We start from the raw sequence: 288,358 nt of genomic DNA on the forward strand, positions 1-288,358 counted from the left end.
GTGCAGTTATGCAAAACACTTCCAGAGTAGACATGCTGTGAAAAACTAACTTTATTTCCCTTAATCCTATCCTGCCCTCCCATTTATTCTATTCTTTCTTTTGACCCTGTCCCTCCTCAGAAGTATTTACTTCTGATTACCCCTTTCCCAATCTGCCCTCCTCTCTATCATCCCCCTGCTCTCTTGTCCCCTTCTCCCCCTATTTTCCTATAGGGCAAGAGAGATTTCCATACCCAATTGAATGTGTATGTTATTCCCTCCTTAAGCCAAATCCTATGAGAATAAGATTCACTCATTCCCTCTCACCTTCCCCTGTTTCCCCTCCACTGTAAGAGACTTTTCTTTTCTGTTTTTTTTGTGAGATAATTTACCCCATTCTACCTCTCCCTTTCTTCTTCTCCGAGTATAATCCTCTCTCATCCCTTAATTTTATTTTCCAGATATGACCCTTAATCTTCAACTTACCCTGTGCCCTCTATCTATCTATCTACATATACATACATATAATTTTTTTCCTCCAACTACCCTAATACTGACAAAGGTCTCACAGGTTATAAATATCATCTTTCCATGCAGGAATGTAAACAGTTCAATCTTAATAAGTGTCTTATGATTTCTCTTTCCTGTTTACCTCTTCATGTGCCACTTGAGTCCTGTATTTGAAAGTCAAATTTTCTATTCAGCTCTGGTCTTTTCATCAGGAATGTTTGAAAATCCTCTATTTCACTGAATGACCATTTTTTTCCCCAAAGGATTATACTCAGTTTTGCTGGGTAGGTGATTCTTGGTTGTAATCCTATCTCCTTTGCCCTCCGGAATATTATATTCCATGCCCTCCGGTCCCTTAATCTTTGCCCTTAGAAGCTGCTAAATCTTGTGTTATTCTGATTGTGTCTCCACAGTACTTGAATTGTTTCCTTCTGGCAGCTTGTGATATTTTCTCCTTGACCTGGGAACTCTAGAATTTGGCTACAATGTTCCTAGGAGTTTTCCTTTGGGATTTCTTTCAGGAGGAGATCTGTGGATTCTTTCAATTTCTATTTTGCCATGGTTCTAATATATCAGGGCAGTTTTTCTTGATAATTTCTTGAAAGATAATGTCTAGGCTTTTTTTTTATCATGGCTTTCAGATAGTCCAATAATTTTTAAATTCTCTCTCCTGGATCTATTTTCCAGGTCAGTTGTTTTTCCAATGAGATATTTCACATTGTTTTCTAATTTTTCATTCTTTTGGATTTGTTTTACAGTGTCTTGATTTCTCATAAAGTCACTAGCTTCCAATTGCTCTATTCTAATTTTTAAGGAAGTATTTTCTTCAGTAATCTTTTGGACTTCCTTTTCCATTTGGCCAATTTTTCTTTTTAGGGCATTTTTTTCCTCATTGGCTTTTTGAACCTCTTTTGCCATTTGGGTTAGGCTATTTTTTAAGGTGTTATTTTCTTCAGTATGTTTTTGCGTCTCCTTTAGCAAGCTGTTGACTTGTTTTTCATGATTTTCTTGCATCACTCTCATTTCTCTTCCCAGTTTTTCCTCTACTTCCTTTACTTGCTTCTCAAAATCCCTTTTGAGCTCTTCCAAGGCCTGGGACTGATTCATATTTTTCTTGGAGGCTTTGGATGTAGGAGCTTTGACTTTGTTGTCTTCTTCTGGTTGTATATTTTCCATCTTCTTTGTCACCAAAGTACGATAATATAGTCTGACTCTTTTCGCGCTGCTTGCTCATGATCCTGGCCAATTACTTGAGTTTTAAACCCTTTGTTAAGGTAAGAGTCTGCTTCCAATGTGGAGAATGTACTGTCCCAAGCTTCAGGGGTTTGTACAGCTGTTTTCAGAGATACTTGTAGGGACCTGTAAATTTTCAGTTCTTCCAAGGTGGTATGATAAGGGGCGAGGTATTTACTCCTTTCCTGGCCTGTGACCACAAGTATTCCTTTCTGTTCTGTAACTGTGAGGAGGGATTCCTCTGCACAGCCACTACAAGCACCCCCACCTGCGTTCCTCCTCACCTCAGCACCGCAGCTCACAACTGTGACCCAGATCCAAACACAGGCAAAGCAAGAGATTCCTGCCTCAGCACTGGCAAAGAGATCCCTGCAATCCCTCTCTGATCAGCCACTGGATTCCCCCTCAGTCTGTGGGCTGGAAGCTCAGGAAGCAGATGCCTCCCCCCAAGGGCCACACTCTTGGGGAATGGAGCTGAGACCCTGCCTTCCTCTCTCAGCACCGACAGAAACAGACTTTTCCCACTGACCTTCTAAATTGTCTTTGGCATTCATGGATTAAGGAGTATGGAAACCTCCACAGCTGCCTGTGATTCAGTCCTCTGAGGCCTGCTCCAGGTTTGCTGCGGCCTGCATGCCCACACCACGCTGTGCTCCACTCCCAGTCCTGAGAGATACACCTTTCTGATCGATCATCCAGGTTCTCTTGGGCTGGAAATTTGTTTCACTCTGTCTTTTTGTGGGTTCTGCTGCTTCAGAATTTGTTTAGAACCATTTATTATGAGTATTTGGAGGGGTTTCAGGGAGATCTCACTCAAGTCACTGCTTTCACTACATCTTGGCTCTACCCCCTATTTCCCACTATTCTAAGCAGGTTCAGATAACACCTCAACCTTTTGTTAAGCAGCAACTGGGGAGCCAGTTATCAAGGAACTGTTGAAATCGCTCTTGTCAGTGCTGTCTCAGAGAAATTAAGGGCTGCTGCTCACCCATTGTTGCTGGCAGCCATCCAGGGTGAAACCATTCTTGATGGCATTGTGCTTTTGGGCAAATTGCCCTCTTTCCCAACCATATCTGAAGTCTAATCATGTGTTACTGAAACTACCAAGGTGAAATATGAATTACAGTCTGTACAATCCTCAGATTGCTAAGAATTATTGGTACCTGGTTAAATTATTAAAAACAAGATTGTGGTTGAAATAAGAAAGGGAGCTGAGGAAATTGAGGGGATTAGAGCAGCAAGTGATAGTGGTAATTGAGGTAACCACACTGACTCCATCTTGTGAGACTCAATTCTGGAACTAGCTTAGTTCCCTTTCTATTCAATTATGGGTCTAGTACAATTTCTGTCCTGTGAGAAAACTTTATTCAATTGTGGGAACTGTGAGAAGACATTGTTGTATTGTTTGAGCTTCGCCCTGCATGGCTGGGAAGTTGGACCACCTCTACCTGTTGCTTAGAGACCCTTAACTAAAGACCTAGGTTGTGCTAACCAGAAACCCAGTCAAATCTGAAGATTAATGCAAGGAGTTTTCTCAGAATTATGCATGTCAAACATCCCATATATCTTATCTGAAAATTGGCCCCATATTACTCCATCAGTTATTGTTTCTAGTGGCCAAGTCACATAACCTCTCAGTCTGCATTATTTGTAAAATGAAGATAATGAAGTTCGTTCTTCAAATTGTTATTGGGATTAAAGTGCTATATAAATTCAAATCACTGTCCCATAGGAACACCTCATTGGAAATCAACTATATCCACCTACTAACCCCATAAAATTATATCTTCAAAGTGGGTGAGCATGGCTGTGGAATCCTGAACATATTATCAAACAGTATTGCTATGTTGATCAGTTTTGCTGGACTATTTTATTTTGTCTCTTTTCTTGGTTAATCATTGTTACAAAGGATAGAGGCAGACATGGAGTAGAGAGATTAGCTTTGAAGTCAGGAAAACATAGTTTCAAGGGTTACCTCCATACATACTGGTTGGATGATTCCAGTCAAGACACAATTTCTTTCTTGGCATCTTAGGCAAATCTCCAACACTATAAATTGAAAAATAGGTGCTGACCTGTGATTATAGAAAGAGTTTCCTCCTTGAGTGTTATCTATGCCAGTGAAATCACAGGGCCAGTTTAAAATTACAAGAGAGATCATTTGGGAAGGCTAAGGTTAGGAATGTATTAAGAAATTAATAAGCAATATGATAGTAAAACAAAAGATAAGATAAAATATTTTAAAATAAAAATAAAATTAGGCCTACAAATGTTACTAGTACCTGTCTCCATCATAAAGTCAAAAAGTTATAGCATCTTAGAATGAGAAAAGACTTTAGACATTCTCTGAGCCAACCTCTTCATCTGACAGAGAATAGTGCATTGGTTTAAAAAGCACTCTCACATCCACTATCTCATTTCAACAAGTCTTTATCAAGTATCTACTATATGTTAAGCACCATACTGTGCTCTGAAGATACAAAAGCAAAAAATGAAAGTCTCTGTCCTCAACAAGCTGTCTGTCGATGGCCAACAATACGCTCACAGATAAATAAATATGAGATATATGTAAAGTAAATACAAGGCAATTGGAGGAAGCAGGAAAGGCATCACATAGAAGGTGAGAGTTGAGTTGAGTTGTAAAGGCAGCTAAGAATTCTAAGATGCTGACTTAATCCTTTCAACAGCCCTACAGGTTAGTGGGAGGTATTATTATTTCTGTTTACAGATGAGGCTTAAAGAATTAAAGTCACTGACCCACACACAGCTTGTAAGGACAGGTTTTATATGGCCTACAGAAATTGTTATGTATCTTGAAAAATCTTCAAAAGTTGAAAATGCTACAGGGAAATGATTGGAAATCTCTTTGTCTGAGACCATCCCTTAAAAGTTGACCAAGCAAAGTGCTCTCTTGGGGAGGAATGAGCCAAATGTCCTCATCAGCCTTTTTCCCTCTCTAACACTCCATAAGGAGATGACCTCTTGCTTTCAGAGACAGTGCCACAGAACTCAGTTGATTGCTAAATAATGGAAGGGTGAGCTGGGGACAGACACTAATTTCTGAATTCCTTTCCTTTTGTGGTCTCAACCGGCATCATTTCTTTTTTGGCCTACAGTTCTGAGTCTGGCAACAATTTCAAAAGTAACTCACATTTCTCTTCCATTTGTGACATTTGATATGTCATCTGAAATATTCCCAGACACTCATACAGAACCTGAAAGCAGTTATCAGGCACAATCTAACAGCCTCTGTGCATAATTCTTCCCGCAGAAAGGTCATAAGATCTCCTTCCAGTGTTACTCGGAGAACTACACATCTGCTCTTGAAAGGTTCATGGCCAAAAGTGGTTGAATTGTCCAGGGTTAAGGACCCCACCTAGAATCAGAGACTGTTGGAAACAGAATGATCTTAGACACTAGCTAGTTCAAATTCATTTTATAAATGAGGAAACAGAGAGACATTGAGTCACCCCTCAGACACACACCCACTAGCGGCAGTATTGAGATTTGAATTTATATTGTCAAGTAGAGATCTGGGTTCAGATCAGCCAAGGGATGTTGGGTAAGATTGGAGACTCTGTTCCCTAATTGGCAAAACGGTGGTAAAGATGCTTGCTCCTACCTACCTCATGAAGTCATTGTGAGCAAAGTATTTGGTAAAACATATATAAAAGTAAATATAAATATAAATAGCTAGACTCAGCACCAGGAAGACCTGAGTTCAAATTCTGCCTCTGACACATATTGGCTTTGTAACTCTGGGAAGGTCACTGTTGTTGCTCTGGGCAGCTTCCCAATAAATTGCAGTGAAGGTTCATAAACTACATGAGCAGAAGATGTTTTCTCATCTGGAAGTTCCTCATACCAGTGAAATCAGAGGTCTGGGCCTATTCCTGTATAAATATAAATTATGAACGTATTTTAAAAAATAAAAAAGTAGAAATGTTAAAATATTTTTTAAAAACTGTAATGCTATCCTGTCTTCTTTCCCCATCCTTTTGCCTATAGATACTAAGAACCACCCAGCACTGACAATACTATTCAAAAAAAGTCCTGGATTAACAATTACCATACCAAATTTAGCTGGTGTCATTGTAGAGACTTTACAACCCATCCTCAACCCAACCAGTGGCCAAGAGAATCTCATTTCAAGACCTTTGCCTTATGTTAAACAACTGTGGAATTGAATGGTCACCTTCATCAAGGTTATCTGTTTCTTCCTCCTACCAGATCTCTGCCTCAGTAGTTTATTTCTTTCACTTCTCTGTTGCTAGATTTTCTAGCTTTAAAAAACAGATAATATTCTAGTCTCTGACTTTACAAACCACAGTTATTTAGGGGTTAGCTTGGGTCTTCTCTCAAAAGGGTCATTCCCTTACTGCCCCCCCCAACCCATCCCACTCATATATTTTTTGGAATAAGCATTTTTTTTCATAGTGAGGTATTAACAGATGTCAGTAATTTAGCAAAATCCCAGGGATAGAGTTCTTGAACTCTCTTATTCTAGTTGCCATGCTACTGTTATTATCATTTAGGCAAGTCATTTAACTTGAATGGGTTTTACTAAGTCAGAAATGAAAAAGCCTTGGTTTAGAGGTTGGGGAGACCAAAAAGCTTTATTAAAACCTATATAGAGTCTATTCTATTGACTCCGTTCTTAACTAAGATGCTTCAATTTTCTTTGTGCAGAAGCTTTTCAATTTCATGCAATCCAAATGATCTATTTTATCTTTTGCATTTGCCTCTATCTCTTATTTGGTTAAGACTATATCTACCCATAACTGTGATGATTTGTTTCTCCTCTGTGTTATAATCTTTAATATTCAGGTTATGTAGCCATTTTTAATTTATCATGGGATATTTTGCAAGGTGCTCATCTAAGCCTAATTTATACCAGATTACTTGCAGTTTCTTTAAGAATTTTCCTTTTTTATCAAATACAGTTCTTTCCGAAGTTATTTTTTGTTTTCAGGTTTATCAGATACTGGGTTATTGAGCTCCCTTATTTCTGAGTCTGCCTTGTCTAGACTGTTCCATGGATTGGCCTCTCTCTCTCTCTCTTTTCTTAACCAAAATGAAATGGTTTTGATTGCCTGTGTATTACAACATAATTTGAGGTATGGAAATGCTACCTCACCCATCTTCCTAGCTTTTTTTTTCCCCTTACTTCCTTTGATAGTCTAGGTACTTTGTTTCCCCAAATGAGTTCTGTTATTATTTTGTCAAGTTCTATAAGGTATCTGTTTGGTTGGTACAGCATTAAAACTGTAAATTTACCTTGGTAGTGTTGTCATTTTTATTACCTTGGCAAGGCATGGCTACTTAAATTGTTCTTTATTTCTTTGAGAGGCACTTTGTAATTCAATCTATACAAATGTACTTTGACAGATTGATTCTCAAATATTTTATGATCTTATAGTTATTTTGAGTTAATTTCTCTATCTATTTTTACCTGTCAAAGTCTGTTATTATTATACAGAAATGTTATTAATTTAAAGGGTTAATTTAATGTAGCCTATAACTTTGCTGAAGCTATTTTTGTTTTTTTGTTTTTTGTTGTTGGGTTTTTGGGTTTGTTTGGTTTTTTTGGTGAGGCAATTAAGATTGTGACTTGCCCAAAGTCACACAGCTAGTGAGTGTTATGTGTCTGAGGTTGGATTTGAACTCAGGTCCGCCTAACTCCAGGGCCAGTGCTCTAATGCTGAAGCTATTAATTGTCTCAATTAGTTTTTTCACTTATTCTTTCAGATTTTCTAAGTAAACCACCATGTCATCAGCAAGTAGGGACAGTTGTATTTCTTCTTTGCCTGTCTTTACACCTTTAATTTCTTTCTCTTGTCTTACTGCTATGGCTATTATGTTTAGAACTACATCAAATAATAGCAGAACAGGCATTTATCCTTTGCTTCTATATTTATTGGGAAAGCTTCTAGCATATCCTCATTGCAAATAATGTCTGCTTTTGGTTTTAAATAGATACTTCTCACTATATTTTAAAAGATCCCTCTATGCCTATCCTTTGTCGGTTTTCTAACACAAATAGATATTGTATTTTGTCAAAGGCTTTTTATACATCTATTATTGATGCATGATGTGATTTATTATGTTTTTGGTTTTAATATTACTGATTACAATCTCCTAAAACTGATCCGTCCTTGCATTCCTAATAAAAATTCAGCTTGGCCATGATGGAATGATTTCTTGGATAAATCCCTGTAGTCTGTTTGGCAGGATTTTATTTAACATTTTTGAATTGTGATTCATGAAATCCCCAGCAACTGAGTGATTTGGCTTAAAATCCTTCATGATAGGTACTATACAAATATAAAATACAGCAGTAACATTATATGTGCCTTTTAAATAGCAAATTGTGACTCTGAGAACTGGAAATATAAAGGAAAAATACAAATAATCTTAAATTATCTTCTTTGATTTTAATTTTTAAGTTCAGAAAATAAATCCTTCTTTGGGAGCCTTCTTGACTAACCATATCTGGTAGATAATTCCATCACTCTTCTTTTTTCACTATTTAGGCTTATAGGACCATAGATTTATAGCGGGAAAGAAATGTTGAGATCCTCTCACTTTACAGATAATGACCTGAAGTCCAAAGAGGTTGTGATCTGCCCAATGCAAGTTAGATTGGACAGTTAGGGGGTAGCTCTGTGCATAGAACTGCTGCACCTGGAGTCAGGAAGACTTGAGTTCAAATTCTGCCTCAGACATGTACCAGCTGTGACCCTGGGCAAGTTACTTAACTACTGCCCCAGTTTCCTCAACTGTAAAATAGGGATAATAATAGCACCTACCTTCCAGGGTTGTTATGAGGATTAAATGATGTAATATTTATAAAGCACTTAGCATAGTACCTGGGGCATAGTAAACTCTTAATAAATCCTTGTTTCCTTCCCCCTTCCCAAGATCACACAGGTGGTAAGTAGCTGAATCAAAATTCAAACCTGATCCTCTGACTCCAAATTGAGTCTTCTTTCCACTGTACCACAACACTCACTATAGAGTAAGTGACCTAATGTGAATTGTCCATTTGCATTCATTTACATGGAGTTTCTCAAATTGTTACAATGTGGGGGGGGGGGTGTGCGGGGTATGTACAAGTGAATGGAGGGCGGATTCATATGTTCCTTTTGTATTCTTTATACAGCCTTAGGTACTATGCATAAAATGTGTAGTTAGTGATGGTCTGGATTGAATTCCAGAATATGCTTTTGCTTTCCTAATCACTTTCTCTAGAAACCCAAGCCACACTTTCTTCCCAAATCTGTCCATTCCCTAACTTTGATGATCCAAGTTGCAAACCACCTAAGACTCCTAAAGATGAGTATTAAATCCAGTCTTTACATGCTTTCATTTAAGAAAAAGTTACTTGATCATAACTAAGGCACTAAGAGGGAGGGAAGAGATACCCTATGTTGAAGGTTATATTATTAATGAGTAACTTCATAAGATATTTTTCTTAATTTTATCATTTATTACTGTTTATTCACACTACTTCATCCATTCAATGAAAGTGATAAGCCAAAGTAGTATGACCGAGAATATTAGAAATCTTCTCAAAGTGTGGTCCATGGGTGGGAGTCCCTGAGATACTTTCAGGGATCCTGCTAGGCCAAAACTATTTTTATAATAAAACTGAGATGTGATTTGCCTATTAAAATACTCCTCCCTTTTCTAACTATATTGTGATGTTTAAAAACTTTGAAAGACATAGTTTCTGAGTAATCACTGTATTAATAATGCTACCATTTTATTAATAAAAGGGTCGGTGACACTCCCAAATGCCAAAGACTAATCATAGTGGTAGGGTCACAGTTTATATGCCCTTAGAAGAATGGGTATTCCTCAGGGTGGCAATCAGCTCTGATTGCTTAACAATTAATGAGAGAGAATGAATATTACAATGAGAGGTAGACCCATTTCAGTAATGTGCTGGGGAATGTAACTATGTCATTTACTTCTAAATTGCCCAGCTTTGGGCAATCTATTCAAAAAAATGTACATTCCCTATCCAAGTCTGAGCAGAACACAATGGGTCAGGAGGTTCACTTTGGATGAAATTGCTTGTAAGATTGGGTGGAGTAACAATGCCTAGATTGAAGAGAGAGTTAATTCAATCCCATTATTAGTAATGTCCTTCTGAGACTAAACTTTGAAATAAGGAGTTTAGAAAAGGAGGAACTCTGGATCTCCCCAAACCATTGGTTATTAATAATCATTTTTCTCGATATATCTTTGTGAGGCTAGACAATCCTAAATTTAACCAAAATAACATGAAAACAAATTGAATATGAAAGTAGAAATGAACATGCAACTGCCTTGTATTAAGTCAGATATTAAAAAGCTTTGCAAAAATATGTAAAATAATATCATTTCTCACTATTTTTTGTTTTGGGAAAAATATTTTCCATAAAAATATGTCCTTTTTGTTAGTGTCAATAGGTTATTTTTTTTTAATTAGCAAATGTTTCAAAATGTTATCAGTTTTAATTTTTATTATGGTAAACATTGATAGATATAACTCCAATAAACAAAAGATCTTTAGGGCCCTCAATAATTTTTAAGAGTTTAAAGGAGTCTGGAGTCCAAAAAAGACTGCAATAGTCCAGCTCCTCTTTTACTAATGAAAAAAGTGAGGCTCAGTGAACATGACAGACCTTTAGGCTATCTGCTAGCATCAACGTGGACATCCCAATGTACGGAGTAATCTTTCTGCTATGGCCTGTCAAGAGGGAGCTTGAATACTGTAAATTATAAAACGTCCTTTTAAACTACTGAATCTATCAATAAGCATGTTTTTTAAGGCACCAAACATGGACTCAAGAAGACCTGAGTTCATTTCATATCCTGCTTCAGACACTTACTAACTATGTGATTCTGGACAAGTCACTTAATCTCTGTTTGGTTCAGCTTCCTCAACCATAAAATGGGGGTCAAAATAGCATCTACCTCACAAGGTTGTTGTGAGGATCAAATGAAATAATATGTGTAAAGTGCTTAGCACTGTGCCTGGAACTGAGCAGGTACTTAACGAACGCTTATTCCTCCCCACCCCACCCCCATCACTATCACATCATATCACTTGTAGTCACTATGCTAGGCATTAGACAGGTACGATCTTATTTTTGTCTTTGTACTTTCAGTGTCAGTCACATGGTAGGTATTTAATAAATACTTGTCTGATTGCATTAAATAAGATAATAGATGTGAAAATAATTTTGAAACCAGTAAGCTTATCCATATCCAGCCAAAGATAAAGCTAATCAAAGTCAGGGTAGAGTTTTTCAGGAAACAAATAAGGACCAGAGAGAAAGGCAGATAGGGAAATAGAAAGATATCAGTAGATTATTTGAAAGTACTCAAAGATAAGCCTAATAATAGGTCCGAGGCAATTAATTCTTGAAATCAGGGAGGGGGGATAGAGGCCATAGGAGCTGCCTTAGAGAAGTGGATTCAGTCAACACCTTCTACTGGTCCAAAAGTGAATCCTAGATTTGTTTGTTTCTTGATAAACCCAAGAGACTGTGCAGAGCTTAAGAAACAAATGCCAAAATTGTCCCTCCCTTTTTTAGACAGTGATAGACATCCTCTTTCACTGAGTGAGAGATGCCATTTATATCACTTATGTCCTCCATTCAGAAAGGCAATCAAGGCAAAATTCTCCTCAGCTCCAAGGAAACAAATGGTTTCCCCCAAAATTTCATATTTCAGAAACCTAGTCTATAATCTATATAGCATATATAACTTATAGTCTATACAGCAAGTTGAAATCAATAACTTATTTATATGATTGCACATGTATATCCTATACCTGATTGCTTATGGTCTCAAGGAGGGGGAGGAAAGAGAGGGAGAGAGAGGATTTGGAACTCAAAACTTTAAAAACAAACACAAATGTTAAAAAAAAATCATTTTAACATATAGTTGAGGGGGAATAAAATATATAATAAAAAGAAATCAATAACTTAGCTAGCCTAATTCTGGCCTATTAACATCTATATTATTATAAAAGCCTTATAAATAGACACTGCCTGCACATTGTCTCCTAAATGATTCTTCCCACCCCAGACGACTCTTCTTAAAGCCATATTTTGAGCATTACATACCCTATATTTTCCCACCATTTTGTCTTTTTAAAAGTTTTTTATTCATTTCATTTTTAATTTATGGAATAAAACAAGTATAACACAGTATGATAAAAAAAGACGATTGCACATGAAACTGCAAATCTATTATGTACAACTTACTATTCCTTTTAAATATGTAATAAAGTCATGTAAATGTCTTTTTTCCCCTCCCCCCCCAGCCCTAGAGATGGCCACTGTTAAAAATACACACACACACACACACACACACACACACACACACACACGCAGTCATACACATTCATTCTATATATACTTCTATTTATCGGTTCTTTCTCTGGATACAGATAGTGTCTTCCTTCATATGTTCTTTGTAGTTAGAGAAACAAATTAAAACTACCACTTTGTCTTTGCTTTCCATTTGTTCTCTACCTGGTATGTACCCCCTTACCCCCACCCCCTTCACCTAAGGAAATCCTATCCATCCTTCAAGAACTAGCTTAAATACTACCTACCACCTCCCTGGAGCTTTCTCTTATCACTTCCTTCAGAAATCTTCCTTCTGTCCTCAGGCCCTTCTATAACTCTTAGTTTTTACCACTATTGTGGCAGTGGACACAAATTGTCTTGTGCTGTAAATATTTGTATCGATGCAGGGGAGGGGAGGGGAGGGGAGGGAAAGAGATGGTCCCTGCTTTCAAGAAGCTCACAGTCTAACGAGGAAGACATATGAAAATAATTATGTACAAATGAAATACAGACAGGATAAACTGGAGATAATCAAAAGAGGGAAAGGACTAGCATTAATGGGAATTTTAACTGTGACTTGAAGGAAGCCAGAGAAGTCAGGAGATAAAGAGGAAGAAAATTTCAGGTATGAGGTAAAGCCAGTAAAAATTCATAGAGTTAGGAGATGGAGTGTCTCATGTGAGGAACAGCAAGGAGTCCAGTGTCACCAGATCATAGTGTGAGGATGAGTAAGGTGAAAGAAAACTGGAAAGGTGGGGAACGGGGGGCAGACCAGATTATGAAGGGCTTTGAACAACAAAAAGATTTCCTATTTGATCCTGGAGGTTACAGGGAGCCACGGGAGTTTGTTGAACTTTAGGAAGATTAGACCTGCACTTTAGGAAGATCAATTTGACAGCTGAGTTGGGACAGGAGGACTAACCGGGAAGCTATTGGAATAATCCAAGCATAAAATGATGAGACCATTCTCCAGGGTAGTGGCAATATAAGAGTAGATAACAGGGAATAAAGGAGAGATGCAATGAAGGTAAAAACCAACAAGCCTTGGTAATAAATTACGTATGAGGGAGGGGAGGTTAGACAGAAACTAGGAGTCAAGAATGACTTCTAGGTTGCAAGCCTTTTTGACTGGAAGGATGGTGATAACCTTGACAGTAATAGGAAGTAAGGAAGAGAGAAGGGTTTGGGAGGGAAAGATAATGAGTTCCATTTTGGATACACCGAGTTTAAGAGGTCTATGGGACATTCAGTTTAAGATAGACAGTTGGAGGTAAGAATCTATCATTAGGAAACAGGGCTTTAGGACATTGTAAGCACTGATATAAACTAACTCTGTGAGCTACTTACTATAGAAATTATTATCCCTGTTTTACAGATGAGGAAACTGAGGCTGAGAGGTTAAGTGACTTGTTCAGGTTCACATAACTACTCAATGTCTGAGGCAGTATTTAAATCCAGGTCTTCCTCACCCCAGGTCTAGTGCTCATTCTACCACACCATGCTGCTGAATGTACTGCAGTCAAATGTTCAGGTATTCCAAGAGTAGCTACTTGCCGTGGAAAGTTTCCATATTAATTCCAACTGTTAGTCATGGACAGAAAGACATACATACCAACCTTTGTATTTCATAAGCTTTCATACCACCAAAATCCAGGATAAGAACAGACCCTGTCAGTACCTGAGCACTGATTGGATGAGATTATGACCAATAGGCTGGATCCTACTAAAATTAGACTATTAATTTTAGCAATATCTAAAGTCTAGCTTATCCTCCGGCACTTTGGGATGAGACTGGAACTGGCACCAGGGCTGAGCTTAGTCGAGGCCCTAACAACCCAAATACCAGAAATGTTATCTGCCACCTCTGTGGAATCAGACTTATGAACAGTCCTAAGGCAATCTATAAAAGGTATAGAGTCTCAGGATACCAAAAGCATAAGCAGGCTTGTGGAGCTAGGGACTCAGAGACTAGGAGGCAAATGATTATTTCATATCAGAATTACAGAATCTCAAAATAATCATTATACATCTTCCAGTCCTAGTCATATTTGATCAAAGATCCTTTTTACAACTTACTATTTTGTTGAAGATCTCCATGAGGTGGAATACACTACCTCTTGTCTTCTGGATGTAGGCAGCTAGACAACATAGTGGATAGAGGTTTGACTTAAATTTTAAAAAGGAAAATAAATAAATAAATAAATATATATATATATATATATATATATTCATTTGTGTCTGACTCTTCATGATCCCATTTGGGGTTTTCTTGGCAAAGATACTGGAGTGGTTTGCTATTTTCTTCTCCAGCTCATTTTACAGATGAGGAACTGAGGCAAACAGGGTTAAGTGACTTGCTCAAGGTCAAACGTCTAGCGTCTGAGCTTATATTTGAACTCAGGTTGTCCTGACTCCAGGGCCAGCAGCACTGCACCACCTACATCTCCTATTCATCCTTTTTTCTTTTGTTTCATTCTCTAAGGAAGAGCCAGCCTTGTTTCCTCATTCTATTTCTGCCCTCAAAAATCTTTCATTCTACTAGAGGTAGGCAGGAATGGGAAGAATACATACTTGTATACAGACAAGTATAATCTGGGGTAAATTGAGAATGACTGAACAGCACTAATAACCTGAGGGAATCAGAGCAGGCTTCACAGAGTAGGTAGTATCTGAGCTGATACTTGAAGCCCACTAAGGATTTTGAAAAGCAGAGGTGAGAAGGAATGGCATTCCTCAGATTGTTGTTGATTGATACAAATGTACAAAGTGGGAAGATGGAATGTCCAATCTGGGGAATAGCTAGTAGTCCTGTGTGGCTAAAATATAGAGCAGAAATTCCTGTTTAGGTTTAAACTAATATTGAAATTAAAAAACAGCTCCTTAAAGATCTAGGGATTCATGATATTATAATTCAATTTAATTCATCTTATTTATTAAGCACTGTGCTAGGCAACAGAGTACAAAGACACAAAAGGTAGCTCCTGTCTTCAAGGCACTAACCTTTTAAATTTCTTTTTATTTCTGAATTTAACAAACATTCAAAACAAATGTAACATTTCCGTATACATAGGAGAACAGAGAAAAGATTATACATGATAGCACAAATTTCTTATATACTTTATGTAATTTTTAATATTTAATCATTTGGTTTTAATTTAAAATGTAATATTTAATTAAATTAATTAAATGTAATATTTATTTTATGTAATTTCTTATGCATTTATGAAATATATTTTTGAAATATTTATAATTTTAAAAATATATATAATAAATTTAATCTGTAACTTTCAAAGCTGTCCTGTTTGTCTGTGTTTCCCTCTGAACTTCCTTTTTCTCTTTTCTCAAGGTACTAACACACTCCTGTAAGCAGTCTGTAATAGACTAGAGATCTCTAGAAAAATCTATTTTACATGTTTCATGATTGCACATGTATAACCTATACCAAATTGCTTGCCTTCTCAAGTGAGGGGGGATGGAAGGGAGGGAATTTGGAACTGAAAAACATTTTTTTAAAAATCGATGTTAAAAATTGCTTTGACATGTAATTGGGGGGAAATAAAATATTAAATATATATTTTTTAAAAGAAAGAAAATTTTATTTTAAAAAGACATATTTAAAAGGAGGGAGTGTAATGGGAGGGTAGTGAGAACTGTTAACTTGAGTCAAGTCTTCTGAACATTAAACGCAGAGTTTTAAATGGTCAGAGGTCATAAAGCTTGTCCCTTTAAAGTATTTGAAAAACAATACCATCGGAATCTTTCCTCTGCTGATTTGGCCCTGCAACTTGCTCTTTGGAATCAGATAACCATATCCCAGATCAATTTTTCACATGACCATGTTGTTGGAGGAGAGGTATCTGGCTCTTCCTTCCTAGCAATTGTGTTTCTATATTAGTCTAACCTATGTTAAGCAATTACGATGTGTGTTCTGCCCAGAATAGTGTCCTGTACACGGTGCTAAATTTGGCACAGATCATATAGATTCATAGAATCTTACAGCTAGTCCAGCCTTTCACCCAAAACAGAAATTCATTCTACACCTGATAGCTGTATCTCTTATTGAACATGTCCAATGGCAAGAACCTCACTATTCTACCAAGAAAGCCATTCTATTTATAGATAATTCAAATTTCTTAGAAGTTCTCTCATACTGAGCTAACATGAATCTCCCAATAACTTCCCCACTACCACCACTATCACCATTCGACTTGATTTCAGAGCCTGCTTCATGGATTTACTAGCTGTATGATATTGGTCAACTCACTCAACCTCCCTCAGGTTCAGTTCCTTCATCTATAAGATACAAGAGTCAAACTTAATGCCTTCAAACTCTATGATTCTATTATTTTCCCTCTATCCTCTAAGGCCATGTAGAATAGGTCTTATTCCTGTGCCCTTTGAATATATAAGGGCAGCTCTCACTCCTCACCTCCACCTGACCCCATCCCAACCCCAGAATGCTTCTTGGCTCTAATAAGAACAGAACTGCCATTTATATCAGGTTTTATAGTTTACAAAGAATTTTCTTTAAGTACTTCATCTGATCCACATGGCAGCCCTATGAGATAGGTCCTATTATCTCCATTTTTATACATGAGAAAACTAAAACTCAGGGAGGTTATGACTTGCCTTTAATTACACAGCCAAAATTCAAACCCAGGTCTCTGTTGACTATTTCTACTCAACCACACTGGCTCAAGAACTCAAACTACCCATGTACTTGGTTAGTAAACCAAAGTCAAATTTGCATTTCTTTCTAATGAAAGCCCATGCATGCCTTGTGCAGTCCATTTGGGAGTGAATAGCCTTCTCCTCAGCTGTGTCGACCCATATAATATTTCAAATATTATTTCATGACTAATTGATAGAAAAATGAGTGTGAGACAATTCCACGTAGGTGCTTGATAAGACATCTTCTTTATCTTCCACATCGGGGCAATAACATTCCAAGTTATAAAACAACCACTGTGGGGCAGGTCATTCCTTTTCTCAATGGATGCCACCACTGCTGAGATGCTGGAATGGTACTAGTGGTCTGCCATTTTTTCAGATCTCCATTTCTGAACTCAAATTTCCATGCATTATATTCCAGGTTCTAGATTTCTTCCTGAATACATCATTTCATTGATCATTGAGTGTTTCTAGTTTCTATTGATCTCATCACTCATCTAATCTTTGCTTACATTTTCTATTCTATAGTGATTCAAGGCCATACCTAGATTGAAAGGTTGGCCAGAGGTAAAATGTTGATTCAAATTAATCAGGGGGAGTTTTTTCTCTCTTTGATCTTTGATTTTCCCTCTTGATTTACTGTTCACTTCATCATAATCAAAACCATCAACAGATGTTGTTGAGTGTCTATTGTCAGCAGAGGACAGGACGCTAAGGATAAATAAAAGTATGAAACAAAGTTTCTGCCCTCAGAGGGATTAAAATCTAGTTGTAAAAAATGAGACCTGTTTAGATAGGTAGGAGGCATGGTTTTAGAGTGCTGAGCCTGGCGTCAGGAAGACCTAAGTTCAAATCCAGCTTCAGGCACTTATTAGCTGTGTGCCCCTGGGAAAGTCATTTAACCCTGTTTGTCTCAGTTTCCTCACCTGTGAAATGGTCTGGAGAAGGAAATGGCAAACCACTATGGTATGTTTGCCAAGAAAACCCTACATGAGGTCACAAGGAGTCAGACGTGAAAAATAAAAAAACAAAATAAATTCTTAAAATTTTTAAAGGAGTCAGACATAACTGAAACAACTGAACGACAAATTAGATAAAGAATAAATAACCGCAAGGGGAAGCTCATACTACTAGTAGAATGTAATCTCCTAGAGGTCAGGGACTATTTCCATTTGTTTAGGTGCCTTTAAATTCCAGCCTAACATACTAGTAGGTGTTTAGTAAATGCTAATTAAATTAAATCTTAAGTTCCAAAGGAATAGTGAGGAAGATAAGCACTAATGGAAGTCAAAAGAGAAATTGATTACTGAGTAGTGGAATGGGGATGAAAAATATGTAACCCTTAACAAAAAACTAGTAGTGACATAGAAAAGGGCATACAGGCAACAGTAACTACTAAATGCTCTCCATCCATGTACATATACTAATAATGCTTTCCCAATGGCAGTAAAAAATAATAATTATTATAGAATCCAGCATTTATATAGTACTTCAAAGTTTGCAAAGCTCCTGATTGATATTGTCTCCATTGATTTATGTGACACTATATGTTTACGAAACTTGGCAACCCTTATTTCATCCGGTCCTCACAACAATCCATGAGATAGAAAGTGCAAATATGATTATCCCCACGTTACACTCAATTTGGAGTTAAAAGACATGGGTGTGAAATCCAGCTCTGTTATTTACTACTAGGGTGACTTTGGACAAGTCACTCAACTTCTCTAGACTCAGTTTCCTCATTTGTAAAATGAAGCAGTTCTATTAGATGGCTTCTAAGGAACCCTTCTTGTGTGAGCCTAAGCTCCAAAACATTGAATGACCTGCCTGAGTTCATAAGGCCAGCAAACTGCAGTGCTTGGACTTGAAATCAGGTCTTTTTGTGCCAGATTCATTGTGTTTTCTTCTACCCCACAATGCCTCCCTTGATTTTGATGCTGGTACTCACGCACACACAGCCTGAACTTTAACAGTTCATTCATAAATGGGAAAACATTCTTACAGCAGAGTATTATGGACAAAAAAAGTCATACCAGCTACCAGCTCTGATATTCTTAGTGCTTGCTTACCAGCCCAGGATATCATGGTAACACGTTTTAGCACTTTTTTTTCCCAACGGTTAATCTCAATCCAGTACTGATTACCATCATGCACTCATTGTAATTCAATTCAATTCTACTCAACTCAACCCAGCTAGCATTTATTAAGTGCCTATTATGTGCCAGTCAGAAGGCCTCAAAGTGGCTCAGTGGATATAGTGATGGGCCTAGAGTCAGGAAGACCTGAGTTCAAATCCAACCTCAGACACTTACTAGCTGTGTGACCCTGAGCAAGTCACTTAATTTCTGTTTGCCTTAATCCACTGCAGAAGGAAACAACAAACCACTCTGGTATCTTTGTCAAGAAAACCCCATGGACAGAATTGGTGTGCTATGGTCCATGGGGTCACAAAGAGTTGGACATCAGTGAACTAAACAACAATGTGGTAGTCACTAGGGCTACAGAGACCAAAAAGAAAACAAACCCTACAAGTTTAGGCATGTTACACGTGAGAAACAGCAAGAACAGTTTGGCCAGATTTTAGAGTGCATAAAGAAGAACACCATATCAAATGCTTACAAAGGTTTATTGGAGCTAAGCTGTAAAGGGCTTCTGCCAAACAGAAGAGTTTGTGAATTCTAGAGATAATAGAAAGCCAGTGGAATTTATTGAGGGTGGAGATTGATACGGTCTTACCTTTTTTTTTTTCTAGCTCATCCTTCACTCAGCTGCCAGCCCAGTGTTGGATACCTACATATCTGCTCAAGTCACTCCCCTGCTTAAAATCATTCAGTGGTTCTTTATTATCTCTTGCTTAAAGTTCAGATTTCTTATCCTGGTACTCAAAGCACTATGCTTCTTTCTTTTTTGCTTTATTTTTAACTTTTTTTTTAACTGTGAACCTAGCCATCATCAACAAACATAATCATTTCAGTATCCAAAAAATAAGCATTCTATATGAAGCTATATATTTCTACTTTGAACTCATTTTACTGGGAAATGATAGGAAATGTCATTTGCTACATAGAGTTGGGGTGACTTTCTTTAATGGATATTAAATTTAGCATAACAAGAACAAAATTGTCCTGCTTCCTCATGTCCCCTTCTGAACTTTTTTTCTTCTATTTTTAGATGTTTTATTGATTCTCTTTGTTGTAGTTGTTGTCGTACGTCTGGCATTACTCACTAACTCAATGCTCTACCCTTAATGAAGCCCTTCCTCTTAACAAATAAGTAGAACAAATCAACACATTGGTGGAGAGTCTGAAAATGTATCTCATTATGCACTTCTAGTCCACTGCCCTATCTTTCCAACTTGTTTTGTGTTATTCCCTTTCAGGTCCTCTGTGATTTAGCCAAACTGTATTACTTTCCACAATCAATACACACTCTGTACTTTGCTGCCTTAGTCTTTTCTCAATACTCCCTATTCCCAAATTATACATTACCCCTGCCCCCAACTTTTCAAATTCCTGATCAAATATTAAAACACAGGCAAAAGTCACCTCCTTCAAGAGTTCTTCCTGGATTCTTTTAATTGGTAATAATATTCCCTCCCCCAAATCTCACATCATCATCATTCACCATATTTATTGAACACTTTAAAATTGGTAAAAGGTTTTATGTATTATTTCATTTAAGGTACTATTATTAGTTCCATTTCACAAATGAGGAAACTGAACCTGACAGAAGTTAAATGACTTGCCCAGAATCACACAGCTAATAAATATCAGAGGAAGGATTTGAACCCAGATCTTCTCAACTCCAATTCTATGTGACAGGCCATCTAATTGCTTAGCATTTTCCATCTCTTTTACTCACTTATGTATTTTTTTGCATTATGGTTACTTGTGTTTATGTTATATACCTGTACCAAGCAATAGACTGCAAACTTCATTAAGGCAGAAGCCAAGTATTAGATACATACATACATATATATACAAACACACTTACATATACAAACACCACATCTCCAAGCAGTGGTCATTGTTGTTGTTGTTATTATTGAATGGAATTATTGATTCAAATGTTAAATATGCTTGAGAAGAAATTTTCTATGACTTTGGTAAAAATTATTATATTTTTTTTTTGCTGTCATCTCATTTTTCTCTAGAATTTTCTTACTAGCCTAGCTTCCAGAGAGAAGATAGAAGATGCATGTAGGGTGGGGCATCTTCCATATTCTTTCTTGAAAATGGAAGCTGGAAGTCAGAAGGGCTTCAACTGACTGAATAGACTGGAAGAAATTTTGGAGACTGAAGAGACCTGATTCCTGTTCTTGGAACTCTATTCCACCCTTTATGTAGGCATGAAGTATTAACCTCCATCAATGAGAAAACCGTCCTATATCAATGAGTTTGGGGACTAGGGTTATATAGCAAAAAAAAAATTATGTGGGGAGAGGGAACTCTGGATTTGGTGCCAGGGACAAGTGGCCTTGACCTCCAGCTCTGTCATTTACTATATGTATCTACTTCAGCAAATCTCTTCTCTGGACCTTAGTTTCCTCTTCTATAAAAAGAAATGTTCAAAAACAATTAGCTTTAAGGCCCCTTCCTTTCATTTCTAAATCTTATGATCCATGAAGCAGAGATTTCAAACCTTATTTGTAATGACTTTGAAATACAGCCAAGAAATATTTGCAGCCCATGGTGCAGTGGAACATGTGGTATGTTTGGAGTGAAGAAGACCTGAGCTGGCCTCAGATACTAACTACCTCTTGGGCATTGGGCAAGTTATTTAATTCTCTAAGTCTCATTTTCTTTATGTGTAAGATAAGGGTAGTAGACTAGATGAGCTCTAAGGACTTTTCCAAAGTACTCAGCCTATGATCCTATGATCCTGTATTCGAGAGTAGATTGACATGGGGCTGGGGTAGCGAAGTGAACAAGCACTTTTTAAGTACCTACTCAGTTCTAGGCACTGTGCTAAGCACTTTACAAATATTACCCCATTTGATCCTCACAACAACCCTGGAAGGCAGATGTTATTACGATCCACCTTTTACAGTTGAGAGAACTGAGGCAGACATAGGTTCCTTACTTGTCAAGTGCCACATAGTTAATAAATGTCTGAAATTGGATTTGAACTCATGTCTTCCTGCCTGGAGGCCCAGTACTCTAGTCACCTAGCTGCCAATAGATAAATTATAGATTGACTGAGCAAACACTCATTAAGTTATAACATGTGCCAGATGCTGTGCAAAATACTGGGAATCCAAATACAAGCAAAAAAGAAAGTCCTTACCCTCAAATAGCTTACACTTAGGTAGGGAAAGATAACAGATAAAAGGAAGCTGAAAAGCAGGGGGGAAGGAGGCTATACATTTAAGCATAGTTTAATTGCCTCAACTCCCTACTTTGTTCTCCTCTCAAGACCTGGAATCTGGATAGGTGGGAATGGAAAAGAGGCCCCAGCTCCTATAATTAATCAGAAAAAATGTATTGCCCATGGACTGATAACTAAGAGTAGAGTGTAATACATTTAATCTTTAAACTGAGATTTTTTTTGGCATTTTCCTAAAGATGAAAAGGGCAGTATCATCATTAAAATTTGGATTGGACTTTATATTTCAATACTTTCTTTAAGGTTTGTGTAGACATAGCAGTAGGAAATTATATAAGTAAAGGCAGGGATTACATTCCCATTTTTTGTTCTTTAAAGGCCTGCTCCTTTAAAGTACCAGTCTCCTAAAGCCCCCACTGCAAACTCAATATCATCTAATCAACCTAGTCAACCTACTCCCATTAGAAAAGTGTTTATAAACTAGAAGAATAGGTTGTCTCAAGAGTATTTTTATCCTAAAAAATGAAAACTTCACAAATATGATGAATTTCACAAAATCTAGGCCACTGGGACCTTTGTGACCTTGGGTAAGTAGCTTACTCATCCTTCGATGAAATGTCCCTTCTTGGCAAAGTGAAGATAATAAATACGTCCATAGGCACTCAGCAAAAGCTTATGTGAAAATGAGCAATTCCATGATTTTCCAGTTTCAGGTGACTAGAAAATATTCCTAAGTTTCTAAGCTAGCCAAGGTTTTATGTGAATGAAAAGTGCTGTCCCATCTATTTCTCAAATGCCAGGTTTCATGAGAATTTAAAAGTCTGGTTTATGAGAGCAATGGAAAACAAGGTGCTTATTGGACATGGTGATAAGTGGCCCACTAACACAGTCACCATCAGTATAATTATATCCTAACTGTGTCCAGAAGTCTTGGAAAGGTTACATTACTTAGACAGATGAAGTCTTCATGAGATTACAGGCAAAAAAAAAGTATGAGATCGTCTGTGGGCAGTATATTTGACAGTCTTTCACACACTGTAGGCCTTGTTCCTGGGGCCTTACAAAGCACCTCTTTAGGGGGAAAACAAGATGTTCTTTGTAAATAAAGTTCATGCATTTGAGTAATGAAGTCATTTTCCAAAGTTGCAGGGAATGAATGATATTCTTCTTACATTTGTGCTGGGTGAAGAGAGAAGGAGCTGTCAGGATCAAGAGGGGTGGGCCTGGGAGTTTGAGATGAAGATATTACTCCCTGTTGTAAAAAAGCAAACAAACAAACAAACCAAAAAACCCACAACTCTGCCCTGTGGAAAATAAGAAAACTTGGTCAAGAGAGTGGGCATCCTGCCCTTATGTTATTTGGGATAGTCTAAATCTGGCCCTTTTCCCTGCAATCTTTTTCCGCTCCTCTCTGTGGCTCTTGGAAGAAAAAAAAATTGGCACCTTGACTAAATAAATGGTAGTTTGGGTTTTTTATTTTTTTAAAGCAAATCTGTATTTTTTAAAAGCAAAGCTGACTATTCATCCAGAGCCATTGGACTATCTCCAAATGAGGAAAGGTGACGGCGAGGGTCAAGGGGAATAACCAGAGGACAGTGTCTGACTGGCGAACTGAGAGTGGGAGGGTCCCATAGCTAAAGGTAAAAGGGAGTGATGTGACTGCCTGAAGGAAGCCAGGGGCAGAATAAAGAATCAGTCTGCATCCTGACTGAGGGGAGATAAGGTGGCTGGGGAGAGAGTGGGGCTTTCCTGGAATACAATCTGCATTTTGACACCCTCCACTTAAGCACTGCCCATCTGTATATTATTCAAGCAGACTAAGGGGAAAAGAAGAGCTACTGGCACACAAAAGGTGCGGAGGAGAGGGGGAGAGAGGGAGAGAGAGAAAGAAAGAAAGAGAGAGAGAGAGAGAGAGAGAGAGAGAGAGAGAGAGAGAGAGAGAGAGAGAGAGAAACTTACATAGGAGAGGAAGCAAAAGACTCTCCCTCTTCCCCCTCCCTTTTTTTTTTTTTAAATGAGGAGCTGGTTAGGCTGTCTTAAAGTGCCACATCTGGAAACTACAAACCGAAAGAAAGTTAAAATAACTGAGGCACCACTGAACTGAGGGGGGCTGATTGAAGACAGGGGTAAACAATTACTAAGCTTTTAAAAGACCACACTCCTGGATGTAAAAGAAGGAAATGGCTTTGATCTCTGCCTGGTCTTATGCTTTTCCTATACTGCTCTTCTTGGGATGCTTCTCCTCCAGCACTGCAGCGGTGGAGGGCAGCGCTTTTCCGTTTGACATTGAAGGTAGTTCTGCAATCAGCAAACAAGAGGCGGCTGATAACAGAGAGCCATCACTAGCTGCTGGAAGTCCGGTGCCTTTTGCTGAGGTATAGTAACTGTTTTATCTCTCAAGTGAAAACTTTTTCCTTGCATGTTGTGCGCGTTTCTTTTCTTTCATCCATACCCTTCTTCACTCCTATTCTCCTCATGATGTTCTTACCTACATAAAAGTCAGCTTTGAAAAGTTTTATGAAATGATCAAGAAAATTTCTGTGGGGAAGGCGTTCACAGTCGACAGATTATTTTTTTCCAAATTACAAACAGCATGTACCTTCAGCCTTCGCCCCACAGTACAGTAGAGTGGTGTGGGTCACTGGCCAGGAACACCCCCGAGTTTCTTGCTAGCACTTAGAACAAACTCCTGCCCAACAGAATTATTCTGTCCCAGTAAAACCTATGTCCCTTAGCCCTCCTAGGTAGTCACTGACTTCTCCATGACTCGGACTTTCAGTAAAGTTTTTGATGTGAAAGGAAACCCACTATTGTAATATTGGTAATATCGACTCTTTTCTATCTTAAATGATGGGTAAGTTCCCTTCTAAGAGAAATCAGGCAGGGAGAGGGTCAACTGTGAGTGGATACTTTTGATGCTTACTGCCTGTGTGGGTGACCTTGAACAAACCAGCTAACTTTCCCAGGTCTCAGTTTCCCCCATTTTAAAATAGAGATTGGACTAAATGGCTTCTTAGGTGTTTTCCAGTTCAAGATTTATAATCCTATTACCTCTAACGAAGACACTGTGAGTCCATAACATGATGCAAAAAGTTAAGATTATCCCCAGGCTTTGTTTTAAATTCAAAGGAAGCCTTAAACTGTTGTCAGCGTCATATTCATGAAAGTCTGTTACTTGAATGTCAAACACATTTTACTAGAATGTCAAACACATTTTACTAGAATGTCAAACACATTTTATTTAGGTGGAAATAAATAACAACAACAAAGTATAAAAATTTCCTGAGGGAGAAGGGTCAAGATCTAAGAGTAAAGGGCTAAGGGTCCCTATAGGTCAGACAATCCAGTGTGTGGGAGACTCTGAGAAGGAGGCAAATAAAAGTCACTGAAGTTTATGGAACGGAAGAGGGAGAGAGGGAGAGAGGGAGAGAGGGAGGGAGAGAGAGAGAGAGAGGGAGGAGAGAGAGAGAGAGAGAGAGAGAGAGAAGAGAGAGAGAGAGAGAGAGAGAGAGAGCGCAGAGAGAGAGAGAGAAGAGAGAGAGAGAGAGAGAGAGAGAGAGAGAGAGAGAGAGAGAGAGAGAGAGAGCGCGAGCTCACACTACTGGCACAGAAATCTGTGTCATAGAATCATAGCTGTAAAGCTAGAAAGGACCTCAGAGCCATCTAGTCTAACCATCTAGTTAAGGAAACTGAGGCAGAGGGAATTTAAGTGGCTTGCCCAAGATTACACAGATAGTAAACCTCAAGAGCATAAAAGAAAGATCCACAAATCCCCATATTTTGTCTTCCAAGGGAGTAGGACCCCTCCAGTTAAAAAATTCTGGGCGGGAATTGACCACATCATCAGCACTATAGGGTGGGAAATGAGACTTAACATGAGGAAGTAATGAGTGTGAACTATTGTCAATTTAATATCTCAACACTGGGGAGCATGTTGGGGCTTGGATACACTCCACAATGTGGGGAGTGAACCTCCTCTTCACAGGCTTGAAATTAACCACTGGGAAACATTATCTCCACCTGTTGCTTACCAAACGGAAAGTCCCTGAATGAAATGCCTGCTCATGGGAGACAAGGTCGAATATACTAAATACATTCCAGCATGAGTTTCCCAGGATGGGGTGGGGTAGGGGGAGAACCGCTGCCAGCAATGTATATATTTAGAGAACATGAAATTAAATAATGAAACTAGAAGCAAACTTCATACATCATCTAATGCACAACTGATTGGACCAATGTTAAATTTATTATCTGTGTGACTTTAGGCAAGTCATAACCTCTCTCAGCCTCAGTTTCCTCATCTGTAAAACAGAGATAATAATAGCACCTACTTCATAGCATTGAGGATCATTTGACAACACATTTGTAAAGTGCTTTGCAAACTTTAAAGTCCTATATTAATGCTCTAAGATCCTTGCTAAGTCTACATCTATAATCCTATGGAAAATAATAAAAATAATAATTTTAAGCTCTTTCTTTCATCTGTTTTTCAAGCTTTGTTTCTACTGGGTGCTTTTGACTTAATAGTTAATTCAGTCTTCTTGCTAAGGTTTTTTTACCTGCCAACCAGAAAGTATGTCCCATAGGAAGTTAACTTCATAACACTGTTTGATTCTAATAGTCTCTTAATTTCCCTAAAGAAATGGTTCCAAATGCTAGAAAAGGCCAGTCATTTTCTGTAACTGACAGAGGCCCTTAGTCATTCCAAACAGAGTCAAATTACATGCTACAGAAAGGGGGGCAGAGGGAGTAGACTGTGGTAGTTATGTTTCCACTACATATTTTCACATAATGCCTCGTGTTATACTGATCCCACAAAGAAGGCTGATCCCTGGCCACAACGTTTACTATTCCCTTCATAGACAAAATACAAACAGACCTCAAGCCACATACCTTCAATAATAGAGCAGCTACATGGAAACTCATCATGAAGATTGCATCTATGCCTACATATATACACTAAATACAGCTATGAATGTGTATTTATGGACATATTTTGTGTGTGTGTATATATATATATGTATATATATACACATTTTATGTGTATATATTTATAATATATTCAATTTATAATTATATCTTTTAATATATTGCATATATGCATGTACATGTATTTACATACATGTATTATATGTAATGTGTATATATTATATATGGATTATGTATATGCATATACACACTTTTTTTTCCATGAGGGAAGATTTGAAACATGAATAATGAAACATTCTGAAAATACACCCCCCACTTTATTTGGTTGAGTTTTATATGAATGATTTATTCTCAAATTCTCCTGGGACTCTAGTACCACAAGCATTTCACAGGCAAGAAAGATTATGACTAACAAAGCAGAGAAGAAGACATCCACAATTGAATGAATGCCTTCTCTCTGCCTTTCTCTTTTCACTCTTCAGGTGTTTATGAACTTGACATGATGGATGGCATTGACTGGGTCAGAATGTTGGCTCCTTTTCTCCTGGAATCAACCTCTATTCTAGGACACTGACAGTTTGAAAGGAAAGCAGAGGTTCAATAGTGTTTTACTTGTCTAAAGTGTAGGGGGAAGGAAGGTTGTTTTCCGTAGCCTTGTAGTTGAAACATTTGACAGAATCACTGTTTCCACGTGGGTATAAAAAAATTGGGTTTGGGCGAATGGAGGGGAGAAATAAAAGAGGCATAGAGAGAGGATGTGGTGGAAGAATGAACAGTGTACCCAGCAGAGAAACCTGGGACACTGTAACGTCACCCTTTCCAATGCTTACTCCTCAGCATCAACTCGCCACACGTTGGTCAACAATTAGCCACATGTATTCCACAAATGGCACACACACAGAGTCAGCTTGGTATAATGGAAAGGTCACTGAGGACTGAGTTCTAAGCTCAGTTTCTACATTTGCTAAGTTTGTGGTCATGGAAAGTCAGTCACAACTTCTCTGGGCCTCTCCAACTGTGAAATGGGGGAAATAACACTTTCACTACTTCACTAGAAGGAACAGATGGATCAGTTGACAGAAGAAATTTAAAATATTTTTAATAATTTTACTAGAATTTTTGTATCTGTGCAAATGGATTTTAAAGACAAACGACTACAATCAGATATTATCATTGTGCTCTGAAATAAAAATTACTATTCTACTATCTTTAGTATGTGCAAAGGCACTGTGTCAAATGATGGCCCTTCATCTTTGATCTTTGAGGTTTTTAAATTCTGGTCCTTCTAGTTAACTCACTGAGTTATTATGAAATCATAAAACACGGCATAAATGTGAAGTTTAGGAGTCCTGCCTCCACTGCTTAATAGCTTTACCGTACCTGAAGTACTTAACCTCTCTGAATCTGTTTCACCTACAAAGCAAGGATCATATTTATGAGAGGTTGGAGTAATAGAGAGTGGCCTTTGAATTAGGAGGGCCTGGCTTTTAAGTCCCTTCTTGCCACATATTGATTGTGTGACCCCACTAGTCATTTAATCTGTTAGTGCCCCCAAGCAATGTTTTAGGGCTATGGATTACAGAACAATAATCTATCTACATTGAAATAAGGAGTTTCCTTCCAGAAGAACTCTAAGCCAATAAAAATATATATTTGTTGTTGTTCAGTCATTTCAGTTCTGTCTGATTCTTTGTGACCCCATTTGGCATTTTTTTGGCAAAGATACTGGAACTGTTTTCCATTTCCTTCTCTAGCTCATTTTACAGATGGGGAAAACTAAGGGAAAGGGGTTAAATGACTTGCCCAGGATCACATAGCTAGTAAGTGTCTGAGGCCAGATTTGAACTCAGGAAAATGAGACTTCCTGAATTCAGGCCCAGAGTTCTATTCACTACACCACATAGGTCCAGACAATCATCATCAATACCACCAGCTACATACCTATTTTCCAGAGATGTTGTGAAGATAGCAGTTTGTAAATTACTGTGTAGATATTGTTATATTGTACAACCAAACCTAGTTGTCCAAAATGCCCTAAAAATTAGGCAAAATCTGAGGGACTTTTTTCCAACCCTACCTTAACCCTCACTATTCTTGAACTCACCGAAAATAAGTTACTTCTCATCGTCTACCAAATAAAGTTATTTCAGTTATCTGGGCTTGAAAGGGAATCCTTTCTGCCTCTTCTTTCCACTCATCCCACACATCCAATCTGTTGCTAAAATCTGTTGTTTGCATCCCTACAATATGACTGGAATCCACCTCCTTTCCAATGGGGGGGGGGCAGTCACCCTAGATATGGTCCTCATTGCTCTTTGCCTAGACTATTGTAAGAGCTTCCTAATTGGTCTTCCTCCCTCAGAGCTATCATCAATTCTATCTACTTCACAGAGCTGGCAAGAAGGAAGACTTCCTAATGGACTGCTCAAATCATGACACTTTTGTCCTCAAAAATTTTCAGTAGTTCCCCATTGCTGACTGAATAACATAAGCACAATCTGGGTCCAGCCTTACTTTCCAGCCTTATCTCATATATTCTGCATTCTGGCCAAACTGGATTATTCTTGATTAGCCCTTCTTACCCCATATTGTTTCTCTCATTTCCATAGATTTGCTCATATTTTCCCCTGTCCCTAGAATGGGTGCCTCCCTCCTCTCTTTCTATAGAAATAACTTCCTTCAAGGCCACACTCACCAATCAAGCCGTAAGCCTTTACAAAGTGCCTATTATGTGCCAGGTCTGTACTAGGGTGCTAACAAGACAAAGACAAAAATAAAAGTCCATGTCTTCAAGGAACTTACATTCTAATCTAGGTGCCCTCTCAAAGTTTTCCCTGTCCTCTGCAGCTGAAAAATTCTCTCATCTTAAAATTTCTCAGGATTAAGAAATATCAGTTCCTGTTTGCACTTCAATTCAACACTTACTAAGGCCTGCTGTGTACAGTGTATTGTACTATGTGGCCAGGATACAATAACAGATCATATTATGACCCTCAGGAATTCCTAATTTATAGCAGTAAGGTTGGTGATTTTTAGAAGGGCAAGTTTTAAAGATCTTACTTCCAAAGCAGAAGCAGTCTCTAGGAAAGGACGGATGGAAAATAAGAGATTGTTAGGGCTTGAAGGGAGCTAAAAGCCTATGCAGTCCAAACTCCTCGTGTTACCACTGAGCAAGCTAAAGCCTAACCAAAATGAAAGGGCCTTAGCCAGAGTTATATATTATGCATCTAGTAGTGGCAGGGTTGACCTGGAATCCAGGTCTACTGATTCTCAACCCTTTATTCTTCTGAAATAAAAGAAATATTAACCAGGATACTGTTTTTCAAAGATTTGGAAAATATATAAACCGTAACATTCAGTTTAAGTGGTATGTATTGAGCATAGACTGTGTGATTGGCAAAAGTTATGTTAAAGTTGCCAAAGAATTGAAACAATGCTTTCCTTTAATCCTTGTGTATCCAATGTACCTTTATCTTTTAAGTTCATAAATAATTTTCTCTTTATGTATCTTTTCTCTGAACCATAATATATCTTTACTTTGTTAAGCATGGCACAACTGTTTTCTTACCTATAAATATTGATGATTATAATATCCATCCTGAATGAGACAAAGAGTAGTAACTATTGAAGTTATTCTAGATAGTATTTGGCACGGCATCATATATAAGGACAGATGTAATATATGCTGCCTTTCAACAGTGAGTTCCTTTGCTCAAGGTGTTTCTAGAAAATAAAAATCCATTTCCTTATAGGATCTATATTTCTCCACATCTACCAAGACATGGCTTTAATACAGAGACGCAAACACTTCATTTTGCTTTGCTCTTCTCTCTCTCTCTCTCTCTCTCTCTCTCTCTCTCTCTCTCTCTCTCTCTCTCTCTCTCTCTCTCTCTCTCCCTCCCTCCCTCCCTCCCTCCCCATGGTCTATCCCTCTTTAAGCTGTCATTTAAGTTATCAGCAAGACCCTTTCAGAGCTCTTTCTCAAAAATGTGTTATTCTCTGGCAAATGTGGTTTCCTTCAACATTTAGTTATTAATTCAAGCTATGTTTTCCCCAAATGCACCAACTCCTCAGGATAGAATTAAATTAAATTCAACAAGTACTTATGAAGTATATGCTATGTATAAGGCACTTTGGGGGATATGCAGACAAAACACACATACACACATACCCAAAAAACCCCTACCCTCAAGAAATTTACATTTTACTGAAATGAAGAATATATCTGTATTCCAATTATCATGGTGAATACCTGTAATCTCTGCTATTGGCAAGGCTGAAACTGGTAGATCACTTGAGTTCAGGAGTTTTGAGCTGTAGTAAGAAGGACCAAAATTTATTTGATGTCTGCACTAAGTTTGCATCAATCTGGTAAGCTGTCAGAAGGGAAGGGAAGACCAAGTTGGAAACCAAGTAGGTCAAAGTTTGTTTGCTGATCTGCAGTGGGGTTGATACATATGTTAAACCAGGGAAAGGGCAAGAGAACATAGCTTGGGATTTGCCATCTTTCCCTGCTAAATAGTTCACTTAGTGTCTAGTTGAACTTCTATCTTTTCCCTTGTAATAGGATACTTTGATCAGCACAAGGCAAAAAAGAAAAGGAGAGAGAAGGAAGCTGTTTGGGATACATGGACATCCCCAAAATATTAAGGGAAAAGTCCTCTATTTTCTTTAACAGTGAGTAAATTCATTTTTTCCCAAATCTAGCTCATTACACATAGTGCCCTTTAAGCAGATAGTCAAATCCTCTTTCTTCCTCAGCTCAAAGGAAACACATGAATAATGGTAAAGTCATAAATGATTTTGAATCATTGATTGGTTAGTATCATCTGGAAAGAGACAGATACTGAGAATAAGAGATTTGGTTATAAGCACATTCTTTTGAATGCCCAAACTTTGTGCATTTCTCAGCAATTTCATATTATTTGTATTTTATCAAAAATAGTTCAATTCCATTCCATTCACCAAACATTGATTGAATGCCTTGGTAACATATGGACAAAAATGAAATACTTCTCATTGAAATAAATTGAATATATGTTGGGAGAGTCCATCAGAATGTCTATATTTGTACATGTGCACTGGTGAAGAATTATGACTAGAATGGAGCAATTGGGTCTTTGTACCAGGGCAATGAAATATTGACAGGAATGATAGCATTAGTACTGCTTCAACAGGTAGAATCAACTGAGTTCATAAGATTATAGACAGAGCTAACAATTATCATCAAGCCCAATCTCTTCATTTTACAGAACAAGAAACTGAGTTTTGAATAACTAGCCAGGCCCACTTCATTAGTGTCTGAGGCAAGATTCAACTCTGGGTCTTTCTGATGCATAGTATGGCATACAGGCTACTGGACTTGAAGTCAGGAAGATATAGTCTCATATTCCATTTCAGACTCTTCACTAGCTATGTGACAACTTGAACTCTTCTGTGCCTCTGTGTCCTTATCTAGAATGAAGGGCTTTGATGGCCTCTATAGTTACTTCCACCTCTTAACCTATGATCCTATGCTTCTGTTGGACTCCAAGTCCAGTGCTCCATCCGTAACACTGTGCTGTCTATTTTAGCAACAAGTTAGTAAGAACTTTTTTTGTGGTAAGGGTTGGTTTCATAGGTATAGAGAGCTCCAGAAGAAGAAAATCTGTGCATCAATGCAAATGACAATTGTTCTACAATTTTCTTCATTTCCTCTCCCAACTCTGCTTCTGACCTTCCTGACTTTGTTAACATATGTCACTTGTCTTCTCACCATGGAATTTCCTTCACATCCTTCTGCTTATTCCAGTATTGGTGAGTTTTTACCAGATTCTCCATTTTGTTGAAAGGTCCAGGCTAGTCATCCTTCCTCTCCTTTACCAGCTTTGCTTCTGACACTCCCAGTTTTCCAGCTACGCCTCAATAGCCTTCTCACCTGGAAAGTTACCTCAACATCTGTGTTTTTCTCACTCTCTTTGCTTCTGTGGCACTCTGCTCCCAATAGTGAGTTCCTTCCAGGACTTCCATTTTGTGGAAGGTCCCAAGCCAGTCATGTTCATTCCATTCTTCTTTGGGCTCTTCTTCTAACTCTCCAGACTTCTTTCTCCACCATACCAACAGGGACTATCTTTCTTTTTACTTATATTTTTATCCGCAGCACTTAGCATAGTTCCTGGCACAAAGTAGGTACATAATAAATGCTTCTTGACTTGATATGCCTTGCGATTTCTAGTTTTAAAGAATTGCTCAAAGAACTGAGTAGTTACCTAATTTGCCCAGGGTCACATAGTCAGTATTTCTAAAAGGTGAGATTTGAACCTAGGTTGGCCTGACTCCAAGGCCTTCTATCCACTATGCTATAGTGAAAGAATAATTAGTTTCACTACCAGATGGTATGTTCTTACCCTCTCCCCCGACACACAATACTGTGTGAAATCCTCCTGGGCCTGCTTCCTTTTGCTGGTGACAGCCTTTTCAGTGGTGACCTAAAAGTGTCTTGAGGTCTCTGCTCTCAGACTCTGCTAACCCTCCTGGAATTCCCATCCCTATCCTACCAAACGTATCTCTCACTCCCCATCCACACCAGGGCCTTGGTACCAACTTCCAATATTTAACTGCAGGACCTCTTCCATGACGCTCTCCTCCCCCCTTGAACCCAGTTAACTGCTTACCCCAGGAACATTTTTTGGTGTTTGCCACAGATAACAGAATTGCTAGTTAGGTCTCTTGGCAGTATCCTCTTCTTGGCTGCCTCTTTCCCTCCTGGTGTGGTAGAGAGTTAAGTTCTGGGAAATAGTTCACTGAAGGGAAGTGTAACCACAGATGTTTGTAATTCCAACTTAAGTTTCTCATCAAAGTTCTAATGAAAATCAGCTGCCAGCAGTTCAGCCATGAATCCCACAGTCTTTTTATCATGAGAATCTGGGAGCAACAGCATTCCTGGGCTGAATGGGAGTGGGAATTTTTACATGTGTAAGACTATGTCTTCAGAGTGAGGGAAAACACTGAGTAAGGCAAGTTTTAGTAAAAAAATAATAATAGTAAATAGTGCTTCACCAGAGAAAGACACTAAATCTCATATGTATTCCAAGGAATTCACTGGTCTATGTTTAAGATTTTCATGAAGTTGGACCATCTAGTGTTTACCTAAATGGAAAAAAAATGCTTATATTTATTACTCCATGAGAACCAGCAGGAAAGATGACTTCCATAACAATAGCAGCTGTCTCTGGGGAACCCCTTCAAACCTTACCAATAATGTGGAATGGAAAGGGCCTTCAAGGTCTGCTCAGGCTCCAATTTTTGGGACTTTTGTTTTTCAATTGTGCTTTCAGTTAACTTAGTGAAATGTTTCCCTTAAGGAAAACAATGTTCCCAAGGGGTGAAATAATCTCCTTAATTAAGTCCTATTCTCCAAACTGACTGATATTTAATATTGTTTATCTCCATACCAAATAACATAGGAACAAGGAGATTCTGGAATGAGCCTCAGTGAAAGGAGACAGCCTAAACAATGGCTCAAAAGATATTTTAGGTGAAGAATCAAGCACTATTTAAATGAACTGTCTATTCAAACATCTTTGCAATATGAGGGCTGGGGATGTGGAGGGGTAGCTGTCTTGCTTCAAAACTCAAAAGTATATTGTGAAGTCAAGGCTCCAAGTGCTTAAACATAGCTTTAGGTTTTCCAAGCTCCCTTGCCTCCAATGCAAAGAAAGTGCCTTCATAAGAATTGTGTGTATTTAAGTGTGTGTGTGTGTGTATGTGTGTGTGTGTGTGTGTGTGTGTGTGTGTGTCTGTGTCTGTGTGTCTGTGTGTGTGTGTGTGTGTATCTGGGGAAAGGAAAAGAAAAGTGGGTGGGTGATTAGTGTGATTAAGTACAATATAGTTCAACAATCAGGATGTATTGATTATACCACCTTGATTACTGGTTTCATTACTTCCTTACCCGTAATCTAACTTAAATATTGGGAATAAATATTCATTGCAATGGTAAAAACCAGCCACTAAATGCGTAGAGTCAGAATCCTCTGTGAAAAATAACTTAAAAATAAAATGAATTTAATATTTTTTTTAAAAAAGTAACTGTAGCATGTTCTAGGGGTAGCCTTCAGATTTTAAGGAGTTTCTGTCTAACACCAAAGCTCGTGAGCCACCAGTGGTATGTATGCTTCCCCCATTGATTATCAGTTACCAATCAGAAATAATTGGGTTTTAGAAAAGAGCATTTACTAAGGTGGTATAGTAAAAAGAGTTGGTATAAAACATCTCCCCAAAAGTGAGTTTGTTAACAAACTTCCCTACAAGTTAACAGAAAGTCCAGAAACAAGTGTGCTCAAGCTTTCAGAGCATGTGTAGCAGGGTGGTAATACACAGTTAATTGGTTGCTATAATTCCTTTCCTCTCTTTCATGGAGTGAGTACTCAGGAAGTTCCCTTTAGATATGGTAGTAGCTTTCTGTTGGATTGCTGGTAGAGTCTTAAAGCTGCCTTTCTTGAGTCTTTCTAGTTTGTCCTTTGTTTACAGTACAAAAGTGCTTCAACTATTCTGAGGACACCTCAAGGATTAAGACTACGATGATAAAAACAAAAGATTTTTTTTAAAGACTAGAACATCTTCTCTTTCAAAGTTCATTAGGACCTTCTCTAGCCAAGATGGGAATGGACTGAGATCCAGAATTAAGCTCTCCTCCTCCCCCTCTCCCCCAATTGATTTTTTTCTCAAGAGCAGTACACCCTCCTCTCCATTGCAGGGCTTGAATCTCTAGGTTCCAAGCTATTTTCCTATTTAAATGGCACTTTTCCTCAACAAATCTGAGCACATCTCCTGTTCTACATCACACTAGTTCATCCAGCGACTTCAAAGAATATCTCAACTGATACCTTAATCTAAAGCCTATGTTTGATTCAATAGGGATGTCTCCTTAGCTGAGGTATCAAGGTATAGCATCTTGTCTGTTAGTTTAAGTGGGGTAGGGGGGTGATTTCATTGATTGACCCAATCAAACCCTCACCTTTATATTAGGTTCTTCTGATAGCTATATTGCTAGGCAAATCAGTTTTAACTATTTAGACTTATTTTCCCTTTCCACAAAATAAGGGGACTAGACTAGATGGCCCCTAAGATCCCATCCAGCACCAACCTATTTATGATTCTAAGATAAGTAAGTTCAAAGAATATATTCTTTTTGGCTTTTTTTTTTTTGGTAAGGCAGTCGGGGTTAAGTGACTTACCCAGGGTCACACAGATAGTAAGTGTCAAGTGTCTGAGACCACATTTCAACTCAGGTCCTCCTGACTCCAAGGCCAGAATTTTATCCACTGTGCTGCCTAGCTGCCCACTTTTTTTGGTTTGGGTTTGTTTTTTTGTTTTTGTTTTTGTTTTTTGTTTTGTTTTTTTGCAAAGAATATATTCTTAAAGGAGAAATCATTGGGGCAGGTAGATGGCACAGGGGATAGAGTTCTGGGTGTGGAATCAGGAAGACATGAATTCAAATATGACTTCAGAAACTTATTAGCAGCATGACCCTGGTCAAGTTACTTAATCTCTGTTTGCCTCAGTTTCCTCATCTGTAAAATGGGGATGATAATAGCACCTACCTCCAAGGGTGGTTGTGAAGATCAAATGAGATCACTGTAAAGCACTTACAGTGCCCTGGCACATGGTAAGGGCTACAGAAATGGACTAGATTAATAACAGAAACATGGACTAGATTAATAACAGAAACATGTGTACTGTCCAAGCTATTTATTTAACATTTGAGAACACAGAAACCAGAGAGCTCCTCAGACACTAATCTGAGGAAAATTCTTTGACTAGGGCTCTCTTGCTATTCACAGAGATAGAATGTTGGCAATACGTGTAGATGCATGATCTAAATCCCTTGGAACCCTAAGATCCTATACATGTATGTTTGTGCAATTTTAGGGCTGAAGAGAGCTTAGGGAATACCTAGACTAATCCCCTTCTTTTACAAATAATGTCTTAAACAGGCCTGTGGTTTCTTCAGTTTAGGGAACTCTCAGTGAGGAACTCCCTCTATCAATGCAAATCAGCACCTGCTGCAATTTATACTTTTTGAGAATCGCCTAAAACATTGAAAAATTAAATTACATCATTAATTATTAAATAATTAATACATTGCCAATCACCAATGGTTAAATGCTTACTACATTATTAATAATTAAATGATTAATACTTTGTTATTAAATTGTTAATTATTAAATTATTAATAAATTATTAATTATTAAGATTGAATTATTTGAGCAGGGCCATACAGGTAGAATATATTAAAGAACATCTGAATCCAGGCCTTCTTGACTCCAAAGTCTGCCCTCTGTCCACTTTGTCATGCTGCCTCTCACTAGCAGATAATACTTTGTGGTTTACAGTGGGCTTTCCTCAAAGCAAGGCAGAATAATGATATTTTATACAACTGAGACAACTGAAGCCCAAACAGGGAAAACCATTTGCCCAAGGTCATATAGTGTCTTCGCAGCAGAACTAGGATTAGAATGTAGATGCCAGGCATAGTCATCATGACCTGACCAATTCACAGGATTTGTAGCCCCAGAAGCTAAGGATGTAGACATGAACACATACATGCTATCTCTATCCCTGCCCCACCCCTCCCCAAGTTTCCTGGCTCTTCGCCAATTAGTTGATCAACACCTGTTCCTTATCTTGTGTGGGGGGGGGGGGTGGCAAAGACAGAACTACTGAGTAACAGGAAGGAAATGAAAAGAGAATAGGTTGGAAGAGTTTAGTATGATGGCATAGGAAAAAATTAGAATAGAAAGGTAAATGCCAAATGACAACAGAGTATACAGATGAGAATTTGTCTGCTTTTATTGTAAAATAAGCAGGGAACCCATGAAAGATTTAATTGAATGTGAGATGAGAATTAGTCCAAATGACTTTCCATGCCTACATTTTGAACATATAAAACACACAATGAGTTATTAATAATAATGAGTGGTGGGAATCTAACCTAGTATACCCACTGATTTTCAAACACAATAATTTCCTCTCTGAACACTTCTTTCAGTGTTGCAGAGCACAACAATTGACCGATGCACTTTATAGAGAGAATCTGGAAAGCAAAAGTTGTTAGAAGCCAGTATTTATGTCTATAATGCAGTGGTTTATGACTTCCCATGGTGTTGATTCTAAGGTAGATTCAGTCTGATAAAAAGTGGCATTCTGATTCTAAATGGACTCAAGGAGAGATGTGTCCTATTCCCAACATTATATTTCTCTTTGTGTCTAAAATTAAACTCTTTGTTATTTTCCTAAAATTTGTCTCCCTTAATCTCCCTGTTTCTATTGGCACTACCATCATCCCAGGAACCCAGGCTTAAAGACCCTAGTCACCTTTTAATTTTCCCTCTCCCTAACCTCCCTCATCTAAACAGTGAGTAAGTCTTATCATTGCTTCAGCTATGATGATGTTCAAATCCATTCCTACTTTTCAAATTGGCTGCCCTAATTCTAGTTTAGACCCTTTTTGCTTCACTGTATTATCAGATTTTAGAATCATAAGGTCATTTTGACTATTATAAATACCCAAAGTAACTACAAAGAATCTATGAAGGAAGATGCCATCTGCATCCCAAGAAACAACTGATAAATAAAAGTACGTATAGAATGACTTTAAATTAATATTAATTAATATTTACACATACCTACATACACATATGCATGCCTAATAGTAGCCACCTCTGGGGAAGAGGGAAGAAAAAAAGGGAAAAAAAAGAAAGTGACATGATAACTTTATTATATATTTTAAAAGAATAGCAAGTTATATATAATAAATTTGCAGTTTCATGTGCAATTATCTCTTTTTCCTGTTTTATTATGTTATGGAAATGTTTGTTTTATTCCTAACATTCAGAATAAAATAAATTTTAATAAATAAAGTTACAGCTGGAAGGGAAATTAGACACTATATAGTCTGATCCCCTCATTTTGAAGATGAAGAAATTGAAACCTAGATAGGTTAAGTCCAAGATCCTATAAGTAGTAAGTGATAAAGGAGATATAGAAAAAAGGAATTGGAGTCAGGAAGACCAGGGTTCAAATCCTTCCTGAAATACAATAACAAGTCACTTAGCATTTCTGTCCCTCTGTTTCTTCATCTGTAAAATAAGAGAGTTGGACTTGATGGCCTCTAAGTTTCCTTCTAGTTCTAAATCTAAAATCCTATAGTCTTATGAATACCTGCCCTCTGACTCCACTTTCAGAGCCCCATTCCCCTATACCAAACCCCTCAAACCTTGAACTATTCAATTCATTTTAATTTAAAAAAAAACACACATTGAAGAAGTGTCTTGCTTGTGCCAAGTGCTATACTATGCCCTGGGATAAGACATGAAGTTCAGGTTAAAAAAAAAATGATTTCCACCCTTGTGGAGTTTCCAGTAGAGTATTGAAATAACATCCTGATAGGTCATCCAGTCTCCAATTTTTCCCAACTCCAATCTCTCCTTTATATTGCTGCCTATATTCTATTCCTAATGTACTACTTTTATCTTGCGTTCCTTCACTCCAAAGCTTTTCAGCCTACTCTCACACTATTTACATTTACATGCTTTATGTTCTAGCTAAACTGGACAGTTCTCCATCTCCATGTTCTCATTCCTCTCACTCCTATCTCTGTGCCTTTGTCCACTGCCATCTTCCATGCCTGAAATGGATTATCCCCTTCCACTTCCCCTCCTACCTCCATCTCCCTCTGTAGAAATCCAGTTTTTTTCTTTCAAGGATCAACCCAGATCTCACTTCTTTGGTCCATGCTCTGCCCACCTAAAAGTTACTAGGCTCAGAATGTAAAGTACTGCCCCTTTATAATGTGGTTATTGTAGATGCTGAAAAAGGTAGAGAAAGAACTTTTGTGCGTAGAGCACTGACAAAATCAACTTGAGAAGAAAAACATCCCCTCCAGATCAAAATCTTTCCAAAGAAACACAGACTGATCTGAGAGAAAAGTGTCCATCAGATAAATGTACTGAGAGGACCTGTTTGAAAGCAAAGCCATGACTGAGGGGAAGAAAACTGCAATGCATAGTAGTCCATCAGCTGATTTACATATTATTTTCAGAGTTTTGAAGGATATAGCTGATATCTACAGATCAAATAACTTTGGGGAATATGAGGCAAATACATACAGATTATCAGGACTTCACCTGGCAGAAAGGTGATTTTTTTTTTGAGCATCTCATCATTAGGTAGAAATGAGTCACTGAACAACAGAAGGCTCTGGTTTGAGGCATTAGAAGCCAGGGGGAGATAACCAGGTGAAGACAGAAAATAGGAGAAGAAGAAGCTGAGCACAAGAGAAAGTCAAAATAAGCCCAGGGAAGAAGACACATAAGATAATCAAAGAAGCCAGTTGGATAGTTCTTAATCAACTGTGTTGATTAAAAGAGAGGTTTTGTTCTTCTGAGAGCTGATTGGCTAAAGAAAAGCTGAGTCAATTGAGAAATCTGACTCCATCCAGATAGGTTCTCCAACTACTGGAAGCTCATTGATGGTAAGATGAATCCTGGTCCTGTGTTAAGAGCTGTTTAGAGTGTTGCCCTATAGTGTCATTTACAGCCTGAAAGAGTACACATGCACACACATATATACACATATTTATATACATATATATATATATATATATATTTAAATTCAGCCCTATAATTTCTTCAGTGTACAGAACTCCTAGTATGAAAGCTCCTATTTATGCAGATTGGTTACTCCTCTGTAACTTAATAGTCTTAGAGAATTACCTAGAGCACTGAGTAGCTAAGTGTCTTGCCAATAGTCACATAGCCAGCATTTACTAGAGATAGGATTTAAACACAGTTCTTTGTGACTCCAAGACCCAGCATCTGCCTATTTGGCTTGTCATGTAACAGAGAATTAATAAATTCTTTTTAAATTGCATTTTAATTGTGTTGAATTGAATTGAATATAATTTTAAATAGGCTTTAAAGCTTACAGTTGCCAAGTCACTACAAGGGTCCCTGTTTGGTATTGGTAGCTTGTCTCAAGTTTCCCAGTTATCAGACCCCAACCCCGAGGTTGTGCCCTCATGCATACAATGAGCATCAAACCAAGTTACTGCTTTCAGAAATCTTACAGTTTTGAAAGAGTGACATACAGCTTGCTGAAATAGTCCTTCCATGTAGTAGACAGTTAATAGAGATTTGTTCACGGAATGAATGAATGGGTGAATAAAATGAAAGACCAAAGACAATAATACAGTTATTCAGGATTTCTTTGCCATTTTCAACCCTGTTCTTCACACTGTAGTTATAACAGTAGAAGCTCTGTCTTTGGACGGGGGTAGTTTTGGGTGGACACTTGTAAGTAGAATATCCCCCCCCAAAAAAAAAAGAGCTAGATACGTTTGGACATTGGCCTGAATCTAATCAGGAAATTTCATCCAGATTTTGCTGGATTTTAAATGCCACAGAGAGGATTTTGTAATTTACCTTAGAGGCAAGAGCAAGTCACTGAAACTTCTTACTTTAGGAATACGAATATGGCAACTGTGTGGAAAGTATATAGGAGAAAGAAGCTAAATGCAAGGAGATAGGTCAATTAACCATAGCTGCCGAAGTTATGGAAAAGAAAGTTCTTGCCAAAATCCATGGCACCATCAAATGGCTCAATATCAGGAAGAAAGGATATGATATTATCAACAAAAAAGGATATTAAAGAAAATGCATTATCCAGCTTGCTTTGCCACTGTACTCTAAGGACCATGGGATCTTTCAACTAGTCAGTCAATAAACATACATAGCATTTACTATGTGTCAGGCACTGTGCTAATCCCTGGAGATACAAAGAAAGGGGAAAAAAGCAGTCCCTGCTCTCAAGGAGCTTACAGTCTAATGGAGGAAACAACAAGCAAACAACTATGCACAAACAAGGTGTACATACAGGGAAAACAAGATAATCAACAAAGGGAAGGCACTAGAATTCAAAGAGATTGGGTAAGGCTTCCTGTAGAAGGTGAAATTTTAGCTGGAATTTGAAGAAAGTCAGAGAAACCAAGAGGCAGAGATGAGGAGGGAATAAATTTCAAGCATCATGGAAAGTCAGTGAAAATAATTATAGTCCAGAAATGGAGTGTCTTACTGAGGAACAAGCAAGGAGGCCAGAGTGAGTGGACTGTAGGGCACGTGGTGGAGTATAAGGTATAAGAAGACTGGAAAGGAGGAAGGGAGGGGCAGATTTTGAAGAGCTTTGAATGCCCTGAAAATCCATAGAGGATTTTAAATTTATATATGTGTATATGCATGCATGCATGTGTATACATATATGTATGTGTGTATATATGTGTATATGAGTATTGTGTGTGTAGACATAGATATAGATCTATATTTCTATCTAACTTGCTATTGAATTCACTATCTGTATTGATTAGACTATGAACTCCTTGAGAGCAGAAGTCATCTTTCTTTTCTTTTTTATATCCCCAAAGCTTAGCACAATAATTTTTGTACATAGCAAGCACTTTATAAATTAGGAGTTTATTACATTAGTCCATACAAGATGAGGGCCCCTAGGCTATGATAGCTGCTAGATCTTTGAGGATTTCTGCCCTCAGTCAATACAAATAATGGAAAATTTCCCCAGACAGTCCTCTAACCAAGTAGTATAGATAACATGAAATCTTCTACAAATAGTCCTAGCTTAACACCCAGTCTGTAAGATTGGCTCAGGAGTTTTAACAGCTTGACCACATCTCTGAAGTTGCTCCAAACTTACCGTATCTAGAAACAATGGGCTAGAAATCTCACAACAATTGGATTTCTACTGAGAGATATTTGTAATGCCTCCTGTTTCCTGTCTGATGATATTTTTGGCCCCTTCCTAGGAATTTAGGAACTTCCACTTCCTGTCACAAGCATCACCTGGAAACACACAACAAAAGAATTTTAGAAGGGGGTGGAATGAGGATTCAGATAACTAAATGTTTTTAAATCTCATAAAAGATATGGCCAATTCTGAATCAGTTATCCCAGACTCTGAGTGTGTGTACATATATGCACACACATATATGTGTGTATGTATATGTACATATATTTTTTTTCACTATACATCAGATGGTCATAATCTCTTCCTTATTCAACATGTTGACAAATCCCTGCCTACCAATTTTAAGTTTTTAAAGGGACACCTCTCTGTTCTGCTCAAGAGAAATATTGAACATTACAACTTACTGGTTCCGCCCAATCTAAAATGTTCCAAAAACAGGACCTCTGAAATATACAAAGGCTTTGTTGTTGTTGTTCAGTCATGTCTGACTCTTCATGACCCCATTTTGGGGTTTTCTTGGCAAAGATACTAGAATGGTTTGCAGTTTCCTTCTCCAGTCATTTTACAGATGAGAAAACAGAGACAAACAGGGTTAAGTGACTTGCCCAGGGTCACACAGCTAGTAAATGTCTGAGGCCAGATTCAAACTCTGGAAGATGAGGCTGCCTGACTCCAGGCCCAGCACTGCAGCCACTGTGCCACCTAGGGTAGCAAATAAGATTATCTGCCATTTGAAAGGGGATGGGGTGGGGCAGTACAAAAGCAAAAGATAGAATACTCAAGAACTGTATTTTTGACCTTAGATTTTCATTCTACTAAGGTCTAAGGTCTAAGCAACTCTTCAAAATCTCTTGAAAGCTAGAAGTAGATTGGCTTGCTGCCTACTTTGTTACACTGAATTAGAGGAGAACCTAAGGAGTCCTGGGCTGCAAATATATTGGTAAAATTCCCCACCGTCTTCTCACTGGGAGTCTGAAAAGCTCACTTTCCAAAAACTGATTAAATTACTCACCAAGTATATGTGGATTGGCATCTACTTTCTTTTGATCATACTTCCACTAACTCAACAAATTACAGAATCTTGTAGCTGGAAGGGATGTAAGTGGTCATCTCATCCAATACACCCCCCCCAAAAAAAAAAAAAAGAATTCCTAGAAGAATGTAACAGACAAATAATGAGCTAGACTAAAGGTGTCCAACACAGCCCAAACCTGATTGAAATGTAATTGGAAAATATTTAGCAAAATAAAAAAATGCAATAAAACACTGATAATATTACATTTTAAAACTAAGTCACTAGGTGACCATTTAGGCATTGATTAGTGGTCTCCATTTCTATTTGAGTTTGGTACCACTGATCTAGACCTTTGAGGAAGGAGAAACTCATTACCTCTTGAAGCCTCCCATTCCACATTTGGATAGCTCTAATTACCAGGAATTTTTTTAATCAATTGATAACCACCATGTGATGAAACAGATTCAACAATTCAGCAGCTTGGATAAGAAATCTAGTCCCACACTCATCTAAGGAGCTTGCACGTGTCCTACAGGGCAAAAGCGTTAAACCCTGTGCTCTCTATGGTTTTCAGAAAGTCAGCTACCTCAAGCCAACAGTCAAGTCCACAAGCATTTATTAAGCACCTACTATGTGCCAGGCACTGTGCTAAGCACTGGGCCTACAAAGTAGGGGGTGGGACTCTCTTCTCTTAAGGAGCTCACAATCTAATGGGGGAGACAATACATAAATAATTATGTACAAACAAGGTATATATAATTGTATATAAAGGTATATATGGTGTATATATAAAGTATATGCTATATATGGTATTATATATAAGATACATATATAATTATATACAAAGGTATACAAGTTGTATATAAGGTATATATATATATATATATAATTATATATGTGTGTATATATTTTGTACATATATATACATATATATGTATGTTTGTATATAATTATATACAAACAGATGGATTGGGAAAAAAAATCTGAAAAGGAAGGCACTAGTTTTAAAGAGTACCAAGAAAGACTTCTTTTAGAAGGTGAGACTTTGTTGTTGTTTGTCTTTCATTCTCAAAAAGGACCAGGACATCAGGAAGATGCAATTAGATTAATTATTTAATTATTAATTACTTAATTACTTCTTAGACCCTGTGATATTGAATATTAGTCCTATATATGCTATTGTGGAAAGAACATTGAATTTGGGAATCAGGAAACATGGGTTCAAATCCAAACTCTAACACCTACTAGCAATGTGAACTTTGGGAAGTTTTTCACATCTCTGAGCCTCAGTTTCCTTGACTTTAAAATGAGTACAGTAATCCCTACCCTGCCCACCCTATAGAATCATGAAGAAAGCATATTTAGCTTGGGACCAGACCACCACACCACTTCCTGCAATCTCCTAGCCTTGGCCTCATTCTTCAACCATTTCCACTCCACCAAAAATTTGGACTCCACTCCTGAGTGCTCACAATATTGGTGCTACACTGAGCTAGGACACCTGATTTCCTTTAGCTCTACTATGGGTCAAAACTCCCAAATTCAATGCATCTATCAGCCTCAGTCTTCCCATCAGCAGGGATTACAAGCTAGGGGTGAGGGACCTGCAGCCTCAAGGCCACATATGGCCTTCTAGGTCCTTGGGTGCTGCCTTTTGACTGAGTCAAGTCTTACCGAACAAATCCTTTTATTAAGGGGATTTGTTCTGTGATGTTTGGATTCAGTCAAAGTGCCTCACTTGGGGACCTAGAAGGCCATATGTGGCCTTGAGGCTGCAGGTTCCCCACCCTGAATTTAGGGCTCCCATGTCCAGAACAAACGATATTCTAAAGAACACCAATAACCAGACCAAAGGTCTCCAATCTGAGACTTGTACTGTACTGTGATATTTCGGCCTGAGGCTTTATGACAAAAGTATCTTCTGTCCTTACTTCCATTTACTGTGTTCTTATACTCACTCACCAGTGGGTGCCATACCTTGGGGCCTCATGTGACCCACAGATAGAACCAAGAAGGAAGGAATACTTGGTTCTGAAAAAGAACTTGACCCTTACTGGAATCTTCAAAATGCTTTGACTGCCTCTTTTTCTTTCTCATGAAAACAAAAGCATCTAGTTGTGTCTTTGATTTTCTTCCTGGTTTTTTCAAAGAACTATCCCCCTCTCACTCTCACCCTCCCCTCCCTCTCCCCTAAACAGTATCTACTTAAAAAACATCCTGGGAAGAGCAAGAGCAGACATCAGGGAGGATGGTGGAGACTTTTAGGTAACACAAATGTTGTCTCTAAAACAGGAAGGGCACTGAATGACCTCATATGAAACCAGCACAGAGTCTAGTTTTTAGAAAAAGTCTAATGTATATTGTTCTCTTCCCTTCTCCTCACAGAAAGTAATATTTTTCATAAGATAGTTGACTCACCTGAGTTTAGATTAAGAGGCCAGAGTTTACTTTCTAGCCTAAAACTATGACTACAGTGACTTTAGCAGATGAAACAAGAAAACTCTTTTTTTCCACTTATTCCTGTTTTTTGAACTTAACGACACATCAAAGTAAGCTGTGACAAAACATAGTCCATTATCACCATTATTCTGGAAAACATCACGTTATCTGTATTTTCCTTCAATTGTTTTGAAAGACATTTCGTATGTTATAAGGTGAGAGCATTGTTGAAGTGTAAAATGGATAATTTTGATTATTTTAAATTAAAATTTTCTCATATAAATAAAACCTATGCAGCCAAGAGTAGAAGGGCAGAAAATTGGAGGAAAAAAGCTTTCATAGACAGTCTCTTAGATAGGATGTGAAAGGGTTGGAATATGGCTGTGGCGTAGGAAATGATGAACTGGTTGATTAGAAAAACATGGAATGATAAGGACTTATGAAAGGAGATGCTATCCAACTTCAGAGAAACAGATGATGAGTAGAAATAAGCATAGTACACTCTTACATATGTATATGAGTGTATATACGTATATATGCTTACAGATATCTACGTATGTATATATACATGTGTGTATACGTTATATGCCTCCATGTGCATACAGACACACGTGTGTATATGCATGCACACACAAATACAAAGAGAAATACAATAATGCCTTCCTGCAAGGAGCTTACATTCTAATAAGGAAGACAAAATGTACATTTTAAGTGTATGCAAAACAAATACGTGGTATTTTTTTAGTTGAAGTATGGAAGGAACATAGGAGGCTATTGAGGAGGGGAAAATAAAGCAAAAAGTTCACAGTAGAGAATAAAAGAAAACCTAGAAGGAAGTAAAGAAAAGCTGGGCAGCTTTGAAAACAATGTGTAGTATTTATTATATAGGTTTTCTTGAAATGAAAATTTATTGTTTTATATGAACCCTCTCTTATGTTCTGCTGTGTACATGGCAATTTTTTTTCTTTTCTCATTTTGTATTTAAGTTTCCCAAAAAAAGACAAACAATTCATGCTGGACACTTTAGAAATGAAGATGTATTAGCCCTGCAATTTATTTTTAATTAATATTTTTTTCCTTTGGCTCAGAAATTTAAAATAGCTCCCCCTTCTTTTTTTTTTTGAGAGGTTAAGGTTAGGTATGTTTTCGAGAAATGTACCTTCTTTGGAAAGACATAAAGGAGTATAGATATTCTACGAGTTTAGTTTGAGTCTTCCAAAGAGATTCAGCAGAAGAAATTGAGACAGTCTAAATTTTTTATTAGAAAGATTTCCTGATCCATTTCAATTATTTCTTATTATTTCCTGTGACTGTAATATTAACAGTAGGGTATTCAAAAACAGATAGCAGACATAGCTTTGCACTGGCTTTAAGCTATCTTTAGTCAAAGAAGGAACTAAAGAGTTATGGAAAGAATTTTCCCAGGTTAACATTTTATTATTAATAATAATATAGTAATGTAAATCAATAATAACTATTAATAATAGTAGCTAGCATTTATATAGTGCTTTTTAAGGTTGTAAAGCATTTTACAAATATTACTCATGTTATACTCATAACAACCCTGGGAGGTAAATGCCATTATTATCTCCATTTTACAGATAAGGAAACAGGTAGATGATGATTACATAACTAGATCAAGGTCACATAGCTAATAAGTGCTGAGGTGCGATTTGAATTCAGCTTTTCCTGATTCCAAGAACAATTCTCTATCTACTGCATTCACCTGGTTGCCTTTGTATATATTTTTCATTTAATAACTTTTAGCTCATCAGTGCCTCCTTCTATATTAAGCTTTCCATGAGCCTCCTATGTTCCTCCCCTACCTCAACAAAAAAAGTGCCATGTGTTTATTTTGTATATACTTAAATATGCACAATGTCTTCCTTATTAGAATGTAAGCTCCTTGAAGGGAGGTACTATTACATTTCTGTCTTTGTATTTCTAGTGCCTGACACAATGTCTACAAGGCACATAGAAGGTGCTTAATAGATGCTCGTTAAATAGAAGTTAATTGAATTATCTTTACAATATAGATAAAACTTCTTTACAATATAGGTATTTTTATTTAAATGTGGATGAACACTATAGATATCTCAAGATGGATAACTATTTTTACAACATAGATAAAAATGTAATTGTTCCTTTCATTTCACTCTGCACCAGTTCATAGACATCTTCCCAGATTTTTCTGAAATTGTCCCTTTAATCATTTCTTGCAGTACAGTAATAGACTATTATATTCACAGGCCTTAATTTGCTTAGTCATTCAACAATTGATTAGCTAGTCATTCATTCATTCAATAATCATTTATTAGGTTTCTCCTTTGTGCCACACACTATTACAGACTCTAAGGAAATACAGACCAAACCAAAATGAAACACTCTTTGCCCCTCAGGGAGCTCATCCTCTATAAAGGAAAATATCATCTACACATATAAATCCATACAAAACATGATAATAATAGCTAGGATTTATTTAGAACCTACTATGTCCTAAATACTTTACAGGTGCCTCATTAGCTTCTCACAACAACCCTGTGAGGTTGGCATTATGATTCCCATTTTACAATTGAGAAAACTGAGGCAGAAAACTCATGCAGGTTCACTGATTAGTGTCTTGAGCCCACATCTATCCACGTCCTCACCTTGCTGCCTGGGTACAAAGTCTTTTACATGTAATATTGTACTTACATTACAGATGAGTACATTGAGGCTCAGAAAGATTGAATGACTTGCCCATGGTTACATAGCTAGTAAGTCTTAGAGATGAAATTTGAATGTAGCTCTTCCTGATTTCAGTCTAACTCAGAATTCTTGTTGTTTTTTTTTAATGTTTTATCGATAACTTTTTTTCCTTTTTACATGTATCACTTTCACTTCCCAATGACACCCTTCCTTATGGCAAGTACAGCAAACCCACCTCCTATCACAAGTACAAACAAACCAAATCAACACATTTTCCAAGTCAGTATATAACTTATTTTGTACCTTTAGTCCACTACTCTCTTCCAAGGAATAGAAGACATGTTTTGCCATGTCTTCTGAAGTCACAATCAGTCTCTTCATTCCTATGTCATACCATGTTACCGTAATGATAAGAACTTTAGAACAACAAAATGCCTGTAATTTTATGGTTGATCCAGATTCTCGTAATGTATTAGCATTCTGTTTGTTTTTTGTTTTTTTTTTAAGGCAATTGGGGTTAAGTGACTTGCCCGGGGTCACAGAGCTAGTAAGTGTCAAATGTTTGGTCCAAGGCCAGATTTAAACTCAGGTCCTCCTGACTTCAGGGCCTGTGCTCTATCCTATATATTAGCATTCTGAAAGTAGGTTAAGACATTTTCCAAAAGTGTCTTATTCTCTCAGGCCACTAGGCTATTCTATAAGCAAAGAAACTATAATCTTTCTAATGGAACCACGATGTCCTAAAATATTAATCATCTTCTTGAGTTCAAATCTGGCCTCAGATACTAGCTGTCTGTCCCTGGGCAAGTCACTTAATCCTGTTTGCCTCAGTTTTGTCACCTGTCAAATGAGCTGGAGAAGGAAATAGCAAATCACTCCAGTATCTTTGCCAAGAAAACCCCAAATAATATCACATAGAGTCAGAAAAAACTGAAAATGACTGAACAACAACAATAGCAAGGAGGAATAAATTGTGTTTAATCCCTTCCACTAAAGTCATGCTTTGATGCCCAGTCAGGACACAGAGGTGACCCTGGGTGCTTAAGGACCTCAGAAAGAATTGCAGGTATGTTACCCAAGGAACAGCAACAAACATCTATTTATTTTGTACCTACTGTGTGCAGAGAGCTAAGAGGAGATGCAAAATGTGGATAAGACACAGTTTGCTATCAAAGAGCTAAATTTGAAAAAGCTCATCTACAAAGGACTGGCTACAGGTGTGGAATGATTTGAGCTGCACCAATTCTTTAAATCTTTTCCTAAGACATGGAAGGATTGTAATCTTCAGGGGTAGAGGAATTACCCACACAAATGAAATCTCTGATCCATAAAGGATTAAAACTTTTTGAAAACATCTTGTAATCCAGAGATCCGAAGTTATCTCCTCTGGATAACAATTGTTGCTATTAAATTCATCCTTCCCAGCTTAAGAAAGGCAGAAAGAGGGTAGCGTAGGAATAGCTAGTTCCTTATAAAAGCAAGTTTTCAAAAATAGATAAAGCAGCTTATTTGTAATTGTCAAGCATTAAAAACAACCAAAATGTCCAACAGCTGGAGAATGACTAAGAAATTATGATTTACCAGTGTAATGGAATACCAACAGCAAATTGATAAGGATGAAGACTATGAAGAATATGGAAAAACTAATGCAAGGTGAAAGAAGAACTAGAAACCAATGTTTACAGAACAACTGTTAGGACAGAAAGGGGAAGAAGAAATGTCTGTACAACTACGGAAATGAATAAACAAACAGAGAGCCAAAGGAAAATAATGACAGTAGAAATAATTCATGAACTATTTTGTACATTGTATACGTTTGGTTCTTTGTTTTTCAAAACCATAGCATTTAATGAATAGTGTAGTGAGAAGATTTGCATTAGACCCTTCTCCCCATAGACCCAGCACACAAGTTCCCACAAATCACAGGGATCATGCAGAAGAGGCTTACTCATAGCAAATTCATGTGGAAAGGTAACTCACACCTGTCATGCTCAAGTGCCTTGATGTCATATTCTTCATAAATTTTCTTCTTTTTGTGAACTTCCCTATCATCAACAAACACAAACATTTCAGCATACAAAGAACAAAAAAGAGGCTTATAATGAAACCATGAACTTTTAACTGTTTGGTTTTTTAAGTGTATATTCAAATATAATAGTAACAAATTTGCCTAGTATGAGTCCACTCTTGCTTCTTTTTTTAGTGCTTTATTATTGCTTTTCTTTCTTTCTTTTTATTTGCATCTTTAGCCCTACCTGCTAATTTCCTTGTTGCACCCCCCAACTAGATACTCTTCTGTCTTATAATAAATGAATCTAGACAAGTTCATGTCAACACATTGGCTGTGTGTGAAAATGAATGTTCTGTTCTTCATGTTATATGGTAAAATTAATTTTCAAATTTATACTAATTATATTATTTCTGTTATTTAAAGTTAAGTGTAAACTGATTTTAAAAAAATAACAACAAACCTGTTGAAGATTCTGTAACAAGGAAGCAAATTGCCAGTGGATGAAAGGATATCACCCTTGCTTTGAGCCATAGAAACATGACAAATAATCCAAGTTTAATTTTATCAGTACTTCCTATAAAGGAAGAAGCACAAAAAAAAAATCCTCAAACCCTGGAAGACACAGGATGTGTTTCTAAGTAACCAATATGCCTAACTTTCTAGCTGTGGCCATGGACACACTCCAATGTCTTTGTCACGTCTGGGAAATAAATGAACACAATAACCTGTCATAAACAATACACAGATGCCAGGGAGTATTTCTCCACGGGAGAAAGAGAGAGTGCCTTTTAAGCTAAAGGCTTTGTCTTTCCCACTGTATATGGAAAAACTGAATGTGCACTTTTATGGTGAATGCCTAGCTAAGAAATGTTTATATTGGAACTAAACCCATCTCTAAATCTGGGCTTGTTGCTGAATGGTATTCTGTTTTCTTGGCTCTGGAAAGGGGTCTGGAAACATCTGCAACTGAAGATTTTTATTAACTGTATTTTAAATCAGTACCCTTTTTTCTTCAAGTGATAAATAACAGAATTGCTCTAAATCAAACATTGTCAGCTGTCACTATCTATTTGTTTTCAAATCCATGCATTATTTTGTTACTGTTAGGGTGACAAAGTACATTTTGCAGATTTACACGCAAATCTTATAGTGACCAAGATTTGCTGTGTAAATCAGAGGCTCCCAGATCTAGGGCCAAAGGCACCTCGGAAGTTCTTTTATTCAGCCCTCCATTTACAGAAACTTTTCAAGTAAACCCAAGCAATGTTGGAGTAGAGGAGAGGGGACATAGGGAATGCTACAATAGGATGACTACCTGGAGACCAGCAAATATTTCTCAGTAAAATTTAAATGTTGCAAGCAGATGATACTAGCAGGCAAATGTGGTCAGAAGACCTACCCCAGAATTCTGGGTGAGGAAAAGTGCTGTTGCTTTTGCATAGTTGATCAATTTGAAATCACACAAAGATGAGGATTTAAATTGGACAGGATTATGTAGTGCTTCTGACTAAATACTTTATTAATATGATGACTGGAAAGAGAAATGTCTAGGAAATATGCACACAGCTATAAGCCTTTTGTGGAATATAACCTGATACAGTACTGAAGAAAGGGGAAGAGGGAAGGGAGGGTTGGATGGGAGCAGATGGGAAAGATTTTATTTTGTCTTTCAATCAAAACTGTCTTAGAGGAAGGAAATGTTATACTCATTTCCCCTCTGCTTTTCATAGTCTGTCTCTATACTTACTTAATTAGCACTATTGGATTGTGAACTCCTCAAGGGCAGAAACTATGTCTTCAATCTTTGAATCTAGCCATATTTCAAGCATGGTACTCTATATATGATAGGTAGAAAATGAAACTATGATTTCATTAATATAAGGAGTTTACTCTACCAATGCAGGGTGGTGCTTTCTCCATAATTTGGAGAATTGTTGCACTCAGGTATTAAGTGACATGCCTAGAGCAACAGAGCCTATATATGTCAGAGGTAGGACCTGAACCCAGATCTTCCTGGCTTCAAGACCAGCTCTCTATTGACTACATTGTGCTGCCTTTTACATAGGGTTGTTTATCTATAATACATATGTACCCTAGATTTTGAGAGACCAGAGTCCAAAGGGTTCAGAAAAAGGATCTATATCCCATGGACTAAAATTCTACAAGGAAGGTCAACCCCAGGAGGATGGGAAAATTTCAAGAATGCAATCCTGAAGATTCAAGAGAAACAATTTTTTTTCAAGAGGAAAAAGAGGAATTGTCTAAAGAGACTATATATATATATATATATGAAAAAATCATTGATCAACTTAGATTTTTTTTTAAAAAGGTATCGAAGATTGGGCAGCTAGGTAGTACAATGGATAGAGTGCAGGGACTGAAGTCAGGCAGACACCCTTTTCTGATTTCAAGTCTAACCTTAGACACTTACTAGCTATGTGACCCTGGGAAGTCACTTAACCCTGTTTGCTTCAGTTCCTCATCTTTAAAATGAGCTGGAGAAGGAAATGGCAAATCATTCCAATATCTTTGCCAAGAAAACCCCAAATGGCGTCACAAAGAGTTGAGCACAACTGAAAATAACTGAACAACAAATAGAAGATGTATGTAGGGGCAGGTAATGGCAGATGATTATAAAAACATGGTATGTTTTCTTTTTTAAAGGGTATCAAGAGGGCAGCTAGGTGGTGCAGTGGATAGAGCACCAGCCCTGAAGTCAGGAGTACCTGAGTTCAAATCTGGGCTCAGACCAAAACACTTGACACTTACTAGCTGTGTGACCCTGGGCAAGTCACTTAACCCCAATTGCCTTAAAAAAAAAAGAGTATGAAGAGCACTGAAGGTCAGAATGAGCTGATGCTTATGAGAAATACCAAAGACAACAAAAAAGCATGGAGGCTTTTGAGTAAAATTAGGAAAAAGAGGAGGATCAAAGATAGAATAGGGCCATTACTAAGGCTGGATGAGGCAATAATAAAGGCTGACCCAGAGAGAAGAAGCTGTTTAACTTTAAATGTGCTTCTCTTTTCTCCGTCAAGAATGGTAATCTTTGGTCTGGAAAGGATGGAACGAAAATTGGTTAATAAGAACGTGTAACCCACCTTTGCCTTTCTTCATATTGCTGGTGCTTAGCATAATGCCTGGCAAATTGTAATCACTAATAAACACTTGTTGTCTGACAAAAAAAAAAAGGATAAATAGAGACATAGTAAGAAATCGCCTAGTTGTCCTTGATGGGTTCAAGCCACCAGATATAGTACATTCAAAATTACTGAAAAAGTTTGTGGATATGATTTCAGTTATCTTTGAAAGATCATGGAGAACAGAAGTGCCATAGGGCTTAAGAAGGCTAAATACTATCCTGATCTTCAAAAAAAAATGGGGGGGGGGAAGAAAATGGAATCTTCAAAGTATAGGCCAGTGAGTTGGATTTTTATTACAACTGTGTGACCAGTTATTACAGGGATAGTTAGCAAACATCTAGAAAGAAAAGTGATCAATCAATTAATCAACAAGCATCTATTAAATTCCTATTACATGCCAGGTACTGGGGAACAAGTTTAAAGAATAAAATAGTTCCTTTTTGAAAGGATCTAAAGTACTAACCACCAAAAACAAGTCATACCAGAGTGACTGCATTACCTTTTGGAATGGGATTTCAAGATTCGGCTTAGAGGTCAGGGAGAAATGTCTTTTTATATCTCTTCTTTGGGGCCAAGCTTGTTCTTTATAATCTTGTAGTATCCATTTTCAACTATTTCTGAGTATGCTCCCCAAGTTTGCAAATGGCATAAAGCTAAAAGGAGTAGTTAGCATCCTGAATGATGAAGTAAGGATGCAGAAAGATACTGACAAGTTAGAACACTGGTCAAATAAAATTTAGTAGCATTAAATGTAAAGTTTTACACTTGGATTCAAAAAATCAATTCCACAAACACAAGACAGGTGAGATATTGCTATATAGCAGTTTATCTGAAAAAGATTATGGCATTCCAGTATACAATAAATTTAGTATGAGTCAACTCTACTATATGACAGCTAAACAAGCTAATGTAATCTTAGATTGCACTAAGAAAACTGCTTGCAGGACTAGGGGCAGCTAGGTGGCTCAGTGGATAGAGTGCCAGGTCTGGAGTCAGGAAGATCTGAGTTCAAATCCTACCTCAGATACTTACTAGCTGTGTGACCCTAAGCAAATCAGTTAACCCTGTTTGCCTCAGTTTCCTCATCTGTAAAATGTGCTAGAGAAGGAAATGACAAACCATTCCAGTATCTTTGCCAAAAAAATCTCAGGTGGAGTCTCAAAGAGTTAGAAATGACTGAGCAACAAAAATATGCAGAACTAGAGAGATGATGGTACTCTGACCTAGCAGGGCTATGCCTAGACTACTATGCTTAATTCTGGATACCATAGTAATAATCGAGAAAGCATTCAGGGGAGACAGGTGGCCTAAATAGCATGCAGATATGATCTAGGTCCAAAATAAGCCATTTAAGGATTGGTTGAAGGACCTGGTTATGCCCATTTTGAAGAAAAGACTTACATGGAGGGCAGGGCAGGACATGATAATTGTTTCCAATATTCAAAGGACTTTAATGTGGAAGAGTTATAAGACTTTTAATCACGTTCCCCGGAGAGCAGAATTAGGAACAATGGGTAGAAGGTTCAGAGGCGGAATTTGCTTGTGAGGTATGTTGCAGAGTCGATTCTTGTGCAGGTAAGCATGGACTAGATGGACTTCAGTGTTGGACTTCATGTTGACACATGACCAGTAGTTTTAGCCCTACTGCAGCTCAGCATGCCCTAGGATCCTTAAATGCTTACTGTTTGGTTGGTTGCTTGGTTGTTGTCCTTCCTTCTTGAAGAGGACCAACATGACATCACTATGTTGGGGGTCAAGGTACAGTGTGTCCGACCATGGCTGATCAGACCAATACAAGCTTCAGAAGGCTTTACTTCAGGTTGAACACAAATAGTCCATGTGAACATTTGAAGTGGAAGTGTCTCTAAGTTTGTGCATCTCACAATGCTTAACAAATGGCTATTGAATGAATGAGACATTGAAGAAACAGATAAACAAAAAAGAACTGTGTCCATGAACAATTCTTAGAAATATAATCAAACAATTAAGAAATTATCTGAAAAATCTAATCAGAAGCAATCATATTATAAGAAAGTGTTATTGGTTCAAAATATTTTCAAAATTCAAAGCAATAAATGATCGTGTGAGTATTTCAAACCATCATTTCACTCTTTACAGGTTTATTTATGAAATGTTTGAAAATGACACCATCACTGGAGTCACTCAGTACATAAATAGATTTGTATTTTTAGAGTGCTTACTATGCAACATCTGGCTCCTTGAAATGGACTGCCATTCCATGACCTACATTTTAAAGAAGGAAATCTGAGGCAAAGTCAGGTTAAGTGACTTATCCAAGGTGTTTCACATCAAGCTGGAATTAGATTCAAAAATTTAGCCTAAGGATTATGGTCACTGAGATATCAGTCCTCCACGGTTTGTTTGTTTGTTTTAACCTATCATCACAGTAAAGAAGGAAGGTATAGGAATAGAATTGTCAAGAAGGGAATAGTTATATTTTCTTTTATTTTCCAAACAAATCTAGAATCCTATTAGCAATGGTTTTACCTCTCTATAGAATTGCCATTCTATTGCTGTAATTTATGAATTACGATTTTTCCTGTCAGTTTGAGCTGGACAGATGTCTGAAAAATGTTCATTGTTCAAGTTGTCATAAACTATACCTAACAAAACATCTGTTTTCAAACAACAGGAGGAAACACCTGCAAGCCATTAGTGTATCCCTCCAAGGGGGCATCCTTTTTCAGACCCTGTTATCAAATCCCTCCAACTGGGAGAGAAAAAAGCACCATGGATGCAGATGTTCTCTTCCAGATGGTTTCAGGCTAACTCCTAATAAGGGGGCTTTCTGAGGAAGTATCATCTATTATTTGTTTTGTGGTATATTTCAGCTCAAAACTGCTAGAATTTTGAGAATATGAGTTATAAATTATTTTACTTAATATTAATAATCATTATTATAACCACCATTTATATAGTACTTACTATGTTCTGGTACTGTGCTGAACACTTTATAACTTTTATCTCATTTGATCTTTACAACAACCTGGGAGGTAGGTACTATTATTATCCTCATTTTACCAGGGAGGAAACTGAGGCTAACAGATGTTAAGTGACTTGCCCAGAGTTGCATAGCTAGTAAGTGTCTGAGGCTGGATTTGAACTTATGTCTGTTCTCATTCCAGGCCAGGCTCTTTATCCACTGTACCACCTAGCTTCCCCCAGCTGCTATACAGCAAAGTAACTAATGGCAATGGCCTCTTGAGCAGTTTTCTGTTCCAAGGCAGTAAGATGGAATAATGGATCAAGCACTGGACATGGTATCAATGAGACTTGAATTCAGATCCTACCTCAGTTATGTAGTAGTTCTGTAACCCTGGGCAAATCTCAGCCTCTCTCAGCCTCATTTTCTTTATCTATAAAAGGAGATGCTATAATAATAGCACCTACCTCACAGGGTTGTTATGAGGATTAAATGAGATAATGTGTGTAATTGCTTGGCAAATTTAAAGTGCTATGTAAATGCTAGATATTATGATTATCATTATCACACCAAGTCAGCTACTGATTTTCTAAACAAACTTGAGCAGAGTGACATGGCAGCCAAAAAAAAAAAAGCATCCTTAACCTTAGCTTGTAGTAAGAGGTAAACAGTGTATAAAATGAGAGCAGTGAAATTCCAGATGGCCAGAACCCATCTGGAGTATTGTGTTCATGTTTGAGCCCTATATTATAGCAAGACATTGACAAATTAGAATGCATGCAGAGAAGGGTGACCTGTATTGTGAAGCAACTCAAGACTATGTCATTTGAGAATTGATGAAAGAAGGGACAAGAGATGTTTATCCTAGAGAAAAGAAGGCTTGGGGTGGGGGAAGGGGAATATGACAGTTTCATCTTGGTATTTGAAGGGCTGTCATACAGAAGAGGGCTGGGATTTGTTCTCTTTGGCTCCAGTGGGCAGAATTAGGAATAAGGGATGGAAGTTATAGAGAGCAGAATTAGATTTGACATAAGGAAAAACTTCCTAACAAGAAGACCTGCTCTGCAAATTTGTAGTTTTAGAGAGTTGCCTGAAGTGCTGGGAGGTTAAGTGGTTTGCTTCTCATCACACAGTTATGCGTCCAAAGCAGGTTGTTGTTGTTCAGTTGTTTCGGTCATGTCTGACTCTTTGGGACCTCATTTGGAATTTTCTTAGCAAAGATGCTGGAGTGGTTTGCCATTTCATTCTCCAGCTCATTCAACAGATGAGGAAACTGAGGCAAATGGAGTTAAGTGACTTGCCTAGGGTCACACAGCTAGTAAGTGTCTGAGTTCAGATCTGAACTCAGGTCTTTGTGACTCTAGGCCCAGCACCCTATGCACTGTGGTGCCTAGTTTAAGCCCAATTTTTCCTCCCTCCAAAGTCAGTCTTCTATCTACTACACAACATTACTTTATTGGAAACATACCTTGTACAAAAGATGACACTGACATCAATAATGCATTCATACTGTGTATATGTGCTACATACAGATCAGAGAACAACATATTCAACCATTACACCTAAAGAACAGATGGTAGGTAGATAGATAGATAGATAGATAGATAGATAGATAGATAGATAGATAGATAGATAGGTAGGTAGATAGATGTATATATGTATGTTTGTATGTATGTGTGTGTATGCATGTGCATCTCCATCAAATACAAGACCAGGGCAAGTAAGTTTAGAGTCTGTGGGTGACTGCAAGTATACAGATTTCTATGAAGGAGATCGGTAAGTGTGATATAACATATGAGGATTGGCTGAAAGAACTGGGAATACATAGCATACCCCATGTTCAAACTCATTTTGAATCTGTAAACTGATTAATTCTCTGTAAGTTTGCCCACGTAGCAACTAGTACAAAGGGAAATGGGAAAGGAGGGATGAAGAAAACAAGAATTTCTTATACATCTATTAGATTATATCGAGGCACTATGGTAAGCACTTTACAAATATTATTTCATTTGAGCCTGACAACAACTCTTCAAGGTAGGGTTCTATAATTATTCCCATTTTACAGTTAAGGAAACTGAGGCAGATAGAGGTTAAAGTGAATTGCCCAGGGTCACACAGCTCAGCAATATCTGAAGCTTGATTTGGACTCTGGTTTTCAGGACTCTAGACCCAGCACTCTCTATTCACTTCACTTAGTGCCTCTCTCCCATAATTGTAAATTCATCAACAAAAGCTTAAGTGTCTACTAACCACCAACTACTGTGCTAAAGACTTAGACTACAAAGACAAATCTGAACCAGTCTCTGTCTTCCCAGAACTTTCTTCTAACAGGGGAGACAGTATGTGCATATACAGATATATACAAAATGAATTTAAGATAGTTTGGGGAGAAAGGCTGGAGTCAATAGGAAAGGCAGGATGCAGAAGACAATGCTTGAATTGAGTGTTGAAGAAAACCAGGGATTCCAAAAAGTGAAAGTGTGTAGGGAAAGCTAGCTATTTAAATGGGCATATAATTTAAAAAATATATTTTAGGCTTGTGGAAGGGCAAGAAAAGTGGAAAATATTTGAAAGAAAACTTTCTACCAGCAGAATTCCCATAATTGGGCTGTTTTGAAACGTTTGTGTTTATGAGGAGACATCTGTCAAAATAATCGGGTAGGAGACTCATAGACCTTGAATGCAAATCCATCTCTATTTGCATATCATATCATATCATATCATTTTATATTGTATTGTATATCATATTATATTATGCTATATTATACTATATTATATCATATTACATTACTTTCAAAATTACTCCATCAATTGAAGAAGGAAAATGATGCCATTTCTCTCAGAATATCACAAATCACAGTAAAATTGTCCCTAAAATATAAAGTCTGATACATGTCAATATGCACATTATATAATGCACAATATAAAAGTGTAACAGCTTATTTATAGGTTCAAAGTATCTTGGGCACTACAAGTTTCAGTAACAAGTCCACTCACTCAGTATGTGGCAGAAGCAAGAAAGAAAGTAGGAGAAGGGAATGAAACAAGAATTTATTAATCACCTACTATGTTTCAGGCATTGTACTAAGCACTTCATAAATATTATTTCATTTGATCTTCACAGAAATCCTGGGAAGTAGATTCTACTGATAGATCTCCTTTGACATTTGAGGAAACTGAGACCGAGTTTAAGTGACTTGCACAGATTCATATATTTAGTGTCTGAGGTCACACTTGAGGTCTTCCTGACTCTATGTCTAATCTATCTATCTAATCTATCAAATGTGTCACAAACAAATAAATAAAAAAAAGTTTATTAAGTGCATGTTATCTGCAAAGCAAGATGTTCCATGTTGGGGATAGAAATAGAAAAGTATATCACTCCCTGCCTTCAAAGAGCTCACACTCTAATGAACGAGATAACACATATAGCTGCTGGTTCAGATGGAAAGGCCCAGAGATCTTTAGTGTACAGCAGCAAAGCCAATAGTAATGCATCATCTTTAATGTTTTTTACACTAATAAAACAAAATTCATTTCTGATGATGAATCATTTGAAAGGGCCAAGGATTTTGATGGTGAGAAACCTTGATTTCCAAGTAGCCATTGTTATTAAGATGTGTGCTGCAGCAGTTAAAGAAGCATTTGCCAGGTTTCCACAAAAATTGATTCCCTGTATTTTGGCTATAGGAGAAAGTGTTCCTTTCTTCCCATAGCCCTTCCCACACTGATTACTTACATGTCTTATAATTTTTTCCAATTTGATGAACATGAGGTAAAATTTCAGTTATTTGAATTTGCATAGCTATAATTACTAGTGACAGAGAATTGTTTTCCATGTAGTTGTGATAGTTTGCATTTCTTCCTTTGAAATTTATTTATTCTTATCTTCTGTTCCCTTATCTATTAGAGATTAGCTTTTGGCCTTACACATTTATATTAATTCTATATAGTTCTTGGATATCCAACTTTTATGAGATATTACATACATTTTTCCCACTCAACAGTTTAATCTTCTTATTTTAGATACATTAATTTTGTTCATGCAAATTTTTTTTGTTTTAAGCAGTTGAAATTTTCTATTTTATATTTTATGATAGCTTCTATACCTTTTTGTTTTGAAATTCTCCCCCAATCATAGATATGAAAGTTATCTGCTTTTTTATGTAAACATGTATTTAAATTAAGTATACATTTCAAACTTATTATGGTATGTGGAACAGGTTGTTGATCTAAATTTACTTCCTGCCAAACTGCAAACTGCTTTCTTATCCAATAGAATCCTATTCCCAAAGAATTGGCTTTATCAAATATTGGGCTTTTGTGTCCAATTGCTTCTCTGTCTTGATTATCTAATCTGTTCTGTTCCCTGTGTTTTTTCTCAGTTTTCAGAAACATTCTAAAATAAATCTAAAACTAGTTCTACTGCCAGATGGATTATTTCAAATGTTCTATCTTTCATATCAACGAACAAAAATTTCTTTGTAAGCCATAAAATGACAACTAGAAGGTCAGTTATCATTTTCACCCAAAATATAGGTCTTATAAAAGACATTTTCTTTTAGGCTACTTTCTAATTACTAAATGTCCCCTAATGAGACTACTTAAATATCTGTCTGGTCACTGAAGAATTAATTTTAAAGTAATTACTGCTACAATGTGACCTTTTTTACTTCAAAAGAACTAGAAAGATCACTAGAGATAATGAAAAATTGCATAAAATGTGAGTAAAGTTTGGTAAGATTAAAAAAGGGGAGGAGACACATAGAGTTATATGTCTGTTTATCAAGTTTGTGAGGCATTACAACTGAGAAAGATAAGGAAATTCAGGATTTTGGAAAGAACCAAGGACAGAAAAAGTTAAGGAGATGCTCATCACCTGAGCCTAGACTTAGAGCTGTAAAGAAGGACTATGCACTGGAAAATGCAGTGGAAAATGGAAGTGGAAAATGCACTGAACTTGGAAGGCTACACTTAGAATTATGGGACTTGAGACCAGATTTTGACTGTACCAATTATTACCTATTTCAATTTAATTTCTTTGGGTAATTTAATTCCTCATGGGTAAAATGAGGGTGTTAGGCCAGATGACCTCTAAGGTCCATTCCATCTCTAGGTCTGTGATCCTAGGATGGAAGTCTGACTACAAGTAAATTTGAAGATCCAACCTTGTTTCAGGCTCTCTTATTCAGTAACAAGGCAGCTAGTTGACTCAGTGGACAGTGTACAGGGACTAGAGCAAGGAAAATTTATCTGGCTCAGACACTTACTACCTATGTGACCCTGGGCAAGTCTCTTAACCCTGTTTGCCTCAGTTTCCTCATGTGTAAAATGAGCTGGAGAAGGAAATGGCAAACCACTCCAGTGTTTTTGCCAAGAAAACCCCAAATGGAGTCATGAACAGTTGAATCAGAACTGGTTCAGATCTCCTAGATCTAGGTCAATTGGCCTCAATCTATGATGAAATAATACCAAGCAGATCCTAACATAAAAGTCTCCCTCAATAGTTTATGATCGTTGTCTGTGTAACTTTCGGTTATGATCATACCCAAAGGAAGAAAGAATTTCCCTAACAAAGACAGCATCTCTAATGTTCTTAGCCTTTAATTTAGCGTGTGTGATGTGGTAGGAAGAGCATTTGGAGTCAAAGGATTTTTGTTTCCAATCCCAGCTCTGATACTTGATAACAATGTAAATAAACATGTCACCATCACTGCAGGTCTTAATATCCTTTATAAAATGAGAGATTTGGACTGCAAGGTCGATTCTAGCTCTATAGCCTATTATCCAACAGTGTCCTTCTCCACCCACCCACCCCACCCCCCATTTTCACAGCAATCTGCTACTTAAAGTATACAAATTATTTTTCTACAATGTGAGAGAATTTTCAGGGAATGAGCTACATTCAAATTTATTCAAATTTTAAAATTTTTATTGATAAATTTATTAATGTCCTTCTTTTTCCATCCCCAACATTCCCCAATATATCCCTGCACACTTCCACTTCCAGAGATCTTTCTCTTACAACCAAGACTAAAAAAAGAGGAGAAATAAACAATTCAACAAAGCAAATCAACACATTAACCAAATCCAACATGATAAGCAGTGTTTGAGTGTTTAATGCCTATAATTCCCCACCTCTATAAAAAGGAGGGGGCGCTACAGTTTTATATCTCTTCTCTGGGACTAAACTTTGTCATCATAATTTTATAGCATTCAGTTTTTATTGCTTTGTTGCTATTACTCTTCCATTCACATTTTTGTAGGACATATACAGTATATATTATTTCCCTGGCTCTGTTTATTTCACTTTCTATCAGTTCCATGTGTTACATTGCTGCTCTATACTCATCACATAAATTGTTTCTTTCAGTGCAATATTCTGTTACATTACTAGACAAGTTCCTTAACCTCTCACTGCTCTAGGCAACTAAGATTGTAAATTGAAGAGAAGATTCTGACCTGTATTGGTATACAGAGATCCTATAGCAATGAAATCATTATCCCTAATATTGACCTAATCCTACATTTACATGCCCTAATGCTGTTCAGCCATTCCTCAATCACTGGCCATCAACTTACATTCTAGTCCTTTCATTCTACATAAAATTCTGTATCTTTTTTTTTTATCACTGACTTCTTTAAGCTGTATGCCATGGAATAGGTTTTCTGAATTGAAGCGTACGGACATTTTAGTTGCTTGGTTAGCATAATTCAAAATTGCTTTCCAGAATGGTTGAAACAACTCATAGCTCTACCAACACTGCATCAGTGTGCGTATCTTTCCACAGCCCCTCCAACATTAACCGTCTTTGGTAGTTTTTGCCAATTTGGTAGTTGAAAGGTGAAACCTCAGAGTTGTTCTGATATGTGTTTCTCTTGTTATTATTAGTGATTTTGAGCAATCTTTCATATGATTGTTAACATTTTGTAATTGTTCTTTCTAGAATTATTTATTCATATTTTCCGTAGGGGAACAGATTCATTAAGTTAAAGAATTCTAAATTTAGCTTGTCTTCTTTCCAATCCTTTTTTACCTCCAAGTCAGCTAACTCACTTTGGAGTTAGGTTTTTACCTTCAAGTCAGCCAATTCCTCTTTCCTTTGTTAGTTTATCCTTACATGTACCTTCTGATCTAATACCAGAGTTTTCTCTTAGCTTCCCTGGTTCCTGAGGAATTGGAAATAACTTTCTGTATAGGTTTCAGGTACCCTACCACCCTTCTCCCCCTCCTTAAGAACACTTAAAAAGGAATACTTTTCATGGTTACTATAACCCTAATGAAGTAAGCACCCTGAACTCTGCACAGAAAATTTCCTAAAATTCACTCCTGCTATGTTTGAGCAAACACCACCCTCTATAGTTACCCAGAGATTTCTAAGACTTTTCTTTGCTATCCCTACAGACCTGAAAATATCCTTTACATCTCGCAACTAATTGTATATTACCTTATTACATATCTGCTATTGTTGAGTTTATTGCCATTTACATTTTCATGTATTTATGTTTTGTTTCCAAAAATCATTTGTGAGGTGCTTGAAGTCAGGGTCTGTTTTAAACTTTTTGTATATCTTCTTTGAGCCTACCCAGTGCACTAGGGGTAGCTAGGTGACACAGAGAATAGAACACCAGGCCTGAAGTCAGGAAGACCTTTGTACAAATCTAGCCTCAGATTCATACTAGCTATGTGACCCTGGGCAAGTCATTTAACCTCAGTTTCCTCATCTGTAAAATGGGGATAATAGTACCTACTTCCCAGGGTTATTATGAGGATGAAATGTGAGAATAAATGTAAAGCACTTAGCACAATACCTGGCAAGCAGTAAGTGCTATAAAAATGCTTAAATACCTTTATTCCTTTTACTCTTACAACTTAATCCCCACCCCACTCCCACACAAACCTCATCCCATTTAATTTATTTTGACCTTTGACAGAATGAGATTATTCCTTATTCCTAAATTCATCTGTGATTTAGAATTAGGAGTAGGTTGACATAGGATGTATGCCATTTTGGACTTGCTTACAGAGTGGAAGGCTAAACCTACAGGGTTCAGGACCAGGGAAGGTTCTATATTAATCATTCCATTAATGCTACTGCTACCTACATTGGAAAATGCCATAGACTAATAGAAAACTAAAGTGAGAAAACTGTACTATTTTGATCTTGAATTTTTTTTCTCCACAACTAACAGAAAAAAAATGTTTTGAGCACAATTTGAACTATTTTAATCTCCTGCCTTATTTCCAAATAGACCCAATTTCATGTGCCTAGTAAGGTCCAGGAAGTAAATACAAGCTTTTCATAAAAGTTTCCCAGCTTGTAAAATGAAGTAGAATAAAATTATAATCAGTGTGGTACATGGACAGGGAAAGACGAATTTGAATTCTGTCTGTACCACTAACTCAATGTATGACTTTAGGCATGTTACTCAACATCTCCGAGCATCAGTTCTTATTACTTTAAAGGAAGATGTTGTGTTAAATAATTTTTGAAATCTCTTCCAAAGACTTGGTGCTAAGCATATAGAAGGTATTCAACCAATACTCACTGAGTTGAATAAAATAACTAATATTTATATGGTATCTTAATTTGTAAAAAGCTTTTATATAAAATATTATAAGATTGTAGATTTAGAACTGGAAGGGATCTCTTATTGTTTAGTCATTTCAGTCATGACTGACTTTTTGTGGCCCCATTTGGGATTTTCTTGGCAAAGACACTGAAGTGGTTTACCATCTCCTTCTCCAGCTCATTTTACAGATGAAGAAACTGAGACAAACAGAGTTAAGAAACTTGCCCAGGGTCACCCAGCTAGTAAGTATCTGAGGCCAGATTTGAACTCACAACAATGAGTCTTCCTGAATCTAGGCCCAGTGCTCTACCTACTACACTATCTAGCTGCCCCAGAAAAGGACCTCAGAGGTCATCCATTCCACTCCTTTCATCTTATAGATAAGGAAACTGAGGCCCAGAGAGATGATATAATACGCCCAACATCACACAGATATACAAAAGAGTCAGAATTTGAACTCAAGTCTTCTGACTCCAAAGTTAGTGTTCTTTCCACTGTACCTCGCTTCTTCTCCTGTAATATGCCCATAAGACAAATTCATGACAGACTTTATTGATGGAAACATTTAGCTGCTAACTTCTGTACCAACTGTGATGTGCCAAAAGAAAAAAAAAATGACTAAGTGTTGGGAAAATCTATTTTGTTAATTTGTATTATGACTAATCCTGTATTAGTTGAATAACAAGGAAGTTGGGGAAATAATGAGCAAGAGTTTAATCCATTGTCAAGATCAAGGTCATATTAGTCACTTCCCAAGATCTTGCTTTTTTAGACAAGGCAGATCTTGGGAACCCAGTGTTCAACTTCCAAAGGTAGGTCCATGTACTGATTCAAAGGCAAATGATCCTCTTCCTGTTAATCGCAGAGCCTGTTCTAAACCAATGCACGAATACATACGATAAAGAAAAAAGAAGAAAAACCCCACTATCAGAGCTGCCCCTCAATCCTACCTTTACTTTTCCACTCAAGACCAGCATCTCTGGATATCTTCAGAGCAATGTCTAGTCCCATCATCACCTCAAACTTAGGGTAAGAATAAGAACTTGATTTGCAATTTCCTTGTTATAGTGAACTCCTACCAACACAGGCTTGCACATTCTCTACAACTTATAGTCTTATAGAATTTCCTAGAGCACTCAGAGACTCCATGAGGGTCACACAGCCAATATATTTCAGAGGTAGGACATGAACTCAGAGTCTTAAGGCTAGCTCTCTATCCACTAGGCAACACTGCAACCTCAAATTTAATAGGCCCAAGGTCAAGCTTATAATCTCCCCTGCTAAATTTGCTTCTTATTCTGATTCCACTATTTTCTGTCTGTGGAAACTACTCCCTCATGTCCAAAGCCTTGAGCTTATCTCTGAATCATCCCTTCTTCTGTCTTCCTAGAGGTAATCATCTGGTTAGTTAATCGCTAATTCCATCTGGTCCCATCTCAGCAATAGTTGAGATAGTCTTCTTACAAGTCTTCCTGTATTCTCATTCCAATCATCTCATTGCCAATATAGTCTACCTTATCAAACTTCTGGTCATATTACTCTTCTGCAATTAATCAGTTCACCATTAATAAATAAGTAATAAACAAGTAAATAAATGGATGAATGGATGAATAAATAAGTAAATACATAGATAAATAGAAAATGAATGAATAATTAAATTAATAAATAAACAAGTGGGTGGATAAGTAAACAAATAAATAAGTGATAGATGAATGGATAAGTAGATAAATAAATATATGAATAGATAATATAAATAAATAGATATATCTTCCACGGTTCCTTGGCATACAAGGACCTCCTACATAACCTGTCAGCACTCTCCCATACCAATCTTATTTCATATTATTTCTGCAGTCTTCTATTACTGAGACAATGTAGATCACTTTTTATTTCCTGAACATTCTTTGAAATTGTCCATTTATGTTTCTTTGCTCATACTATTCCCTTTGCCTGAAATGTCCTCTTCACTTGTTGAATTCCTACCAATTAAATGCTTCTTCCTCCATGAAGCTCTTACTGATCCTCCTTTTAAAAAAAATATTTATTTTATTCTAAACTTAAGAAATAAAATAAGCATTTCCATTAACATAGTAGAATAGAAAAAAGGTGATTACACATAAAACTGAAAATCTATTATGTATTACTTGCTATTCCTTTTAAATGTCATGAAGTTATTCTCCTTAATCTACCCACCTCTCTGAAAGTTGCTCCCTTATCCTCTCCTCCTATTCTCCTAAATCTTAATCTACACAACCTTCTAAAAGTACTTCCCTTATCTTGTCTCTTAATCTTCTTATTTCTTTAAAAGTTTAGAAGATTTTGATACCCTTTTAGATATGTATGTTGTTCTCTCTTTAACCAAAATCTGACTAGAGTAAGGTTCCAACACTACAGCCCTCCACCCCCAACTGCTCCTTCTATATCAGTTCTTCCTTTCACACCCCACTTTTTTGAGATACACACTGTGAAAATGGAGGATTAGAGAAGAATTTATTATGCTTCATCTGATGTAAAAAAAAAGGCAAGGGAACCATTATGATCTCAAAGTTAAGACTAAAATAGATTTAAATAAAAGAGATAAACAGAGTAACTACATTTTGATAAAAAGTATCACTGATCCTTCTTAAAGGCTACCCCCTCACACCTCTCACAACTCTTTGTTTGCAACTTCAATGCTTTTATCTTGTAATGTTACTTAATATCTTTGTTTGTCCTATGCCTCCACCCCACAGACTTGTCTTAGAGAAACTTTACATACTCAGTGGTTTGATTGTAAAATATTTAACAATTGGCTCTCTGGAGAACATATACAAGTGACACGCTTTTAAATTTAATCTGCATTATTGACATTTTCTCCATCACTTTCTTAAGTCTAGACAACCAACAAAACAATCAATCATGTTCTGATTTGTAGCATTTGCTGATTTCCAAGGTATAAATGCCCACCCAGAAAATTTAAGAATTGGTTTGAGATTGCACATCACACCCTTGATAGTACACACACACACACACACACACACACACACACACACACACACACACACACACCCCACCACCACCACCACCACCACCATCTAGTACAAAGTATGTAACCAACAAGTGATTGTTGAATGAATGAGAGAAATCTGAGACATTCCCAGAATAGAAATACATGGGGAGTTTCAAGATAGAAGCAGCTCCCTCTGCAAGCAGAGAAGTCAGGGAAACATGTCCAACAAAAGATTAGTAGTGGTTTGGTTTATTGGAATAAGCACCCTACTTACTCTTTAAAAATTTTCTGATACAACCTTTTCTTTTCCCAGAAAATTGCTTGTGGCTTTTTCTCTAATAAACTTAATTTGATCATAACTGAGTTTTCAGATTAACAATATCTTGGTGAATGATACATTGTGTTATCATGATTTAGAGAACAAAAAGTGAGAAAAATTAGTAAGTTAAAACAGCTGGCAGTATAATGATGTGATGGAAAGGGGCAGTAACTACTCAGACTTACAACCCTAGGTGTCATCCTTGACTCCTCTTTCCCTCATCCTCCATATCCAATCTTTTGCCAAATCCTGTCCATTTTACCCTTGTAGCACCTCGTAAATGCTCTCTTCTGTGTTCTGTCACTGCCACCACCCTGATACAGGTCCTAAGGTATCACCTCACACCTGGATTATTGTGATAGCTGGCTGGTTGGTGTCTCTGTCTCAAGCCACTCTCTACTGTAGTCTATCTTTCACTCAGCTATCAAATTTGTCTTCCTAAAGAACAAGTCTGATGTTGTCACACATACCTCCCCCTACTCTGATTAAAAAACTTCAGTGGTGCCCTGTCACAGGATTAAATATATAATTGTCTGGTTAGCATTCAAAGTCTTGTATAACCTGGTTCCCTTCTACATCTTTTTACATCTTACTCCCCATTCCTTCCCACCCACAAAGTACTCTGTAGTCCAATGACACGGGCCTCCTCAAATAAGACACCACATCTCCCAAGTCAAGCCATTTTCACTGGCTATTCCCCATTCCTGGAATCTTCTCCCTCCCCAATTCCATCTCTTGGTTTCCCTAGCTCCCTCTAAGTCCCAGCTAAAATCTCACCTTCTACAGGAAGCGTTTTCCAACCTCCTTTAATACGAGCGTCCGTACTCTGTTGATTATCTTCAGTTTAACCCGTGTATAAGTTGTTAGTACATTGTCCTTTTCATGTTGTCTTCTACCATTAGATTGTGAGCTGTTAACAAAACTGTGTTATAAAGCATGCATGTTATATATGCAACATATGTGTAATGTATAAATGAACAAAAACATAAACACAGAAATAATCACTGTAATAATTGTTATCCCTCACTTTGCCATTGAGTCAGATCCTCTTTAATTAGCAAAGGACTACAAACTCAACAAGAACTGATGGTGTCTGAATGCAGATTGAAGCATATTTTTTAATTTTATTTTTCTTGGAGTTTCTTTCTTTGCTTTCTTTCACAACATGACTATTATGAAAGTGCTGTGCATGACTACACATAAGTAACATATGTCGAATTGCTTGCCTTCTCAATGGAGGGGAGAGGAGGAGGGAGAGAGAATTTACAACTCAAAGTTTTAAAAATGAATGCTAAAAATTGTTTTTACATGTAAATGAGGAAAAATAAAATAATAAATAAATAGAAATTAACAAAAGGACTACAAATTCATCAGAATTGTGCATGGGATGGTAAAAATAATTTGGATTTCAAGTCAGAAGTCCCAGACTTGGACCTTCCATTTTTGCTAATAACATCAACCTAACTGACCCTGGGCAAGACATTTCACTTTTCCAGGCCTCAGTTTATTTATCAATAGATGAAGAAAATATAAGTGGGTTGAACCAGCTGGCTTCTAACTCCTTTCTAGCTCTAAAATTATGATTTCAGTTTCATCAGTTCCTTTCAGATCCAGGGAGATTAGCAAACAAGTAAAGACATCACCCCCAATAGCAGAGGAGAAAACAGCTGCAATCTGAACACAAACTGTTCAAAGCACAGAGATCTATCTCCCCTTACTGTAGGGGAGGTTTGTGTCCAACCCTGAAGAGTCTAAAGAGAGGGTCTAAAGAGAGCTTTTGTAATTTTTCTAATGAACGTTCTCCCATCAATCTTGAAAAGAAATAAATCTGTGTGTGTGTGTGTGTGTGTGTGTATGTGTGTGTCTGTGTCTGTGTGTGTGTGACCTGAGAGAGGAGAAAGCCTTTGAACTGGATAAACTGTTGAAGAATTTGAAACAGCTCTCCTAGCTGCAGGAAGAAAAATCAGTCAAGCAATGGTGAAATTTCTTTTGGCCTCTAAAGCCTCACCCTTTGAAAACCGGGGAATTTGTAATTATGCAAGCAAGAACTAGAGTGGAGGGAGGATATACATGGATAATTCTCTCCAGATTCCAAATAAATCAGCCAAGAGAACCCAACATCTAGCCAACTGAAACTGCAGTATGCAGGGACTCACTTCATTACTGATTTTTTTTTTACTGAATTCATATGCAAGAATTGGTGGCTCATTACCTCGAATAAGACAAAGCAGAATCGTTTTTTATCCAAGGATTTTCTTTGATCTCTAGTTTAGTCTTTTTTAATTCTAGATGGACAAGGAGAGAATGGTTTATAAAACTTGGTTTGGATCACTGTTTCAAGCTCTTCCTACCAATAACTAAATCTGTTTACTGAGAGGCAGCATGACATTGTGGATAAAGAGCTGACCCCAGAGGTAAAATAGCTTTGTCTCGTGACGGCTATGTGATCCTAAACAAGTTAATTCTTCTGTGTCCCAAGCATCTGTCTAAGATTATAAAAAGCTGCAGAGTACAGGCTAATCTTCACTGGAAGAGCAAGGTCCTCTTGCCAATGAACTCTCACATCTGGAATAAGAATAAAAAAGTGCAAAGGAGAGAGTGCTATACCTGAGAGACCTGCATTTGAAGCCCCACCTCAGATGCTAATTACGCAGAAGCACTTAACCCTCAGAGCCTCAGCTTTTTCGTTTGTAAAGGGCTGTAAGAATCTTTTCCACTTCCTCCTTCACAGAGTAATGCTGAAGACAGTGTAGTTTCTTATATGTACATATATATGTATGTGTGTATGTATATGTATACATATACATATATATTTCATCAAATAGTTCCCAATTATATTTATAAAAAATCTTAAAATTCTTTTTTTATTTTGAATTCCATATTCTCTTCCTCCCTCCAGCCCTTCTCCCATCCCTTGAGAAGGCAAGCAGTATATCAATTATATATATGAAGTCATGCAAAACATATTCCATATTAGTCATGTTGCAAAAGAAAACACACACAAAAAAAACAAGAAAAATAAAGTGAAAAAAGGTATGCTTCAACCTGCACTCAGAGTTCATCATCAGATTGATCTCTCTTTCTCTTTCTCTCTCTCTCTCTCTCTCTCTCTCTCTCTCTCTCTCTCTCTCTCTCTCTCTCTCTCTCTGTGTGTGTGTGTGTGTGTGTGTGTGTGGCCCCATATGTGTGTCTCTGGAGGTGGAAAGTATTTTTCATCATGGGTCCTTTGGAATTGTCTTACATCATTGTCTTGATCAGAATAGCTAAGTCTTTCACAATCAATCATGTTACAATATTTCTGCGACTGTGTAAATGAATTTCTTTAAAGCGTTTTCTTCCCAGCAGTGTGGCACTGTAGAAAGATACTCTGAAATCAGAGGATCTGGATTCAAATCTCCTCTCTGACATTTACTCCCTGGGTAAAATTGGACAAGTCACTTAATCTCTCAAGGCCTCAGTTTATTCATCTGTAAAATCAGGGCGTTGGATAAGATGACCTGTAGGTGATCCCTAGAGGCCCTTTTAGCCTTTAATCTATGATTCTATGAGTCCCAGGCCTCTGACATACACACAACTAAGTACATTATAATGTTGCCTCCCATAGACTGCTGGATGAAGAGTCAGTCAGAGGGTGTAGGTTCAAATTCTAATGCTAACATTTACTACCTGTTTGACCTTGACTAAGTACCTTTACCTAACTGGATTTCAGTTTCCTCTTCTGTAAAATGAAAACATTGGACAAAATGACTTCCAAAGATAGTTCCCATTCAAAATCTGTGATACTATCACCCAAAAGTATAAATGTGTGTGTGTGTGTGTGTGTGTGTGTGTATATATATATATGTGCATATGTATGTTGTATATTTATTATGCATTTCTATATACATATACACAGTAAACATATGTGCATATAAGCACATATATATACATATGTGTATATATGCATTATATATAACACAAATATACATACAAATAACACATATATGTTACCTATATATGCTAAACAATTATTGTCATTTCAAGATTTTGGGATGGCATCAGTGTGGTTACTACCTCTATAAAAATAGATTACAACCTTTCCATGCTTTTTATAGAAAGTTGAATGAGTTGTTGTGGCCTGGTTGTCAATCCCAATCTCCCAGTTACCAGGCTTTTTTGATAGACTAGAGTGAGTTGTACTTTTCTTAAAAGGTGAGGTTCTTGGGAGCTCTCTTTTAATCTTAAATTAGCAAAGATTTTTTGTTTTGTTTTGTTTTGTTTTCAGTAAGCCTAGAGTCAACATGGCCAAGTTGAACACACTCAGAGCAAGGAGTAATTGCTTTGGATTCTAGTCTCAGCATAATATCTAACTATGAGTGTTACTTTCACAATTAACTCTAAAAGTTAAATAGTTGTGGCTATGATTATTGTTGCCTGAAGACATTTTTTTAATGGAAGAATCACTGACACTGCCAGGTCTTGGACAGGAAAAGTCTTTCAGGTAGGGTGACATTATCTCAGCTAATACACAATGTTCAAATGGAGGTGCCAAAACAAATTTTAGGAGAAGAAAACATTAATTTCTGGGTCATCAGTGTCACACAGACAGGTTGAAAATTTGTATGGTTTGTTGTCATTTACAAATTAATTTAGGAAGTTAAAAGTATTTCCATAGCCAAGACAAAGATGTGAAATGGCCTCAACACCCCAGAAAAGTAAAGTAAGAAATACTAAGCAAAAGCCAAATTCCACAAACCCTATGTCCTAACCTGGTAATAAATTAAGATGGTTGAGTCAGTGGTCCAACCATTTTAGAAAGCAATTTGTAGTTATACTAACAAAGCGATTAAAATGTCTACATCTTTTGACCTAGAGATTCCACTACTAACCATATGCTCCAGGGAGATCAAAGATGAAAAGAAAGGTCCCATATGCACCAAAATATTTATAGCAGCACTTTTGAAATAGCAAAGAATTGAGGGGGAAAAGTAAATGTCCATTAATTAGGAAATAACTAAACAAAATCTGTTATAAGGGATGATAGATTTAGTGAGGGAAGGGACTTCAGAAGACATCCAACCTAACTCCCTCATTTGAGTAGATGAAGGAAAAAAGCATGTATTAAGCATTCACTATGTGACAGAGATTGTACCAAGAGCTGGGAATTAAAAACAAGCAAGACAGTGCTTGCCCTCAAGGAGCTTGCACTCTAATATAGGAAAACAACACATAGAGGGAAGTTGTTAGAGTTGTAGAAGCGTAAGGGGTAAGGGCAGGGGCACAAGGTAGAGATGGTAGGCAAGTGGCATGGTAGGCCTGGGAATGATTGGGAGTCCTAGTCCCAGTGGGAGAAGGAGGAGGGCTGTAATAAAGACAATATGGCCTGCACTCATCTTTTAAGAAATGAGTAAATTCAGGACATGAATACATGTCCTCATGGACATGTGGAATTGTAGTATCATAGGAAATAATGGCTATAAGGAAGACAATTAAGCTTGAGGAGATTCATATGAACTGATAAAAATAAGTAAATCAAGGGAAAATACATGCAATAACTATAACAATGTAAAGGAAAGAGCAATAGTAACAAACAAACAAACAAAACCTTAATACTAGGTAATTGTAACGATAAAGCTTGAACTCAAAGAAAGTGGGAAAAAGAATCTTCTTTCTTTGAAAAGGTGGGGAACCATCCAATATGGTGGATGTGTGGCTTAATTTTACTGAGCTGCTTTTTCCTCCTCATTCTTTTATTATTCTTTGTTAAAGAAGACATTCTCTGGGGAGGGATGAAAGTAGAATATATCTGAAAATGAAGGCAATGCAAAAACAAAAGATAGTAATATATATTTTTTAAACAAAATAAAAGAAAGTCAATACTCCAGAACTATTTTAAAGTCCTTGGCTGAGGATAAGAAGCAAATGGTTAGCATAGGTCAAATCAAATTATATCAAATTATAACAAATCAAAATATAACAATCTGTAAGACATAACACACAGATTGGTTTTCCTGAATTGCATTTTCTTATAGTGAAAATGCTGCTAAATTCCCAATTCTGATCTGTAGGAACTAGAGGGGAAGCTCTTTTTTTTTCCCAGTAGTGCATTAACAACCAACCAATCCCCTTCCTCTTACCTGCTCCCCCAAAAAGTGCTCTTGGAATATAATAACAGAATGAAAGAGGAATCCTGCACATTCCACACCCAATCTTGATTTCCTCCAGAGTCTTTCTGTGTATGTTGTGCTGATTTAGTGGGTGTTGGATTTGATGGGGTTGTCTAGAGGAAGTGATTGGAATATTTGAAGGGGAACAGATGTGAGGAGTTAAACTACTTGACATCTTACTCTTTATATAGCATTTGGATCCAAAATGGTCATAGAGTAGTGATCTATAAATATCCAATCACACACAAGTCAAGACATCACCCTATGATGTCATTGGTTCTTTTCCAAAATGAAGGACAAACAAGTGTCCCATAAATACTCATTAGCAGGTTGATTAAATAATTGATTGATGTTCAACTGTAATTAAACTGTCCTCTTTCATATCCCTAAACCATAAGTAGTAGAATTATAAATATGTTCCTATTTCTACCTAATAACAAATCAAGGGCCATCCATATATATGCAGAAGATGGGCTCCACAAGTAACTCAGGAAAATTCCAAAGGCACCAAGCTCATTGATAGGGTTTTAGCCTCTGCTCCTCCTTCATCACAACTAATTTCTCTACAACTAGATGCCCATGCAATGGTCTTCCTTGCTGAAAGGCGTTCAGTGTAGTTGATCTTGAGTTTCATCAGTTGCACACATATGTGCGCCATTCATTGAATGCAATCAGGAGAGTATCCTGGAATTAAGTGGACCAACACTAATTTATTCTTCAGAGGAACATATATCTTTCGCAGATCTGTAAGGAAAATTAGATCTTAGATCTTAAAAAAGAGGAAGTTATTTTTAAAAGTTGAGAGATTAATTTTTATCTGCCTTTTAGGTGGTCAGTGAATCTAGTTCTGAAATTCTATGTAGAATTTTAAGAATGATGATGAAACACAGACATTTCTAGAGTCAAAGTGAAAAAGTTCATTCTTAATGGTAATAATGAGCTTTAATAACTCTTCTTTAGTAATTAGAGTCTCCTTAGGCTCTTTAATGAAGGCACTACAGTCAAGATGCTTTAAGGGTGGCAATAGGCTTTCATACTCCTTCCCTCTCCCTGTGTACCATAGTGGAAATGATTGGTTGAAGGTGTTACCTTTCAGTCAGCAACAGAATGGCTGTGCCATCTCATCAACAACTTCTTCCTAAAACATAGTTTTGGCCCATGCCAAATACTCTACAGGAAAAATAAGAGAATAAAAACAGATGTTTTAGCCTAGCCTCCTTCTGCCACTAGGTGGCACAGTGGATAGAGCACTAAAGCCTGGAGTCAGGAAGACTCATCTTTCTGAGTTCAAATTTGATCTCAGACACTTCCTAGCTGTATGACCTTGGACAAGTCACTTAACCCTCTCTGCCTCAGTTTCTTCATCTGCAATATGAGAAGGAAATGGCAAACCACTCTAGTGTCTTTGCTAAGAAAACCCCAAATGGGGTCGCAAAGAATTGATTGAACAACAACAAAGCCACTAAACTCTTCTGTGGACCTTTCATCATCATAGAACCATAGGAATAGAGAGATCATCTAGCCCAGAGGTTCTTAACCTTTTTTGTGTCGTGGACCCCTTTGGAAGTCTGGTGAATCTTTTTTAGCATAATCTTTTTAAATGCACTAAATAAGGATTATTTTATTATTATTTTCTTGGGTGAGGGATTACAAAGGAGACATATTATATTGAACTATAATTATCAAAATATCTTAAAAAAAATAAAACTCATGGACCTCAGGTTAAGAATTCTTAGTCTAGTTCATCTTCTTGACACTTCCAATTGCACGCTTAAGTCAACCCAAGGCTGTAACTACCTATATTCATAAAACTGCCATAAAAGGAAACTCTACAAGTTACAGCCATAATACATAACAATGGATCTGTCATTCAGGTTTTGCTCTTGTCTAACCTATATGCCTCCTGCTGCCGTTTAAGATGCTTTCCTGTCAGTTACTCCTCACTAGAAATGGAGGTGGGCTCCCCAGTACAAATTATAAACTGTCTCCTTATAGACTGAAAATAAGTGCAATGTTTGTCTTCCTTTATATTATTATGAAAGCCAGTTCCTTTGTCCTTTCTTCATGGAGGCTAGTTCCAGTGTTTTAATCTTGTGAATAGAAAGAGCCCTAGATTTCTGGGTTTGAATCTCAACTCTAATCCTTACTAGTTATGACCTTAGGAAGATTGATTAACCTTTCAAGGAGTCATTTTTCTCATCTGTGAAATAAAGAGGCTGGCCTGAATGATGTCTGAGGTTTCTTTCATCTTTTACATTCTATGAGTGTGCATCGCTGTTGATTAGATTTCCTCTGGATTGTTCATGTCCAGCTTCAGTGGTGGGCCCCCAAACTTGTCATCACCCTAGGCGTGGTAACCAGTTGTTTTTCATTTTACAGAGGAAAATGCAAGAGGAAATAGGTTTACATCATAGTCACTAGATGGGAAAGAGAGGAGTGGGATATATGCCAAATATAATTCCTGAGGGATACTGTATAATCTCCCTCTTCCTCAGTAAACCTTTGGAAATAAAATGGAACATTATCTCTCTGGGATGGTTTAGGGGCAGACCTAGCCAAAAGAGCAGTGAGTAGATATCTATGTCTTTGGTAACATGACAGCCTACATTAATAAAAATATCTTTGCTCTCCAAGAAGTAAAAGGTAATAAAATACAATGACTTATACCCCTAACACTCTTCCATGGAGCCTATTGCCTGTTCTAAATTTTCCCATATATATGTTCTAAACATATTCCATTTTTTTTTCAAATGCCAAGAAAATAGCTGGAGAAACTAAAGAATCCCAGATATACAAAGTCCACTAAATATCTCTCTCTCTCTCTCTCTCTCTCTCTCTCTCTCTCTCTCTCTCTCTCTCTCTCTCTCTCTCTCTCTCCCCCCATATATATGTATGTATGTATGTATATGTATACATGTGTATAAATATATATATCTTCTGAGATTTAATAGACATACATACATTTAATATATACATACATGTATGTATGTATATATGTACTTAGAATCAAGAAGATCTAGGTTCAAACTCACCTCATACATATAGTAGCTGTGTAAACATGGGTAAGTAACTTAACACCTCTCAACCTTAATTTTCTCATCTTTAAAATGGAAAGATTGGACTCAGTGGCCTCCATGTTCCCTTCTAGCTCTAAATCTACAATCCTGTGACTTTAATAAAAAAAAAAAAGAAATCAAGCTCAGATTTATAAGAGAGAATGAGCCATCCCATGTTGCCAGTGAAAAGAATGGAGTAAAACAAATTATGAATGAAAACTTTGGCAAAAGGTCACAAGAACAGGGTCTACTGGGTCCCTATTAGAGTTCGTATTTTATAGAAAACGTAAAGGTAGTTTGAAGGTTTCTCTTACTTCTCTTACACAATATGGGCCAAAGTTGACCTTTTAACCAGCTAAAAAAAATTTTTTGTCTGTATATGTGTGTTTCAGATCTGTGGAGCAGGATTTTTTCACTCTGTGTCTGGAGAATGTTTGCCCTGTGACTGTAACGGGAATTCAAATGAGTGTCTGGATGGCTCTGGCTTCTGCGTGGTAAGTGGCAGCTCCCTTAATCCTGTGTCTAGTTCATCCAACCTCTTTATTTTGAAAGTAGAAAATAGGACCCTATTAGTGAATAATCAATGCACTTGGAACAGGGATAATCAGAGGAAACCAAATCTTCTGAACTGTGATCCCTCCCAATGAGCTGGCCATGCATACTTTTAGTTCTATGAGGAGGAACACACATACTGGTCCCTTGCTAGAGGAAGGCACATGAACCTCTATGAGCCTCAGCCCCAGAAATCCTACACATGAGTACTGTATTCTCTACAATGGAGTTCAATTACAACCAGTATTTTGGTGACTCCAAAGTAAGCCCAGTTGACCCTGGGAAGAGGTAATAGTGAAAAAGATTCAGGCAACTTTTCTTATTCATTCCGCATAAAGGAAACCTCTTTGTTCATCCTTTCAGACTGGAGCCCTCCCTTTTTTGTGGAGAGTGACAAATAATAAAGTCTCTTAAAGTGGCTCTATCTTTGCATTGTTTAGTCAGGATCAGCTGAGTCTCTCTTCTCCCCCTTCCTTCTTAACTAACCCTTACATTCAGGATGTCCTCTGCTGGGGTGTAGGCATCAGCAGCTGACAAAACCTACTCCCCTTTCTAATGTTCCCATCTCCGGTTTCCTGTTATTTTAATACCAGAGACTTTTTTTTTCTAAAATGATCCCCATGGAAATGCTTGAGTGAATGTACAACTTTGATAATTTGTACTTCATTCACTCAGCCACCAGGACAGCAGGACTTAACATCCCAGTCTCTTTTCTTGGCAAACAAGGAAGGTGAAAAGCTGGGGAGGTAGGGAGAGGTACATTCTCCCACAGGAAAAAATAGCAAATGAGCTCACAGAAAAACGATTCCTCCTTCCAGGTGCCTAATGGTAGCAATGAGGAACGCATCTGCCTTTCTGATAAAGGTATTAGTATAAATGTGGGGATGGGGCCTTAATGGTATAGGGAGCATCAGGGTGAGAAAACTCCCTCTACTAATACAAGCCAGCACCTGCTTTGAATTATAGCTTTAAAGCAGGGGTTCTTAACCTTTCTTGTGTTACAGACTCCTTGATACATAAAAAAAAAATTTACACAGGATTATAAAGGAAACTAGATATGTTGAAATAAAAAATTTTATTTTTTTTTCCCATCCAAGTTCAAAGATCTGTGGACCCCAGGTGTCAGGTCTTGACTTAAAGAATTGCCTAGAGTACCGAGAATTTAAGTGATTTACCCAGGGTCACACAACCAGAAGGTATCAGAAGATTTGAACTCAAATCTTCCTGGCACCAGATGACTCTCCATTCACTGCACCACAGCTGACTTTCTTTAGCCTAAGTGATGAGGTCTTTTTATCACTATTAAAGTGCTGAACTTTCTGTATAGAGTTTCAAAAGGCAAGTGGGAGCCTCCTAGGTACCATGCCTTCATTTCTGGTAGCTAACATTTGGATCATCATCACTAGCCGGAGAAACAGAGGTAAAGCAGTAAAGTCACACCTAGAAACATTTCATCTTGGACAAAGGTAAGGCTCTAGGGACTGGGTGGAGGGGGTGAAGTGGAGAGGAGATTTGGGCTATAGCAATAGTGTCCCCATTACGGAAGACCATGGGATGGAGGTGAGAGGAAGTCATACCAACAAAGAGAACTGCCCACATCTGCCCATATCACAGAAAGCCCCATTTGAATGAGGGCAAGTGTTTAGTTGATAGAAAGAAAAGGAAGATCCCTGGGAGAGTTACACCATAGCAGTGGGACAATGGGACCAGGTAAGGGAACCAGGCAACATTGTGCAAGGGCCAGGGTATTGCACTGAACAGTTTCCAGGCATTGGGAATAGGGCCAAGTGAGGGAGCCAGGTCCCTCACTCTACCACTCAGTAAGCCAGAAGACACCCAAGAAATAGCACACACCATCCCACTCCTCCAGAGGTTTTGCACAACCCTAGATGTCAATACCCAAGAGACAAGGCCCCATCGTCCCACCTACGTTACTACCTATGTAGCGTTATGAATGGAAAAACAAAGTACATCAGAGCATGCTATCACCAGTTTGTCTAATAAAGAAATAAAATGATTTGTGGGAACAACAAAACTGTTTCTAAGTCACATGTATTTATTTGAAGCAAATGAACAAATTGTGAAGGTAGTATATGCACTGTGTTGTATCACTTAATTTAGATAAAGCCAAGTTTCTAACCATTTGGTTTATTTGTCTTACTTGTCTCCACAGTCTGTAGCAGGCCAACTCACAGATTTGGTCTTCTTTGCTCCAAATTATTCTCACCTGTCAAGAAGCTAGAAAACAAGAATAGAGTTTTACATTTTCAATTAGCACCCTTACTTTTTCATAGCTAGAAGCTACCTAAGACATAATTTAATCCCACCCTGTTTTACATATGAGGAAACAGGGGCTCACAGAAATTCAATTCATTTCAATTCATTTTACAGTCATTAATTACTAGCTGTGTGTGATCCTGGACAAGTCACTTAACCCTATTGCCTCACCCAAAAAAATGATAGTCATTAAGTGACTACTATGTACAAAATAATTAGGCCAGGTGCTAGGGATGCAAAGATCAAAACCAAAGAGTCCTTGCCCTCAGTGAGCTTGCATTCTACCTTGGGGAGGTGGGGAAGGAAGTACCACAAGTACTCAAGAAAATAAATAAAAAGAACGTGGAAATATGGAAAGGGAGAGAGTGCTAATAACTCTGGACATCAAGAAGAGCCTCATGTAACAGACATATTTTGGAGTTACATTTTGGAAGAAACTAAGGATTATATGGGGCTGAGGTGAGGAATAAGGTCACCACAGAGGCAGGAGATAGAATGACATATTTAGGGAATAGCTAATAAGCCAGTTTAAATGGAATAGAGAGTGTGGGAAGAGGATTAACACAAAATAAGATTGGAAAGGTAGGTGGGAGACAGATTTAGAATGACTTTAAATGACAGACATATTTTTAGGGCTAAAGGAGACCTGGAGAAAATATGTTTTAGGTGGGTTCTAATAACCTTCTTCAAGTATTTGAAAAGCTGTCACATGGAAGAGGATTTAAATTGGCCAAAGAGCTAAAAAAAAATGTGGAATGGGTAAAAGCAGCAGAAAATTTGCAAATTTAGGTTTCATGTAAGGAAAACTTCCTAAAATGAGAGTTTTCAAAGTAAAATTGGCTACCTAGACAATTGGATAGTACAGTGAATACAGCCCTGAATCTAGAGCCAGGAAGAGCAAAATTTTAGATACCTACTGCATTACCCTAGGCAAATCACTTAACTTGTCTGCCTCAGTTTCTTCATCTGTAAAATGGGGTTAATAATAGAACCTAACTCCCAGGGTTGTTGTGAGAATCAAATGAGATAATATTTGCAAAGCATTTTACAAACCTTTAGGTACTATATAAATGTTAGCTATTCTTATTTTTATTATATTACCTCAGGAGACAGGGGGTGGTAGGATACTTCCAGCTATGTTCAGCTATGTTGCAAAGGGAATTCTGGACTACAGAGCCTTCCAACCCTTGGACCCTGTGATTTGTTCAGTCAGTATTTTTTTCAGAGGCAATAATATGTCTTTGAAATATTTTGTGTAGAGATCCTGCTCTGCTTAAGTGTGTTTTAGGAATATCAATATGGAAAGTAGGTAGAGATCAGAGAGGCAGGAAGAATGGACAGAGACTAATTAAGAGATTATTGCAAGATACAGGTGACTTTCCCAAGGTTATGTAGCCAGGTAGCCCCATAGATAGAGTGCTAGACCTGAAGTCAGGAAGACACCTCTTCCTGAGTTTAAATCTAACCTCAGATATTTACTGGCGCTGTGACCTGGATAAGTCACTTACCCTGTTTGCCTCAGTTCCTCTTCTGTAAAATGAGCTGGAGAAGGAAATGGCAAACCACTCCAAGTGGTTTCTTTGCCGAGAAAATCCCAAATGGGGTCACAAAGAGTTGGACATGGATCAACAACAACAAAATGCAGCTAGTTAAGGGTAGACCTAAGATTAGAACCCAGGTCTCCAGACTTAGCATCCCCAGCACCATGCTGCCTCTTTTTTACTGTTGTTATTTAGTTGTGTCCAACTCTTCATGACCCCATTTGGGGTTTTCTTGGCAAAGATACTGGAGTAGTTTGCCATTTCCTTCTCCAACTCATTTTACAGATGAGGAAATTGAGGCAAACAGCTAAGTGACTTACCAAGGATCTCACACAGCTATTAAGTGTCTGAGACCAGATTTGAACTCAGGAAGATGAATCTTACTGACTCCAGGTCCAGCACTCCATCCACTGTTCCACCTAGCTGCCTCTTGCAACTTAATAAAAACATAAAGGTTTCCAATGACTATCTTAAATTCAGCGGAACCAATTTTTGACTTTTGCATTCCAAAGCAACTGCCTTTTCCACAGCTTCCATCCTAGTCTTTCATTTCCCACTCCCCTTCCCCCTTTAAAAAATCATTTTGACTCCTTTTCATACTGAAACAAACAAAAAAAAGTCATTGTGCGCATCTATCCCCAACTGCTCCTAATTTTCTCTCAAGCTTGCTCTTTCCAAGTGAAACAATTCAATATGACTAAATATTTTTGCACATTGAGTTTCAAAAGGAACAAGAGCATTTTGTAATTGATCCAACAAAAGGAAACCATCCTATAATGTGGATATACTTTAGACAAACAAGAATGATATTTCTTCTAAGTGAAATTTTAGTCAGTAATTTAGGAGAAGGTCAAAGAGTATTTGATGGGTCTCCCATGAGTTAAAGTCACCAGGCACAGAAGAGGAATTACATTTCAGGATGCTACAAAAATTTGGAGTTGTAATTACTGATGAATTATCAGCAATGTCTGGGGGGAGTGAGGGAAAGATATTTGAAAAATCATAGAAAATAAGAGAGGAGTTACAAGAAAAGAGATGGTTTGATGCCTCAATTTTTACAAAAGGGAAGAAATCAGTTCTTCAAACTATAATTTGACAAAATTCTTAAACATATCAAAGAGTTCATTTGTGAGTACTTAGTAAGGGAAGCAATGATTGCCAAGAGCCAACTTGGAGCCATCAAAAACAAGTCATGGCAATGCCAACATTATTATTCTCTCTCTCTCTGTCTCTCTCTGTCTCTCTCTCTCTCTGTCTCTCTCTGTCTCTCTGTCTGTCTGTCTGTCTGTATCTCTCTGTCTCTCTCTCTCTCTGTCTCTGTCTCTCTGTCTCTCTGTCTCTCTGTCTCTCTCTCTCTCTCTCTCTCTCTCTCTCTCTCTCTCTCTCTCTCTCTCTCTCTCTCTCTTTCTCTCAACCACCCTCTCCTTCCCTCCCTCTCTCCATCTCTCTTTCTGACAAGATGGATGACTACAGGAATGTTAAAGACATAGGATCTACACCTGTGAATAAATGAAATAATGAGCTTCTGGTAAAAAAAAAAAACAACTTTTTCTATTTTTCCAAGAAGGATTAGATTTACTTTGATTGATACACAAGACAAACTTAGGAGTAATGGATGAAAGCACGAGAGAAGTCCAATTTAGTTTCATATGAAGAAAAACTATCTAACAATTTGGGCTATACAAAAGTTAGAATGAGTTGGTTGAAGAAGCCATATCACAGGAGGGCTTCAAGTCATGACTGGATTACCTCTAGGGAATATTATAAAATAGATTTCTGCTTCAGATATGAGTTGCATTGGATGGCCTTTCAATTAGAAGATTCTATATAAATTGAGAAATTTAAAATCGGTCTAAAAGCAATTTTTTGTTAAATGGGACTGCTTTCAAAAGGCAACTTTACAAATGTGATTTTATGTGTGATAATAAGGAGGGAACACTTCCTTGAATTTCCGCATACATCTCTGTATCCGTTCTAAGTCCCTTTGGCTGCAAATGTGTTAGAGAAACATAAATCTCTGCCTCTCAAAGTGGATGCTATATGAAAAGTAAACATAAAGCTCCAGAAACCAGAGCATCAGCATCAGCTTCTCAGAAAGACTTTCAGAATGACTCAAAATATTCAAGTGAGTCTCAAAAGTATTTCCCACCCAACCCCCAGTATGTTTCTTTCACTTTGGGGAAGGTAAGTCTTCTGTTACATTAAATTCTAATGAATTTTTTATTAGTCTCAAAGTCTAATTAAAACACTCTTCACTAAAACCAAAGCTGCTCTGTCTCTAATTTCTTCAGACACTAGCATTTAGATTATGATTTCCCAACTCTTCAACATTATTTGTGCGGCAGAAATCGACCCACATGAAATCTCTGCCAGACTAAGCATACACAATCAATAAATCAGCACATTCACTTGGGATCCAAGAACAAGAAGAAATTGCTTCTCTTCCTATTTTATGTGAAATTGTAAAATTGGTAGATAGATCAGCTTGCATAATCCTTTCATTAAAATTGAACAGTTGTTCAATCTACAGCAAATGAGAGGAAAGAGGCTTAATTCAACTAGAGCTAAAGTAATAAAACAGTATTTACATCAGCATTTCATGATAAAGGGGTTTTAAGGACATATGAAACAGTGGGGTTCCCTGTTACCCTCCTATAATGCCAACCAAATAAACTGGTACAGAATGTGGATAATCAGTTCATTGCACAATAAAACATAGAGCACTTCCTGGCAATAAGCTTGGGTCACTTTTCCACTACAATGTGACAAAACCAACTGTGATGTAAAACTACAAATCCAGTGCATTTTGGTGACCTGGTGCTGCGGACAGTAAAGGACTGATATAATTACACTGGTTTTTGCTTTCTTAAATATAGTCATAGTAGTTTTCCAACAAACGAAAGCTTAGCTATTGAATCAAGAATGGATGTAAATTGGTACTTATTGCTGAATCAATGATTTACATCAGATGAATGGGTCCACTCATTTCCCATATAAAGATGATTTATGTTTAAATGCTTCCATGGGTCAAGACCTCTGCCCCACCCTTTTCTCTATCTCTATACACATGTGTAAAAGGAAATTCCTTCTATCAATGCAGATCAGCAATTGTTCTGAAACTTATGGTCTCAGAGTCAAATCAATAAGCATTTACTAAGCCCTTACTATGTGGTCAAGCACTCTGCTAAGTCTTGGGTTTACAAGACACAGTCCTTGCCTTTAAGGAACTTATATTTTAATAGGGGAGATATATAAATGACTATGTACAGGGCAGGTAGGTGGCACATTGGATAAAGTGCCTAGCCTGAAGTCAGGAAGACTCATCTTCCTGAGTTTAAATGTGGCCTCAGACACTTCCTAGCTCTGTGACTCTGGGCAAGTCACTTAACCCTGTTTGCCTCAGTTTCTTCATCTGTAAAATGAGCTGGAGAAGGAAATGGCAAACCACTCTAGGATCTCGCCAAGAAAACCTCAAATGGGGTCATGAAGAGTTGGACATGACTGAAAAATGACTAAACAATTCTCTCTCTCTCTCTTAATATATATATATATATATATATATGTATATATACACATATACACACACACATACATATATATACATATATACACATATATACATGTGTGTATATGTGGGTGTGTGTGCAGGGTGAACTTTAGGCAATCTCAAAGGAAGGCATTAGCCTTTGAGGAGAACCAGGAAAGGCCTCTTGCAGAAGATAGATTTCAAGCTAAGATTTGAAGGAAGGCAGAAGGCAAAGACAAGGAGGGAAAACATTCCAGCTATGAGAACTACATGGTTAAGTGATTTGTCCAGAGTCTATCAACCAGTATTTAAAACCTGAACCTAGGTCTTCCTTACTCTGAAGACAGCTCTCTATCCACAATGCAATACTACCTCTCCCTATGTATTTCCTTCAATCACCTTCCAAAGACTCGCATTTAAGTGAAACTAATGTTTACTTAATGTTGTTCCTATGTGTTACAGCTTTTTTCATATATAAGCAGCAAGATAGTTGAGTACCTAGGCTGGAAAAACTCATTACATAGCAAATGCCTACCATCTCCTAAAAGGTATAGATGCCTCTCAGGAAATTTTATAATGGGCATGTTAAAGAAATGCAACAGATGAGAGAAGTGTTTGTACTTTGTGAAAATTAGAAGGGTTGGAAGAGATTTGGTTATTCTCTCCTTGAGGATAACTGTTCCACATGACAGCCAGGGCAGCCAAGGAATCCACAACCATCCATCAATCAATAAGGGGCCATAATAGGGTATTGGCTCAGTTTTGCAACTTTCTAGGTACTTCAAGCATGAGGAATGACCTTACAGCTTACAATTGGTCCATTTTCTCCTACACAGATGGGTTTCATCTGTCCAACAACAATGGAGACAAATTCAGGACACTTTTACGAATAGCCTTGAAAGTCTTGCCTGTAGCTCAGCTTCACGGAGGCAAAATAATTCAGGCAACATTCAACAATACAGTAATATCAAAAAAAAAATTTTTTTCAGCATCAACCACATACAAGATAATGGGCTAGGCACCCAGAGTAAACAAAATAGTCCCCACCCTCAAGGAGTTTGAATTCCACTAGGGAGACATCAAATGTCCAAGAATAAATAAGTATAAATTGGTATCATGAGGGACAGAGTATTGTTAATCAAGAAAGCATGAGGTGGTGTCAGTCAACAGTCTCAAAAGCTACAGAGAGGTCAAGGAAGATAAGGTCCAAGAAAAAAAGTCACTGAATTTAGCATTTAAGATACATTTCAATTGAGTGGTAGTATTGAAAGCTAGATTGTAAGAGGTTGAGAGATTATTGGGTGGTAAGAAAGTCAAGTCTGGAATAAAAGATAGTCACCAATTTTGACCTTTGGGTACATCTCTATTTCTTATTTACTCTGGAGATTGAAGGATTTGTTTTTATTTCATTAAAGGAAAAGGGGGGTAGCAACATAGGATTTCATTCTTTTCCAACTTTCTTTTCTTTTTTTCTTTTTAATTTTTTTTATTCCAAACTTAAGCACCAAAATAGAGCATTTCCATATATACAGCAGGACCTAAAGAAAGGCATTTGATATGAAACTTCAGTTCTTGCTTTAAAAAAAGTCTATAAATGAATTCTATAAATTACTTTTAAAACTGACCTGTTTATCTATACTTCCTTACAAAATTCCTTCTGTCCTCTTTTACACATTTAAAAAAATGCATTGATGGTAATTGATAGTAATGCAAACCTTTACAATAGTCATCTTTTTTTTTTGCATTACTAGTGCAAATCCACACAATAGCTATGTTGAAATATATATATACACATACATATATATGTATATATATACATACATACATACATACATACATACACACACGTATATATATGTATATATGTATGCATGTCTCTGCATCTTGTGACCTTGTGTCTATCACTACTCTGTCAAGTCTTCAGTAACATGCTTCATCACAGGTCCTCTGAGACATCCTTGGTCATCTTATTAATCAGAGTTTTCAAGTTTTTCAAAATTGTTTTTCTTTGCATTCTTGTCATCCTTTTATAAATTCTTCTGGTTCTTCCCCTCTAGTTTAAAAAAAATGATTAAGTTCCTTGAAACATATCTAACTGATAGGGACTCAGGTTCATTCTTGAGCCCTGCTCTACTAACATAACCCTCACCAAGGGCTGGTTATAAGCTGTCCTTATGTAAAACACTCATGAAATAATTAAATATCTGCTGTGTACCCTATAGTAATGACTAACCTCTTTCCAGAGGTGTATTTTCCTTATTTGATTGGTGCATCAATCTTTATTTTAAACCCAGATCTATTAGAGAAAAAAGCAAATTAACACAGCCTGGGACATCTCTTACGCTTAGACGTTACTGAGAGAAATGGAAGTCTACCTTTCTGATTGAATATTAGTCCTGACAGCTGGATTCCTCATTGTACAAGCCTTCACTCACAGTCAGTTCAAACCCAGCCTTTACACCGCCTTTGTAATAAATGAAGATTAGGTGCAGCTAGGTGGCACAGTGAGAGCACCAGCCCTGAAGTCAGGAGGACCTGAGTTCAAATCCAGCCTCAGACCAAAACCTTGACACTTACTAGCTGTGTGACCCTGGATGAGTCACTTAACCCCAGTTGCCTAAAGATTAAAAATAATAATAATAATAATAATAATAATAATAATAATAATAATAAATGAAGATTAAAATGTTCCCCTACAAATACTGGCCTGTCAATTTCATTGTCATGTAATACAGAGGATCCTTCCAAACAGCTAGAATCATTTCTGTTTGTAGCATTTCATAAATAGCTAATATGCAAATATACCTCTTTTCTCTTCTTTTTAAAATTTTATTTATTTATTTTTGGAAGCAATTGGGGTTAAGCAACCAGGGTCATGCAGCTAGGGAATGTCTGAAGCCAAATTTGAACTCAGATCCTCCTGACTCCAAGGCCAGTTCTCTGTCCATTGTGCTATCTGGCTGCCTTTCTACTCTTCTCCTCACCCTGGACTTAAATCAATTCATACTTTTCCTATACATTTATCATGTTCTCATTTATAGCATATCTATCTGTGCACATTATAATATTCCAGCTAGATTGACAGCTATTCAAGGATGAGCTCTATTTATTCATTACCCTTATACCTCTCCCAATACCTAATACAGTGCATGACATGTAAAAGGTACTTAATACCGACTGCCCAACATACTCACAATCCACATGGGCAAGGGAAGCCATGTTTAGCTATTTCCCTGTTTTAAAAAGCTTTTTTTTTTGCATTCAGAAAGAAGAAACAATGTAACAAACTAGTAATGTGCCTCTTTTCCTACCTTCCCTATTCTTTCATTTCTAATTCCTTCTTTTGGAGAATTTGTTGATCTTCTGATCTATCCATGTTTATAGAATCATAGGATTAGGTCATAAATCATAGAGAAAATTAACATTCATCTACTGCAGGGGTGGGGAACCAGGGGCCTCAAGGCCACATGTGGCCCTCTAGGTCCTCAAGTGCAGCCCTTTGACTGAATCCAAACTTCACAGAATGAATTCCCTTAATAAAAGGATATTCTGTAAAACATGGACTCAGTCAAAAGGCCATACCCAAGGACCTAGAAGGCCACATGTGGCCTCAAGACCCCAAATTCCCCACCCCTGAACTCCAATATGTTGGCTTTGGGCCAGCAAAATTGAATAGCTTGCCCAAGGTCATGTAACAGGTATTTAGTGGCTGGAGCTAGAATTTGAACCAAGGTTTTCTAACTCCTAATCCAGATTTTTTTTTCTATTTTACCACACATTCCATTATGATATGGGCAGTTTTCTTTTGATGCCATTTTTATGTCAGGCAAATAGGCTGATCATTTGGAAAAAGCAGAGCTAGAATTCAATCTTGTCACCATTCTGAATTTTAAGTAACGATCTCTTGGTAATGCCTTCCTGCGTCCAAATCATACTTGTATTGGAGCAAGCAGAACATCTTTGAAAGTAACATGTTGAACTTAATATACCTAACATTTATAAGGTGTTACTATGTGTCAGGCACCATGCTAAGCACTTTACAATTATGATCTCATTTGATCCTCACAACACTGGGAGGTAGGTGCTATTATTATCCCCATTTTACAATTAAGGAAACTGAAGCAAACAGAGGTTAAATGACTTGCCTAGCTAGCGTCTGAGGCCAGATTTGAGCTCAGGTCTTCCTGACTCCAGCCTAGAGCCCAATTTACTGCACCATTTTCATCCATCTATCTATCTATCTATCTATCTATCTATCTATCTATCTATCTATCTATCTATCTATCTGTCTGTCTGTCTGTCTGTCTGTCTGTCTGTCTATCTATCTATCTATCTATCTATCTGACAATCAAGACTAAAGCTGGAAGAACAGTACCTGCTTACAGCCCCAATCCCACTGTTGATCAGCACGGGAGCTTAGGACTGCTTCATTTCTTTCCTGGACCAGCTCATTCCTCCTTAGGCAACCTGGTTCCTCCCTCCCACCTCCAATTCCTATGGGCCCACCTTGATGGCACAGCCTTCTGCAATTCAGAATTCCTAAGCTCCAATGATCCACCAGCCTCAGCCTCCCCAGTATCAGGAATTATAAGCATGCACCACCACCAGGCTTTATTATATACTTAAACATAAAAAAATCCAGCAAACTGTATTTAACAGACACTTGAAGTTTCATTTTTAAAATTGTATTAGAGACTCTCAAGTCTCAAGTGCCCAGTCTCTGTAGCATTGCCTTAGTCTCATATATCATACTATTAACATGCCCTTGCTCCGAACTTTAATTGTCCAAAATGATTTCCTTTCTTCTTACTGTATTGCCCATAATAACACTCGCTATCTAATCTAGCAACATCTTGGCAGATCCAGGTCTGGCAACCATTCTGCTAGGCACTATTTTTTGGTTTCTTGATATAGGCCAGTAAGACTTTTCTTTTATGCTGATCTCTTTTTTTTTTCCTTTTTCTTTTTTAAATAGAATTGTCAACGGAACACCACCGGAGAGCACTGTGAAAAGTGTCCAGATGGCTACATTGAGGATGTCAGCAGAGGAGCTCCTAGATCCTGCCAGCCATGCCCTTGCCCCTTGCCCCATATGGCCAAGTAAGTTTAATACAAATATTGTCCCCTTAAATGTTTGTGTTTCTCTTCCCATTCATTCCCTCCATTCCTTTGATGTGTTGTTATGGAGAGGTGATTTTTCTTTCCCACAGCTAAAAAATGGCTTGTTCCCATATCCAAAGGAAGAAAATCAGAATGTTTTCCCCTTCTATTCTTTTTCTCTTGATTAAAAACCAGAATTTCATTTAGCCTGACTGCTTCTGATCGTTCCATCATTTTCACTGATGCTTCCAATATTCTCCAAAAGAAGATATTTGAACAGCTCCTATCCGTCTTTCAGAAAGCACCAGTTCCTTAAAGTCAACATTGTATTTGTCACATCTAGTGATATTAATATGTGGGGAAATAGATGGTGACAAGAGTGAAAGTTCCCATTCTCACCATTTCTTTATTTTCAGGCAAACTATGCCTCCTCACTTTTGAGTCTCTTGTTGCTTTACCTGTTTTCTCACTGACTGATTGTCTAGGTTGTATACTTTGAGTATCGCCCTCAGTAATGTCAGATGGATCACTTGTCTACTTTCTGGAGAGGGAGCATGGCATGGAGATTAGAGCACTGGGCTTGCAATCAGGAAAACTCAGGTTCAAATCCCACCTCAGGCACTTAATAGCTCTGTGAGCAGAAATAACAATAGCATTGATTTCACACAGTTGTTGTGAATGTTAAATGAGATAATGTATGTAAATTGCCTTGCAAAACTTAAATAGCTATTTAAATGCAAGATAGTATTTTTATTATTACCTGAGTATAGCTTTCCTGCCATATTACAGTTGTTGGGGTTAAATGTGTTCTATCCAACATTCTAATGATTCCAGGTTTCACTTACTATTTCATTATATAAGGGCTCTTATCGCAACATCTACATTTTTAAAAATGATTTTTCAGACCTTGAGCTGTTAAGCAAATTCTCTAGGTGGGAGGGGGGGAGGAAGATGAATTAAAATGATAGCCTTTGGGGGTACCTTCTAATTATATTATTCTGTGATTGCATTTTCCCTTATGTGAATGACAAAAATTTCCTGTCTGAATTATCCAACACTAATTTGTTGGGAGATGAGGTGCGCACAATCTCATTCCCCATGCATCAATACTCTTCTCCTACATCATTATTTTTAAATTGCTATAGCAAAAGTTATTCTCAATTTCAAGACAGGATTCCCAGTGCCTTAGGCTCAGAGTAAGCTAAGGCTCCTTTGAAAGCTATGTTAACACTTTCAAGCCACTAAAGCAGTGAGTGTCTAGAAATAGTCACATACTAATTATTCCACAAATTCCACTGGTGCCAAACATCTATTTTTTTTTCTTTATGTGTGTGGATTGTGACCACAAAATAGCCAAGACACCAGGAGAATTTGCCTAGGTAGATATAAATTCACAGATGTAAGTAATTGTATAGGTCCATGATAGATTGGATTGTGTGAGTCAAAAGAAGGCAGCAGATGTAAGAGGTGCTGTGGAGGTAGGATCCCCAACACTTGGCAAGTGATTGGATTGATAAGGGGAGGGAGAAAGGGGAGCTGACGGTAATGCAGAGCTTGCAAACCTGAGTGAATGTAAGAATAGTGGTAATCTAAACAAAGACCAGACAGTTTAGAAGAAGACTGTGTTTGGAGGAAAGAATGACTTATTGGAGGAGGAAAGAGAATGATCAGAGAAAAGATAGATCATTCATGTAGCAAGAGGAAGGGATAACAGCTGATCATGGGAGTAAAGCTGAAAGAGACCTTAAAAGTCATCAAGTTCATTTTATAGACAAAGCTGGAGGAAAAAAAAATGGCAAACCATTCCCATATCTTTGTCAAAAAAAAAATACTCCAAATGGAGTCATGAAGAGTCAGACATGATTGAAACAATTCAACAACAAAATGGAGACAGCACCCATTTGGATGAGATCACAGATATTCTGAAGTACTGAAGGTTATTATTTGCACAGATCTATCCACATTCTTCCATCTGGTCCCACTGTCAATAATACATAAATTCATATTAGGATCTAACCCGTGACCTTTTGACTTTATTAGCACTGCATACTGGGCTATTTAGAGAACTAACTTCAGATACTGATTAAATCAGGAGCCTCTTTTTTTCTACTTCTTTCATTTTCCTTCTATATTCACAGCCCAGGAGACTCAGAAGCTACAGTTTCCTCAGAAAATTGTGGCATGCTGAAAAGAAGCCTAAACTGAGAGTTCAGGGACCCAGGTTTTGAGGGTTTTGACTGCTTTTTTTAAAAGTTGGTTTCACCAATAGTGGTGTAGTGGAAAGTTGACCTCAGAGCCATTGAAGACCTGAGTTCAATTCTCACCTACAACATATATTGACTGTGTGACCTTTGGCATGTTACTTAATGCCTCAGTGTTTTAAGCAACTATTTGAGGCTCTACGTTGAAGAGAAGGTACCAACCTGCAGTTGTAGGAGGTAGTGTTCTGATCTGGGAGTTCTCTATACCAATGAAGTCACAAATCCAGTCCAGTTCCTATCCATTACAAATTCACTATATGAGCTTGAATAAATCATTAAATCTCCTTGTGCCCCCATTTCTGGATCTGTAAAATTTGGGGGAGTAGATGAGTGGGAGAGAGAAGAAGGGCAGATTAGACTCCAGTCCACTAGTCACTAGAGCATGCCTATTGTCCTTCCAACTCTTAAGTCTGTGATTTTATTATACTGTGACCCTATTCAAACATCAAGGTATCAAGAACTTGAGCACATATATTCAGAATTTGGGTTCCCAGCACAAATGACCATTCTGAAAGCAAAGAATATAATAGTTGAAAGATTTTTTAAAACAAGAATGAAAAAAAAAGTCTGTTTCTCTTGTAAAGTCCCCAAGGAGCTTCCAAGAGCATGAAGCTCCAATTGACTTTAAAGCAGCATGAGACTAAGAGTAGGCTGAGAAATGATCCTAGGGTGTTTATTCCCTCAGCCAACAAAAAACAACTTACCCTAAAATTTAATATGAAGTTAGTGCTGACACTACAATATGAAGTGAGCAGTGCTGTATCAGTGCCTTCAAGTGACTGCACCTATTGGCTACATAGCTATTCCTGATGATTGTCTGCAAAGATTTTATGTGTTTACTTGGGCACTGGCCAGACATTCCACCCTTCCTTCCCAGTCACTGGGATCTGTGGCAATATTTCCAATGAAGGGAAACATCATCTGTCAGGAACATTGAATTTCAGGGGCAGGAGGAGGAGAAAGGGTCCTCTACACACTAGCAAATGTTTCAGTGCTCTGAACCTAAGGAGTGAGCAGCTTTATCATCTTCCAAGAGAAATTATTCCAGAGGCTTTTGATTGTTCTGTACTCTAAAATAACAGTGCTTCTTTTAGGGGGCTCAATAATCCAAACCAACAAAATAAAAGTTTTTTTAAAAAAGGCCAAAGAAGGGTAATTGGTTGGAATGTTTTTAGCAAACTGTTACAGAAGATAAATTATCTGCATTGCCTTTCCCAGAGAATTACATATTGTTTTCTGAGTGAATTTATAAACATCTCCAAAACAAGGCAAACTAGGCCATTTGCTTTCTTCCAAATAACATTAGCTGAGAGGTGCTGGTAAGTGCAGAAACATGAGAGCACTATGGCCGATTTCATTGCTTGTACAGTATCAGAGCCAAAACTAATTTAAAAGTCCTTAAAACATTCACCTTTGCTCTTTTTGTGTAGACGGAATCATGCGTAGAGGCCAAATCTTACAGATGTAGAAATGTAACACTCAATTTTCCCTGCCTTAATAATCAGAAGACAGTTATGTGTTCTCTTCTTACCCAAACATTTCTAATACTTTCCATCTCACCTTTAAATGATTTTTGCCTGATGGGAATTAGGAATTAATAATACTAAAGATACAAGGTATAAAGACTGGAATCTCATGGCCTGGGAATTCTATCGTTCTAGTACTTGGTCATATAGGACTGAGCAACTCAACCATGCCCTGCCTTTTCACCCTTAACTATAAAATAGAGTAATGATGAGACTTGATATCTAGGAAACACTGATTTTCATAATCAACAGTTAATATTTAATGTGCCCACAGAGTACATGGTGGTATACTAGATACTATATAGAATCCATAAGACTTAAGCTGTATATGTTCACTTATCTAGAGAAATTTAATATCTAGAACACCCTCAATTATCTACCCTAGTGGAAGGTAGCTAATAACACAGACAATCCAGAACAGTAAACAATGGGAAAAATTACATTTGGGTTTAGAATGCATTTTTGTGCTTAGATTTGAATACACCTATATAACATCATCTGTAAAATGAGAGGATTAGATGTGATGAGCTCTGCGGTCTCTTCCATCTCTAAATTTATAATACTAATGTAACACCAGTGGTTGTGAGTAGTCGTAGATGATTGTGGGTGTCACTTAAGGAAGGTACAGTGAGCCAGATGACCACTCTTTCTCTCCTACCCTCTTTTTCTCTAGAGATTTAATCAGTAACCCTATGAATAACAATTAGCTCATTTTTAACCTAGGGACAATATGATGGCCCTTCTAGTCCACAGTCTCCTCCTCTGCTTCTTAATGGAGCTTATATTAAGCAAAAAGTTAGTAGTATAATCATAATAGCTCTAAGCCCCCGGTTACAAAATTCATTATATTTAGACAGAGGTTTGGCTTTCAGCCCTAATTAAAAGTTTTGTCTATCCCTGGCCACTTTATGATCTAGACAACCGGAAATATTTGGGTAAAGAATCAAGCAGAATATGTTACAATATTTGTTAATGGACAGATGTCAGAAGGAGAAGTTAGGGAAAGAAAAGACCTTTTCTTAGAACTTCTCTCTGTCCTTGCAAAACAGATACAACCATGCTTCAGCCAACGATACCTGAAGGGACCAATAGCCCTCCATGATCTCCAAGATCTGTCTCTTTCAAAGCTCAGTTGTACTTTTTCTTTCTCATTTCTCTTGCTGCTCTTGTCTCATCAATTTGTTCTGGCAATCAACTCAGTATATTCTAGGAAGGGACTGGGGATGTTGTTGTTAAATTATTGTTACCACCTTACCTACCCCCACCTCGATCTGTCTCTCATAGAATGTGTGTATCTCTTTAAGAACTCCTGGGTATGACTCAATTTTAACTTCAACTTCAGGCTCAAAGGTTTCAATAGTGCCAAATCACTGTCAAGACTGAGAATGAAGTGCTTGTCCCTCTGCATTACACATCCCATGATGCCAAGTCAATTCTCAAAGTTAGTGGAGTATTATTGCACTAACATCTTATGATGATCTGACAATTCACAATTCTTCAAGCAAAGTAATGAAGAGCTATAAAGAACTAAGAAATTTTCCATATTAATCTTCTGTGGTTAAATTACTCCCCTAATCTCTACTGAAGGCTAGAAATGATGAGTACCATTTCTTTTTTAAAATGTACTTTTTATCCATTTTTTTTTGCATTGCTGTCATGTCCAAGTAACTATTCCCAACCCCTGTGCAGAGCCCAATTCCATGATAAAGAAGAAGAGTTAAACAAAATGAACACATTGGCCATGATTTATAATGTGTTTATCATTTGGCATGGATAATCGACCATCTGTAATCTACCACCTCCACAAAGAGCTCTGAATTTAAGGTTCTAAATTAATCAGAATTCTTTCAACATTGTTTTCTTTTACATTATTGAAGTCACTTTTACTTTGTTTTAAAAAGTTTGCAGGGCAGCTAGGTGGCACAGTGGATAGAGCACCGCCCTGAAGTCAGGAGGATCTGAGTTCAAATCCAGCCTCAGACCAAACACTTGACATTAATAGCTGTGTGACCCTGGGCAAGTCAGTTTGTCCCAATTGCCTTAAAAAAAAAAAGTTTGCTTACTTCACTCTGAATCATGTCATACAAATCTTTTCAAGTTTATCTGAATCATCCTACATATCTTTTCATATTACATAAGAATATTCCATTATATTCACAGTATATTAGGCCATTCCCTAAATTATGGTCACCCATTTGGCTTTACTACCACAAAAAAATAATAATAATAGAATCACAGCTGAGACTGATTCAAACTACCTATCCAAGAAAAAGCTACTTTTTCTCTGTTTGCAAAATTCACAGCGAAGATGAGATGGTTGTGGGACAGGTTGATATTGAATTTAACACAAAAAAAGAGAACACTTCCATAGAGGGATTGTATATGAAACCATGAATCTATGCAACATACAGATTACTTTTTTTAAAAAATGTGTAAATTCAACATGTTACTTTCAAAGCTGTCCTGCTTATCTGTGTTTCCCTCCTAACTTCCATCTGTTGCCTTCTGTGCATTTTTTAAATGTTTTAAAGAACCTTCTTCATTTCTTTTATTTTTTCATAATGCTATCACTAACCCTCTTTTCCTTCAAAACCTCCCTCAAATAATTATTATATATGTATCTGTGTGTGTACATACATATACATACATATATAGATATATGTGTGTATTTGTGTGTGTATAAACACAACCCTTGGAACAAATAAGCATAGTTGAACAAAACAAATCCATAAATTTGCTAGATCCAAATGTATATTTATGTGCATATCTATATTATTGGTCATCAAATTGATTTTGTCTTTCTAAGTTGTTTTCCTTTGCACTATTGTTGTTACTGTAGAAATTATTCTCCTGGTTCAGTTCACATCTCTCTCCATCAATTCAGGCAAGACTTTCTAGGTTTCTGTGAAACTATTCTTTTCATGCTTTCCTATAATACAATAATATTGCATTATATTCATATATTATAATTTATTCAGTCACTCCCCAATTGATATATACCCTCTATTTCTAATGCTCTACTACAACAAAAATAGCTGCTATTTTTGTACAAAATGGTCTTTAAAACTTTCTTTGTACAAAATATATTTGCATATGGATTTTTTTCTTCCCTTCTTTGTTCCATTTGAGATTTAGGAACTTAGAGTGGTACGGCTGGGTCAAAGGGTTGTCACAGTTTACTGACTTTTGGGGTTTAGTCCCAAACTACTTTCTAGAATGGCTGGACCAATTCACAGCTCCACCAAGAGGGTACCAGAGAGCCTTTCTTCCCACTGCCTCTACAACAGTTGTCATTTTCCTCTTTTATCATCTGTCGGATCAATATGATAGATGTGAGATAGAACCTCAGAGTTGTCTAAATTCGTATTTCTCTAATAACTAATGATTTTGAACATTTGTATATGGATGCTGATATTTTAGATTTCTTATATTCGGAACTGTCTGTTCATATTCTTTAACCACTTATCTATTGGGGAATAACTACCATTCTTAAATATCTGAATCAATGCTTTATATATCTTAATCAGAGAAAGCATTATCAGAGATATTTATCAGAGAAAATTGCTGCCAATTAAAGTCCTTTTCTTGAGGACAAGGACTATTTCATTTTGTCTTTGTATTGCCAGTGTCTGCATGGGGCATGACACATCAGTGGTTGATTCAAGCTCCTGATGAATCAGGACATAATATAGGTAGAGGGTTTTGCTCCTAATAGGTTAAGGCATACTATATGTAAAGGATTGTACAATTCTTAAAGCTCCCTTAAGAGTTGATTATAATTAATAATACAAGAATAAACTAATTTTTTTGGTCAAAAAAGGACATGATCAAGTATAGTCAGTGATTAAAAAATAAGTGAAAATTTGATAGCAAGATTTTCTGGCAGTAATTTGCAATGGGGACAACCAAAAATTAAAGATGTCTTTCCGTTTATAATTTTTTTCTGATTCTGTCTTCTCAAATTCTAGTTTTGCAGTGTCCTGCTATAGGAAAAGTGGGGTGGTACGGTGCATTTGTAAAGAAAAATATGCTGGACCCAACTGTGAAAGGTAAGTTAACAATTTTTGCAGTTGTTTTTTTGCTCAACATTATACACTTCGCCTTTCTTAAACTGTACTAATAATGTTTGGGTTTTTTTTTTTTGCATACAATACTAAGCTTTCCTCTGAGAAGCATTGTGGCCTAGTGGATGAAGAGCTACCATTGCAGCCAGGGTTCAAGTTCTACCTTGGATACATAGGCTGTGTGACCCTTCCTGGCCATTATTCAATGGCTCAGCAATCTTAGCAACTCCAAGACATACCTTGCAGTGAAGGTGCCAACCTGCATTGGTAGAGGGACTTTCCTTACCCAGGAATACTCTACATTGATAAAAATCAAAGGCCCAGACACTATGCTTATCCCAGAGAATCTGTGCATCTTATATCAGGCAACAGACTGATGGGAAAAAAAAATGAGTTGACTCTCCCTTCTTTTCTGAAAAGTAACTAAATTTTCATGAAAGTTTTAATGATCCTATACCATTCATCAGCATCCTGCTTCCCTCTTTGGAGCTTTCTATGTATATTTACAGGCAGTAAAGTAATACAGTGGATGGAGTGATGGGCCTGGAGTCAGGAAGACCTGGGTTCAAATCCAGCCTCAGACACTACTAGCCATGTGATCATAAGCAAATCACTTAACCCTGTCTGCCTCAGTTTCCTTATCTGTAAAATGAGCTGGAGAAGGAAATAGGAAACCACTCCAATAACTTTGCCAAGATAATCTTACAAAGAGTTGGACATGACAACTGAACAACAAGGGTATATTTATATATGTACTCATCTCTGCAGTTAGAATGTCAGCTTCTTAAGAGTAGAGATTGTTATATTCTTTGTATTTGTATCCCTATAGCTTAGCACAGTGCCTGGCACATAGTGCTAAATCAATGCTTGATGACTGATTAATTGATTAATTAGATAACCAAAATTCCTTCCTTTTTAAATCAAATTTTATCCTTTTTCAAATAACAAATATTTATTTTCTCTCCTTCATACATCCAGAAAAAAAACCTTTGCAACCAATATACTGAGTCAAACAAAACAAATTCCCACATTAGTCATGCCCAAAACTATATTCCATATTCTGTATGTTAGTCCTTCCCCTCTTCATCAGGAAGTGAGTAACATTCCACATCATCAGTTCTCTGAAATCATAGTCTGTCATTGTGTTAGTCAGAGTTCTCAAGTCTTTTAATGTTATTTGTTTTTTCCGTGTTGTTCTTATAGTATAAGTTATTGTCCTGGTTCTGCTTACTTCACTCTACATCAGTTTATACAAGTTTTCCCAGGTTTCTCTGAACCATTCCTTTTGTCATTTCTTATGGTAAAAGTGTTTCATTATATTCACATACCATAATTTGTTTGGCCATTCCTTAATCAATGGACACTCCCTTAGTTTACAATTCTTTGTAATTAAAATAGGTACAGTATTTTGTACAGATGGATCTTTTTCTTCTTTCTTTGATCTCTTTGGGGTATGGACCCAGCACCAACTTGTAGAGTGTTGTAGATCTACTCAAAAAGAGGTCCCAGCTACTGAGGATATAAGACTTTCCACCAAATGGCTTTCTGAAGTTTCTACCCCCTAACAAAAGGATGTTTTCTAAGACAAAAGGACTTTAGCTAAGTGAGACTTACATAGAGTCATTTCATTTTCCTCAAAAAGACTTGGCCTGAGGTCTCCACTCAAGCCTTGAAGGGTTCAGCAGGGAGTGCCATAGAAGCATGATCTGCCTTTCATAGACATCATGGGCAGAGCAGGAGCTCAGCCTTGGTGAAGAAACTGTGTTCCATCTGAGGAAGGCCATCAACACACTGAGGCCAGGAATCAAACCAAACACTATCTGTGGAAAAGACTGCCCAAATCTTAACAGGCTAGTCTGGGGCTCCAGAAATGGGCCGTGTGTCCAGGAACCAAATACAACCTTTGCACAAGAGGAGCATAAAAGAAGAAAAACATTTCCCGTCAGGACTTATCCCATAGTCATTTTGAAACGTCAAATATGTAAAGAAAGGGAGAAGAGCATCTGATGAATCCAAAGGTTCCTGGGGCTTTGGGCTGGGTAGGAAGACTTTTACCAAGACAAATAGACAACAGGGAGCTTAAAACATGATTGTATTTCCCAGCAGGAAGGCCTAATGGTGAATATCAGATCCCCTGTTTGACTCAGCCTTCACTATCTAAGGAGCAAATGAGCAGAGAGTGTCCAGCCCCCTGATTGGCCCATTTTCTGGTCACTGGGTAGTGGAGAGGATTCTTATTAAGCCTTGGAGCTTCTCTCCTCCATATCTATGATTTAAAGGCAGTATAGCTTGATAAGGATTAATCAAAGTTACTACCTGGAGAGTGTTTGCTGATCCCTGTGAAAAGAGCTAATGGCTTTGATCTAGTCCCTGCTGATTAAATGCAGGACTTTCAGCGAGTAAATAGGGTTATCATCTAGTGGCCCAGTGCTGAAAAAAGTCTAGATTCCAGATAACTTGCACCCACAGGAATCAATCAATAATCAGTCAATCAATAAGCATTTATTGAGCATTTGCTATGTGCTAAGCTCTATTGCTGTTGTTCGGTGGCATCAAACTCTTCATGATCCCATATGGGGTTTTCTTAAAGATATTGGATTTTCCTTCTCCAGCTAATTTTTCAGATAAGGAAATTGAGGCAAATAGGGTTAAGTGACTTGCCCAGGGTCAAACAGCTAGTAAGTGTCTATGGCTGATTTGAACTAACTCCAGGCCAAGGGCTGTATACACTGCATCACCTAGCTGCCCTATGCTAAACTCTGCAGATAAGATAAGGATGACAAAAAACACATTGCCTCCTCTGAAGATCACATTTTAAAAGGATAAATAACATGCAATTCTATACATTCTAAGCAATTCTGTACATACAAGATATATACTGTAAATGTTTAACTAGCTCATTAGCTCATCACCAGTTTGAATTCAGGGTGATAGGTTTTTTTTTTTTACTCCCATTAGTAAATGGGAAAACAACAGTAAAACTCAGAGGGAAGACACTGTAGGTATGAAGGGAAAGGACCCAGCAGGAAAGGCCTCTCGTAGAAAGTAGGATTTAGGGGGCAGCTAGGTGGTGCCATGCATAGAGCACCGGCCTTGGATGCAGGAGGACCTGAGTTCAAATCCGGCCTCAGACACATAACCCTTACTAGCTGTGTGACCCTGGGCAAGTCACTTAACCCCATTGCCTGAAACAACAAAAACCAAAAAAAAGAAAGAAAGAAAGAAAAGAAAGTAGGATTTTTAAGTTGCCCTGACCAAATGTTGGTGTATGGGTATAGAATGAAGGTCCTCCAATTCATACTTGGGGCTCATCTGGACCTTCCTGCTCTCCGTTTAGTCCAAATTCAGACATGTCCTGAGATTAGATCCATTTTCTATTTTTGGTGTTGTTTAGTCCTTTTCAGTTGTGTCTGACTCTTTGTGACCTCATTTGGGGTTTTCTTGGCAAAGATACTGAAATTGTTTGTCATTTCCTTCTCTTGCTCATTTTATAGATAAGAAAACTAAGGCAAACAGGGTTAAGTGACTTGCCCAGAGTCACACAGCTAGTGTCTGAGGCTGGATTTGAAATCAAGTCTTCCTGACTCCAGGCCCAGTGCTCTATCCACTGTGGCAAATGATTGTCACATCACTCCTAAGCTATGGGTATCATCTTGGCTGAGACTATAACTACAGATAAGAGCAGGGACTAAGATTCATAATATCTGTTCTTTCTTCTAAAGCCCTTTACTGATTAATGGAGCACACTCCGAGTATTTTCCACCCTTCCTCCTCCACTTCCACCAAAGCAAAACTATTTCAAGAACTTATCTTAGAAATAAGAATTACCTCATCATAAAGGAAGTAATCAATTCAGCTCACTAACAGAGGTAGCTAGGTGGCTAGAGCCTAACCCTAACCCTAAACCTAACCCTAGAACCTCAGCTCAAATGTGACCTCAGATGTTTACTAGCTTTGTGACTAGCTTTTTCAGCTGTAAAAAGTGGATAATAATAGTACCTACCTCTCAGGGTTGTTTGTGAGGATCAGAGGAGACATTTGTAAAGAACTTTGCACAATGTCTGGCACACAACAGGTCCTTATAAATGCTTGTTTCCTTCCTATGTTACTTTTAAGTCCACTGCTTTTAGTTTACTATTGACCCCTGGAATAGTACAAGAGTTTCTGTTTTTAATTTAACTGCCTAATAGGCTTAAGTTCATATGGTCCTAGATTTAGAACTGAAAAAGACTGGAGTGATCATCTCATTTTTTCATTTTTTTCAAGATCAAGAATCCATGATTTCTTGTTTGTGGGTATTCTTTTCACTAAGGCAGATCACAAACTCTCCACCTTGCTAGATGGTCTTCAGGAATTTTTGTAAGGTGATCACCTAAATCCAAACAGGTGATAAATTTGGCAGGTCCATGGATGAGAGATATATAATCAGTCACCAGGCTATTTACTCAAAACCTTTCCAATTTGGCAGGACCTCAGGTGGCACCATGGATAGAGTGCCAGACCTGGAGTCAGGAGGATCTGAGTCCAAATCTGGCCTCAGACCAAACACTTAACATTCACTAGCTGTGTGACCCTGCAAGTCACTTAACCCTAATTGCCTAAAAAATTAAAAAAAACTGAACAAAATTTAAGCTTTGCCTTCTCCTCACAATCTTCCAGAACCCAAGATCACCTCCAAACTATAAATGTAACTAAGGTCAAGAGGCAGCATAGAGGGGTAGATAGGTGGCGCAGTGGATAGAGCACTGGCCCTGGAGTCAGGAGGACCTGAGTTCAAATCCGGCCTCAGACACATAATACTCCCTAGCTGTGTGACTCTGGGCAAGTCACTTAACCCCAATTGCCTCCCTTAAAAAAAAAAAAGAGGCAGCATAGAGTAACAGAGCATGTAACTTAGAATGGGAAGATCTGGGTTTAAATCCGGTCTCTAATCCTTATTACCTCTGTGACCATAGGCACCTACTTCATCTCTGTGGTCTATCACTTTTCTTCCTCTATAAAATGAGGGAGTACATTTAGACGATGTCAGATCCTTTCCAACTCTAATATACGGTCTAGTCTATGTACATGAGGTTTCAAATGAAGTAAAAAAGAATAGAACAACAAAAACAAAATTTAGTCTTGCCCATGTAGAATTTCAGAGCTGGACAGAGTCCTAAAAGATCACCTAGACCAATCTTCTCATTTCCCAGGAAACTGGCAAGTCCTATTCAGACTATGTATGTACTTTGCAAAGGTGACCCCCTTTCAGAGAGGAATGGATTAATTTGAACCTCGTAATGGATGCAAAACTTTGAGTTGACTCATCAGTACCTAGTAAAAGATTTGGAGTATTCACTTGCATATGAAAAAGCCAGAAAAGCAATTAAGTAGCCAGCAGAAATAATGACTATTTATGAACATAGATTGCCTGGCTATCTCTTTTCCTACCTACTCATTTGCATAGACCTACAGAAGAGACTTACAGTTTAACAAATAGGAAATCTTAGTTCCACTTTGGAGTCCTTTGGTGATCATTGGGCAAATAGCCATTGTCTGGTTATGACCTAGTTCACAGAGAGGAAGACTTAGGATATTTGCTGGATGGTCACCATATGTTAGAGTTAGATCTCTCACACTTGAAACTTAGCCCAAAACCAGGAAGAATTGCTAAATGGAAAAGCTAAGTGCAAAGGGCACACACTTTCTGGTATTAATAATAATAATGATAGCTAACATTTATATAACACTTAATGTATGCCAGACACTGTGCTAAGCAATTTATAATTTTTTTTCACATTTGATCTTCGCAACAACCCTGGGAGGTATCCTATTATTATCTCTATTTTATCGATGAGAAAACGGAGGCAAATAGAGATTAAGTGACTTGCCCAGGGTCACATATCTAAGGCCAGATTTGAACTCAGGTCTTCCTGACTCCAGGCCTTGCCTAAAGCAGAATGATCTTAGGGTAAGCAAAACTATTTTCTGAAAGAACAAAGCAATAACCCAGCCAAGGACTAAAAGTGAGCATAAAATTAGAGAAGGAGAGGCCGTAAAAAGCTGGGGTGGCCACTTAAGCTCATGGGAGCCTCAAAAATTTTCCCCCAGCAGAGGGAAAGTATTTCCCTTTGTTTATTTTAAACGTTTACTTTTTCTTCATAAACAGTATCTATTTTGGTGGTCTGGGTACACTTATCAGGAATATAATTGAGAGAAGGAAGTGGAAGGGTGGAGGAGAAAAAGAGACTGAGAGTCAGAGAGAGGGAGGCAAAGAAGGAGAGAAAGAGAGAGAGCGAGAGTGAGAGCGAGAGCGAGAGAGAGAGAGAGAGAGAGAGAGAGAGAGAGAGAGAGAGGGAGAGAGAGACAGAGACAGAGAGAGAGAGAGAGAGAGAGAGAGAGAGAGAGAGAGAGAGAGAGAGAAGAGAGGTTTTGTAACAGCTTCCCAGAACAGAGAGAAAAATTTATCCCAGGAAAGCAATCTAAGCAATGATTTAGTAATAAAATATGGGTAAATAGTCAGTTAGTCAACTGGTATTTATGAAGCTTCCAGGCACCATGCTAAGCACTGATGATATAAAGAAAAATAAAGACAGGTCCTATTCTTGAAAAGTTTGCCATATATAATGGAGGAGACAACATGCAAACAACAGTGTATGAACAAGTTGTATATAGGATCATTTGGAGATAATCAACAGAGGGAAGAGACTAGAATTAAGAGAGATCAGGAAAGCCTTTCTATAGAAGGTGGGATTTTAGCTGGGACTTCAAGGAAGTCAGGAGGCAGAGAAGAGGAGAGAAGGGATTCTAGGCATAGGACACAGCCAGCGAAAATGCCCAGTCAGGAGACAGTGTCTCGTGTGAGGTACAACAAGGAGGGTTTTTAGTCAGTCAATAAACATTTATTAAGTGCCTACTGTGTTCCAGGCACTATACTAAACACTGGGGATACAAAAAGAGGCAAAAGACAGTTGGTACCCTCAAGGAGACTGTGTCACTAGATTGAAAAGAGTATATGGTAGAATATAAGGGGTAAGAAGACTGGAAAAGTGTGTTAGGAAATGTGGGTATAGAGAGATCATGAAGGGCTATGATCACCAAACAGAGGGCTTTATACTTGTTCTTGAATGAACCACATTGTTCCCCACCTTGCCCTACCCTACCACTGCTACATACAAGTGAGAAAATTGAGGCTAAAGGAGTAGACGTCCTCAGCCTAGCTCACAAAGCTAGTTAGTGAGCCAGGTCTAGAACCAAGTCCGTCTGACTCTCAGTCCAAAGCTTTTCTAAGCGTATTTCAATGAGTCTATCTTTTTAGGTCTGTTGTAGATTGCTATTTAAACAGTGCTTCCTATAAAACCTTGATTACATCTTCTTCTCAGCTCAACTGGAAGGGTAATTAATTGGTATCTATTTTTTATGCTTTTTATGATTGTTATGCCTGTTTTCTTGGCATCTAAGAATATAAGAGAAAAAAAACAAGGCAGTAAGTACATATTGATCTGAAAGTGTTTATTAAATGAAATTCACAAAATCGTATATTTGGAGCTGAAATAAATCTTAGCGAGCATTGGATACAAACCTCTCATTTTACAGTTAAGAAAACTGAGAACCAGAGAAGTTAAGTGATTTTTCCAAGGTCACCCAGCTTGTATCTAAGACAGGTCTTTCTGATGCAAGTTCAGCATCTTACTCACTACCCCACAAACTGAATTGAATCAAATTGAATTGAACTTAATTAAAGATGACCTCTAGAGCTCTCAGGTTATATACTATTATAACACTACATAGGGGATCAGGAATTCAGTTTGATCTCCATCTTCAATATAGCAACAGAATTCCTCTGGAAAGTAGTCTTCTTATCCAGAGAATCCTCCTAGACTAAATATTTTTCCCTGTAAAGACTGGGATTTTCTAGCTGGAAGATGACAAGCCTATGTTTTTGAGTGAAAGGAAATAGCCCTGGGCCAGTCTCAGAGGGTTTGGGGAGTCTAATCAAAATCATGTCATTCATTAGCTGTGTGATGTTGGGAAAGTAATCTCCCCTCTTCCCAATCCTCCCTTCTATAACCGATACATTTTCTACCTCACAGGGTTCTTGTGAGTGTCAAATAATACATATGGAGAGGCTTTGAAAAGCCCTGAAGCACATAGAAACAAAGTAACATTATTCCTGTTTTCTCTCTCCACCACTAACATGGTAGAGATTGTGGAAACAGTCCTTGCATCCCTCCCCTACCTTTACGAACCAAGGCAACTGTGCCACTAGTCACAGAAACTCTCAGTGATTGATGATGGATGGATATGATAGCTAAATATCGAGGGAAATCAAAGAAAGGAGAGGAGGAGGAGGAGGAAAGAGCAGGCACCCAGAAGTAGGTTTGTGCTTTATTCATACAACCACCTTCAGAAAGGTGGTTGTGGATGCTGAAAACAATGATATTTGGTCCAAATCTGTTTTCCGTGAAATAACTTCTTTCTAGTTGGTATTCAATCTTGAAAACCTGAGCAATGACTAAAACTATGAAATTCAAATCTCACACTCATTACATTGGCTTCAGAACTTTATTACCTTCACTCATTTCTCTGAATTCATTGAGTCATTTGGCAAAGCCAGAAATAGAAACTAGACTTCCTCTACCCAGCTCAATGCTCAATTAACTGCGAAGTTTCGTGTTCTCCAGGGAAGGAAACACTCAGCACCAGAGGCAGGGCTATTAATATGCCAACATCTGTATTTTAACTCAAGAAAATCTGCAATGTTTATTATAAGTATGGATAGGGAATTGGGAGTAGGCCCTAGGCCAAAGATAAGGTCCAGGGATATTCCTGGTGAGCTTTCATTGAATTATGGTTTTGATAGTATATCTAAAAAGGCTTCTTAGGTGAACAGGATTAGCCTAGGAAAAGACAAGGTGAATTTACCCACATGGAAGAATGGATATCAACAGGATTATAACTCTTCTGAGACCATATGAAGAAAAATAAAATGGAGAGGAAAGGATAAATTAAGTCTCACGGTTGGTGGACCATAGCCAAGGAAAGTGAGTAGAAAGCCTTTGACCATATGGCCTAGGAACTAAGGGAGTAGACTGGGAGGTCAGCCCTGTTGTTCATAGAGGAGTAACTTAGGGCTGGTTTGGGTTTCAAATTTCTTTTAAATCTCATGGTTCAGCAGCATGAGAAAGTGTCAGTGCAGGAACTAATTTTAACAGTTTCTTGGGTTTTGCCTTTTTTGCATGTAGTATTTATTCTTCTATTGAAGTCCTGTCCTTGTTCAAGATATCCAAGTGCCCTAGTTTCTGTTTTACATTTTTCAATTATCGTACATATTTTGCTATAAATTCCTTCAGGACAGAGATTATGTCTCCTTCATCTTTGTCTCTCCCATAGGCCTTTGGAATAATACATTTGAGTTAGGTGCCCAATAAATATTTTTGAAATCATAAACTATAAACATATTGTTGACTTTTTTCTCTTCAAAAATGTCTTGCCCCTGCTTCCTATTCCTACTACCTTAGTCCAGGACCTCATCACATCAATATTGTTTCATTTTTTATATTTTGAAATTAGCAAATACCAAATAAAATTAAAAAATGAGGATTGTACATGAAACTATGAATCTCTTTTACATACATCTTGCTTCTCCTTTAAACATAATATGTATCTACAATCTATACACATATACATATATCAGATATGTAAATCTACATAGATTATGTGTACATATTCGACATGTATATCTATATAGGTTAAATGTAGATATACATGTCTAATATACATGTAATAAATTTAACATGTAATATCAAAGCTGTTCTACTTATTTATTTCCTTATGCTCTCATCTGTGCTCCCTATATCCTGCACCTATTACCAAAAAAAGGAAAAAAGAAGGAAGAAGAAAGAAAGAAAGAAAGAAAGAAAGAAAGAAAGAAAGAAAGAAAGAAAGAAAGAAAGAAAGAAAGAAAGAAAGAAAGAAAGAAGGAAGGAAGGAAGGAAGGAAGGAAGGAAGGAAGGAAGGAAGGAAGGAAGGAAAAGAAGGAAGGAAGAAAGCAAGGAAGGAAGGAAGATAACCTTTGTAACAACATGGATTGATATTAGGCTAATTATTATATACTACTTTAATTTTGCCAATCCTGCTCAAAGAATTTATCATCTATTAAGAGCTGTAAGGGACATCAGAAGCCATCTAGTATGACTCTCTAGTGGCCAGTCTAAGGTCACACTGGAAGTGAAAGGTGGTATTTGAACCCAGGTGCTCTGACTCTTAAGTCAAAACTCTATACAATCTTTTTTTTTAAGGCAGTTGGGGTTAAGTGACTTGCCCAGGGTCACACAGCTAGTAAGTGTCAAATGTTTGGTCTGAGGCCGGATTTGAATTCAGGTACTCCTGACTTTGGGGCCAGAGCTCTATCCACTGTGCCACCTACCTGCCCCCTCTATACAACCTTTAGTGATTCTGAATTTCCTACCATATAAAATCTAAACATTTTTGCCTGGTTTTCAGGACCTTCTATTATATGGCCTCATTTTGTTTCCCACTGTTTTTCAATATATCTTCTATCTTATTCAGGCTTATCTATGCACTTGACCTGAAAATACAAGATGTCCCAAAAGTCTTAGCACAGTACTGTTTCATGCTTTGATAGCACTAAGACTTGTGCAACACACTTTTAGTCATACCCATTTCACCTCCCTGACTTTCCTCCTATTGTTCTCCTTGCCTAGAATGTTCCTTTCTCTCTCCTTCTCTTACGTTAATACCATCCATCATCTTAAAACCCAAGTTCCATTTCTTCCATGAAAACTAAATATTCCAATCCCCACTGAACTCCCTCATCTCTATACTTCCATAGCACTTTCATAAAGTGTGTCTATAAAATAATATTACTCATTTTTTAACAAACACAGAGAACTTTTAGTTGCAATGAACATCATACCCTTCAAAGTAGCCAACTGTATACTTATTCTATCCATCCCGGTATTGCTCAGAAGGATTTCAGAATTCCTCTCTTCAAAATTGCCTCCAGAATCTCTGGCTTCCTATGCTGAATGTCATAAGTGGTGGTAAGTATTTGTCCTTTGAGGCTATACTGGACAAATACCTATTAGAAGTCAGGCAGGCAATAAACATTTATTAAGCACCTGCTATGTACCAGCTAACAAATAATGTGCTTAATAACACTACTGCAATTTTGAATCCAAAATTTTGTGTGATTTAAGTAATGAGATGTTTTCTCATTTATGGTTGACTCTGAAGGCAATTACAAAAGAATACACTTTGAATGAAAGCAGAATATATACTAGAATAAGTTTCCTACCTGTAAAGTAACAACTTTGAAGGACCTCACTAATTTAGTTAAATTCTACTATGTTTATTTTTTTAAAGCTACCAATACTGTATAGTTCTGCACCATACTCAAACTGTAGGATCATCATAGGATTATAGATATAAAATTGGAATGGAACTTAAGTGCCACCTCTTTCAACCTTTACATTTTACAGATCAGGAAATTGAGGTTCAAATAAATTAAATTACTTTCCTAATATCACACAGACACTAAGTGGCAGAGCTGTAATTTACCCCATCTTCTGATATACACAGAGATGGACATAGCTTTGATCTTACCATCACCTATAAGTGTTCCATTTCTATATTCATGAACTCTGAAATTCCTTTATCTGATTATAATCTGTTGCCATGCTAACTCTCCTTCTGCCGTGCAAATTTTAACCTTGTTCTTCATTCTCACTAAGACATTGAGTTCACTCCCATACCCCTCAATTCTTTCAAGACCATCATGCCTACACTGGCTACACTCACCTCCCTTCTGCATCTTGACCCCTTGGTGAACCAGTTCAACTCTATGAGATCCTCTTCTCTCTAGTCCCTTCCTCCCAATCTATCCTGGGAAAGATGTTGCCCTGCCAACCCTCAGCCTTGGATTAATCCCACTGTCTGCTTCCTTTGTTCCTACTCACATTCTACTGAATGAAGCTGAAGAAAATAGTGAAATTGTGCTGACTTCATCCACTACAAATCTGTGTTACATAATTTCAACTGGGCCTTCAATGTGACAAAGCAATTTTTTATGACTCCCTAATCAATTCAGTATCCCACTCAGCACAATGACTTTTCCAAACCTTTTCATTCTTCCTCAAACATCTCATAGACCTCTCTTCAACTTCCTACATTGTTCATCACCCACTTCTTGAGACACTCTTTTCTCTCGGTTTTATAACTCTTCATTCTCCTGGTTCTCCTTCTACCTATCAGATTGCTTTTTCTGAGCCTCCACTTTGAGATCTTTATCTAGCTCATGTCCACCAGCCATGGATATCCATTAAGGCTCTGTCCTGGGCTCTCTTCTCTTCTACCTGTATATGATTCCACTTGGTAATCTCATCAGCTCCCATGAATTCAAATATCATCTCTCTGCAAGGAATCCTAGGTCTATCTGTACAGCACTAACCTGTCCCCTGCTTTCCATTCTTACATTGCCAGCTGCCTATTAGACATCTAGAAACGGATGTCCCATAGACTTCTTAAACTCAATATTTCTAAAAGTGAACTCATTGTCTTTCCCCACAAGCCTTCTTCTCTTCCTAGCTTTCTTTCCTATAACTGTTGAGAGTACCACCATCTTCCTAATCAACAAGCTCACAACGTAAGTGTTGGCCTTGGCTCTTCATTCCCAGACTTCCTATCTAGTCTGTTGCCAAAGCCTCTTAGAGATGGTGGCTCCTGTACTAAGCCTTCAATAACTCTAAGGAGTCTTAGAGCTAAAGATAAGGAGGTAGAACATTCCAGGCATTGGAGACGATCTTACAAAGGCACCCCCAGAGGGACTGGAAATTCCATATGTGGGGAACAGCAAGGCCAGTTAGGCTGGAATCTAGAGTGCATGAGGGGGAGCAAAGTGAAATCAATCGAATACGTTCAAAATGTAAAGAGAGCAAGATTGAGGTCATCAATGTGTCGGGTAGCTCTTTTTGGAGGAGCTATAGTAGAAGATGAAGAAACATTTCACAGGAAAGATGTGGATGGGTTGCAATTGGCACAGATAAAGGAGAATATACACATAGATGAGAGATTGGATCCGTTTAAATATTGAATTATAGGCTTTCTTTTGATCCCCCCACACAGACAGAATCCAGAGGATTCATGGGTTGTACAGGAGTAGCAGAAGGAACTTGTAAAAAGGAGGACAGAGACTTGATTAGAACTTCAGGACTTCAAAAATAATGGAGTTTGTTTACAAACATACTTACGGACTTCAAAAATAACCCAATGTCTCCTCTTTGATGAAAAATTTTTTAATTAATTTTCTTAATTAAGAAACATTTTTAGATAAAAGACTACTTAAAGTGGGTTTAAAGTTAACTTATTTTCCAAGCCAGAAGGGTTTTTTTTAATTCATAAAAGTATTAAGTATTTTGAAATCATTGATTTAAGTCCTTGACAAGGTTTCTCCCTGATTGAGAGAAATGCCTTCTGCCTCTATGGACGTGAGTCAACCTGAATATTAATAAGCCAACTTTTGGAATGTATAAAAGGAGTCAGAAGACCTGAGCTCTAGTCCTGAGCTTTTCATTAGCAGGCTATGTAACCTATTTGGCAAGTAACAGTTTCTGTGTGTATCATTTTTCTCACCTGTAAAATGGGAATAATGATGCCTGCCTAGTCACTATGCTCACAAAGCTGTGGTGAGGATAAAAAGGGATCTGTTAAGTGCAAGTTCTATGGAAAGCATCAAGCTCCATACAAATGAAAGGGAATTAGCATCAGCAGCAATAACAGTAGAGATGTAACAGTAACAACCAATGCTTTAGCCAAAGGAGAAAAACATCCCCCCTCCCCCCACAAAAAAGGTGGAAGTCCTTTAAGTTTTTCCCAGTAGAATACAAGATCCTTTAGAGTAGGGATTGTTTCATTTTTTTATATTTATATTCCCTAGCTCCTAACACAGTACATGGGATGTAATGGGCATTTAATAAATGCTTTTAAGTTGGCTGATTAATTAATTGATGCCAGGGTGGTAAGTAAGTCCAATATCATCACAGCTTTGGCTTGTGGTCAGTTCCAAAGAAATCATAAACATGTCAGAAGAAGTGGGATGCAGAGGGACCTGACACTGAAAACACAGAGAGATAATATTTCCCAGAGTCATAACTAGAATTGGGATAGTACAAACTGTACTCGAGAGCAGCAAAGAAAATAGTGCCCTTGGATAAATGTTTAAAGTCGATGGGGTGCAGGATAGTGTGTACAGCCAGATGAGTGGATGCCTTCTGCTTCTGCTATTTATTCTCCCTGACATATAGTGGGAGTGACACTAGAAGGGTAAATTGTGGTAAAAGGGGACAGGAATATGTGTGGACCCTTGATGTCAGCAGGGGAGGGCATCTACCCAACCTGATTCACAGGCCAACCATAATCTTCCATTAATATCACCTTTGTGTTATGGTAGGAAATCCTAGATTTACCACTCCCTGCCTGGAACTGGACTTCATCTATCATTAACTTAAAGAGGGGAAGCTGGATAATGACATACATGCGCAGAAGAGAATAGATGATAGAGTAGATGGAAGGATGGATGGGTGGATGGATAGATGGGGAAGGATGTGAGAAAGCACCCCCATTCACACACACACACAAACACCCCACCACTACTACCTCCACTACCACCATCCAGCCTTCTGGGAGCAGCAACATATGACCTGACAATGTTACCATGCTCCAAGACCCAGTGACCTCATCAATCCCTGCAAAGTGTGAGGCAACACCATGTAGGCCTGTAACCTTTATTTCTCCATTGGAGTCCTGGGACAGTTGCCAGAGCAAATGCTTTCATCTCCCTCAAAATTTGCTGCAATAGGAAAAAACCCCCTTCCCTCTACCCTAGTTAAGGCTTTTCGTTGTTTCATAATAAAATTTTACTTTTGTAACCCTTAAGCTCGTTGCTAGATACTAGAGTTCTGGGTCCTAAAAAAATTAAAGGCCTGTTTAATGAAGTGCAACTGTGCCATATACACATCATTTCTCCCATAAGTCAGGAGAAATACTGTTCCACTCCTAATAAAAATTGGAACAATTCCCAGAGAAAGTAAAATTTAGCATAATTTGTGCAGTTAGGACATATAAGGCTGCAATTAGGGCCAAAGTTTTTCTTTTTTTTTAATAAGTAAAATTTTATTGATGTGTTTCATTTTAAGGTTGATTAAATTTCCCCCTGTATCTCCCTCAGAGAGTCATACCATATAATTGTTTATAAAAGAAAAAAGGGGGGTGGAAATCAGCAAAACTAATTAATACATCAAAGAAATCTGACAATGTATGCAATGTTCCACATCCATGGGACCCCATTCCCACCTCTGCAAATCCTCTTAGGCCAAAACAGTTCAGAACTGCTGTGATCAAGGAATCCACCAGCCTCTGCCTTCCCAGCAGCAGGAATTACCACCAAGCTTGACCACTTTGTAACCCTTATAGGAATGAGAATTAGTATTGTGACTCTAATTATCATTAGGCTATTCATAGCCAGACAAGAAGATTCTTAGGGATTATTTGTTTTTCTTTTTTCAAAGTATTATTCCACAGTACTAGGGGAATTAACCTGCTCGGTGAAAAGAAATGGGTGCATGGAAAGTCAGGAAATTGTTGATGTTAATTATTCATGCTTTATGATCCATCATCAGGTGTGCCCCTGGTTACTATGGAAACCCTTTACTGATCGGGAGCACCTGCAAGAAATGTGACTGCAGTGGAAATTCGGATCCCAACCTGATATTTGAGGATTGTGATGAAGTTACTGGCCAATGTCGCAACTGCTTACGGAATACCACCGGATTCAAATGTGAACGGTGTGCCCCTGGATATTATGGGGATGCCAGGATAGCCAAGAACTGTGCAGGTACTTTATTCCAAATTTCCATATGATTGCATGGCTTTCATATACACATCCAGTTGAAAAACACTGATTTCCCCATTTAAATGGTAGATTTCCCTCACTAAAACCCTGCAGCTGCTACCTGCCTTTCCCTACATAACATTACCTTCTGTGTAAAGTGCTTCACAATTTCATCAATGATAAATATTTTTGCCAAGATGACTTGAGTAATGTAAAAGAGTAAGTAAGTATCATGAGTTAGGAAGCTGATACAAATATACCTGGGCAGAATATATTTTTTCTTATATGTTCATTGTTCAGGCATTTCAGACTCTTCTTGACCCCATTTGGGGTTTTCTTGGCAAAGATACTGGAGTGGTTTGCCATTTCCTTCTCCAGATGAGGCAACTGAGGCAAATAGGATTAAGTAACTTGCCCAGGGTCACACAACTAGTGAGTGTCTGAGGTCAGATTTAAACTCAGGTCTTCCTGACTCCAGATCAGGAACTCTATCCACTACACCATCTAGCTGCCTTATTCTCATATGTCTATATCCTTCTAGATCTGATCAAAGGTACTAAGAAGCTGGAAAATGGTTTTGTGGGGTTTTTTGTGGGTTTTAATCAAATGGAAAAATTGGATGAGTTTTTTAATTGACATGTGTCAGTTCTTCCAAGACACTAAATTCTTCCTCTAATTGTTTTCTAAAACTTGACATTTCAGTGACACAAGTCAAAAAAGAGAGAGAGGGTAGGGAGTTGAATAGTAGACATTCTTCCTTATCCATCTTTCCAGAATTATAATTATTTCAGAAATACTAAAAGAAATATTCCTAATTTGAATTTAACTAGAACCCAGTAGATAAGCTAAGCTTTCCATGATTTTTCTATGTCTTGCATTAGATGAGGTATTTCAGATGATTTCCTTTAAGAATAAAAAATAATATGGTTACATATTTCTTGTTTTGTTTTGTGGAGCAGATAAAGGAAGAGAAGAAGCAAGGAATGAAAATAACATTTTATTAGTGTTAGCACCTAGATGTAGACTTCGAAGATAGCTCAGAGGCCATCTGGGCCCACTCTCTCTTTTGTTTTGTTGTTGTTGTTTTTAGGCAACTGGGGTTAGTGACTTGCCCAAAGTCACACAGCTAGTATAGTAAGTGTCAAGTGTTTGGTCTGAGGCCGGATTTGAACTCAGGTCCTTCTGACTTCAGGGCTGGCGCTCTATCCACTGCGCCACCTAGTTGCCACCAACTCTCTGTTTTTACAAATAAGAAACTATGGCTTAGTGAAACCAAGTGATTCATCCCAGGTCCTACAGGTAATAAATGTTAGAGATAGGATTTGAACTGAGGTTTTTCTGATTTTGGAGATAGTGTGAATTCAACTTACCACCACACTATCTAATATTACTATGAAAAATTCTTACCTGAACAACAGAAGTGGCCAAAAAAGAAAAGAAAAAGCAAGAAGGAAAACAAATAAACATGTATGACCTACAAAAAAGACAGTAAAGATAAAAGGCTAAAAAGCCTAAAGTTAATGGCAGGTACAGAAGCATAAACTTGGAAATGAGAGAGGCCAGATGATAGCATTGTGTCAGGCCACACTAGAGAGGAAGAGAAAAGTGGGACAAAGCCTGGTGATAGCCAAACTGAAGTTATAAATAATAATAATGGTTTGCCTTTATACAGCATTTAAGAATTTGCAAAATGATATTATATTATTCAATGAAGAGCTGTGAATGACTTAGCTATTCTCAGCAATACAATGATCCAAGACAATCCCAAAGGACTGTTGATGAAATATGCTATTCGCTTCTGGAGAAAGAACTGATATTGATTGAATACAGATTAAGGCATACTATTTTTTATTTTTTTTCTTTCATTTTTTCTTAGTCAAGTCTTCTTATACAAAATGACTAATGGAAGAAATGTTTCATATGATTACACATGTATAACCTATATCTGATTGTTTACCATCTCAGGGAGGAGGAAAGGGAAAGATAGAATTTGAAACTCAAAACTTAAATAAAAATGTTTAAAAATTAGGGGAAAATAATTTGTAAAATGCTTTTATAAACATTACCATATTTTATGCTCACAATAACTCTGGGAACTAGATGCTATTATTATTCCCATTCCACAGAAGAGGAAACTAAGACAGCCAGAGATTAGTTTTCTTGCCCAGGGTCATATTCATATCTGAGGCTGGATTTGAACTCAGGTCTTTCTTGCTCCAAGTGTAGGGCTTTATCCACTGTACCACTGCACCACCTAGCTGCCTGTGATCTTACTGTCTCTTTTAAGATTTTCATTAAGCTCACTTTAACCTACAAGAGAGCAAATTGTTCTTAGAAGATCAGCTAATTTTAAAAATATTCTGCAGTAAGCCATGATATGCTTGAACTGATTAATAAATATGCACAGCTAAAACAGCATAAATCCATTATCTCTTTGAAGCTGATTTTCTAGAGCCACCAAGCTGTCACAAATCTTAAGATAGTTGAGTTGGGAAAAGTTACAGTTTTATTCAAGTATAGAAAGGTCACCACACATTTTAACATTTTTTGCAAATGAAAGCCTACTTTGATACCTGGTGAAGAAGGATAGCCTAGTGGCTTTCTGGGATTTTGTTTTTTGTTGTTGTTGCTGTTCATTTGTTTTATTGATTTTAAATTTCAGTAACTAAGCTACAGTGAAATCAAGGAAGTAAAATGACAGATAAGCAATGAGAATCTTATCATTTCCAAGCAATCCAAAAATATCAATTATGCTTGTCACGGGTCTTAGTGGTCTCTTCAATGTTCATAAGATTTGGAGGTTAAGTATCTGGTTTGCCCAGGTTCACATACCAAAAGAACTTAGCTTTATTCCCTTGAGTCCCTCTCTGTATCACTGAGCTGCCCAGCAATGCTCTTGTCTGTCAGCTACCACATAGATAATCCATGCTGGAGTCTGGAGTAAACTGAAAAGAAATTTTCACTGAGGAAACATGGCCTAATTTTGCCCAGTAACATATTCCTACAGTAGGATGCAAGGAGCACAGAACATTTTAGGATTTTTTTGGATCCAAGCATTTGCGCAGTCTAGTCCAGGGATTCTTAACCTGGGATCCATGGAGTCCCATGCTTAGAATAGATTTCAGGGATCTGTGAACTTTCATGGGTTTAAAAAAAAGTTTATTTCAGTATAATTGGCTTCTTCTTATTTTATATGTTTAAAAAACACTCTGAGAAGGGGTCCATAGGCTTTACCAGTCCATCAAAGAGGTCCATAACACACACAAAAAGTTAAGAACTCTTGGTCTAGTTGAATTCATGAAGGACTAGGGGAAGAATCCTTGATAGTTTTGCTAACATTTTCCCTCAATAAAAAATTCTCCTGAAGATAGCTACATTTCTTTTTTAAATCCACTCCTCTCTCTGTGTCATGGTTAAGGTGGACCCCATGGTAAGATATCATAAAGTTTTGCTGTGAGCCTCATCAAAGAGCACACATGTACACAGATGCAGAATGAGGATGGCAAACATAAAAGCACCAGTTATTTTTCCCATTGAGTAATAAATCCAAAATTCTTGTTTCCACAGTATGCAATTGTGGGGGAGGACCATGTGACAGTGAAACTGGAGAATGCCTTGAAGAAAGTTTTGAACCTCCTACAGGCACGGACTGCCCAACTATAAGTAAAAGTAACAATACCTGATTGACTAACCCGCATGATCTCTAATATCCTGCAGTTGTGGGCTTTTAAAAAGTGTGTCAGTATTAGTCTCTCTCAGGAACGCTTGAGTCTGTGGTGTTAACCCTGGCTGTATACCCTTTGGCAGAACAGACCACAAACAGAAACACATAACTAGGCATATCCAGGACTGATGTAGTACCAATCTACCAATAAGTGCTCTAAAATTAAGTAACTCTTGAAAAAAAAACAGATTTTATTAAGGCTCTTTTAGGTCCTGCATTTCAATGGAGGTGGCCATTTGATAATAGTAATGACAAATCAATGATCAAACACTTTATAACTCATGGAGTTGTTAAAGCAAATGCTAAGTTTAATTTTATTTTAAATTTCATTATCCATCCATATTCCAGTATGTCCTAGGTTCCCAAAGGCTACATTAGTGTGGCTCAGAAACTCTGGTAGATCCTACCAAGCAAGAAAGTTTCTGAGTATGAGTTGGTAACAGACAGACTATCATACAATCCAGCTCAGTTTGGAAAAGCTCATTGATAATCTTAGCCAGGTGATCAATTATGTCAGCCACAGCAATACAAGCAGGTCTTCTTCTAATGAGTAGAAGATCCATGATATGCCCCAGTGGAGCAGTCCCCATATGGGTGAATTTGTGGATCTTTGGAGTATTTCTTCAAAATTCTTTGAAGATCTCAGTAGATACGGTCTTACAATACTCCTTTCTGAGGAGTCATGGGACAGCTATTAATAATAACATTTTGCACTTGTGCAAGAATTCAGTTTCCAAAATGCTTTGGGCTGTTTTCTCACTTAATCGTCACAGTGATCCTGAGAGGTAGGCTGAGCAAATATAATCTTTCCCATGTTACAGATGAGGAAACTGAGGAATGAAATGACTTGCCCCAGGTTACACAAATGGAGAAACTGAAATAACAGATTATGTGACCTGTCTAAAATCAGATCGGATTTTTTTAGTGGAACCAGGAACAAAATTCAGAATTTTGAATCTCTGATGATTTCATTCTTTACCAACTCATTCCTCTTTCCCTAGAGATTTAAAAACCAGTAAGCACGCCCCGCTCCCATCCCCGTCCCTGCTCGCTCCCTCCCTCTCCTCCTCCTCCCCCGGCCAGATACAAAGGTTTCCATTTAGAAGTTTTGAGGGGGTTTTTTATGATTAAAATAAAAATCCGCCAGGAATAAAAGATTGAGATAAACAGTGACATGAAAGATAGCCTTAATTTTGAAAGGCATTGCATTGGTAGAACAGCTAACAAGTTAGGGTTTCGGCTTAGCTGGAGGACGGGTTATTTGTGAAATGTATTGAGACTAGCATGGAAAGCCCTCCCCCATCCCCCACCTCAAATTACCTCCCTTATTAGTTAGCCTTGGTGCCAGAAATTTTCAGGAAGAGACTCCCTTTTCATCACCTCATCCAAAAAGAAGGCTTTGGTTAAAATGCAAATATCTTACCTAAGAGACTTAACATATTAACAACCGTTAACATATTAACATGGACTAATCCATGCCCTCAAAGGTAAGGGAGATTTGGTGTGTGTGACACATGGGAAAAATGAATTATTGATTTCTAGAAAAAGCAGATTCCATCAGGAAAAGTGGAAATTATGGCATATTTTCTGAGGACATCAGGTGGATACCTGGAAATATTTTGAAAGCAGAGAAGAGGGCACCAAATTAGACGCAAACTAGGAAAATGATGTGAGGAGCGATTCTGTGAAAGAAGAACTTCACCTATTACACAATTTTTCCTGGGTCCAACCCTAAGTAAAAATTTCCTCTTTGTCAGGAAAAGGGAGTGAGTTACTTACTTGAAACCCCAGTGGATCTTTTCTGCAAATAAGATGGTTACTGATACGAAGAATTTTCAAAAAAGTGTGGAGAATAAATGGAGTTAACCCGAGGGTATAAAGAATCACTTTAGCCTCCCACCATTGGGTAGCCCATACTCCTACTGCTGAACAGAGAGGCTCTATGGGGGGTGGGGGGAGAATGGTTCTACCAGCCAATGATTTTTTTTAAAAAAAAAGGTCTGAGGGGATCATACACGTGTTTAATCCACAAAACTACCTACTTATTGCCAAGAGAAATTGGATGAAATGGTTCCCTGTTCTCTTCCACACACTCCCTCAAACTTCGTGTTGCCTTTTTATGATTCCATTTTGCCACCAAAGTTCATTTTAATCTTATTGCATTTATCTAAAAATATTTGCCAAGAGGAGCTGCCTAAAATGAGCTGATTTTCTTCATTTTTATGTGGACCCTGAATCCTTCTCCTCCTCCTGCTCTTCCTCCTCATCTACCTCTTCCTCATTATAAACAAGCATTTATTATGCTCCTACTATGTACCAGTCACTATACTAAATGTGGGGGGAGGGTAAAGGCAGGAGAAGACAACATGCAAACAACTATGTGCATGGAAGTTATGTACCATGTAAATGGGTTGGCCATGGAGATGATGACCAATTTCCATGAGACAGACAGAAAACACTACTCTGGATTTTTTAAAATGAAAGCAATAACAGTCAAGAAAATACAGATGCATGATGCATGACCTAGCAAAGTCAGAATGCTTTCAGTTTTAAATTGCATAGTGAGAGAAAATGGCATTTTCCCATTTTATCACCAGGCTGCGACAAATGCATCTGGGATTTGACTGATGACCTACGATTAGCAGCTCTTGCTATTGATGAAAGCAAATCAAATTTGTTGAGTGTGTCATCTGGAGTAGCTGCTCACCGGCATGTAAATGAAATCAATTCCACTGTTTACCTCCTCAAGGTGTGTTGTGATTATGGATCTTTGGCTATATTTCCATTTTCACCTTGCAAGAGAAATCCTATCAATATCATCTAGTCCCATTCTGATTTTCTCAGAGCTTAGCTGGCCTAGGAAAGTCATGCAAAACAGATTGTACACATGAGTATGCACTGAGTCTCCTAGGTCTATGGGATTTAGAGTGAGAACAAACTTCAGAGATCATCTAATATAACCCTTATTTGCTAAAGAAGGAAATTGGTTCCCAGAGAGGGAAGTGACTTGGCCAAGCTCAACTAGAGAGTGTCAGAGCTAAGCAGGGGAGTTGCTGAAGGTAGCTTATAGAGCTAATTGTTAAATTTCCAATGTGAACATTTGTACCTCAGAAATCAGCATATGCTACAAATCAGAACTTAATGTATTGTTTTGTTGATTATCTAAATATAAGAAAGAAATGGAGAAAAAGTTAATAATGCAAATTAAACTTAAAAGTGTATTAGGTACTTTTTTGGGTGGAGGGGGGAGAGCTGGTTGTTAAACATTTACCAGCTTACCCCTGAAGCTGAGGATTGAAAACAGATCCTTGGACACAGCCTTTGCACTTCACCTGCTTTATATACCTTGGGTGTCTCACAGTGACAAAAAATAATAAGGAAAGTGGTTAGGAGAGACAAACATGATTAGTCAAGACAAGAGAAAATGTGCCTCTGAATTCTTTCTCATTAAGGAGTTCCAATTAAGCAACTTCAATAAAGGAATCATCTTAGTAGGATCTAAGTTTGCCTCAGCTTCCATGGTCATCTATTAAGATGAGAAGCTTCCCCCCCCACCTCATTTTACAGGTGGGCTAACTAGGGCTCATAGAGTTAAAGTGATTTACCCTCTTAGAGGTAGCACTCATGCCCTTTAATTTCTCCTTTGATTATACCACAATTTCAATAGGGTCATAATGTCCTATTTTGTTAATTAGCAACAACCTTGATGTTGCCTGGGCCTCAACCTGAACTCTGAGTCCAATGCAGCAATTCCTAGATGATGCTATATAGTTATCCCTTCCACATCATGACTTTCTCCAACATGGTTTCGATATGTTGCGGGTCAACATCAGAAATTACTGTAAATGGGAATTTGTGGGGACTTTTGCAGGAACTGCAGACAACATGTGAAGGCTACCATAAGATACAGAAAAAACTGAGAAACTCAGAGATGCATAAAATGTTTATGACTAAATACTTAACGCAAATTTTACAATAAGGTACTATAAATACTCCATAAAGGAAAAAGAAAAAAAATCAGACTTCTTCTCTGGTACAAAAGGAGGGCCAAAAAATTTTATGTGAATTTTCCAGATCATGGGGGCATGGCTCCCCTAAACCCCACAATGTGGAATAGATAACAGTATTATGAGCTAAGACCCTGTAAGACAGAAGACACAAGGATCAAATCATAATAGCATTAGATCTGAATCTGTCTTAGAGAACTATCTCCTTTATGACAAACGAGGGAGAGATGAATTTATAAACTCCATTTTCCATCGATCCTGGAGGCAAGTTCCCAGGACGGCCTCCTACCCTGCAATTCTCCAGCTTCTACACTAACAGGAGTGAATTTAGTACCTCCATTTACTCTAAGCCGTCTTATAAGAACATTTTTTATGAATATTTCAGAAAAACTGGTGCATAAATTGAATCAAATCTTTCTAAACACATTTTTCCCCCACAGGCAAAGTTTTCAGAAAGAGAAAACCAATACCTCCTAAGAAAAATACAGATCAGTGATGTTGAGAATACAATGAAGGGTCTTCTATCTGATTTGGAGGAACTAGCTGAAAAGGTATGTGTTCATCTCTTTGAATCACTTTCAGAGATAGACCAAAACCTGGGTAAATGCAACAGTTTATGTTATTATTCTTTAAATGGACTCACAGGTCCAAACCAAAAGAAAAGTAATCTTTAACTCAGGTTTGAAAATAAGCAGTAGCCCAAATATTTTAAAATAAATCAGGGCCAGCCTAAAAAAAGTCTCTCGTTTATATTCTCTTGCTGCTTGGTATTACAGAAGCTTGATTGTGGAGAAATGAGGAGTATTTTTGTTGCATACACTCCTGTTCTCTTATTCCAGTGATCAGTAGGGAGGGCTAAGTGAGGTTATTAAGAAGAGATGTTATCAATAAAAATGGTTGAGTCCAATGCAGATTTTGCTGAGATAGAATTGCTGCTGACCAGTTTAACATTTCGCTGTTATGAGTGTGCTATAGGGAAGATAAAAATATGAGATGAAGATCAATGTTCCAAAAAAACTCATAATTTTGAATTTGTATTTTAAATGCAATTTTGTTTTACCTTAAGTAAATGACAATGAAACAAGTCACATTGGATAGACTATAAGGTTTGTTTGTTTGCCTGTTTTAAATTTCCATGGGGGGTGGTATTGGTGAACCAGGTTTGTTTTTATACTTTGCAAGGTTTTAAGCTAAAATTAAAAGGACCACCTTATTATTTTTCTATAAATCAAGATTTTAAAAATTATAACCTTTTTTTAATATTTGAAATGCTGATCTCATAAGGGGCATGCCTCCCCAAAAATGTAAATTGCACTCACTGCTCCCTTCAAGAACTTGCTGCTTTCAGATGCAACAGTTCCGAATTAAAGGTTTTAAATGATTCCTTGGAAATTGGTTGGGATTTTCTGTGGGTGTTTGCATTATAAGGAAGGAGATCCTGATTTAGGATTTGCAAACCAAATATCTCTTCCACCACTTGGGAAAGTAAGCCCAAACAAATAATTTAGAATGATGGCTCCCAGACAGCTTGCACAAGCAAAAACATTGCTCTCTCTAGTGGTATTTCAAGGGCTGTGAAATTAATGGAGTGGAAGACCAAAACAGGGATCCAGTCACTTCTTCACAGAATACAGCACTCATTATTATTCTTTTTATTCATGTCATAGCTAGGATCTTCCCAAATGAGTCTGAGTGCCTATGAAGGATGAAATTTTCCCAAGAATAGAACATCCAGCCGCTCAGATTCTGATCTGCAATTGCTACATTTTCTTTTTTTCTTTTAAAGTTCTGTGATTCCACCAGTTCAAGAACTCCTTCTACCAGCACAGACCCAACCCCTACATGCCCTAGTAAATGGTTTTCATGAGTTTCTGTGCTCAAAATCTTTTATCATGTGGTAGCCAACCTCGACTAGAGGAACCTGAAGATTTAGTGTTGGAAGGCATTTTAGAAATCATCTTGTCCGACCCCTTATTTTCCAGATGAGGAAGCTAAGATCTTGCCCACATGTGGAGAATAAGGTCCTAACTTAAATTCATCATTTATTGAGCCCCTTTTACATTCAAAGCACTGTGTTAGGGGTTGGGAATATAAAAATAACAAAGTCCTTAATCTCAAAGAATTTACTGTCAGGCAAGGGGATGAAACAGATAACTACAGTCTTGTTACCTTAGGGTTGCTACCATAGGTCATGATGGATGTAGACAAAGTGCTTGAGGAAAATATGACGAGAGAGAAAACACTTTTGCCTGGGGAATGTCAGTCAGTCAGTAAGTCAGTCAACAAACATTTATTAAGCACTTACTATATGCTAGGCCTTGTGCTGAGCGCTGTGGATACAAAGGCAAGAATAGTTTCTCCCTTCAAGGAACTTTCATTCTAATGAGAAGATACCATTTAAATCACTACATAAGAGATATCAAGAAGGAGGGAGAGAGAGAGAAAGAGAGAGAGTGAGAAAGAAAGAAGGAATGTGGGCAGGAAGAAAGGAAAGAACAGAGATAGAAAGATATTCCAAAGTTTAATCATTTGAGAGGCGTTGATTCATAATGAAAAGTCAACTGGTATCAAAAGAAAATTTAAAGGTACGTGTTTCAGACAAAAGATCAGGAGCTAAAAGAGAGCATAGATTTAGAGCCAGCAGGGACCTTCAGAGTCCAAGTAGTCCAATCTACTCATTTTACAGATGAGGAAACTGAGGTACTAAGGTTAAAGTAACTTGTGCAACATCACCTAAGTAGTAAACATCAAAAGCAGGACTTAAACCTAGATCCTCTCTCTTTAGGAGCAATGCTCTTCACCAAAAAATCTTTTAAATCCCTAGGAGTCTGTTTACCATTTAAAGAAAGTTTCACTGCAGAGGATTCTCCTAGGAATATAACTGATGTTTGAGTTTAAGTAAAGACAGAGCATCCCTTTGACATAGGCATCCACTTTTTTTTGTTAAGAACTATCTTAACTTGTTCACCCCAGCTGTACATCAATGAGAATTTGGCAAAGGATATCAGCATATGACAAGTACCTCATTTGTCTATCAAAAATGCTCCTGGCATATGGCAGAGAGAGAAGAGAGAGGAGAGAGAGAGACAGAGACAGAGAGAGAGAGACAGAGAGAGAGAGAGAGAGAGATGTCCACAGAGTGATTGCCAAAAAGTACACTGGATTTTGAATCATATCCTTGCTGTTAACTTTCTTATTCCTTTGAAATACTATATTTTTAAACATTTTCATTACAGGCACATTTTGTATAATGTATCTTTCAGGCCCACTTCCCCTACTCACTTTTGCACTGGCGGGTTGTTCCTCCAAAGAGGTTGCTACTACCACACTGAAGGTTCTGGGAGTAACCCTGCGTGTGGATAGCTAGCCTGTCACTGCAGCATGCCAGACCTTACCAGTGTGTTCACCAGTCAACCAGTAGACCCAGTTAGGCAGTAAAAAAAGGGACGCCATAATAACAGCACTTAAAAAGCATTTCCTGCAAAGGCTGGAGTGCACTCTCCTGCAAATACACAAAGGATCCTGGGTGAAAGAGTGAACATACATTTTTGTTGTTGTTGTTGTTGTTTGGGTTTTGGGTTTGGTTTTGGTTTGGTTTTGGGGGGTTTTGGGGGGGTTGTCTAGGCAATGGAGTTAAGTGACTTGTCCAGGGTCACACAGCTAGTAAGTGTTATGTGTCTGAGGCCCGATTTGAACTCAGGTCCTCCTGAATGCCAGTGCTCTGTCCACTGCACCACCTAGCTGCCCCCAAACATAGGTTTATGGTTCAAGGATAATGAGGCACACAGGTAGCCAAGGCAGCTCACAGCTCCAGAACTACAGGGTCTTATTGTCTTTTCTTTCTCCAGAGGGTCCTTACAAAGTTTGCCATGAGATTCATTCTGTTGCCTGGATAAACCTGGCTTGGATAAATGAGTAGATCTACTGCTTTTATTGTTGCTCAGTCATTCAGTCATGTCCAACTCTTCGTGACCCCATGGACCACAGCATGCCAGGCTCTTCTATCCATCGCTATCCCTCAAAGTCTGTCCAAGCTCATATTTGTGACTTCCATGCACCATTTGTCCATCTCCTTCTCTGCTATCCCCTTCTCCTTTTGCCTTCAATCTTTCCCAACATCAAGGTCTTTTCCAATGAAATCTGTCTTCTTATTGTGTGGCCAAAGTATTTAAGCTTTGGCTTCAGTATTTGTCTTTCCAAAGAATAGTCTGAATTAATTTCTTTAAGTATTGACTGATTTGATCTTCTTGCTGTCTGTCAAAAGGCTACTGCTTGGCTAGATCAAGCAAGGTTGCAGGGGGTTGAACTTACCCACAGTGTTACAGTATTATTTCAGCAAAAGAAATAACCCTTAGGCTAGAATGTGCAGACACCTCTTCCCTTTGAATCCCTCAGAACCATAACTCCAAGGTTTGTCACCTTCGGGTAGGAGATATAACCTCTCCTGTTCAACAATTCTTCCTGGCTCAGTGGTAGATTGCCTTAGATACCATACCTTTACTTATGGTTATTATATTACCCAGACTTCTTCTGGGTCTTAGGCAGATGAGTGGCTTAGTACAAACGTGGGCAAGCAGTTGTTCCCTTGGGGTCATTCACTATCTTGTTGACCTCTTCATATGCAATTGGGCTATTCCAGCCAAAGGCCCTTTCTAAAGTGTGGAGTGCTTCCTTTGAATCTGATAGTCCTTCCCCTTAAATTCATTAACCTTCTTGAATAATAAATGGGGCAGAGCCATATGCTTGCTTTATGTAATTTTACTAAAAATGTCAGCAATTTAATGTTTGAATTATTATACTTCATAAGCATTAGAGGAATTGGCATTTTAGTATATTTCTTCTTTTATAAAATAAGATTCTTTTTTTGTAATGTAAATAATCACATCTGCATTTGTAGTTGAAATTCTGGATTTTTTAACATCAAGCTTTCATAAAGCAAAACACTTGTACGTTACAGCATCACAGATTCTCAGTTAGATGTGCTCTCAGAGACCAACCCATACCTGAACAAGAATTCCCTCTACAACATACCTGAGGAGTGGTTGTCTCAAACTTTGCTTAAAGGTCTGCAGGAAATGAAAAACAATTACCTTCCAGGGCAGCTTATTACATATATAAATAGCTGTCATTGTTAGGATTTTTTTTTCTTTGTATGAAACCAGCCTTTTTTTTCTCTCTCTCTCTCCATTTCTGGTCATTACTACTGAATTTGCCTCTTTGCAATTGCTTCTTGGCCTTTGGGAACAAGATCAGGTCAATAAGATGCATTTAAAAGAATTCCAGATTTGGAGTAAGGACATGGGTTCAGATCCTTAATCTACTACTTACTGTGTTGAGTTTAACTTTTTTGGGCCTCAATTTCCTCATCTGTAAAATAAGAATAGTTTGGACCAGATGACTTCTAAGAGCCCTCTGAGCTGTAAATATATGATCCTATGATCTTGTCACTCTAATCCCTTTTCCAGATAAATCCTTTTTTTCCCCCCAGATACTTAAAGAAAATTCTCATGTCCATCCCAAGTCCTTTCTTCTCCAGGCTAAATATTCCCAAGTCCTTCAACCTTCAGTAGCACAATCCTGAAATTCTTCATTACTCTAATTGACTTCATCTGGATTTTGTTTTCCCATTAATGCCCTTCCTTAAATGTGGTAACCAGAACTGAATCTAGTATTCCATATGTAGAATGACCAGGGCAGACTACAACTTATCCACCATTCCTCTAGTCCTGAACACCTTAATGAAGCCTAAGATTATATTAGCTTTTTGAGCTTCCATGTTACATGTCAAGCAGACCTCTTAAGACTTATAGATCTTGGAGCAGCTAGGTGGTGCAGTGGATAGAGCACTGGCCCTGGAGTCAGGAGGATCTGAGTTCATGTCTGGCCTCAGACACATAATACTTACTAGCTATGTTACCCTGGGCAAGTCACTTAACCCCAACTGCCTTGCAAAAAAAAAAAAAGACCCATAGATCATTTTAGACAAACTGCTGCATAGCTATGTCTTCCTAACCTTGTACTTGTGTTATTGTTCAGTTATTTCAGTTGCATCCAACTCTTCGTGACCCCATTTGGGGTTTTCTTGGCAGATATTGGAGTGGTTTGACATTTCCTTCTCCAGCTCATTTTATAGATGAGGAAACAGGGTTAGGTGACTTGCCTACATACAGCTAGCACGTATCTGAGGCCATATTTGAATCTAGGTCTTCCTGACTCCAGCCTTGGTGCTCTATTCACTTCATCACCTAGCTGCTATGGGTAGAAAAAGCACTAGCTAAGAAGTCATAGTACCTAGGTTCAAATCCTACCTCTGACAAAACTACCAGTGTGACTTTAGGCAAATCATTTAACCTCTCAAGACTGTGGTTTTCTGATGCACAGGATGGAGCCAAGATGGCAGAGTAAAAGCAGTGACTTGCTTGAGCTCTCCCTCAAACCCTTCCAAATACTTGTGAAAAATGGCTCTAAACAAATTCTAAAGCAACAGAACCCACAGCAGAACAAATTTCCAGTCCAAGACAACCTGGATGGTTAATTGGAAAGATCTGCGTGCTGGGCTGGAAGAGGAGCACAGTCAACATGGGCCACACAGGCAAGGACCAGGCCTCAGTGAACCTGGAGCAGGCCTCAGAGGACTGAATCAAGGGAAGCTGTGATGGTTTCCAGACTTCTCAACCCACAAACACCAAAGACAACTTAGAAGGTCAGTAGGAAAGGTCTGTCAGACCTCCATGAAAGAGGAGAATGGTCTAGCCCCAGTTCTGGCATAAGCCCAGGATGGTGGCTGCTTCTAGAGCTCTTTGCCCACAAACAGTGGGGGAAATGAGTGGCTGATCAGAAGGGGCTTGCAGGGATCTCTTTGCTGGTGCTGAGGCAGGATTCTCCTGCTTTGCCTGTGCTTGGATCTGAGTTGCAGTCCTGAGTGGCAGTGCTGGGTGGCAGTCCCTGGGCAAGGAGGAGCACTGGTATGTGGAGCTTGTGGTACAGAGCGAATCCTCCTCACAGTTCCAAGGCAGAAAAGAGTGCTTGTGGTCACTCACGACCAGAGCACAGGCCAGGAAAGAAGTAGACACCTCGCTTTTGATCATACCACCTTGGAAGAACTGAAAATTTATAAGTCCCTAGAAGTATCTCTTAAAACAGCTGCATAAAACTCCTGGAGCTTGGGACAGTACACTCTCCACACTGGAAACAGACCCCTACCTTAACAAAGAGTTTAATAGTCAAGTAATTGGCTGGGAACATTAGCAAACAGTGAAAAAAAAAAGTCAGACCATAGAATCTTAAGTTGGTGACAAAGAAGATCAAAACATACAACCAGAAGAAGACAACAAAGTCAAAGCTCCTACATCTCAAGCCTCCAAGAAAAATATGAACCAGTCCCAGGGCATGAAAGAGCTCAAAAAGGATTTTTAGAAGCAAGTAAGAAAAGTAGAGGAAAAACTGGGAAGAGAAATGAGAGTGATGTAAGAAAATCATGAAAAACAAGTCAACAGTTTGCTAAAGGAAACCCAAAAAATGCTGAAGAAAATAAATTACACCTTAAAAAATAGTCTAACCCAAATGGCAAAAGAGGTCCAAAAAGCCAATGAGGAAAAAAATACTGCAAAAAGCAGAATTGGCCAAATGGAAAAAGTAAGTCCAAAAGCTTCCTGAAGAAAATCCTTCCTTAAAAATTAAAACAGAGCAATTGGAAGCTAATGACTTTATGAGAAATCAAGAAACTTTGAACCAAAACCAAAAGAATGAAAAAATAGAAGACAATGGGAAATATCTCATTGGAAAAACAACTGACCTGGAAAATAGATTCAGGAGAGATAATTTAAAAATTATTGGACTACCTGAAAGCCATGATCAAAAAAAAAAGCCTAGACATTATCTTTCAAGAAATTATCAAGGGAAACTGCCCTGATATTTTAGAACCAGAGGGCAAAATAGAAATTGAAAGAATCCACCTATCTCCTCCTGGAGGAGATCCCCAAAGGAAAACTCCTAGAAATATTGTAGCCAAATTCCAGAGATCCCAGAAATACTGCAAGAAGCCAGAAAGAAACAATTCAAGTATTGTAGAAACATAATCAGGATAACACAAATTTAGCAGCTTCCACATTAAGGGATCACAGGGCTTGGAATATGATATTCTGGAGGACAAAGGAGCTAGGATTATAGCCAAGAATCACCTACCCAGAAAAACTGAGAATAAAGAAAAAATGAAAATTTAGTGAAATAGAGAACTTTCAAGCATTCTTGATGAAAAGACCAGAGCTGAACAGAAAATCTGACTTTCAAATACAAGACTCAAGTGAAATATGAAAAGGTAAACAGGAAAGAGAAATCATGAGGGACTTATTAAAGTTCAACTATTTACATTCCTACATGGAAAGATGATATTTGTAACTCATGAGACCTTTCTCAGTATTAGGGTAATTGGAGGGAATATATACACAGACAGAGGGCATAGGGTGAGTTGAATATGAAGGGATGATATCTAAAAAATAAAATAAAAGGGTGAGAGAGGATTGTTCTGGGAGAAAGAGAAAGGGAGAGGTAGAATGGGGTAAATTATCTCACATAAAAGAGGAAAGAAAAAGCTTTTGCCATGGAGGGGAAGAGGGGGAAAGGTAAGAGGGAATGAACGAATCTTACTTTTATTGGATTTGGCTTAAGGAGGGAATAACATACACACTCAACAGGATATGGAAATCTATCTTACCCTACAGGAAAATGGGGGGAGGGATAAGAGAGGGGAGATGATAGAAGGGAGGGCAGATTGGAGGAGGAGGTAATCAGAAGCAAATAATTCTAAGGAGAGACAGGGTCAAAAGAGAGAATAGAATAAATAGGAGAATGGGATAGGATGAAGGGAAATATGTTTAGTTTTTCTCAACATGGCTATTAATGGAAGTGTTTTGCATGACTACACATGTATAACCTATATAGAGTTGCTTGCCTTCTCAATGAGAGTGGATGGACAGGGAGGAAGGGAGAGAATTTGGAATCCAAAGTTTTAAAAACAAATGTTAAAGATTGTTTTTACATGCAACTGGGAAATAAGATATGCAGGCAATGGGATATAGAAATCTATCCTGCCCTACAGGAAAATAGAAGGGTAAGGGGATAAGAGAGGGGGGGGGATGATGAAGGGAGGGCAGATTAGGGGAACGGGTATTCAGAATGCACACCATCTTGGAATGGGGGGAGGGAAGAGATGGGGAGAAAATTTGGAACACAAAATCTTGTGGAAGTGAATGTTGAAAACTGAAAATAAATTAATTTTTTAAAAGAAGACTATGGTTTTCTCATCTATAAAATGAGGAAATTGAACTAGGTAGTCACTGTGGCCTAGATCTATTATTCTATAATCCCATGAAATTATATTTGTTACTATTAAATTTCATCTTATTCAATTAGCCATGGCCATCTCCAATTGTCTGGTCTTTTTTTGTCTTGCCACTAAACTTTGATGACTCTGGAGGAGAGAATGAGGCTTACAACTTTGCACAGTTCTGTCTCACTTAAATCCAATTCACTAGCAAGTCAAAATATCACTCTAGTGATGTCATTGATCCTCTTCAAGAACAAACAATAAGCCAATTCAATTAGCCAGGTGTTCCAGCCCATCCAGATCTTTTTGAATTTTGACTCTCACTCAGTATATCAGTTATCTCTACCATCTTTTCATCACCTGAAAACTTGATAAACATGTCATCTGTGCCTTGAGGCAAATCATTGATAGAATATGTTAAATTTCACAGCACCAAGCATATAGCTCTCAGTGACACTACACTCTAGTGCTTCCAACCTCTATCCAAGTTGACACCAAAGTATTAATGACTTCTCTTTGAGTCCAACCATTCAACTAGTGCTGAATCTATATATCTAATATCTCATCCATATCTCTCCATCTTTCTCATAAAATAGCATGAAACACCAAATGCTTTGCTAAAAATCTAAGTAAACTATACCAACAATATTCAACTCACCTACTAGTCTAATAACTATGTCCCAAAAAAAGCCAATGAAGTTAATCTGGCATGGCCTATTTTTGATGAAGTCATGGTAGATCTTTGGGATGACCACTCACTTTCAAGGTGTTTGCTAACTATCCCTTTAATAACAAGCCTAGAATGTTGCCAGGTATTGATCTATATAGTTAGCACTCTATTCTCTTCCCTTTAAAAAAAAACTGAGCATTTGCTGTTCTTCAATCTTGCATCATTTCTCCCATTCTCTACAGTCTTTTAAAGCTTATTGACAATAGCTCAGCAATCACATCTACCACTTCTTTCAGAATTGTAGAATACTAGTTTATCTGGGCCTGGTGATGTGAACTCATTAAGGGCAGCTAAGTGCTCTACTATAATCTTCTTCCTTACCTTGGGTATTACAATATGATCATCAAGAAATGACTGAAAAACCAAAGGCAACTCAACTAAACCATCACTACATATTGTATCCAATAATTATACCTTTTAGGTGAATTCAAATCTGTTATATTCAGATGCAATATCAAAGTGATAAATATATTTTTTTCTCTTTTACTGATGCTTAACTAATGAAAAAAGAGGTTGTAGTGCCCTCTTGTGCTTTTCTAAGTGAAAGTGTTTACTTATATGAGACACTAAACAGTGTATTGCTGCAGTCATTTTTCACCATTTCAGTTTGAATCAAATGACAAAATTAAAGATGCATAATTCAGTAATGATAGGGATGGAGACTTCTCCACAAGAGGATGTCATAAAACCAAGAAAGTAGACATCGTACCTTCCAAACTGAGGCAAATTCAAATTGTGAACAAAAATTTCTGTAATTTAGATTAATATTTAAAATTTAACTGGTTAAAAGTCAATCTTAAGGTAAAATTTAGCACTTTTACTTGTGTTGGGGAGAAAGCCCTTCAATAGGAACTATGATAAGCATCCACAAGAAAATAAAGACAAAAAGAATTATTTCATCAGATTTTAAAAAGCAGCTGATTTATAGGAGGAGAAAAACAAAATACTCCAGAACATGGTACCCTCTGTATGGACAAGATACATTTTCATGAAATCTATACCATAGGACCTCTTACCAGGTCCACAAAGCACTGGTATATTTAGAGAGTGGCAAAATTCAAGTATATGTGCATTTATTAAGTGCCTACTATGTCCCAGGCACTGTGCTAGGTACAAGAAAGAAAGAAAGAAAGAAAGAAAGAAAGAAAGAAAGAAAGAAAGAAAGAAAGAAAGAAAGGAAGGAAGGAAGGAAGGAAGGAAGGAAGGAAGGAAGGAAGGAAGGAAGGAAGGAAGGAAGGAAGGAAATGAAACATTTCATTGGGAAAGTATTTCACATAATGCTCTGATACTTGACTACCAGTGTAACCTTGTACACATCACTTAACTTCTCTGTACTCTAAGCAACACATGTAATCTCATGGAAAAAGCCCTGGATTTAGAAGCAAAAGCCTTGGGTTCAAATCCTGGCTCTAGGACTTGCTATCCACAAGACCTTAGGCAAGTCATTGAAAGTTTCCCGGGGGCAGCTAGATGGTACAGTGGATAGAGCAGCAGCCCTGAAATCAGGAGCACCTGAGTTCAAATCTGACCTCAGACCAAACACTTGACACTTACCAGCTGAGTGACCCTAGGCAAGTCACTTAACCCCAATTGCCTAAAAAAAAAAAAGTTTCCTGGCATTTAAAATTATGGTAATCATTTTTCATCACTACCTAACCTCATAGGGTGGTTGAGGGAAAGCATTTCATAAAGTATAAAGCCCTGTACAATGTGAGCCATTATTCTAAATTAACACTGAATGACCTAACTAATTGAGTCTACATGGAGTTCAGTACTTCAATTCCAGCTTTCTTCTCAATGAAAGACAACATGGTATAGTGGAAAGAGGGATGGAAATAGAGAAAGCTGAGAAACACCCGGATTCAAATGCCCTCTTTTGTTACTTAGTAGCTATGTAACTATAAGCAAGTCTTTTCATGGCTCTGACCCTCAGATTCCCTACCTGTAAAATGAGGATAACAATAGCATCTGCTTCCAAAGGTTGTTGTGAGGCTCAGATGACATACCATAAATATAAGCCCTTTGCAAAACTTAAAGCACTTTATAAACAGTAGGAGATAAGATAGGGATTGGACTTGTGATATCACTGGTATAAGGCAGGGGTCTTTGTATTTTAAAATGTAAAAACCATTCTTAGCTGTCAAAAACTGATGGTGGTGTTGAGGACTAGAGGTTTAGGGGTGCTGGGACCCCAAAATCACAATATGCAGGTCTTGCCCAAAAGAATTCAACCCAAGCCTTTTTTCAGCCAAAGACAAAGTTTATTAAAGCCTGACTCTTAAGGAATCTAAACATTTGTGATGCCCATAAGGATGAGCAGGCATGAGGAAGTCTCAGCCCCTAAATGGTGGCCAGGATGGATCTTATATACAGCCAAGTGGTTTGGGGTGACTACAGGAGGGGCTGGGAGGAAGATCTTGAAGCTGGGGTGAGTGGGAAAAGGGTCCTGGGAGAATCCTGATGAGAGTGTCTGGGAGGTTGAATGGGGTCTGGATAAGGTCAAGGAAGGGAAATATAACCCAGGGACATTCAGCCAGTAAATTCAATGGAGATCTAGGCTTAATTAGGGTAACAAAGAACTGGGAGACAGGGCCTAGAGATAAGGGACAGCCAGTTGATAGGAATAATAACAACCTCTGGAGACTGCTAGACTTCCTTGACCAGGTAAAAGTTTAGGTAAGGTTCAGTGGTTTTCTGGGGCCCACAGACAAATGAGACCCAAATTCTTTTTGGAGTGAGGGGCAAAGGTCTTGGCTTGGGCCCATACGCCATCATTGGGTTGATTTGGCCCTCAGGCTATAGTTTGCCAATCTTTGTTATAGGTATTTCCCAGGCAAGAAAACTCCTACCAATGCTGATCAGCAATTTGTAGTCTTAGGAATTTGGCTAGAGAAGTTAAGTGATTCACCCACCCAGTGTCATACAGCCAAGCATGCGTCAGAATCAGTATTTGAACCCAGGTCTCTCTGACTTCAAAGCCACCTGTTTATTTACTATAGCGCACTGTCTCCCATATAAACATCAGTTTTTATAATACCAGGGCAATAGTTTCATCTTACGCCTCGTTCAGGTTCTACAACACGTTCAGTATTAGGAAGTAGAACTGTGTTTCACAGAAAGTCAAGAAAACAAAGTAAATGGTAAGCCAGGCTGAAGTCTTCCTTCTCTTTTGTAAATACATTCAAGGACTCGGTGTTTTCAATAGGAACAGAAATAAATGCCTTCTACACACATGGTGCACAAAACACAAAGTAATATTCAGGCCTTGAATGATTTCCATTTCCTGAGCTCGGCTTCTTAATTCTCCCCCTCCACTACTACCACACGCATACACACACATTGGATTTTGACGAATAACATTTTGAAGCTCTTGAACATAAGATCCCAAGTGTAGGGAATGGAATTGACTGTTCAGAAGAGAACTCTATTCACCGGGAGCCAAATCTGCTTGAGTAGTTATTTGTACACAAGTACCATCAATGTTGATAGAAATTTGGAATGAAGCACTGAAAGCAGTATTTAGCCCAATGAGCATAATCCTTGAAATCTCTGCTGTAATTCAGTCGCAATGGTGATTGGGCTACCCAGGAACAACAGGCCACATCACTGTTAGTTGACCTCACCTCATCACAGTCTTCTCTTTGGAACTTTGAACTTTTTATTCAATATATTGATTGATAAATCTGTCTGATTGCAAGTCAGACAACCAGGAGGAGATGTGACATAAATTCAAGTGTGAAATGACATCAATCAATTAACCAAAAAACATTTATTAAGAACCTACTATGTGCCAGGCATCTGCTAAGCCCTAGGGATACAAAAAGTGGCAAAAGATAGTCTCTGCCTTTAAGGAGCTCATAATCTAAAGAGGGGGACAACATGCAAACAAATATATACAAATAAGGTACATACAGGGCTGCTATGTGGCACAATAGGTAGAGTGATAAGTCAGAAAGATTCATTTTGATGAGTTCAAATCTGGCCTCAGACACTTACTAGCTGTGTTACCCTGGGCAAGTCATTTAACCCTGATTGCCTTAGTTCCTCACCTATAAAATGAGCTGGAAAAGGAAATGGGAAAAGGGAAATTTTAAAATACAAAGACCCCTGCCTTATACCAGTGACATCACAGGTCTAGTCCCTATCTTATCTCCTAATGTTTATAAAGTACTTTAAGTTTTGCAAAGGGCTTATATTTATGGTATGTCATCTGAGCCTCACAACAACCTTTGGAAGTAGATGCTATTATTATCCTCATTTTACAGGTGGGGAAACTGAGGGTCAAAGCCATGAAATGACTTGCTTATAGTTACATAGCTACTAAGTAACAAAGGAGGGAATTTTAATCCAGGTGTTTCTCAACTTTCTCCAGCTCCATCCATCTTTCCACCATATCATGTTGTCTTTCATTGAGAAGAAAGCTGGAATCAACTGGTGTCAAGTGAAATGGTGGGCACATAACAACCCCCATGGTTTGTTGTGGAACCGGAAGAATATTTTTCTATCATGTCTTTTTATCCCTCTCAAATCTTTGCCTCATTACAATTACAATTTCCTTACAAAGGAAAAGGAAAATGGAAATGGAAAAGGAAATACCACTCCAGAATCTTTGCCAAGAAAACCCTAAAGGGGGTCACAAAGAGTCCGACACAACTAAAAAAGGACTGAACAACAATGCGATATAGAGATTAATTAATATAGAGATTGGGAAAGGTTTCAGTTTATGTTATTGAAGCCATAGAGATATGATCTCATTTTAAGTCATTTCCTGATTCTAGAATTGGTAATCACATCAGTCTTCAAGTATGTCTTCTCTGATCATTTTGTATGCTAATTGGACTTCTGTTTTCCAGGAAAGTGAATATTTATCTCACACACACACACACACACACACACACACACACACACACGAGGTGCATGCTTACAAATTTAATCTTGTGTTTATATGGATTATTCATAGGAAAATCAAGCCTCAAAAAAAAGCCAGCTGGTTCAGAAGGAAACCATGGATACCATTAACTACGCAACCCAGCTTGTAGAAGAAGCCCACAATATGAGGGATAAGATCCAAGGTAAATACATTCTCCTTTGGTTCAACTTAGTAATACTTGCTTCAGTGGAATATTATTACTGTATCAGTAGCACAGTTCTGAACTTACCTAACAAAAAATAATTCAGTACTTTGATGAAAAATTTCTTTCTTTAAAAAAGAACATAATGGGACCAGGGCAGGAGTTTGCTGATAAATATTTAACAATCAACCCTCTGGAAAAGAAAATGTACCACTGATGCACATTTAAATTTAATCTACATTATTAACATTTTCTCTATCACTTTCTTAAGTCTAGACAATCAAGAAAACAATGAATTAAACCTTGATTTGTATTGTTTGCTGATTTGTGAGGTTCAAATGCTTACTCCAAAAATTCACCAGTTCTAGTGGGTTCCAGTACATCGCCGGGTCAGAATGTCAGCCTCCCTTCCAATCCAAGGCTTTTTCCTTAATAATCTTCTCTCTTAAAGTTAAATATAAAATTTCTCTTCACAGAAGCAGAAATCAGTTACACAAGTCTGCAATCTTGAGACTTAATGCTGACAGTCAGATAGGAAGTACCTTCCCTTGGACCCCTTAGCCTATGCCCAATACAAATGATTCCTACTGAGCTTATTGAAGAATGTAACACATGTGCATCTTGCAATTATACTAAATTCCTACTTTTCCACTGGAAAACCCCATGTGGGGTTTTCTTGGCAAAGATATTGGAATGGTTTGCTATATCCTGCTCCAGCCCATTTTACAGATGAGGAAACTGAGGCAAACAGGGTAAGTGACTTGCCCAGGGTCACACAGCTAGTAAATGTCTGAGGCTGGAATTGAACTCATGAAGATGATTCTTCCCGATTCCAAGCCCAGAGCTCTATCTCCTGTGTCACCTGCCGCCATAACTGGCACACCATAAGTATTATATAAATGGTAGCCACTGCTGTTGTTGTTATTATTATTATTACCTTGCAATTCCAAAATTCAATTAATCTCTGAAAGCATTCTTTTATGTCCAAAACATACCCATGTTAGTGCCAGCAAGCATGGTTTTATAAGTTCTCAGATGAAGAATAAAGGTATGGGCTAGGGATAAAAAAGGTAGTTTTCTGGTTGGTTTTTTTTTTCATATTCTCCAGGATTATTATTTTTTCCTGTACATAGAGATAGGTGGGGAAAAAAAGGAAGTGCATCTCAAAGCAAATTAAAGTAAAGAAAATAACAATAGCAGATTATTGTCTTTATTCTAAGATAACAGGGACTCAATCCAATGGATATATCAAGCTATAATTAATACATTTCCTGCATTTCCTTTGATGCCTATTACACTAAAAAAAAAAAAACCAAATGAAAATTATTTGCAGTCTCTCCTACCTGACTCTCTAAGGCTTTTACATTCATATAGAAAACTTGTGGATTTTATTCCTTGCAGTGTTTTAAAGTAATTAATAATCTATTTTAAAATGCAGAGAAAAGGAGGATGTTTTGGTGTTAGCTCATAGTTTGGTTCAAATGTAGACTAAATGAAAGCCCTCATCACTTGGACTATTGCAATAGCCTCCCAACTGATCTGCCTGTCTTAAATCTCTCCTCTCTCTACTCTGTCCTCCACCCCATAGCCAAAGTGATTCACTTACCTAAAGCAAAGGTCTGATTATGTTACTCCACTGCTTTATGAATTCCATTGGCTCCCTATTGCCTCGAGTTTTAAATATAAACTCATCTATTTGGACTCATAAAACTTATAGCAGCCTGACCCCAACCTACCTTTCTAGGGTACTAATATATTACTCCTTCTTAGAGTCCAGGCAAATAAGCCTTCATGTTATTCCTCACACATAAGACTCTTATCTCCTGTCTCTGGGCTTTCAAACTGACTCTCCCCCATTTCTTCAGCCCCGTTTCCTAGAATTCCCTTACAGAATTCACACCTCAGCTCAAACTCCACCTTCCATATGAAGCCTTTCTCAAGCCTTCCAGATTTGTATTTATTCTGCATAGACTTATTTGCATGTATGGTGTCTCTTTCATTAGACTATATAGATATGTGTGTGTGCATAATGTGCATATGTTTCTCAAAAACAGCTGTTGTTCAATTTTTGTCTTTACATACCCAATGCCAAGCACAGTGCCTGGCCCACAGTAAGCACTAAAAAATACTTCTTAACTATTGGATTGAAGGAGAGTAATGTAAGATACACGGAGGCAAATGGGCATAGTTACGTGGCTCAATGGATAGAGCTCTAGGCCTGGAGACAGAAAGACCTGAGTTCAAATCCAGCCTCAGACACTTACCAGCTATATGATCCTAGGCAAGTCATTTCACCCTGTTTGCCTCAATTTCCTCATCTGTAAAATGAGCTGCTGAAGGAAATTGCAAACCACTCCAGTATCTTTGCCAAGAAAACCTCAAATGAGGTTATGAAGAGGCAGGCACGACTGTGCCTGAACAACACCAGCTTTCGCTCCCAACTGTAGGTGTTTTGAATTTTAGTTTCAGAGATGGCATAAGCTTTATCTAGTCCCACATTTCCTTACATTCTCATAGCTTTCTCAGTAACTTTCTTGCCGTAAAAGCCTCTTCATCTATTTTTCTTTCCCTCCTCCAGTATATATGAATGCTTTATGGCATCCTTGGCGACATTCCTTGTGACTAACAGTCTATAAAAAAACTGATGGGGACATGTGAACTATTATTCACATCCAGCCCAGTTCCCTGATCTAAGTCTGATTTATGGGACTTCAATGTTTGTTTACCCATCACCCCTCGCCAACCACATCAATCATAATAAAGCCCAGAGGCTTTTTTATTTATGCTTTGAAGGTAAAATAACTTTCCCTGGTAGCTATCCTAGAAAGAAGTGGTGATCACAGAGAGGGGCTGGCTTGGGAGTCAAGAGGCCTGAGTGTGACATTAACTATCTATGTGACCCTGATAAAGTTGTTTAATCTTTGTAAGGCTTTGGTTTTCTCATCTGTAAAACACGGGAGTTGGATTAGATGACTTTTAAGGCCCTTTTTAGCTCAAGCTTTCTAGGGTTCTGAAACATTCTACCAAGACTCCTGATCTCTAGAAGGCAATTCAAATCGCTCAAAATGTCAGAACTGGAAGGATCATAAATTTAAAACTGGAAAGAATCTTCAAGGCTAATCTTCTCATTTTACACATGAGGAAACTTAAATTGAGAGAAATTTAGTGACTTTCCCAGAGTCAGTATTTGTCTGAGGCAAGATTTGAACTCAGGTCTTCCTAAGCACTTAAAACAGTTACCTGGCACACAGTAGGTGCTTGATGAGTAGTTGTTGACTACTGACTGACTCTGAGCTCACCTAGTGTACTATCTAGCTGCCTCAAGGTACCTTAGAAACATTCTAACCCAACCCCATGGTTGAAAGAGATTTTTCTCTATAATCTTCTAGGAAGAAATAAAATATTTACACGTAAGTATAAAGTATATACACAATGATTTTGAAGGGTAGCACTGGCAAGTAGGGTAATCAGGGAAAGTCTCTTAATGGAAATGACACTAGAAGAGCTGAGTGTAGAAGGGAGGTAGGGGTTCCAAGAAGCAGAGGTGAGGAGGGAAGGCATTTAGGCATGGGGGACAACCTATGCAAAGGCCCAAAGGTGGGAAATGAAATATCATGTATAGAGAAGAGCAAGTAGGCCAGTGTGATGACAGCTTTGAGAACATTAGGAGAATAGTATATAATTGACCTGAAAAGGTAGTAATAATAATAACAGCTAACATTTCTACGTGCCAGGCATTGTACCAAACACATTACAAATATTATCTCATTTGACCCCCAAAACAACCCTGGGAGGTAGATGCTATTATTATCCCCATTTTATAGATGAATAAACAGGCAAATCAAGGCTAAGTGACTGGCCTAGGGTCACACACATAGTAAGTATCTGAGGCCATATTTGAATTCAGGGTTTCCTGACTGCAGGCCCAGAACTCTATCCACTCTGCCACCAGTCAGATTGTGAAGTTTATATAAATAGATACGTTTAAATTTTATCCTAAAGGCAAAGGGAAACCCCGAAAGCTTCTTGAGCAGAGGAGAAATAAAGGGAGATCAGAGCTATACTTTAGGAATATCAATTTGGCAGCTCAATAGATAAATTGGAGTGTGGAGAGACACCACATAAATTACACACACACACACACACACACACACAGCCCATGAGAATATTTTTCCATATATTTGTATTTCACAGAAAGTACTGATTAGCACTGCCTGATTAGTGTATCTGAAATATTGGCACTCTTGGCCCACTGCAGAAAAACAGTAGATAAACACCATGCAAATTTGTCATTCCTTCAATTCCAACCTAGAAATACCACGATTGAATCTGGAAAGAATAGTTTAACTCTGTTTTGATTCTCTCTATCCTTGAGCCATACAGGGTCCATTTTTATTCCATTAGTTTGATAAATAAACAGACTATGTCCTGTTTAATACTCACATGGGCAATGCTGATACTAGAATAGACTACCCAAAGAGATGACTTATTTCTCACTATTGGAGGTCTTGTGCTTAGCCTGAGCGATTCCTTGTCAGGGAATGTTATAAAGGGGATTCTTAGTCATATATGAGTTGCACTCACTGGGGTCCTTTCAGAATTGTGTGATTTGCTATATGGATGCCCCTGACAAAGGCACTGGAACAGGATTGAACTCTTATTGCACTGCCATCCGCGGGTTCTGGCCATCACTTAGAATCCCAGATGTCTTTTGGCACTCTTACAGCACAATTTAAAAATAGCTAGTCAGGCTTTCCCTGCTGCTTTTCTCTATGCTTAAAAAGGAACATCTGTTCTTTTTTTCAGAGATCAGCAATAAGATGCTATATTATGGAGTTGAGCAGAACCTTAGCCCAGAAGAAATCTCTGAAAAGCTTGCATTAGCAGAGGACATGCTGGAGGAAATCAGGCGCCGAAAGCCATTCCTCCTTCAAAGGGAAACTGCGGATGAAGAGGCTGATGAAGCGCAAGAATGTAGGTTTTGATATCTCTGACTGCTCTTTTTTGAGCCTGACTGTTGGTCTGTCCTAAAGAGGAGGTAGTTTCCCTTGCAAAAGTACTCAAACCCTGGCATTCCAAGGCAGAATGATGGGTGCTGCTTCTGCTACCACCTGTGATGGCCACTTGTCACGGATGCACTGGAACTAGAAGTAGCTTTGCCTACCTGCTATTTGATCAACTCATTTCAATCCAACTCAAACAATTAGGAAGTATTTACATAGGACATGCAAAGCATCATGGGAGGCACTGTGGGAGGTAGGTCCAAAGTTTACTTAAGACAAGTTCCCAGGAGTTGACAATCCTATAGAGAGGGGGATTAGAGATACCCGCAGATAACTGTAGCACGATCTCTCTCTCTCTCAAAACTAAAACAGGATGATACAGTAATAAGGGCACTGGCTCTACCATCAGAGAATCTGGATTCAAATGCCTCTGTCACTTACCGCCCTTGTGATTTTAGACAAGTCATTTAACATGTCCGTCCTGTTCTAACTCCCCTCTCCCAGCCTCGGTTCTCTCATTTGTAAAATAAGAAAATTAAGCTAGATAGCTTCTGAGGTCCCTTCCAGATCTAGGTCTATGGTCCAATGATTTGAGGTGTGAAGGGGGAAGAGGAGAAGAGAAGTATCTATTAAGCACTTACTATGTGCCAGTCACTTGCTAAGCACTTTACAAACACCATCTCATTTAAACCTGACAACAACAGGTGCCATTTTACAGATGAGGGAACCGAGGCAGGCAAAGGTTAAGTGACTTGCCTAGGGTCGCACAACTAGTAACTGTCCAAGGCAGAATTTGAACCTAGGTTTTTCCGACACCCAAGCCCAGCTTTCTATCCTCCACACCACTTAGCTACCTTTGTGAGAACAGACACCCCATTGCTACTCAGATGATCAGCAAAAGTTTCACAGGGAAGAAGACCTCTGAAGTGGACTTTAAAGGATAGGAGACAGTAGGACACTTCAGGCATTAGAAATAATTCAGAGTATGTATGGCCCATGGAAAATAGAACATGTCTCTGATTCAAACAAATCAAAGCATGTAGTGGTTTCAATTCACCATGTCTCATGAAGAAATTTTCACCAGCAATGGGTTCTAGAGCTTCCACTGAGAATGAGCTCTCCTTGCTTTTTTCGGAACCCTGTAGATTGGCCAGTGAATGTATCTATCAAATTTCATAAGTGCATAGAGAATACCTTCTTTGATTTAGCAATGCAAATGCATCTGTTGTACACATTTTAAGTGGTAAGACAAAATGTAACACATGAGTGGGACAGCACAGTTCACTTAAAAAAATGCTGGAACAGGAAGATATGTAGACAATTTATACTTTTTTTCTTGAAGAGAAGCAATAATAATAAGCAATCTATATTTATATATAGTGTTTAAAGTTTACAAGCAATAGCTCATATTTATACTGTACTTAAGGTTGGCAGATCCATTACAACATTCCTTTAAAGTAAATAGTATAAGAATTATTATTCCTACTGCATAGAGAATGAAATTGAGGTTCAAGAGTTTAGTGACTGGACCAATGAAACATAACTATGGTCCAAAAAGCCGAGATTTGAACCCAGGTCATCTGACCCCAAATCTGTGTCCCTTCTACTTCACCAAACTGTCCATCTAAGCATTTTGCCAATCTTATTTTATATAAAGTATAAAAATGTACTATAAGTCTCTTCAAAGATTCTTTCTCTCTATTACATAACAAAATCTTGATGGTTAGGATCTGACATAGAGAGTAAGTTTTTGCTGCTAAATCAGAAGGAAAAAAAGCTAAATGAATAATTCAACTGAATAAAGAACAGAAAACAGATGGCTAACAACATTGTTTTACCTCTTCTTTGCTGTATGTTGCCAACCAACTAGCTCTCTTTAATTCCACCCAAAAAAATCATAATAATTCTTATTCTTCCATATAATTAAATATGATAAATTGTTTACATAGAATAAGTAATTAGCATATTTTAAAAGGGGATTACTTCCACGTAAAAGTAATTACCAAGATAGAAGAAATATTCAAATCCTCAACTTGTTAGCTTATTTCTAGATCAAAGTATACGTGTTTAGGAACAATTATTTTCTTCCTAACTCTTTGCTATATAAATTCCCAAACCTTTCCAAATACCATTATTATCTTAACCCGCAACAAAAATAACTAATGTTTAAATAACGTTTAAAGTTTACAAACTACTTTATGAACATACATATCTCATTTGTTCCACGCAAGCCTATAAAATTTCCAGGACAGATATTATCCCTACTAATGAGCAAACTGAGACTCAGACAGATTAAGTGACTTACCCATGGTCCCAAAGTTTAGTAAAGTAATAGATCCAGGACACAAACCCAGGACAAAATGCTAGTCTTGGAAGGCAAGAGGGAACCATACAAGAGTATTGAGTAGAGGCATGGCACAACCAGATCCAAGCATGAATTAGAAAAATTTGGGAGTGGTATGAAGGATGGGTTGGATCAAGCATATGAATCTTGAAATTGAGGCAGAAAAGGATATGAGACTGATCTCTATAATTATGGCAGAATTAGACTGACCAATAATACCCAATGGATCTGAATGACAATGGTTTATCATGACTTTTGCATAAGCAGAAGGACCTGAATTCAATCCTCTAATACACCCCACTTCAAGGAACCATTAATCATCAAGAGATTGCTGAAGTCTTTGCTTTTTAGAGGATCCTTGATTAAATATGCTTGCAAGTTGAATTTTTTTTTTCTAAACACTAGATAGAACAGAAGGAACAAACTTAGTTTCTTCTTGTAATTTTTCTCAGTGTTGTCCCTCGCCGAAAACTGGCAACGGCTTCACAATGATACAAGGTCGCTGTTTCCTGTTGTATTAGAGCAGCTTGATGACTATGATGCCAAGTTGTCAGAACTTCAGGAGTCACTGGATGAGTCTCTTGACCGTGTCCGAGACGCTGAGGATACGAACAGAGCCAATGCTGCCAGACAACGGGACAATGAGGTACAATAGAACCCTGACAACTGTTTGAACCCATGAATGCCCTGATATTCCATTGGGAATAAATAAATAGAACTAAAAGCAGACAACATTACAGAGAAGTGTGGATAATAATGTTACTAATGTCATGTTTTTCTTTTCCTTTCTAAGTAAATATGTATGTATGTATGTATGTAAATAGATATAGATATATAGCTGTGTGTGTATGTATGTAGGTGGAAAGACAGCTAGGTGGTGCAGTGGATAAAGTGCCAGACCTTGGAATCAGGAAGACCTGAGTTCAAATGTGACCTCAGATGCTTACTAACTGTGTGACCCTGGGCGAGTCACTTAACCCTGTTTGCTTATTTCCTCAAATGTAAAATGAGCCGGAGAAGAAAATGGTAAACCTCTCCAGTATCTCTGCCAAGAATACCCCAAATAGGGTCATGAAGAGTCAAACACGACTGAAACTACTGAACAAGTATATATGTATGTGTGTATGCATATATGCATATACATGTAAGTACATGTATGCATAATTTTTGTCCAAATTAGCATTCTCTAATAAATGCATAAGATGAGGTATTTTTTAAATGCTTTGAACACCTTAAAGCATTATATAAATGCTTACTAAGTCTCAGCTAAAATCCTGAATTCTATAGGAAGCCTCTTCCAGTCCTTAATCTTAGGGCCTTCCCTCTGAGATCACCCCTACTTTATCTTGTACACAACTTGTTTGTACATCGTTATTTGCGCAGCTTGTTTGTACATGGTTATTTGCGTAGTGTTTCCCCGTTAGCATACAAGCTCCTAGAGAGTGAAGGAAAGGGTTTTTGTTGTTGTTGTTGTTGTTGTTGTTTTTGCTTTTGTATCCCCAGTGGTTAGCACAGTGCCTGGCACAGGGCAGACATTAAAAATGCCAGTCAGCTAGTCATGTGAGTTAAACACTATCACTACCAGCATCTTTTTTTGTGTAAGAAGAGCCAGGAATAAACCCACTGATATAATTCAGATAACCAGGGTGCTAGCCTGGATCTGCTGTCACAGCTTTATTACTCTGTCTTGCTACCTCTTTTGAGATATGCTGTTTGTATGACATAGCAGCAGCAAGATCAGCCCAATACCCATTTATTCATTTCCTGTGTTCTTCATTGACAAGAAAAGAGAGAGTCATGAAGACCAGTTCTATGAGGCCAACAGCCAACAAACCATGCTCACTCCTTACTCTTCTAATTTTACTCTGGCCAAATACCTCTTCCAAACCTTGAAAGCACACTCTGTTTTCAATTTTGTCAATGCATCCCCAGAACCTGCTATAAGAAATGACATACAGTAGACACTTAATAAATGTTTATTGAGTTAAAACTGGAATACTGGCCATTCCAGAAATATACATTATACTTCTTTACCTGTGAATCATGGTTCATATTATTTCTTCTTGAAACGTCTCCCTGCTCCATCGCTGCCTATGTGTGTTGTACCTATCCTTCTTCTACATCCAGTTGAAGTGTTTCCTTCTCTACTAATGATTATTCTCAATTATTCCACTAAAAGTGATCTCTTATCACTTACTCACTCCTATAACCTTTGGTTGGTACTGTTTACCTGCTGCTCACCATATGCTATCTCCACATCATAGTAATTTGTGTTCATAACTTCTCTGTTAGATTGTGAGGTCCTCTATGGCAGCGACCTTATATCTTGTGCATCTTTCAAGTAGATGTTCAATAACTATTTCCTGAAGGACAAAAGCATCCTTGAACACTGTGGAACACTTATTCACATGCAGTTGCTATACTAATTGCATAGAATGTCAGGAAAAGCTTTTATGTAAACTAAAATAGGGGTTTCTTGAGGGCAGGAACTATTTTTAGTTTTTATTTTGCTTTTTGTATACCCAGTGCCCTTTCACAATGTCTGATATCTAGTAGGCACTTAATAAATGTTTACTGAATGAATGAGTGAATGAATGAATGAACGAAAGCATTAGTAACTATCAAGCAGGTTTATATAATACTTTGTTAGCCTCTTTTGAGGCATTTTAGATACTTAAATCAGAAAAATTCTATTTCTTAGAAAAACTAACACAGTTAAGACTCTTCACTAAAATAGACCAGCTTTTTTCTAATCAACTAATTCAAATTAGTTTGCTTTGGCTGTAGTGAAATTTCACTTCACAATGTTTACAAAGCAGACCTGAATGCCTTACATTCCTTTATTTTACTTGCGCCTGTCCTATAGGACAGCACGCTTCATGTGTTCTCAAAGAATGACGCTAATGAATGACAAAGTAACAGAGACAAGAATGACAAGATTTCTGCTTGTATGCCTCTTCAACAACGTTGCTTCAATATGCACCAAGAATAATTTTGTACTGTACTTGGCTTGATGTATATAAATAGTATCAGCACAATAGAAAGTCTCAATATAGTTTTCATCTCTCCTGGTCATTGCCCTCAAGGGTAAATGGCCAGTGATGGGTTTTATCAGCTGAATAATACTTTAGCATTAAAATTTAGAAACTGGTCTTTGGAAAGTGTAAGAATTCTCATAAATAGAATTTGCCTTTGTGCTGTCTTCCCATCATCCTTACAGTTTCTTAGCAAGATCAGCAAACCACTTCTGCCATGTGTGGAATAAAGCCTGAAGCATGCTTAACGTGAGAGTAATTGTGCTGTAATATGCAAATATTAACTTAATTTTTTTCTTCATTGCTTTCTACTTCTTTAAGGAGGATACAAATTTCTTCATGAGGACCTTGTCATTTCAGTGCTCTTTGTTTAATAATGAAGAGAGGTACAAGTGGTATAATGATTAGCAAGCCAGCCTTGAAGCCAGGAAGTTCTGGCATCAAGTCCTGATTTTGATATATTTTGGCTGGGTGACTTCGAGCAACTGTAAGAGTTGCAAATAACTTGCAAAGGTACCAGTTAACACTGGTAGAAAGAGTTTCCTCACCCAGAAGTTCCCTGTGAGTCTTATCTATTTGTTTAATGCTATATGAAAAACTGAAAAAAAAATTATTTACCAACTTGAAAAATTGATCAATCCTCCCATAGGATTACTTATTCAGGACTGCTAGTATTATGCTATAATCTGCAGTTGGAATTGATAGATCAACTATCTACTTCAGAAAATTAACCACAAATACTTCTTCAAAGTCCCATTTCAGGCTATCATCCAAGGGAAATTACCCTAAAAGAACCAAGTCATGCAAATAGCCCAGACAGCAGCAAACTGTGCTTTCAATTGCTTGTTTCTACTCTCTTCCTTGTCAATCAATGAGTTAGTCAATAAGCATGTATTAAGTGAGTAATTCATGCAGTAGTAAGAACAGTAATCATGCACTGGAGTTATGAATGAAGGAAGAGAGGGAAGGGAAGGAAAGGGAAGGGAAGGGAAAGGGAAAGGGAAAGGGAAAGGGAAAGGGAAAGGGAAAGGGAAAGGGAAAGGGAAAGGGAAGGAAAGGGAAGGAAAGGGAAAGGGAAAGGAAGGGAAAGGAAAGGGAAAGGGAAAGGGAAAGGGAAAGGGAAAGGGAAGGGAAAGGGAAAGGGAAAGGGAAGAGAAAGGGAAAGGGAAAGGGAAGGGAAAGGAAAGGGAAAGGGAAAGGGAAAGGAAAGGGAAAGGGAAAGGGAAAGAAAGAAGGAAAGAAAGGAGAAATGAAGGAAGGAAGAAGGAAGGAAGGAAGGAAGGAAGGAAGGAAGGAAGGAAGGAAGGAAGGAAGGAAGGAAGGAAGGAAGGAAGGAAGGAAAGAAGTGCTTAGTATATGTCAGATACTGTGCTAAACTCTAGGATTACAAATATAAAGGACAGTCCCTGTGGGCTAAAAGTGAAATGGATTATCTTTCTGTCATCATAGGTATTGATTGAGCTCCTACAATGAAAAACCTGTATAGGTCTGATGTAAATGTGCAGCAATGCAGCACCTCTCCTATGGGAAGGGAAGTGGATAAACAAAAGAATGCCCTCTATTTATGGTGGTGGTAGTGGAATTGGGATGAGGGGTGGGGGGGAAGGGAGACATTTTGTTTTGTTGGCCAACGATGTGCTTAAAGTAAGTGGGGACCCACATTACATTTCCATTTAATCAGAGATGGCTCTATAGAGAAAAATGGAAGTGAAGACAGCTTGGAAGACATCAAATGGCTAATTATCCTGCAGAGGTGCTAATGTTCTCTGGTCTGGAATGGTGCCTTTGTGAATAAGTTTTAACTTAAGGGCTTCCTATTCCAATTAAAATTGTCATTTCCGAAATAACTTCTTATTCTTCACTGTGACCAAATGTAAAATAAATATTTGACTTTTCACTTTTAAAGTTCAATCCAGTTCAACTCAATGAATATTAAGTCTTAACCCTTTCAGCACTAGATCTCAAGAGACCATGCCTGAGGGGAGCTAAGTAACTCAGCTCTGCCTTCCCTATTATCATGGAGTTTCTTCACCAGGCCATTTTTGACCCTGCTACCTACACCTTCCCTTCTCCTCCAAATCATCCCTCTGCTTTCCATCTTTGCTCTGAAAACTCTAATTGAATCAATACTACCAAGCCTTCTGGAAAGTCCATGTGCTTTGGCTGTTTTACTGTTCTATTTACCATCTTTGTGACTTCCTTTTCCATATGCTTATTGAGCATCCCAAAAGTGCTTGTTGTTGTTTGTCCTTCATTCTCGAAGAGGACCATGACATCAGGGAGGTGATGCCATGACACGCAACTGAATTGGATTTAAGTGAGGGAGGACTGTGCAAAGTCACCAGCCTCACTTTCTCCTCTGGAGCCATCTGGGTCCAGTGACAAGAAACAGATCAGGATGACTGGAGATGGCCCTGAACGTAGTGAGAGACCTTGGCCTTCTTAAGCTGTCTTTAACAGATCTTAGTTTGACTGAGGCAACACCCAATCAGTGATTAAGGCTAGGTAAAAAATGAGCTATTAAGCATTCATTGACATTAGAAAGAACTCACAGGGAACTTGGAGCAAGAATAGAATTTGACAAACCAGCTTTTAAATAATAGAAGCATTTGTAGTTTTCAATTAAGACAGTATTTTACTTGAAGCTAGTACTTTATATATGCTCTATTTAAAATTAGCATTTCGTACTAACCATACACATGTGCATATACTTATATACAAAGTATATATATTTTAGATATACTTTAATTAAGGTTAGTATTTGATATATGCATTGAAGAATGGAAGCATTTAGGATTTAACATTTATATTTTCTATATATTTAGTATCCTCAATCCATTGTACTATGTAATATTGCTTAATAAATCAAATCTATATTTGTATTCTTGTGCTTCCTTTGCATTGCTTGATATCACAAGAATACAAATTCCTATCAAAAGCTATAACTCCTACTCTTAGGTGTCCTTAATTAAAAAAAAAACACACATTTTTTTCTCTTCCTCTTTCCCATATTCTCTCTGTCCAGAAACAACATGAAAGAGTCAAAGAACAGGTAGAGGTGGTGAACACTTCTTTGAGTGAATCTGCAGAATCTCTGGAAATCCCTCGTCTGACCATTTCTGAGCTAAGTGATGTCATTAAGGTAACTAACTACCTGGGTCAACTCAATATGTGATTACATACTTGGAAAACTGGGAAACTCAGATCGGGGAAGACAAATTAAAACCTAATTAGTTAATATTCTGATATGAAACAAGCTAATTAATTACTGGTCAGATTGCACCTCAAATATCGTGTACAATTCTGGGTGCCACATTTTTAAAGGGACACTGATTAATCATCTGGAAAGCAACCAGCATGATGAAGTGCCAAGTGAGAATCACTTGAAAGAATTGGTTGTTTTAACCTGATAAAGAGCAGGCTTAGAAGGAACATAATAGCCTTCTCCCAAGTTTGAAGGACTATCAGCTGGAAAAGAGATTAAACTTGTTCTGTTTGTCCCCAAAGGGCAAAACCAGAATTAATTCCTAGAAACTGCAGTCTGTGCCATAGAGAGAACACTGGAATTGGAGTCTGGGAGACTTGGGTTTGATTCCTACCTCAGATGCTTACTGGCTTTGTTTGTGACTTTTGGCAAATCCCTTAACCTCTCTCATAATCAGTTTCTTCATCTGTAAAATGAAGGTGATGGCTTACATGACCTCTAAAGTCCCTTCCAGCTCTAAATCTATGGTCCTATGATTTGTAAAATGAGAATAATAATAACCTCTGCTTCACAGGGTTGTGAATTTCCAATGAGATAATGTTTTTAAAATGCTTTGAAAACCTTAAAGAACCATATAAATATTGGTTATTGTTATTGTTAATGGCAATAACAATAAGGTAAGAAAGTTGGTCTTTCACAGAGCTTATCACAGGAAAGGAGATAGAAAATGAGATGGTTAACTATATAAAAGCAACCTTGCCAAGACTATCTAAAGGTCCTGGTAGATACAAATTAGTCCTTTGAGTTAATTTCCAGATGAGGAAGAATAATTGGCTATACTAGATGGCATAGCCACCTATGGCTTTTACAAGCCAATTCATTGAGTCCAGGAAAGAGACTCAAAGAGAAATTTAACTTCTGACTTTACAAGAAGACATATGCAGCTGAAGAAAGGCACCTGGAGCTGGGACAGCAGAAAGAAGAAAGAAAGGGGTCAGCCATCTAGGAGTCATGCAGTTTGAATAAATTAGGCATGAGGTATTTGAAGTAGAAGTTATATGGCTGAAATCACCTCTCAGACTACAAACCACCCAAGATGGTAATCCTGTATTTGCTTTCTCCCTTTGAACTTCTTCATGGGAATCTGAAGCTTTTTTTCTCTGGTCTTGGGAAAGTATGTCTACCTTATATGTTTTAAATACTTACGTCTTTATAAATAGTGTTGACCATTGGTATTTCATGGTAGGGTATGTTTTTGGAAATATAGTTGAGAAGAGCAAGCTGTAGAGAAAATATACCCACAGAATGGATAGAGATAGCTCTAACACAGCCGTTTTGCCAGAAGTTCTGTCCCTGTGAGGGCTTAGAGCTAACAATAAAGAGAATTACAGATTCTTTGATACTACTTTTCCCCCCAAGAAGCAATAAAGTGTGTGGGCAAGAAGACAGTAGCTTAAAAGAGCACATAAGAGTGGTTGAACAATCTTGATCACTGTTCCCTTAACTTAGGTAACTACAATAATATTAGTATGTAGATCTATCCAAATTTAGGATGGGCTACCTCAGAAACTAAAAGGGGTCCCCTCCTGAGGGTCTTTAATAAAAGGCTGCATTAAAAAAAATTTGAGGTATGCTGTGGAGAGAATTCTTTTCCAGATATATGTTGAACTAGATGGGCACTGAAGTGCTTTTCAACTCTGAAATTTGTGATTGAAGTTTTCACTTTTTAAATCATTTTATTGTCTACCTTATGGATCATCTTTAATCAAGGTGGATTTTTAGTTTTGATAAGTCTCACATTATTAAAAAATTATTAAATATTAAAACAATGTTGTCAATTATGCCACCATGAAATTTATTTTAAGCAGCTTTCAACTGTTTCTGACATGGAACATTATCTTAAGTGTAACTAATCAGTAACGGGGAAACATGCGAGCTACTTTTTATACTTATAAAATTTAGATCAAACCTTTCTGAGTTGGATAACTTTTTCATAAGTGATACCTAATCATAAGAAAAAAAATACCCTTACTAAATGTCTAATGAGAGTCAATGAAAAGAAAAGATGAAAGGTAAGATAATTTTCAAGAAATGATCCAATTTCAGGTTTTCAGAACTTATATTTAATGGTCAATTTCATTTTCATCAAGCTTTTGTTAAACATTATAGCGCCCTTTTTGCATCATTCAAAGGTAGAGAATGCACACTGTGGTATAGAAGAACTAAAATATAACAGAGAACAGTGTTATTGCTCTTTATTTTTTTAGAATACCTTGGTCCCACATATATTCTCAGAGATAAACTTAATTGCTCTTCAAATTTGAGAAGATGATGCTTGGTTGTTATTTTTTTAAGGGGGGGTGTTTCCTAGGAGTAACAATTTTGCAGTTCTATTAAATTTATCTTCTTATTAATGTTCATCTTGATATTTTTTTAGAATGCTTCAGGAATTTATGCAGAAATAGATGGAGCCAAAAAAGAGCTACAAGACAAACTCTCTAATTTGACTACCCTCGATCATAACTTGGTCCAGCGGGCTGTAGAGCATGCACAGGACCTTCAGCAACAGGCTGATGAGCTAAATAGGTAATTTCTTACTCTCACCAATGTGAAACCAGGATATGCTATGTAAAATATTTTCTCTTAAGACATCAAGTACTTTCATATGTTCTTATCCTCTTATCAGCCATACCTTTTATGCAAAGAGGTTAACTTTCCATACCTAAGATGTTAAGTGAAGCTAATTGGAAATTAGGAATGAAACTGACTTCTAGTGAGTACTAGAACCATTCAACTATGCCTAGCAGGAACTATTTGATTTCAACACCTATTAAGAGAAAATCAATTGACAATTTTCCTCATAGCACCTCATAGAGTGCCTTGTACCCTTTGGGCAATCAATAAATGTTAACTAAATTGTAAGAATGGAATTGGAATTGACTTAACGAACCCAAAGTAACAGAAAAACATTGAGAACATTACAGAGAGAACTTGAAAACTAGAAATTATAAATAAGAAAAGGGAAAACTGATGGATAAAACAAGAAACAATGTTGGTTTTCACATTTTCACCAACTCTTAAACCAACTATTATCAAGAATTTTAAGTGTTTTCAGGTTTATTTTCTTTTCACTTTTAACCCTTTGGACTTTCAGATCACTCCAGGGTAGGGTACACAAATCTTTTTAAGTGATATCTTGGTTTTTAGAAATATTGCATTTAGCTTATATACACAGAGAACATTTATTAAGGGATTTTTGATAGTGTTGTTGCTACTATATTGGAAGATTTTTAAGTAAATTCAATGAATAGTTATCATAGACTTACAATGTGTAAGGCACTATGATAGGAACTGTTGTTCAGTCATTTCAGTCATGTCCAACTCTTTGTGACCCCCATTTGGGTTTTTTTTGGCAAGGATACTGAGGTGATTTATCATTTCCTTCTCCAGTTCATTTTACAGATGAGGAAACTGAGGTGAACAGGGTTAAAAGACTTGCCCAGGATCACACAGCTAGTAAGCATTTGAGGCCAGATTTGAACTCAGGAAGATGAGTCTTCCTGACTCTAGTCCCAGCTCTCTATCCACTGTGCCACCTAGCTGCCCCAAGCACTGAGGATACAAAGATGGAAATGAAATTAAATAGTTCCTAATCTTGAGGAGCTTAAAATTGGGAGGAAAAAACATTATTATGCTGTTTCTGAGGTCTGTCCTCTGGGATTCTTTTGTTATTTTAGTGACTAGCTTCTCACATAGAGAATATAAGAGACCAACTTTAAAAAAAAAACAAAAACAAAAAACCTAATTTGTAGTGAGCATGTCAGAGGTGTCCTAGCCCTGACATTATGGCCATGTGATCCTTAGCAAGTCACATAACCTCTCTGGGCTGCTCTAGGCAGCTCTCTATAATTATACGTTACAGAGAAGATGGTTACATAAATTGTTTGGGAGGTTTCTTCACTGGAAGTTCCGTGTAGTGATGAAATCATAGGTCCAATCTCTATCTCTTTGCCTTTTAGTAAATAGTAAGATTCCAGGGAAGTTATTTAAAAAGTTCCATAAAAGCATATCATTTCTAATGTGATCCACAACATAATAATCTAATAATCATAGCAAAATATATGATATTTGTGACTCTAAGAAGAGGCAGTAAGATGTGATGGATAGAGCATGTGACTGGGTATCAGAAAAACATAGGTTCAAAACTCTAACTCTAATACTGGCTGGGTCGTTTCACCTGTATGGGCCTCAGAAAACTCCTGAGGAATTATATACTAATTCATAGGTGGGTTTAACTCTGTGTTAATTCTGTTAGTAGAGAAGCTTTCTCTGCTAAAGAAACCACAGAGCATTTGTGTATTGTATAAGAGATACATCTGCATTTATAGTTATGAATATGATTCAACATTTATCAAATGAGCACAGTACGGGATTTTGTGCAGCAGAGACAGAAACCAATACATTGAGAAATGTCCACTTTCAAGAAAACAAAACTATCACTATCATTGTCTATTATTAATGTATATTTGGTGTCTGTCTCTGAAATTAAATCAAGCATCCCAATGATATCCAACAATCATTTATGAAGCTATAATGTTTAAGGGGACAGCTAAATGGCACAATAGATAAAATGCTGAGCCTGGAATCAGAAAGACTCATCTTCCTGAGCCCAAATTTGGCCTTGGACTTCTCCAGCTGTGTGACCCTGGGCAAGTCACTTAACCTGATTTGCCTTAGTATCCTCATCTGCAAAATGAGCTGAAGAAGAAAATGGCAAGCCACTCCAATATCTTTGCCAAGAAAACCCATCCCAAATGAGTTCACAAAGAGTCAGACACAACAACTGAACAACAACAACAAATTATATTCAAGGTACTCTGCTAGGTTCTCTTGCTATAAAGACAAAACAATACAAAAGAATCGAGCATAGAGATAAACAGCATATAAACAGAGAAGAGTAGACATGACAATTTGAAAAGGGAGAGATGAAAAATTACACGGGCTTAGAACGTTATAAACATTGACACACATACACACACACACACAACCAGAACAGACAACTGTGGTGTAGTGGGAAAAACCAATAGTTATGATCCGGAGAACTAAGTTCAAGTCACATTTGATACTTATTGTGACTATAGGCAAGTCTCTTTATCTCTCTGAGACTCTGTTCCCTTATCTGTAAACTTAAAATAATTATATATGTATTACATCCCTCACAGGAGTTGCTGGGAGAAAAATGCTTTGTAAACTGTAAAGTTTTTTTAATATAAAAATGTAAACAAGTTTTAAAATTATTCATAGTTATAATCATAATCAAACAGGGTCATTCTACTACACATGTGCAACATATTTTTGCCCATTTTATTGGTCTTTTATAAGAGTCATGTGATGTATTGTTAGTATGAGTGAGGTCCAGTTAAATAGTTCATCCCAAGGACATTTCTAGATGAAATTGAAAAAAGAACAAAATGGCAAAAATGGAACAGACTTCCCAGCGTTTCTATAACAATCTATTCGCATCATCAGTGATTCAAGTGTGCATTATAAGGAAATAGAAATGGCATGTAAGAAGATGAAGTTGGGAAGATCATTTGTTTCTGATCAAATATATACTCAAGAAGCCAATGTTGAAGGCATCACAGATAAAAAGTGCACTCCAAGATCCATTTTCAAGATCATTCAAAGAAGAGAAGAATATAAATGAATGGGAAACTATCACAAATTATTTTATTACCTCAAAAAAAAAGGCAATCTGATGACATCAGCAGCTACTGACCCATACATTTAGTTCCTGATTTCCATAAAAGAGTATGCATGTGTGGAAGTATCCTTAATGAAAATATGAGATGAGAAGAGAAGGCATTTTACAGATAATTTTCAATAATAGATCACTTTTCCATAGTTACATAATTGACTTGGAGATATAACGACTCTAAGATCCCACTATGTTTATTGTTTATTCGGATTTTTTTTAAAAAAATCTGACCACATTAGAGAAAGACACTACTTGAGAGACTCTACTTCAACAAGGCAACCCTCAGTACACATTAAAATCATGCAAGATTCCTTAATCACCACAATCACAGTTATTATTTTGTTCAATAATACTTGATCAATATTAAAAAGGCCAAAAACAGAGCAAATAAATATTAAAGTATAAAAAGAGAGAAATATGCTTGCAAATGACATTAATGAGTGGTCATAGATGACGTTCTTCTTACCCAATGCCACCACCAGGCAGGCAAACCAAGAGTCCCAGGAATAGCACTCCTTCCCACCCCCAAGCCTGTGCTTGCTTCCAGCCCTGTGCCTGAAGCCATTATCCAGAGGAGCAATCCTTCTGGAGATAGGGCCCGGTAACTGCCTCTATGGATGCCATAACCCCCATATCTTGAGCATCTAGAGCTGCTGAAGACTCTGTCTTGCTGAACCATTTGGTTCGACAAACAGATATGATTTTTTCAAGGGAAATAGCATTAAAGAAGATGCATTTCCACCTGTTTTGCTGCTGTACTCTAATGACCCCTGGGACTTTTCATCTGACTTACAGCTATAACCTCCTGTCTGTGTGACCTCCCTCTATTAGAAAGTCAGCTCCACAAAGGCAGAGATTGCTTTTGACACATAGTAGCAGCCTCAACTGAATAGTGATAGCGGCAGAAAAAGGCTACAGATATATCATTGCACCTAAAGAAAAGAAATGGCTCAAGAAATCACTGCTAGGAAACATGCATTCAAAAATAAAAATAAGGAAGCAAATCTGCTACCTTTAAGAAAGAAAAAATTGAAACATCCCTATTTCATAAGGAGTCCTTTTTCAGTCACAACCCTTCCCATCCCCAAGCTGATAGAGCCTTCCTTTTTAAGATTACCTTCCAGTTACTCTACATATCTTGTAGGTACCTTTTACATATTGCCTCCCTGATCAGAACATAAGCTCCTTGAGGGCAGGAACTGGTTTTGCCTTTCAATATATCCCCAGGACTTAGCACAGTGCCTGGCACTTTGTAAGCAGTTAATAAATGCTTTTCTGATTGATTGAATGATTGATTGATGTATGGAGTAGGAAGGAGAAATGATAAAAATGAAAAACATGTTTTTTCCTCCATCTTTTTCACAGAAGTCTGCACAGATTGGATACTAATGGATTAGTACAGAAGGCACTAGATGCATCAAATGTCTATGAAAACATCATCAACTATGTCCATGAGGCCAATGAATCAGCAGTACTAGCCTTGAGCATTACAGACAGAGTCAATGATGTAAGTCTTTAGGCTCTGCTTCAGATTGTCTGCTTTCTTAGATGCGTGTGTCAAAAGGGTAGGGAGGTGAAGAAGAGGAAGAGAGAGGAAGAGGAAGGCAGAAACTGGGGCAGGTCGGGGAAGGTCAAGGGGAAAATGAAAGAGCAAAGATCGGTTTTATTTATGATATTTAGGTTTGAAATGTATGGTTTTTGAAACTGTGTTATTCAAGTGATGGTAGATCAAAGGCATCAAATACCATATTCCCTCCCCAAAATGGTTTGATCTAAGTCCATGGAGAAAACAGTACAAAGAACAGGTCAGTCTTGTAGATCAGATGTCTACTCCATACTGAGCTATCCTTGAAAAGTACTTAAGTGGGGGGAGGGAGCATTTGGGGAGAGGGAAATTTAGAAACACCAGGGAGCTTATTTTCTCATAGTCACATCTGACCTTAGTCTGAGCTGTGAAAACAGAGTTGGAGGAATTTGGTGGAGGATGTCTAGGCAAATTAGCCCCCAAAGCTATGAAAAGCTAAATTTCTGCTGTGATTCTCACTCTCTTTTTCCCATTAATTTGTAGGCTGTAGGTGGGATTGACACTCAGATCACTTACCATAAAGATGAAAGCGAAAATCTTCTCAGTCAAGCCAAGACATTGCAAGCAACAGCAGATTCTAGTAAATATATCCTCTTCCTCCTGGTTTTTCCTATAATACCATTGCTGAATTTGGAAAGGCATTTCAGAATCCTAACATTAAAGAGTAAATAATACTAAAACAGAATAATACATCAGTATTTCCTGATAAGATTTAATGAATGAAAAAGAAAATAATTTAATTTTAATAAAATGCAGCACTTTGTATTATCTGGAATTATAAGTGAATGGGGTGTTCTGGATAATAAAATATTTTGTTATTAAAATTATTACTAATTTTCAAAGAATGCAATATTTAACCTTAAAACTATTTATATGAATATTCCAATCTATTATAAATTGATGATATCTGGCCTTTTATTTCCATCCTTGCCCACAAATCATTAGCTCATCCTACACGGACCAGCAATTCATGGGAGTAACTGAGTCAGGAGAAAGTACAGCCACACTTTCCCCCAGCATCAATGAGGATGTGAGCCCAGCCAGGAAAATGACATAAAAAGCTCTATCCCTCCACTTTTAAGAGAAGCAGCTTAAGCTAGACAAAGTATCAATTCCTTCATATTCCCTAAATTTTGTGTTACTAATTTCAGTCATATTCCTTGGACCTTGAACTTTCTCTTTGCCTGGCAACCTGTACATGAAATCATCTCACCCCCTTGTATCTGTGTGCCCCACAGTTACCAAGTTAACTTGTGTAACCCAGCTTTTTGATGTAAGCCAAATCTGATACATCCCATCTAGTTTTTGGACTCTGAAATAAAATTGCATTGAATGATTCAATCTATCTTGGATGATTCATTAGATGCTTCAGGATCTCACCTGATGGCCATTGTTATGAACACTAATTGTGATTGATCCAAGACATTACATGATCATAATTTATGTTCATGATCAAATGTATCACTCTGAAGTACTACAAGATTCTAAAAGGTCTTTTGAATTATCATGCAAAGATCCAATTATTTTTATGTAGTTTTATTCAAGAGGTCAAAAACTTGATAGGATGGAGCTATTTGGTCAAAATTGGAAATATCAATTCTTAATTCTGATATTAAGTTCATTTGTATTTATATCATCACTCAGTAATATATCACATTTATACCTCAAAGATCTGTGATTCCATCAGTGAAATGCTCATTCAAATCTACCTACTGAGGGCATTTTCACTCCATGACCAGTAAAGTTCCTTCCATCTCTGAAATTATAATAAGATAACTTAATAGAGAAATCTTAGAAGTTCAGAGATGGTAAGTGATTAGGTCTTGGTCACACAGCTAGTATCAGAGACAGAATTTGTACGTAGGTCTACCTGTCTCCAAGTCAAGCTATCTATCCATTATGACACATTACTATGAAACAAATACTACTATGAAAATATTACTGTGAAAAACTATAATCTAGAAGTTTTGATTGTTTGGATGCTTGATTTTTGTATTTTTATCCACAATTACTAACATAGTGCTTGGTATATAGTTAGCACTTAATAAATGCTTGCTGGTTGATTTCAACTCTAATAGTTTATGACTATGTCATCAATTAATCGAAGGTTAACTATTCAGCAGGTCCCTTTTGAGCGTGTCAAAATTACAAATAGAGTTTCAGTTCTACAAACTGTAAAATATAGGCTAGGATTTGAAACTTTCATATAATCACATTTTGAAAGCTTATTTTTCAAGCCTATAACAATTTTTTGTATTTTTTTGCAGTTTAAGAGAATAGCAAATGTATTTAATAAGTTTTTTAAATAGTCTATTTATTTGATCTTTCTAAAGCAACTGTTCTTTTACTGAATCAAAATTGAAAGGCCAATGTTTTTGAACCTCATCATTAATTCTGATTTCTTTCATGTGTATGCTGCACATCTATCAGGCTCATCCTTCGATAAAGGAATAGATTTTTCTAGCTAAAGATTTTGAAGTCAAATGCTTCTTTATCACTACATTGCTTTTCTCTCCCAAGGTTTGAAGACCATAATCAATTGAAATTAACTGGGGCACATGAGACTTTCTGCCACAGTTTCCTAAATGTTTTCATTCCCCTTTGATAATATGGAAGATGGACTTTCCCAAAGTAATTCTTCTCTTTTCAACAATGTGTCATTGAAGTTCGTGGGAATAACCTCTTATAGACTAACTGAAGATAAGATATTTCTTCAGGATTCCATGTTGTATGTCCAGAGAAATCTCTCTGTAACAATGATATATGCCTTTTTATACAATTAATAGGGCTTATAACCTTATTCCATGGACTTGCCTCTTCAGATCTCTCCTCATTTTGGTAGTAGGCATTTCAGGATGGCAGATGGGAGGAGGAAATGTACAGGTATACCTCACTTTATGCAATAGGTCTGTTCCTGAAAAGTTGTGCCTAAAGTAAATATTGGGAAATCCAATGCTATTTTTCCTATCACATTATAATTAATGGTGTGTTTAACATTTGTTCATTTCTTATCTATCTTCAATTGGCTGTAAAAACTAACATGACAATATCATATTCCTCTGTGTCCTACCAACTATATATTTCCCCAATTTCTATCAAGTAGTTAATAGTCCATAATTTTTTTTTAATTCACTATGGTACATACTGTTTAAAAGAATTCTTTCATAAGGCCTATTTTCTTCAGAATCATTTTCTGCCTCAAGTGTCCAAATGTGAATAACCCTCTCCATCATCTGTCAAAGTGTCCAAATACTTTATTGATCCAATTCTTCTCTAGCTCTGTACCTCAGCAGATCCCTTTTGACATTAGAAATAGGTAAAAGAATTGAAAATTTATTTGAAAAAAAATTGTACATTTGGACCATACTATGCCCAGCATTCAGCATAGTGTGCTGTGTATAAGTATTTAATTAATGCTTGCTGAAATTAGTTGACAATGAGATTAAATAACATTTCTGAATAGTATTTATTAAGAAACTCCTCACAATCTATGAAATACCCAGCAACACCTAGAGTGGCAAAAACAGATATAGACTATGACTTCTACTAGATGACATGGCTAGGTAGTAATTCATTCATTCATTCATTCATTCATTCATTCAAGAAGCATTATTAAATGTTTTCCATGTACCAGGCACTGAGCTACATTCTGGGGAAACAAAAAAATAAAATAAAAGTCCATATTCTTAACGAGCTTAAATTCTGTTAGAAGCATGCATAGCACATAAGGACAATTGACTACTCTAATAAACATTAAAATTCACTGCTTACATCATTTAATAGCAAAAGGAAGTTGCAAGGGTCATTCAGGAGGAGAAAGGAAGCATAGTGAGGTATAAAGAAGCTATATTTTGTTGAATGTTAATAGCCACATCTTTGCCTGGGACTTTAAACTAGAGAGATGACATGGTGGTTCAAGAGATAAAAAATAGACTTCAAAGTTAGGAAGAACTGGATTCAAGTCTTGCCTTAAGACAAACTAGACTCCATAACTGGGCAAATCACTTAAGCCTCAGTGCTATAAATTACAGAGAAGGTGCTAGCCTAAATTGACAAAAGGAGTTTTCTCCTCCCCTCCATTCAAATGAAATCACAAGTTCAGTCCTTATCCCTATCCCTGGTGATAAAGTGGAGTACCCAGAGCAGGGAAAACAGGGCAGTGAATGGCCTTAAGTACATGATAGGTAAAGGTGAACTGGGCACATTTAGATTGAAGGAAAGAGGACTCAGCAGGAAACATGGTAGTTGTCTACAAATATTTGTATGAAAAGTACAAATAAAATATTACCACCTTCTTGATTTGCTCAGGACAGTCCTAACTTACAACCAAAAGTCTATACTGATATGCCGAAGTACAAAACTATTCTTTATCCAACTCATCAACACTGCCTGGCTACATCACATTGATATCTGATTCATCCAAGTCTTCTCCAATTGTATCATAGTCTAGACTGGCCATTCTGATCAGCTGATCAAAAGTTGTGGTTGAGACCTTCTTAGAACTAATGTTTGGTTTTGTACATGCAACCAAAGTCCTTTTCATCCTAAGTAGTCAACTCCTTCAGAATAATTTTTATCACAATGAATTGGTGTGTTCTCAATTTTTTACATATTTTCTGCCTTCAAAAAAGAGATGGTCTAAATGAAAAATATGCTATCACAGATGACACAGCAGGAGAAGAGCAAGGTTTAGAAATGATGGTTGGCATTGCTTTCAATTAAATTAAGATTTCTGAGCTCCATCAGACTTCTTTCTCCTTTTTATCCAAAGGTGATGAGCAGGCTGTGGCCGACACCAGCCAGCGTGTGGATGGAGCCCAGGCTCGAAAGAGTATTCTGAAAAACAGGCTAAATGAAGCTATTAAGAAACTTCAAGCAGCAGAGAGAGGTAAGAGACTATCGATAAAAGCAAGACTTATCTTTTTGTTTATCATATTAACCACTGAACCCACATGAAAGATAATATTCTAATGAGGACCTACAGCACTTCAGGAAGTAGCAGCCTCTTTAGAGCTCATGCTGAATGCCCAAACTTGGCCATCATTTCTTTGACCTTAACTGTTCGTGGAAGTCTCTTCAACACTCCACACTCAAATTCTTATCATGTTAACGTTGTGTGGGTGAAGTCACAGAGCCATACTAAAAAACCTGGCATTTGTCTTGCCTGATCTGAGACTATAGTGTTATCTTAGGGAAATAAGTGATAGAGAGCAGGAGTGCATTCCCAAGCACTGGAAGGGTTACAACTCTGTTTCCAACTTCACATGTTACAAGACAGGGAAGATTTGCCCAGCTGAATCAAATACATGGATTGTGATTTACAATAACCCACTGGAGTTCCACATACTGAGAATGGGGCATGGAATGGAGGTGGGGAGAAGAAGGAAGGGCTAAATGGATTCCCATTTTTTAGAAAGCTTCATTACAAAAGAAAGAAAAAATAAAACTCACCTAAGAACAATCTAAGAAAGAGAAATTTGGGTTTCCTGTGATCTTCAAACTATTTTTCAAATACTCATGCTATTAAGACCTCAGGAGCATATTGCCCCTGGCCTTTCCGTTATGATTTCTAACCTAGAGAAATTTGTGAATTCTTTGTAAACGTATTTCTAGATATAATAAAGGGGCAGTGTGATGTTCAATTTTAGATTTAAAAAAAAACCCTCCTGTGTAATAATAATGCTTGTGAAACCCAGGATTCACAAAAAGAGTTCTGAGTTTATAGCACTCAGGTTCAGTCTTGGGGGTCTTCACATTAATCCCATTCTTTCTGGCTTATGCACCCACACAAGGTCTCCCCTAGGAGCAGCAGTATTGAATTCATGTCCAGCTATATACAGCAAAAAAGAAGGGCCCTCTACTCCCTTGTAAGCACTCAGGAAAACAACACTTTAAATATAGGACAGGCTTTATTTAACCTTACAAAAACACAAAAGACTTGTACTTGGGTCCATAAACAGTCAAAATATTTTTCCCTCTTACTCCATTAATTCTCATCTTCCCCAGAAACATATGCAGTCCCACTGACTTACAGTATTACCTTGGTGTCAACCATTTACCACCCAACAGGGGAAAACGCTTAGGATGCCTTAATATGTCTCATAACTCATAATCTCAGTGCAAAGTAAAAGTCTAGGTTCATTTCTTCACATTGATGCCACGCAGGTCCAACTGGCTCTATCCTGGGACTTGGCATTTTCCAGGAATGGACTTTCAGTCTAGACACAAAAGGCTGGGTCCAAAAATGTCAACATTGGCCATTCTACCACTGCTGGCTTACATTCCTATTGCTCCCAGTTTGAACCAAGTACCTTTTGCCACTCTAAAGCTGCCTCTGTATACTACCATCCCAGTGGCCACTTCCTTCCCTGGAGAGGTCTCATAGATGCACAAGCTTCTTCTCCAGGGAACTGAGTCTGATTCTCCATTTGTAGCCTTTGTCCTTAGCCCACTGGCAGGTCCAGTTCTATCTAGTCTGTTTCTGCTCTCCCTGTTAAAGGCCAAGTTCAAGGACATGGTGTCAAAAGGTCAGTGGGAATACTCCTTATCCAGCAGTACCAGAACAAAGACTTTCATCAATGTTAACCTTGATGACAAGGAATCAGCCTTGACAAAGCAGTTAACCTTGTCAAGAGAACATCATACCTCACTAAGAGTTTCAGGGCCATAATCTACATTTTGTCTCTGAAGGATTAGTAGCCCTTCATAGACGCACATATCTGTCTTAAATGATAACATTAAAAATTTAATTTAAGTAATATTTATTATATTTAATTGATATTTAATATTTAAACATTGAGATTTAATTCAATGGTCCAAACCTTTCCGAACTAAATTATTCTCCCTTCAGTAAATGAATTTGCACATTCTACAAATAAATGTCCAGTTTCTCTAAAAGGTAAATCACTATTTATGGTCTGCATAATCAGGGGATGCAGAGCAACGTCTGGATCACTCAAAGCGAATCATTGCAGAAGCTGAGAAGACAACCATGGTGGTAGGCCAAGCCACCACCCCAATGGTGAACAATCTAAGCAACTGGTCACAGAGCTTTCACCATTTTGATTCCTCGGCCTACAACACTGCAGTGGACTCTGCTAGAGATGCAGGTACTATACAGAACGTTCTGATATCTGGTTAGGTATTGGAATTAGCCATTAGAGTTATGAATTTGGCAATGTGATACAGTGAAGAGAGGAGTGGAGGATTTGAAGTCTGAAGAATTAGGTTCAGATCCCTGCTCTGCCACTTACAAACAAGGTGACCTTGGGAAAATTACTTCCCTTCTCTAGACCTCATCTTAGAGGCCAGTGGCCTCTATAGTCCCAAACCAAAGTACCTAAATATAGATTTATATTTATTATTTATATTATATTTTATATACCATATGTAATATTTATTATTATTATTAAGATTTTAATTAATGTACTATATTATATTTATATAAAAATAAATAACTATAGGGACCTATAGTCCCTAAATCTATGATGATAGGATCTTCCTCTATTAAAGAATACCCTTTTATTGAAAAAGTTCTAAATGTACAAACCCAAAGTTCCATGACAGTCATTTTAAAAAACAGATTATCATGCTATTGTATCTCTTTATGGAAGATGAGTTTTATGTGTCTGGACTATAAAATCCAAAAGTTTTGAAAATTTCAATTTCATTTGGTCTAGCAGAATGTACCAAACAGGCATCGAGCCAAACTTGGATTTTTTTTTTTGTTTTGGTGGGGGTGTGGGGGAGAGGAGGGAGGCAATCAGGGTTAAATAACTTGCTAAGGGTCACGTAGCTAGGAAGTGTCTGAGGCCAGATTTGAACTCTGGTTCTCCTGACTTCAGGGCCTGTACTCTAGCCACTGAAAACTTGGATTTTTAAAATACATCTTTTTATATCTATCAGATATAGAACCAAATATAGATTTTTGAAACTATTTTTCCCATGGAAGTGTATTGTTTTAATTATTTTATCAACTAATTCAACAAATCAAAGGCAGAACATAACAGATAAAGAGCTAGCCTCAGAGTAAAAAAGTCCTGGGTTCAAGTTCTGTCTTTGATACAGACTAGTTGTGACTCAGTGCAAGACATTTAACTTCAGAGTGCCTCAGGCTAAGCTATAAGACTTCAATTGCAAAGCACTACTGACTTGCATTGGTGAAGGGAATTTCCTTATTGGGAATTCCCTATAATAATGAAATCACATGGTTAGTTAAAAAAAAATGAATACCATTAGACTAACCTTATAATGAGTAAGATTTTAGAAAGTGATTTATTTTTTCATTTATTTTCATTTTGTATTTAGTTTAATTAAATGTTATTTAGTTTACTGGATAAGGTGACTTGCTAAATGGAACCAGCATTGCCTCCCTAGAAAGAAATTATCCTTCCCTAGATAAGCAGACTATTACAATGGAGTAATTTGCTCAATAGAGAATCATTTATTATCATTAATCTAGTTCCATCATTATACATAACATTGGTTTGGAAAATTCAAAGATGTGCTTGGGTACAGTGATTGATTATACATACTACATCTATTTTTTAGCCCTGGACTATTTGATATTATAAAGATACTACTTGATATTACTAGACTTAATTTCTTTTAATTAAGGAAAGTATTTCCCAAAAATAGAGAACAGAGGAATCTTCTCTGGCCCCCATCCATGTTCTCTGCCAGAGAGTTTATGATTCGTTCCAGAGAGATTATTTCTCTCCCTGAGCCAGCTAATATTTAGGGGCCCAAGTCCAATAGGACATCCAGATGAACAGATGGTCCCTGTGCAAACCATAGAACAGCTACTCTTGCTGCTTTTGATCTGATTCCCCTTCATCTTCTCCTCTTACCTCCAGCCCTCCAAGACACTTTTGGAAGACTCTGGAGGGTTTCCCCCAGATTTCATGTGGTCCTATAGCCTAGCCAGTACATAGGCTCTGGTTGCCTCCTAACCATTGCTATTTGTGCCACCATCTTGGTACTATGCTGGGCCCTGCACCATTTTCCTCCTGGATAAGAATATGTCTGCCTTGTCACCAGTGGCAGCAATGCAAGGCACGGCAATCTGAGCACTTAGTACGGATCCTCACTCCCCTTGTCCCAGGCTCTTCTTTTGTCTGACATGCAAATGCCTAGACTGCACAGTACATAGAGGTGTTGGAAACTGCCCTTAGCTTTATGCTCTCATTGATCCCCTCCAACCTTGCAAATCATAGCCCATCCATGCCTTCTCACCTTCTGCAACTTTTTTCATGTCATCCAGTAAATTCTCTAGTGAGAGTCCACCCAGTGCATTTGGGACCTTCCTCTAAATCTCATGGTTTTACATTTATACTAATGGACCACACAGGTGATCCAAGTTAACTCTCTTAATACATGTCAATTTCTCTGATGATATCCTTTACACCATTACTTCTATCTAATTCTTCATTGGTAAATACATGCATTTATAGTATATATACATAGCGTAGTACCTGCCCTCCGAGAGTCGAGTCAAGAAGCATTTAAGCATCCACTACGCACCAGGACAGCTAGATGGATCGATGAATGGAGCATTGGGCTTCAAGTCAGGAAGAACTGAGTTAAAATCTGATCTCAGGCACTTACTAGCTATGTGACCCTGAACAAGTCACTTAATGTCTGTTTGTCTTAATCTACTGGAGAAAGAAATGGCAAACTACTTCGGTATCTTTGCCAAGAAAATCCCAGGGACAATTTGGTCCACGGGGTCATGAAGAGTTGAGCATGACTGAATGACTCAACAGCAATGACAACAACAGCAATATGTACCAAGACTGTGCTAAATGCTAAGGATAAAAAGAAAGGTAAAATGAGTTCCTGACCTCCAAGAACTCACTATCTAATGGGGTAGACAGCACGCAAGCAACTATGTACAGACAAGACATACAGGGTGTTGTGAAAGTCTTAGTGTGGTTTTAAGCTTAAAACCGCACTAAGACTTTTGCAACATCCTGTATAGAGAATTAATTGCAGGTAATCACAGACAGAAGGAGGACTAGGAAAGGTTTCTTGCAGAAGATTGGATTTTATATTCTAGGAGTTTCTATCCTAAGAAAATTTGCCTCAAACCTTGTAATACAGACACCAGAATACTTACTAATAACACCCTTGGACAGATATTGATCATAAGCTTAGCTTCCCAGTTTATTTTCTCTTCTGATGAAAAGCATTTTTAAATTTTTTACTCTTCCTGATATTACACTAAAACTGATGGTTTGAGTATCCTCATTTGGTTGTAGTACAATGCCTGGTACGAAGTAATTGCTTAATTAATGTTCTACCTATCTATCTATCTATCTATCCACCTATCCATCCATCCATCCATCCATCTATCTATCTATTTATCTACCTATCTATCTAAATATCTATTTAGTTACCTATCTATCTAGCTATCCATCCATCTATCATCTGTCTATCCATCTATCCATCCATCTATCTCTCTACCTATCATCTATCTATCCATGTATCCATCCATCCAGCTATCTATCTATCTATCTACCTATCTATCTAAATATCTATTTAGTTACCTATCTATCTAGCTATCCATCCATCTATCATCTGTCTATCCATCTATCCATCCATCTATCTCTCTACCTATCATCTATCTATCCATCCACCCAGCTATCTATCTATCTATCTATCTATCTATCTATCTATCTATCTATCTATCTATTTATCTATCCATCTACCTATCCTCCTAGAAATTTAGGTGATATCAAGACATTTATAGCTAGTCTGTGTTTTTTCCTTGACTTTAGTAAGAAATTTGACAGAAGTCGTCCCTCAGCTCCTGGATCAGCTGCGCACAGTAGAGCAGAAGAGGCCTGCGAGCAACGTTTCAGACAGCATTCGGAGGATCAGAGAGCTCATTGCACAGACCAGGAGTGTAGCCAGCAAGGTAAAGCATTAGAAGGGAGCAATCAATCCTTTGAGATATTGAGAGCAAAGAGTTTAATTTCATGTCCTTGTACCACTTTCTAGCCTCAGGGTTTAGGGCTGCATGATCTCATATGGACCACAAGGCAAGGGCAGCCTCAGAATCGTTTGAAGAGAAAACTCCTTGCAATTCACTAATTCAGTTGCACTTTTATTTTTAACATTCTTTTTTAATTTTTTTAACTTTAAGTTCCAAATTCTTTCCTTCCCTCCCAATTCCTCCCCACCCACTAAGAAGGTAAGCAATATGATAGCAATTATGCACGTGAAATCATGCAAAACATTTCCATACTAACCATATAAAAAAAAAGCTAGAAAAATAAAGTGAGAAATATACTTTAATTTGCACTCAGAGTTCATCAGTTCTCTCTCTGTGGATGGATAACATTTTTCATCATGAGGCCTTTGGAATGGCTTGGATTATTGTATTGATCAAAGTAGTTAAGTCTTTCACAGTTGATTATTGTTACAATATTGCCATTACTATATACAGTGCTTTCCTGGTTCTGCTCGCTTTGCTTTTCATCAGTTTATATATTTCTTCCCATGTTTTTCTGAAACCATCCCCCTAAACATTTTTATAGCAAGCACAATTGCATGGTGGATAGCTTTTACATCAGGAAAAATATGCCCCTAATATACAGGAACTCTAGAAAAGTCACTTAACCTCTAAGTACTCCAGGAAACTCTATAACATAGTAAATTATATATAAGTTTCTGATCTGCATTAGCAGAGGGGGGTTTCTGCACTGGAAGTTCCCCACACCAATTAAATTACAGTTCTAGACCCCCCCAAAAAAAGTGTGTGTGTGTGTGTGTGTGTGTGTGTGTGTACATATATAGATATATATAAAATAAATATATGATATATTTATGTGATATATAAATATATGATACTTATAAATGTATAATATATAAATATACATGCATATATTATATTTGTATTTATTCCACCAATAATTTGGCTGGATTCAGGTTTCTAAAAATGTCTAAAATTGAAGAAATATGCATATATTAAATATATACTCATATGAATACATTTAATTATATATTATATTTATAAATATCACATATTTTATATGTGTTATATAGAAATATGTGGTATTTATAAGTTATAAATGTATAAACATGTATTTATATGTGCATATATAATATACATTGCTGTATACATATTTATAGTGTAGCAAAGTATTTTTTCAGTTTTAATCTTTCATAGCTTAAAACTACCCTAAGACTTTTGGGATACCCTGTATACCTGAAACATATAGGCTATGTAATGAATCACAACCTCTCAGTGACCTAGTCAACTCTCTAAGACTATAAGTTACAGAGAAGATAATGAGCTGCACTGGTAGACGAGTTTCTTCTTCTAGCAGTTCCCTAAACAAATGAAATCATAAGTCTAGTACCTATTGCTGTCCCTATACCACATTATAGTTATCCTAATTTCTCTGTAGGTTGCAAACCCCATGAGGATGTGGACCTTATCTTATTCATTTTTGCATCATCCTCAGCACCTTTCATTTCGCAAATATTAGACATTCAATAAATGTTTACTGAATTGGTTTGACCTGAATCCAGTGACTTAAGATAGAGGCAAGGAGGAGGAGATGAGAAAAGAAACAATAATTAATATGCAAATTTCCCCAGAGCATTGACTCCTAACATTCACTCAATATCTAACATGAAACAACATTTTAACATATTTTGTGTCTCTAGATTCAAGTCTCCATGATGTTTGATGGTCAGTCAGCAGTTGAAGTCAACACAAAAACTAGCGTGGATGACTTAAAAGCTTTTACTTCCATGAGCTTATACATGAAGCCTCCAGCAAAGGAAGCAATGAAGAATGAGAATGCAGATAGATTCATCTTATATCTTGGAAGCAAAAATGTAAGCATAATCAAGTTTGGTTAATGGGTTTAAGTGACTTGCCCAGGGTCACACAGCTAGTAAGTGGCAAGTATCTGAGGCCGGATTCGAAATCAGGTCCTCCTGATGCCAGGGCCAGTGCTCTGCCCACTGTATCACCTAGCTGCCCCTCAAGTTTTCTTTTAACTAAAGATAAAACATATAAAAGAAAGGTTAAAAAATTTTAATCTTTTTCTGGAACATTATAACGTGCCCTCGATTTAGAGTCAGTAGTCTGGGATCATATCCCAGCTCTGTCTCCTACCTTAGGAAAGTATGACCTTGTATGACCTTGGGAAAGTCACCTGACTTCCCTAGACTTCCATTTTCTTTGCTATAGAATACAGAAGTTTGGACGTATCCTCTATGATAGCGTCTATTGTGATCATTCTAAATCTGTTATCTCTGATCCTATGATTAGATAACCTCCAAGTCCACTTCCAGTTCTTATTCTATGATTCTAAGGCAATGTCTCCAAACATACAAAATTTCTCACCTGGAATGGATTCACCTAAAATGACTGTGAGCTTAGTGACAAAGACCCAATTTGAGACTCAAGAACAAGTAATTGCTTTTCTATGTGTGGTTTTCTGGGGTCACTTTATATGAACTTTTCACTGCTAGCTCTGCGGAGTTCAAATAAATCCTTCAGGGACACAGATCTTCAAGACAACCTCTGTTTGCTCATATTGTATTACCATGAAATATTATATGAAAATGTCTTGAGTTATGCTATCAATCAGCACTAGCTCCTTTGATCAAGCAAACAAAAGCCAGCAGACTTCTGTTCAGCAACTTTATTGAAACACATCTGCAGTTACTCAGCTCTGTTCCCAGGATGTTATCGGAAGGCTGGAGCCAGTTCTAATATAGTCCAAACAAACCTACACGAACAGGGTAGGCTGATCACAACAAATCAGAACTTGGTGCCCCTTCTGAACACTGCCTCTGTATTGGCGACCATGTATTGGAAAAAGAACAGAAAAGGCAGAAGACATGATTTGTTAATATTCCATAACAGCCTCGTTCTTGTTTCAGGGAAAAAGTGATTATATGGGTCTTGCAATCAAGAATGATAACCTGGTATACATTTATAATCTGGGAAACAAAGATGTGGAGATTCCTCTGGACTCTAAACCAGTCAGCACTTGGCCTGCCCACTTCAGTATTGTCAAAATTGAAAGGTAAAGTCAATGTCTGATATAGGTTGTTTTGCCAATGTCATAAAAACCCAGTTTTTTCTTCTTTTTTTAATTTAATTTTTCTGTTACATTTTAAGTTCTGAACTGTCTCCCTCCCTCCCCACCCCACAGTAGAGAAGGCTACCATTTGACACAGATATATGGATGTAGATATATGTGTACATGTATATATGGGTATAGATACATATGTAATTTACATAGATATATATAGATAAAGATAGATATAGTAAAAACCATCATGCATACTTTGATTTATCAGTTCTTTCTTTGGAAGCAGATAGCATCTTCCTTCATAGGTCCTTTGTAGTTGATTTGAGTATTAGAATAGTTCACAGTTATTCTTTGAACAGTATTGTTGTTACTATATACAACATTCTCTTGGTTCTGTTCATTTCACTCTTCATTATTTCATGCAAATTTTTCCATGTTTTTCTAAAATCAGCTTGCTCATCATTTTTTTTTAGTTAGGCTGCCACCTGCTCATCATTTCTTAAAGCAAAGTAGTATTCCAGAGAACCTAGTTTTGTTATATTCTTCTGATTGTAGTAGAACACATAAGTATACTAGTACACACATATACATCCTTCCCTATAAGACCTTCTGTCTAATGACATATAAAGATAGGTGAGAGACATGAGAGAGTTAGGTATGTAAACAGCTAGGTCTCAACTGACAGCTTGGTGATGCAGTAGATAGAGCACCAAGTCTGAAGTTAGGAAGACCTGAGTTCAAATACAGCCTCAGACACTTACTAGCTGTGTGACCCTAGGCAAGTCACTTAACCCTGATCCTGTTTGCCTCAGTTTCCTTATATGTAAAATGAGCTGAAGAAGGAAATGACCAACTACTTCAGTATCTTAGCCAAGAAAGCCCCAAATGGGATCAGGAAGAATCGGACAAGACTGAAATGACTAAACAAGAAGTCCTAACTAGTGCAAATGATGAATCCCATGAAGTAGCCACATGTATTTGAATTTACACTATCTGAAGTTATAATGATATAAAATACAGTCATTGACTATAGCCCAATAGAAATATGCCATGAAAATTTAATTAATGTGTCCACTTCACAGGATTCATTATTTGTACAAATGGGGCTCTAGCTGGTTAGATAGAGAGATAGATAAATAGAACATAGTACATACACACACACACACACACACACACACACACACATACACACACACACACATTTACAAGAAGACAAAGAAAATTCTCAGGAACTTTTTTTTTCTATTTGTATCCTTTACATTTTCTTTCTCTTCCAGTATAAGTATTCTCTTGTGTTCTTATGTCTTTCTCTATTACCTCTTTTATCTTCTTTTTCCTTCCAGAAAAAAAAAAAGCTGAAAGTCACCTACAAATGGGAAACTTCCTATTTATTTAGATTTTAGCTAACAAAACCAATGAATTTATTCCCAAGATATGATGTCTTTTCTTCCCTTCCATTGATTTCTGCAGCTTATGGATATTTATTATTGCTATGCAATTTAATCATTGCCTTTTAACAATGAGGAAAATATCTGCTAAGAATATTTTTACATAAAGAAAGAGACAGACTTTTCTGGTCTTGTTTGGCCAATAAAAGTTGTAAATCATTCCTTGAGGGCGTGAGCAGTTTGTTTTTTTAATCTTTCTATCCTGGGCCTAGTGCAATAGATGACACACAGTATGTGCCTGGTAAATATTTGTTAAATCAAACTCAATTTATTTCAACAGGGTAGGGAAACATGGGAAGGTATTCCTAACAGTCCCAAGCCTGACCAGCACAGCTGAAGAAAAGTTTATCAAGAAAGGAGAAGTCTCTGGTGATGATTCCCTGCTTGATTTGCAGCCAGAAGACACTGTCTTTTACGTTGGTGGAGTGCCACCAAATTTTAAGGTAAGACAAATTGTAACTACTGTATATTTGTCTGAAGGTGATAATGTTTCTTACAAACCTCTTAGCTTTAGAATGATTCTGTTACGAGGTGACTGTAATTTTCATTATAAGCAGCAGCTTGAGAGGCAGCGTCCAGTAAGCTGGCCTCAAGAACAAGATGACAAGTGTCCGTGTCTGACACATAATGAGCAAGACATTCAAGCTCTTATTGTCCCCAGGCTACTCTCTAAGACCACAAGGTGGAAAAGAATTACCAGTCTACATTTAGTTCCTCATTGGGAAGCTCACTATACCAATGGCATCACATGTCTGATGCCCCCAAAAAGAGGCACATTAGTTTGGTGAATAGGACATTGAATCTGACACCTAAAAAACCTTTTTTTTGTTTCATTTTTACTCACTTTATCAGTTGAAGTGCTGTACTTTCAACCCACTGTTAGTGGTTCTATTCTTTGCCAACAATGTAAATTTTAGAATTCAACTAATTTCTACTCAGGGTCTCCATAGGGGATGAAATGTCATATATGATAGTAGTAAGGCTGTCTAGTTTGGCCTGGACCACACAGCATGGCGACATCTTGTTGGAGACACCACAGGCCAGGATCTTGTGCTTAGCTGAGCAAGTTCTGGACTCACTCAGTTTTTCCAGGGATTATAAGACTCTGGGGACTGATTCACCATAACCAAGGCCACCAAAAACTAATTCATAATTAAAATACCCACTTCCTCATGAGGCATATACATTCACTAATTCATGAAATATACATGAAGCAGTTGTTTGATGCAATACCTTGGCATAGGTGCTACAGAAGATATATAAATAAATGACATATACACAGATAAATATAACTTTTAAAGAATATAAACAAAAAACAAGACTCTAAAGTGTCATGTGAGACTTATCAGGGAAATAAATACATGGTCCAAGAATAGGGAAATTAGTTATCTGTATAGGACATTTACTTTTGGAGAGTAGGTTCACTGAGCAGACCAAGTTAAAGATGAAGTTTTCCTTGGCAAGCATGAACTTAGAAGAGGGTTGGATGATGTTGAAAAGATGTTTCCATTAAGCTGAGCAATCAATTCATCAGTCAATTAACAAGCATTTATTAAGTATCCACTCTCCCATATGGCAGGCACTGAGGATACAAAGTCAAAAACTAAGCAGGCCCTGCCTTCGAGGGGCTTGTATTCCATAGGGAAGATAACATGTACACATAAAATATATATAAAATATCAATACAAAATATCAGTAAATACAAAATAGTCATTACTCCTGTGACAGCTAGGTGGCTCAGTAGATAGAGTCCCACGATGAAATGAAGCCTTAGAAACTTACTAACTCTGTGACCCTGGGCAAGTCACTTAACTTTTGCCTCAGTTTCCTCAACTATAAAATGGAGATGATAGTACTTACTTTCCCCATTGCCAGAGGATCAAATAAGATAATATTTATAAAGCACTTGGCTTAATGCCTCACATATAATAGGCATTTAACAAATGCTTGTTTCCTTTCTTTCTGCTCAGATAGCTTCAGTTCTTCCTTTTCTCCTAATAAGAAAAATTCAAATTCTTTTACCTAAAATTCCACCCCTCCACCACCAGGTGCCACCTCACCTTTTCAGTTTTATTACTCCCCCACCAGATACATCCAGATACATACTCTAGACTAACATGCTCTGTGTTCTTCTGTCTCTATGTTAACACTAGTTCCTAGGCCTAGAATGACTAGTGCACATGTCTTTTTTTTGTGTTATAGTGATGATACCAGAAGTATCAAACACACGGCCCACAGGCCAATAGAGCCCACAATATGCCTGAGTGCAGCTGGAGTTAGATTAAGTTGTAACTGGGAAATATTTAACAAAATAAATAAAAATATAGAAAAGCATAGATAATATTTTTTAAAACTAAATCAATATGTGGCCTGCAGGAATCTGTATGTATGGACTAGTGGCCCTCCTTTCCATATGAGTTCAGTCCACAGATCTATACCATCCCTTGACTAGACGTTAAGCTCTGCAAGCACAGGAATTTTGTTGTTGTTGTTGTTGTTGTTGTTGAGTTGTGTCTGATTCTTCATGACCCCATTTGGGGTTTTCTTGGCAAAGATACTGGAGTGGTTGGCCATTTCCTTCTCCAGCTCATTTTACGGATGAGGAAACTGAGGCAAACAGAAGTTAAGTGACTTGCCCAAGGTCATACAGCTTGTATATGTCTGAGATGATATTTGAACTCAGGAAGATGAGTTTTCCTGACTCTAGGCCTATAACTCTATCCACTGTGCTGCTTGGATACAAATCTAGTTCAGGTGCCACCTGTTCTGTGAAGTCTTCCCTGATCACTTCTCCTCACCACCCCACACACCCACACACACAAATAAAAGTAATCTCTTCCTCCTCAAAGTATCTCAAAACACTTTGTACAGATCTCTTGTTTGCCTTTACCACATATTCTCTTGTATCATACATGCTTGTGTACATTTTATTTCTTTCACCTACCAACACCCCATTAGGCTGTAAGCAGCTCTAATAAAGGTTTTTTCTTCTTTATATTCCTAGGCTCTAACACAGTAACTTTAAATAAGATTTGTTTGATCAAAATGAAATAACTGTTTTATTGCAAACTTGTAAGTCTTCCTTCACAAATTAGCACTCTTTGTTCTAAGAACATCTATGACACTAGACTAGGTGGTAGTTTCCTTTTTAAAGAATAAATAGCTTTTCAACAGCACCACCCATAGAGCAACCATCCTTTCTTCATTTGCCCTTGATAGTTCCGCTGGTAATTGCCTTCCAACTCCCTAGGCGTTAAATAATTAAGTCTCATTTCCATCCAGAAGATAAGCATAAAATTTTTAACTGACTGCCCATATTTCCCAGGCAGGAGTTGGAGGAAATATCTAAGAATCAATCAATTAATAAGTAATTATTCAACTCTTAATATATGCTAAGGACTGTGCTTGGCATCAAGGACACAAGATTTTTAAAAAAATTAAATAAGATAAAACCATCCCTGTTCTCCAGGATCTGGGAAACTGGTTGTGTTTTTGTGATATTTAGGCATGTACAGGCTTCACAGAATTTTTCACTTTTCACAAGGTGTTTTAGGATCCCACAACACTCCCACAATCTAGATGTTCATGTCAATAGAAATATTAAGTCTTCTTACTCAACCATCTCTGTTCTAGTGTCTTTATTAGTCCTAGAGTCCCCTGGGAATCCATCACTGAGTCCACAATCCCCCTGCATTGGAGTCCTTAATTGTTGTGTATGTGTGTGTGTGTGTGTGTGTGTGTGTTTTTCATATCCCTTCTCTCTACAACACAGCTCCCTGCTAGTTTGAACCTCCCTGGTTTCATTGGCTATCTGGAGTTGTCCACTTTGAATAATGAGGTGATCAGCTTATACAATTTTAAGCACATCTACAACATGGACCCTTCAAAATCAATACCCAGTGCAAGGTAAGATATGTTTAAAGGTAAAGAGAGCCATGCACAACTACAGAATAGCATAAGAGAGGTCATGTACAAACAGATATTTGGTGTATCCTATCTCCTTCACAAAAGCTAGTTTTGAACTAGCTTAGTAAGAGGTCATGCCTGTCACCTAAAGTTTTTCTTCCTGTGCATGCACAGCAAGATGAGAGAGCTGGACTAGAAATAGTCTAAGATAGCTTCCAGTTTTAAGTATATGATCTCATATTATGAACCGAGAGAAGTGATTATTTCCTCTCTTAAACTAATACCAATCATTGAATTAGGACTAAGATTTTTTTCCCCCATCCTATTTCCTCATTCTCTACTAGGTCAAATCAACCCCTGAAGAATAGCATTGATAATGAAATTGGATTTTAACATTGTCCTCAATCTTGTTCAGACCCCACCCAACTACTGAAGATTAGTTCTGATTAAAGAGTAAAAAGAATTTAATCTGGGTGAATTCTGGCCCATTGTGCTCTACCCAGGGCTTGGGGGGATGAAAGGAGGTTAGAGCCTTTGTCTAGATTGCCCAAGGCTGGGGGTGGTATGGGAGTAAGAATGACATAATTAAAGTCAGGTCCCCCCAACCCCTCATTAGAATAGGTCCACCTCTCATTATAATATTCATTCTTCTCATTAATTGTTAACCAATCAGAGTTGATTGACATTTGTCAGGAACACCCACCCTTCCAAGAATATATAAGTGTCAGGCCACTATGGATTATGAGATGGCCAAATGACCATCCTTTTATTAATTATTCCCTGGTTATAATTAATAAAATGATTAATTACCCAGAAATTATGTCTCTCGAACTTTTTATACATCACAGAACCTAAAAGGAAACAGCCCTGAAACTTAAGAGTTTAATATTCTATAGTTTTACCATTCTCTTAGTTTATGGGGCTGGACAAAACACTCTATTTGGACAAGTCATTTAAGTAACGTTTCTTCCTTTTTACTGTAATGGAAATAGTGGCACCTCACCTAAATTTAATAAGGATCATTAAGAAAATGTACCAGATTAAATAGTTAGCATCTCCCTTGAGTAGAACAAAAGATACATATAATCTTATTTTCTTTGTTTCATTGTTTCTATTTCAGAGATAAACTGGCCTTCACTCAAAGCCGGGCTGCCAGTTATTTCTTTGATGGTTCAAGTTATGCTGTGGTGAGGGACATCACAAGGAGAGGAAAATTTGGACAAGTGACACGTTTTGACATTGAAGTTAGAACACCGACAGCCAATGGATTGGTGCTCCTCATGGTGAATGGGGTAAGTGACAATCCTGCATTTTAATCATGCCATCTCTATTTTTATGTTTTCTTTAATCCACATGAACACAAGTTCTGTAGAGCATTCCCCTTGGGGAAGCGGACTTCGTCATCAAATTGCATTTCAACTTTTTAAGAAAAAGTTGGATTGTTTTTAAGGTAGAAATAACACCAAATAAATTGATTCTTTGAGATAGGTAGAGCATGCGTTATATAGTTTGCTGTAATTTAATGATATCCCCTGAATGCTTCTATGCAGCTAAAACAAAGTCTAGAATGAGTAGAAAAATTTAAAAAATAAGAAGGTATGAGAATAGAACTTAAAATAAAATCAACATTGTCAATCTATTAACAAGCATTTATTAAGCACCTCCTGTGTACCAAGTTCTAATAAAGTTTGGGCAAGGGGATTAAAATATTTTCCAGCATTCCTAAAGAAGCCTGTGATGACCACTGTAGTTTGATGCTTTGCTGGGAATAGGAACGGTGTCACAATACCATGGCTTTACACATTTACTTGAATCTTGCTACTTCTGAATAGCTGAATAGTAAAGGACTGATGCAAAGTGGCTTTGTTTTTAGAACATACGTGGTCAAAATTCACAATAAAATTGTGGTTATTATTATAAACTCAATGCCTTGATGTAATACGCAAGTTCAAATGCTCATTTAATGTTAACCAGTTTATAACATACTGAGAGATTACAAATGTGATTTAGGAATCATTTTATTCTTAATTCTCAGTCGTCTCTTTCTGTTCTTTTTTCTTTCGCTGTAGAACTTCTTATCAACGACTAGTTTTTCATTTATTGGTTTTAATGTTCTCTTCAGTGTGCCTTTGATTTCACTAGTTCCTATTTTATCTTTGATGGGTAAAACACATTGCCTAATGCCTTAATTTGAGTTTTAAAAAATCACCTTCAAAAATACAAGATGGGGGAGACATTGTTAGACAAGTGGTGAGATTTAGTGGACTGAAAACTCAAAATGAGGCAGCAATATATGATGGTAGCCAAAAAAATCTAACGTGAACTCCATTTATATTGAGAGGCATGGCTTCCAGGAACAAGTAAGTGAAAGGAGCCTTATACTCTGCCATGATTCAACATGGTCTTTATATTGTGTTCAGTTCTGGGCACCATATTTCAGTGGAGACATTGATAAACTACAAAATGTCCAGAAGAATATAACTAGGTTGGTGAAGGGCCTTGAGTTCATTTCATGTAAGGGCTGATTAAAGGAACTGGGGATGTTTAACCTATTGAAGAGATTACTAAGGTTGAGATGTGATAGCTGTCTCCAAATACTTGAAGGGCTATATTGAAGAAGTGGATTAGACGTGTTGTTTGCCCCTGGAGGGCAGAAATTTGCAATAAGGCTAATTTAGGCTTGACATCTGGGGGAAAAAAATTCCTAATAATTAGAGCTATACAAAAGTGTAATGAATTGCCTCAGGAGGTTCTCCTAATTAAAGGTCTTCTGAGAGAGAGTATGGCCAACTTCATGTTGGGTATTTTATAGTGGGAGTTCTGTGTAGATTTGGAATAGACTACTATGTGGTCTGTGAGATTCCTTCCAACTCTACCATGCTATGATTCTATGATAATTCTGAAACTTTACCTGAAAAAAAAAAGCACTTAAGTCCATAGACTTCAATTTACCCAGTTTTCAGGGAATGAAAATGATCAACCTAATTCATTTAAGTTCCAAAACTCTTCCCATGGATTCATTTAATAGAGTGATGAAAACAAGAGCAGATAGTGGTTTTCAGTCACTAGTACAATACATTGTCATTTGAAGAAAGATTATATTAAATTAGGAAATAGCTGTTGCTTCACAGATGGTTTGGTAGAAATAGTTTTACAAGACATACAAGGGCTTGCCATGATTTATCGAATTCAGTCATAACTATGTCCCCATACAAGTCCATTATCTCATTTATCAATATTGCTTTGTGTCCACAGAGTACATTTTTCAGCCTGGAGATGAGGAATGGCTACCTGAATGTGTTTTATGACTTTGGGTTCAGCAATGGCCCTGTGCATCTAGAAGACTCCCAGAAGAAAGCACCAATTAATGATGCAAAATACCATGAGGTAATAATAACCGAGGACATAGCTCCACATTTTGATTCATTACTTGAGATATCTGTCCTTATAAGCAACTTGTCCTACTAATGAAATGGATTGGACTACTCCATTAAGGCACAAAGTCAATCATTCACCATTTATCCAATACCAGTACCCTAGTTCCTAAATGAGGATTGATAGCTTTCATAAAAGAGGCATTATTGGCATAATATCTTGTTGATTAAAGAGTTTGTGTCAGCTCTAAATACAATTCATCAAAACATCAATCAATCAATCAACAAGCTTAAGCTGTTTGAGAGTAGACATTATTTAATTTTTTTTTTAGTCTTTGTATCGCTGGCACCTAACACAGTGGTTGGCACATAGTAGGTGCTTAATAAATTCGTGTTGATTGATTGAAGTTTTGATGAGCCATATTTACAGAATTCCCCTTAAAATCTTTGATCTATGGATTGAAAGAAATAACAACATTGATGAGGATGATGATAATAACTAATACTTATATGGCACTTTAAGGTTTACATTTACATATCACTGTGAGATTTGAGGCAACTAGATGACATAGTACATAGAGCTCTGACTTGGTTTCAGGAAAACCTGAGTTCAGTTCTGGCCTGAGAAATTACTAGTCTCTGACTCATGGCAACTCATTTAATTTCTATTTGCCTCAGTTTTTTCATCTGTAAAATGGGGTTAATAATAGCACCTACTTCCCAGGGTTGCTGTGAGGATTAAATGAGAGAATATTTGTAAAGAACTTTGCAACTTAAAACATTACATAAATGCTGTTGTGGTTCAGTCATGCCTGACTCTTCATGACCCCATTTGGAGTTTTCCTTGGCAAAGATACCAGAGTCGTTTGCCATTTCCTTCTCCAGTTCATTTTACAGATGAGGAAATTGAGGCAAAGAAGGTTAAATGATTTACCCAGGGTCACTAGCAAGTGTCTGAGTAAATGTCTGAGTCTAGAATTGAACTCAGGCAGATGAATCTTCCTGACTCCAGGCCCAGTACTCTATCCACTGTACCACCTAGCATGTAAATGCCAGCTCATAGCAGTACAGAATACTTCATGTGTATATATGTGTGTATCATAATATCTACCAGTTATTAATATCAGCTCTGTCTTCAATGTAAGCTGTCTTAGAACTATTTGTCTTAATGGAGCTCTTAAAATGTATGTCATGAGGGTTTTCAAGTTCAGTCAGCTTTGGGAAAAGCTTGCAGTTAGGGAATGTCATTCCTTTTAATTTCCAGGTTCTGTTTTTAATAAAAGAGGAAAGCATTAGCAACTTTGCTGGCTTAGGAATAATTACTAAGTCAGAAGTGATGGTTACCATGCAACCAAGAAGCAAACAGCTTACAGCTGTCATCTAGGGCCCAGCAGGGAGAATAGTTTTCTACCACCTCACCAACCAACTTCACTCTGCATGGAAACCTTATTAAGCCCATTTTCCAGTGAATAAACTTATGACTCAGAAGGACCATAGAGGAGATGGCATGTCCTATGGTAGAACTGCCTCATGTGCACCTGTATCAGTTTCTTTCTTACCATGTCACCATTTCCACCCTCATACCCAACACACACACACACACACACACACACACACACGTGTTTTCCAAAACTGGCCCCAGTTATACACATTCACAGTGATTTGATGAATAGCCCCTACCATCACTGCCATAGTCAGCAAGCATTTATTAAATGCTTACAATGTTGTTGCCCAGTAGCATCTGACTTCATGGATTTATTTGGGGTTTTCTTGACAAAGATACTGGAGGGGTTTGCCATTTCCTTCTCCAGCTCATTTTACAGATGAAGAAACTAAGGCAAACAGGGTTAAGTGACTTACTCAAGGTCACACAGCTAGTAAGTGTCTGCGAGGCCAGATTTGAACTCAGGTAGATGAGTCTTCCTGACTCCAGGCCGGGCATTCTATCCACTGTGCCACTCAGAGCCAAGTACTATGCTAAGTGCTTGGGCTACAAAGAGAGGCAAAAGCAGGTACATGCCCTCAAGGAGCTTGCATTCAAATGGAGAAGGCAACCCATGAATGACTAGGTTTATTCAGAGTATCTGCCTAGCAGATGGAAGGTGGGGGGGGGGAGTGATAAACATTTCCCTATCTTTTGTACAAATACTTACACAAACTACATGCTGTTATTCCTTTCAGATTTCTATCATCTACCACAATGATAAAAAGATGATTTTGGTAGTTGACAGACGGCATGTGAAAAGCATGGATAATGAAAAAATGAAAATACCTTTTACAGATATATACATTGGAGGAGCTCCTCCAGAAGTCTTACAATCCAGGTGAGTCCTGTGGTTAAATCAGTATCTGTTCACATACTGGGCAAAATACAAGATGATTCATACACAGTGTGGATCACCTATCACCTGGGCTACTGAAGTAGCCTCCTCACTGGTCTCCCTGCATTCTCAAGTCTCCTATAGGTACCAAGGTGATTTTCCTAATGTTCAGATCTAACCATGTCTCTCCACTACTCAATAAAGTCCAGTGGTTCCCTGTTGTTTGTAGGATCAAATATAAACTCCTTTGTTTAACTGTTAAAGCCTTTCACCACCTGGACCCAGTCTAGCTTTCTGGTTTGTTGTTGTCCTTTGCTCTTGAAGAGATCAAAATGACCTCAGTATGTTGGAGTCAAGGTACAGTGCATCTGACTGTAGCTGAGCAGACCAGTAAGAGCTTGGGAGTCTCTACTGCAGGTCAGGCACAAAGAATCCCATATGAACCTTTGGAGTGGAGATGTCTCTGAATTAGCACATCTCACATTTCTTTTGAGCTATGGTGATTGTGCTTTGATTGTAGAGCACAGCACCTTCTTTGATGAGGGCACTCCATGCTAGGCAGTCCTGTGCCAGTGTCTCCCATGTCATGCAATCAATTCCAAAGTTCTTCAGAGAGACCTTGAAAGTATCCTTGTATCACGTCTTCTGACCTCCATGTGCGCACTTGCCTTGTGTGTGTTCTCTATAAAAGTCTTTTAGATGAACATATCACTAAACATTACTCTCCTTCTTTTACTTTAGATCCAACTGGCCTTCTTACTGTTCCTTGCACTCAGAACTCCTCATCTCTGTGCCTTTACAGGGGTATCTTCCATGCCTAGATTGTACTCACTTCTCATCTCTGGCTTTCTTTAAGACTCAGCCCAAGTACCATCTTCTAATGAACTCTTTCCTTCCCCTACCCCAGCTGCTAGTGCCATAACTCCCTAAACTACCTTGTATTTATTTTATATATATATATTTGCTGACATTGGTCAGTATGGTACGACAGTCTAGGAAACTTGCCCTGCCATCATTTTAGATGCACTGAAGTACTTGAAAAGAACCACTGAAAGTAGCTTACCATCACAGGAACAAAACAAGGTCACTTGGTAGTTTCTAAAGTTTGATACTAATGGACCTTCTTTAATTAGTGATCTTTGGGGTTCTTTAATAATGTTACTGCTATAATAATCCCTCAAAACACGCAAATCACAGGGTTATAAGAGAAATTATTATTAAGTAATAAATTCTTGAGAAGATCCCTGACTTTTCCCAAAAACTCACCCCACCTGGACCATCTTATGTAGGTGGAGTTGTTGCCCCACCAACTAGAAAACCTTATAAAGAATATAATCTAAGATGAATTCTGGCCCATTGTGTTTCTTTGTGGCAGGTTTGGGTAGCGGAGGGAAGGTAGATCTTTTGCCTAGATTACCTGAGGCTAGGAATGACTGAGACCCAGACTGAGGTCTGGGAATGAGAATGATCAGTCATTGTCCCCCTGCCCCTCATTAAAATAGCTCCACCTCTTATTATAATATCCATTCTTCTCATTAATTATTAACCCATCAGATTTGATTGCCACCCTCAGCAACACTCACTTTTCCAAGGACATATAAGTGTTGATTGGGTTCTATGAGGGGTCTTTGACACTTGAGAGTTCCGCTGACTCCTTTTATTAATTATCTGCTAGCATGATTAATAAAGCGGTATCTCTCAAACTTTTGATACATCAGAGTTGGAAGAGACCTCAGCAGTCATCTACTCCAACCTACATTTAAGCAGGAATCCCTTCTACAATATCATTAACAAGTGGCCTCAAAGCTGCCATTTGAAACCTCCAGTCATGGAAAATCTACCACCTGCTGAGATGCCCATTCTATGAGAGAACTCAAACTGTTAGAAAGTTTTTCCTTACATAGAATTAAAATCTTCCTCTCTGTAACTTGTCTCCTTTGCTCCTAGTTCTGCCCCCCAAGGTCCAAGCAAATTAAGTCTAATTTATTCTCCTGGCTAAAACATCCCTAATTTCTTCAACCAATGTTCATATAACATGGTCAATAGTCTTCACACTGTCTTAGTGGCCCTTCTTTAGAATATTTCGGGTCTAGTCTCATCAGGGAAAAATTTTAGCAAAGCTAGCATTTATTTCATTCTTAACTCTATCCCTCTTTTAAGACAACATAATATTGCTTTTTTAGTTGTCAGTCCACACAATTGCATCATATTAATCTTTAGAGAAGCACTGGGAGATAAAACTGATGAGGTAGGTTGGGACAATTCTAAAATTTCCACTATGAGTGACGAGAGAGCGGTGACACCACTGAAAGAAACAAAGTCAAGATGAAGAAGTGGTCTATGGGAGAAAAGTGATGAGTTCAACTTTGGCTATATTGAATTTGTAAAGTAATAGTATTATGTAACTTCAGATTAATTTAAAATTCTAAATTATCTTTTAAATTCTATATTTATAGTTCTATTCAAACTCAAGATTGGTGTAGATGATCAAATGACACGTGGTCTAAAGATTAAAGACACCTCAAATTCTTTCTACACTTTAGAATCAGTTTTATAAACACATTTACTTTACTGAGAGACAGATAAGAATTATGTCATTTAAAAAACAACTACCCTAGGGGCAGCTAGGTGGTACAATGGATAGAGCACCAGCCCTGGAGTCAGGAGGACCTGAGTTCAAATCTGGCCTTAAACACATAACACTTACTAGCTGTGTAACTCTGGGCAAGTCACTTAACCCCAATTGCCTTGCCAAAAAAAAAAAAACACACAACCCAGTGGTATGTCTTATGTGAGGATAAAATTAGAATAACTGAATTTAAACTGATTTTCTTTTTTTCAGTAATATAAAAGTACACCTTCTATTAGATGTCAACTTCAGGGGCTGCATGAAGGGTTTCCAGTTCCAAAAGAAGGATTTCAATTTATTGGAGCAGCCAGAAACTTTGGGAGTTGGTTATGGTTGCCCAGAAGACTCACTTGTAAGTATTAATCAATATGCCAGAAAGAAGTTAACATCACTGATTTATAGGACAAGTACATTTGTGAGTCCTCAGTCTACCTCCTCTGTAACAGCATACAGACTCTGGGTTCCCTGCTACTAATAATAGTTGGTTTTCCTAGCTAGAAATAGAATCATGGAGCCAGAACAAAACCTTGGAAATCATCTGTTCTGTTTTCAAAAGAAGGAGCTAAAGTATCAGAGATTAATTCAAATATTTACTTTGGGGAACCTACTCTTCCTCCTTTTGGAAGCTTTTAGAAGCAGAATATCTAATCTTACCCATGTGTAAGCCCTACTACTTCCACTCACAATCTGAAGCAGCTGAATTCTATCTCTAGAATTAACTCCTAAGTAGAGCCAACATGCTGTGGCAACGCACCTACCTATAAACATACTTATTCCATCAGACTAGTAAGTTTCTTAGGACAGCCACCTTCACACAATCTAGCACAACACCTTACACATAGCCAATATGCAACATTGAAGTTGTTGAATGAATAATACATTTATGATTTGACATGGCTTTTATTTTGAATATGATAAAATCCAGTTGAATTGGTGAGATCTGCATAGCTACAAATATTCCAGAAAACAACTGATAAAGCCCGGAATCAGGTATATATGATGTCTTACAGTACATTACCTTCAAAACCTGTAACATCTCTGGTTTAGAATGCTGCCAGGCAACAAGAAGGATTAGAAACAAACCAACACTTCAAAATACTTTTAGTCCTTGACATGATTATGAAGTTCTAGTTTAAAAATTCCCAGAGCAAAAATGTACCCTGAGAGTTCTTATTTTCATATCCCAGTCATTTTCAGCATGCGATCTGACTATCCATATTTGTTATGAGGGTTTTTTTCCCCCAGTGGGAGGAGGGAGAAAAAATAAATGCTCATTAATCAGAAAAAAATACATAATCTGAATCCAAGTCACTGGATATACTAGAAGAGGCCTTTTGTTTCCAAGAAAGAGAAATCTCTGCAACATTAGCTGTCCAAATAGAGTGGGAAAGGTTACTCCGAAGGAGTGGTCTCACCTCCCATGAACAATTAAGTCTTCTAGCCAGATCAATAGGCCTACGTGCTGGAAGATTTAAGAACTGAGATCTGACCACCAATCAACAGTTTCAGTCCTATGCATTCCCTGAGTGATTACCTCATACATAGCATGGTAATATAGTTATCCCTTCCACAACCCGATTTTCCCCATTGCAGTTTTGATATATCACAGGTTGGCATAAGAAATTAAATAGAAAGTTGGGAGGAGTCTTGTGGAAGCAGCAGATGACATGCAAAGCCCAGCAGACAACACAGAAAAAGTTTAGAAACTCAGAAATGAATAAAATATATGTATAGTATTATATAATATCAACATATTTTATCTCTTAATACCATAATAATTCAGATTTCTCTGATACAAAGGAAGGGCCCCAAAATTTAACACAGATTTTCCAGATCACAGGGGCACTGTGGCCCCATCTACATGGAAAGGAATAACTGTAATCTAGTTTGGAGTACTGTCAAAGAAACGGGTACAATAGTCCTAGCCCTCAGAGATCTTCTTTGCATACCCCATACTATCACAATCACCTCTTCCTTCTTTTCCTGTTTACTCATGTCCTGCTTCTTCCCTTTCCTAGATCTTTCCTTTGGGTTATGTCTCCTCCAACACAGGAAAAAAAAACAAACATCTCTAAAAGTCTAGATCAATTCATCTGAATGTTTCAAATGTTCCTTGAGAGTTTATATTCTATGTAACCCAACCAGCATGTCTCTCTCTAGTATCTCATATAGGACTAAGTCTAAAGAAATGTCATCTCCCCTATTAGACCATGAGCTTCTTGACCACAAGGACTGCTATGTGTTTTCTTTGTATCCCTGGTGTTTAGCACAGAACCCAAAACATAATTAGTGATTAATAAATGCTTGTTGATTAATTGATGATTGGTAACAGAAATTAAGAAAATATGAGTAAAAAAAATAAAAGAGACAACATATTCATTTCTTAAGCTACTCAATGTTGTAAACTGGCCTTTTCAGAATGTTTTGACATGTTGTGCCCCAAATTCATATTGCTGGCATGCCCCTTTCATTTCTATTTATTCCATTTACTATATAATATATTTAATGAAAAATAGATTATATCCTTCTATAGCCTGTAATCTTTATTTAGCAAAATCTGTCTTCACATCAAGGTCACATTTCTTCCAGGACTCTGGGAAGCATTTTAATTAAGCAGGTTATGTAGCTATTTTTGCTCAAATGCTTTTTCGACAGGCTTCAATATGTCTAAATGTTATTGTAAACTGACTAGGGAAAATGGGAATGTTTTCACATGAAAATTATAATCTTTACAACCTAAAAAAGTAGCATTGGTCTTAGCATTTCTTAATTGTTTTAAAACTACAGCATGCCCTATGTGTATTCTTTAATTGGCACGCAGATATCCCGCAGAGCATATTTCAATGGACAGGGTTTCATTGCTTCAAGCCAGAAAATATCTTTCTTCGATGCCTTTGAAGGAGGTTTTAATTTCCGGACATTGCAGCCCAATGGAGTACTACTCTATTATGCTGCAGGGGTGAGTATTTGCTTTTACACAACACTGGGGGAAACGCCTCGTCCTAATTGCCACATTGATTCCAAAACAAAAATAACAACCTCAAGCTAGTAGTAAATTCAGATTAATTTTAAATCTAAAGCATTTATGTTTAAATAAATGCATATCCTGCCCAGTTTCAGAAAGCAGGTGCAATACATACAAAATGTGAACTAAATACACCAATTTTACAATACATTTCAAGAGCAAGTAGATATATACTATAGCTTAGAAGAAATCAAAAGGAATGCATATATGTGTCCTGGCCTGCTATAGAGTACTCGAGACCAGCTTAAGGAAATAGTCTATTTCTGCAACAGAATAGTGCGACAGCTACAGATAGCTCATGACCCCTTATTGAGGCTTCACTATATACAATGCACAGTGAGGAGATAGGGGTGATTCAGTTCTCATGTACACTCCCTATATATGCAGCATCCCCAGTGAGTTCAATACAAATATATCATATCTGCAGACAAGAAAAATTTGACCAGAAGCACTTAGTGTGAGTTCTGCTACTGAGATAAGGTCTTTTCATGTCACAAGTGGTAGAATCTTCTTTGTTCCAGAAAGCAGCTTCCACTAAGGACTCAGTAGGGGCTGATATGACTGATGAGTAAGGAAGGACAAAGCAAGCTGAATCTTATCTTTTTGATTCACTGTTTCCTTTCTTCTGTTTTTTCATGGCGTTCCTAAAGGATAAACATTCAAGGAAAGCCAAAAAGAAAATATCTGTTACAGCAGAACTACTGTATCCTGTTAATGTTAGAGGGTAGCACTCATTCGATAGGCTAACCAAGTCATATCAGAAAATTACTACTTGTATTTAATACATCTTAGGGGATGTGATTTGACCTGGAGCATATTCAAACCTGTATGATGACAAATTGTGAGCATAGAACCACATTGCCTATAAATAACTAGTGTGGGAATTCCAGAGGCAGCATGGCTTATTAGACAAAGAAGCAAGCCTCAGAGTCAAGAAGACCTGGGTTCAAGTCCTCCACTCTAACACATTGTCTGTGTGACCCCAGAGAGACTCTCTAAGGCTATGACGGGCACTGGACATAGGATCAAGAAAACATGATTTCAAATTCTACTTCAGACACATAATTAATTTTGTGACCCTGGGCAAGTCATTAACTTCTCTGAAAATCTCATTCCATAATGTACATATCAACAAGAAAAATCATAATTCACATGTATAAGGCTCTTTAAGTTTCACAAAGCACTTCCTTCATGACAACAGGGTAGATAGCGTGATTATTACCCCTATCTTACAGATGAGAAAAATGAAATGTAAAAGTAGTTAACTGCCTTGCTCATGGTCACAAAACTGAAGTTAGTCAGTACTGAAACCAGTCTCCTGACCCCAATTCCAATGTTCTTTCCAATGAAACATGCTGCCTCTCAAATTTTGTACATAAAGAATTAATAAAATAGAGAAAAAAATGTATTCTGCATAACCAGAGCCCTCAAAGCATTGGGTTAACCTATATGTTGTATAGCAGCTCCAAATAACAAAATACAATATTCCATCCCAAGATTATTACTGTTGTAAGTACTACAAAAAACAAAAGAGGAACAAAGCTCTGAAAGGCATGATTGTCAAGGACTGGGGACTTCTTAGACACAGGGAAAATTCTTATGTGTCAAGAGACATAGCTCAGATCTCTATGCCTGAGTCTGAGTCCAAGACCAAGAAAAGGGGAGCCAAACTGCTTAACAAAGGGTGGAATTAGCAGCTGAGGCTAGTCTTACTAAGCTGAAATCAAAGACCATGGATCTGGATGGAAAGACCAAAGATCATGGATCTGGAAGGAAGGTGATGGTAACACAGGGAATCTGAATTAGATCACTAAAGTGAAGTCATGAACACATCATCAGAAGGAATAGGCGATGAATTGCAGTTCAAAATCGCAGACTAGAACACGTTAAGGCCAGATACAAAGATCAGCGACAAAGAGGAGAGCACATAGAAGCCATGACACCCAATTGTACCTGATAGTGTTATCTGTGACCAAGGGGGCTTGACGCTATGGCCTCTGGGAAAATATAAATGAAGGGTTCACAATAGGGAGAGGATCCAGAGTTGGGAAAGTTTTGCAAAGAAAAAGAGAACTGCTTCGTGGTGACTACCATTTCCAAGATGACATGGAGCTGGTCACCACCTTAACTCCTTCCTTACCAAAAATTTCCAATTGGCAGAATTATTTTTCCCCATGGATATCTGGCTCCAATTTTATCATGGAAGTCAGCAGAAAATTAAGACATCCTTTAACTTTGCATTCAGTTTTCTTGTGATCCATCTGTTCTAGTAACACTTTGAAAAAAATTACATAACTTATAAATTGTATCCATAGCTGGACCCCCTATTTAGACTCCTCTGCTTGTTTTTCAGTCGGATATATTCTCCATTTCCATGGATAAGGGAACAGTGATATTGAATGTAAAGGGGATCAAAGTTCAATCAACAGATAAACAGTACGATGATGGTCAGTCTCATTTCATCATTGCCTCTATATCACCCACAAGGTATAATATTTTAGTGTTTTTTTACTATTCTGCCATGTTTTCTTTTTGCCCTTGAAATATTGGTAATAAACTACAAGCAAATCTATTGCACATAGATGGCTTATTGTTCTACTATCTAATGTAAAGAATGCACCTCTGATCTCCATAAGTTCAGAGAAATAAAAGCCAAATTGACTTCTTTTTAAAGGTATGAATTAATTTTGAGATCTGTTAATATATATATTTAAATTAAATTACTAAAATTCAAAAATATCAGAATATAGAATCTTTGGTGGAATCCTTAAAACATACAGATAAGTTCCTCCCAACTTTCTAAGGCCTTTTAACCCTCTGAGCACTTTTGAACATGGAAGGTAGACATTCCATGAATATGCACTAAGTGAATAAACAAAACATTTAGAGTCTACATTTAATTATCAATTAACCCATAACTGTGGTTCATCGTAAAATCTTTAATTGCTGATCTTCAAGCTAGGAATTTCTGAATTTGTTTTTTGAAAGAATAAAGAAAGTCTTTAGATTAAAAAATGGAAACCATAGTGACTAGAAATCAGTTCTGGAAATAACTGCTTTCTCCTGGGTCTACTCCAGCACTAGTTTAAAAGACACATCTTCCTGTACTCCCGTAATTAAAATCCACCCAAAAGGTTTTATTTACATGATCAGCTAAAGAACTGTGAATGGTCTCCCAGCCAATATTAGTCAGAAAATGGCCAAAAAGTGAATGAGTGTGTTCTGTTTGTCTCACAAATTCCAAAGGAGGATAGCATTGTACCTAAAATCTTTATCTTTATTGGCTTACTTTACTTTTCAGCCTTAGCTTGGGGCAGGAAGAAAAAGGGATTGATTCTTTGAATAATGCAAAGCAAATAATTGATGATCTAACTCAACAGGATAACTGTGCTACATATAAAAACCTAGAGATAATAATATACGTCAGATATCCTACTCTGACCTGCCAAGTGATTCTTCTTCTCATTGCCTGTAGTCCTAGTTAATATTGCATTAAACTGTTCTGAATCACTGACATTTCTTCTTGGTATTAAATATAATTAGAGGCAGAATAACAAAGCGGGTTGAGGGCTAGTGTTGGAGTCAGGAAGAGAGGTTCAAATCCCCCTGTCAAGACATGCTGTCATGTGATCCTGGACAAGTCACAATCTTGGGGATAGCTAAGTGATACAGTAGACAGAATACTGGACCTGGATTTGGAAAGACCTGGGTTCAAATCCTGCCTCAGACATTTACTAGCTGTGTAGTCAGTCTGCCTCAGTCTCCTCATCTATAAAATGGGGATAATAGTACCTACCTCCCAGTGTTGGTGTGAAGAAAAAAATGAGATTATATTTGTAAATTGCTTTGTAAAACTTAAAGCACTATATAAATGCTAGTTGTTATTATTGGTGTTACTATTATTATTAAAACCTCTTAGTGCCTCCAGGCACCTCTCCAATACTATAACTTATAAAAGAGTTGCAGATTTGCATTGAGAGTTTCCTTAATGGAAGTTGCCTACAGCAACTAAATGATCAGGTCCAAAAAAAATAAGTAACAGTTCCTCATATTAACATATGGTTACAGATAACCATATGGTTATTTAAACTATGGTTATATGAACCATGTAACTATGGTTCAAGGTTATAAAGCAGATCATTTAATTACTAGTGAAGCTAGTGCAGATATTATAGTTCCCACTTATGATGAAACTTGGGATCAGAGGGATAAAGTGATTTTGACTTGTCCAAGGTCACCCAAATAGCAAAGGCAGATGGGTACATGACCCAAACCCAGGTCTGATTCCACATTCAGTGCCTATCCACCCTATTGTTCACTCTGAATGATCCAATGGACAGTTGGTGAGGAAGCTTTTCTCTTTGCAGATATGAACTCATAGTTGATAAAGACAAATTGGGTAAAAACAACCCAAGCAAAGGAAAAATGGAGCAGACTCCGGCCAGAGAGAGCAAGTTCTACTTTGGTGGCTCACCTGTCAGTTCCCAGTATGCTAATTTTACCGGATGCATAAGCAACGCCTATTTCACCAGGTGTGTTTTATTTCCATCATAAGTTACCCAGTGTACCTGAGAAAAAAGGTACCATCATTGCTGAATAATTTTTTTTTCCAGTAACATATACAATACTAATATTGCAGAGTGGATTTTTCATTTGGGTAGAATTTGCAAAGCATGATGCCTCAGGTGCCTTCTAATCCTAAGATTATATGATTGATCTTCTCAAAGAGGAGGCAAAAATGGAAAACTTTTAAAACTCTGCAATACAAGGGAGCAGTGGTACAATACAAGGGGAAATGTCCTGAATGATGATTTTCTTAAAAATTTTGAAATTAAATTCCAAAGCTTTAAATAAAGCTGTTCAAAAGAAGAGCTAGGAGATGACACTCTTATTCCTACTCCTTTGCAGAGGTGGGGGGGGGAAGGAAGGGTGGGAGAGCCTATAGGTGTGAAACATATATTTTCAGACATTTTTGATATATTGATTGATTTTCCTGATTTTTTTTCCTTTTCTTCCTCTTTTTCTTTTTTTTTCTTTAAAAATATTATTTGTTATATAGGATGGCTCTTTGGGAAGGGGCTACTAGAAAAAAATTTTGTCCATACAAAAAGATATCTATAAAGTGTTAATGTTAAAATCTTGAATTAATAAAAAATAAAAATAAAGCCTTCAGCTAGTTCTTTAAAGCAATGTTAGTGAATTCAGGAACTGAGAAGGGAGGAGTTGAATGTAGTTTGAATTACACATAAAAAGTTCTACTCATAAAAAAGAAATATTGAAGGAGAAAGCAGCTGTCACTTCTAGGACGTTCTGAGCACATAGCTGACATATGAAAAATGCTTGTTGACTAACTCATGTTTTAAGGTGTCTTGATTAAGATTACAATGAAGCCAGGGGACCTTTCTAGACTTGTTAATCTGTCAATCAAAAAGCATTTATTAAGAACTTACTATGTGCCAGGTGCTGAGATTATATGAAGAATAAAAAAAAACTAAATGTAAGTCATGTTTTACCAATAAATTTGTTATGTCAGTGATTTAATTTCCCAATTTTGAACAGCCTTTAAGGAAACATAATTTTTTTCAACCCACAACATAGGTTGGACAGGGATGTGGAGGTTGAAGATTTCCAACGGTATTCTGAGAAAGTCCACACCTCCCTCTATGAGTGCCCCATTGAATCAGCACCAGTTTCTATCCTCCACAAAAAGGGAAAAAATTCCTCAAAGCCCAAAGTAGATAAGAACAAAAAGGTAAGCTGTATTGAGCAACTTTCTTAATTTCCTCTCACCAACTATTTGATATAATACTAGGAGAGATCACTGTTTATTGGAACTTATTTATTCTGCCATTATATCCCTATGAAAAATGACATATCTTGATTTCAGATACTGTGATTTACTGGCATCATGACATCAATTCAGTTATATAAAAGATGAGACAAGTATGTTGTTAGATATATGTTCTTCATGTTATACCTTCTGGTATCTTCCATTATACTTATCAAAATATTTCTATGTGTCACTCTTTCCCTACCTAAAATTAATTACTAAAATACAGGCTATAAACTACTATTGTGTAAACCAAGCTTTCCTTTCCAATCTAAAATTAATTACTAAAATACAGGCTATAAACTACTATCGTGTAAACCAAGCTTTCCTTTCCAATGTTAATGAGATCTATTTAAGCCCCTCCAAACTTGAACACTGGGTGTTTTCATTAAGAAAAGCTCTGCATGCAATCATCAATACTACTTGGTATTGGCTAAGAAATAGAGTAATGGATCAACAGAACAGGTTAGATACACAAGACACAGTATTCAATGATTATAGTAATCTACTGTTTGATAAACCCACAGATTCCAGCTTCTGGGATAAGAAGATATTTAACATAAACTGCTGGGAAAACTGGAAAATAGTATGGCAGAAACTAGGCATAGACCAATACCTTATACCATATACCAAGATAAAATCAAAAATCAAGATTTAAAGGCTGATACTATAAGCAAATTAGGAGAACGAGGAGGAATTTACGACCAAACAAGAGATAGGGAACATTATGAATTGCAAAATGGATAATTTCGATTACATTAAATTGATGAGTTTTTTTCACTTACAAAGCAAATGCAACCAAGATTAGAAGGGAAGTAGAAAGTTGGGGAACAATTTTTATAACCAATGTGTCTGATAAAGGTCTAATTTCTAAAATATATAGAGAACTGAGTCAAATTCATATAGAGAAACTGAGTACAAGTCATTCCCCAATTGATAAATAGTTAAAGGATATGAACAGGCACTTTTTAGATGAAGAAATTAAAGCTATCTATAGTCATATGGAAAAATTATATAAATCACTCTTGATTAGAGAAGTGCAAATCAAAACCAATCTGAGGTACCACATCACTCCCTTCAAATTGGCTAACACAACAAAACAGAAAAATGATAAATGTTGGAGAGGATGTAGGAAAATTGGAATACTGATGCATTGTTAGTGGAGTTGTGAACTGATCCAACCATTCTGGAGAGCAATTTGGAACTATGCCCAAAGGGCTATAAAACTATACATACCTCTTTGACCCAGCAATAACACATCTTGGTCTGTATCCCAAAGAGATCAAAAAATGGGAAAGGGACCCACATGTACAAAAATATTTATAGCAGCACTTTTTTGTGATGGCCAAGAAATGGAAATTGAGGGGATGCTCATCAATTGGGGAATGGCTGAACAAGTTGTGTTATATGAATGTAATGGAATACTATTATTTCATAAGAAATGATGAGCAGGCAAACTTCAGAAAAACTGGAAAGGCTCATATTAACTAATGCTAAGTGAAGTGAGCAGAACCAGTAGAACACTGTATACATTGTGAACAGCCTCATTGTGCGATGGCTGACTTTGATAGACTTAGCTCTTCTCAGCAATGCAAGGATCTAAGACAATTCCAAGGGACTCATGATGGAAAATGCTATCCACATCCAGAGAAAGAACCATGAAGTTTGAATGCAGATTGAAGCATACTATTTGCTCTCTTTTTGTTGTTGTTGTTGTTTCTTTTCTCATGGTTTCTCCCATTGGTTCTAATTCTTCTTTACAACATGACTAATGTGAAAATATGTTCAAAAAAAAAAGAAAAAAGAAAATCTCTGCACACAGCAATAGCAAGATTGTACGGTGATCAACTGCAAATGACTTAGCTATTCTCAGCAATACAATGATCCAAGACAATTCCAAAGGACTTCCAATGAAAAATGCTTTCCATCTCCAGAGAAAGAACTGATGGAGTCTGAATGCAGATTGAATCATGCTGTTTTTCACTTTCTTTCCTTCTTTCATTTTTTTTTGGGGGGGTGAGTTTTCCTCCACAAAATGACAAATATTGAAATATGTTTTACATGATTGCACATAACTAACCTATATTAGATTACTTACTGTCTCAGGGAGGAGGGAGAGTGAGGGAAGAATAGAATTTGGAACTCAGAACTTAAAAAAGAGAATGTTAAATCATTTTTGCATGTAATTGGGGGGGGGATTTCAAAAAAAGAAAATCTCTGAATCAAAATATTACCATACCCAAAAAGAAATACTATGAAATAGTCAAATTGTGGAGGAACATCAGATTATATGTGATTTTCTTTTATTAATTTTCTGAAATTCAGTCCAAATTAAATTGTCAGCCTATGATCCCACTCAATGCCTAAATTTTGAATACAAGAAAAAGAAATGGTAAGCTTAATTAAAAGAGACAATCTTTTAAAATCTTACTATATTACAAGTCCTTAAACATGTATAATTATTTTTAATAAGTGTATTCTTTATTATGTTTCATTTCAAATTCTAATTTGCATGCTGAATTGCATCAGTGTTTCCTTTAAAATTCAGAGCTTATTAGTTCATTACTTCTCACCATATTGTATTGCCAATTTCTCTGTTTTTATTTATTCTTTCAAAATGTATGCTCAATTTCAGAGAAAATGAGATCATAGATTTTAGAGCTAAAAGAGACTTTAGAGGTCACTGAGCCCAGATCCCTCATTTTTACAGATGAAGAAAATGAGGTCGAAAGAGTTGAGTGATTTGTCCCCAGGTACACAAATAGTAAGTGGCATGGTGAGGATTTAAATCTTAGTCTCCTGATTCCAAATGCAGTGCTCTTTTGGCTACTGGAGCCTTGGTGGGGGGAGGAGTGGGAGAACAACACTAGCAAATACCGATGATGATCCTATAAATTACTATGTCAAACCACAAAACCAGACTGGAGAATTGAAAAGAACATGGGTGCTGGGGTCAGAGATGCAACCTCAAGTAAGGTCTTTAACCTTTCTAGTCTTCTGTTTCCTCATCTATAAAATGACAGGGCTGGAAAAACTATGAGATAGTGTTTCAGATGGGGAAAAGGTTTCATTTCATTCTATAAACTATCATTGATGATTGTTTTTGTTAACATTAATTTTTATGATGGAATACTGCTGTACTATAAGAAATGATGAGCTGGTTGATCTTAGAAAAACAAGGAAAGACTTACATGAAATAATAAAAAGCAAGATAAGCAGAAGCAAGAGAATGTTGTGCACAGCAGCAACAATATTGTTCTATAAACAACTGTGAACAATTAAGTCATTTTGAGTATCATAAATATGCAAATCGGCTACAGAAGACCTATGAAGGAAGATGGTATGCACATCCAGAGAAAGAACTTATAAATAGAACTATATATAGTAAGGTTTTACACACACACACACACACACACACACACACACACACACATATATATATATACATATAGGTGGGGAGGGGGGGAGAAAAAAATTAAAAGTACACAACAGAAAACAAAAGAAAACTTAGAAAGAAGGAGAGAAAAACAGGGTAGTTTTGAAAATTACATGTAGTAGTTACCACATAGTTTTCTCCCAAAAAATGTAAGGAGTGTGAAATGGAAATTCATGGTTTTATATTGAATCCTTTTTTAAAGTTGTGCTGTGTACATGGAAATGTTCTTTGTCTTCTTTGTCTTTGTGTATTTAAGGTCAAAATCAATGAAAAGTTTAAAAAGCATTAATTTTTGGTGAATTTCATCTACGACTATTTCAGCACCATATTTTTATATGATTTTTCATTTACTTTTTTGTACAGAGTGAGAAAAATAAAGATTCACCTCGTAATCCAATTGGCCTGAAATCCCTAAAGCAGAATGTTTCTCGGGACTCTCACTGTCAGCTTTCCAGCAGTCCAAAAGCCATTTCCCATGCATATCAGTATGGAGGGACAGCTAACAGCCGCCAGGAGTTTGAACATTTAAAAGGAAATTTTGCTGAACGGTAAAGTAAAATCCAATCCTTCTAATAATTATAGCTTGCTTATATATGGTATAGTACTTTTAGTATTATAAAATGCTTTTCATATATTATCTCTTTCAAGCATCACAACAGCCCTGGGAGGCAGAGCTATTATTATTCCCAGAGATACAGAACTTTGGACCTAGAGAGATGAAGTGATTTCCCGAGGGATGATGACAGCTAACATTTATAAAGTGGCTAGAAGATTTATGGTGGCACAGTAGATAAAATGTTAGGCCTAGAGTCAGGAAGACTCATCCTTCTGAGTTTAAATCTGGCCTCAGATACTTCCAAGCTGTTTGATCCTGGGCAAGTCACTTAACCCTGTTCGCCTCAGTTTCTTCACCTGTAAAATGAGCTGGAGAAGGAAATAGCAAACCATTCTAGGATATTTGCCAAGAAAATCCCAAATGGAGCCATGAAGAGTCAGACATGACTAAAAAATGACTGAATATTGATAGAAAGGATTTCCTCAGCTAAAAGTTCCCTAAACCAATGAAATCACAGGTCCTGTCCATGGTCCATAAAATACCTGTACATTTACATATATATGATATAGCTATAGCCACATATACATATATATCATATGATTTAATTTTTGCTCAGAAAAGAAAAAATTAATCTAGGCTTTTATCAATGAAGGCAAAGCCATGAGCACATCTGAAATATTTTGAAAAATCATATTCTTGGCAAAATCTTTAGATCTCCATAAACCACTTGGTGTTTCCACTCAAGGGCAAGATTTCTTGTCACACAGATTTGAACCAGACTGCCAAATACACTTTCCAAAGAACTGAATGGTCTAAATTTAATATCTTTCATTGAAGAAAGTTAAGGCTATAAGGAACTATAATTCATCTCTCGATTCTACTTGACAAATGTTAATTAATGCTACTGAGAGAGACAATTGTTAGTATCACCATTTGGCATTTAGGTAGTATTTTCCTGTTCTAAGCATTTCATAACCATCTGTCAATTACTCAACAAAAATATCTTGTTTTTGAGGGAGGCCAGAGAATATGGTAAATTCCATTTTTCAGATAGTTTTTGTTTTTAATTTTCATTTCCCAGGTCTCAGTTTTCTATTCGTTTGAAAACTCGTTCTTCCCATGGAATGATCTTCTACATCTCTGATCAAGAAGAAAATGACTTCATGACTCTTTTCGTGGCACATGGCCGACTAGTCTTCATGTTTAATGTTGGCCATAGGAAACTGAAGCTTAGGAGTCAGGAGAGGTATAACGATGGATTGTGGCATGATGTAAGTTGAAAAAGGAAAGTTAATTCATTATCAAACATCTTGAACCAAATGCATAGGCATTAATGACTTGATATGAGCATAAATGGTAATCCCTATTCTAGCATACAATTTTTAAACATTCTTATAAATACATCTTTTAAAATATAACAATACTGAGGCATCTGAAAAAAGACACAGGTTTATCCTTTGACTCATAAATTGAAGTCAAAGGAAATGAAAACTTAAGATTCCTGATTCCCCCTTATCTCAATTTATTCAAATCTTTAAGATTGTCTTTGCCCAAAGGATTCATTAAGCACCTACTGTGTCCAAAGGCACAGTGGAGGATAGATAAAAGAGAATTTTAAAACAAAATTATAAAGGTAAGATATACAGAAATTAATCAATAGTTGTTTTGTACATCCAAAGCAGTATATACAAAAGGACAAAACTAAGTGGTACAGACAATAGTTCTATTTGAGTTTAGGAAAAGCAAAGATGACTGTAGGCGGGAATAACTGGACAGGGCTTTTATAGAAATTATATTTGGAAATAAGCATCCGTTAGTGGAAATAATACTATAATACTAAATCACTCTACCCTGATGTTGAGTAATATGAGTGTCAATTCTGCAAATACATGAAGAGAAAAAAAAGATGAAAATGAGTAATACACAACTTCTAAGGTCATAAAACACATTGGAAAGCTGGAAGAATGACTCAGATGTCTAGCTGGAGGGACCCAGGAAGATAACAAGGCAAGCTCACTTTAAAATATATATCTGTCTCTCTCTGTGTTTATATATGCTCATAGATATATATATTATATACATACACGCACATATATGTATAGATGGATTTGTCTGTATGTACATATGCACATATATACATATGTACACATATACATACATGTATGCATATGAAATTGAATTTAACAAGTATTTGTACAACCATTATATGGTGTTGAAGATTAGTAACATACCCTGTGGGGATCTCCCTCATACCAGAGATAACCAATCTATCAATCAATCAGAATGCATTTATTCAGTTTCTACTATGCACCACTCACTATGCTAAGTGCAGGAGATAACAAAGACAAAATAAAGCATTTCCTACTCTCAAGGAGCTTATACTCTCTTGGTAGAGATAACATTTACATATATGAGTATATACAGAATATGTGAAAACATGAATACAAGATGATTTGGAGAGATATCTTAATGCAATGTTGAGGGAGATTCAAGATTCTAGCGTACAGTACAAGAACTGGGGAGCACCCACAAGACAAAACATAGCACAAGATAACCGTGAACTAGCAGAGGGAAAGCAAAGAGAGACATCTTTATTCAAGGGAAATACAACATGTGATGCAGTCAGGGACAGAAACAAGTGGAAGGGGATGCTAAAACCTAATGGTTATTTATAGGATTCTTATCTGGGTTCAAGCAGAGCCAGACTTTGAAAGCAGGGATTGCCAATTCAAAGGCATAGAGATAAGAGATGGAAGGCTATGTATGAAGGCCAGTAAGAAGTCCAGTTGACTGGACCCCAGAATGCAGGAAGGGGAGTAGCATATAATGAAACCAGAAAGGTAGGCTGGGTGCAGAAAGTGTTAGCCTTTAAAAGCCATACAAGGAAACCAAGGATTTGAGAGTTTGTGACCTCGAGTCACACTGTGAAACAGTGATCAATCTAAAACATTAACTTCAGGCTCTTTGATTTCCAAACTGGTCCTCTTTCCATTATACTTTGCCATCTCATTTAAGCTTGTTTCAGTTGAAGATAATACAGAGGAGGATAGAGATTTGGTATATGTGATCAAATATTAAGAAGTTACTGGCCAGGTGAGAAAATACATGAATTAAATGGTTTCAATATAAATATATTTATAAATTTAACTTATATATAAATTTTATATATATGTATATATATATACATATATATATATACATATATACATATATATAAAACTATGTAAAATGTAATAATATATATATAAGACTTCAAATGGAAAACTTTGGAGTAGTTATGATTTTATAAAATGGAGCCTTTTCATCTCACAGTCAGTGTTTGTTATTTTAACCATAATGTTCTATGCAGTTGCTTTTTTCCATTGTATGTAACCTCAGCCTTGTCCCTATGCTATTTTTTCTTTACCTCCATCAAGGTGATATTTATTCGGGATAAAAGCAGTGGTCGTTTGATAATTGATGGTCTTCGGGTCCTGGAAGAAAGTTTTCCTCCAACTGGCACTGACTGGAAAGTGGAGGGTCCTATTTACTTGGGAGGTGTTGCTCCTGGAAAAGCTGTAAAAAATGTCCAGGTAATCATCATTCAATAAGCATTTGGTAATTACTTAGTAGTCACCAAGTAAACCACACACACGTAGAGTCATAGAGTCATAGATTTTAGAGTTAGATAAGACTTTATAAATGATTTCATTCTATTCTCCCCTTCCATCACCACTCTCTCCCCCAACCACACACTCATTTGACAGATTAGAGAAACCTGTTATGAGATAAAATTATTTGTTATGTCAGAGACAGGAGCTCAGAAATTAATAAAATGCTATTTGTTTTCTGTTAATCTTGTGATTAAAGGGGCGTGGATGTCTCCATCTATTCTGGTATGGAGGTGAAATGAAGTATGATTCAGCTTCTAAAGACTGACAAAAAAAAAAGCTAAAACTCATATGTAATGCTAAAGAAGTAAACTTTTTCTAAAAATCACCATTAGCCAGATGTCAATATAGAAAAAATTGCCAATTCTAGCCATCTAAACAACAGGCACTGAGATCTTTATAAATATAAGGATGAATTCTTTTTTTTCCTTTGCTTGAAAGTCCTTTATTTCATTAAATATCCATTTTTTTCCCTTGAAGGATTACACTCAGTTTTGCTGGGTAGGTTACTCTTGATCGTCATCCTAGCTTCTTTGCCTTCTGGAATATTATATTCCAAGCCTTCCACTCTGAAGATGAATTCTTTTTAAAAATAATTTCAACATCTCTGTGAACTATAAAAACAGGGTCTTATGGGATCCTTTTTTTTTTCTGAGAAAAGATGGTGACTAGACTTGTTGTTTACTTAGTGATAGGAAGTTCCTAGTATAGAAATTCCCTCTACCAAAACAAATTGGTGCCTGTTCTGCAAGTTATAGTCCCAGAGAACTGCCCATGGCCCTGAGAGTTTAAGTAATTTGCTCCAGGTTGCGCAGCCAATAATTTCTAGATGCAGGATTTGGACAGAGGTCTTACTGACTCTAAGGCCACATCTCTATCAATGAAGCCATTAGGCTTTTCACAGAATCTCATAGAAGGAATTAATGGCAGAAATATGGTAATAAGGACTGACTTCTAGGGGAGAAGTTCTATACTCTGTTAAGTAAATGCATTTCTATAATATATATACCCATTCAATTCTGAAGCTAGCTTTGTAATCCATTAAAAATGGTGATTATGGTAACATTTAAATATTCCATTTATCCTCGCCTTACTAAAATGGTTTCCAGTCATTTATCAATGGAGTGAGTAGAGACAATGGATTTGCCTTAATGCATATAAAAAAACCAGATTTAAATCTAAGGTATAGCCAAAAAGACAGTTCACTCCCACACCCTGCATTATTCACTGTAATAGTTATGAGTAAAATTTAAAGTTAGAGAATTAGAATTATTAGGTAAATCCCACTAAGAGCTTACTGAAAAGATTCTAGGGGGAAATTTTTCAGAGTTAAAGGGAAAATTTACCACATCTGAGAAATACAACTTTCACATCCCATGTAGTATTGTACTTTCAGCCACTCAACCAGATAGTAATGTGAAAAAGAGGTTCTATGATATCTGGTTAGCCAGAATGGACCACAAGCACTATTGTCCTAAGTTTCAAACACCAGCAAGAGCTGTTTTTAGGCATAACTGGCAGCATTCAATTAATCAACAAGCATCTACGAAGTATCTACTATGTTCCTGGGATTGTGCTATATGCTGAACTCTGAAACAAAAATGAAGCAATCCTTACCCTCAAGAAGCTTACACTCTACCAGGGAGAAACAACAAGTACACATATAAGTAAATATAAAATACATACTCCAAGTAATTTCTGGGAATCCAGGGAGCAAAGTAATAAAATACAATAGCTTAAATATTTAAATCAAATGTTTAAATATTTAATTCACTTCATGGATGTGCATGAAACACTCTTTGGCTTAACTGCCTAAGGTTAACACTATTAAATATCACATTCTATCTACAGTGAATTCAATTTTAGAAAATAGCCCCCTGTAGATAGGACAAAAAGCAGCTGCATTAAAAAGGACCAAACACTTGAATAGTTGAATAAATAAAATATAAATAGATGTGGTTACTTTCCCTTAATGCTTGTAAGCCCTGCAAATTTGTTCCTCCCTTAATGTGTCTATGGAGTACATGAGAAAACTTGTTTTTTTTAAATGAATATTCCATTAATCTCTTCTTCCTTCAGATTAATTCAGTCTACAGTTTCAGTGGTTGTCTTAGCAATCTTCAGCTCAATGGGACCTCAATTACCACTGCTTCTCAAACATTCAGTGTGACTCCTTGTTTTGAAGGACCAATGGAAAGTGGAACATACTTTTCAGCAGAAGGAGGCTATGTGATTCTAGGTAACATGGTGCTAAATAATGTGATTTATGAAACATTTCTTCGTTGGTAGCAACTAGACAGAAAGAACTCTTCGGCTACCAGACAAGAATTTCAGAAAAGCCCCTACAAAACTACCCAACATGACTCTCCTCCATCACTATAACTCTTCCTTACTAACTCTCTACTAAAATCACATCATGCAACTACCTGTCATTTGTCAACGGAGTGAGTAGAGAATATGAATTTACCTTAATACAAAAGAAAAACAGATTGAAATCTAAGGTATGGTCAGAAAGTTAGCTTACTCCCACACCCTGTGTTACTCACTATCACACTTATGAGTAAAATTTAAGATCAAAGAATTAGAATTATTAGGTAAGCAGCACTAGGGGGTGCCATTGAAAAGATGGATCCTGGATAATAACATCATATATTTAGAGCTAAAAAGGACCTTAAAAGCCATTAAGTTCATCTCCTTCATTTTGCAGATGAGCAAACTAAAGTTTAAACAGGTCTTGCCCAAAGTCACACAAGTAGTTAAAGGGTACCACTGGTATTTGAACCCAGGTTATCTAACTCCAAATCCACCCCTCTTTCCACTAGGCTACAGTATCTCTCTTCTACTGTATCTTCTGCTCCTATTTGATCTCATTCTAGACCCCACCCCTTTCTCACTTAGTTCTACCCACCTACCCACAGATCCCACAGCCCATGCCTAGGAGAAAACTCTAAGTCTCTTTCTGTTTATGTTTACTGATTGATCAGCCCTGGTAACTTACTAATGTGTTCTTTGCCCCTACCTCCAGAAATAAACAGTTCTTGAAGTCTCACCTTCCTACCCACATCCCAAAATTTCCTTTCCCCAAATACAAAGAATGAAGTTGCCTGGGAATACTGTGTGCTTTTCCTAGCTGGCACAGTTTCATGTTTTCTCGTTCTTACCCACATCACTACACTCACAAACTCACATCACTGTGCCTTTTGTTTCATTCAAACTATAAAAATCATTATCTAATCCTTCTCAGCATAAAATCTTTAACAATTTATGTGTTCTAAAACTTCAAAAACTAGATTTTTTTCTTGCTATCTTGGTATACGATGTGAGATGTTGGTCTATACCTAATTTCTGCCAAACTGTTTTCCAGTTTTCCCAGAAATTTTTGTCAGTAAGTTCTTGTCCCAAAATCTTGGGTCTTCATATTTATCAAACACTAGATCACTATGGTCATTTACTACTAGGTGTATCATGCACCTAGTCTATTCCACTACTCCACTATTCTATTTCTTAGCTAAAAACAGACTGTTTTGATGATTACTGCTTTGTAATTTAGGTTGAAATCTGGTATTGCTAGCCTACTTTCCTTCACGCTTTTTTCCCCACTGATTCCCTTGATCTTCTTGACCTTTTATTCTTCCAGATGAATTTTATTATTTTTTCTAGTTCTATAAAATATTTTTTTAGTTAAAAAGTAGGTTTAAAAAGAGAGAGATGACATATACAGGGCAAGGAGTGGGGATATCACTGGGAATTTTGAATTCTAATTTCCAGGGAGTCTTCTTGCTGTTCAATAGTTTCTCAGTCATGTCCAACTCTTTGTGACCCCATTTGGGGTTTTCTTGGCAAAGATACTAGAGTGGTTTGACATTTCCTTCTCCAGCTCATTTTGCAGATGAGGAAACTGAGGCAGACAGGGTTAAGTGACTTGGCCAGGGTCACACAACTAGTAAGTGTGTGAGGCCAGATTTGAATTCAAGAAGATGAGTCTTCCTGACTTCAGGACCAGCACTCTATCCATTGTACCACTTAGCTCCCCCTTCCAGAGAATAATGATCCTTTATAAATTTAATAGTGATGCCGATAGCTGATGTTAATATGGCATTTAAGGGTTATAAGTTGCTTCATAAAGGTTATCTCATTTAAGGCTCATGACAGTCCTGTTAGGCCCAGCAAGTATTGTACCCATTTTACAGATGAGGAAGCTGAGGTTTAGAGAGGCTTGGTAATTTGCCTACAGTTACACAGTTCATAATACTATAACATAATGAAAATACTCATTTCGTAAATATTGACTGGAATATAGTCTGAAATTTTTAAACAAATAATAAAAATGTAAACTCTATTGCTCATAGAATCAAATAAAGTACGCGGGGGGGGAGTACACGAAATGTGATTATATATTGATAATATTTCTTTCTACAGATGAGTCTTTCAATATTGGATTGAAGTTTGAGATAGCATTTGAAGTTCGTCCCAGAAGTAGTTCAGGAATCTTGGTTCATGGTCACAGCGTGAATGGAGAGTACCTGAATGTTCACATGAAAAATGGACAGGTGAGAGCTTATTCACGTTTTCCTTCCTTGACCCTTGGATTCTAGATTAGAAGATGATTTCTATTATGGCATTATGACATAAATCTCTAACTAATGAGATAAGGGAGATATAATAAAAATTAATATGAATGTGGGCATTTTAATTCCAATGAGGCTTTTGGAGTTTCCTTCCCTTGGTATATCGTTGTCAATGAAAGCTACATGGCAAGAACACTTTGCCCAAAATAGATGGTTTGTTGTAGGAGTAATACTTGGCCAAGTCTAGTTTGTATTGCGTGGCATGTGAGGTCCCTACAAACTCTGAGATTCTATGATTATGTAATAAATGATGTATTTGAATTTATTACTTAAGAATAGCAAAATAATATGACAATGCTCCCCTCCCATCCCTACTCCTCACTCCCATCCCAAAAAAAGGTGAGGAATTTTGACAAAGTAGGGAAAGTGAATACATTTTTTCACGAAACAAATTGTGATCCTAAAAGCATGTAATCAAACTATGTACCAACTGCCACCAGATTTTTTCTATCTACCTTTCTTAGCAACTTTCAATCTGAAACTTTTCAATTATAATTTAAAACTAGTTCTACTGAAAAGTAATATTACATTAGATTCATAAGAGGGCTGCTAAGTGGCTCAATGTATAAAGCACCAACCCAGGAGTGAGGAGGATCACAGTTTCAGTCAGACACTTACTAGCTGTCTGACCCTGGGCAAATCACTTAACCTTGTTTGCCTCAGCTCTTAAAATGAGCTGGAGAAGAAAATAGCAAACCACTCCAGTATCTTTGCCAAGAAAACCCCAAATGGAGTTACAAAGAGTTGGATACGACTGAAACTACTCAACAACAGATTCCTAAGAGTCCTGCATATAAATACTAGTAAAGAAAAAGCTGCTTTTTCAATGATGTATGACATAAATAACTTATCTTAGTTCAAATACATTGTTTCCTGTTAAATCATTAAAATATAAAAGAATGCATGTATTGTCTGTCTTTGCTATTCTCTCCCTGTGCTTTCTTTTTTTCTGAAATCTGTCACTGTTTTGGTTTCTCATTTAGGGACTTGAATATATAAAGATTACTTGATTTATCTGGCAAAAGAGTGTCCCCTAGTGTACAAATATGGAATATATCTCTTTGTCTGAAGCTATGGATGGGTTGTTTATCTTTGTTTATCTGTTACACCTTAGGAATTCTGTTTCAATAAGGAAAATGCCAAACATAACTGAGAGAAAAAGTGAAACATAAAATAATTTTCTGTTGATTAAAAGGATAAATGATTTTATTCTGTTTTTACAGGTCATAACGAAGGTCAACAATGGGATCAGAGACTTTTCTACTTCAGTTACACCCAAACAGAGTCTCTGTGATGGCAGATGGCACAGAATAACAAGTGAGCACATGTGGTCTATCTTTCCTTGAAAAGAATAGACATAAGCATTCGTATGGAATGTAGGCTGTGAGCAATACTATAGGTGGAGTGATTATATGATCACAAGGAAACAATCAAGGAAAGTAGCAAAAGAAATGACTGTACTTTTGGCTAAAGACATATGTTGACTCTAAATATTTTCTAGAGTTTACTTCCCCGTTCTTCAAGTCATGGAACATGTGTGATACTGTTTTTAATATAATCAAAACTATTACATTTTGAATTAACTCATATTGTCAAATGTGATGTCCATGATATGCTAAAAACTAAATCAGTGCACGATTAAGAACTACATACATTGAAAATATGAATTATAAAAGATATTCAAGATTTTAAAAATCACATACACTTTCCAAAGCTAAAATATATGAGAAAATTCTTCAAATTATTTTCTTAACCCATAACTGGAAAATGTCATAGCAATTATTTAGTAATATTGATAATAATAATAGCTGATATTTATATTGAACTTTATATCAGCTATTATTATCAATATTACTAATTTTATTTACATTACAAAAATTACAAAGTACTTCTTTTTTTAATTTTTAATTAATTTATTTTGAATTATCAACAATCACTTCCATAAGTTTTGAGTTTCAAATTTTTCTCCCCTTCCCTCCCCACCTCCCTCACCAAGACAGACAAAGTACTTCTTTATTCACACTATCTCATCTTAAAATTTTATTGATTTTACCATCACCTTCATTTCCGACTATATCGCTCCTTGCCTCCTACCCATTATTTCATTTTAGTCCTCGCAAATTCTGAGACACAGATATCATAGGTTTTTTATTCTATTTTATAGACCAGGAAACAAATTCATAGAGATAAAGTGACTTGTCTTGATGACACTGCTAGTAAATGTTAGAAGTGGAATTCAAACTGAAGTCCACTCCCAACTCCACTTTTCTTAATCTCTGTTACAGAACAGTGAGATCTTGTAAGTGTATATTTATATGTATGTGTATGTGTGTGTATATGTATGTATATATACATATCTACATAGGTACATCAATAGATTCATAGATCGATATCAATATGTGTGTATAAAATGAATGAAAAGTATCCTGAATAACAGATAATACACAAAGTAAATTCAGTTTTTGTATACAAAGTGAATGCTGTTTTATAATCAGCTTTTCCATTGTATTTCAGTTATTAGAGATTCCAATGTGGTTCAATTGGATGTAGATTCTGAAGTCAACCATGTGGTTGGTCCCCTCAATCCAAAATCAGTTGATCACAGGGAACCTGTTTTTGTTGGAGGTGTTCCAGGTAATATTTTTAAGGGAATGAATTAAGGTTAGATGTATTAAGCTCTTACTATAAATCAGGCATTGGGGAAACAAATACAAGAAGAAAAAAATGAAATGGTGCTCACTTTCAAGGAATTTAAATTCTAATCGAGGGAAACATTACCTACAGGAAAATGGCCACAGAAGGGAATTTGGGCCTGGGAAGTCACTGAGATGGTGAATGAAGCTATTATGTGGTCAACTGACATTCCCCAGAAGCAATGGTGTTACTGATTCAATTGAGGGAATGCCAAAACTAGTTTCACATGAAATTACATTGTTGAAAATCCCTTGGTTATTGATTTTCATTCTTCACCCAAACATGTCAAAGGACACTCTAAACAATTTTCTTTTAAAAAAAAAAAAAAGGCATTCAAAGTTGTGAGACCTTACCCAAGACTACAAATTAACAGAGAATTGGAAAATCTAATATTCCTAAGATAGAAGATTTTATCCTAACTACTCACCATGCCATATATATTTGAAAAATTGCTTATCACTCCACTTCCCCAGCCACACACACACACACACACAAAAAAAACCCTTGAGTTAAGGAGGAAACTAGTCATGTAAACTATTCCAGAATAATGGGATTTTGGAGACCCATACATACATACCAATGCGTGCTAGAGAACTGGCTAGAGAAGGGGAAGGGGAGATTGCAAATTTTCCTTCTTCAAAATCAGTCTGAATGGATACGACAGCTGCATACATATGCCTTCTCATTCCATTGTAGAAATAATCAGAAAAGGAGATTGTCAGCTGTGACTCTATAAACATTATCAGTGAAGCTACTGGCATAATCAATGAAGAATGCAGAATACTTCAGGGTGGTATTCAGAAAATATTGAAGGATAAAAAAGGGTTTTCTTTTTAAACTTTCCTATGAACCGAGCAAAACTTAATATCTTATTTTTACCTATTTTCATTTCAAATATTTATAAACAGTGGCAGAAGTCAAATTCTGGGCCTGAAATAAAAATTGTGGCTGATAGGGCAGATAGAGGATTAAGATTCTAAACCTTTGTATCTTGAATTTGTTTTGTTTTTATGGGGAAATGTGAAGCTTTTTTTATACTTTCTTACAAAAACATTGTGGACTACCTCCTGCCAAGGCATTCACCTCACCTTTCCCAAATAGTTTAAGAAGTGGGAGAGCACAAAAGGGGGAGGAGGGAATCGATTAATGAATTCTTCACTGGGCATTTACAAAATACTGATTTTTCTTTGCCTTCGGGGAATCTTCCAAAAGCAGCAGAAACAATGTCGATAAATATCTCAGAAGCTAGTGAAAGTGATTTATACAGGGATAAAAATGTGCCCTTTTCTTATCCCTACCCCACCTCTTAAAAAAATTTGACACTGCTTCCACAACTTTTCTTTGGTGCTCAGAGTCCAAAGGCAGCAGTGCCAAGAAACACAGACGCTTTATAAAGCTTAGAGTCCTTTCTGTTTCCCATACCACTGTATTAGATTCTTCTGTTCCCACCAGGCTCTGTCCCCAAAATAAAGAAGAGGGGGGAAAATTGATAGGAAAATATTGTAGGTGAAATTCATAAGTAGTTTTACTGAAAAGTAAGGTGGGGCAGGTAGGTGACCAGTGGATCCCCTGGGCCAGGAGTCAGAAGACCCGAGTTCAAATATGACCTCACTTAGTAGCTGTGTGACCCTAAGCAAATCACTTAACTGTTTGCCTCAGTTGTAAAATGTAAAATGAACATCTGTAAAATGAACTGGAGAAGGAAATGGCAAACCACACCAGTGTCTTTGCCAAGATCAAGTGGGGTCACAAAGAGTCAGACATGACTGAATAACAACAAAGTAGTAGTGTCCCTAAAAACTCCTGATCTTTTGGACCCTATTTTTCCAACCAAATTAACTAATATTTACTGAGTGCCTGCTATGTACAAAACTCTGTCATCAGCACTATGTTCTAAGTCACAGTACTTGCATTTGCTCAAATCATGTACCTACTTGGTTTCCAAATTAGCCAATGGAGCAGAGTTCTTTGCATCTTCCTTTAATCATTATCATTGGTTTTTATACTTCTGATGAAGTGTATGAAAGACAGCTGAGTCTTATCAAGTCATACCAATTCACTACCACGTGAATTACCTAGCTGATTTGTAAATTTGCTTAATTCCCCTTCTGCTCTAGAATTCTGTGATTCTATTGCAATTTTAAGTAGGAATAGGTTTTTCCCCACACTTACATGTATGACCTATATGCCTGTGCACCGTCAGTTTTGGTAGTTGACCTACAACAATTTCATTAAGACCATTTTTCATTCCCCTTTCTGAGTTTTATTCCCCTTTCTAAGTGTCTTCCATCTTTTATCACAACAATGCCAAAGTATATCCCTGTTTACTTCTCTACACACAAAGGAATAAGCTTTGCTAAGTGGAATTTAAATTTTCTGAATGTTTCTAATCTCTTAAAAGTGCTTTGGCTTATGTTGTTTCTATGCTCCCAACTCATTTTATCGGGCCTGTGCAATTAGTAAGCATGATCCATGAGCTCTCTTCAAGATTATTAAGATAATCATAAAACAAGCTTAACATAAGCCCCTATGACATAGCGCTAGGTACCTGTACCCTATTCAGAGGAACGACATTTTTCATTTTCTTTGCATACCGTTCAAAACCCCTTCTTCTGGGAAAAAAAAATTAGGCTCAAGCCCATCTGAATATGGATTTTTTTATATGAGATTTATGAATTTGCCTACAACAAGATTCGGAAATAATAGATAGTATGAAGAGAAAAACAGAAAAGTTAACAAAATTCAATGAGAGACTCAGAATCAGTCTCTGCTCCAAAACAAAACACTCACTCAAAATGAGTGATGTGAAAGTGAAATTAACTGTACGAAATCTAAGAGGCTCATGAAAATTCACAGCTAAGACTTTAACAATGGAATCATATCATATACTCATAATTCATACTTAGCCCTTGGCCAAAAAGAAAAAAAGGAAAAAGGAAAGAGAGAACAATTTAAATAATGTTGACTCTTCTCCCCATCTCTAATTTTGCTAGTGTATTTTCCAGAATAAACATGAGACGGTAGACGTGAATCTGCTGTTTGCTTTGGAGGTTTCAGTTCCCACACACTTTTTACTGTGACATCTTACCTCAATTTGTGTGATGTTAGAATCTCCTCTTCATCAAACCCAGATAATCTATTCTTTTTTTCTTAGGGTGCAAGAGCTAATAGTTGGCTTTCCTAGCATTTTGACCAATTATAAAGCCCCTGCTGTATTCCCTTTGATTTCCTTGTGCCTTAACTCTTGACTATGACCTGTTTCTTCCTTTGAAAAAAGAAGATGAATTTTTTTTTCTTTTGGTCTTCTCTTCTTTCACAACATAACTAATATGGAAATATGTTTCATATGATTGCACATATATGATCTATATCAAATTGCTTACCATATTAGGGAGAGGGAAGGGAAGACAAAAATTTGGAACTCAAATTTTTTAAATGAATGTTAAAAATTGTCTTTACGTATAATTGGAAAAAATATTAAAAGAAAAAAGATGAAGCCATGCAGCAGAGTAGTTACCCCCTAAAATAATCACGTATGAAATGCTTTAAAAATAATTTTCCTTTAATCATTCATTTTCCTGCCAGCTAAGTTTTTATTTATTTTTGTTTTCTTCCATTCAAGTAGAAGTCCTAGTTCTCCTCTTTCTCCAGATCAATAATTTGTTTAGCTTGGTATTATGAAAAAAAATAATAAAATTTGCATTACAGTCATTTCAATTTTTTCTACTCCCTGGCACATACTGACTTCTGTTAAAGAGTTCCTACCCCAGGGGCATAGGCCAGTTGGCAGTGGTGGTGGTGGTGGTGGTGGTGGTGGTAGTAGTAATCATAATTATACTAGTTATCATCATCTTCATCATTGTAATAGTAGTAACAGTAGTAGTTAATAGCCTACAATTACAAGACTGCAAGTCTGCTGATGACTTCAGTCTCTAAGCCTTCTCTCCTGTTGCTTTCAAGCAATATTTATAAAGCAATACGGGGGTATGGTGGTAAATGTTTAACAACCAGGCTTTGGGGTGGGGGGATATAAATACACACACTTTTAAGTTTAATCTGCATTATTAACACATTCTTAAATCTAGACAATGGACAAAACAATAAATAAAGCCCTTATTTCTGAATTGATACTCGTATAGAAAATTTAGCAATCCATAAAGCCCAGAATAACTCTACCCTACTTCCTTTCCAGCTATACTTGCTTGACAATCCTATACTTAATGGGTAATTTTGATAATATAAGATTTTCACATACAGGATGATTCTACAAACTAATCTCAGAGTGAGATACAAAGCCACTATATTCTACAAATCGCATTTCAACCTTGGATACAACTAGATTAACTGAATCACAAATAGGAACTTGACCATGGAAATCAAGATAAAACATGAGATATATTTCAGAGAAAATTTGCTCATAAAATAGCATATTAGAGAAGTTTTATTAAATCTGAATTTTACAGCTGAATGAGGACTTTATGAGGCTGTTACATACTTTCCCTAAGAATTGAGGTTTCACATGTGAACTGCCTACAGAAAAGGGAAGACCAGTAGTTATGGTCACCAGGGTCTTTCTATTGCTTGGTTCTAACAGCCTAAAGTAGATTCTACCTAATCTGACTTAATTACTAGCTCTTTTTTTATGAATAAATCACCATGTCCTCGCTTGCAACATTACATAAGTTTTTCACAGTTCAGTTACATGTGGGCTTGGGATGAAATAATTCCTTTTCTTGCTCCTTGCAGAGTCTCTCCTGACACCAAGCTTGACCACGGGAAGTCCCTTCTCTGGCTGCATCCGAAACTTCGTGATTGATGAACGCCCAGTGAGCTTCAGTAAAGCAGCACTGGTCAGCGGGGCTGTGAGCATTAATTCTTGTCCAGCAGCCTAATATCAAGCCAAGCACAGCAACCAAACTACAAAGTTCTTTAGAGCACTGAAGAAACAAAAGCCCTACCAGCAATAAGGAACAGCATCTCTTTTTCTATTCAGAAGTACCCACGTAGTGAACAAGATTAAATGAGTTGTGAGCTCCTAGAGTTGGTGAAGGATCATGTTTAGGATTTCTCACTTGGATACTTCTTTTTGATCTTAAACATTTGCAGTTGAAAACAAAAGGAAGGCTGAGCTTCTGTGTACTGACGACACACTTATTTTATGTTGGTAAGGTATACTGTTCCTGTCTGTAAAAAATAAAAATCGTGTTTCAAACATGCCTTGGCACATGTTTTCAAAGTGCTGATAGATCCACAGATTAATTTAATTGTCAGTTTTCAGGGAGATGTTATAAAAGCTTCATTCAATCCCAAACTTTGCCCTAGGCTTATTAGTGCTATCTTGTTGTTCTAACAGAAAAATAGTAGAGTCTTTATGTTTGTAGCAGATAGGAAGTTTTTTTTAATCTTCAAGAAAGAGGGAGTTGAATCCATTTTACAAGAGAACAAAAGTCAATTAGATAAACTGGACAAAGGAAAACAAATCTCTATGTTTCCTTCCATGTGTATTTATTGATGTATTTAAAAAAAATAATCAGGGATTAGTATTATTGTTGAACTTCATTAGTTGCTGTTTGCCCTTTGTTCTCCAAGAGGACCATGACATCAGGGAGGTGATGCCATGACATTCAAGTGAATTGGATTTAAAGGAAGGGAAGGCTGGGCAAAGCCACCATCCTCACTTTCTCCTCCAGAGCCATCTGGGTCCAGTGGCCAGATATAGACCAGGACAACTGGAGATGGCCCAGGATGCAGAGGGTGACTTTGGCCTTTTCAAGTTAAGGGCTTTTGAAAGGTCTCAGTTTGGCCGAGGCAATGCCCATCCAGCAATTAAGGCTGGAAAAAAAATTGGCATAAAACAATAAGTCAACAAAGATTTACTGAGTACCTACAATATAGAAGGCACTGTGCTTTAAAACATTTTTTCATTTGATTCTCACAACAACCCTCTGAGATATCTGAGATTATTAACTTTTTTACAGTTGAGGAAATTGAGGCATTACAGAAGCTAAATTACTTGCTCAAACAGCTAGTAAATGTCTAAGGCAGGACTATTTAACTCAGGTCTTCCTCCAGGCCCAGAATTCTCTCCACTGGGCTACCTAGCTACCTTGAATGTAGGGCTTTGAACTCCAATCTGAGGAGCTTGTACTTTAGTATTCATTTAGAACTTGGAGAGTTGAAAGGTCTTGAGTAGTTGAATGATATGATTAGATTAGCAGTGTGTATGAAGGATTGAAAACCACAAAGGAAGTTACTGCAATAGTCTAGATGACATATATATGTGTATATACATACATAGACACATATATGTATGTGTAAATATACTGTCCTATTATATCACATTTATTATAGATCATAAGCTACGTAAGAGTAGAAATGGTCTTATTTACCTCTGTATCTCAGACTAAGAGCAGCTAGGCGGCACAGTGGATATAGTGCAAGGCCCAGAGTCAGGAAGACCTGAGTTCAAATCTGACCTCAGACACTTACTAGCTGTGTGACCCTGGGCAAGTCACTTAATCTTGTTTGCCTCAGTTTCCTCACATATAAAATGAGCTGAAGAAGGAAATGGCAAATTATTCCAGAAGCTTTGCCAAGAAAATCCCAAAAGGGGTCATGAAGAATCACACACAATTAAGAAAACAACTAAACAACAACTAACACATGAGTATCTCAGAGCTGGCATAGCATTCTACACATAAGGACCAGTTAGTACATGTTTATCAATTTTAATTTAATTCATTCATTTCAGGCAAGAGAATACATCAGAGACAAGGGGGGTAACATAGAAATTCCCTGACCAGATTTACTTTGGGGATAGGGTTGACAAACTTTTGGATAGCCCTTATTAAATAGAACAATTTGAGTTCCTGATTGGGCTCCAAACAGCTTTGTAGAATTATCTCCCTATGGTGCCATGGTTTAAACATGAGGGCCATTTTAGCTAAATAACTCTACTTCAAAGAATTTTAGAGCTAGATGGGGCCCTTGCAACAATTTGTTCCATCCTCTTCAATCCACTAGTGGGAAACTGAACTCTAAGAAATCAACTGGCCCCAAATCACACGGTGACTCATGGTCTCATGGTGAATCAGAAGCATGACTAGAAGAAGGATCTAGGTCTCAAGTTCTAGACCAGCAAGCACTCTTCTTACTACATATATTTATTGTCACTCAGAAGAAAACAGCAGATTCTTAGTAGCTGTTGAGTCTTTTTGATTTGAAAGATAACAAGTTTTCTCATTCACACGTCTACCATATTATGTGGATTTTTAAATTCTTACAACATATTATAGGTATAATTTGGGGAAAATATGAATTGAGCTATATAAACAAGGTCATAACAGTAAAAGAAAGAAATAGAAACAGAGTTAATGCCTATGAAGAGAATGATTCAAGTTGAAATAGGAGGTTGAAAGGGTAACTAAAGATTCTATATAGAGAGCAGAGTGAAAGAAAATGGTTCCTAATTTCAACTGAATTCAGACTAGTTATATAAAAGCATTTTCCTAAGAAAAGAATGAATCATTAAAAAGAATGCCATGCCTTAAGATAGTTGCAGGAATATTTCTGCTACAGACCCAATTCTGCCTCTAGCAATGCCCTCTTTTCCCCTTCAGAGCAAACAGCATCAAATATACACATAACAAAATCCCATGCCTACAACAGGTTAGCCTAGATACTAATGGCTCTGAAAGAATGTTCATTCATCCAGTAACTAATCTATTATATGTCGGCCAAGTTTGACACACAGTGCCTGTGTGAGGTGCTATAAAGAAGTTCCCATAGAGCACCAGCCCTGGAGTCAGGAGGACCTGAGTTCCTACCCAGCCTCAGACACATGATACTCACTAGCTGTGTGACCATGGGCAAGTCATTTAACCCCAATTGCCTAGCAAAAAAAAAAAGTTCCCTAATCAATTTGAGCTTACAGGGTGGGGAGTCTATGTCTGGGGTCAGAAAGCCCCTCTCCATAGAGAGGATAGACATGTTTATTGGCCTCATTGGCACCTAAAGAGGACAAAGGACCATGCCTGATTGTTTTCCAGTGACTGGGGATGCCCCAACATTATTTGATTTGCTGGACTTCTTAGGAGGACGTATTCTTGATGAAGGAGTCAAGCTCTATGCCAGCATATAAAAGAGAAGTATATGGAGAGCCACATGTACCTTGCCAGGTGAGTTCCTAGGATTCAAGCGCCTTTCTGTATCCCTACATGTAAATATTCCAAGCCCAAGACATCTAAAGAGCAGAGTACCAAGAGTCCCCCACTGTACTATTCTGATTTCTAAGTTACTGTAACATTTCAGGTGTAATTTGGAAAGCTTTGTGTGGGAAACAAGGTTATAACAGTAAAAGAAAGAAATATAAGAAGAATTCAATCCAAATTGAAATGGGAAGTTGAATTGGTTTTAAAGGAAACTGGCTAGACCTCTTTGAATTGATGCAGAATGTAGTAAGCAGAATTAGGAGAAACATTTAAACAATGACGTTATAAAGAAAAACAACTTTGAAAGACTTCAGGATTCTGATCAATAAAATGATACACTTACTAGCTGTGTGACCTTCCCTGAACAAATCACTTAACCTTTAAAGGTCTGCCTCAGTTTTTTCAATTACAAAATGGAATAATAATAGAATCTAGTTCTCAGGGTTGTTGTGAGGATCAAATGAGATATTTGTAAAGTGCTTAGCACAGTACCTGTCACATAGTAGATGCTTAATAAATGTTTATTTCCTTTCCTTCCTTTTTTACCATTAGACTGTGAGCTTGTCAAGGGTACTGTTTCTTTTGCCTTTCCTTGTATTCCCAGGGCATAGCACAGTACCTCATACATAGTAGATGCATAATAAATGTTCATTGACTAACCTGCAAGAGAGGAGACATAAATGAACCATACTTTTTTGGACCTGACCAATGTAGGAATTGATTTTTCTGGACTATGCTTATTTGTTATGAGAATTGGTTTGGGTTTTTTTTTGGTTTTCATTGCTCACTTAGAGGGAGGGGAAGTGTGAAGGACAGAAAATGAATGAATATAAAGCAAACAAATAAAATGAAAATTGGAACAGGAAGGGGAGAAGGGAACTAATATTATGTTAAAAAGAAGAAAAAGAGAGTCCCTGAAGAAGCATGTGGCAGAATCAGATATCAACCAACCAATATTTAATATGCATCAGTCACTGTGTTTTCCCACTTCCTAAGATCATAGATTTAGATTTGAAAGGGACTTCAGGGTCCATCAAATCCAACCCAACCCCCTCATTTTACAGATAAGGGCATTCATTGAAGCACAGAGTTTTAAGGAGTTATCCAGAGTCACACAGCTAGGAAGTATCTGAGATGATATTTGAAACCAGGTCTTCCATACTCCCAATCCAACATTCTTTTTACTACACCAAGTCCCCTTTCCATTTAGTCTGAGGAGAGTTCATCACAATATTCCTGAATCCCAATCTCCTGTGTAGAGGCTGATGAGGTTTGATTTTCTAGGCAGTATGATCCCATAATCTCCCCTTCTAACCTAAGAAGAGAGATTTCTTGGGTTGTGGCAGCCTTGTGGGTTGTCTCATAACTAATACTAGATTCAAGAGTCTGGTAAGGAAGTTCCTTAGTAGCTATGACTCTCAGAGAAGAGTCTCCCCCATATCCCCAAGCTACATCATGGGGCAGCAATAAGCTTATATTTAATCCCCAATATCACCACAAGTCATTCAAATCGCATAGGCCCAATGGGAAAGGACAGCTTATCCAGCATCCCAAAGTGTTTTTCCTTCTGTGAGGAGTCCAAGCTACAAAGGTAGCACTAAAACATCTAGGAAGAGCTGTGTAAGATCTTGTGAAGGGAGATTTTACCAGAATGTCAGAATATTGCCTGGTTGGCAGCTCAAATCAGTTTTCTCAGATATTTTCTGTATCTGTTTATGGTCTCCTATGAGTCCTTTGTGTCTTCTGAATTTCTTCATTGGTGAAATAAATGCCTTATAGTTGACATATGTGGGTATACAAGAGATTTGTGTGTTATTGTAATTCCATACAAATGCATATACATCCACATGTATATGCACATGGGATTTGGGAGGCCCTGTGAAATACATGGGGGGGGGGGTGTATGCATATGTGTGTCTGTATATGTGCATATATTTTTAAATAGTTTTGCCCAAACTTACCTAAGTAATTTAATGTAACCTGGCAATGAACTAAATATTTATATTCTCAGAGGTTTAGTATAAAGAGTAAGAACAACTCAAAAATGAAAGATCCACACTAACCATCTTGTTTCTTTGGTCAGAAATCAATGTCATATTCATTCCCTCTGCCAGAATACCTCAATACTTCAGTGGATATGTAATCTCACCAGTGTGGGCAGTCTTATTGGTACAGATTAATACCTTTCTCTGCCTTTTCATCCTGTGTCATTCTTGTCATTCTGTGTCATTCCATGTCTCATCATTCTGTGTTCTTCCACAGATCCTTCACCAAAAGCCTTCTTCTAGGTCTTTTTGTACTTTTGGGGACTAGTAGAGCATTCTGGGTGTCCAGCTCTTATCCCTCAAAATTGTAGCTTGACCGATCCACCTCTTTTGCCAGTCATACATTTTGGCAATATTCTTTATGCTACTTCTTGAGGATGGGCCATCATTAGAAACCTACCTATATAGTAGGAAACCAACGTAATAGGGAAATGGGATGTATGTATTTTATTTCCTTTTTTAGGTTTTCTAAAGTGTGATTATATAGCCTGCCTTCTAGACTGTTCAATATCTTTTAAAAATAGAGTTGTGGAAAGGTTAGGTAAACTAATACATTGTTGGTGAATCTGCTACTTGTTCCAACCAATCAAGAAAGCAATCTGGAATTGTGCTAAGAAAGTGACTAAAATGTTCATACTCTTTGACTCATAGATCCTACTACTTAGGCATATTTCCCATGAGGTTTCATTCACACAAATATATGTATGTATGTATGTATGTATGTATGTATGTATGTATGTATGTGTGCATATATAAACATATATACATATATATAAGACAGCATATTTCATAGTAGCAAAAAGCTGGAGATAATGTAAATACACAGATTGTGGAATGGCAAAACAATTTTTGATAATGTAGATTAATATTATTGTGCAGTAAGAAACGATGTAAGGGCATTTAAGTGGCTCAGTGGATAGAGTGCCAGGCCTGGAGGCAGGAAGATTGATCTTCTTCTTGAATTCAGCCTCAGACACTTACTAGCTGTGTGACCCTGGGCAAATCACTTAACCTTGTTTGCCTCAGTTTCCTTATCTGTAAAATAAGCTGGAGAAGAAAATAGCAAACCATTCCAGTATCCAAGAAAACCCCAAAATGGGGTCACAGAGTCAGACATGACTGAAACTGAACAATAAAAACAGCAAGAAATAATGAAAGTGAAGAATACAGAAAAACATAACAAGATTTACATGAACTGAAAGTTAAGTAGAATGTTTTGTTGAACTGAAACAAATAGAAATAAGCAGAATGTTTTATTTATATATTTCAGTATTTTTTAATACATTAGTCATTTCCCAACATACCACCTAATAAGAGACTGCCTCTACAACAAAGAAAAACATCTCATCAAAACCAAGCAACTAAAGTAACAACTATGAGTCATTGGTATGCATAATACTCTCTCCTATCAGCTCTGACTATCCCCTCAAGGAGAGAGATGTTATTCATTGTGTGTGCTCCAGAACCATATTACTCAGTGTATTTAATCTGAGTTAAGTTGCCTTTCAGTATTGTGTTCATTTACATTATTGTAGATGTTATGTATAATGTTCTGAACTGGCTATTTCTGCTCTGTACCAGTTTATATAACTCTCATTTTTTTCTGTGAATCCCTCATATTCATCATTTCTTATAGCCTATAATATTCTATTACAGTCATATAATTTGTTCATTCACTCTTCAATGGATAAGGACCTATCATTTCCAGTTTTTTGTTATTACAGTGTTGCTGTTAGTGGTAACAAATGAATTGTCTTTGACCTCCTTTTCTGTATATAGTGGTATCTCTGGATTAAAAAAGCATTAACAGTTTGCAATAAATTTGATTTGCAACATATTCAAAATTGACATGGTTTCTACCAAATTCTTGTGGGCTTGGGGGCTATCTTGGCCCAGAGGATCTAAGCACCAAGGAATCTGAGCCAAATCAAATTATTTCTGATTCCAAACTTTTTGGAAACCAGTCTAGTTACAATTTATGCTATATTATGTGTAATGAAAAACCTCTTGCACCAGATCTAACCCCAAACCCTTAAGACCCATCTATAGTTGACTTTTTTACATAATTCCAAATTGTTTTCCAGATTATTTGGACTAATTCACAATTCTACCAATAATGGATGTGTGCTTCTCTTCCCATAACCCCTTCAACATTATTTCCATCTTGTATCATCTTTGCCAATTGGACAGGTGTGAGATGAAAGCTCAGAGCTGTTTTAAGCATTTCTCTCCTGCCTCCATGTCTTGAATGTCCTGCTGATCTCTTAGGATCCTTAGCTTCCTTTCAATGTTCTCCTCAATTGCCAACTTCTACAAGAAACTATTCTTGAGCTTCATACTTCTTAGTGTTTTCTTTTTCTCTTGAATTATTTTGCATATAATTATCTCTTTGAGTGTTTTATCACCCAGCATGTCAAACAAAAACTACTTGAGGCAGGGACTGTTTTTGTCTTTATATTTTATAGCACTTGGAAAAGTTCCTTAAATATAATAGATACTTAACACCTCTTAAATGGAATTATTTGTTTAAAAAAATTTGTGGGTTTTCAGGTGTTGATGTTTTGTAATTATTCTTTTGAAAGCTGGAATCAAATTGGTAAGAAGGGAAATATCTTTGTTAAATAAATAAATATATATATGCATATATATATACATATATATATACATATATATATATATACATATATATATATACACATAATACATACTTAACAAAGATATTTCCCTTCTTAGCTTTGTTATAATTAGATTGGGCACAACCTCTCAGAGGCTTGTCTACATAGGAAAGATTCCAGAGGCTAGTTAAACTACAGAAAGAACAAATTAACGAAAAAAGTATTTATTAAGTATTATTATTATGTATAATATTAAAAGTATAGTGCTAAATCCTAGAGACACAAATCAGAAACCTAAACCAGTCCCTGCTCTAATCTAAAGGAGCCGACATTTTGAATGGGGAAGTGTGATAATTTTGAACTTTATTATTTTTGATGTTATGGTCATAGTTTGATATTATAATAATAAGACTCCAGTATGAAGTCACACAGGCTAAGTAGTCCTACTGCCCATAAAAACATAACAGCAAAACAAAGTTTGTACATTTCCACTGTTAGCTGTATCAGGCAGATGAGGCTTGCAGCTTTTTTGATTGGATGAACTCTTGACCTAGTAAAGGGGCCTTGAGTCATTCATTCTCTTTCTGCTGCCTTAGTTAAAGTTGGATCCTCCCATCATTTTATGATCCTGATAAACTCCATCTACCCAAGCTTCACCCAAGCCTGGTATGGATAATAGACTCTGAGAACTTTTCCACCACCTCCAGATCTGATTAGGAATACCTCCTTCCTGGATGTAGAAAGCATCCAGTAACACAAATGCAACTAATCTACTAAAAAATAGAGACATTACCTTACTGACAAAGGTCTGCATGAATCAAAGCTGTAGTTCTCTAGTGGTAACATGTGGCTGTGAGATTTGGACTATCAGGAAAACCAAGCATGTAGAATTACGTGTGGTGCTAAAGTAGACTTTTGAGAGTTCCTTGGAGAGCAAGGAGATTAAATCAGTTAATACTTAAATTCAGACTATGCATTAAACCTTCTGGCTCTAGAATATCAAGGCAGTTTTCCTTCATAATTTCTTGAAATATGATATTTAGGCTCTTTCTTTGATCATGGCTTTCAGGTAATTCAATAATTCTTAAATCATCTCCCCTCAATCTATTTTCCAAGTCAGTTGTTTTGCCAGTGAGATATTTCACATTTCATTTTTTCATTCTTTTGACTTTGTTTTATTGTTTATATCTCATGGGGTCACTAACTTCTACTTGCCCAATTCTAATTTTTTAAGGTTTTATCAGTGAATTTTTGTACCTCCTTTTTCATTTGGACAGTTTTTTTTAAGGATTTATTTTCATCAGTGAATTTTTGTACTTCTTTTTCCATTGGACCAATTCTGTTTGTTGAGGTGTTTCCTTTAGTATTTTTTGCACTTCTTTTACCATGCTATTTGTCTTTTCGTAATTTTCTCCTTTGCTTTCATTTTACTCCCTAATTTTTCCTCTACCACTCTGATTTTGAAAATCAATTTTAGCTCCTCCAAGAATTTGTTGGACTTTTGTCCAACTCATACTTTTGAGGCTTTGCTTGTAGCTATTTTGCCTTTGTTGTCTTCTGAGTTTGCGTACTATCTTCTCTTTCACCCTAGTAACTTTTTATGGTCAGGTTCTTTTTTTGTTGCTTATTTTTTCACCCTAATTCTTAATTTTGAACTTTATGTTAATATTGAGCTCTGTTCCCAGTTTGGGGGGGGCAGTGCTTCAGGCTTTTTGACACTGCTGTTTTCCGAGCTAGTTCTGGGTTTTTTTAAATTTTTTTGGTGTTTCCAAGGTGGTGTGATCTGGGGAGATCACACTGTTGACACTGCTCTCTTCATCTGCACTCTGGTCTTCACCCATGAAGGGCCTCTGATCCCTTTGGATTACAACTGATACCATTCCCCAGGACCTCTCTTCTGTTGGGGTCAGAAACAATACTTCTCCTCCTCAGGGTTGCTGAACCCTTGGGGCTGGAAGTGATATTATCCCTCAGGGCTTCTACCCCCTCTTGACCAAAAGTGCCCATTCTCTGCCCTTGAACTGAGACCCAGAAGTGGGTATAGGCAATGGAGCTGCCAAACAGTGTCTGGTCCTGTATCCATTGCTAGCACTAGGGTAACCTGTAATCTCTGATCAGGTGTCAGGTCCCCTTACCATCTCAGGCTTAAGAGCTCCTAAAAATGCTACTGCTTCTATCACCAACCACTTAGTCCTACCACTGATGTTTCAATCCCATGGCCTCCAGGCCCAGCTCCTCATTCATATCACAGATCTCTCTTTCTGACCTCCTATGATGTCTTGGGCTGGAAGAATGTCACCCTTTCTGTTGGCTCCGCCACTCCAGATTACTTAAAGGTTTATCATATTTTAAAATTTTTTCAAAGAATCTACTTTTAGTTTTACTTATCCTTTTTTTTCCAGTTAAACTATTTCTCTAATTTTTAATTTCTCTCTGTGATCATTTTAGATTTCTGTGTTGGCTTTCTAATTTTTAGGTACATATTCAGTTCTTTTTATTTTTTGGTAGGAATATAGTTTTTCCCAAGCACTACTTTAGTTCCATCCCAGAAATTTTGGTATGTTGTTTTATCATTATCATTTTCTTTGACTTACTCATTATTTAGGATTTCTTTGTTGAGCATCTTCATTTAGGTCTGTGTCTTCTGTTTGAGCTCCCTGAACTGATTACTATTTTTATGGCTTTATGGTCTAATACTATTTGTCTTTTTATATTTGTTGGCATTACTTGTGGTTTTTGTGGCTTTATGGTCTATATTATTTGCCTTTTTATATGTTTGAATTACCTGTGCTTAAATACATGATCAAGTTTTGTCAAATGTTTCCTGTGGGGGTGGGATTTACATATATATATGTATTTGTGTGTGTGTATATGTGTATATATATATGTAGTCCCATTTAGAAGACACCATAAGTCTTTTAGCTCTCGTTTCTCCAGCAATTTTTTCACTTCCATTACTTTCTCATTTATCTGTTAAGACATCCAAAACTGAGAAAGGGGCATTGAAATTTCCTGTCACTATTGTCTTATGTCTTCTTGTAGGGTCTGTAAATGTTTCTTTTACGAATTTAGATGCAAAGGTATTTGAAGTATGTTAATACTGATATTAGATTATTATCTATGGTTCTTTTCAGCATAATGTAATTTCCTTGTTTATTCATTTTTATGTTTTGAATATTTGCTTTTGCTTTGTCTGATACCATGGTTGCAACTCCTATTTTGCATTCACTTGATGCACAGCAAATTTTTCCCAACCCTTCATTTTTATTATGTGTATGGCTTTTTAAATGTTTCTTTTAAGCAAAATTGAGGGTTTTTTCTTATCTTTGTCTTCTTTTTATTTTATTAAGTTGTTTAATCCTTCACATTTAAGGTTATGAGTTAGGCTTACATTTTCTTCCATTTCTCTCTAATATTGGGTTTTTCCAAATCAAGATTTTCTTCTTCTTCTCTATAAACATAATACTATATCTCTTCAATTATTTTAGCATAATCTATTTTTAAGGAAACCTTATTCTTATTGGCTCTCTTTTTCTTATCTTCAAGCCCTATTCTCTACTTCTCTATATACGCATTCCTCATTACCTCCCTTTCTTAATTTTAAGAGTGTTGCTTATTAGTTCTTTTTTCTTTCTTGTTCTTATCTAGCTAATTTAATTCTTCCTCTCTTTTTCCCCCTCAATTAAGTAGTCAATTAGAATTTTCCTTCCTCTCCTCCTCTTAAACCTGTTTTAAGTTTTTAAATTTTCATTTTATGCATCTTATTTTTAAAAAAGTTTCCTCTCATTCTCTTCATTATTTATCTTCCCTTTCTATTCTAGACTTTTGTTCTTTGATTAATGGTCCTAATACTTAGTCTTTATTCTCTATATTCCTCACGGCTCAAACTGGCACCATCAATTTAGTATACTTTATCATACTAATGGTTATTTCCTTATATATAGATAATACTTGACTATATATTGCCCTTATTGTATTTAATAGGCATTTCTCCGATTTTCCCACCAAAAATAAATGACAAGTGAAAACAGTTGTGAACATCCAATGGTGTCACAACTTTTATTTGTTTACCAGATCATAAAATGACACTGGCCCATTACCTTGACCTAGTCAAACCTCTACAAAAGCCTTATGATGATCTTCACCAGAGGAGCGGCTATTTAGGATGCATTTCCTTGCTACTCTGAGCAGGTGGTTTTCTCATTGTCGCATAAAGATTGACAGGAACATCAGTGATTGTTAGACAGTGACTTCCAGGGCATCTTCGAAGTTGCCTAAATAATAGGGAAAATGACATCTATTTATTTGCCTACCAGGGAATGATATTATGAAGTGCTAAAATCTGACTACTCATTCTCCTTTCTTATTTCTTTAAATGTCACTGGGTAATTATATAACACAGTAACACTGATGAGGCAGAAATCAGACTTGTATTCCAGCAAAACTATAGCTATTGCTTCCCATTTTAATCACAGGAAACTGAGGGGAAAAAAGGGGGGGCAGGTAGGCGGGGCAATGAATAGAACACTGGCCCTGAAGTCAGGAGGACCTGAGTTCAAATCCAGCCTCAGACCAAACACTTGACACTTACTAGCTGGGATCCTGGGCAAATCACTTAACCCCAATTGCCTGAAGAAAAAAAAAAAGACAGACTTCCAGCTGGTAATTTATAAAGACATCTTATGTTCCTCAAATGGCAATAAAATGTGTGTGGGTGTACATACAGGTGCTTTCATGGGTATACCTTTTATATCTTTTAAAAATCATTACAAAATAATTTCATTTAAACAGTAGGATATCTGGGGAAAGTTCCAAAACGAAGCATAATATTCCATATAATATGTTTATTCTCTTAACATTACCTCTAATGAGCAACAAAAAGCTACTAATTTGGTGACGATTAATTTTTGTAAATTTTCTTTTGTTCTGCCAACATTTAGAGTTAGCCCAGATATTATGATGACATTAACCAGAGTTCAAATTTGTACTGTAACACATATATAATAGTTGGAAGAATCAGTAAGTTTACCTGGTTGGTGGGGTCTCTTTCCTATACCATGCAGTACTAGAGCTCAGGCCAGGTTCAGGACCAATTGAAGAATCTCCTCCTTCCACTGGAAACCTCCTTGGCTGAGTACCAAACCGAAAAGGCATAATTCAGTGAAAACCTAAATTAGAAATTAAAGAAAAAAACAGATAGTGGCCTTTCATCTTTTTAAACTTTTATAATCAGTATTATAGGCATGATATAATCTATAACTCCTATAAATCTATAACTCTTATCTATAACTCTTCCTTAGTTGTCTGCATGTATTCTTATTTCAGTTCCAATGACAAGCAGTCACTACCATAGATGAAAGTAAACTCTCTTAAGACTAGCAAAACTTAAGTTCACATAAGCTATAATTCCATGTGTCTTTAAATGTCATTTTTAGATTACGCACATCATGACTCCTTGAAAATTGCTCCCTTTAATCTAAAGCTTAGCCTTCCCTTCAAGGATCAGCTTGCACAGCCTTCCCAAGTGCCTGATTGCTCCTTCCTCTGATTCCTATAACACTGTCTATGTCATGCATTTGTCACTTAACATATACTATACTTGTATTATTGCTTATCTTTTAATGTGTATATGTTGTTTGTCCAACTAAATTTAAGTCTCTACTCTTATTATATAATTCTTTGTATCCCCAGCACCTAATACATTTCCTAATAAATATTTCTTGTTGATGATGATGATAATGATGATGAACTGAAATTATTAAAGTTTAAGAGTTCAAAATTCTTAAAGTGCACAAAGATTTTAGGGAGGGTCTCCAGTTGCTACATACCCAGTGAAAAGTTGTATTTTTCCATTGCTTAAGAAAAGTTTTCCACCTAGGTAAGTTCAAGAATCCTGTCTTTTTTTTGATAAAACATGGTTTTGGCTAACTAAGCCAAAGATACATACACTTACCAAAATAAGTGAAGTTTGATTCCTGTAGAGGCTAAATAAATCAAATGCTTCTAATCTCCTTCCATAGGAAGATGGAATGTGCCAAAGGAAGGCTGGTCGAATGAGCCAGTGACACCCAGAAATTATGACATCAGAGAATTCTTTCACATAGTTTCCTACCTGCTAAAGAATAGAAGTTTTCATTCTGAATTCATGATGGGAGCATTAAACTGAAAAGATTTCTGTTTAGCTGAGAGAGCTAACCACCCTTAAAAATTTGGTACGGGTTTTGTTATCCTTTGCTTGCTTGCTTCTCATATACTGTGGAACAGGAAAAGGCCAAACTAAATTAAGTCTATTATCAGACATACAGGGCTATCATCTAAATCTGTGTTCCAGAACTGAATATTTTCAATTAGCACAAAAATACATATGTGACTATCCCAGTCTTCCTGTTTCTTTTCAGCACTTGCCCTGACTAATGGCCCAATCATAATCTCTATACCCCACTTCCCACATGCCTCCAATTCCCCAAACTCCTCACAATAAAATAGCCCCACATGAAATCAACAGCAAAACATAAAATTTCAACTTACATATGATAGATAAGAAGCGTGAATTTGGCACTTCTTCCAGTAAGCAATCACTAATTTTAAAGATATTTATTAAAGCCACCCCAACGTTTTCAGAATTAATCTGCTTTGCCCTTAAAAACAAATACCATATCTAAAGCAAACCATTTTTCAGCACAAGTGAGAACTAAACTTTCCAATGTATAATCCAAGTCAAAGATTATCTTAATCAAAATTTTTGCAGTAACTTTTTTGTGTTCTCGTTATTCTATTTTCATGTGACATGTTATAGGAAACTATCTTACTCAAGCTGCTCAGTCTTACCTCCACTTTCTTTTTACCTTAGTAGCTTGACATCTTCGAGTAAGTTAACCACAAGTCTGGTTGGCTGGGAAAAAAACCAATTGACTATAATAATAGTTCAGATGAGTTGAGATCACTGAAGGCCATTGTTAGCTAATGCATTGGCCCACCCTAAACATTAAGTCCTTATATGGATTGGCAATGTTTTAGTGGTTTGTATAGCTGTGAAATTATCCTTAAAAGTATAAAAACAGCTTTTTGTGGAAATAGGATATTATCTTATTTTCACTTTCTGCTTACTTCAACACTACACTGATCAATGCACTTTAGTAACTACCAGCAACAATTAAGCAATGTTTTGACATAATTATTTTCTATCTGATTTCAGAAATTTCAAAAGAAAGATACTATAAACAAGTATGAATAAATCATTACTCAAACTGTCTTTCCTGAACTCCCTGCAAGAGGCCTTAAAGAAGTCATTCTACTCCAACAAAGAACTGGAAATTCAGGCATTTGAGCACAGGCAAAGAAGGGAATAGAAATACAGCATGAATCCTGAACTCTAGTTCATCTACTCAAACCCTCTCATTTTACAGATGAGGAAACTGAGGCTATCTCCACAGTTTTTGCAGCATGCAATCCTTTTTAACCTAATTAGTCAATACATCAACCAACATGTATTTATTGTTACTATGTGCCAGGCACAGGACTGACTGCTGTAAAACATAAAGAATAAAATGATCCCTACCCACAAACAGCTTACATTCTACTGGGAGAAAACTGCTTATTCTCCCAAAACAAGTTGCAGAAAAGTGAAGTCTCTTTAATCTCTTCCAATCTCCTTTTTCATTTCAAACAAATGTGAAATATTGACGGCTGGATGCTGTGGGTCTTCCACAGGTGAAACAAAACAGGAAATCATCGGTAGCTATGTTTTATCTCCTAAATGAACACAATTTCATTTGGCTAAAAAAAAAATCTATAAAACTGATTCCTGTGAAAACAGTGACAAAATCAAAAGCCAAATACCAAAGTGCCAAAAAAATACCATAATGGCAACCTATTTTATGAGTCTGACAAAAAAAAAACCACCCCTTTTGTTATTGTTGTTACCTAGCATAATTAAAATGTAAATAAGGGATAAAAAATGGTGAGTCACTAGTCATCTTACAGAAGGCATAGGACTAAGATGAGGGCAGTCATTTCACAAGTATAGAGAGTTATTAGAGTTTTTGAGCAGCAGATAGTTAAAAACAGCTTGGGGCCAATATCACATCACTAAGTGTGTGGATTTTCTATAATTACAAGCTACGTAAAACATATTAATTAGGACACTGTATTATAACAAAAGGCTGATATACTTTTCCAGCATTAACGTAAAGAAACTGCAATAAGCCAAAAACAAAAACAAAAAACCCACAAAATTCTCCAGGAGGAAATGGTTAAAAGTTGATTTTTTTTTAAAAAAGGAAATTTTTTTAAAGTGGTTTGGGGGATATAAAAAGTGTGCGCATATATGTTTATGGATGTATTCCAGAGGGGTTTCTTGAAAATATTTTCAAATTCTGCACAATACAAAATCTCAGCAAGTCTTGCACTATGAGAAGAATTCAGTGAAATACAACACTGGTGGCATCTGTTGATTCACATTTAGCTTATACCTTATGGGTGAAGAGGAGGAAACTATGGCAAATAGGTGCACAACCATATCAACCACTTTGACAGCATGCTTTCTTTTCATTGTCTGTACGTATGTGCACTGGTAAGCCTGGCAAGGCTCTCTCTAACACCCACACTTCTGTTGCAGAAGGATATAAAGCAGAAATCTAGATTTTTTTTCTTACACCATGCACTTCTTGCCATCACCTAAATTTTAAGATTTTAATTCTTAACCAACTTGACAAAAAATATTCATGTAGAGTTCTAAACATTAGTATAGGTGCAGTTCTTGACTACTGGGCTTCAGATGACAAGTATGGAATAATAATACAACTCTACCCCATCGCTGACAGTATTCCTAAAAGTCCCCATTCAAGGTCACTGGATCTAATACCACAGAAAGGTTTGTCTAAATCACTTTTAGCATGGATTTTTCAAGATGACCATCATCATCATCATCATCCTATTTCATAGTTTTAAAAACACTTTCACATATATCATATTTCTCTTTACAATAACCCAGGAGGTAGGCTGGGAAAGTATTATCCGCATTTTACTGATGAGGAAACACTCTCAAAGAGGGTCAGTTTGTCCAAAGTCATACAATTTTAAGCGGTAAACAGAACTAAGAGGATTAGTTCTCAGTTTAGTGTTGCTGGGTTTTTCCACTCTATATTGCCTTGTGTTTTTGACAAATCTGTGATCGTTTTCATCCACTACTTAGGCGGAGAGTTCTGCCTTGGGCACTCCAAGGCTGTCATTGGTATAGAGAAATCTTGAATGAGGAAGCTCTCACTACCAAAACAGACCCAGCAATAAATCATTTACGGAGTGCTAGAAAATCAACAGATCATTCCTACCTAGAGGGATCAGAGGAGGTGGCATCCTATCTTAGATTAAACCCGAGCCCCCATATTGGGTTTATACCCATGAGGGGCAGCCGTCTCCACGTCAGGAATACCCCTACATGCCCAAATAAACACAGATCAAGACCCCCACCCCCCGTCCAAGGATTGGATTTAGCTTTTATCTCTGCGACCCTCTAGTCACCCTGCTTGCTGCCACCCACCCACCCCCAGATCCCAGGGCCTGCAGTTGGTCAGTCTGTTTCAACGTCCTTGTCGGTCGGGGCTGGCTAGCCCCGGGTGGGGACTGATAAAACTTTTTCAGGGAAAGGGGTGGCCCCGGCAGGAGAAGACGCCCCTCCCCGTCGCCCAAGGAGGGTTGAGACTGTGGACAAGGAGGAGCAGTTGACGGATGCTGTCAACCAAACCAATAATCTTGAATTACCCGCTAGTGCGGGCTCCGGAAACCTCAGACACTCCTACTTAGACGTTGAGTGCGCCCAGACTGAAAGCCAGGCGGGGGAACGCGTGCCTGATCGCTATGGCAACAGCTAGCACGCAGGCGCCCTCCAGCCGCTTTCCGTTGCTCCGCCCCCGCCCCCACCCCGGCTGACGTCACCGCGCGGCGCCAGACGCAGGCGCGAGCCGGAACCGGGAAAGAAACTAGAGATCATTTGCTGACTGTTGAACGGCCGCCCAGGTGACCGCGGGCCCCGGGATCGCGGCCGGCCGCGAACTGCGGTTTTGGCACGAGCCGCCGCGGCTGCAGGAGCAGCAGCATGGCCCAGTCTGTCGTAGTGCAAGGTGAGCTGCTTCGGGGGCTGAGCCGGACCCCCCAGCAAGGTCCCCGTATCCCCGGGGCGGGAGCCCCTGACTGGAACTGGACTCCTTCGCTTGCACTAATGCCCTGTTCTCTTTCTTTCTGTGCCCACCGTGGGGGCTTGCAGTCGGCCAGTGTGGGAACCAGGTTGGCCGCTGCTTCTGGGATCTGGCCCTGCGGGAGCATGCGGCTGTCAACAAGGTAGGGAGGGCACCACCCACTCCGCGGACACTGCCGCGTGACTCCCTATCCTCCCACCTCCTCCCCTCCCCCAGCGTCCTCCCACTCCCCATCTCGTTCTTGTCCCCTCCCCCATCTGCCTAACTTCTCCCCCATTCTCCTCTCCTCCGCACTTTGTACTTGTCCCTTCCCCCATCTTCCTAACTCCTCTCCTGATCTTTCTTCCCTCCCCCATTCTCCCGCTCCCCACCTTGTACCTATCCCTATCCCCCTCCCCCTCGTCTTATCCCATTTTTCACCCCATCCTCCCGTCCCCACCTTGTGCCCCTCCCTCATCTTCCTCCTCCCCTTATCCCCCCTCTTCCCCACCTCCTCTCCGCCATATTCTTATCCCCTACTCCACTTTCCTAACTCATCTCCACCCTCCTCCCTTTCCCCGCCTTGTTCCAGTCCCCTCCTCCATCTTCTTCCTCTTGTCTCCCTCCCAATCTTCTTACCCCATCTGTAAAATGAGAGGGCTGGGCTAGACTATGACCTCTGAGACCCTTCCAACTCTAGATCTCTGGTAAACCTAAAGTTAAGTAACTAACCCATAGGCACGTGGGGCAGCTAGGTGACACAGGAGTTGAGTACCGGGCCTGGCATCAGGAAAATTCATCTTCCTGGGTTCAAATCCAGCCTCAGACACTAGCTGTGTGACCCTGGGCAAGTCATTGTATACCCTGTTTGCCTCAGTTTCCTCATCTGTAAAATGAGCTGGAGAAGGAAATGGCGGCAAATGATTCTGATGTCTTTGCCAAGAAAAAGGTTGGATATGACTGAACAACAACATAATTGCATAGCTAGTGTCAGAGGGCAGATTAGAATCCAGGTTTCTTCTGACTTTGAATCCAGATCCATTTCCATTACACATCAGGGTCTGAAGTGGAGGAACTAAGTAGCATCTGTTTAAGATTTAGAGTGTCCACCATCAAATAAAAAAATATGTCTGATTATGTTAGAACAGGGATTCTTAACTTGGGGGTAGATTTCAAAGGATCTGTGAACTTGGATGGAAGAAAAAATTATATCTCTCTTGTAACTAACCTTTGGTTTCCATGTGATCATATGTATTTTATTTTACAGATTTAAAAAGATTATTTGAAGAAGGAATCCATAGGTTTCACCGCCATGTCAAAGGATTTGCAACACAAAAAAGATCAATAATCCTTGCTCTAGAAAGAAAAATTGCATGCATTTATTAGGTAGTATAGGAGGTAGCCAGTGTGGTACAGAGGGAAAGAACATTAAATTGAAATCAGATAGCCTGCTTTTTGGGTCCCACACTAGTTGTATGAGCTGTCTGGACCTCACTTTTCTAATCTATAAAATGTAGGTTGGACTGTGTGGCCTCTGAGATCCCCCTCAAGCTCTACATCTGTGATCTAAGGAACAAGTTGATACATAAAGCATAAATTGATGTGCCAAGCACAGGGGATACAGAGATCTGAACCGTGCCCTTCTTTCAAGGGATAGACGCAAAGCTATGATTTAGAAGACAAGGGAGAATGTGATAACAGAACCAGGTTTCCACACCACTTCCTTTTCTACATACTTTGCTAAGACTACCTCCCTACCTCCTCCCCCTCCACACCCCACATTCCCCATCTTGGGCTTGTGCTCTGGGATTGAGTGCTCTATTAAATGAACCTTCACTTTATCTTCCCTGCAATTAGGCCTTGACTTCTGGTCGTCCTCACACCATACTGCTTTCCCTCTGTCCCCTTTTTTCAGCTCCCCTTTATATGCTGCCTTCCCCCCTTAAGAATGTAAGCTCCTGCAGGCAAAATTTGTCTTACATGTTTATATTTGTATCCCCAGCACTTACCACAGTACCTGGCTCCTGATAAATATCCTATTTATCCATCTTTCTAAGTAACCTTTCCAGATAGAAAGAGATGAGAATTGGAGTGGGAAAAATCAGGGAAATCATGAGGGGGTGACATTTGAGTTGAGTCTTTGGAAGCTTGAGTTGGATTTCAACAGATCGAGACTGGGAAAGAACATTCTTATCATAGAGAGTGGTGTAAACTAAAGTAATCTGTACAAAGTGTAAATTCACTTACATAGTACATACTTGGTAAGTGTTGATTGTATCGTACTGAATGTCTACATTTAGTGCCCAAGATGAGAAAAATAAGGGAGGGACAGAAATAGAGAAGTTGATAGGAAAAGAATCCAAAAACTTAAGTGTCATTGAATCAAAGGCTGTGATCATCAATGTTAAATTTAAAGAAGTGGGATGATGATAATGATAGTAATAACAATACTTAACATTTACATAGAGCTTACTATGTGTCAGACATTGTGCTAAGTGCTTTACAATTATATCATTTGATCCTTACAACAACCCTGGCAAGTAGAAGCTATTATTATCCTCATTTTACAGATGAGGAAACTGAGGCAGACAGTGATTAAGTGACTTGCCCAGGGTCACACAACTAATAAGCATCTGAGGCAGGATTTGAACTCAGGTCTTCCTGACTTCAGTACCCTATCCACTGTGTCACCTAGGTGCCCAAGGATAGGAACTGGAATAAGATTATTAAATTTGGCAGTTAGGTCACTAGTAGCACTTCCTCTTTTTCTATCTGCACGTCATTTGGGCACAGGTGATACAGTTAACCAAAGCAGATTGAGTCTTCTGTTTTAGTTCCTCATGTTGCAATATATGTTTCTGAAGTCAGAAGAGAAAAACCTTCTCTCTGGCCCTTACTCCTTTAGGAAGGGAGTCAAGATCTTCTTTTGTGAATTTAGAAACGCTGATCTGAAATCTTTAAGTTGGAAAACAAGTGTGAATGTTTTGACTTTTTTTTTTCTTGAGAATTCAATCCCTATTACAAACTCTATTGTTGCCTAGTGATTGATTATCATTTAAAGCTTTGAAAGACTTCTGGGGTGGGATCATAGAACTTATAAAACAATTGCACTTACATGAATGTTTTTTTTTTAATTTTTAGAAAGGAATTTATGATGACTCACTGAAGAACTTCTTTAGAAATGTGGATACTAGGTAAGATGTATCTCACTTATTTCAAGTTCATCAGAATGTATGATGTGTCTGTTGGTATCTGTCCCTAGGTTGGGGTCGCAGCGTGGTTTATAGTACCTGAATTTAGTTCAAAAGATCTCAAAATCATATACTCTCTTAAGGAATTGAAAAGTAGTGCCTCCTGTAGTCATTGTGTGTGCCCTTCAGTACACTAATGTAGATCGGGGTGATTAAGCTTACAAAAGAGTACATGCTTTGTGGTTGGACCAAGAATTAAATAAAATATTTTTAAGACAAAAGGCTTCAGATGTACTAACCTCCATTTCTCCAACCCGTCCTACCCAATAGTTAAATTGTATACTTCTCTTGATAAAAGCTTGCAACCATAAAGGAAAATTAGCTACCCAGCTCTAACTTCTACCATGAGTAGTATGGAATACCTCCCACTTAAAGTGTGCCACAACAAAACCCAGAAATCAAGAATCTTGGGACCAGGGTAACCGTAGCTGAAGTGGCACGTGTTCTTGTCCAGTATTCAATAGCTTCAGTTCAGATATTTATTCAGCTTGAAGTGCATGCACACACACAAGAGCACTGTGTTCAGTTAGTCATAATTAATAAACATTTATTAAGCAAGTACTATATTCCAGGCACTTAGTAAGGGCCAGAGAAGAGTATCCAGAAAGTCCAAAAACAGTCCATTCTTATCAAGTAAGTCTTCCTGGAGAGCAGATCCCAAAAAACCCTGGACTGAAGAAGAGCTCTTCCCAGGGTGGCGTTGATTCATTGCAGACATGCTTTCTCGGTTAGACACCTGACCTGTGCCATCAGGCAGGCAATGTAACTCCTCTTCCCATTCCACACAGACAGTAGTATTTGCCAAGTCACAACTATCCTATGGTCCTGCTTTATTTTTAGTAATATAGTAAAATACCTAGAAAACATAATGGTCAAGAAAAAAGGGACTTGAGAGAAGTAAAATTTAAGATCAGTCCCCCAAATCATGCATTGCATGTACCTCTAAGAATTGAGTAAAACCAAAACTCTTTGTATGACAATAGCAAGATGTATCAGTCGCCAAAACTGCTTATATACTGGGACTTGGTGATTTCATTGCTAGAATTTCTTAAAATCTCATTAAAGGATCAACTTATACAAGAATATTTAGAGCAAAACCCTGGTGAGACACCTCACTTCTCAAGGTCTCAGACAAATAGAGACTGTAGCTTTTTAAGTTGCACACAAGTTGCTGATCTCCTTTGATGGAGAGAGTTTCTTTACCAAGAGTTTCCCCCTCCCTCCTCCCCATGAAATCTCGGTTTTGGACCAAAAATATTAAGACTAATATCCACAATTTTCCATGTTTCTCTATGCGTGCATGCATTTGCAGGATAATATATTAAATATATCATCTATATGCATAGATTTTAAGTAAGCATTTAGTTGAGATAAATTTTTTGTCCCACTTAATTTACTCATAATGATTTAACATTTCATATACCTTTACATTTATAAAGTTTAATGGATTATATTACAGTATTGTTTCCTCTTGCCTATTTTTACTCAGTAATCTTTTTTCCTTGTTTTTTTTTAATCTTTCAGAAGAAATGGTGATGGTGTAGATGTTTCCAAAGGAAAAATTTGCTCACTAAAAGCACGAGTAAGATATACATTAAGATTTTTACTTCATATATTTTAATGATAGTTATGCTGTTATAATTGTCACCCAAATTAAATTTTCTCTGTTCTAACTTAAATCAATAAATCACAGAAAGAATATTTATGAACACCCTGTTTGCATGAATGCCAGATGCTGTACCTTAAGGCATTTTAAAAAACTTTACTAATGGTACCAAATTTCCAGACAGATCAGATGATAAGAAAAGAGTTTGTATATATGTATATTTTAAGGGCCTGTTGCATGTAAAAATTTCTTTTCAAGGTAATTTTGTTGTGCTACCTGGTTACTTTTCCCCTTAAAAATATAGATGAAATACCATAATACTATGTAATAATAGTACTTTTTATTTTTTTGTGGAGGAAGGTTGAGTCCTGTGGTTTCCTTGGTATAGGTTTGTAACCTCTGGTATAGAAACTTCCTCTCCTAGTAGAATTGAATTCATGAGAGAACTAAGAGCATAATAACTTTCCTGTGGTCCCACAGCTAATATGTGTCAGGAGCAGAACTTAAACGCAGATTTTCCAGACTCCAAGGTCACTCTTTCTGTTCACTATTATTTTTTAATACTCTTTTACGAAATTCAAAGTACTTTCAAATAAATTATCTCATATGGTTCTCCCTACATCGCTGACTAGGACAGGTAATATTATTCCATTTTATAGATAAGAAAACTGAGACTCAGAGTTTCAGTAAGTTGTCTATCTGTGGTCACATAACTAAAATTCAATCCTCGTCCAGTACTCTTTGCCACTCTATACTACTGCCTAATAGTACCAGTATAATGAAAAAGATCACAAGGCGATAGTGATAGTATTTTATTCAGTACAGTGAAGTTTCATTACCACTAATGGTTCGTTATAGGCAGTGTTTTTGTTTTGTTTTCCCCAAGATTTCTTCTCCAACTCTTTTTTTTAGAGAAAAAGATATCAAACCCCTGATTTCATTACTCAGCACAAACTTACGGAAGAACCAGCATGGGATTAGATTCATTAGGAGCATCATCTGACAGATTTTAGTTGAAGTGTTGGCCTTAGGATATCCCTCTGTGCTAATTAGATTGCTTGTCTGTCAGCTCATTAAAAACCCACCAAGTGTATAATTGAGCATTTACCTTTCTCCCATCTTAAGGTACCTCTCCTATTTGCCATAGTCTCTCAGATATCACTGATTATGGTAATATCTGCCATTACCCAAGAAGTCATTCATCTGGACTGGGTGACTTGAGTTCACCTGGGGCAGGTAAATGCTCTCTTATACTATAACTACTTTTCTTGCTGTCCGCTTCCAATTAGTCGTTGTTCTGTCATTTCCAGAATGGCAAAAGCTAGTCTTGACTGAAAACACAGAAATGAAAAAGAATTCATCAGCTCTGCCCTTTCTGGAAGTTTTCTTCACTCCATCCACCTCAAGCAAAGGTTCAGTGCTACCTTTATTCTTCCTTTTGTCTCAATATACATTTAAGAAGCAAAAACAAAAATTTACTGTTCTTAGCTTCTCACACCAGGCTCAGTTTATTTTGAGATTTAATATTCCTGATGTCCTTTTTATGAAGACTATACCACACTCATATTCCTCTTCAGCTACCTTGACTTATTTCATTGTTTTTATATTTCTTTTTAAAAATCTAAATTAATTGGTGTCTTCTCCATTCATTCACATCTGTTTCTGCAAACAATTCCAATTTTTTTCTCTTCATTATAGTTGTTTCCTCTTTTGTCTTTAGAATTTCATTGTTGAGCACCCCCAGACCCTCAAATATGGAGTTTTTGGCCAGGATTCTACCAATTTTGTTTTAAGTTGTGGTTCAAAAATTCAAATCCAATTCACAGACACCACTTTTTTAGCCAACTATTGTTCACTTCCCAATTTTTTCTTCTGCATCCCTTGCCTTCAGCTAGCAACAGTAAGTAAAACACAATATATGGCCCTTTCATTTTCAGTTTCTTGCCCCAGATGTTGTTATCATTGGTAATGCTTTTCTGGTTCTTTTTGGCAATTTAATTTGTGTCCGCAGTAGTCACCAGAGTTGGATAGTTGTCATCATTATGAAGTCTTGAGAGTTTCTCTGTTTTGCCTCAAATATATAACTTGGGAAGACAATAAGAGACCTCCCTATTGTTATAGAATTGACACATAGCTTCCTCAGTATCCCTGAGTAGTATAAGAGTGTGTGTATATATCTATATCTATATCTATATCTATATCTATATATATATATGGAGAGAGAGAGAGAGAGAGAGAGAAAGAGAGAGAGAGTATATATAAGAGTAAGTAGCTCCTACTTACTCTTCTCTTCTTCCTCTGACCTTTACTGGATGATCATATCAAGTAGTTTCTATGACTCTATTCTATTATACAGTTCTTTGGAGGACAAATAGCCTCTTCCTCAGAATATCCCATTGTGTCTTCAGAAAGAACCTCAAGTCTGTTTTTAAGCCCTAATTGTATAGCTGACTCTTTTTTCTTCATTTTCTTCTTTCTATAACACTTTTTTTACTCTCCAGCCTCCTTTACAAGAGTCAGGTTTCTTCTGGTTTACCTCAAATCCCCTTTTTTCCTATTGAAACTTCACTTTTTTTTCCACTGGGAACACCTTATGCCTTAATAACATAGTGTGTAAAAATGCTTTCTTCAAATCCCTTCACCTTCTCCTGAACGAAGGTCATCCTGCACCTGGAACATGAAAAACAATCACTAGTTTGTAGAAGAATTGCAGGCATCACAGTCTCAGTACAAATTACTGTACAATGTCCTTGACTTTCTGTAATTATTGAGATTTTTAACCTTGTTCTTCTGGACTACATATGGGTGGTTAAAATTTTTACTGTCTTTCATCTCTTCTTAACAACTTCACAACAACTCACCAACCACACCCACCTTCCCTTCATTCTTAGACCCAGCTGTTTTACCAATTTGCCCTGCCAACGATTTGTTCCTTTACTTTATCTTCTTGGTTTTTTCCACTAACTTTGCCTTGAATCTACCTCTTCTATTTCTACCCTTAATCCTTTTATATTCCTTAATTGCCTTGATCTTGCTTCTTATATACCCCAGAAGTAGTGTCTAAACTGGGAGATTTTTCTTCAAATTATGCTCAATTTATCCCACTTTTGCCAAATTTGAGTCTAACAAATTTACCCTTAATCTAACTTATATGTACATTCATAGACAGAGTGGTATAGAGAAAGAGGGCAGAATTTGGAGTCACAGAACCCAAGTTTGAATCCTAGCTCTGACCTTTCCTGATTGTGTGACTGACATTTTGGCAAGATACATATCTTTACATCTTTGAACTAGGAGAGCTCCTCTTTCCAGAGAGCTTTTTTGTTTAATCTCACTGACTGTTAACATCTTTATTTTGTCCATTTAGAGAGAGTATTGTATAGTGGAAAGAGTGCTGGACTTAGTCAAGAGACAGGAATTTCAACTCTGCCTCAGAGTTGGTGACTGGGCAAGTCAACTTCTCTTGAGATTTCAATTTCATTATCTGTAAAATGTGGATAATACTTATACTAACTACCTTCACAAAGTTGTGAGGAAAGTAAACCTTTAAAGCACTGTAGAGATATAAGTTACTACTACTGCTTATGTAAATAGTTTATACTACTATATGCCAATTCATACATATTTGTATGTTTTGCAAACGTTATTAAATTGTTTTGTGTATGTGTCTCTGTGTGCATGTGAGTATGCTGCTGCTGCTTCCAAAGCCCTATTTATCATATAGTTCCTCACGGTCTGCTTTTTTTTAAATCAATCAGCACGTATTTACTAAGCTCCTACTATGTGCTAGATACTGTGCTAATAATCTCCTACTAGAGGGATTTGGACACAGTAGATACTCTGGGTGGGCCAGTTTTCTAACTCTAATCAAAAAATGATAGATATCTCTTCAGCCAAACCTGCCCCTTCTTCTGCCTTTACTGTTGTTTTCATGGTACTCCCATTCAGTCAACCATATTTGAAATTTTGGTGTTATCTTTTACTGTTTCCTCTCACCTCACATCCAATTAGTGACCAAGTCCAGTTGTTTTCACCGCTGTACAAGATAGCCTCTCACCTCTGTCCTGTTTCCTCTCTATTCCAACTGTTACCATTCAGGTATAAGTACCCATTTCTCCCTAGCATGTAATGTTTCATTAATTACCTCATGTGTCTCTAACTACATTGTAGCCATAGGCTGTCTCTTCTTTAATCTCTCCTTCCCACAACTGCCAGGCAGTTTTCTTCTGTATAAGTCTAGTTATATGTTACTCAGAAGTCTCCAGTGACTTCATATTGTGTATCAAATACAGCCCATACTCCTGTGTGGCATTCAAGACTCTGCACAATACCTTTCTATCTTTATTTCATACCAGTACCTTCTAGATCAGGGCTGGGGAACCTGTGGCCTTGGGGCCGCATGTGGCCTTCTAGGTCCTGAGGTGTGGCCGTTTGACTGAGTCCAAGTTTTACAGAACAAATCCTTTTATTAACGGGATTTGTTCTGTGAAGTTTGGATTCAATCAGAGGGCTGCACTTGAAGACCTAGAGGGCCACATGTGGCCTCAAGGCCGCAGGTTCCCCAGCCCTGATCTAGGTACTCAACTGTGTTATGTCCTCTTGCCTAGAATGCCCTCTGACTTCATACTTCGTCTAACTATCAAATGCCAACTCCCTCACATTCTGCTGTCTCCCACTCCAAGTCAGTTATGATCTTTCCTTACACCTCTCTTTACTATTTGGTATGTATTGTTTTGTTTCATATTATTTTTGTCCTTGTCATATTTGCCTGCCGGAGACTAAATCTTATGTAAACTTCAAATCTCACCCAACATTTTAGCTTTTATACACCATATAAAATAGAGGATACTTAATGCATGTTTTTGAATTATGTTTTTGAATCTTGTCTCACTAACAGAAAAAAAAGCTTATCCACATAAATCATTTCCTTCACAGCATATAAACAAAAGGGTTAACAGCTTTGTAATTGCCATGGAGTCAGTTGAGGATGAGTTTAAAATATTAAGTTTACAAAAAAGATGTGCATTTCTTTGTTATTTATAATAAGGCCTGGCCTATTTTCGTAAAGGTCAGTGTATCTTCTAGTACCACAGGAGGTTATAGGGAAATAAAATGTGAGTGTATGTTGAGTTTGTTTCCTTTTTTTGGAATAGGATAAAGTAGAGTACCTGGTGGAATCCACTTCTTAAATGGATTTTGCCCTTTAATAAAACGGTAGAACATTTCCTTTTAAAATGGATTTCTGAAACACATTTTTCATAAAGGAACATTTGGATGAAATCTGGGGGGAAAAATCAAGTTTCAGCTTACATGTGTTGTTGGATTCATTAGATAATGAATTTAAAGTAAAATATGTTAATTAAATTTTAATTCTTTTTTCTTAGGCGCTCTTGATTGATATGGAGGAAGGAGTAGTGAATGAAATCCTTCAGGGACCATTGAAAGATATATTTGATAGCAAGCAACTCATCACAAATGTTTCTGGCTCAGGGAATAATTGGTGAGAATATGCAAAACATAGCAGCTGAAACTGGAACAAATAGCTTTCTTTCTAGTAGATGCTATTATTGCATGTAAAGCAGATACATTAAAGGAGCTGTTAGCATGAAAGGTCACTCCCATACTTCTTACTATATCTTGCTTTCTATTAGCCTTTCAGTTCCCAGCCTTTGTCTTTGACCCATTTCCTTTTGATGTATGAAATACCTAGTTCTTACAACTACATAGGTTGCCTTGTATTATTGATGCCCTCTAATTTTTTTTAACCCTTTTGAGTACAGAAGAGAGATAGGGAAAAAAATTCCAAGTTATTTTGCAGCTGAGTATTTTTAAGTATGTTATATCTAAAGAATTAGTAGAAAAATATGTTAGAAAATAAATCTCTAATAATGAGATTTTTAGATCTACTTGACCACTTCTGTATTTGAACTTTAAGGCATTTACTAATGCCCTTCTATGATCTGGGGGCTTAAATTCTCAGATTTAGTTCTTTTATCTAACTGCTTAAAGGAATTGATGCAAAAAAAAAAAGAGGGACAACAACTACTAATATTTATTTAGCTTTTTGCAAATTAAGAAGTACTTTCCTCACAGCAGCTGTGAAGTAGGTGGTACAAGATTTGTTCCTCTTATTTTACATATAGGAAAACTGAGGCTTAGAGAGGTTAAGACTTATCCAAAGTCACAATGCTGGTATGTTGCAGAGCCAACCAGATCTAGCCTTAGAGCTAGCCAGAATGGCATCTTAGAATTAGTTATTAACTTATATTTAATATATTCCCATTATATTTGATGGAATAGAAATTCTACAGTGTGAATTTATTACAATATTATTAGAAAACCCACATTTGTAATATTTTCACTTTTTGCAAAATAATTTTTTCACTAGTAACAATCAACTATCATTGATTTGCGCCTTCACATTTTAAACTTTCATAGGTTTGTTATTTTTAAAACAATTTATTATGTGATATTTTCTTATGTTTCTCTCAGTTTTTTAATAATGTAATATCATTCATTTTTGTGTTTGCATGAAGAACAAAATTCTAAGAAAATACAATCTGTGTTCTTACTGATGTAGGTATTCCTTCCCATAGTACAAATTATAACCTTTCTATCTATACTTTCTCATCTTGTGTGTCTCTTGTTCATGTTTTCTCATAAATTTATCAATGGGGGAGGTAGGCTGTCTATCCAGAATACTGCAGGTATTCCTTTAGGTCTTTTGACATTTTATGAATACAAATGAAATTCACTGCCTCTTTGGACTGTCTTTGTCATGTATTCTGTGCTGATTTTGTTGCACAGTTCTTTGATGATTTTGTAGCCACCTATCCAGACTCACCATGTGTTTTCTCCAGTGTCCTTTGATTAACTTTAAATCTTCATATACTGTGATAATCACATGATTCACGGCCATATAATATCCCTGGAAGAGGAAGTTGGTGCTAAAAAGATGGTTCTTTGTTCCAGATTGAAGTTTGAGATCATTTTAAAACAATAATACTTCACAATTTCCCAAATGTAATCTAACTTTTTCTTTTACTTCTTTTTAGTTCAAGGACCAGTTCATTTCCATTTTCAGTGTCTGCCCAAAACATATATATATACTAGTGGACCAGCTCTGTACAGTCCATCCAACTGCATATTATAGTCTGGACATTTTTCATCTATTTTTTCCTCCCGTGTGGGTGGTTAGATCAATTTCTTGAGTAATCATGGACCTTATTTAGGAGCCTCTATAATTTCTTTATCTTTGATGCTATTTCAGCAAATCGTTGCCATAAGAGCATTTGAAGGACCTCAGCATTTAAGGAGTCCTTTCTCCATTTGTATTCTTTGCTGGGCATCTTTTATAATATTTACAAAGACTTCTCCATATTTTATGCCCTGCTTCATTTATTAATAATCAAAGGGTCATCAAAGTTCTTCATTGTTGTATTTTTAAAGTAGTGTTACATGATTTTCGGATATGCTTGGGAGACATTTGTTAGAGAAGAGCCTTTAAGGCATCATTTTACTCTGCCAAAACCAAATGCTTCTGTAAAATCAACAAACAGCTAAGCCTAGTGGGATCTTGTATTCTCTGAACCTTTCTGTCAACAGCATAAGTATGGTGATGTGGTCTGCTAAAGGGTAGCCTTTGCAAAAGCCTGACTAGTCATTTCTCATACCTTCATCAAAGATGTCTTCAATGTATATGTAGATTATTTCATATAAATCTTCTCATAAAAATTTGGTAGGAATAGAAAAGTAGGCATGTGCATTGGTACTTGGTATTTTCTCAGTCATCTTTCTTGAGTAGTTGTATCCATGATTTTTCTAAGCATTTCCCTATTTTAGATATCTTAAAGAGTAAAGCCCTCAAAATCATCACCTCCAGCAAAGATCTCCTCAGAATATGTTTAGTCATCTCTTCTTCTTGACTTTGTTTTCTTTAGTGCCATTTCTTTAGCTCACTGGGGACTGTGACATTAGAATAAAAATGCAGTGGCTTTGATTTCAGTGATGAACAAAATAGTTTGTGCTAAAAGTTTTGACAGATCTCTTTACATTTTTTTGTCTGTTCATCATTCTTCCTTTTCCATCCTTAAATATCTTTTGGATTATTTAGCTTGATTGGTTGTCTTACCAAGCTTTCTATAAATGTGTTTTCCCTCCCTCTTTTTGCTGTTTCCAGAGACAGTACTGCTCATAATCCTTTTACTGGTCACCTTTGTGATGTTTGGTGATCTTTCTCTCAGAGGTTATATGTCTTAGGGAGCACAAATGGACAAAGATTTGGACCTAGAAAAGACTTGATTACCTTCAGGAAATTGCAACGTTCCTTGAATGAACTCAGGTTTCTTCCAGATTCAAATCCATTTTTTTTAACTATTTTTTTTAACTCTTCTACCAGTCTTATATGGCTATGGGACATTAAACTCAGCAGACTCCAAAGAATTGAAAAGTAGTTATGATTAGGCTGTAACATACAACTATTGAGGAGCTTCAAGGAAGAATAGGAGTGAAAGATGTCAGAGAAATATATGCTGGAAGGGGAATATGGACTGGTCACATGTTGAGGACAAGCAATGACAGGTAGACAAACAGTTAAAGAAGGCTTCCACCTCAGTCATTGTATACCTCCTTCTCCCTCCCCAGCACCCAGAGCAATAACATTACAGATCCATTTGTCTTTTGGATTCATTTATATTAAGAATGTCAAGATAGATATGCAATGTCTTGGTTATTGGACAATGATTTCATATTAAGGTGACAGTTTAGTTAATATTTATAAATGGCCTAAAGCTTATGTGATTCTTAGCAGCCTCTGCCTCTTTTTCTGTCATTGTCACTGCAGAGGTGAGAGTGAACCAGCTAAGTCCAATGACCATTTTGTATTTTTCTTCCTGAGTTGTCATGTCCAAAGAATTCATCTAGTGGCCAGACTAATGGTGATGAACTTGGGAGAGCAGATGCAGTGTATCACTAGGACCGTACCTTTCTAGTACAATAGGATCCACTAGGATTGGTATTCCTCTGGCATAACTTTCCAAAACCTGGGATCACCTCCATATGGCAAATGAGGCCTTGAATTTAGACACCAGATACCACCACTTTTTAGGGTAGCTTAATGTAAATCAGTAGCCTTAATAAGGAAGCCAAAAGAGCCTACACATAGACTCAATCAGGAAAGGACAATGAAGAAAATCCTACAATCTTTTGCTTACAAGAAACACATGTAAAAAGCAAAGGTGTGACTAGAGTCAACTATAGAGATGAACAAAATTTGCTGTTTCAGTTGGATCTAACAAAGAGATGCAATCTGCTTTCAGACAAAGTAGAAATAAAAATTCACAACATAAACAGTTAAAGATAAATAAGAAACCAATGTCAGTATTAAACTCTAAATACATAGCATCTAAATTCATAAAGGAAAAATTAACTGAATTGAAAAAAATATAAATAGTAATACAACAACAGTTTTTAACTTTAATTTATAAAAAATTTTAATTTATAAAAAATTTTAATTTCAATTTTCCTGTATCAGAGTTGGCCATATCTAACAGATAGATAAATAAAAGGGAAAATAGAGAATTGAACAAATTGTTAGAAAATTAGAGGTAAAAGGTTTATAGTGTCTTCTAAATGAGACCACTAAAGAACATGCCTATTTTTTGGCACCATATGGCATTTCAATAAAAATACATCATTTATTAAGGCACAGAGAAATTAAAAATAAATGTTAAAGGGCAAAAATACTAAACACATCCTTTACAGGCATCATGCAATAAAAATGATAATTAGTTCAAGGAGTACAAGCGAAAGACACAAACCTTCAACAGAGGCTTAGTAATGAAATCCTAAATGAATGGGTCAAAAAACAAATCATAGAGACAGTAATTATGTGAATAATATGATGAGACAACATGCTAAAATTTCTAGGATGCTATAGCAGTCCTCAGAAAAAAAAATAATGTACATAAAAACATATATTAGCAAACTAGAAAAAGAGGATTACCTAATTGAATATTCATTTTAAAACATTTGGATAAGTACAAAGAGGAAATTTTGAAGATTAGAGAAGAAATTGTTAAATTAGAAACCAAAAGGACCATAGAGCTAATAGAACCAAAAGCTAGTTCTTTGAAATTATTGAAATGGTTAATGCAGAAATTTGTTCTGCATGACTTCATATGTATAGTGGGTATTGTATTTCTTGCCTTCATGGTGGGGGAGGAGGTAGAGAGAGATAAAGAATTTGGAACCTAAAATAAAATTGAATTTGAAAGACTAACAACATTGGTAAACCTTTAGCCAACCTGATTAAAAAGAAGAGGGCAGGAAATCAAATCAACAAAATAATTGAAAAAGGTAAAATCAGAAGAAATTAAAAACAAAAGTTAAACAATTTTGAGAATCTGATTACATGCCAACAAAATTAAAAAGCACACCAAAAAAAATTGTGAATTATTTTCAAAAACAAGATACTCAAACTTACAGAACACCAAATAGTGATCTTAAATTACCCAATTTCAGAAAAGGACATAGAACTAGAACTATAAAGGAACCACCAAAGAGAAAAATCTCTGGTCCAGATGGACATATAGCAGAATCAGAATTTTAAAAGTTATTACCTACATTATATAATTCTCAGAAATTGAGAAAGATAATGTTCCTACTTTATGAAAATATTTTTCATGAAACAAATATAGTCCTAATACTGTCCTACACCAAAGAAGAATAAAGAGGAAAAATAGATTATAGACCAACATCATTAATGAATATCTTATTCAAAATTTTTTAAATCTCAGAGAAAAGATAAATTTAGAAAAGTACAGTCCCTTGTCCATTGATGAGTATGCCCTTGAGGATATTTTGGAATTTATGTAGTATAATGCTGATTAAACGTTCCATGTTGATGTTACATAGTATTAAACTATGAAGTAAGTTTATGTTAAAATAAAGACAGCATGTAGTATATTAGAACTAGCACTGTGTTTGAACTCAGAAGGCTTAGATTCAAGTCCAGGATCTGCTGCTTTCCCTGTATGACCTCATAACCTCTCTGGACCTCATTTTCCTCTTCTGGAAAGAGAGGGGTTTAGACTATAAGATCTGTTAACATCTTTTCCAGTGCTAAGCCCTGCCTGTGATGCTGTGAACTTAATTCAGGATTATGAAACCACAGATTGGCATTTGTGCCTTCAGAAAAAGAATTCACATTATTTTATACTTTCTTGTATACCTCAGAAAAGGAAAAATCAGGAGGTATTAAGTGCAAATGGTTTTGTTTGTTTACTTTTGATTTGATGTGTTGTGTTTGTTTTGTTTTTAGGGCAGTGGGTTACAAAGTTTTTGGTTCTCAGTACCAGGATCAGATTGTGGAGAAACTCAGACAGACAGCAGAGCACTGTGACTGTTTGCAGTGTTTCTTCATAATTCATTCCATGGGAGGAGGTAAATCTACTTACTCATTTGCCCAACTGTTAAATTAGAACTGACTCTACAGTTTTACATAAATTCAATTTTAGAACCTATAGTTGATATGTGTAGTATTATTTAATTAATTATGCATGCCTGAATTGGATTGCTATCTTTTTGAGATTTGTGAAAATTTAGCACTTATTTACCTGTAATCTGTTTTTATATTGATGTTTTTAAAATTAATATAAATACAATCTAAGAGTTTTATTCTACCATTTAAAAACAAAATTGCTTACTCTTAGGAAAACTTCATAGTATTTACAGACAAAAAAATTGCTCAAGTTTTTTGCTACTTTGAACTTATAGTGTAGGCCATCTATAGATGAGCAATGGGAGCCTAGAGCATTTATTCACACAATTTGTAACAAAAATTGTACGGCCTTTTCAGCATCTCCTAACTTTTCCTTAGATATAATTCTCAGAATTACCACCAATAGAAAAAATATATAATAGACACTCTTACATTCAGCACCTTTAAATCATTCCTTAGCCTAATAAGTTAAAAGTGACCTGGAAATGAATAAGTTACTGAATTTGAGAAAACTTGTGCACAGGAACTGAATTTTTACCCATCCATTTATGAAATGGAAGACGTTAGAATCTATTGAAATCTAAAACAGAGTTGACCAGTTTTGGAAACAGAAAATCGTCATGCTTAATGCTAATATGTGTATTGTATGAATACACACATATTCAAAATGCTACCATGGCATTAAAGATGCATTTGATATTTTACTATTTTTGTAGATTGTCATGAACAATAAATTTGGTAGCAAGTTTTCATTGTGCCATCATAACACAGCTTCTGTTTTGAATGACTTTTACATAAACAGTTTGATTTACATTTGGTGATAGCTTCTTAAGAGATAGTTTGTACAGCTTCAGTCTTTTAGAATCATTTTCCCAGTCTTTTAGAATCATTGAAAATATTTTCTAACTACATATATAATGCATTTGTATTAACTAGCTGAATTGAAAATCACCACAGATGTAAGCACATTTTTAAACAGTACTATTTAGACTTTGTTTTTTAAGCCACAAGAACTTTTCCTAATTGATGCATAAATTCTAGTATAACATTTTACTTTTATATGTTTTTAAAGTTATATTCAGTTTTTAACAACAAAATTAAATTTTTACTTAATTGAATGTCATCACTAAGATATATGCACTACACCAATTATTATGACAGCAAATAGATAAAACAACCATTTGATTATCACATTTTTTCACTTTTCTATCATTCGTTTTGTCCTCGTAACAACACAATTGTTACCAACAATGTCTAGAAAAGCCTCTATTCATAACAAGATGTTATGTAGCCAAATAGTTATATTATAAACCTCACTGCCCGCTCTTTATTTCCTAATGTAAAATGGTATAAATGTATTGTCATAGAAATATTTTTAGAGCAGAATAAAAGTATCTACACATATGGATAGATATATAAATAGTAAAAAATAGAATGTAACCAAAATGTTTCAAATTTTTATACTATTTTATGTGTTCTTCAATTGTCATTCTTAGGGACAGGTTCTGGTCTTGGCACATTTATTTTAAATGTGCTTGAGGATGAATTTCCAGAAGTATACAGATTTGTGACTTCAGTTTTTCCATCTGGTGAGGATGATGTCATTACTTCACCATATAATAGTGTTTTGGCAATGAAGGAACTTAATGAGCATGCAGACTGTGTGTTGCCCATCGAAAATGAAGTAAGAAACACTGTTGATATTTGATCTTACAAATTTTTCAGCTGCCAAGTTGTAAACTAAACACATTGTTATTGAGATATAGACTGTCTCCTATTTTAATTTATTTTCTGATTCAAGAGACCTATTTTCCCCATCCTCTCTCAATTTACTATTTACTATTAATATGCATTGAATATTTACTTTCTCTTGATTTTTTTCCTCAAAAGTCTTTATTTGACATCGTTAGTAAAATTAATCAGATGGTAACATCTGGAAAGCCAGGAACAACTGTGAAACCAGAGAGTCTGGTAACTTTAAATGAAGGTGGTATTAAAAAAAAGCTGCAAGAAAAGCCATTTGATACAATGAATAATATTGTAGGAAATTTGCTGCTCAACTTAACAAGGTAATTTTTTTTGCATATTCATTGGAAAAATGTTAGCTAGCATTATTAAGGGAATTTACAAACTCAACATAGTTCGTGGACACTTACATTTTTTGTACTTAGTTATTTACTACTAGTTATTTTGCAAATAACTTATTTACTATTTAGTTTGTAGTAAATTTTATGAACCTGAATTTTTTCAGGTCTTCTAATAGCTGACTAAAAATTCAAATCCTAAATGTTTAGACCTTGGTATACATTCACCAGCTCATATATTAGTAGATCCCGTTTCATAAAGAAAAGTAAAAGCCAGATCACTTATCTAGTATGAAATAAAGAACTTAGAGGAAAACCAAAGCTTAAATAAAACAAGAAAACTTGATATGTACCCAGGTAGACTAAAGGGATTTCGTTAAGCATTCTAGTTGTAATTAAGATCTTAGTAGGTGGATTTTTGTGTGACTAACTTAAGAGACTGCTGATAGGGGCAGCTAGGTGGCGCAGTGGATAGAGCACCGGCCCTACAGTCAGGAGTACCTGAATTCAAATCCAGCCTCAGACACATAACACTTACTAGCTGTGTGACCCTGGGCAAGTCACTTAACCCCATTGTCTAGCCCAAAAAAGGAAAAACAAAAGTATTAAAAAAAAAAGAGACTGCTGATGCATTTTAAACCAGATTTCTTTAAATACATAGAAAAACCAAGGTGACTTAAAGGTTTTTAACTATTAAAATAATCCAGAGGTTGAAATGGTAAAATTGTTAGGTATGTGTATGATCTTTAAATTACCATCATATGTGGGATTTCACAAGAAGTACTGTTGAATAGTGGATAGAAAACGAAACTTGGAGTCTGGAAGACCAAGATTAAGGTTCTGCCTTTGACACATACGAGCTGCCTTACTGTGGGCAAATCACTTAATTTCTCAGTGACCATGAAACCCTTTTTTCAAGACTGAATTAAAAAAAGATCCTGATTGACATTGATGAATAGAGTTTCCATATTTATACTGATGAAATCATGGATCTAGATCCCTACTCCTGGGTCTCCAACAGAAAAAAAAAATAGATTTCACAGTGCCAAAATCTAATGGCAAAGAAACAGAAAGTCTCATCAGCCATGTACAGATAATGAAATAATACATGCAAGGAACTTTCTAAACCTGATAGTGCTATGTAAATGTCAGCTGTTGTAATGGTTTGAAAAAGTATTCACTAAGTGAAAGGCAGTAGATTTTTAAATTTGTATGTAATTTAAAAATCAAATGTTTTCTGATTGTTATAATATTCATATTTCAGTTCTGCCAGATTTGAAGGTTCTCTTAATATGGATCTTAATGAAATTACTATGAATTTAGTTCCCTTTCCTCAACTCCATTATCTTGTTTCAAGTCTCACACCTTTGTGTACATTGGCAGATGTAAACATTCCTCCTCGAAGGTAAGACATACCAACATATAATTTCTAGAGATCTTGTCTTATAAAACAGTCATTTTAAGATACACTTGAGAAAATGTGAATACTAGTTTTTATTAAAATGGATTTCCCTTTAGTTTATGTGTTAACTTATTTGTGTAAGATTTGAAAAAAATCCAATTGAAAATGTACATTTTTACTACAAGTTTGTGCATGTAAGTAGGATGTCAGCTTTTAAAATGTAAAAATTACAGACCTATATTTGTATTGTTCTTAAACTCGTGTATGTTAAATATTTAATGATGGCAAAGCATGCAGTTTTTAATGAAAAAAATGTGAGGAAAATTTATCACATCATACAGATTTAGAATTGGATGTGATCTACCAATGATCATCATTTCTGAAATGTCCAATCCATTCCTGAAAAAGAATCCCCAGTGTAATATATCTAACAAATAGTAACCTTACTTTTGCTTATGAACCTCCGAGGAAGAATCTACTACTTTTTAAGGCAACATTCCACTTTTAAATAGTTCTAATTAATTATTAGGAAGTTTTTTTCTTACACAAAACTGAATTTTCCTCTTTGTAACTTTCATCCATTACATCTGTAGCCTCTTGGGCTAGTTAGAGTAATTCTTGGAGGCAATATGGTAGAGTGAAAGAGTTTGGCTTTGGAATTTAGAAGACTTCGGTTCAAATTTTGCCTGTGGGAATGGGCAAGTCACTTAACTTCACTGGGATATGGTTTCCTTTTCTTTAATGTGGGGATTAGACTAGATGATCTATCTGTAAGGTTCCTTCCTGCCATGAAATCTATGATCCTAAGAGGGTACTCCTTTTTCCATAAGACAGCTTTTCAAATACTTGATCACAGCTATTTGTTTGTCTACCCTCACCCAGGGTGTTCCCTTCTTCAAACTAGACATGCCCTGTTCAATCAACTGCTCCTTATATGACATAAACCTGAGGCTTTTGACAATTCTGATTCTATGACCTACCCTTTACATTGTGTTAGGTTTCATCTTTTTAGATTTAACCCAATATTTATCGGACTCTTTTTGGATCCTGAGTGTCATCCATTTTAGTAGCTATCCTTCCTAGCTTTATGCTATCTGCAGCTTCAATAAGAATGCCATTTATGCCGTAATCCAAGTGATTGATAATAATGTTAGATAGCACAAGCCCAAGAACAGCTCTCTAGGGAACTCTGCTTCCAGGTTGACATTGAACACTAATGACCTCTTTTTCAGTCCAACCCTTCAAACACATCTGAATTGATTGAATTGTATTATCTAGTCCACATCTCTGTTTTCCCACAAAAACAGCATGTACTACTCTATTCAATTGCTTTGCTAAAATCTAGGTAATCTTTATATGTAAACATATGCCTGATCTACTAATTTACCTTGTCAAAAAATAAATAAGATTATGTTGGTGTGGCCTGTTCTGAGTTTTTGCCAACTCTTTATGTTCACTTCTTTTTCTACATCTTCACTAACCATTTCTTTAATAATATATTCAAATTTGACCAGGAATAGAAGTCAAGCTTATTTGCCTGTACTTTGCAGATTGCATTTCCTTTCCCCTCGTCCGTGTAAAAAAATCAAGATACCATTTTCCTTTCCGTAATGACCCCTTTACTCAAGGAGCCTCTGTACTGCTGGAGGGACAGAACACATGCACAAATAAGCCAATAGAAGGTAATTTGAGGAAGGGAAGAGCACTAGCAACTGGGGAGATCAGGCAAATGTCAATGTAAGAAGTAAAACTTGGGCTAATCTTTGAAGAGAGCAGAGATGAGGAAGGAATGTGTTGTCCAGGTACAGGTGCAAGCTTACAAAAAGGTACAGTAGAGGCAGATGGGACATCAAAGTTAGGGAACAGCTAACAGTTTGGCTAAAATAAGGCATGTGTAAAGGTGAAAAACATGAAATCTGCACAGAGAGGATGGAACCAGATTATAAAGGACCTTAAATCACCAGACTGAAGTTTTTATCTCAGAGGCAATGGGAAACCACTCAAAGGTTTTTGAGCATAGCAGTGACATGGTCAGGCCTGTACCTTCAGAGGATAAGTGAATGAACAGTGAAGGTGTAGTTCTGCAGTGTAGAGATGAGGGAGCTCACGGCAAGATTGTGTTTTCTCAGGTAGGAAGCAAGGTTGTCTGCTAATGGGTGGGAGAGGCTTGGGAGCTACAAGGGAGAAAAGAGGATTCCAGTAGTATAGAAGGAAGTACAGTAGAATCAGGGATCCATAAAAGGATTGCCATGCAACAGTGAGGGACTAGTGGAGATTATATAACATGAAATTCTAGTGAATGCAGTCAGCATAGTTTAGTGACTTCTTCTGACAACATTCAGCATTATGGAATTAGGATCAGAAAAGGCATATGGTTAGGGTGTCCAGGATAGAGAATTGGCAGGGTATGGATGGTAGAAAAACAAAGGGCAAAGGGGTCAAGGTTGGAGGACATTGTATAATTGAATCATAAGTTAATTATTTACCAATGCAACCCCACACCCCAAACCTGAACTATATACTGCTCCCCAATTAGTGCGAGTTCCTTGAGAGCAGGTGCTGGCCTCACTCTTCTGTATCCCCAACAGTTAGCACAGTGTTTGGTACCTACTGAATGCTTAAGAAATGCTTTTACATTTGTTTTTTAAATCATTTTCATTTAGTTAACTATAGTGAGCAGAAGGAAGACAAAGTGAGAGCAGGAATGATGAAATAGGTGAACAAGGAGAGATGGACTAGGTCTAGAGATTGCAACGAGGATGAATAGTTCTAAGAGGAGTGAAACAGAGAGATGAAAGGATAACAATGTAATCCAAAGAGGAATTTCAGAATTCATGATTAGAAAGGTGGCACACTTTCAGATGATGACGAGGCCTACATTTGTGAACTATGCCTGTTAGTGACTAATGCATAATAAGGAAATAAATCAGCAGACATTTATTAATGTCTGTGCCATCTCAGGAACTCATGTAGGTGCTAGGGATACAAATAATAATGAATAAAATAATCTGTGCACCACAGGGCATTTACATTATAACAGGAAAACAAGTATGTGTTTGTGTGTGTACAATGTATCTGTATGGATGTGTGTATCCAGAATAAATATAAGAGTAGTAACTGCAAAGTAGTTTGAGAGGAAGGACAGACCCTAGGAGTTGTGAGGAATCAGGAAGGACTTCACATAGAAGGTACTACTTGATCTTCGTCTTGAATATAGCTGGCGTTTAAGGGGGAAAAGGTTCTATGAGGCAGGGGTGAGGAGCTAATGTATGCCATTCAGAGAGATTGAATAAATATGTAGAATAAAGGTCTACATCATGGATGTTGGGAAGGTTAATGAAGTAGGAGGCAAGTACATTCAAAGGGTGATCAGCATGTATATCAAAGACCTCAAATATGAGAGCAAGGGCTGTATTGGAAAGGAAGATTCTGAGATAGGAATTGGACTGTCTTAGCAAATTTTCCTCAAGGCTTAATCTATGTATCTATATCACCTGGTCCAAACCTTTGGCCTTTGTGTCATACTTTCTAACTGATGGTGGCAAAGATAGGCCCTGAAGTGGCAGTAGGGAAATAAGGATTAGATCAACTCCTCCTCCTCCTCCTGGCCCAGCAGGTGCAAGGCATGCAAGAAGTAGCAGCCAGGAGATAGTGCCAGAGATATGGTGTCTTCTGGAGAAAGCCAGATTTCCCTTGGTGTAGGATGATGGGAAAGTTGTGAAAAGAAGGGATCTAGGATAAAGGGCAGCTAAATGGAAATGAGAACATGGAGAGAGATAGCAAGGAAAGGGTTTTTGCCTTAGCAGATGGTGACTGATTTATTGAAATTAAGGGAGCAAGTGGTACACATCTCTAGCCATTGGACTGGAGGAAATAGTAGCCAGGGTCCTCTGATGGAAGTAGATTTTGATGTGTGTGTTTGAGTTGGACTTCTAGATCAGTGAATATCTGGAAGTCAGGTTCCAGGAATCAGCTCTGGGGTTGATCTCATATGATATCCTGACATGAATCAACGTCTGGAAGATAATGCAGTCAGCACTCAATTTTCAGTCAATCAGACCTTTCATCTAAGGCCCTAGTTCATCTGGAATTGTCTGATGGTTCTGATCTTTTCATTAATACACGTTGTATCTTGAGGTCTGTTATTTGATAAAATAGGTTTTGTTGTTGTTCAGTTGATTTAGTTGTGTCCAACTCTTCATGACCCCATTTGGGATTTTCTTGGCAAAAATACTGGAGTGGTTTGCCATTTCCTTCTCCAGCTCATTTATAGATGAGGAAGCTGAGGTAGACAGGGTTAAGTAGCCCAGGGTCACACAGCTAGTGAGTGTCTGAGGCTGGATTTGAATTATGGTCTGCCTGACTCCAGGCTTGGCACTCTATCCGCTGTGCCACCTAGCTACCCAAAATAGGTTAGGGAGTCATGAAATTAAGGCTGCTCCTTTCAGCACTGTAGTAGGATGTCTGAGGCCTATGTTGTACCTGATATTAAGCAATCGTGGATTTCTAGTTGGCCATTCTCTGTGTTGAATTATATTAGGTAAGTTTTGGTGGTGCTCATAATTGAAGTAAAGAACATATACTGAGGGGCAGCTAGGTGGCGCAGTGCATAGGGCCAGTGCTCTATGGAGTCAGGAGGACCTGAGTTCAAATGTGACCTCAGACATTTGACACTTACTAGCTGTGTGACCCTGGGCAAGTCACTTAACCCCAATTGCCTTGCCAAAAAAAGAAAATAGGAAAAAAAAGAGCATATGCTGGACTGAAGTAATAAAAATGCTAAAAGGAGTAATTATGATGGCTAAAGAACATCATATTAACATTAATTGTTTAACATGATTTAAGTTCTAGAAATAGATAACTACTGATCTAACACTTATCTAAGATTTCTGTAATGATATGAACTCTTTTATTGTCAAAATAACTACAAAATCTTTCCTTTTCCTTTCTAAGAAAAAAAAATTAATGGTTATCTTTTCATTGGTGGTCATTTATTAAAGTTACTATAATGTAAGATAATAGCTAAGATTATATATGTATACTTATGTTATAGCTTAATAGGTGATTTTGATAATGAGCTTTTTATTGAATTGTAATAATATACAAGATGACTGAAAATTTTTTAGTGTGATTTTGTATATCAAGTGATTCTTTTTTTCTATAGGTTAGATCAAATGTTTTCAGATGCCTTTAGCAAAGACCACCAGCTCATTCAGGCTGACCCAAAGCATAGTCTCTACCTTGCTTGTGCCTTGTTGGTTCGAGGAAATGTACAGATTTCAGATCTTCGAAGAAATATTGAAAGGTTTGGCCTTATGTTTTACTTTTTAAAAAAAGTTTTATTGATATCTTTTGTCTATCCTATTCAAGATGACTTTTTCAGTGTATTTCATGATTATTTATTTGTTTAATGTATGTTAGAAATTTGTTTTAAAAAGTCACAAAACCAATCTTACAAGGAAAAAAGCTATTCTGTGGGTTCCTCCAAATAAGGCAAGCCTTCCCCTCCTCAAAGGATTGAAGATTTAGAGCTGTAAGGGTCTCTGGAGGCCATCTAGTTCACCTGCCTCATTACGCTGTGAAGCCCTAAGAGGTTAATTGACTTACCCAAGGTCACCCAGTATACTCGGTAGCAGAGCTGGGATTTGAACACCCTATCTTAATTCATTGGCTCCAAACGTAGTACTTGCTGCACCTCACTGGTTCTCACTTCTTTTTATCCTGTATTTATAATTAGTGTAGCACTAGTCTAATTCATTGTTCGTGTATTCATATTACTTGATTCTTAGTTGTAAATGTTGATTCTTAGATTGAAATCTTCTCTCCACTTTGTCTCATGGAATCAAGAAGGCTGGAAAACAAGTCTGTGTTCAGTACCACCTGTGGGCCATTCTCACTCACTCTTGGCACTAGCAAACAACACCTGTATAAAACCAACTTTCATAGAACTTAAAAAGAGATTCACAAGACTTTACAAGAAAAAGGTAATTATCAGTAAAACATGAAGAATATGCTAACTTGAGTTCCTTTATATATGAGTATATAGATTATACTATTATCACGTAATTTAGGCTTTTGCATTTGACATTGCTTCTTTCAAGGGAAGAAATCTCTCACTGCTATCATTGTAGAAGTTTTTAATCTTTCTGTGTGTCAAGCAGCCCTCTGCTAGACTGGTGAAGCTTTGGCTTCTCAAAATGTTTTAAATAAATAAAACCCATGGAATTACAAAGGAGACCAATTATATTGAAATAAAGATGTAGGTTTTTGTTTGTTTTTCCACTCAAGTTTACAGACTCCCTGACATCTATCTATAGGCCCCTTGAGGATCCTGTTTTAACCTGTTGAGATTTCTCTAGATCTGAACTTTTATCCAGTTCTATCCAGTTATACCTCTAAGCTTTATGTCACCTGAAAATTTGCCAAGCATACCACTTATGTTTTTATCCAAAACATTAATAAATATGTTGAACATTATAGGCCTAAGGATAGCTATGTGGGGCATTTCATTCCTTCAAAGTTGGTATCATTAATCACTATTCTTTGGGTTTTATATCACAACCACTGTGTTATATAGCTCCTACCTCACCATCTTATCTACAAGCATAGTATGAGACTTTGTCAAATGCTTTCTTTAAATCTACCAGTCTAGTTACCCTATCCAGAAATGAAATTATATTATAGTTGCATTAGAATTGCAGTTTCTTAGTGAAACCATACTGGCTTATACTTATCACAGTTTCTCTTTCTATATATGTTTAGAAATCATTTCCTTAATAATTTGCTCTAGAATTTTGCCAGGAATAGAAGTTCATTAATCCATAGTTTGTAGATTCCACCCTTTTCCCCCTTTTTTGAAAAATTGGTACCTTTGCTTTTCTCCAGTCTTTTGGCAACTTCCTCATTCTTATTTTTCAGAAGTTCACTAAATAGTAGCTCAGTGATCACTTATATGCTAGTTCTTTCAGCATTCCTGAATATAGTTCATCTAGGCCTGGTGATTTGAAGTCATTAAATGCAGCTAGTTGCTGTCTGACCATCTCCTCACTTATTTTAGTTCCTCTCTCCCTGCTAATTTTTTTTTTATTATTTCCAGTCTAAAAATCATTTTCTTTGTAGAAAAAAACCAAGAGTTAAGTAATTCAGCTTTACCATCATCAATTATTGTTAACCACCCACCCCAAACACAAAGCCTGTCCCTTCTTTGATCATTTCTTTTGTTCCCACCATAGCTTTCTGTTTGTTGTTGTTGTGTTGTTGTTGTTGTTGTTGTTGTTGTTTGGCTAGGCAGTGGGGTTAAGTGACTTGCCCAGGGCCACACAGCTAGTAAGTGTTATGTGTCTGAGCCGGATTTGAACTCAGGTCCTCCTGAATCCAGGGCCGGTGCTCTATCCACTGCACCACCTAGCTGCCTCTCCACCATAGTTTTTTAAAAAATTGTACCTAGAATTCTTTGACAGCTTTGGAATATTCCAAGCCTTAATACACCTAATACTCCTGTTGTACATCTTCCATTATGTCCCAACTCCTGTACAGGTCGTTTTAAAGCCTAAGCTGGTCATAGAGTTCCTTGTGCATCCTTGTCAGTCTCATTTGACAACACCTCTTTTTCCTTCTCATTGAAATCAGTTCTGCTCGTGTCTTAAGAATCTCATTCTTGAGAACATTCCATGCCTCTTGCATTGATTTTTGTAAAAATTTAGACCATTGAGTCTTACATATCCTTTCCCCTTAACCTTTGAAATGTGCTCTTCTAAAATCTGAGGTGCACATTTTGCAATGCTGGGCTTTTTTCTCCTCTATCATGAGTTTTATAATACAGTAGTCACTTGTTTCCAAGGATCAGTTTTTTTCTGCTTCAGCAAACAGTTGATAAAGAATTTAAGTCTAGAACCAAAGTTTCCCTTGTTGCTTTCATTGCCTTTTAGAGGATGAAATCACTGTGAAGTCAAATCACAGATTTTTTAGTTCTTCAGCTTTTGGCAGAGAGAGGATAGTTAAAGTCTCCCATTACTATATTTTCTGTATGAATGGTCTCTGCATATTGTCATCCGTCACTATCTTCTTAATTCACAAAGCTTTTCCACCTCCATATCTCATTAACCTAGAGTAAACTTGTGCCAGGTTCTGAGATTCATTTCATTTCTTCTCCTTGTCTAGGTAGTTTGTAGTATATACTCCGTAATATCATTTCTGTCTCTGTAGTAATAATTGCTATCATATATCACTGTAAAGTTTACAAAGGACTTTACATACATTATCTCACTTAAAGCTTATGGCAATCCTGTGATTGGTGGTACTCTAGTTTTAGAGATGAGGAAACTGACGCTTAAGGTGGCTAAAGTGGTTCTATATCTCTTGATCCTGGACAATATACTCTTCATCGTGCTTTTCCCCCTCAGTTTCTTAAATTTCCTTACATGAGTATATATTAATATATCATGGTACTTTACCTTCCAACCTTTTTTCTGTTCCTTTTGAATACATTTTAACATTGTAGGACTAAATCCCAGTCTTGAGTCCCCTTCCACCAAGTCCATGATCAAATTTGCTTTTTTTTAATCTGTGTTTCTATTTCTTACATAAATATAGGGCATTTTTTATTACCTTTAGCCCCTTTTTTACCTTATGAATTCTTAGTTATTCTCTAAACTCAACTCAAATGCCATTTCCTCTATTAAGCAGTCCCTGATATCTGATCAGTAATAGCCTTCTACTGTACATAGTACTTGGTTTTGTACATTTGTAACATACTTCTCTAATATTATGTGTTATAGTTATCTGTGTTTGTGTCTTAGCCCCCAACTATATTGTAATCTCAATAAGAGTAGGAACTTCTCCAGGACCTAGCACAGGGCTTTACTCACAGTAGATACTTAGTAGATGTTTGTTGAATGAATAAATTGCCAAAGTGATCAAATTAAACCTGTTTTTTTTGTAGGCTCATCTTCATCACTACCTACAGGTTGATGGAATGGAAGAAAGTTGTTTTACAGAAGCTGTATCATCTTTGTCATCTCTTATAGAGAGCTATAATGAATTAGATGTCACAAAAGGCTTGCCTGTACATGATCCACTTAGACTAAATATAGTTATATAAAAACACATTCACAAGCTTTTATTTTCCATTAGGAATTTTTTGGTTTCCTGGTGGTCTACTTTTTAGTTTGTGTTCTATCACTCAGAAAATCTTGCTTGATTTTATCACTCAAGAAATCTTCATTGATTTTCTTCAAAGTAGCAGGCAGCATTACTGTCTAGGAGAAAAGTTTCCTTTAAGACAGTTTGATGGAGATATGCCATACTGCATTTGGAATCAGTGCAATCTTTGAACCATATCTACAACCATTTTGCCTTTACAAGAACCATATTTTTTAAAGATTTATGAAAAGTATGAAGTCTATTTGCCTTTTTATAACCTGATATTCAGGAGTTGTACACTAATAAAAAGACTGATATAAGTATATTTTTTGTGTATGTAACATTCAGATTTATTTTGAAACACTGTATAGGTACTCCAATTCTTTTTAAAACTGATCTGATGTACTAGGAGTGGTTTAATAAAAATATAAGTAGATATTGATTTTATTATAGTAATTGAAGATGAAATCAGCTTTTGATTTTTCATTCAAAATAATTAAAAATTTTTTAAAATATGTGATTTTATTACATAACCAGATTGATTTTATAGTAGTAAATGTGCCTTATTTATAAAATTCTATTATTTATAATTACTTTGCACAATAAAATCCACGCAAAAGTACAGAACTTTTCCAGGCTCAACATCTTCTAGACATTGTAGTATGTGAGGGAAATAAATATTACAAAATTGCTATAATCTGAAATGTTTAAACTATGTTCATTTGTAACATGACTATACAAAATATTTCACTTATAATTCAAGGCTAATACGTCACTCTGTTTTTACCAAAGGATTGATTTTTGCTCTTATTCTTCTACTAGCAAATCAATTGAAATAAATCATTAGACTTTTCCTACCTTGTTTATGTCACAAACTGTTTCCATCCAGGTACAGCATTTGATGAGATATGGAAGAGGAAATTTTTGTGAATTAAAAATGTTACAATGGATGATAGCCAAAGAATGGCTAAGGTAGTGAGAACTAGGGGAAAAAAGTATTTTTATAATAATATAGCCTTATTTCTCCACAAGAATTAAAAGGGTACAAATACATTTGCAAAAGGCAGTGCATTATAACCCCTTAGTTAAGAGATCAAGACACAGTCCTAGGGGCCAGTCATTCTTAGGCTTTTTTAACTAACATCTACTTGCTTTTGTAGAAAACATGAAATGGTCCAGTACTATACATATAATAGACTGTATTTTGCCTTTATAGAATTACCACATGTAGGATCAAATCTTGCTCTGATATTTAATTATGACACAAATTTTAGGAGTTATGGCTTAAATTTCTTGCTTTTCAGAGTCCCATATTTGTTTAAAAGAACTTCCAAAAATTCAAATTATATACAAATATGACTAGACATATCTATCCTTACTCTTTTCAACATAAATGCATTTTTTTCACTTTTTTAGCCACATAAATTATTGGAAGAATTATTTGGTGTAGTAAAGAGATTATGCTTAGACTAACACTAATGTTTAATATTTACTGCCATTTTTAATTAAAGCTCTTTATAGAATCTTTAGCTCAGAAAAGATATCCCCTGGATCTCTGCAGGTTTTTTGACATACACAAGAGGTGATCCACATCATTTTCCATTTAAATGACCCTTCATTTGGGCAATCAAACTGTATGGTAATCATCTTAGACTTATTAGGAATGCAGCATCTCTTATCCAAGCATTTTCCACAGAAAGTTGGTTTGTAGCTCTGAGTACTTGTGCATCCAGAAAAGGAAAGTTTCTCTCGTTTAGAAAGTTGAAAAGTAGGCTGGCATGTTTTTCCTTTTGGTATCTAAAAAATAAAGTAGCAAATAAAAGGAAATTTTAAAAATTTGAATGGAAGGAGGATGCTATTTTAGAAAAACATTGCTATTTAGATATATATACTGGTTTATAGTTTTTGTTGTTTAATCATTTCAATCACGTCAGGCTCTTCATGACCTCCTTTGGGATTTTCTTCGCGAAGGTACTGGAATAGCTTGCCTTTTCCTTCTCCAGCTTATTTTACAGATAAGGAACGGAGACGAACAGGATTAAGTGACTTGCCCAGGGTCACACAGCTGATTTGAACTCAGGAAGACAAAAGTTCCAGACTTCAGATCTGACACTTATCCACTGTACCACCTAGCTGCAGTTTACAGTTATTGCCAACAACGAGCATAGTACATTGCACATAGTAGGTGCTTAATGTTTGTTGAATAAATGAATGTTAAGGAGAGCAGTGTGGTGGTGTGGGAACAGCACTGGACTGAGTCGTTTGATCTTTATTGTAGATCTGGCTGGCCTTGTCACCAAATAACAGCTTGAGTAAGTCAGCTTTTCTTATAGATGAGGAAGGATTTGACTGAATCTTCTCTCAGGTTTTAACATCCTTTGTCCCAAGAATATTTGTAGTAGCCTCAGAAACAAATATGAATGGTCCCCTACAATGACCTGTCACCTGAGAGCTGGGGTCCTGGCCTATTCCTTCACGCTAAAGCTGTTATACCCCAGTTAGTAGAATTCAAGTCATCATTTGTTAATCTTCAAGTCATATGATAGGTGCTGAGGACAAAAAATTAAAAATGGCTCTGCCTACAAAAGCTTCTATTCTACTGGAAAGATGCACCACATCAATCTGTACACAAGTAACACAACACAATTTGAGGAGGGAGAAAGCACTAAAAATGAGGGTAGGTGAGGGATCAGGAAGACTTAGTGGTAGCACCTAAGCTGAAGCTTGTAAGGAGACAAGGACAGGAAGGGAGATGGAATACTGGATTCAGGAGCCAGGAACAAAAAAGCATGTTGGAAATGGAGGGGGGTGGAGCATGAAATGAGCCCAAAAAGGTAGATTGAAATCAGATCATGTGGCTTCAGATGCAGGGCTAAGGGGTTTATATTTTATCCTATAGGCCATGGAAGGTTTTCTAACTCGGGAAGATGCTTTAGGAAGATTTTGTTAACTGTGTGAAGGAAGCATTGGAGAGAGGAGAGACTGAAACGTGGAATCTGATTCTGTTTATACAGTAGTCCAGGTGAGATGGTAGGTAGTGGTCTTTCTAGTAAAGTAAAAGGGATGCATGTAAGAGGTATAAAGGTCAAATCCACAAGACTTGGCAATTGATTAGATATGGCAGTGGGGTGAGTGCAGGAAAGAAAGTGAGTAATTCAAATGAATCTTTTTAGATTGATAAATTGGTGACGGTCTCAACAGAAAGAAGCTAGGGGTGAGAGTTGTAATACAGGGGAAGGTAATAAATTCTGTTTTGGACATGTTGAATTTGAGGTGCCTATGGTACAGTAGTTGGTAGTGTGGGATAGGAGTTCCCACATTGAAAAGATTAGGAAATACATATACATGCACACATACATTTGTTACGCATTTAGGAAGGATGCTTGGGCCCCACAGTGTCCCAACTAGGGAGCAATTGAGATCATCATTGAAGAGAATGTTGAAAAAGAAGATATGACCAAAAACAGATCCCTGGAAAATAGAGCCATGTTAAGAAAGAAACTGTATAATGATCCATTCAAAAAGACTGAGATAAGATGAGAAAAATAAGAGAAAATAGTATCATGAGAAGCCAATGGAAGAGAAAATATGGGGACAAGGAGAGTGGGGGAGTCTACATGACTTCCAGGTCATGTGACCAGCGAGATAAAGGACTAGATATTTCTTTGATTTTCATTATCTTTCAAACCCCTCCCTCGCACAGAGATGATAAATAAGGTAACAACCTGAAGTGCAGAGAAGGCTAATCTGTTATAGGCTCACTGAGTACTCCCTCATCAGCCATTGTACTCTGGCAGGGCTATAGCAGGTGACCCATGGATTTAGAACTCCATTCTACCCACTGTGGAAAACCAAAGGTAGAAGCTTCCTCTAGTTGGGTCTGTAGTGTGGCATTTCTGTATGTTGCTACAGTGCTCTGCCACACAGAACTAAAGGAGGGAACTGGGGCAGGATAGCAATGTGTATGTGGATCTACCAGCCCTAGGGAAAAGAGGACTGACATCTACTGTGCCCACTTTTATTCCCTCAGACCTGGAGGCAGAGGGTGAGGCTAATAAAATATGAATTACCAGAGTACGAGGAGGCTGAGACAGCTTTAAAGATCTGTCTCCAGGGAAACTTACCATCAAAGGTGAAAGAGTCAGAAAGTGAGCAATAAGGTTAATATAAGAGGAAAAAGAACTGAAATTATCATAATCTCAGCTCCCAGCAGGAAGAAAACAAAGATCTTGAGCACAAGCAGATTAACAGAGAAGAGATTGTTAGCAGTGGAAGATGGGATCTAGACCATCCAAAGGAGTCCAGACATCTATGAATGAATGTAAGATAGAAAAATGAATCAACACCTGATAAGGCAGAAGCTACTGTGAATTTTCAAGACAGCATGGAACCACAAACAGGGTGTTCCTGAAAAAGCTTGAGAGAAAGAATTGTGAAAGCAGAATTTATGGCCAGAAATGATTGGCTCAACAGAAAAACATGAATTCATATTGGCAAATTTAACCAAAGAATCAGAAGAGGCAAAAAAAAAAAGAAAAAGAAAAATTGATCTCTATACAAACAAAACATTGATCTCCCAAGATAAAAGACAATGTAAGGATTATAAATCTTCCAGAAGAACATGAGTTAAAAAACCCAAACACTATAATGCAAGAAATAATACAAGAAAACTGCCCAGAACTTCAGAACACAGAAAACAAAGTATTAATCAAAAGAATCCACAGACCTACCTCCAGGTGGGCAAAAAAACAACTCACGCAGCAAACTGCAAGACCCATAAATGACCAGGATAAAGACATTCAAATGGAAATCAGATTTGAATAACACAAGCCTATTCTGCACCTTGTAGAAATCAATGGTGGAAGTGAATAATGTTTCAAAGAGCAAAGGAGTTCAAGTTGCCACCCGCCACCCTCCAGGAGGTGACATACCCAGCCTGATGAAAAAAGATGGATATGTAATTTTTAAAAAGAGACACCTAAAGTAATCCTACAAAGAAAACCAGACCGTAGCAAATTATTTGCTTTATAAATATCCCAAACCACAAAAATACAAAAAGATAAACAAATACAGCAGCAAAAGAAAGTAGAACTAACAAAATTACCCAGTGCAGGGAGGAGGGATAAAAACTAGAAAGAGGAAGACACTTATGGGGTTTAACAACAAAAAAAATAATATATTAAAAGATTTCTTTCTAAAAGCACACAAGAAGACGAGTGAAATCAGAAGTCAAATACAAGTGATGGTGGAGGAAGAGGACTAAAACATCATGGCCTAAATCTCACCACACCCTACCTGCCATGAATCAAAGTCTTTGTTTTGTTTGTTTTCCAGAGACTAAACTACAGAAGGGGATGGCACATAAAACTGAAAAGGAAAGGAAAAAGGTAGAGGGGAATATGCATGCAAGGTGCCTTAATCAAGTAAATGGTTAACTCTGAAGAGAAAGTAGTAACTCCTGTAGTTGTTCAGGAAGTAGAGGGCCCACAGGAGATTGGCTGAGAAGGTAAATGGAAGGACAAAGCAAGTGGCACAGTGGATAGAGTGCTGGGCCTAGGGTCAAGAAGATCTAATTGACCCTTGGTCTGCCTCAGTTTCCTTAGCTGTAAAATGAGGATAATAGTAACTACCCCAGAGGGTTGTTGTGAAATCAAATGAGATATTATTTATAAAGCACTTAATATAATGCCTGTCGTATAGGCATTTAATAAATGCTTGTTCCCTTCCCTTTAGAAGGGAACTTTTGAAATGGCAAAAAATGGAGAAATGTTATTTCAATAGTGAGACAGGGTCCCTCTGAAGAACTTCCCCATGGAGGAAGAGAGATGCTCTCAAAATGGAGTAGGAGGAGCTTACAATGGATATAATCTGCAGGAATTTGGTGTTTAGAGAGACTTCTCATCCTACCTTAGGAGAAGGGAAATGCAGAGGAGCAAGTAGCACCCAGAAGAGCAGGAGGGCAGGGACTCATTTCATTGTATATGGAGGAAAAATGATAATATGGAAAACAAAGAGCAGTAATGAACTGTATAATCAGGAACATGGGATAATTCCTACCATATAACAGTACTTCTCTATACTGGCTATCACCAGAAAAAAATGGCCAGCCAGGGGACAAAATCTACAAAGCTCTTTAGAAGAAGGAACTCAAAATGGGTACCTTAGAAGCTTTAATTCCATGAGGAATATAGAAACTAAAAGAATAAATATAAGGGACTTGAATTAAAAAATAAAAGTATAGAAGAAAGAGAATAAAGAATAAGGGAAACAAATCCTTCTCAGAAAGACACAGAAAATGAAATTTTGAAAACTAACAAGGTGAGGGGGGAAAGGAAAAGGATTTTACTTAACTACTTGGGCAGGGGGTGAGGAGTGGGGAGGGGAAAAGTAATTAGAAAATAGATGGAAGAGCCTGGATTCAAATCCCAGCTCTGCTATTAAATATCCGTGGGATCTTGGGCAAGTTACATTACTTCTACAGGCCTCAGTTTCCTTATCTGTAAAATGAAACAGAAAGGTGATCTTTGAGGTCCTTTCCAGCTCAGATTCTAACCACCTAGGGTCAGTTATCAGCAGGACCACAAAATGTGCTTTTCTTCAAGTCAAAACTTACCTTCACAGCCTTTAATATGTTACTGTCACAAGGCTGAATATAACACAGTCTTTTCTCTTTCCTCATTTCACAGTGACTGTTTTCATTGGTCACTCTATTGGATATTCCTAGCCCACATGTTCTAGAACAAGGCGTCCATGTTGTAGCCTGCACAAGGCACTTCCTCTTCCAGAAAAGTGGGAGAGTCTTATAAACTAGAATAGAAAGGAGAAAAAAAAGACTGCCAATCATTAATTTCCAGTTCTATCTTAATCATTCAGTTACCCAAATAAACTCCCATAGTAGCTTAATTTTTGGAACTGGTTCTGCATCATCCCTTTATCCCACTCCCAAATTCTCAGATAAATTCCAACAAACCAATTTCTTTTATGAATAGGAATTTTAAAAAATAACCTTTGAGGTAAAATTGCAGCTTTTTTTCCCCTTAATTTGTTTCCTTCTATCTAGAGTCAAATGTGGCCCTTTGACTGAATCCAAACTTCATAGAACAGATCCCCCTAATAAAAGGATTTGTTCTGTAAAAATTGGACTCAGTGAAAAGGCCACAACCAAGGACCTAGAAGGCCACATGTGGCCTCGAGGTCGCTGATTCCCCACCCCTGATCTAGACTATACTCCAGCTATTGAACCTGGCCATATTCTGATTTATAGCTTGTTTCTCCTACAGGAACAACTACAATCCTTTCCTCCTTCCTAAATTGATCTCTCACAGAACAAACATTAAAATAGATGTTAATAGGATATGGAGAAGCAAGATGTTAATCAGAATGATGTAAGCTTAATAGGAAATGTCATGATCTGTGAAAGTACTTTGTGGGCCAAGATAACTAATCTTGAAGCATAGTATTTCTCCCTAATTTGTGCCTTGTTGTTCATATTCATTAGAAGGTATTCCGGTGTTTCGGAAGGAAATGACTTCTGCTTTTGAAACTGACTAAAGACAGAAAATAGACTTCTACTCTAACATCACAAAAGACTTGATATACAGCCTTAAACCCTGAACTTCCAATTCAGTCAAATTCTCCCATTCCAACTGTGCAGGGCTATTGTTGCAAGCTCCACTGGCTGCTTCTGGTTTGATCTGGCTTAGTTTTGTTTTGGGTGGGGAGCGGGAGACATCATACTTTTTTCATCCCCAAGTAAAGCCAGTGGGAGCTTGCTGTCTCAATCCAGATTGATTCATGCATGTCACAGAGTCAAGCTCATTAATTCTGAACAAGCTACATGTTGGTATTCTCAGACACTCCAAAGCATTTCTTTAATTTAAAGAGAATAGGAAAATATTAATATTTTAAAGTCTTAAGCCTGCATGTAAGTGTTCTGTGAAAAATTCTGGGCACAATATGACAAGATGTCAATTTGAAAGAAAAAAAGGAGAAATTTTACTTCTAGTCAGCTGAGAAACATAAGCTGCTTTGAATTATATACTATATTGAAACAAATATATACATACATGTATATATGTATGTATGTGTGTGTGTGTGTGTATCTTACAACAATATCATCTGAAATCTATATATAAATGATGGAACGGGGGCAGAAATATGGGTACCTGGAAGGTAGACAGCAGTTTAAAGACCTCAATGCAGGAAGCAGAGTAAAAGCCTGGCACATCTGGAATAAATAAAGGGAAGATAAGTTGTTGCAAATCCAGTGCATCTCATCACTTAAAATCTAGCCAGGAGATGCAGTTTAGAAATCTGATTAACAAAGTACATGTTTTTAAAAAGCAAGAAATTTGGAAGAGCAGTTAAAAAAAAAGTTTAGCACATGTAAGCAGAGAGCACTATGTCACCACATAATTTTATGCTGACCAAGCAAAAGCTAGATTCTAAACATCTGGAATTAAGTAAGTGAATGAGTGAGTGTGTGTGTGTGTGTGTGTGTGTGTGTGTGTGTGTGCGCGTGCGCACACGTGTGTATGTGTGTTCAGTCATTTTTCAGTTGTGTCCAACTCTTCATGACCCCATTTGGGGTTTTCTTGGCAAAGATACTGGAGTGGTTTGCCATTTCCTTCTCTAGTTTATTTTACAGATGAACATACTGAGGCAAACGGAATTAAGTAACTTGCCCATGGTCACACAGCTAGTAACTGTCTGGGGGCCAGATTTGAAACCAAGAAGATGAATCTTTCTGACTCCAGGCCTGGTGCTCTATCCACTGCACCACCTAGCTGCCCAACTATATAAATAAATAACACTGATTTGAGAGAGGATATGTGTCTTTGTGAGTCTGTCTGTGTAAAAGATTGAAATCCATCAAGGCTCATTAATACTGTAACTCAGTTAATCAAAGCAGAGGGACTCAGAGGAGATTAAACTCCCTTTGCAACCTAAAGCCCAGCTAACCCACCAACCAGAATACCAGGATTTGATTCCGGGTTCTGAAACTTTACATAGAGTTTGAGACTTACATGGGACCTTGGCAGCCATCTGGTCCAATCCATCTAGGAAAAGAATCCCTACTATAACGATCCTGCAAGTGGTCTTCCATTCTGTTCTTGGAGACCTGCGAAGAGGGAGAATCCCCTTCTTCTGAGGCAGATTATTATACTTCTGAATACCTCTAATTATGAGGAAATCTTTCCTGACATCAAGCCTAAATTTGCTTTTTTCCAACCCATTGTCCCTGATTCTGCCCAAACGGAATGAATCTAATACTTCTTATCCTAAGGACCACAGTACCATAAGCCTTGAGGATATTTAAAAAAAAAAAAATTGGACTTTGAGAGGCTTCTCCATGTGACACCCTTCAAAAACTTGTAAACATCTATTCATATCCACCTGAAGAGTTCTCTGGGCAAAATAACTCTAGTTTCTTCAACTGCTCCTCTTTGTGATGCGGTCCCAAAGCCTTTCACAAATCCTGGTTGTCCTGCTCTGGACATTCTCCAACTTGTCAATGTCGTCCTTAAACCAGAGTACCCCGAACTGAGCACAAATACACCAGGTGAAGTATGATTTAATCATTGTGAGACCGTGGGAGAATTAGTAACCTCTCTGGAGCTCACTTTCATCATTTGTAAAATGAGGGAGTTGGACTGATGTCTAAAATTCTCTCCATCCCTAAATCTATGATCTAAGATCTCAGTAGATGGTTTCACACAAAGTTAGAGTTGGCAGGGAACCTTGAGATCATCTAATACATCCCTTTCATTTTTCATGTACATTTGAGGAAACTGAATCCCTGAGAGCTTATGTGATTTATGTAATAAGGGGCAGAGTCTGAATTTGAACCCAGGTTCAAAGGTCTTAACACTCTACAACACTGCTTTTAATATTGGTATTGCTCTCAGCCTCGGTCCCAAGTGTATATACTAACATTTTATATGTATGGCTCTTCCTAATGGTATAAGTATTGAAGCATTTCTCTCCCCATTCTCCATTATATTGTAAGTTCCTTGTTGTATTTTTGTTTCCCTAAAACCCAGTACAATGTCTTGTGTATAGAAAGTAATTAATAATAATAGCAATAATACTACTAATAATAATATAACTAGCATTGATATAGTGCTTTAATGTTTGCAAAGTACTTCTCACAACAACCCTGGGAGGTAGGTGCTATTGCTATCCCCATTTTACAGATGAAGAAACAGACTGACAGAGGTCAAATGATTTGACCGTGGTCACACAGCATAGTAAGTGTCTAAGGCTAGATTTGAATTCAGGTCTTCCTGACTCTAAATACAGTGCTGTATCCTCAGCAACACCCAGAAAACTTACCTATAAAGCAGAATTCCATAAATGATAGGACATTTCTGGACTCCACCGAAAGGGAAGGAGCTCACATATATGCAGGTACCTAAAAGACCTTGTTACAAGGGTATTTCACTTATATCAAGGGATCCCAACCTGGGGGACACATACTCCCACAAGAAGGTTGTCAAGATGGCATTGGGGAATTTGGTAAATAATTATCATCCTATTGAAATGAGTATTTCTTATGTGTATAGTATAGTTATGAATAGCATATAATGTGTACCACATTATATATTATATAAATCTCTATAAGATGTTCTATATATAATATATAATTACTTATAGTAAGTTCTACAAATTACTTCCTTTTTATTTAATAAGGATTGTGAGAAAGTTAACTGAAAGCCAAGAGCTGTGGAAAATGTTGGGAACCCCTGACTTACAAGATAGCCCACCCAGCCACAGTATATGGATCCTGAGGACAACAGTATGAGCCTTCAGGGTATTTTTTTAAAAATAACGGACTTTAAGAGGCTCTGGATCCACTATAAGAAATAACATATGCTTTAAGTGGCTTATGATTTCAGAGATGTTAATGTACTGTGAAAGGAGGCGGGCTAGGCGATCTAGAGGCCAGCATTAAAAGACAAGATAGGTACAATGTGTTAATGAACTTCTAAGTCAACTGATTTGATTGAGTTCTTGAGATTGCTCCCTTCGTGAAACTAGATATTCTTTAAACCCACATAAAACTCATTCCCCTGACTAGAGTTTCTTTTCCAAATATCCCTAAAAGGCACTTATATATAGGACTAATTTCTTCAGCATGTACAGTTATTTCACATTTCCATAACAAATAGGCCATTCCAGCTGAAACTCAAGTGCATGAGTGAAAGAAATGTTAAATAAGACCAGAAAGATAGGTTAGTGCCAGATTGTAAAGAGTTCTAAAAGTCAAACATAGGAATTTGCATTACATGCTAGAAATGATAAAAGAGTCACAGAAATTTCTTGAGCAGGAATGATATGGTCAGACCTGTGCTTTGGCATCTGTATGGAGCATGGATTAGAGAGAGAATAGATTGGAAACTAGGGGACCAGAGAGGAGTCTATTTCAATAGTTTGGGTAAGAGGTGATAAGGGCCTGAAGTAAAGTGGTAGCTATATGAGTAGAGAAACAAAAGAAATTGATGGGAGAGATATTAATAGAGATAAAATCAAGACAAAGTGAAGAGAGAGCTGAAGGTGATTCCAAGGTTAGAAACCTTGAAAACTGAAATAAGGTAGAAATAAGGTAGTTAGGAAGAAAGATAATAGGTTTGGTTCTAGCTGTGTAGAGGTTGAAATATCAATGGGATGTACTGATAGTAATGTCCAGGTGGCAATTAGTGGTGCTCAGAAGAGAGACTGGCTGGATATGTAAATTTGGGGGTTATTGTATAGAGGTGATAATTGAAACCATGGAAACTACAAGATCACCAGGAACTCTATTTAAGGAGGATGCTAAGGCAAAGAATGTCTCCTTCTTCCCCAGGGTACACAGTGGACTTCTACTGTGCCCCAGCTCTTCATCCTGAAGCTCCTCTAGTCCTGGAATTCAAACTTTGGAAGTAAGCTCCACCCCTGCAGCCTCTCCCTCTGATTGGATGGCTCTTCCCAGAGCCCCCATTTGAGAACAGCCAAACCAACCATGTCTTTCTTCTCCAGGCTGCATTCCAGACTTCTATCCTTCTCCTGTGCTGGTTATCTTCATCTGCAGCTCCCATTTCCCATCCTTTCCACTTCCTTTATATGTATTGTCTTCCCTCATTAAAATGTAAGCTCTTTGGGAGGTAGAGTCAAGATGGTGGAGCAGCCAAAAGAAGTACAGCCTAGCTCCCTCACCATATCTCAGCTGTATTTTCCTTTCCATTGAGAGAAATGATTATTTCTCTCCTATCTTAATAGCCAGTTATTTAACTAGGAGTAAGGTTTTTCCCCTTCCTTTCCTCATTTAGAAATCAGACCCTGTAGATTATTCAGGTAGCTTTTGAAGTAGAGGGCTCATAATGAGATGAAAGCTTGGGCAAAACTGACCAAACTGGAAAACTCAGATCTGTTCAAAAGGTAAAGAAATTTTAGTTTAGGTGAATTGATGGATTCTGGCCCATTATATTTTACTCAGACAAGTCTGGGTAAAAGTGGATTCCCCTTTTTGTCTAGATTACCCTAGATGGGGTGATATGGGTATAGATAAATCTCTTTGACCAAGAGTGAGTGATCAGTCACATCCCCCAGACCCTCATTAGAATAAGCCCACTTCTCATTATAACATTCATTCTCTCATTACTTGTTAACCAATCAGAGTTGATTGTCATCCTCAGGAACACCCACTTTTCCAAGGGCACATAAGCATTGAGTGGGTTCCATGAGAGGTCTTTGGCATTCGAGAGTTCCACTGACCTCTTTTATTATCTGCTAACATGAGTAATAAGATGATTAATTACTCAGAAATTACATCTATCAAATTTTTATATGTCACACCATAGCTATGTAAACACTTATCCCTATAACACTTTGGCATTTAAACAGAATATTAACTTATAGTTGGTGAAAATTCAAGAAGGTGTATAAATCTAATTGCCATCAATAGCACTTAAAAAAAGATTCTAGCTCAGGTTGAGTTATAATCTCACTTAATGTCTGTTAGAGTATCTATATTTACTGGTGGTTTTTCCCCATTCTTTTGATTTTGATTCACTGTTTCTTGTCTTAACTCTGCTTTCACTTTGACCTACTTTAGTTTTCAGGGAGTCCAATTTTTAGGTAAAGTTCACCATTTTCTATTACAAACTAGTAATTCTCTTTTCTATTATTCTTCCCTAGCTCTCATTTCATTTAACATTATATTTTGTATCTTGCTTCATTTCTTCTAGGTTTTCTGTAATCCTTGTGGCTAGGTCATTCTTTTCTCTGATGCTCTAATCAGATTTATTGTGGAGTTACTCTTTTCTTCTGGGTTTTCCTTTAGGGCTTCTCTTGGTCCATACTATTTCTTCATTGTGTTCAACATTTTCTTCTGTTTACCCGTATCTGTTTCTGGATTTCTTTTCCACTTGGGCCAAACTCTTATAGTTGTTCGGTTATTTTCAGTTGTGTCCAACTCTTCATGACCCCATTTGGGATTTTCTTGGCAAACATACTGTAATGGTTTGCTATTTCCTTCTCCAGCTCATTTTACAGATGAGGAAATTGAGGCAAACAGGGTTAAGTGACTTGCCCAAGGTCACACAGCTAGTAAGTGTCTGAGGCTGGAATTGAACTCATGAAGATGAGTCTTCCTGAGTCCAGGCCCAGCACTCTATCCACTACTATCCCATCTCATACTCTTGGATGATGCTAGCAGGCCCTGCTTAGTCCTAGATACAATGGCTAAGATGATAACCCAGCCTTTACAGCAATTCCTGGGATTTGGCTTAGTCTCCTATTGATTCAATTACATTTTCGGCCTTGATCTTTTCTCCGTTTCACCTCACCTGGAATCAGCTCTGTCCCTTGTTTGTAACCTGACACTGTAACCACATGCATTAGTAGCAGATATCTTCCAATAACTCTAACGCCTTGCTTTCCAGGTAATGCCCTACTACTTTTTCCTCCTCTGACTTGGGTGTGGGCTTCCCAGAGTCTTCTCTGGCTCTGACTCCTGCTACAATTTACAATAGTAGTATGGGCTGCCTGGGCTCTGGTCTGTACTTCCCAGGTGCTAGTCTGGCTCAGTCCTGCTGTAGCTTAAGTGCTTGGGTGCTGACCCAGCTTTGTGTCCTTCTGTGGCTCTAGTGCAGGCTAGTGGGACCTTGTCTCTTGCACGGTGCCTTCTGTCTAACCTGGCTTTTCTCTGCCCAGAGCCTACACAAGTTTCTGGCAATCTTCTTGTGAACTTTTGAATGGATAGAGGAGCATATAGCCTTTTCACTTTGGTTTTCTTTATGATTGTTCCTTCTGATGCCTTATGGGAGATTTATTTGTATAGGATCTGGGTTCTTCTATGTCCTAGCATGCCACAGTCTTAGACTGAAGACCATTAATGTCTATTAAAAAACAACCAGGTGACATAGGGGATAGAATCTAGGCTTGGGTCAGGAGGACCCCAGTTCATATCTGGCCTCAGACACTTACTAGCTATGTGACCCTGGGCAAGTCATTTACCTGCTCTGTTGCCTCAGTTTCCCCATTTGTAAAATGGGGATAACAATAGCACCTACGTCCCAGTATTGTCGTGAGGAGTAAATGACATAATGTTTATGAGAGAGCTACGTGGCACAGTGGGTAGAGCCCTGGCCTGGAGTCAGGAAGCCTCGAGTTTATATCTAGCCTTAGACACTTAACTAAGTGATCCTGGGAAAATTACTTTAACCTCTGTTTACCTCAGTTTCCCCAATTGTAAATGGGGATAATAATAGTGCCTACTTCCCAGGGCTGCTGTGAGGAGAAATTGAGATTACATTTATAGTGTTTAGCAAACTAGTTCTGGACACTTAAATGATTGTTTCCTTCCTTCTTTCCATCCATAACCAGTTTCTATCAAAGTCTGTGATTATAAATGTACCTTCTGCAGGGAAAGGTGGGTTAGTAAAATGTGCACACATATAGTAATAGTTATAGGCTAGTGATTTTGTGCCTGTTTTCAAAATAAATGAAAAACTAATTTAGTATCAAAATAGTTTTATACAGAAAAATGTATTTGGGCCAGGTGCAATAGTACACACTTGTAATCTCCATTTCAGGGGAGGTCAAAGCAGCTGGGTAGCTTGAGTTCAGGAGTTCTGAGCTGCAGTGTGCTAAAAGCTGATCAGGCATCCACACTGAGTCCAGCAACAACATGAGGAGCACCTGAGTGAAGGGGGCACCAGGAGGTCTAAGGAGGGGCAAAATGGCCCAGATCAGAAATGGAATATGTCCAAGTTACCATGTCAGTCAGTACTGGGATCAGGCCTATGAGAAGCCACTATTCTTCTAGCCTAGGTATGATAGGGAGACTTGGCCTCAAAAAATTAAACACATATACATCTATATTTGCAAATATTCATACGTTTATATATGTCTATATATGCACATATGTACACATATGTATTTACAGGTTCAGATAATACAGATACAAACAATACTTCCAATTCCTTGTCTATTTTTAACTTAGTTACAGTACATCTCAGTTTCTTTTCATTTCACACAGAAAATTTATTCTTAGATATTTGTCACTGAGACATAGTAATAATTGACTATAACATAGCAGTGCAAGTAAATCTTGGAAAAATTTCCCAGAAGATGCATGGATGACAAGCATTCTTTTATTCAAAGGCAGGATGAGAGGAAAAGAGTTTCAAGAAGGGGGTGGAAGATGAAACATCAAAAGAATCTTCCTGATTCAAAGTGTTATTTTAAAGGCTAGAATTTTTTTTTAATTTTTTTTTAGAATTCTTTACCAAAGAAGATAACAAAATATCCTTTGCAGATGATTCATAAATTTACCTGCCTAAAGGCAAAGGACTAGATGAGGTGGCATCTCATGGTCCCTTTCAACCCAGTTGATCAGTGATCTGTGATCAAGGGCTCAAAGTACATAGTAAACACTCAGATCTGTGGCCACACACCACCACCACCAAAATTAGATTCAATCAAATCAGCCAATACTTATTGGGCACCTACTATGTACAAGGCACCAGGCTACATAAAGCAAAACCAGGATGGTAAATAGTAAGACAAATGACAGCAAACATTCATTTTTGGCCCAGTCAGTTGAGCTTAAAAGGAATTTGCCATAGCTCTGGTTGTACTCACCTGGCATTGCTTGGTAGCTCGCTGATATCTGTTGTTGCAGTAGTCTCAAGCTACAGTAGGATTGGTCAGACTTTTTCCCACCTTTGGGGCCAGAGCATTGACTGTCTATTTGCTTTGGTATGAATAAGGGTGTACACCCAATGGCACCACTCACACATAGGCATTTGTACAGGGGATTAGGCTGAAAAACTTGGCCATTTTGATAATGTACCTTGTTGAGTTCACATCCTACAGCTATGAGATCTGAAAATGGAAAACAACCAAATCACCAGGAATAAATGAGCTACAATATTTTATACCTCCAGTCAAAAATAGGAGAGATTATATCTGTATCTTTTCTGGTACAAAAGTCTCTACTACGTATTCCACATTGTGAATGCTCATTCGCAATAATACCTAAATATACAAAAGGACAATTAGAGATTTTTTTTTAAAATTACACATGAATGGCTCTCCTGCCCCCATCTCCAATGCTCAAGCAGCCATCTGCTAAACAATAGTCACCTGTCTTCTCCTTGCATTTTCTGGATTTTAAGCACCCAGGAGAGCTTGAAGTATGAAAATATAATAGCTACAAATGGGGGGCAGACATAAAGGAGATCAATTGTCAGTTGTACTTTGATGGGACCTTTTAAAAGGTCCAGACTGGGAACTTTGGGTTGTTCTCTCTGGCTTTAGATATGTATCTGTTTCAAAGGGGAAGAGACATGGAGGAGACTGTAATGGGCAGGAACTTTAGGATAGGCTAGCCAACCACCTGATTTCCCTAAAAGATCGTCAGAGTTCAGTTATAGCCTCTGCAAGAGCCAAACTATGAATAGACGTTAATGGTTGTGGCCAGCAGTGGAAGCTGGTGGTGTGGGGAAATCTTTTTTTTCTAAGCCAGTGAATAGCAGATAGCAGTCATTTACAAAATGGCCTTTAGGAGCTTCTGTCTCCACTGGGAAAACCAAGAGACATAATACACAAGAGAAGGGGGGGAACTGGCAATTGAGACAGACTCTACTTCACTCAATCTGCTTTGGTTTTAATATTGTCCCTTCTACTTTCCACTTCCCTTTAGGAAATTCCATTTAGTCTGAATTCCAGGCAAGTTAATTCTTTGGGGCTATTCTGAGAAGGGAAAGCAAGATTAGGAAACCTATAAGGGAATAAGGAATTGATGTTATGATTTTGATGGAACTGTTTTGTACTCCTAGATTTGAATTCAAATTCTGAGCTCTAGGGAGCGTATTGTAGTGAGCTGGTGTAGCTCAAGCTTCAGATGCCATCTGCTGGCTTGCGCAGATATAGCACTTTGCCATGGTTTTTCCAAGCTGTGTCACACACAAACTTGTAACACATAGCAAAGTATAACACATAATTAACTAGTTTAGTTCATTTGAAAACCTAAACACCCAGGACAAAGAATAAAAGCAATGTCTGAATAATAATAACACATCTTATTTCATGCTTTAAGGATATGCAAGGCACCTTCCTCACAGCAGTCATTTGAAGTATGTAGTGCAAATATTGCCCCCATCTTACAGATGAAGAAACTGAGGCTTGGGTTCATTAAGGGACCCAGATGTCTCCTGATTTGAAGTTTAGTGCTCCTTCCACCGTAGGAAAGGCAGTATGGTTAGTGACTAGAGCACTGGCCTCAGAATCAGGAGATCTAGGTTCGGATCCCACCTCAGACATTTATTTACTAACAGTGATCATAAACAAGTTCCTTAGTTTCCTTATCTAAAAAGAGTCACAATAATACTTGTACCACCTAATGCCAGGCACATAGTAGGTGCTTGATAAATGCTTGTTGAAAGCATTCTGTAAAACTTTACTGTATATGTATGATTTAATTTTACTACATTTCTCATAATTTTGTTGACCCAGAACTATGATTTAATAGGAGTAGGAACTCCCAGTGTGGAAACTCTCTCCATAAATTTAGATGGACAGCTCCCTATGTTTTATAATCTCATTTGCCTGGAACACTATAAAGTTAAGTCACTTGCCTATGTTTATACAATATGTATCAAAGTCAGAACTTGAACTCAGGTCTTCCTGATAGCCGCTATATCATGCTGCCTCTCTATGGTTTTACATGAGTTAAATTATAAAAGAAAAGCAATTGGTCACAGTGAATGGAAGGCAGGCCTTACAGTCACTTTGACATGGGTTCAAGTGCCATTTCTGACATATAGTATCTCTGTGTCCTAGGCAAGTCTCAGTACCCCAGGTAACTTTCTAAAATTATGTTCTAGATCAATTACTGATCCATGCTATTGGAAGAATTGTCCATGCTGAAAGTTTCCAAATTCATGACATCACAGCTCCAGATCAAAAACTTTTTTTTTCATTATAAAAGGGCTAAATTTAGTTTGAACAAAGTGTTGGGAAAAAACTCAACATAGTCCCTGGCACATAAATGCTTAATAAAAAGTGTTTTGATTCATTTATTTACTCCTATGGTGCTTTTAAATCTTGTAAGCATTTTCAAATGGTTTTCCCATTTTTAAGCAGCACACCTTAAAGGCAATTAAGAAACTCTTATCTCTGATTATTTAACCAAAATCTCAGAGGTTCCTAAACACACCTGCATCTCTTCCTACTTTCCCATTGGTGTTTAGCTCCATGGAGCCCATCCATGTAAAGACTGAAAGCCTACTTGGCTTGTAGGTGAATATTAGAGTGGATCTCCCAAACTAACGGCTCTTTTTCTTTTTTTATTCCTTCACTGTAGAAGAGGATGCTCCTTCCCCATCCTTGCCCCAAGTGCCAAAAAGATGGAAACATGTCACTTACATGCACACACTCCTGTCTCGTACCTAGGCTTGTCCACAGAGTAGTCACAGTAAAGGCCTTTGTGGGGGTCGCAGACCTCTGCCTCGTTGCACGTGTCCCCAGGCTGCTTGGCACAGATTTTACAGCACCCACAGCCGTCCTTTACCAGGCTCACCCCAGGTGAGCACCTGGGCTTCCGCTGAGGGCACTGGCATGGCCAGTGGCAGAGCTCTTTCCTCTGATACATTTTAGTGACATCTGTTGCCTTTGCTTCAGACTCTCCATCAGCAGCTTGACTGCTGCCTTGAGCCCTGCAAAAGGACTTACAGATAATTAGCCATTAAGGATCACACTAAAGTGTTAGGCATTTCCTCCCCTCACCTAGAGTGCCTTCTCTCTCTTTCCCTCAATATAACCAAATTCTACCCATTCTTTAATCCTGGCCCGAGTCCCATTGCCCCCATAAAGTATTTTTTGACAATTAAAGAACCACATGGTTTTTCAGTCCTATGAACTCAAGTGCACTCATAATCAGCGGCAGATAAGTTCTCCAAGCCAGTGTTACACAGCATAGCCCTGAATTTTACATTGATCAATTTATTCACTGCTATACATGTCAGTGCCCTTTAATGGCCCTGCAGAATCACAAGCAATTGATCCCTTTTACAACTGCCCCTGCAATTCTGTGAGGTAGGGAAGAAAATGGTAATATCTGCATCTGTCTAGCCCTCTCAGCCCCAAAGCATCATAAATGCCTGATGCTCCATCGATGACGGGTTATGGATTTATCAGTCCCCCAAATTCCTTTTTAAAAAGGTTCTCAAGGAAAAAAAAACATCCTTAAAAGCAATTCCTAGTGGTTTGTGATGTGGGCTCCCATCTTTCTTTTCCACTCCACATGGTCCATATCACAGAAATTGTTATGGGACATTGGCAGGGGTATGCTGGTTAAATGTTTAACAACTGGCTCCCCCGGAAGGCACAACAGATTTTTAAGATTAAGCTGCCCTATAAACATTTCCTCCATCATTCTTAAACCAAGACAATCAATAATACAATTCTAGCCTTGATTGGTAGTATTTATTGGTTTCTGAGGTATAAATAGAATACTGAAATTTTAACAATCAGCTCTCTGGTAGAAGTGGGCTCCCACACTCTCCTATAACTCTATTTCAGGTGCATAGAAAATTAGACCTGTAGGGAACTTCAAAAGTCATCTACTCCAAACTCCTAATTTTCCAAATGAGGAAACTGAGGCCCAGTGATGTGCCTGAGGTCAGTAATTGTCAGATATAGAATCCAGGTCTTTCCTACCCAATGGTCTTTACATTATGCCATCCTCTTTTCCCCTTTATAATATCACCCTCAGAAACCTCATTGTTTCCCATAATCTCAACTATCACTTTTGATTATAGAATAATAAAGGGGGGAAAAAAAGACCTAATATACCATCAGCTGATCCAACTTTCTCATTTCACAGATGAGGACACTGAGTCTCAGAGAAGTGGTCATCTTGCTGAAGATCACTCAAGAAGCAAGAGGTGGCAGAACCAGATGAATTACTTTTCTGGTTTGGACTTCTTTCCAGAAGTGCATTACCAGCTACCTTCAGGACATTTCTACCCGGATCTGACAAGGAGGGCTAGTTTATGAGCTTGGAAAAGTCTTTTCTGAGGATGGGAAATAGTAATTCACTTATTTACACAGTCTAATACTCACAATGAATCTTTCAAAAGTTTTTTTTAGTTTTATTTACAAAAACAGAGTCCCATCAAAAGACAACAGCTAAGTGACTCAGTAGATGGGCCTAGGGTCAGAAAGTTGTTGTTCAGTCATTTCAGTCATGTCTGATTCTTTGTGACCCCATTTGGGCAAAGAGAGCGGAGTGGCCCGAAAGCTGTAAGTTCAAATCCAGCCCCAGACGCTACTAGCTGGATGACCCTGGGCAAATCACTTAAACTTCTATTTGCCTCTGTTTCCTCAACTGTAAAACTGGAATAATGACACCTACCTCCTAGGGTGGTTGTGAGGATAAAGTGAGATAATACTTGTAAAGTGCTTAGCACATAGGCACTTAACAAATGCTTATTTTCTTCCTCCCATGAAGTCAAAAAAATCATACCTTGTAAAAGATCCACAAAGATCAGTCTTTGATGATATTTCCTCACCTGTCACTTAGAGGCAATTTGATATAGTGAGTAGTATACTGAACTTGAAGGGAAAACTTGGGTTCTAATCTCACCTCAGAAACCTGCAAGTTGTGTGACTGCCCGATTTATCTCTAAAAGAAAGGAACTGGACTCAGTGGCTTATAATGTTCTTTCTTTTTTAAAAAAAATATAAGTTTATTTATTTTTAGCTTTCAACATTCACTTCCACAAGTTTTTGAGTTCCAAATTTCTCCCCCCTCCCCCCACCCCAAGATGGCATGCATGCTGAATACCCCTTCCCCTAGTCTGCCTTCTCTTCTATCTCTCTCCTCTCCCTTCTCTTATCCCCTTCCCCTTCTATTTTCCTGTAGAGCAGGATAGACTTCTGTACCCCATTTCCTGTATTTCTTATATAATGTTCTTTCTTGCTCTAAATCTATGATCTATAATCCTATTCTGCTACATCTTCCCCCCCCTTTCAGATTTTACTTATAGAAGAATTTTCTTATCATTGAAGTTTGGTCATATTTAGCAATTCTGGCTAATTTACATGACCAAAATAGTCATTAGTGCAGATTATAGAAATGGCAGCTAATTTAACACAGCTCATCTGAATTCCTCCTTCTACCCAAATTGTCCTGGATTTTTTCCTACTCCCATCTGAATAGCTATGGTCAAGACTGATAAAATATAATTCAGTTTTGTTGCTTCTTAGACTCTCAACTGTGATCATTTTTTTAAAAATCTAGTGCTGTGTTAGAGGCCATGTGGCTTAGTGGATAGATAGCTGGCTTCAGAGTCGGGAAGACATGGGGTTAAACCTGACCATGACACAGAGTGGCCATGTGGACAAGTCACCTGACCATTCAGTGCCTGAATCAGCTCTCTAAGATGACAGGTTGAAAGACAGTTGCTACTCCACATAAACAGAGTGAGTTTCCTCATGAGAATTCCCTAAACAGACTAAATTACAGGTATGGAACCTCCCCCCACCAAAAAAAATGCCATATGTTATTGATATACAAGCTGTCTCTATCTTTTCTCACTTCCACCTATCCCAGTTCTCTGTGCATTACCAACCCTTTAGATTTGACTCTTAAACCAATTCAATTCAGTTCAACAATTATTAGGTACCCCAAGAGCACCATTCTAACTAAGCAATGGGCATCATGATGGAGTAGAAAGAGCAAAGGATTTTGAGTCAGAAGACCTGGATTCTAATTTGGTTCTACTGCTTACTACCTGTGTGACCTTTAACCTCCCTGGGGCAGTTTCCCTATATGTAAAATGAAGGTGGTTGGATTAAATGACTTTGGGGTCCATTCCAGATCTAAATCATATGAAATACAATCAGGAAAAAAATGTCATCTCTACCTCAAAACCAGAAGAGTGAAAACAAAAATATCCTAATAACCATAATGTGATGCGTCATTAAGAGGCCTCCTGGCTTTCACAATAAAATTCTGACAAGATTGTTCCAAGACCACCCCATTGACAATTCCATTCTCCATTCTCAAGAAGCCATGGATACCTTCCTATGTTTTCTAAAGTGCTAAATGAATTTTAAAAATAGCTTTGACTGTGTATCATCAATTCCTAGGGAGAACAAATAAATAATTCACCATGGTCTATTTCTACCACTCCCACCCCGGTTTTTTGTTTTGCTTTATTTTTTGTTTGTTTTTTAAACTGAGTTAATGGCAAGCCCACACAAGATAGTTTTCTTATGAAAATAAACTTTTCTTTGGAGACAGAGCTTTCAATATTTCAAAAATAGTCCTAGCTCTTTAGAAGAAGTGAAAAACATACATGTTGAGAGGAAAAGTCTGCTGTGGACTGTAAGAGGTAACTGTTCCCTCAACTCCTCTTCCAAACAGGAGCAGACATAACGGAAACTTTTTGTTTGCAAAAGTCTGTTTTTTCCAGCAGATTTTTGCACATTCTGTAACCAGGTTGTGGAAAGCTGGGCCCTGGCCTGGAATGGGAATGAAGAAGCAGTGTTTACCCCTACCGTGGGCCCCGGCAAGGCTGCTCCTTCCCAAAGAGATGATGTACCAAGAAGAATCCCCCAAACCCCATTCCTCCACCCCATCCCCAAAATGATTAAAAACCAAAAGGTTGTTCAAATACCTTGAAAAAGAGATATCAGTTACTGAACAAGAGTCCTGTCTGAAACACCTTTGATTCATTCAATACTTAAACTAATACAAGATTTCATCCAGTGTGGAAAATAGCTTGCTAATTGTGATGAAAGATTTCCTGCAGAGATCCCCTGACATCATCTGCACCATCCCATTTGCCCCACTTCCTTCTTCCTTTTTTTTTTTCATTTCTCACCTAAAAAATAAGTGCTTCCCTAGCCCCCTGAGGTGGAAAGATCAACTGGTCAGAGCTTACCTGGGAAGCCCAAGTAGTGATGAGAAGAGAGAAGGAGAGCAGTCCCTGCATGTTCCTAAGCTCAGCCTCCAAGGGGAAGTGAGAGAGAGAGAGAAGACTGGGCCTGTTCATTACTTGCTACACAAAGCTCTCCTCTGTCTCCTCTGCAAACCCTACCTTTCCTCTGCCCAAGAGCGCGCGCACACACACGCACACACACACAGAGACACAAGCACACACACACACACACACACACACACATCCTACCTCATGCATAACCAACTCTGTACTGATACTTTTGAAATGAATTTTCATTTTTGAAGTTCAGAATTCATTTTGCAGCCATACTAACCTCTTCTAATGCATAATAATAATAATAATAATAATAATAATTATTATTATATTATTATTATTATTATTATTATTAATATTATTTAGGGAAAGGAAGCAGACCTGAATTGTTATTGGTATAGGGAGCTCCCCATGAGGAAACTTCTTCTACTGATGCAAATTTAACATGTTTTCTACAACTTAGTCTTAGAAAATTGCCTGGGGCCCTTAGAAGTTAAGTGACTTTCCCAGGATTACAGTTAGTATGTGTCAGAAATTGGTCCTGAACCCAGATCTCACTAGCTTTAAGGCTGGCTCTCTGTCCATTACAGCCGTCATCATCATCACTGTCATCATCATTATCAACAACAGAGGGTGAGCTAACATTCCAATACTTTCATTCCATTGCAAAAAGCATTTATTTTATTCATCTAAGCCGCGGTCTAGAAAACATTAAATGTAAAAGAATAGGAGGATAGTGAATGTCCATGGATCATTTCTATCTGAACTCCATGGAAAAGTATGAGAATGAGATGAATAATAATATATTATAATAGAAAATATATGTTCATATATGAATATATGTTTATGCACAAATATATGTTCACATATAAACATATGTTCAAAATATACAAACATATATTTATTAATCATATTCATCATATATGACCAGATGTTCAAAATATATGAAAATGTATTTATTCATCAATGACTATGTTTTTATTTATCAATAACATTGTATATTGTTATTTGATCTTCAAAAAGTTTTTCAGTCATTTGTCAGTTGTGTTCAACTCTTCACGGCCCCATTTGGTGTTTTCTTGGCAAGGATACTGGAGTGGGTTTGCCATTTCCTTCTCCAGCTCGTTTCACAAATGAGGAAACTATAGTAAACAGAATTAAATGACTTGTCCAGGGTCACACAATTAGTGTCTAAGGTCAGATTTAAACTCAAGAAGATGTGTCTTCCTGACTCCAGGTCCAGCACTCTATTTACCAGCTTCCCCTTCAAGAAGTTCTATAAATAAAATAAATAAATAAATAGATAAACACATACACACACACACACACACACACATAAATATATAGAGAGGTTTTTTTTTTTAAACTAGACCTATGATTTTATCAGTGAAGGGGGTTCCAACTTCCTCTACCAATGTAGATCAGTACCTGCATTGCAGAGAATTACCAGGGACATGACTTGCTCCAGAGTCACACAATTAGTATGCAACAGAAAGCAGGACTTCAACACAGGTCTTCCTGATTTAGAAGCCAGCTCTTTATTCTCTATACTTTGCTGTGTTTAATTAAATGACAGCAATAACCTTCAGACAATAATCACCTTGTTCTCATATTTTTCAGCATAGTTTAGATAGGCAGCTAGGTTTGGACCTAGAGTCAAAAAAACCTGAGTTCAAATCTGGCCTCAGGGCACCTAGGTGGCACAGTGGATAGAGCTCCAGCCTTGAAGTCAGGAGGACCTCAGTTCAAATTTGGCCTTAGACCAAACACATGACACTTACTAGCTGTGTGACCCTGAGCAAGTCACTTAACCTCAGTCTATCTTAGTTTCTTCAGCTGTGAAATTGGGGATAACAATAGCACCCACGTCCCAATATTGTTGTGAGGATGAAAGGAGATGATATTTGTAAAGCATGTGGCCCAGTGCCTGTCACACAGTAGATATTAAATAAATGCTTATTCTCTTCCCCCTAGAAACAGTCCTGAGATGAATCACTATTCTACAGATATGTAGAAAAACTGCATTTTGCACTTGAGTAAAAGTATTGGGATGTAAGTTCACCTTCTGTACATTAACTGAAAGCATCTTTGGGCATCTCTGGTAGCGTACTGGACAATCTGAGTGAAGTTGACTTTATGTTGGAATGTTAGCTCATCTCCTGTTGACTGATGATGATGATGATGGTAATGATGATGCAAGGTATAATGGATAGTTTTGATTCCTTTTGCTAGGTCTCCATATTTTGAAAGTTTTCCATTCAGTGTAGCTTGGAGATGATGACTATTTGATATGGCAAAAACATTATCCTTAAATTTTTTACGGATCAGTGTTATTTTGCCATTATCATTTATTTTCATTGTTACACACAACCATAAGAAAGGAGGCCTTCCAGGAAAGCCAGCTCCAGCTTGGGCAGGCAGGCTACTCATGTGACCAGAGATGGGTCAGGGGTAAGTACAGCCTAGAAAGTTCTGTGTCCAGAAGCAGGAAGAGTGGAAGACTCCTCTAAGAAAACCCCTGGGTTGAAGACGTTGGAAGCCCCAGGAAGTAGATCTCAAACCAGGACACCCCAGGCTCATGGTTTCTAGCACACTCTCTAAAACACCAAAGAAATACCTGAAGATCAAGCACTTTGGACCTCAAAGA

The 288,358-nt window shown here is 37.2% G+C and overlaps 4 protein-coding genes across 10 annotated transcripts; 2 read left to right on the forward strand and 2 right to left on the reverse strand.

The window, feature by feature from the left end:
- The first annotated feature begins 23,736 nt into the window (after positions 1-23,736).
- On the forward strand, positions 23,737-215,410 carry LAMA4 (laminin subunit alpha 4). Of its 4 annotated transcripts, none has more exons than XM_021008153.2 (38): positions 23,738-24,442; positions 78,508-78,609; positions 90,987-91,111; positions 98,867-98,947; positions 114,640-114,854; positions 118,419-118,520; positions 121,173-121,324; positions 123,023-123,133; positions 137,598-137,709; positions 142,516-142,683; positions 145,509-145,702; positions 151,117-151,233; positions 153,734-153,882; positions 158,420-158,561; positions 159,123-159,219; positions 163,411-163,527; positions 165,569-165,748; positions 169,418-169,557; positions 171,315-171,488; positions 172,545-172,690; positions 174,428-174,590; positions 177,920-178,053; positions 179,174-179,345; positions 181,309-181,440; positions 183,609-183,751; positions 186,591-186,729; positions 189,199-189,336; positions 191,756-191,889; positions 193,770-193,934; positions 195,001-195,154; positions 199,032-199,216; positions 200,306-200,495; positions 202,641-202,796; positions 204,954-205,113; positions 207,294-207,424; positions 208,726-208,819; positions 210,017-210,136; positions 214,943-215,410. In XM_021008153.2, exons 1-38 carry the CDS (start codon positions 24,248-24,250, stop codon positions 215,086-215,088), a joined length of 5,475 nt encoding a protein of 1,824 aa, XP_020863812.1. In that variant the 5' UTR covers positions 23,738-24,247; the 3' UTR covers positions 215,089-215,410. The 4 variants fall into 4 exon arrangements, with proteins under 4 accessions (XP_020863814.1, XP_020863812.1, XP_078011312.1 ...); XM_078155186.1 differs by having other exon boundaries at positions 118,419-118,514; XM_021008154.2 differs by having other exon boundaries at positions 118,419-118,493.
- Positions 215,411-227,222: 11,812 nt separating this feature from the next.
- Positions 227,223-232,901, reverse strand: FAM229B (family with sequence similarity 229 member B). 3 transcript variants are annotated; one of them, XM_021008190.2, is made up of 3 exons: positions 232,826-232,901; positions 228,096-228,234; positions 227,223-227,340 (listed from the first exon to the last, which is right to left on the reverse strand). In XM_021008190.2, exons 2-3 carry the CDS (start codon positions 228,218-228,220, stop codon positions 227,223-227,225), a joined length of 243 nt encoding a protein of 80 aa, XP_020863849.1. In that variant the 5' UTR covers positions 228,221-228,234; positions 232,826-232,901. The 3 variants fall into 3 exon arrangements, with proteins under 3 accessions (XP_020863849.1, XP_020863854.1, XP_078011313.1); XM_021008195.2 differs by lacking the exon at positions 232,826-232,901 and adding an exon at positions 229,895-229,963; XM_078155187.1 differs by lacking the exon at positions 232,826-232,901 and adding an exon at positions 229,020-229,102.
- TUBE1 (tubulin epsilon 1) lies at positions 232,805-263,075 on the forward strand. 2 transcript variants are annotated; one of them, XM_021008184.2, is made up of 12 exons: positions 232,805-233,184; positions 233,328-233,401; positions 236,380-236,432; positions 238,014-238,071; positions 243,480-243,595; positions 249,416-249,537; positions 251,092-251,279; positions 251,486-251,664; positions 252,944-253,084; positions 258,246-258,386; positions 258,891-259,065; positions 262,023-263,075. In XM_021008184.2, the coding sequence occupies exons 1-12, from the start codon at positions 233,160-233,162 to the stop codon at positions 262,179-262,181; spliced, it is 1,431 nt and encodes a 476-aa protein (XP_020863843.1). In that variant the 5' UTR covers positions 232,805-233,159; the 3' UTR covers positions 262,182-263,075. The 2 variants fall into 2 exon arrangements, with proteins under 2 accessions (XP_020863843.1, XP_020863844.1); XM_021008185.2 differs by lacking the exon at positions 232,805-233,184 and adding an exon at positions 234,506-235,499 and having other exon boundaries at positions 233,330-233,401.
- A 465-nt stretch (positions 263,076-263,540) lies between these two features.
- On the reverse strand, positions 263,541-285,342 carry CCN6 (cellular communication network factor 6). Its single transcript, XM_078155576.1, has 5 exons — positions 285,275-285,342; positions 281,135-281,424; positions 278,348-278,590; positions 268,836-269,029; positions 263,541-264,019 (listed from the first exon to the last, which is right to left on the reverse strand). Exons 1-5 carry the CDS (start codon positions 285,340-285,342, stop codon positions 263,738-263,740), a joined length of 1,077 nt encoding a protein of 358 aa, XP_078011702.1. The 3' UTR covers positions 263,541-263,737.
- Positions 285,343-288,358: the final 3,016 nt, after the last annotated feature.

Source organism: Phascolarctos cinereus, unplaced genomic scaffold, assembly GCF_003287225.1.
Source record: "Phascolarctos cinereus isolate Bilbo 61053 unplaced genomic scaffold, phaCin_HiC Scaffold_5;HRSCAF=322, whole genome shotgun sequence".
Classification (NCBI taxonomy): domain Eukaryota; kingdom Metazoa; phylum Chordata; class Mammalia; order Diprotodontia; family Phascolarctidae; genus Phascolarctos; species Phascolarctos cinereus.

Excerpts from the sequence above, each read along its gene's own strand:
- CCN6 (XM_078155576.1), bottom strand. The coding sequence starts at position 285,342 with ATGGGGTTTGGGGGATTCTTCTTGGTACATCATCTCTTTGGGAAGGAG. Across the intron at positions 281,425-285,274 it reads CAGCCTTGCCGGGGCCCACG|GGCTCAAGGCAGCAGTCAAG; the intron begins GTAGGGGTAAAC and ends GTCCTTTTGCAG. Across the intron at positions 264,020-268,835 it reads ACATATTAAAGGCTGTGAAG|ATACCAAAAGGAAAAACATG; the intron begins GTAAGTTTTGAC and ends TTTATTTTTTAG.
- TUBE1 (XM_021008184.2), top strand. The coding sequence starts at position 233,160 with ATGGCCCAGTCTGTCGTAGTGCAAG. Across the intron at positions 233,185-233,327 it reads CCAGTCTGTCGTAGTGCAAG|TCGGCCAGTGTGGGAACCAG; the intron begins GTGAGCTGCTTC and ends GGGGGCTTGCAG. Across the intron at positions 251,280-251,485 it reads TGTTGCCCATCGAAAATGAA|TCTTTATTTGACATCGTTAG; the intron begins GTAAGAAACACT and ends TTTCCTCAAAAG.
- FAM229B (XM_021008190.2), bottom strand. The coding sequence starts at position 228,220 with ATGCCTTTTCGGTTTGGTACTCAGCCAAGGAGGTTTCCAGTGGAAGGA. Across the intron at positions 227,341-228,095 it reads AAAGAGACCCCACCAACCAG|GCAACTTCGAAGATGCCCTG; the intron begins GTAAACTTACTG and ends CCTATTATTTAG.
- LAMA4 (XM_021008153.2), top strand. The coding sequence starts at position 24,248 with ATGGCTTTGATCTCTGCCTGGTCTTATGCTTTTCCTATACTGCTCTTC. Across the intron at positions 118,521-121,172 it reads CTGCCCAACTATAAGTAAAA|GCTGCGACAAATGCATCTGG; the intron begins GTAACAATACCT and ends TTTTATCACCAG. Across the intron at positions 181,441-183,608 it reads ATGATGCAAAATACCATGAG|ATTTCTATCATCTACCACAA; the intron begins GTAATAATAACC and ends TATTCCTTTCAG.